The sequence below is a fragment of the Daphnia pulex genome, chromosome 12, assembly GCF_021134715.1.
Source record: "Daphnia pulex isolate KAP4 chromosome 12, ASM2113471v1".
Taxonomy (NCBI): Eukaryota; Metazoa; Arthropoda; class Branchiopoda; order Diplostraca; family Daphniidae; genus Daphnia; species Daphnia pulex.
In genome coordinates, this window is record NC_060028.1 from 8,144,527 (window position 1) to 8,353,453 (window position 208,927).

Below are 208,927 nucleotides of genomic sequence, written 5' to 3' on the forward strand. Positions count from 1 at the left end.
CCTAGCGTGACGCATAGCGAGGCGGGTTAATGGGCAAAGCAGTCCAGCTGCCTTGCCTGCCTCTCAGTGTACGCAGCCCTGCTCATTATACACCAACATTTGGTTTCTGTTTCCCTTTTTTTTATTTTTATTTTTTGGGGGGAAATTTGTGTAAGCCTCAGAAATTATTTCTATGCCAGACGCCCATTTTTATTTTCTGTTTTTGTTTTCACGTCATCACAGTCTCAGGCTAGACGACTCCTTTAGCTCTTGTTGACCGAAATAGCTGCTGTTGAACTCGTCGTAAAATACCGATCAGACTCTCACTTCTAGAGTCGTGCTTTACATCCAGCAGTCGGATTACCGACTCGTAATAATCACGTACTGGTTATACATAGCACTGCAGTGCGGTATTATTATATATATGCGTATGCAGGGAAGAAATGTCTAAGAAGGAATCTAATATTCCCGGCCTGTTTGCGGATGACTTGGAACATTTTTTATGACCACTTTGGAGCTCCATGTTTGTTTATTTACGAGCGTGCCGTGGCTTAGGGAGTCGTGTTTATTTTAATGATCTCTTTTTATTGGCTTCTCATGGTGATTTACGAGGGCTATTAAGTGGGACACTGATCCTCTAATCAGTGCGCCCGAGAGTTTCCAGCAGGATATCCCCGTCGAGGATGTGTAAAAGGGATGGATAAAAATATTTCTTTTTTCTTTAATTTTAAAGGAAAGATGAAAGCAGGTTAAAATGTTTTTTTTTTTTTTTTTTTGAAGGTAATTAATTGTGATTTTGAAAAGGACGATTCGATTTCACGTTCTATTTATTTGTTGAAATTGACAAATTAATTAAACCTTTTTTTAATAAATTATTTTTAATTACCAAAATTAATTAAATCTTATATCACTCATTAAAAAATCGAGTGTTTTAGAAATAAATTTGGCAATGCCAAAAGAGGCCTAATTCTGAAATGTTGAATTGTTGCAATTTATTCAAATGAGTTCTTTTCAATTTTCTTATTCTGCAAGTCTCCAGAGCGAGGTCGTGAACACATCAAGATAGTGACTTAAACTTTAACAGGATAGAAGTGCCCAAATGTGAGCAAACAACGCTGAAAAAGGTAAGGCACACAACAACTTTATTAGTGTGAATCAGACAGGACGATGTAATCTGTGGATGTAGCCATTTTTATTGCACTTGCAAATGTGGTAGACGTATCTGAAATAACTCTCCCGGGGAATGGGCTCATGAAATTCAGCTCTTTTTGATATTTTGCTACGTTTTTCCTCCATCAGACCACATGTGAGCATGTAAATTGACTAGGATTTCTATTCCTAGAAGTTTATACTCGTCGAGTTTATCTGTGAGAGAGCTAAGGAAGATGGTGGGCCCCACACACGTTTTGTTATTTCTGGGAATGGCCGTGCTGGTCGACACGTCGAGTCCATATCGTCTCGCAGCTCAAGTCGTTAAACGTTGTGTAGATAGTCGTCTTTTTGGGGAAAAAGCTAATGGACCACATGTTTGTTTCTTTTAAGAAAATCTTTCTCTCTAGTCTCTATCCCCCTAGCTAATAGCCTCAACCGATTTCGATTGCCAGCTGGAACGATCCCAAGCCCATGAGGTCATTACTGTATAGCGAATTCTATCGATCTGCAATGTCATGCATTTTCTGATTAAAATCTACGATGATTATCTTCTTTTTTTAGTAAAAAAGGCAAGACAGTCCTTTTGTGGTTTTGGTAAAATAAAATGTTGTGTGACCTTGACAGCGAAATTGCGTTCACTCCCATTTTTACAAGGGCCCACGGTCTTATCTGTTTCTCGTCAATTACAGACAGATGTTGCATAGAAAAAGACGCAACAGCCAACAGGATGACTTGTTGATTTGACTGAAGAGATAAGACTCTATATACTTTGGGAAACTATGGCGTCTTGTATAAAATTTTCTAAACTTTAAAACGAGATTGAAATCTGTAGAAAACAACTTTTATTGTCGACTGTGTGTGTGTATTTTGATGCCGCATTTCAAACTTTTTAGTGAGGAATTTTTAATTAATCAAGAGAGTTGGAGGTTGGGAATTGCGACAAACTCGGGTTTAATGACTCATGTAACTGTATAGACTGCAGGAAGAAAGATGAACGTCGAGAAGACATTACCCCAGACTTTGATGGATAGCCCTTGACTAGTTGATGGAATTATACAGCAGCTATTTTACTTTGGCAAATTCTTCTTCCTGTTGTGCTATAGCTCTTCAAGTGAATGAGATTTTTGAACATCATTTGCTTCTCTTATTTTCCTTTCTTTTTGTAAAGTTTTATAATATATCTCCATAAACAATTGGTCGCTCATCTTGGCGTCATCTTGTTGGTCATAGTCGTCGATGGAATGTTGTTGGTCTTTGGGTGGAGGAACTTCGGGTTCGTTAGTGGGGCTTGTTGGCTGAGTGTCAGGCGCCTTATTGATTGAACGATCGGCAGCAGACATCGATGCTCGACCCGTTATCTCTTCCAGTGGTTTCAATTGATTAATTTGCATCTCTTCAGTCAGGTTTTCCTGGTTCCTTTGCAGCAACGGCCTGGAGTCGATGCTATCGAGCTGCATCAACAAAACAATCGAAATGACACAGATGGTCTTGGGTGACAATGAGTAAGTGATTTTCATTTTTTTTTTTTTTTTTGGTTCTATCCAAGGTTTCATTCAGGTTATATTATATTCACCTGCTTGTTGAGAAAGCTAGTTTCATTCTTATATATAACGGAGAGAGCGTTACAAATGTGTCTGGCGGTTCGGGGAAAATGTTAATTTGACTACTTTCTTATTGTTTCTTCGACCCACTTCATTTGCACTTGCCATTTGACTCGTTAATACGCTTTTTCCACACAATGTACATTTACTTTCGAAACGAAATCAGTGAACTGGAATTTATTTCCAACTAAATTTGCTACCCCCTTTTTTAAAAAAAAATCAGCTGATTGACCAAGTTTGAAATTCATTGGAATTATTCCAATTGCTCAGGAAACATTTTTTGGAAAATGTCTTTAAATAAGTCGCTAGATTCTTTACCTTGTGGCGGTAGCAGCTCAACCCAGGAGCACCGGCGGTCAGTTCACAATGATACACCCATCAGACAGGTCTTTTTTGATACAATTTTTGTTTGCGGCGTCACCGTCTATCCGTTCCCAAAGTCGGGCTTGGAAGACTTGGCCGGGATTCGAACCCGGATCGACCGATTACCAGCTCGGCGCACTGACAACTGTGCTAAGTGACACATCTACCATCAAAACTTTTTGGGACGAATATATTGGATTTATTTACAACCCCCTACGGCAGCTAGCAACCATTTTTTCCAGCATCTCCAGGATCTTAACGGATTTGCACCAGCACGACCTCTGAAAATTCCAGAGTCATACCAAGGACTTCTCTACCTATTTCTACAACCACCCGCAGCAGTTAGCAACCAAGGAAAACGACCTTCAGCAATATCCTCCAGGATCTTCCACGGAACGAGCCACCTCTGCACCTTTAAGGAAAATGCATCATGGCCTTGACTTCTCCACCTCCCGAGACGTCTTCCCTAATTTTTTAAGATTGTTCTTGAATTCACCAGAAACCGCCCGCAGCAGTTAGCAACCAAGGAAAACGACCTTCAGCAATATCTTCCAGACACTTCGAGGCCACCAGGATTAATACGCCCCCCGACGACCTCGAGACGACCCGCCAACTACACAAAGAACGACACACTCTTCTAGACGCCACCGCTGCTCATCTCGGATATAAAAAGGAACATTTTATTATCCAAAATCAGTCAACGACTACGAGGGCAGACAGCCCGTTGCGCAATCGTTTGAGATGTAACTGTGTTGTGTCCCGTTCTGAAATACAGTTTGTTAGCACATTTTTCTTGTAAAAAGTCCTTTCATATCTTGTTGAAATTTCACATCGGTCGACCAGGGCCGTGGCTGGCCTCTCCCCTTAAGACAACCGTCTCACCGGCGCAGCCACCCAGCACAGGAGCAGCAGTAGGAAAGAGCATCGGCTTTTCCTACCTATTCTCAGGATCACCGGACATATCCACGACTCAGGATTCCGCTGTTTCCACCACCGAGACACTCTCTTCGCCAAGCAGGACCTTCGAGGGCCACGTCGTCTTCAAGCCACTCTGCACTAACAGCAAGGGACCCATCATCTTCATGACACCATTTACCTACGACGTAGATCATCGGCGCTGTTTCTACTCTGCCATCGAGGCCTTCGGGGCTATGCAGCTCCAAGTCACCATCGCAGCACGAGAGGACTTCGCATCATGATATTCCAGCTCCCCCTCCCACCATTGTCTACATCATCAATCTTTCTTCATCATCAAGCCTCATCCAGATTAGTATCCGGACTCAGCCAAAGCTGATTTTAATTTTTTCCTTCACCATCCTCCAAAGTCATCCATCTGGATCGGCGGAGCTGTTTTTATCTTCGACGGGATCCCCCCGGGAACACGCCCAGCCACTCGGGACGCATTCGTCTGGACCACAATATCCGCCCGCAGAAGGGCCCTGGCAGGCCCCGGATCTTCGCCCGACTCGTCTTCATGAGACATCGAGGTTTCCACCTCCACCTAACCCGGCCCCTTGTGGGCCTTGCTGAGTCACCATTTTTAACCTTCAACGTCGTCTAGTCTTCTGGATTTGCCATATTTTCTTTGAATTGTTCGTTACCTTCCTGGTCTACCTAACCTAACCTGCTGCCAACGTGTTCTACGCCTGGATTCGCCATTCTTTCCTGGAATTGTTCGTTACCTTTCTGGTATACCTAACCTAACCTGCTGCCCACGTCTGGTCACCACTTCTACATTTCTCTGGATATACATCGCCCGCGTCCGGAGTTGAACCCGACTCCGTCGGGGTGCTGCGTCACCGCCTTGCCGTATTGGCCATTTGGGATATTATTCACTGAACCAAGACACCTACTAACTGGAAGACCCACCAACATCGGAATGGACAAAAGAACTAGACTTAGGAGTGCAGATAACCGCAGAACACCACTACGGGTGGCCCCTTGAGCCTGATCTATACATGCTACCCCTTGCGGGACATGCTCGGACGGTCCGACGGAGGACTCTCCTACCTTTTAAGCCAGGTCTGGCCCCCTTCCCACCTGAAGCCGTCCAGGGTCTCCAACACTGTCTGCTACGCCAGTGTCGTCAACTTCCTCTAGGCTCCAGGATCGGTCTCTCAAGGCACACCACAGCGTCCCAACCGTCGGCGGTAGCAGCTCAACCCAGGAGCACCGGCGGTCAGTTCACAATGATACACCCATCAGACAGGTCTTTTTTGATACAATTTTTGTTTGCGGCGTCACCGTCTATCCGTTCCCAAAGTCGGGCTTGGAAGACTTGGCCGGGATTCGAACCCGGATCGACCGATTACCAGCTCGGCGCACTGACAACTGTGCTAAGTGACACATCTACCATCAAAACTTTTTGGGACGAATATATTGGATTTATTTACAACCCCCTACGGCAGCTAGCAACCATTTTTTCCAGCATCTCCAGGATCTTAACGGATTTGCACCAGCACGACCTCTGAAAATTCCAGAGTCATACCAAGGACTTCTCTACCTATTTCTACAACCACCCGCAGCAGTTAGCAACCAAGGAAAACGACCTTCAGCAATATCCTCCAGGATCTTCCACGGAACGAGCCACCTCTGCACCTTTAAGGAAAATGCATCATGGCCTTGACTTCTCCACCTCCCGAGACGTCTTCCCTAATTTTTTAAGATTGTTCTTGAATTCACCAGAAACCGCCCGCAGCAGTTAGCAACCAAGGAAAACGACCTTCAGCAATATCTTCCAGACACTTCGAGGCCACCAGGATTAATACGCCCCCCGACGACCTCGAGACGACCCGCCAACTACACAAAGAACGACACACTCTTCTAGACGCCACCGCTGCTCATCTCGGATATAAAAAGGAACATTTTATTATCCAAAATCAGTCAACGACTACGAGGGCAGACAGCCCGTTGCGCAATCGTTTGAGATGTAACTGTGTTGTGTCCCGTTCTGAAATACAGTTTGTTAGCACATTTTTCTTGTAAAAAGTCCTTTCATATCTTGTTGAAATTTCACATCGGTCGACCAGGGCCGTGGCTGGCCTCTCCCCTTAAGACAACCGTCTCACCGGCGCAGCCACCCAGCACAGGAGCAGCAGTAGGAAAGAGCATCGGCTTTTCCTACCTATTCTCAGGATCACCGGACATATCCACGACTCAGGATTCCGCTGTTTCCACCACCGAGACACTCTCTTCGCCAAGCAGGACCTTCGAGGGCCACGTCGTCTTCAAGCCACTCTGCACTAACAGCAAGGGACCCATCATCTTCATGACACCATTTACCTACGACGTAGATCATCGGCGCTGTTTCTACTCTGCCATCGAGGCCTTCGGGGCTATGCAGCTCCAAGTCACCATCGCAGCACGAGAGGACTTCGCATCATGATATTCCAGCTCCCCCTCCCACCATTGTCTACATCATCAATCTTTCTTCATCATCAAGCCTCATCCAGATTAGTATCCGGACTCAGCCAAAGCTGATTTTAATTTTTTCCTTCACCATCCTCCAAAGTCATCCATCTGGATCGGCGGAGCTGTTTTTATCTTCGACGGGATCCCCCCGGGAACACGCCCAGCCACTCGGGACGCATTCGTCTGGACCACAATATCCGCCCGCAGAAGGGCCCTGGCAGGCCCCGGATCTTCGCCCGACTCGTCTTCATGAGACATCGAGGTTTCCACCTCCACCTAACCCGGCCCCTTGTGGGCCTTGCTGAGTCACCATTTTTAACCTTCAACGTCGTCTAGTCTTCTGGATTTGCCATATTTTCTTTGAATTGTTCGTTACCTTCCTGGTCTACCTAACCTAACCTGCTGCCAACGTGTTCTACGCCTGGATTCGCCATTCTTTCCTGGAATTGTTCGTTACCTTTCTGGTATACCTAACCTAACCTGCTGCCCACGTCTGGTCACCACTTCTACATTTCTCTGGATATACATCGCCCGCGTCCGGAGTTGAACCCGACTCCGTCGGGGTGCTGCGTCACCGCCTTGCCGTATTGGCCATTTGGGATATTATTCACTGAACCAAGACACCTACTAACTGGAAGACCCACCAACATCGGAATGGACAAAAGAACTAGACTTAGGAGTGCAGATAACCGCAGAACACCACTACGGGTGGCCCCTTGAGCCTGATCTATACATGCTACCCCTTGCGGGACATGCTCGGACGGTCCGACGGAGGACTCTCCTACCTTTTAAGCCAGGTCTGGCCCCCTTCCCACCTGAAGCCGTCCAGGGTCTCCAACACTGTCTGCTACGCCAGTGTCGTCAACTTCCTCTAGGCTCCAGGATCGGTCTCTCAAGGCACACCACAGCGTCCCAACCGTCGGCGGTAGCAGCTCAACCCAGGAGCACCGGCGGTCAGTTCACAATGATACACCCATCAGACAGGTCTTTTTTGATACAATTTTTGTTTGCGGCGTCACCGTCTATCCGTTCCCAAAGTCGGGCTTGGAAGACTTGGCCGGGATTCGAACCCGGATCGACCGATTACCAGCTCGGCGCACTGACAACTGTGCTAAGTGACACATCTACCATCAAAACTTTTTGGGACGAATATATTGGATTTATTTACAACCCCCTACGGCAGCTAGCAACCATTTTTTCCAGCATCTCCAGGATCTTAACGGATTTGCACCAGCACGACCTCTGAAAATTCCAGAGTCATACCAAGGACTTCTCTACCTATTTCTACAACCACCCGCAGCAGTTAGCAACCAAGGAAAACGACCTTCAGCAATATCCTCCAGGATCTTCCACGGAACGAGCCACCTCTGCACCTTTAAGGAAAATGCATCATGGCCTTGACTTCTCCACCTCCCGAGACGTCTTCCCTAATTTTTTAAGATTGTTCTTGAATTCACCAGAAACCGCCCGCAGCAGTTAGCAACCAAGGAAAACGACCTTCAGCAATATCTTCCAGACACTTCGAGGCCACCAGGATTAATACGCCCCCCGACGACCTCGAGACGACCCGCCAACTACACAAAGAACGACACACTCTTCTAGACGCCACCGCTGCTCATCTCGGATATAAAAAGGAACATTTTATTATCCAAAATCAGTCAACGACTACGAGGGCAGACAGCCCGTTGCGCAATCGTTTGAGATGTAACTGTGTTGTGTCCCGTTCTGAAATACAGTTTGTTAGCACATTTTTCTTGTAAAAAGTCCTTTCATATCTTGTTGAAATTTCACATCGGTCGACCAGGGCCGTGGCTGGCCTCTCCCCTTAAGACAACCGTCTCACCGGCGCAGCCACCCAGCACAGGAGCAGCAGTAGGAAAGAGCATCGGCTTTTCCTACCTATTCTCAGGATCACCGGACATATCCACGACTCAGGATTCCGCTGTTTCCACCACCGAGACACTCTCTTCGCCAAGCAGGACCTTCGAGGGCCACGTCGTCTTCAAGCCACTCTGCACTAACAGCAAGGGACCCATCATCTTCATGACACCATTTACCTACGACGTAGATCATCGGCGCTGTTTCTACTCTGCCATCGAGGCCTTCGGGGCTATGCAGCTCCAAGTCACCATCGCAGCACGAGAGGACTTCGCATCATGATATTCCAGCTCCCCCTCCCACCATTGTCTACATCATCAATCTTTCTTCATCATCAAGCCTCATCCAGATTAGTATCCGGACTCAGCCAAAGCTGATTTTAATTTTTTCCTTCACCATCCTCCAAAGTCATCCATCTGGATCGGCGGAGCTGTTTTTATCTTCGACGGGATCCCCCCGGGAACACGCCCAGCCACTCGGGACGCATTCGTCTGGACCACAATATCCGCCCGCAGAAGGGCCCTGGCAGGCCCCGGATCTTCGCCCGACTCGTCTTCATGAGACATCGAGGTTTCCACCTCCACCTAACCCGGCCCCTTGTGGGCCTTGCTGAGTCACCATTTTTAACCTTCAACGTCGTCTAGTCTTCTGGATTTGCCATATTTTCTTTGAATTGTTCGTTACCTTCCTGGTCTACCTAACCTAACCTGCTGCCAACGTGTTCTACGCCTGGATTCGCCATTCTTTCCTGGAATTGTTCGTTACCTTTCTGGTATACCTAACCTAACCTGCTGCCCACGTCTGGTCACCACTTCTACATTTCTCTGGATATACATCGCCCGCGTCCGGAGTTGAACCCGACTCCGTCGGGGTGCTGCGTCACCGCCTTGCCGTATTGGCCATTTGGGATATTATTCACTGAACCAAGACACCTACTAACTGGAAGACCCACCAACATCGGAATGGACAAAAGAACTAGACTTAGGAGTGCAGATAACCGCAGAACACCACTACGGGTGGCCCCTTGAGCCTGATCTATACATGCTACCCCTTGCGGGACATGCTCGGACGGTCCGACGGAGGACTCTCCTACCTTTTAAGCCAGGTCTGGCCCCCTTCCCACCTGAAGCCGTCCAGGGTCTCCAACACTGTCTGCTACGCCAGTGTCGTCAACTTCCTCTAGGCTCCAGGATCGGTCTCTCAAGGCACACCACAGCGTCCCAACCGTCGGCGGTAGCAGCTCAACCCAGGAGCACCGGCGGTCAGTTCACAATGATACACCCATCAGACAGGTCTTTTTTGATACAATTTTTGTTTGCGGCGTCACCGTCTATCCGTTCCCAAAGTCGGGCTTGGAAGACTTGGCCGGGATTCGAACCCGGATCGACCGATTACCAGCTCGGCGCACTGACAACTGTGCTAAGTGACACATCTACCATCAAAACTTTTTGGGACGAATATATTGGATTTATTTACAACCCCCTACGGCAGCTAGCAACCATTTTTTCCAGCATCTCCAGGATCTTAACGGATTTGCACCAGCACGACCTCTGAAAATTCCAGAGTCATACCAAGGACTTCTCTACCTATTTCTACAACCACCCGCAGCAGTTAGCAACCAAGGAAAACGACCTTCAGCAATATCCTCCAGGATCTTCCACGGAACGAGCCACCTCTGCACCTTTAAGGAAAATGCATCATGGCCTTGACTTCTCCACCTCCCGAGACGTCTTCCCTAATTTTTTAAGATTGTTCTTGAATTCACCAGAAACCGCCCGCAGCAGTTAGCAACCAAGGAAAACGACCTTCAGCAATATCTTCCAGACACTTCGAGGCCACCAGGATTAATACGCCCCCCGACGACCTCGAGACGACCCGCCAACTACACAAAGAACGACACACTCTTCTAGACGCCACCGCTGCTCATCTCGGATATAAAAAGGAACATTTTATTATCCAAAATCAGTCAACGACTACGAGGGCAGACAGCCCGTTGCGCAATCGTTTGAGATGTAACTGTGTTGTGTCCCGTTCTGAAATACAGTTTGTTAGCACATTTTTCTTGTAAAAAGTCCTTTCATATCTTGTTGAAATTTCACATCGGTCGACCAGGGCCGTGGCTGGCCTCTCCCCTTAAGACAACCGTCTCACCGGCGCAGCCACCCAGCACAGGAGCAGCAGTAGGAAAGAGCATCGGCTTTTCCTACCTATTCTCAGGATCACCGGACATATCCACGACTCAGGATTCCGCTGTTTCCACCACCGAGACACTCTCTTCGCCAAGCAGGACCTTCGAGGGCCACGTCGTCTTCAAGCCACTCTGCACTAACAGCAAGGGACCCATCATCTTCATGACACCATTTACCTACGACGTAGATCATCGGCGCTGTTTCTACTCTGCCATCGAGGCCTTCGGGGCTATGCAGCTCCAAGTCACCATCGCAGCACGAGAGGACTTCGCATCATGATATTCCAGCTCCCCCTCCCACCATTGTCTACATCATCAATCTTTCTTCATCATCAAGCCTCATCCAGATTAGTATCCGGACTCAGCCAAAGCTGATTTTAATTTTTTCCTTCACCATCCTCCAAAGTCATCCATCTGGATCGGCGGAGCTGTTTTTATCTTCGACGGGATCCCCCCGGGAACACGCCCAGCCACTCGGGACGCATTCGTCTGGACCACAATATCCGCCCGCAGAAGGGCCCTGGCAGGCCCCGGATCTTCGCCCGACTCGTCTTCATGAGACATCGAGGTTTCCACCTCCACCTAACCCGGCCCCTTGTGGGCCTTGCTGAGTCACCATTTTTAACCTTCAACGTCGTCTAGTCTTCTGGATTTGCCATATTTTCTTTGAATTGTTCGTTACCTTCCTGGTCTACCTAACCTAACCTGCTGCCAACGTGTTCTACGCCTGGATTCGCCATTCTTTCCTGGAATTGTTCGTTACCTTTCTGGTATACCTAACCTAACCTGCTGCCCACGTCTGGTCACCACTTCTACATTTCTCTGGATATACATCGCCCGCGTCCGGAGTTGAACCCGACTCCGTCGGGGTGCTGCGTCACCGCCTTGCCGTATTGGCCATTTGGGATATTATTCACTGAACCAAGACACCTACTAACTGGAAGACCCACCAACATCGGAATGGACAAAAGAACTAGACTTAGGAGTGCAGATAACCGCAGAACACCACTACGGGTGGCCCCTTGAGCCTGATCTATACATGCTACCCCTTGCGGGACATGCTCGGACGGTCCGACGGAGGACTCTCCTACCTTTTAAGCCAGGTCTGGCCCCCTTCCCACCTGAAGCCGTCCAGGGTCTCCAACACTGTCTGCTACGCCAGTGTCGTCAACTTCCTCTAGGCTCCAGGATCGGTCTCTCAAGGCACACCACAGCGTCCCAACCGTCGGCGGTAGCAGCTCAACCCAGGAGCACCGGCGGTCAGTTCACAATGATACACCCATCAGACAGGTCTTTTTTGATACAATTTTTGTTTGCGGCGTCACCGTCTATCCGTTCCCAAAGTCGGGCTTGGAAGACTTGGCCGGGATTCGAACCCGGATCGACCGATTACCAGCTCGGCGCACTGACAACTGTGCTAAGTGACACATCTACCATCAAAACTTTTTGGGACGAATATATTGGATTTATTTACAACCCCCTACGGCAGCTAGCAACCATTTTTTCCAGCATCTCCAGGATCTTAACGGATTTGCACCAGCACGACCTCTGAAAATTCCAGAGTCATACCAAGGACTTCTCTACCTATTTCTACAACCACCCGCAGCAGTTAGCAACCAAGGAAAACGACCTTCAGCAATATCCTCCAGGATCTTCCACGGAACGAGCCACCTCTGCACCTTTAAGGAAAATGCATCATGGCCTTGACTTCTCCACCTCCCGAGACGTCTTCCCTAATTTTTTAAGATTGTTCTTGAATTCACCAGAAACCGCCCGCAGCAGTTAGCAACCAAGGAAAACGACCTTCAGCAATATCTTCCAGACACTTCGAGGCCACCAGGATTAATACGCCCCCCGACGACCTCGAGACGACCCGCCAACTACACAAAGAACGACACACTCTTCTAGACGCCACCGCTGCTCATCTCGGATATAAAAAGGAACATTTTATTATCCAAAATCAGTCAACGACTACGAGGGCAGACAGCCCGTTGCGCAATCGTTTGAGATGTAACTGTGTTGTGTCCCGTTCTGAAATACAGTTTGTTAGCACATTTTTCTTGTAAAAAGTCCTTTCATATCTTGTTGAAATTTCACATCGGTCGACCAGGGCCGTGGCTGGCCTCTCCCCTTAAGACAACCGTCTCACCGGCGCAGCCACCCAGCACAGGAGCAGCAGTAGGAAAGAGCATCGGCTTTTCCTACCTATTCTCAGGATCACCGGACATATCCACGACTCAGGATTCCGCTGTTTCCACCACCGAGACACTCTCTTCGCCAAGCAGGACCTTCGAGGGCCACGTCGTCTTCAAGCCACTCTGCACTAACAGCAAGGGACCCATCATCTTCATGACACCATTTACCTACGACGTAGATCATCGGCGCTGTTTCTACTCTGCCATCGAGGCCTTCGGGGCTATGCAGCTCCAAGTCACCATCGCAGCACGAGAGGACTTCGCATCATGATATTCCAGCTCCCCCTCCCACCATTGTCTACATCATCAATCTTTCTTCATCATCAAGCCTCATCCAGATTAGTATCCGGACTCAGCCAAAGCTGATTTTAATTTTTTCCTTCACCATCCTCCAAAGTCATCCATCTGGATCGGCGGAGCTGTTTTTATCTTCGACGGGATCCCCCCGGGAACACGCCCAGCCACTCGGGACGCATTCGTCTGGACCACAATATCCGCCCGCAGAAGGGCCCTGGCAGGCCCCGGATCTTCGCCCGACTCGTCTTCATGAGACATCGAGGTTTCCACCTCCACCTAACCCGGCCCCTTGTGGGCCTTGCTGAGTCACCATTTTTAACCTTCAACGTCGTCTAGTCTTCTGGATTTGCCATATTTTCTTTGAATTGTTCGTTACCTTCCTGGTCTACCTAACCTAACCTGCTGCCAACGTGTTCTACGCCTGGATTCGCCATTCTTTCCTGGAATTGTTCGTTACCTTTCTGGTATACCTAACCTAACCTGCTGCCCACGTCTGGTCACCACTTCTACATTTCTCTGGATATACATCGCCCGCGTCCGGAGTTGAACCCGACTCCGTCGGGGTGCTGCGTCACCGCCTTGCCGTATTGGCCATTTGGGATATTATTCACTGAACCAAGACACCTACTAACTGGAAGACCCACCAACATCGGAATGGACAAAAGAACTAGACTTAGGAGTGCAGATAACCGCAGAACACCACTACGGGTGGCCCCTTGAGCCTGATCTATACATGCTACCCCTTGCGGGACATGCTCGGACGGTCCGACGGAGGACTCTCCTACCTTTTAAGCCAGGTCTGGCCCCCTTCCCACCTGAAGCCGTCCAGGGTCTCCAACACTGTCTGCTACGCCAGTGTCGTCAACTTCCTCTAGGCTCCAGGATCGGTCTCTCAAGGCACACCACAGCGTCCCAACCGTCGGCGGTAGCAGCTCAACCCAGGAGCACCGGCGGTCAGTTCACAATGATACACCCATCAGACAGGTCTTTTTTGATACAATTTTTGTTTGCGGCGTCACCGTCTATCCGTTCCCAAAGTCGGGCTTGGAAGACTTGGCCGGGATTCGAACCCGGATCGACCGATTACCAGCTCGGCGCACTGACAACTGTGCTAAGTGACACATCTACCATCAAAACTTTTTGGGACGAATATATTGGATTTATTTACAACCCCCTACGGCAGCTAGCAACCATTTTTTCCAGCATCTCCAGGATCTTAACGGATTTGCACCAGCACGACCTCTGAAAATTCCAGAGTCATACCAAGGACTTCTCTACCTATTTCTACAACCACCCGCAGCAGTTAGCAACCAAGGAAAACGACCTTCAGCAATATCCTCCAGGATCTTCCACGGAACGAGCCACCTCTGCACCTTTAAGGAAAATGCATCATGGCCTTGACTTCTCCACCTCCCGAGACGTCTTCCCTAATTTTTTAAGATTGTTCTTGAATTCACCAGAAACCGCCCGCAGCAGTTAGCAACCAAGGAAAACGACCTTCAGCAATATCTTCCAGACACTTCGAGGCCACCAGGATTAATACGCCCCCCGACGACCTCGAGACGACCCGCCAACTACACAAAGAACGACACACTCTTCTAGACGCCACCGCTGCTCATCTCGGATATAAAAAGGAACATTTTATTATCCAAAATCAGTCAACGACTACGAGGGCAGACAGCCCGTTGCGCAATCGTTTGAGATGTAACTGTGTTGTGTCCCGTTCTGAAATACAGTTTGTTAGCACATTTTTCTTGTAAAAAGTCCTTTCATATCTTGTTGAAATTTCACATCGGTCGACCAGGGCCGTGGCTGGCCTCTCCCCTTAAGACAACCGTCTCACCGGCGCAGCCACCCAGCACAGGAGCAGCAGTAGGAAAGAGCATCGGCTTTTCCTACCTATTCTCAGGATCACCGGACATATCCACGACTCAGGATTCCGCTGTTTCCACCACCGAGACACTCTCTTCGCCAAGCAGGACCTTCGAGGGCCACGTCGTCTTCAAGCCACTCTGCACTAACAGCAAGGGACCCATCATCTTCATGACACCATTTACCTACGACGTAGATCATCGGCGCTGTTTCTACTCTGCCATCGAGGCCTTCGGGGCTATGCAGCTCCAAGTCACCATCGCAGCACGAGAGGACTTCGCATCATGATATTCCAGCTCCCCCTCCCACCATTGTCTACATCATCAATCTTTCTTCATCATCAAGCCTCATCCAGATTAGTATCCGGACTCAGCCAAAGCTGATTTTAATTTTTTCCTTCACCATCCTCCAAAGTCATCCATCTGGATCGGCGGAGCTGTTTTTATCTTCGACGGGATCCCCCCGGGAACACGCCCAGCCACTCGGGACGCATTCGTCTGGACCACAATATCCGCCCGCAGAAGGGCCCTGGCAGGCCCCGGATCTTCGCCCGACTCGTCTTCATGAGACATCGAGGTTTCCACCTCCACCTAACCCGGCCCCTTGTGGGCCTTGCTGAGTCACCATTTTTAACCTTCAACGTCGTCTAGTCTTCTGGATTTGCCATATTTTCTTTGAATTGTTCGTTACCTTCCTGGTCTACCTAACCTAACCTGCTGCCAACGTGTTCTACGCCTGGATTCGCCATTCTTTCCTGGAATTGTTCGTTACCTTTCTGGTATACCTAACCTAACCTGCTGCCCACGTCTGGTCACCACTTCTACATTTCTCTGGATATACATCGCCCGCGTCCGGAGTTGAACCCGACTCCGTCGGGGTGCTGCGTCACCGCCTTGCCGTATTGGCCATTTGGGATATTATTCACTGAACCAAGACACCTACTAACTGGAAGACCCACCAACATCGGAATGGACAAAAGAACTAGACTTAGGAGTGCAGATAACCGCAGAACACCACTACGGGTGGCCCCTTGAGCCTGATCTATACATGCTACCCCTTGCGGGACATGCTCGGACGGTCCGACGGAGGACTCTCCTACCTTTTAAGCCAGGTCTGGCCCCCTTCCCACCTGAAGCCGTCCAGGGTCTCCAACACTGTCTGCTACGCCAGTGTCGTCAACTTCCTCTAGGCTCCAGGATCGGTCTCTCAAGGCACACCACAGCGTCCCAACCGTCGGCGGTAGCAGCTCAACCCAGGAGCACCGGCGGTCAGTTCACAATGATACACCCATCAGACAGGTCTTTTTTGATACAATTTTTGTTTGCGGCGTCACCGTCTATCCGTTCCCAAAGTCGGGCTTGGAAGACTTGGCCGGGATTCGAACCCGGATCGACCGATTACCAGCTCGGCGCACTGACAACTGTGCTAAGTGACACATCTACCATCAAAACTTTTTGGGACGAATATATTGGATTTATTTACAACCCCCTACGGCAGCTAGCAACCATTTTTTCCAGCATCTCCAGGATCTTAACGGATTTGCACCAGCACGACCTCTGAAAATTCCAGAGTCATACCAAGGACTTCTCTACCTATTTCTACAACCACCCGCAGCAGTTAGCAACCAAGGAAAACGACCTTCAGCAATATCCTCCAGGATCTTCCACGGAACGAGCCACCTCTGCACCTTTAAGGAAAATGCATCATGGCCTTGACTTCTCCACCTCCCGAGACGTCTTCCCTAATTTTTTAAGATTGTTCTTGAATTCACCAGAAACCGCCCGCAGCAGTTAGCAACCAAGGAAAACGACCTTCAGCAATATCTTCCAGACACTTCGAGGCCACCAGGATTAATACGCCCCCCGACGACCTCGAGACGACCCGCCAACTACACAAAGAACGACACACTCTTCTAGACGCCACCGCTGCTCATCTCGGATATAAAAAGGAACATTTTATTATCCAAAATCAGTCAACGACTACGAGGGCAGACAGCCCGTTGCGCAATCGTTTGAGATGTAACTGTGTTGTGTCCCGTTCTGAAATACAGTTTGTTAGCACATTTTTCTTGTAAAAAGTCCTTTCATATCTTGTTGAAATTTCACATCGGTCGACCAGGGCCGTGGCTGGCCTCTCCCCTTAAGACAACCGTCTCACCGGCGCAGCCACCCAGCACAGGAGCAGCAGTAGGAAAGAGCATCGGCTTTTCCTACCTATTCTCAGGATCACCGGACATATCCACGACTCAGGATTCCGCTGTTTCCACCACCGAGACACTCTCTTCGCCAAGCAGGACCTTCGAGGGCCACGTCGTCTTCAAGCCACTCTGCACTAACAGCAAGGGACCCATCATCTTCATGACACCATTTACCTACGACGTAGATCATCGGCGCTGTTTCTACTCTGCCATCGAGGCCTTCGGGGCTATGCAGCTCCAAGTCACCATCGCAGCACGAGAGGACTTCGCATCATGATATTCCAGCTCCCCCTCCCACCATTGTCTACATCATCAATCTTTCTTCATCATCAAGCCTCATCCAGATTAGTATCCGGACTCAGCCAAAGCTGATTTTAATTTTTTCCTTCACCATCCTCCAAAGTCATCCATCTGGATCGGCGGAGCTGTTTTTATCTTCGACGGGATCCCCCCGGGAACACGCCCAGCCACTCGGGACGCATTCGTCTGGACCACAATATCCGCCCGCAGAAGGGCCCTGGCAGGCCCCGGATCTTCGCCCGACTCGTCTTCATGAGACATCGAGGTTTCCACCTCCACCTAACCCGGCCCCTTGTGGGCCTTGCTGAGTCACCATTTTTAACCTTCAACGTCGTCTAGTCTTCTGGATTTGCCATATTTTCTTTGAATTGTTCGTTACCTTCCTGGTCTACCTAACCTAACCTGCTGCCAACGTGTTCTACGCCTGGATTCGCCATTCTTTCCTGGAATTGTTCGTTACCTTTCTGGTATACCTAACCTAACCTGCTGCCCACGTCTGGTCACCACTTCTACATTTCTCTGGATATACATCGCCCGCGTCCGGAGTTGAACCCGACTCCGTCGGGGTGCTGCGTCACCGCCTTGCCGTATTGGCCATTTGGGATATTATTCACTGAACCAAGACACCTACTAACTGGAAGACCCACCAACATCGGAATGGACAAAAGAACTAGACTTAGGAGTGCAGATAACCGCAGAACACCACTACGGGTGGCCCCTTGAGCCTGATCTATACATGCTACCCCTTGCGGGACATGCTCGGACGGTCCGACGGAGGACTCTCCTACCTTTTAAGCCAGGTCTGGCCCCCTTCCCACCTGAAGCCGTCCAGGGTCTCCAACACTGTCTGCTACGCCAGTGTCGTCAACTTCCTCTAGGCTCCAGGATCGGTCTCTCAAGGCACACCACAGCGTCCCAACCGTCGGCGGTAGCAGCTCAACCCAGGAGCACCGGCGGTCAGTTCACAATGATACACCCATCAGACAGGTCTTTTTTGATACAATTTTTGTTTGCGGCGTCACCGTCTATCCGTTCCCAAAGTCGGGCTTGGAAGACTTGGCCGGGATTCGAACCCGGATCGACCGATTACCAGCTCGGCGCACTGACAACTGTGCTAAGTGACACATCTACCATCAAAACTTTTTGGGACGAATATATTGGATTTATTTACAACCCCCTACGGCAGCTAGCAACCATTTTTTCCAGCATCTCCAGGATCTTAACGGATTTGCACCAGCACGACCTCTGAAAATTCCAGAGTCATACCAAGGACTTCTCTACCTATTTCTACAACCACCCGCAGCAGTTAGCAACCAAGGAAAACGACCTTCAGCAATATCCTCCAGGATCTTCCACGGAACGAGCCACCTCTGCACCTTTAAGGAAAATGCATCATGGCCTTGACTTCTCCACCTCCCGAGACGTCTTCCCTAATTTTTTAAGATTGTTCTTGAATTCACCAGAAACCGCCCGCAGCAGTTAGCAACCAAGGAAAACGACCTTCAGCAATATCTTCCAGACACTTCGAGGCCACCAGGATTAATACGCCCCCCGACGACCTCGAGACGACCCGCCAACTACACAAAGAACGACACACTCTTCTAGACGCCACCGCTGCTCATCTCGGATATAAAAAGGAACATTTTATTATCCAAAATCAGTCAACGACTACGAGGGCAGACAGCCCGTTGCGCAATCGTTTGAGATGTAACTGTGTTGTGTCCCGTTCTGAAATACAGTTTGTTAGCACATTTTTCTTGTAAAAAGTCCTTTCATATCTTGTTGAAATTTCACATCGGTCGACCAGGGCCGTGGCTGGCCTCTCCCCTTAAGACAACCGTCTCACCGGCGCAGCCACCCAGCACAGGAGCAGCAGTAGGAAAGAGCATCGGCTTTTCCTACCTATTCTCAGGATCACCGGACATATCCACGACTCAGGATTCCGCTGTTTCCACCACCGAGACACTCTCTTCGCCAAGCAGGACCTTCGAGGGCCACGTCGTCTTCAAGCCACTCTGCACTAACAGCAAGGGACCCATCATCTTCATGACACCATTTACCTACGACGTAGATCATCGGCGCTGTTTCTACTCTGCCATCGAGGCCTTCGGGGCTATGCAGCTCCAAGTCACCATCGCAGCACGAGAGGACTTCGCATCATGATATTCCAGCTCCCCCTCCCACCATTGTCTACATCATCAATCTTTCTTCATCATCAAGCCTCATCCAGATTAGTATCCGGACTCAGCCAAAGCTGATTTTAATTTTTTCCTTCACCATCCTCCAAAGTCATCCATCTGGATCGGCGGAGCTGTTTTTATCTTCGACGGGATCCCCCCGGGAACACGCCCAGCCACTCGGGACGCATTCGTCTGGACCACAATATCCGCCCGCAGAAGGGCCCTGGCAGGCCCCGGATCTTCGCCCGACTCGTCTTCATGAGACATCGAGGTTTCCACCTCCACCTAACCCGGCCCCTTGTGGGCCTTGCTGAGTCACCATTTTTAACCTTCAACGTCGTCTAGTCTTCTGGATTTGCCATATTTTCTTTGAATTGTTCGTTACCTTCCTGGTCTACCTAACCTAACCTGCTGCCAACGTGTTCTACGCCTGGATTCGCCATTCTTTCCTGGAATTGTTCGTTACCTTTCTGGTATACCTAACCTAACCTGCTGCCCACGTCTGGTCACCACTTCTACATTTCTCTGGATATACATCGCCCGCGTCCGGAGTTGAACCCGACTCCGTCGGGGTGCTGCGTCACCGCCTTGCCGTATTGGCCATTTGGGATATTATTCACTGAACCAAGACACCTACTAACTGGAAGACCCACCAACATCGGAATGGACAAAAGAACTAGACTTAGGAGTGCAGATAACCGCAGAACACCACTACGGGTGGCCCCTTGAGCCTGATCTATACATGCTACCCCTTGCGGGACATGCTCGGACGGTCCGACGGAGGACTCTCCTACCTTTTAAGCCAGGTCTGGCCCCCTTCCCACCTGAAGCCGTCCAGGGTCTCCAACACTGTCTGCTACGCCAGTGTCGTCAACTTCCTCTAGGCTCCAGGATCGGTCTCTCAAGGCACACCACAGCGTCCCAACCGTCGGCGGTAGCAGCTCAACCCAGGAGCACCGGCGGTCAGTTCACAATGATACACCCATCAGACAGGTCTTTTTTGATACAATTTTTGTTTGCGGCGTCACCGTCTATCCGTTCCCAAAGTCGGGCTTGGAAGACTTGGCCGGGATTCGAACCCGGATCGACCGATTACCAGCTCGGCGCACTGACAACTGTGCTAAGTGACACATCTACCATCAAAACTTTTTGGGACGAATATATTGGATTTATTTACAACCCCCTACGGCAGCTAGCAACCATTTTTTCCAGCATCTCCAGGATCTTAACGGATTTGCACCAGCACGACCTCTGAAAATTCCAGAGTCATACCAAGGACTTCTCTACCTATTTCTACAACCACCCGCAGCAGTTAGCAACCAAGGAAAACGACCTTCAGCAATATCCTCCAGGATCTTCCACGGAACGAGCCACCTCTGCACCTTTAAGGAAAATGCATCATGGCCTTGACTTCTCCACCTCCCGAGACGTCTTCCCTAATTTTTTAAGATTGTTCTTGAATTCACCAGAAACCGCCCGCAGCAGTTAGCAACCAAGGAAAACGACCTTCAGCAATATCTTCCAGACACTTCGAGGCCACCAGGATTAATACGCCCCCCGACGACCTCGAGACGACCCGCCAACTACACAAAGAACGACACACTCTTCTAGACGCCACCGCTGCTCATCTCGGATATAAAAAGGAACATTTTATTATCCAAAATCAGTCAACGACTACGAGGGCAGACAGCCCGTTGCGCAATCGTTTGAGATGTAACTGTGTTGTGTCCCGTTCTGAAATACAGTTTGTTAGCACATTTTTCTTGTAAAAAGTCCTTTCATATCTTGTTGAAATTTCACATCGGTCGACCAGGGCCGTGGCTGGCCTCTCCCCTTAAGACAACCGTCTCACCGGCGCAGCCACCCAGCACAGGAGCAGCAGTAGGAAAGAGCATCGGCTTTTCCTACCTATTCTCAGGATCACCGGACATATCCACGACTCAGGATTCCGCTGTTTCCACCACCGAGACACTCTCTTCGCCAAGCAGGACCTTCGAGGGCCACGTCGTCTTCAAGCCACTCTGCACTAACAGCAAGGGACCCATCATCTTCATGACACCATTTACCTACGACGTAGATCATCGGCGCTGTTTCTACTCTGCCATCGAGGCCTTCGGGGCTATGCAGCTCCAAGTCACCATCGCAGCACGAGAGGACTTCGCATCATGATATTCCAGCTCCCCCTCCCACCATTGTCTACATCATCAATCTTTCTTCATCATCAAGCCTCATCCAGATTAGTATCCGGACTCAGCCAAAGCTGATTTTAATTTTTTCCTTCACCATCCTCCAAAGTCATCCATCTGGATCGGCGGAGCTGTTTTTATCTTCGACGGGATCCCCCCGGGAACACGCCCAGCCACTCGGGACGCATTCGTCTGGACCACAATATCCGCCCGCAGAAGGGCCCTGGCAGGCCCCGGATCTTCGCCCGACTCGTCTTCATGAGACATCGAGGTTTCCACCTCCACCTAACCCGGCCCCTTGTGGGCCTTGCTGAGTCACCATTTTTAACCTTCAACGTCGTCTAGTCTTCTGGATTTGCCATATTTTCTTTGAATTGTTCGTTACCTTCCTGGTCTACCTAACCTAACCTGCTGCCAACGTGTTCTACGCCTGGATTCGCCATTCTTTCCTGGAATTGTTCGTTACCTTTCTGGTATACCTAACCTAACCTGCTGCCCACGTCTGGTCACCACTTCTACATTTCTCTGGATATACATCGCCCGCGTCCGGAGTTGAACCCGACTCCGTCGGGGTGCTGCGTCACCGCCTTGCCGTATTGGCCATTTGGGATATTATTCACTGAACCAAGACACCTACTAACTGGAAGACCCACCAACATCGGAATGGACAAAAGAACTAGACTTAGGAGTGCAGATAACCGCAGAACACCACTACGGGTGGCCCCTTGAGCCTGATCTATACATGCTACCCCTTGCGGGACATGCTCGGACGGTCCGACGGAGGACTCTCCTACCTTTTAAGCCAGGTCTGGCCCCCTTCCCACCTGAAGCCGTCCAGGGTCTCCAACACTGTCTGCTACGCCAGTGTCGTCAACTTCCTCTAGGCTCCAGGATCGGTCTCTCAAGGCACACCACAGCGTCCCAACCGTCGGCGGTAGCAGCTCAACCCAGGAGCACCGGCGGTCAGTTCACAATGATACACCCATCAGACAGGTCTTTTTTGATACAATTTTTGTTTGCGGCGTCACCGTCTATCCGTTCCCAAAGTCGGGCTTGGAAGACTTGGCCGGGATTCGAACCCGGATCGACCGATTACCAGCTCGGCGCACTGACAACTGTGCTAAGTGACACATCTACCATCAAAACTTTTTGGGACGAATATATTGGATTTATTTACAACCCCCTACGGCAGCTAGCAACCATTTTTTCCAGCATCTCCAGGATCTTAACGGATTTGCACCAGCACGACCTCTGAAAATTCCAGAGTCATACCAAGGACTTCTCTACCTATTTCTACAACCACCCGCAGCAGTTAGCAACCAAGGAAAACGACCTTCAGCAATATCCTCCAGGATCTTCCACGGAACGAGCCACCTCTGCACCTTTAAGGAAAATGCATCATGGCCTTGACTTCTCCACCTCCCGAGACGTCTTCCCTAATTTTTTAAGATTGTTCTTGAATTCACCAGAAACCGCCCGCAGCAGTTAGCAACCAAGGAAAACGACCTTCAGCAATATCTTCCAGACACTTCGAGGCCACCAGGATTAATACGCCCCCCGACGACCTCGAGACGACCCGCCAACTACACAAAGAACGACACACTCTTCTAGACGCCACCGCTGCTCATCTCGGATATAAAAAGGAACATTTTATTATCCAAAATCAGTCAACGACTACGAGGGCAGACAGCCCGTTGCGCAATCGTTTGAGATGTAACTGTGTTGTGTCCCGTTCTGAAATACAGTTTGTTAGCACATTTTTCTTGTAAAAAGTCCTTTCATATCTTGTTGAAATTTCACATCGGTCGACCAGGGCCGTGGCTGGCCTCTCCCCTTAAGACAACCGTCTCACCGGCGCAGCCACCCAGCACAGGAGCAGCAGTAGGAAAGAGCATCGGCTTTTCCTACCTATTCTCAGGATCACCGGACATATCCACGACTCAGGATTCCGCTGTTTCCACCACCGAGACACTCTCTTCGCCAAGCAGGACCTTCGAGGGCCACGTCGTCTTCAAGCCACTCTGCACTAACAGCAAGGGACCCATCATCTTCATGACACCATTTACCTACGACGTAGATCATCGGCGCTGTTTCTACTCTGCCATCGAGGCCTTCGGGGCTATGCAGCTCCAAGTCACCATCGCAGCACGAGAGGACTTCGCATCATGATATTCCAGCTCCCCCTCCCACCATTGTCTACATCATCAATCTTTCTTCATCATCAAGCCTCATCCAGATTAGTATCCGGACTCAGCCAAAGCTGATTTTAATTTTTTCCTTCACCATCCTCCAAAGTCATCCATCTGGATCGGCGGAGCTGTTTTTATCTTCGACGGGATCCCCCCGGGAACACGCCCAGCCACTCGGGACGCATTCGTCTGGACCACAATATCCGCCCGCAGAAGGGCCCTGGCAGGCCCCGGATCTTCGCCCGACTCGTCTTCATGAGACATCGAGGTTTCCACCTCCACCTAACCCGGCCCCTTGTGGGCCTTGCTGAGTCACCATTTTTAACCTTCAACGTCGTCTAGTCTTCTGGATTTGCCATATTTTCTTTGAATTGTTCGTTACCTTCCTGGTCTACCTAACCTAACCTGCTGCCAACGTGTTCTACGCCTGGATTCGCCATTCTTTCCTGGAATTGTTCGTTACCTTTCTGGTATACCTAACCTAACCTGCTGCCCACGTCTGGTCACCACTTCTACATTTCTCTGGATATACATCGCCCGCGTCCGGAGTTGAACCCGACTCCGTCGGGGTGCTGCGTCACCGCCTTGCCGTATTGGCCATTTGGGATATTATTCACTGAACCAAGACACCTACTAACTGGAAGACCCACCAACATCGGAATGGACAAAAGAACTAGACTTAGGAGTGCAGATAACCGCAGAACACCACTACGGGTGGCCCCTTGAGCCTGATCTATACATGCTACCCCTTGCGGGACATGCTCGGACGGTCCGACGGAGGACTCTCCTACCTTTTAAGCCAGGTCTGGCCCCCTTCCCACCTGAAGCCGTCCAGGGTCTCCAACACTGTCTGCTACGCCAGTGTCGTCAACTTCCTCTAGGCTCCAGGATCGGTCTCTCAAGGCACACCACAGCGTCCCAACCGTCGGCGGTAGCAGCTCAACCCAGGAGCACCGGCGGTCAGTTCACAATGATACACCCATCAGACAGGTCTTTTTTGATACAATTTTTGTTTGCGGCGTCACCGTCTATCCGTTCCCAAAGTCGGGCTTGGAAGACTTGGCCGGGATTCGAACCCGGATCGACCGATTACCAGCTCGGCGCACTGACAACTGTGCTAAGTGACACATCTACCATCAAAACTTTTTGGGACGAATATATTGGATTTATTTACAACCCCCTACGGCAGCTAGCAACCATTTTTTCCAGCATCTCCAGGATCTTAACGGATTTGCACCAGCACGACCTCTGAAAATTCCAGAGTCATACCAAGGACTTCTCTACCTATTTCTACAACCACCCGCAGCAGTTAGCAACCAAGGAAAACGACCTTCAGCAATATCCTCCAGGATCTTCCACGGAACGAGCCACCTCTGCACCTTTAAGGAAAATGCATCATGGCCTTGACTTCTCCACCTCCCGAGACGTCTTCCCTAATTTTTTAAGATTGTTCTTGAATTCACCAGAAACCGCCCGCAGCAGTTAGCAACCAAGGAAAACGACCTTCAGCAATATCTTCCAGACACTTCGAGGCCACCAGGATTAATACGCCCCCCGACGACCTCGAGACGACCCGCCAACTACACAAAGAACGACACACTCTTCTAGACGCCACCGCTGCTCATCTCGGATATAAAAAGGAACATTTTATTATCCAAAATCAGTCAACGACTACGAGGGCAGACAGCCCGTTGCGCAATCGTTTGAGATGTAACTGTGTTGTGTCCCGTTCTGAAATACAGTTTGTTAGCACATTTTTCTTGTAAAAAGTCCTTTCATATCTTGTTGAAATTTCACATCGGTCGACCAGGGCCGTGGCTGGCCTCTCCCCTTAAGACAACCGTCTCACCGGCGCAGCCACCCAGCACAGGAGCAGCAGTAGGAAAGAGCATCGGCTTTTCCTACCTATTCTCAGGATCACCGGACATATCCACGACTCAGGATTCCGCTGTTTCCACCACCGAGACACTCTCTTCGCCAAGCAGGACCTTCGAGGGCCACGTCGTCTTCAAGCCACTCTGCACTAACAGCAAGGGACCCATCATCTTCATGACACCATTTACCTACGACGTAGATCATCGGCGCTGTTTCTACTCTGCCATCGAGGCCTTCGGGGCTATGCAGCTCCAAGTCACCATCGCAGCACGAGAGGACTTCGCATCATGATATTCCAGCTCCCCCTCCCACCATTGTCTACATCATCAATCTTTCTTCATCATCAAGCCTCATCCAGATTAGTATCCGGACTCAGCCAAAGCTGATTTTAATTTTTTCCTTCACCATCCTCCAAAGTCATCCATCTGGATCGGCGGAGCTGTTTTTATCTTCGACGGGATCCCCCCGGGAACACGCCCAGCCACTCGGGACGCATTCGTCTGGACCACAATATCCGCCCGCAGAAGGGCCCTGGCAGGCCCCGGATCTTCGCCCGACTCGTCTTCATGAGACATCGAGGTTTCCACCTCCACCTAACCCGGCCCCTTGTGGGCCTTGCTGAGTCACCATTTTTAACCTTCAACGTCGTCTAGTCTTCTGGATTTGCCATATTTTCTTTGAATTGTTCGTTACCTTCCTGGTCTACCTAACCTAACCTGCTGCCAACGTGTTCTACGCCTGGATTCGCCATTCTTTCCTGGAATTGTTCGTTACCTTTCTGGTATACCTAACCTAACCTGCTGCCCACGTCTGGTCACCACTTCTACATTTCTCTGGATATACATCGCCCGCGTCCGGAGTTGAACCCGACTCCGTCGGGGTGCTGCGTCACCGCCTTGCCGTATTGGCCATTTGGGATATTATTCACTGAACCAAGACACCTACTAACTGGAAGACCCACCAACATCGGAATGGACAAAAGAACTAGACTTAGGAGTGCAGATAACCGCAGAACACCACTACGGGTGGCCCCTTGAGCCTGATCTATACATGCTACCCCTTGCGGGACATGCTCGGACGGTCCGACGGAGGACTCTCCTACCTTTTAAGCCAGGTCTGGCCCCCTTCCCACCTGAAGCCGTCCAGGGTCTCCAACACTGTCTGCTACGCCAGTGTCGTCAACTTCCTCTAGGCTCCAGGATCGGTCTCTCAAGGCACACCACAGCGTCCCAACCGTCGGCGGTAGCAGCTCAACCCAGGAGCACCGGCGGTCAGTTCACAATGATACACCCATCAGACAGGTCTTTTTTGATACAATTTTTGTTTGCGGCGTCACCGTCTATCCGTTCCCAAAGTCGGGCTTGGAAGACTTGGCCGGGATTCGAACCCGGATCGACCGATTACCAGCTCGGCGCACTGACAACTGTGCTAAGTGACACATCTACCATCAAAACTTTTTGGGACGAATATATTGGATTTATTTACAACCCCCTACGGCAGCTAGCAACCATTTTTTCCAGCATCTCCAGGATCTTAACGGATTTGCACCAGCACGACCTCTGAAAATTCCAGAGTCATACCAAGGACTTCTCTACCTATTTCTACAACCACCCGCAGCAGTTAGCAACCAAGGAAAACGACCTTCAGCAATATCCTCCAGGATCTTCCACGGAACGAGCCACCTCTGCACCTTTAAGGAAAATGCATCATGGCCTTGACTTCTCCACCTCCCGAGACGTCTTCCCTAATTTTTTAAGATTGTTCTTGAATTCACCAGAAACCGCCCGCAGCAGTTAGCAACCAAGGAAAACGACCTTCAGCAATATCTTCCAGACACTTCGAGGCCACCAGGATTAATACGCCCCCCGACGACCTCGAGACGACCCGCCAACTACACAAAGAACGACACACTCTTCTAGACGCCACCGCTGCTCATCTCGGATATAAAAAGGAACATTTTATTATCCAAAATCAGTCAACGACTACGAGGGCAGACAGCCCGTTGCGCAATCGTTTGAGATGTAACTGTGTTGTGTCCCGTTCTGAAATACAGTTTGTTAGCACATTTTTCTTGTAAAAAGTCCTTTCATATCTTGTTGAAATTTCACATCGGTCGACCAGGGCCGTGGCTGGCCTCTCCCCTTAAGACAACCGTCTCACCGGCGCAGCCACCCAGCACAGGAGCAGCAGTAGGAAAGAGCATCGGCTTTTCCTACCTATTCTCAGGATCACCGGACATATCCACGACTCAGGATTCCGCTGTTTCCACCACCGAGACACTCTCTTCGCCAAGCAGGACCTTCGAGGGCCACGTCGTCTTCAAGCCACTCTGCACTAACAGCAAGGGACCCATCATCTTCATGACACCATTTACCTACGACGTAGATCATCGGCGCTGTTTCTACTCTGCCATCGAGGCCTTCGGGGCTATGCAGCTCCAAGTCACCATCGCAGCACGAGAGGACTTCGCATCATGATATTCCAGCTCCCCCTCCCACCATTGTCTACATCATCAATCTTTCTTCATCATCAAGCCTCATCCAGATTAGTATCCGGACTCAGCCAAAGCTGATTTTAATTTTTTCCTTCACCATCCTCCAAAGTCATCCATCTGGATCGGCGGAGCTGTTTTTATCTTCGACGGGATCCCCCCGGGAACACGCCCAGCCACTCGGGACGCATTCGTCTGGACCACAATATCCGCCCGCAGAAGGGCCCTGGCAGGCCCCGGATCTTCGCCCGACTCGTCTTCATGAGACATCGAGGTTTCCACCTCCACCTAACCCGGCCCCTTGTGGGCCTTGCTGAGTCACCATTTTTAACCTTCAACGTCGTCTAGTCTTCTGGATTTGCCATATTTTCTTTGAATTGTTCGTTACCTTCCTGGTCTACCTAACCTAACCTGCTGCCAACGTGTTCTACGCCTGGATTCGCCATTCTTTCCTGGAATTGTTCGTTACCTTTCTGGTATACCTAACCTAACCTGCTGCCCACGTCTGGTCACCACTTCTACATTTCTCTGGATATACATCGCCCGCGTCCGGAGTTGAACCCGACTCCGTCGGGGTGCTGCGTCACCGCCTTGCCGTATTGGCCATTTGGGATATTATTCACTGAACCAAGACACCTACTAACTGGAAGACCCACCAACATCGGAATGGACAAAAGAACTAGACTTAGGAGTGCAGATAACCGCAGAACACCACTACGGGTGGCCCCTTGAGCCTGATCTATACATGCTACCCCTTGCGGGACATGCTCGGACGGTCCGACGGAGGACTCTCCTACCTTTTAAGCCAGGTCTGGCCCCCTTCCCACCTGAAGCCGTCCAGGGTCTCCAACACTGTCTGCTACGCCAGTGTCGTCAACTTCCTCTAGGCTCCAGGATCGGTCTCTCAAGGCACACCACAGCGTCCCAACCGTCGGCGGTAGCAGCTCAACCCAGGAGCACCGGCGGTCAGTTCACAATGATACACCCATCAGACAGGTCTTTTTTGATACAATTTTTGTTTGCGGCGTCACCGTCTATCCGTTCCCAAAGTCGGGCTTGGAAGACTTGGCCGGGATTCGAACCCGGATCGACCGATTACCAGCTCGGCGCACTGACAACTGTGCTAAGTGACACATCTACCATCAAAACTTTTTGGGACGAATATATTGGATTTATTTACAACCCCCTACGGCAGCTAGCAACCATTTTTTCCAGCATCTCCAGGATCTTAACGGATTTGCACCAGCACGACCTCTGAAAATTCCAGAGTCATACCAAGGACTTCTCTACCTATTTCTACAACCACCCGCAGCAGTTAGCAACCAAGGAAAACGACCTTCAGCAATATCCTCCAGGATCTTCCACGGAACGAGCCACCTCTGCACCTTTAAGGAAAATGCATCATGGCCTTGACTTCTCCACCTCCCGAGACGTCTTCCCTAATTTTTTAAGATTGTTCTTGAATTCACCAGAAACCGCCCGCAGCAGTTAGCAACCAAGGAAAACGACCTTCAGCAATATCTTCCAGACACTTCGAGGCCACCAGGATTAATACGCCCCCCGACGACCTCGAGACGACCCGCCAACTACACAAAGAACGACACACTCTTCTAGACGCCACCGCTGCTCATCTCGGATATAAAAAGGAACATTTTATTATCCAAAATCAGTCAACGACTACGAGGGCAGACAGCCCGTTGCGCAATCGTTTGAGATGTAACTGTGTTGTGTCCCGTTCTGAAATACAGTTTGTTAGCACATTTTTCTTGTAAAAAGTCCTTTCATATCTTGTTGAAATTTCACATCGGTCGACCAGGGCCGTGGCTGGCCTCTCCCCTTAAGACAACCGTCTCACCGGCGCAGCCACCCAGCACAGGAGCAGCAGTAGGAAAGAGCATCGGCTTTTCCTACCTATTCTCAGGATCACCGGACATATCCACGACTCAGGATTCCGCTGTTTCCACCACCGAGACACTCTCTTCGCCAAGCAGGACCTTCGAGGGCCACGTCGTCTTCAAGCCACTCTGCACTAACAGCAAGGGACCCATCATCTTCATGACACCATTTACCTACGACGTAGATCATCGGCGCTGTTTCTACTCTGCCATCGAGGCCTTCGGGGCTATGCAGCTCCAAGTCACCATCGCAGCACGAGAGGACTTCGCATCATGATATTCCAGCTCCCCCTCCCACCATTGTCTACATCATCAATCTTTCTTCATCATCAAGCCTCATCCAGATTAGTATCCGGACTCAGCCAAAGCTGATTTTAATTTTTTCCTTCACCATCCTCCAAAGTCATCCATCTGGATCGGCGGAGCTGTTTTTATCTTCGACGGGATCCCCCCGGGAACACGCCCAGCCACTCGGGACGCATTCGTCTGGACCACAATATCCGCCCGCAGAAGGGCCCTGGCAGGCCCCGGATCTTCGCCCGACTCGTCTTCATGAGACATCGAGGTTTCCACCTCCACCTAACCCGGCCCCTTGTGGGCCTTGCTGAGTCACCATTTTTAACCTTCAACGTCGTCTAGTCTTCTGGATTTGCCATATTTTCTTTGAATTGTTCGTTACCTTCCTGGTCTACCTAACCTAACCTGCTGCCAACGTGTTCTACGCCTGGATTCGCCATTCTTTCCTGGAATTGTTCGTTACCTTTCTGGTATACCTAACCTAACCTGCTGCCCACGTCTGGTCACCACTTCTACATTTCTCTGGATATACATCGCCCGCGTCCGGAGTTGAACCCGACTCCGTCGGGGTGCTGCGTCACCGCCTTGCCGTATTGGCCATTTGGGATATTATTCACTGAACCAAGACACCTACTAACTGGAAGACCCACCAACATCGGAATGGACAAAAGAACTAGACTTAGGAGTGCAGATAACCGCAGAACACCACTACGGGTGGCCCCTTGAGCCTGATCTATACATGCTACCCCTTGCGGGACATGCTCGGACGGTCCGACGGAGGACTCTCCTACCTTTTAAGCCAGGTCTGGCCCCCTTCCCACCTGAAGCCGTCCAGGGTCTCCAACACTGTCTGCTACGCCAGTGTCGTCAACTTCCTCTAGGCTCCAGGATCGGTCTCTCAAGGCACACCACAGCGTCCCAACCGTCGGCGGTAGCAGCTCAACCCAGGAGCACCGGCGGTCAGTTCACAATGATACACCCATCAGACAGGTCTTTTTTGATACAATTTTTGTTTGCGGCGTCACCGTCTATCCGTTCCCAAAGTCGGGCTTGGAAGACTTGGCCGGGATTCGAACCCGGATCGACCGATTACCAGCTCGGCGCACTGACAACTGTGCTAAGTGACACATCTACCATCAAAACTTTTTGGGACGAATATATTGGATTTATTTACAACCCCCTACGGCAGCTAGCAACCATTTTTTCCAGCATCTCCAGGATCTTAACGGATTTGCACCAGCACGACCTCTGAAAATTCCAGAGTCATACCAAGGACTTCTCTACCTATTTCTACAACCACCCGCAGCAGTTAGCAACCAAGGAAAACGACCTTCAGCAATATCCTCCAGGATCTTCCACGGAACGAGCCACCTCTGCACCTTTAAGGAAAATGCATCATGGCCTTGACTTCTCCACCTCCCGAGACGTCTTCCCTAATTTTTTAAGATTGTTCTTGAATTCACCAGAAACCGCCCGCAGCAGTTAGCAACCAAGGAAAACGACCTTCAGCAATATCTTCCAGACACTTCGAGGCCACCAGGATTAATACGCCCCCCGACGACCTCGAGACGACCCGCCAACTACACAAAGAACGACACACTCTTCTAGACGCCACCGCTGCTCATCTCGGATATAAAAAGGAACATTTTATTATCCAAAATCAGTCAACGACTACGAGGGCAGACAGCCCGTTGCGCAATCGTTTGAGATGTAACTGTGTTGTGTCCCGTTCTGAAATACAGTTTGTTAGCACATTTTTCTTGTAAAAAGTCCTTTCATATCTTGTTGAAATTTCACATCGGTCGACCAGGGCCGTGGCTGGCCTCTCCCCTTAAGATGACCGCGGAACACCCTCTCGGGTGGAGCTCAGCGACTCCTGAGACGACATGCTACCCCTCGCAGGACATGTTCGGACGGTCCACCGTGGACTCTCCTACCCTTTGTGATATAGCCGGGTATGGCCGCCCTTTCCCGTTGGGTTGCTTCCAGGGTCTCCGACATGCTGCCTGCTACACCAGCGTCGTCAACTTCCCTTGGGCCCAACTCGGTCTCTCAGGATGCACCACAGCGTTCCAACCGTCGGCGGTAGCAGCTCAACCCAGGAGCACCGGCGGCCAGTTCACTGTAATACACCCATCAGACAGGTCTTATGTTTGCTCATTTTAGGAGCCGGCGTCACCGCCTTCCCTTTCCACAGTTCGGATTGGGAAGACTGCTCCGAGATTTGAACCCGGATCAACCGATTACCTGATCGGCGCACTAACCACTGTGCTAAGTGACACATCAACCATCAAAACAAATTGGGACGACCATGTTGGATTTATTTTCGACCCCCTGAGGCTATTGGTGACCACCTTTTCCAGTCTCTTCATGGATATACCGGAACGTCATATACACCAATGCCAGAAAAATCGGATATAATTTTTATGAACTTCTCCATGCATCAATACACCTTTTCCATAATTTTTCCGATTTTTTCGGATTAATTTGGAACCCTCTACGGCCATTTTTCATCCGGATTTTTTCCGGTGTTCTGGTAAACACCCCGAAAAATGCATCTTTAAGGAAAATTGAGAACGTCATTATATTCCCCACCTTTTGAAACACCTCCACCGATTTTTTCTGATTTTTTGAACTTTCCTGGAATCCGCAAACGGCCATTTACACACGGTAATCACCACACCGGAAATTGCATCTTTAGCGGAAATTGAAAATGCCGCTGGCCTCTTCACCTTCTGAGACATCTTCCCTGATATTTTCAGATTTTTTGAACTTATCAGACGCCCCCTACGGCCATTTGTAAATCCATTTTTTGTACTTACCTGAAACCGCCCGCAGCAGTTAGCAACCAAGGAAAACGACCTTCTGCAATATCTTCCAGACACTTCGAGGCCACCAGGACTAATACGCCCCCCGACGACCTCGAGACGACCCGCCAACTACACAAAGAACGACATACTCTTCTAGACGCCACCGCTGCTCATCTCGGATATAAAAAGGAACATTTTATTATCCAAAATCAGTCAACGACACGAGGGCAACGACAGCCCGTTGCGCAATCGTTTGAGATGTAACTGTGCTTGTCCCGTTCTGAAATACAGTTTGTTAGCACATTTTTTCTTGTAAAAAGTCCTTTCATATCATGTTGAAATTTCACAACGGTCGACCAGGGCCGTGGCTGGCCTCTCCCCTTAAGACAACCGTCTCACCGGCACAGCCACCCAGCACAGGAGCAGCAGTAGGGAAGGGCCTCGGCTCTCCCTACCTATTCTCAGGATCACCGGACATATCCACGACTCAGGATTCCGCTGTTTCCACCACCGAGACACTCTTCGCCAAGCAGGACCTTCGAGGACAACGTCGTCTTCAAGCCACTCTGCACTAGCGGCAAGGGAACCATCATCTTCATGACCCCATTTACCTACGACGTAGATCATCGGCGCTGTTTCTACTCTGCCATCGAGGCCTTCGGGGCTATGCAGCTCCAAGTCACCATCGCAGCACGAGAGGACTTCGCATCTTGATATTCCAGCTCCCCCTCCCACCATTGTCTACATCATCAATCTTTCTTCATCATCAAGCCACATCCGGATAGGTAGCCGGACTCAGCCACGCTGATTTTATCTTTTCCTTCACCATCCTCCAAAGTCCTCCATCTGGATCTGCGGAGCTGCTTTTATCTTCGACGGGATCCCCCCGGGAACACGCCCAGCCACCCGGGACGCATTCGTCTGGACCACAATATCCGCCCGCAGAAGGGCCCTGGCGGGCCCCGGATCTTCGCCCGACTCGTCTTCATGAGACATCGAGATTTCCACCTAACCCGGCCCCTAGCGGGCCCTGCTGAGTCACCTATTTTTAACATTCAACGTCGTCTAGTCTTCTGGATTTACCATATTTCTTGGAATTGTTCGTTACCTTTCTGGTCTACCTAACCTAACCTGCTGCCCACGTTTTTTCAACGCTTGGATTCGCCATCTTCTCCTGGAATTGCTAGTTACCTTTCTGGTCTACCTAACCTAACCTGCTGCCCACGTCTGGTCACCACTTCTACATTTCTCGGATCGAAACTGCCCGCGTCCGGAGTCGAACCCGACTCCGTCGGGATGGCGGCAACACCACCTAACCGGATCGACCACTTGGGATATTTTGAACAGCACCTTCTCGGCACAACATTGATTTCTTCCAACAGTCTCCCCACACTTTAAAAGGTTTCACCGCCTCGGATCGACCCACCCAACTCCAGGGGCTGCCACCACAACCACCCCCTTCGCCGATGGATTACCCCCGAGGGGAGCCCCTGAAGCCTCGACAACTCGGACAGTGGTGGTGGCCTGCGGCCCCACCCAAGTCATCTCGTCGACAGGATTCTCCGTAGGCTGCCGCCACCCGGACCTGGGTGTGAGTCCGATTTCTCGGGTATATTTCGGGAATTGAACCCGGATCCTTCGCCTTGCGACGCAGGGATGCAGCCATCTTAGCTGAACGGCATATCTACTTAACAACATTTTTTGCTACTGTATGTGGGACCTTCCACTGGACTTGGAAAAAACTTCACCGTCCCAGCTCGACCTGCCGCCCCAGCTCGACCGCATCAGCCTCCAAGACCTGCCACCACAACAGTTCTTGGACACCAACGGGTGCTCCGGAGGGATCCTCCAACCAGTTCAACAGCTCTGATGGTGGTGCGGGCAATCATGCCCCATCATCACTGCCGAACCAGCCGGTCTCACCTTAGGCATGGCCCACCCCCTTTCCGGGGTCTGGTTATCTCTCCTCATCTCGGTTCCTCGAACGGGTATAGAACCTGCGATCTTCACCGTCGGATTGCGGAGTGCTATCGTCTTAGCTACACGGGATATTTTCTACTCAACTTCTGGTGATATATCTTCTTATCGACACTCCCTCCAGCAGCAAGAACGGAACCACTGAACCTGCAGATGACCGCGGAACACCCTCTCGGGTGGAGCTCAGCGACTCCTGAGACGACATGCTACCCCTCGCAGGACATGTTCGGACGGTCCACCGTGGACTCTCCTACCCTTTGTGATATAGCCGGGTATGGCCGCCCTTTCCCGTTGGGTTGCTTCCAGGGTCTCCGACATGCTGCCTGCTACACCAGCGTCGTCAACTTCCCTTGGGCCCAACTCGGTCTCTCAGGATGCACCACAGCGTTCCAACCGTCGGCGGTAGCAGCTCAACCCAGGAGCACCGGCGGCCAGTTCACTGTAATACACCCATCAGACAGGTCTTATGTTTGCTCATTTTAGGAGCCGGCGTCACCGCCTTCCCTTTCCACAGTTCGGATTGGGAAGACTGCTCCGAGATTTGAACCCGGATCAACCGATTACCTGATCGGCGCACTAACCACTGTGCTAAGTGACACATCAACCATCAAAACAAATTGGGACGACCATGTTGGATTTATTTTCGACCCCCTGAGGCTATTGGTGACCACCTTTTCCAGTCTCTTCATGGATATACCGGAACGTCATATACACCAATGCCAGAAAAATCGGATATAATTTTTATGAACTTCTCCATGCATCAATACACCTTTTCCATAATTTTTCCGATTTTTTCGGATTAATTTGGAACCCTCTACGGCCATTTTTCATCCGGATTTTTTCCGGTGTTCTGGTAAACACCCCGAAAAATGCATCTTTAAGGAAAATTGAGAACGTCATTATATTCCCCACCTTTTGAAACACCTCCACCGATTTTTTCTGATTTTTTGAACTTTCCTGGAATCCGCAAACGGCCATTTACACACGGTAATCACCACACCGGAAATTGCATCTTTAGCGGAAATTGAAAATGCCGCTGGCCTCTTCACCTTCTGAGACATCTTCCCTGATATTTTCAGATTTTTTGAACTTATCAGACGCCCCCTACGGCCATTTGTAAATCCATTTTTTGTACTTACCTGAAACCGCCCGCAGCAGTTAGCAACCAAGGAAAACGACCTTCTGCAATATCTTCCAGACACTTCGAGGCCACCAGGACTAATACGCCCCCCGACGACCTCGAGACGACCCGCCAACTACACAAAGAACGACATACTCTTCTAGACGCCACCGCTGCTCATCTCGGATATAAAAAGGAACATTTTATTATCCAAAATCAGTCAACGACACGAGGGCAACGACAGCCCGTTGCGCAATCGTTTGAGATGTAACTGTGCTTGTCCCGTTCTGAAATACAGTTTGTTAGCACATTTTTTCTTGTAAAAAGTCCTTTCATATCATGTTGAAATTTCACAACGGTCGACCAGGGCCGTGGCTGGCCTCTCCCCTTAAGACAACCGTCTCACCGGCACAGCCACCCAGCACAGGAGCAGCAGTAGGGAAGGGCCTCGGCTCTCCCTACCTATTCTCAGGATCACCGGACATATCCACGACTCAGGATTCCGCTGTTTCCACCACCGAGACACTCTTCGCCAAGCAGGACCTTCGAGGACAACGTCGTCTTCAAGCCACTCTGCACTAGCGGCAAGGGAACCATCATCTTCATGACCCCATTTACCTACGACGTAGATCATCGGCGCTGTTTCTACTCTGCCATCGAGGCCTTCGGGGCTATGCAGCTCCAAGTCACCATCGCAGCACGAGAGGACTTCGCATCTTGATATTCCAGCTCCCCCTCCCACCATTGTCTACATCATCAATCTTTCTTCATCATCAAGCCACATCCGGATAGGTAGCCGGACTCAGCCACGCTGATTTTATCTTTTCCTTCACCATCCTCCAAAGTCCTCCATCTGGATCTGCGGAGCTGCTTTTATCTTCGACGGGATCCCCCCGGGAACACGCCCAGCCACCCGGGACGCATTCGTCTGGACCACAATATCCGCCCGCAGAAGGGCCCTGGCGGGCCCCGGATCTTCGCCCGACTCGTCTTCATGAGACATCGAGATTTCCACCTAACCCGGCCCCTAGCGGGCCCTGCTGAGTCACCTATTTTTAACATTCAACGTCGTCTAGTCTTCTGGATTTACCATATTTCTTGGAATTGTTCGTTACCTTTCTGGTCTACCTAACCTAACCTGCTGCCCACGTTTTTTCAACGCTTGGATTCGCCATCTTCTCCTGGAATTGCTAGTTACCTTTCTGGTCTACCTAACCTAACCTGCTGCCCACGTCTGGTCACCACTTCTACATTTCTCGGATCGAAACTGCCCGCGTCCGGAGTCGAACCCGACTCCGTCGGGATGGCGGCAACACCACCTAACCGGATCGACCACTTGGGATATTTTGAACAGCACCTTCTCGGCACAACATTGATTTCTTCCAACAGTCTCCCCACACTTTAAAAGGTTTCACCGCCTCGGATCGACCCACCCAACTCCAGGGGCTGCCACCACAACCACCCCCTTCGCCGATGGATTACCCCCGAGGGGAGCCCCTGAAGCCTCGACAACTCGGACAGTGGTGGTGGCCTGCGGCCCCACCCAAGTCATCTCGTCGACAGGATTCTCCGTAGGCTGCCGCCACCCGGACCTGGGTGTGAGTCCGATTTCTCGGGTATATTTCGGGAATTGAACCCGGATCCTTCGCCTTGCGACGCAGGGATGCAGCCATCTTAGCTGAACGGCATATCTACTTAACAACATTTTTTGCTACTGTATGTGGGACCTTCCACTGGACTTGGAAAAAACTTCACCGTCCCAGCTCGACCTGCCGCCCCAGCTCGACCGCATCAGCCTCCAAGACCTGCCACCACAACAGTTCTTGGACACCAACGGGTGCTCCGGAGGGATCCTCCAACCAGTTCAACAGCTCTGATGGTGGTGCGGGCAATCATGCCCCATCATCACTGCCGAACCAGCCGGTCTCACCTTAGGCATGGCCCACCCCCTTTCCGGGGTCTGGTTATCTCTCCTCATCTCGGTTCCTCGAACGGGTATAGAACCTGCGATCTTCACCGTCGGATTGCGGAGTGCTATCGTCTTAGCTACACGGGATATTTTCTACTCAACTTCTGGTGATATATCTTCTTATCGACACTCCCTCCAGCAGCAAGAACGGAACCACTGAACCTGCAGATGACCGCGGAACACCCTCTCGGGTGGAGCTCAGCGACTCCTGAGACGACATGCTACCCCTCGCAGGACATGTTCGGACGGTCCACCGTGGACTCTCCTACCCTTTGTGATATAGCCGGGTATGGCCGCCCTTTCCCGTTGGGTTGCTTCCAGGGTCTCCGACATGCTGCCTGCTACACCAGCGTCGTCAACTTCCCTTGGGCCCAACTCGGTCTCTCAGGATGCACCACAGCGTTCCAACCGTCGGCGGTAGCAGCTCAACCCAGGAGCACCGGCGGCCAGTTCACTGTAATACACCCATCAGACAGGTCTTATGTTTGCTCATTTTAGGAGCCGGCGTCACCGCCTTCCCTTTCCACAGTTCGGATTGGGAAGACTGCTCCGAGATTTGAACCCGGATCAACCGATTACCTGATCGGCGCACTAACCACTGTGCTAAGTGACACATCAACCATCAAAACAAATTGGGACGACCATGTTGGATTTATTTTCGACCCCCTGAGGCTATTGGTGACCACCTTTTCCAGTCTCTTCATGGATATACCGGAACGTCATATACACCAATGCCAGAAAAATCGGATATAATTTTTATGAACTTCTCCATGCATCAATACACCTTTTCCATAATTTTTCCGATTTTTTCGGATTAATTTGGAACCCTCTACGGCCATTTTTCATCCGGATTTTTTCCGGTGTTCTGGTAAACACCCCGAAAAATGCATCTTTAAGGAAAATTGAGAACGTCATTATATTCCCCACCTTTTGAAACACCTCCACCGATTTTTTCTGATTTTTTGAACTTTCCTGGAATCCGCAAACGGCCATTTACACACGGTAATCACCACACCGGAAATTGCATCTTTAGCGGAAATTGAAAATGCCGCTGGCCTCTTCACCTTCTGAGACATCTTCCCTGATATTTTCAGATTTTTTGAACTTATCAGACGCCCCCTACGGCCATTTGTAAATCCATTTTTTGTACTTACCTGAAACCGCCCGCAGCAGTTAGCAACCAAGGAAAACGACCTTCTGCAATATCTTCCAGACACTTCGAGGCCACCAGGACTAATACGCCCCCCGACGACCTCGAGACGACCCGCCAACTACACAAAGAACGACATACTCTTCTAGACGCCACCGCTGCTCATCTCGGATATAAAAAGGAACATTTTATTATCCAAAATCAGTCAACGACACGAGGGCAACGACAGCCCGTTGCGCAATCGTTTGAGATGTAACTGTGCTTGTCCCGTTCTGAAATACAGTTTGTTAGCACATTTTTTCTTGTAAAAAGTCCTTTCATATCATGTTGAAATTTCACAACGGTCGACCAGGGCCGTGGCTGGCCTCTCCCCTTAAGACAACCGTCTCACCGGCACAGCCACCCAGCACAGGAGCAGCAGTAGGGAAGGGCCTCGGCTCTCCCTACCTATTCTCAGGATCACCGGACATATCCACGACTCAGGATTCCGCTGTTTCCACCACCGAGACACTCTTCGCCAAGCAGGACCTTCGAGGACAACGTCGTCTTCAAGCCACTCTGCACTAGCGGCAAGGGAACCATCATCTTCATGACCCCATTTACCTACGACGTAGATCATCGGCGCTGTTTCTACTCTGCCATCGAGGCCTTCGGGGCTATGCAGCTCCAAGTCACCATCGCAGCACGAGAGGACTTCGCATCTTGATATTCCAGCTCCCCCTCCCACCATTGTCTACATCATCAATCTTTCTTCATCATCAAGCCACATCCGGATAGGTAGCCGGACTCAGCCACGCTGATTTTATCTTTTCCTTCACCATCCTCCAAAGTCCTCCATCTGGATCTGCGGAGCTGCTTTTATCTTCGACGGGATCCCCCCGGGAACACGCCCAGCCACCCGGGACGCATTCGTCTGGACCACAATATCCGCCCGCAGAAGGGCCCTGGCGGGCCCCGGATCTTCGCCCGACTCGTCTTCATGAGACATCGAGATTTCCACCTAACCCGGCCCCTAGCGGGCCCTGCTGAGTCACCTATTTTTAACATTCAACGTCGTCTAGTCTTCTGGATTTACCATATTTCTTGGAATTGTTCGTTACCTTTCTGGTCTACCTAACCTAACCTGCTGCCCACGTTTTTTCAACGCTTGGATTCGCCATCTTCTCCTGGAATTGCTAGTTACCTTTCTGGTCTACCTAACCTAACCTGCTGCCCACGTCTGGTCACCACTTCTACATTTCTCGGATCGAAACTGCCCGCGTCCGGAGTCGAACCCGACTCCGTCGGGATGGCGGCAACACCACCTAACCGGATCGACCACTTGGGATATTTTGAACAGCACCTTCTCGGCACAACATTGATTTCTTCCAACAGTCTCCCCACACTTTAAAAGGTTTCACCGCCTCGGATCGACCCACCCAACTCCAGGGGCTGCCACCACAACCACCCCCTTCGCCGATGGATTACCCCCGAGGGGAGCCCCTGAAGCCTCGACAACTCGGACAGTGGTGGTGGCCTGCGGCCCCACCCAAGTCATCTCGTCGACAGGATTCTCCGTAGGCTGCCGCCACCCGGACCTGGGTGTGAGTCCGATTTCTCGGGTATATTTCGGGAATTGAACCCGGATCCTTCGCCTTGCGACGCAGGGATGCAGCCATCTTAGCTGAACGGCATATCTACTTAACAACATTTTTTGCTACTGTATGTGGGACCTTCCACTGGACTTGGAAAAAACTTCACCGTCCCAGCTCGACCTGCCGCCCCAGCTCGACCGCATCAGCCTCCAAGACCTGCCACCACAACAGTTCTTGGACACCAACGGGTGCTCCGGAGGGATCCTCCAACCAGTTCAACAGCTCTGATGGTGGTGCGGGCAATCATGCCCCATCATCACTGCCGAACCAGCCGGTCTCACCTTAGGCATGGCCCACCCCCTTTCCGGGGTCTGGTTATCTCTCCTCATCTCGGTTCCTCGAACGGGTATAGAACCTGCGATCTTCACCGTCGGATTGCGGAGTGCTATCGTCTTAGCTACACGGGATATTTTCTACTCAACTTCTGGTGATATATCTTCTTATCGACACTCCCTCCAGCAGCAAGAACGGAACCACTGAACCTGCAGATGACCGCGGAACACCCTCTCGGGTGGAGCTCAGCGACTCCTGAGACGACATGCTACCCCTCGCAGGACATGTTCGGACGGTCCACCGTGGACTCTCCTACCCTTTGTGATATAGCCGGGTATGGCCGCCCTTTCCCGTTGGGTTGCTTCCAGGGTCTCCGACATGCTGCCTGCTACACCAGCGTCGTCAACTTCCCTTGGGCCCAACTCGGTCTCTCAGGATGCACCACAGCGTTCCAACCGTCGGCGGTAGCAGCTCAACCCAGGAGCACCGGCGGCCAGTTCACTGTAATACACCCATCAGACAGGTCTTATGTTTGCTCATTTTAGGAGCCGGCGTCACCGCCTTCCCTTTCCACAGTTCGGATTGGGAAGACTGCTCCGAGATTTGAACCCGGATCAACCGATTACCTGATCGGCGCACTAACCACTGTGCTAAGTGACACATCAACCATCAAAACAAATTGGGACGACCATGTTGGATTTATTTTCGACCCCCTGAGGCTATTGGTGACCACCTTTTCCAGTCTCTTCATGGATATACCGGAACGTCATATACACCAATGCCAGAAAAATCGGATATAATTTTTATGAACTTCTCCATGCATCAATACACCTTTTCCATAATTTTTCCGATTTTTTCGGATTAATTTGGAACCCTCTACGGCCATTTTTCATCCGGATTTTTTCCGGTGTTCTGGTAAACACCCCGAAAAATGCATCTTTAAGGAAAATTGAGAACGTCATTATATTCCCCACCTTTTGAAACACCTCCACCGATTTTTTCTGATTTTTTGAACTTTCCTGGAATCCGCAAACGGCCATTTACACACGGTAATCACCACACCGGAAATTGCATCTTTAGCGGAAATTGAAAATGCCGCTGGCCTCTTCACCTTCTGAGACATCTTCCCTGATATTTTCAGATTTTTTGAACTTATCAGACGCCCCCTACGGCCATTTGTAAATCCATTTTTTGTACTTACCTGAAACCGCCCGCAGCAGTTAGCAACCAAGGAAAACGACCTTCTGCAATATCTTCCAGACACTTCGAGGCCACCAGGACTAATACGCCCCCCGACGACCTCGAGACGACCCGCCAACTACACAAAGAACGACATACTCTTCTAGACGCCACCGCTGCTCATCTCGGATATAAAAAGGAACATTTTATTATCCAAAATCAGTCAACGACACGAGGGCAACGACAGCCCGTTGCGCAATCGTTTGAGATGTAACTGTGCTTGTCCCGTTCTGAAATACAGTTTGTTAGCACATTTTTTCTTGTAAAAAGTCCTTTCATATCATGTTGAAATTTCACAACGGTCGACCAGGGCCGTGGCTGGCCTCTCCCCTTAAGACAACCGTCTCACCGGCACAGCCACCCAGCACAGGAGCAGCAGTAGGGAAGGGCCTCGGCTCTCCCTACCTATTCTCAGGATCACCGGACATATCCACGACTCAGGATTCCGCTGTTTCCACCACCGAGACACTCTTCGCCAAGCAGGACCTTCGAGGACAACGTCGTCTTCAAGCCACTCTGCACTAGCGGCAAGGGAACCATCATCTTCATGACCCCATTTACCTACGACGTAGATCATCGGCGCTGTTTCTACTCTGCCATCGAGGCCTTCGGGGCTATGCAGCTCCAAGTCACCATCGCAGCACGAGAGGACTTCGCATCTTGATATTCCAGCTCCCCCTCCCACCATTGTCTACATCATCAATCTTTCTTCATCATCAAGCCACATCCGGATAGGTAGCCGGACTCAGCCACGCTGATTTTATCTTTTCCTTCACCATCCTCCAAAGTCCTCCATCTGGATCTGCGGAGCTGCTTTTATCTTCGACGGGATCCCCCCGGGAACACGCCCAGCCACCCGGGACGCATTCGTCTGGACCACAATATCCGCCCGCAGAAGGGCCCTGGCGGGCCCCGGATCTTCGCCCGACTCGTCTTCATGAGACATCGAGATTTCCACCTAACCCGGCCCCTAGCGGGCCCTGCTGAGTCACCTATTTTTAACATTCAACGTCGTCTAGTCTTCTGGATTTACCATATTTCTTGGAATTGTTCGTTACCTTTCTGGTCTACCTAACCTAACCTGCTGCCCACGTTTTTTCAACGCTTGGATTCGCCATCTTCTCCTGGAATTGCTAGTTACCTTTCTGGTCTACCTAACCTAACCTGCTGCCCACGTCTGGTCACCACTTCTACATTTCTCGGATCGAAACTGCCCGCGTCCGGAGTCGAACCCGACTCCGTCGGGATGGCGGCAACACCACCTAACCGGATCGACCACTTGGGATATTTTGAACAGCACCTTCTCGGCACAACATTGATTTCTTCCAACAGTCTCCCCACACTTTAAAAGGTTTCACCGCCTCGGATCGACCCACCCAACTCCAGGGGCTGCCACCACAACCACCCCCTTCGCCGATGGATTACCCCCGAGGGGAGCCCCTGAAGCCTCGACAACTCGGACAGTGGTGGTGGCCTGCGGCCCCACCCAAGTCATCTCGTCGACAGGATTCTCCGTAGGCTGCCGCCACCCGGACCTGGGTGTGAGTCCGATTTCTCGGGTATATTTCGGGAATTGAACCCGGATCCTTCGCCTTGCGACGCAGGGATGCAGCCATCTTAGCTGAACGGCATATCTACTTAACAACATTTTTTGCTACTGTATGTGGGACCTTCCACTGGACTTGGAAAAAACTTCACCGTCCCAGCTCGACCTGCCGCCCCAGCTCGACCGCATCAGCCTCCAAGACCTGCCACCACAACAGTTCTTGGACACCAACGGGTGCTCCGGAGGGATCCTCCAACCAGTTCAACAGCTCTGATGGTGGTGCGGGCAATCATGCCCCATCATCACTGCCGAACCAGCCGGTCTCACCTTAGGCATGGCCCACCCCCTTTCCGGGGTCTGGTTATCTCTCCTCATCTCGGTTCCTCGAACGGGTATAGAACCTGCGATCTTCACCGTCGGATTGCGGAGTGCTATCGTCTTAGCTACACGGGATATTTTCTACTCAACTTCTGGTGATATATCTTCTTATCGACACTCCCTCCAGCAGCAAGAACGGAACCACTGAACCTGCAGATGACCGCGGAACACCCTCTCGGGTGGAGCTCAGCGACTCCTGAGACGACATGCTACCCCTCGCAGGACATGTTCGGACGGTCCACCGTGGACTCTCCTACCCTTTGTGATATAGCCGGGTATGGCCGCCCTTTCCCGTTGGGTTGCTTCCAGGGTCTCCGACATGCTGCCTGCTACACCAGCGTCGTCAACTTCCCTTGGGCCCAACTCGGTCTCTCAGGATGCACCACAGCGTTCCAACCGTCGGCGGTAGCAGCTCAACCCAGGAGCACCGGCGGCCAGTTCACTGTAATACACCCATCAGACAGGTCTTATGTTTGCTCATTTTAGGAGCCGGCGTCACCGCCTTCCCTTTCCACAGTTCGGATTGGGAAGACTGCTCCGAGATTTGAACCCGGATCAACCGATTACCTGATCGGCGCACTAACCACTGTGCTAAGTGACACATCAACCATCAAAACAAATTGGGACGACCATGTTGGATTTATTTTCGACCCCCTGAGGCTATTGGTGACCACCTTTTCCAGTCTCTTCATGGATATACCGGAACGTCATATACACCAATGCCAGAAAAATCGGATATAATTTTTATGAACTTCTCCATGCATCAATACACCTTTTCCATAATTTTTCCGATTTTTTCGGATTAATTTGGAACCCTCTACGGCCATTTTTCATCCGGATTTTTTCCGGTGTTCTGGTAAACACCCCGAAAAATGCATCTTTAAGGAAAATTGAGAACGTCATTATATTCCCCACCTTTTGAAACACCTCCACCGATTTTTTCTGATTTTTTGAACTTTCCTGGAATCCGCAAACGGCCATTTACACACGGTAATCACCACACCGGAAATTGCATCTTTAGCGGAAATTGAAAATGCCGCTGGCCTCTTCACCTTCTGAGACATCTTCCCTGATATTTTCAGATTTTTTGAACTTATCAGACGCCCCCTACGGCCATTTGTAATAACTTTCTTATTTAGAGCCAAGAGAGGCAGCCTTCCCGGAGAAAAATTTAACTTTTTTTGTTTTGCACTTTTTTCAGATTCTGAGACGGCCATTCGACTGGAAATTTAATTTTAGGTCTATTTTGGTTAAGCTTTTTAATTGAATTAACGTGTTTTTCTCCATCTCTTTTAGGAAGCCCGGAAAAACGAGTTTTTTCCCGACGTTCCTGATCGAGCTTCGCTCTCAGCCGGCCTAGAAATCCGATGTTCTTTCCGGTCTGGTCAACGTGAATTATCGGCCCGATAATTTGGACGAACCAGTTCTTTATCTTTATATTTTTGTATTTGTATTTTTCTAATTTTCTTCTTTAGAGCAAAGAGAGGCAGCCTTCCCGGAGAAAAATTAAAACTTTTTTGTTTTTCACTTTTTTCAGGTTCCGAGACAGCCATTCGACTGGAAATTTAATTTTAGGTCCATTTTGGTTAAGCTTTTGGACTGAAATAACGTGTTTTTCTCTATCTTTTACAGGAAGCCAGGAAAACGAGTTTTTCCCGACGTGGCGGTCGTGCCTCTCTTTTTTAGCTCTACACTGAACGAGATTTCGAGCTCGTGGCTCTCTCGTTCAGTTGCCTGACCGAGCTTCGCTCGCAGTGCACCTAAAAATCCGATGTTCTTTCCGGTCTGGTCAACGTGAAATATCGGTCCGATATTTCGGACGAACCAGTTCTTTGTTTCTCTTATTTTCTTTAATGCATTTGTGTTTTTTCTTATCTTTTTATTATTATTTCATTTTTTTATTATTTTTCTGTCATTTCTCTTATGTTTTTTTTCAGCGCTCCAAAAAATCCGATACTCTCTTCTTTTTTCGGTCTGGTCAACGTGAATTACCGGCCCGATAATTCGTACGAACCAGTTTTTTCTATCTTTTCAATTTTTGGTACACACACGGGGGGAAAAACACGATCTGACTAGCGTTCAGGATGTCCGTAAGTCCCGGCGACGAGGTAGTGGCCTTGGACCCGGGATGGGATATCCGCTCGAGCTCCGCTCGTAGCCGCCTCCAAGTCCATCGTGCCGATCTGACTAGCGATTTGAATGTTCCAAAAGTTCCGGCGGCGAGGTAGTGACCTTGCGGCCGGGGCTGGACGTTCGTTCGGGCTCCGCCCGAAATCGCCTCCAAGTCCATCGTTCATAAAGGGATTTTTTGTACACACACACGGGGGGAGGGGGGAATAACACGATCTGACTAGCGTTCAGGATGTCCGTAAGTCCCGGCGACGAGGTAGTGGCCTTGAACCCGGGATGGGATATCCGCTCGAGCTCCGCTCGTAGCCGCCTCCAAGTCCATCGTGCCGATCTGACTAGCGATTTGAATATTCCAAAGTTCCGGTGGCGAGGTAGTGACCTTGCGGCCGGGGCTGGACGTTCGTTCGGGCTCCGCCCGAAATCGCCTCCAAGTCCATCGTTCATAAAGGGATATTTAATTTTCTAGCGGGAAGGGTACAGACAGTGCGTGGCTTTCACACAACATGCAAATTCGCAGGCCTACGGCCTGCTCTTTGCTGTTGTAACCTAACTAACCTAACCTAACGATATATTCTTGATCAGCGTTTCACGCTGAGCACGATGAGATCAAAATCGGGTTTAGTTCCAACACTTGCCACTTGGTGGCGCTGCTTTCCAGACTTACTAAAAATGATCAGAAACAGGCAATCGAGGATATATTCTTGATCAGCGTTTCACGCTGAGCACGATGAGATCAAAATAAAATTTAGTTCCAAAACTTGCCACCAGGTGGCGCTGATTTCAATACTAAGAAACAGGCACTTCTACTGCTCAGAACCATGTGAAACAAACATATTCTTGATCAGAATTTCACGCTGAGCACGATGCGATCAAAATAAAATTTAGTTCCAAAACTTGCCACCAGGTGGCGCTGTTTTCCAGACTTACTAAAAATGCTCAGAAACAGGCAATCGAGGATATATTCTTGATCAGAATTTCACGCTGAGCACGATGCGATCAAAATAAAATTTAGTTCCAAAACTTGCCACCAGGTGGCGCTGCTTTCCAGACTTACTAAAAATGCTCAGAAACAGGCAATCGAGGATATATTCTTGATCAGCGTTTCACGCTGAGCACGATGAGATCAAAATAAAATTTAGTTCCAAAACTTGCCACCAGGTGGCGCTGATTTCAATACTTAGAAACAGGCACTTCTTCTGCTCAGAACCATGTGAAACAAACATATTCTTGATCAGAATTTCACGCTGAGCACGATGCGATCAAAATAAAATTTAGTTCCAAAACTTGCCACCAGGTGGCGCTGTTTTCCAGACTTACTAAAAATGCTCAGAAACAGGCAATCGAGGATATATTCTTGATCAGAATTTCACGCTGAGCACGATGCGATCAAAATAAAATTTAGTTCCAAAACTTGCCACCAGGTGGCGCTGATTTCAATACTTAGAAACAGGCACTTCTACTGCTCAGAACCATGTGAAACAAACATATTCTTGATCAGAATTTCACGCTGAGCACGATGCGATCAAAATAAAATTTAGTTCCAAAACTTGCCACCAGGTGGCGCTGCTTTCCAGACTTACTAAAAATGATCAGAAACAGGCAATCGAGGATATATTCTTGATCAGAATTTCACGCTGAGCACGATGCGATCAAAATAAAATTTAGTTCCAAAACTTGCCACCAGGTGGCGCTGATTTCAATACTTAGAAACAGGCACTTCTACTGCTCAGAACCATGTGAAACAAACATATTCTTGATCAGAATTTCACGCTGAGCACGATGCGATCAAAATAAAATTTAGTTCCAAAACTTGCCACCAGGTGGCGCTGCTTTCCAGACTTACTAAAAATGCTCAGAAACAGGCAATCGAGGATATATTCTTGATCAGCGTTTCACGCTGAGCACGATGCGATCAAAATAAAATTTAGTTCCAAAACTTGCCACCAGGTGGCGCTGATTTCAATACTTAGAAACAGGCACTTCTACTGCTCAGAACCATGTGAAACAAACATATTCTTGATCAGAATTTCACGCTGAGCACGATGCGATCAAAATAAAATTTAGTTCCAAAACTTGCCACCAGGTGGCGCTGATTTCAATACTTAGAAACAGGCACTTCTACTGCTCAGAACCATGTGAAACAAACATATTCTTGATCAGAATTTCACGCTGAGCACGATGCAATCAAAATAAAATTTAGTTCCAAAACTTGCCACCAGGTGGCGCTGCTTTCCAGACTTACTAAAAATGCTCAGAAACAGGCAATCGAGGATATATTCTTGATCAGCGTTTCACGCTGAGCACGATGAGATCAAAATCGGGTTTAGTTCCAACACTTGCCACTTGGTGGCGCTGCTTTCCAGACTTACTAAAAATGATCAGAAACAGGCAATCGAGGATATATTCTTGATCAGCGTTTCACGCTGAGCACGATGAGATCAAAATCGGGTTTAGTTCCAACACTTGCCACTTGGTGGCGCTGCTTTCCAGACTTACTAAAAATGATCAGAAACAGGCAATCGAGGATATATTCTTGATCAGCGTTTCACGCTGAGCACGATGAGATCAAAATAAAATTTAGTTCCAAAACTTGCCACCAGGTGGCGCTGATTTCAATACTAAGAAACAGGCACTTCTACTGCTCAGAACCATGTGAAACAAACATATTCTTGATCAGAATTTCACGCTGAGCACGATGCGATCAAAATAAAATTTAGTTCCAAAACTTGCCACCAGGTGGCGCTGATTTCAATACTTAGAAACAGGCACTTCTACTGCTCAGAACCATGTGAAACAAACATATTCTTGATCAGAATTTCACGCTGAGCACGATGCGATCAAAATAAAATTTAGTTCCAAAACTTGCCACCAGGTGGCGCTGATTTCAATACTTAGAAACAGGCACTTCTACTGCTCAGAACCATGTGAAACAAACATATTCTTGATCAGAATTTCACGCTGAGCACGATGCGATCAAAATAAAATTTAGTTCCAAAACTTGCCACCAGGTGGCGCTTCTTTCCAGACTTACTAAAAATGATCAGAAACAGGCAATCGAGGATATATTCTTGATCAGCGTTTCACGCTGAGCACGATGCGATCAAAATAAAATTTAGTTCCAAAACTTGCCACCAGGTGGCGCTGATTTCAATACTTAGAAACAGGCACTTCTACTGCTCAGAACCATGTGAAACAAACATATTCTTGATCAGAATTTCACGCTGAGCACGATGCGATCAAAATAAAATTTAGTTCCAAAACTTGCCACCAGGTGGCGCTGATTTCAATACTTAGAAACAGGCACTTCTACTGCTCAGAACCATGTGAAACAAACATATTCTTGATCAGAATTTCACGCTGAGCACGATGCGATCAAAATAAAATTTAGTTCCAAAACTTGCCACCAGGTGGCGCTTCTTTCCAGACTTACTAAAAATGATCAGAAACAGGCAATCGAGGATATATTCTTGATCAGCGTTTCACGCTGAGCACGATGCGATCAAAATAAAATTTAGTTCCAAAACTTGCCACCAGGTGGCGCTGATTTCAATACTTAGAAACAGGCACTTCTACTGCTCAGAACCATGTGAAACAAACATATTCTTGATCAGAATTTCACGCTGAGCACGATGCGATCAAAATAAAATTTAGTTCCAAAACTTGCCACCAGGTGGCGCTGATTTCAATACTTAGAAACAGGCACTTCTACTGCTCAGAACCATGTGAAACAAACATATTCTTGATCAGAATTTCACGCTGAGCACGATGCGATCAAAATAAAATTTAGTTCCAAAACTTGCCACCAGGTGGCGCTGATTTCAATACTTAGAAACAGGCACTTCTACTGCTCAGAACCATGTGAAACAAACATATTCTTGATCAGAATTTCACGCTGAGCACGATGCGATCAAAATAAAATTTAGTTCCAAAACTTGCCACCAGGTGGCGCTGATTTCAATACTTAGAAACAGGCACTTCTACTGCTCAGAACCATGTGAAACAAACATATTCTTGATCAGAATTTCACGCTGAGCACGATGCGATCAAAATAAAATTTAGTTCCAAAACTTGCCACCAGGTGGCGCTGCTTTCCAGACTTACTAAAAATGCTCAGAAACAGGCAATCGAGGATATATTCTTGATCAGCGTTTCACGCTGAGCACGATGAGATCAAAATCGGGTTTAGTTCCAACACTTGCCACTTGGTGGCGCTGCTTTCCAGACTTACTAAAAATGATCAGAAACAGGCAATCGAGGATATATTCTTGATCAGCGTTTCACGCTGAGCACGATGAGATCAAAATCGGGTTTAGTTCCAACACTTGCCACTTGGTGGCGCTGCTTTCCAGACTTACTAAAAATGATCAGAAACAGGCAATCGAGGATATATTCTTGATCAGAATTTCACGCTGAGCACGATGCGATCAAAGTAAAATTTAGTTCCAAAACTTGCCACCAGGTGGCGCTGATTTCAATATTTAGAAACAGGCACTTCTACTGCTCAGAACCATGTGAAACAAACATATTCTTGATCAGAATTTCACGCTGAGCACGATGCGATCAAAATAAAATTTAGTTCCAAAACTTGCCACCAGGTGGCGCTGATTTCAATACTTAGAAACAGGCACTTCTACTGCTCAGAACCATGTGTAACAAACATATTCTTGATCAGAATTTCACGCTGAGCACGATGCGATCAAAATAAAATTTAGTTCCAAAACTTGCCACCAGGTGGCGCTGCTTTCCAGACTTACTAAAAATGCTCAGAAACAGGCAATCGAGGATATATTCTTGATCAGCGTTTCACGCTGAGCACGATGAGATCAAAATCGGGTTTAGTTCCAACACTTGCCACTTGGTGGCGCTGCTTTCCAGACTTACTAAAAATGATCAGAAACAGGCAATCGAGGATATATTCTTGATCAGCGTTTCACGCTGAGCACGATGAGATCAAAATCGGGTTTAGTTCCAACACTTGCCACTTGGTGGCGCTGCTTTCCAGACTTACTAAAAATGATCAGAAACAGGCAATCGAGGATATATTCTTGATCAGCGTTTCACGCTGAGCACGATGAGATCAAAATAAAATTTAGTTCCAAAACTTGCCACCAGGTGGCGCTGATTTCAATACTAAGAAACAGGCACTTCTACTGCTCAGAACCATGTGAAACAAACATATTCTTGATCAGAATTTCACGCTGAGCACGATGCGATCAAAATAAAATTTAGTTCCAAAACTTGCCACCAGGTGGCGCTGATTTCAATACTTAGAAACAGGCACTTCTACTGCTCAGAACCATGTGAAACAAACATATTCTTGATCAGAATTTCACGCTGAGCACGATGCGATCAAAATAAAATTTAGTTCCAAAACTTGCCACCAGGTGGCGCTGATTTCAATACTTAGAAACAGGCACTTCTACTGCTCAGAACCATGTGAAACAAACATATTCTTGATCAGAATTTCACGCTGAGCACGATGCGATCAAAATAAAATTTAGTTCCAAAACTTGCCACCAGGTGGCGCTGATTTCAATACTTAGAAACAGGCACTTCTACTGCTCAGAACCATGTGAAACAAACATATTCTTGATCAGAATTTCACGCTGAGCACGATGCGATCAAAATAAAATTTAGTTCCAAAACTTGCCACCAGGTGGCGCTTCTTTCCAGACTTACTAAAAATGATCAGAAACAGGCAATCGAGGATATATTCTTGATCAGCGTTTCACGCTGAGCACGATGCGATCAAAATAAAATTTAGTTCCAAAACTTGCCACCAGGTGGCGCTGATTTCAATACTTAGAAACAGGCACTTCTACTGCTCAGAACCATGTGAAACAAACATATTCTTGATCAGAATTTCACGCTGAGCACGATGCGATCAAAATAAAATTTAGTTCCAAAACTTGCCACCAGGTGGCGCTGATTTCAATACTTAGAAACAGGCACTTCTACTGCTCAGAACCATGTGAAACAAACATATTCTTGATCAGAATTTCACGCTGAGCACGATGCGATCAAAATAAAATTTAGTTCCAAAACTTGCCACCAGGTGGCGCTGATTTCAATACTTAGAAACAGGCACTTCTACTGCTCAGAACCATGTGAAACAAACATATTCTTGATCAGAATTTCACGCTGAGCACGATGCGATCAAAATAAAATTTAGTTCCAAAACTTGCCACCAGGTGGCGCTGATTTCAATACTTAGAAACAGGCACTTCTACTGCTCAGAACCATGTGAAACAAACATATTCTTGATCAGAATTTCACGCTGAGCACGATGCGATCAAAATAAAATTTAGTTCCAAAACTTGCCACCAGGTGGCGCTGCTTTCCAGACTTACTAAAAATGCTCAGAAACAGGCAATCGAGGATATATTCTTGATCAGCGTTTCACGCTGAGCACGATGAGATCAAAATAAAATTTAGTTCCAAAACTTGCCACCAGGTGGCGCTGCTTTCCAGACTTACTAAAAATGCTCAGAAACAGGCAATCGAGGATATATTCTTGATCAGCGTTTCACGCTGAGCACGATGAGATCAAAATAAAATTTAGTTCCAAAACTTGCCACCAGGTGGCGCTGATTTCAATACTTAGAAACAGGCACTTCTACTGCTCAGAACCATGTGAAACAAACATATTCTTGATCAGAATTTCACGCTGAGCACGATGCGATCAAAATAAAATTTAGTTCCAAAACTTGCCACCAGGTGGCGCTGCTTTCCAGACTTACTAAAAATGCTCAGAAACAGGCAATCGAGGATATATTCTTGATCAGCGTTTCACGCTGAGCACGATGAGATCAAAATAAAATTTAGTTCCAAAACTTGCCACCAGGTGGCGCTGATTTCAATACTTAGAAACAGGCACTTCTTCTGCTCAGAACCATGTGAAACAAACATATTCTTGATCAGAATTTCACGCTGAGCACGATGCGATCAAAATAAAATTTAGTTCCAAAACTTGCCACCAGGTGGCGCTGATTTCAATACTTAGAAACAGGCACTTCTACTGCTCAGAACCATGTGAAACAAACATATTCTTGATCAGAATTTCACGCTGAGCACGATGCGATCAAAATAAAATTTAGTTCCAAAACTTGCCACCAGGTGGCGCTGTTTTCCAGACTTACTAAAAATGCTCAGAAACAGGCAATCGAGGATATATTCTTGATCAGCGTTTCACGCTGAGCACGATGAGATCAAAATCGGGTTTAGTTCCAACACTTGCCACTTGGTGGCGCTGATTTCAATACTTAGAAACAGGCACTTCTACTGCTCAGAACCATGTGAAACAAACATATTCTTGATCAGAATTTCACGCTGAGCACGATGCGATCAAAATAAAATTTAGTTCCAAAACTTGCCACCAGGTGGCGCTGATTTCAATACTTAGAAACAGGCACTTCTACTGCTCAGAACCATGTGAAACAAACATATTCTTGATCAGAATTTCACGCTGAGCACGATGCGATCAAAATAAAATTTAGTTCCAAAACTTGCCACCAGGTGGCGCTGATTTCAATACTTAGAAACAGGCACTTCTACTGCTCAGAACCATGTGAAACAAACATATTCTTGATCAGAATTTCACGCTGAGCACGATGCGATCAAAATAAAATTTAGTTCCAAAACTTGCCACCAGGTGGCGCTGCTTTCCAGACTTACTAAAAATGCTCAGAAACAGGCAATCGAGGATATATTCTTGATCAGCGTTTCACGCTGAGCACGATGAGATCAAAATCGGGTTTAGTTCCAACACTTGCCACTTGGTGGCGCTGCTTTCCAGACTTACTAAAAATGATCAGAAACAGGCAATCGAGGATATATTCTTGATCAGCGTTTCACGCTGAGCACGATGAGATCAAAATAAAATTTAGTTCCAAAACTTGCCACCAGGTGGCGCTGATTTCAATACTAAGAAACAGGCACTTCTACTGCTCAGAACCATGTGAAACAAACATATTCTTGATCAGAATTTCACGCTGAGCACGATGCGATCAAAATAAAATTTAGTTCCAAAACTTGCCACCAGGTGGCGCTGATTTCAATACTTAGAAACAGGCACTTCTACTGCTCAGAACCATGTGAAACAAACATATTCTTGATCAGAATTTCACGCTGAGCACGATGCGATCAAAATAAAATTTAGTTCCAAAACTTGCCACCAGGTGGCGCTGATTTCAATACTTAGAAACAGGCACTTCTACTGCTCAGAACCATGTGAAACAAACATATTCTTGATCAGAATTTCACGCTGAGCACGATGCGATCAAAATAAAATTTAGTTCCAAAACTTGCCACCAGGTGGCGCTGATTTCAATACTTAGAAACAGGCACTTCTACTGCTCAGAACCATGTGAAACAAACATATTCTTGATCAGAATTTCACGCTGAGCACGATGCGATCAAAATAAAATTTAGTTCCAAAACTTGCCACCAGGTGGCGCTTCTTTCCAGACTTACTAAAAATGATCAGAAACAGGCAATCGAGGATATATTCTTGATCAGCGTTTCACGCTGAGCACGATGCGATCAAAATAAAATTTAGTTCCAAAACTTGCCACCAGGTGGCGCTGATTTCAATACTTAGAAACAGGCACTTCTACTGCTCAGAACCATGTGAAACAAACATATTCTTGATCAGAATTTCACGCTGAGCACGATGCGATCAAAATAAAATTTAGTTCCAAAACTTGCCACCAGGTGGCGCTGATTTCAATACTTAGAAACAGGCACTTCTACTGCTCAGAACCATGTGAAACAAACATATTCTTGATCAGAATTTCACGCTGAGCACGATGCGATCAAAATAAAATTTAGTTCCAAAACTTGCCACCAGGTGGCGCTGCTTTCCAGACTTACTAAAAATGCTCAGAAACAGGCAATCGAGGATATATTCTTGATCAGCGTTTCACGCTGAGCACGATGAGATCAAAATAAAATTTAGTTCCAAAACTTGCCACCAGGTGGCGCTGATTTCAATACTTAGAAACAGGCACTTCTACTGCTCAGAACCATGTGAAACAAACATATTCTTGATCAGAATTTCACGCTGAGCACGATGCGATCAAAATAAAATTTAGTTCCAAAACTTGCCACCAGGTGGCGCTGCTTTCCAGACTTACTAAAAATGCTCAGAAACAGGCAATCGAGGATATATTCTTGATCAGCGTTTCACGCTGAGCACGATGAGATCAAAATAAAATTTAGTTCCAAAACTTGCCACCAGGTGGCGCTGATTTCAATACTTAGAAACAGGCACTTCTTCTGCTCAGAACCATGTGAAACAAACATATTCTTGATCAGAATTTCACGCTGAGCACGATGCGATCAAAATAAAATTTAGTTCCAAAACTTGCCACCAGGTGGCGCTGATTTCAATACTTAGAAACAGGCACTTCTACTGCTCAGAACCATGTGAAACAAACATATTCTTGATCAGAATTTCACGCTGAGCACGATGCGATCAAAATAAAATTTAGTTCCAAAACTTGCCACCAGGTGGCGCTGTTTTCCAGACTTACTAAAAATGCTCAGAAACAGGCAATCGAGGATATATTCTTGATCAGCGTTTCACGCTGAGCACGATGAGATCAAAATCGGGTTTAGTTCCAACACTTGCCACTTGGTGGCGCTGATTTCAATACTTAGAAACAGGCACTTCTACTGCTCAGAACCATGTGAAACAAACATATTCTTGATCAGAATTTCACGCTGAGCACGATGCGATCAAAATAAAATTTAGTTCCAAAACTTGCCACCAGGTGGCGCTGATTTCAATACTTAGAAACAGGCACTTCTACTGCTCAGAACCATGTGAAACAAACATATTCTTGATCAGAATTTCACGCTGAGCACGATGCGATCAAAATAAAATTTAGTTCCAAAACTTGCCACCAGGTGGCGCTGATTTCAATACTTAGAAACAGGCACTTCTACTGCTCAGAACCATGTGAAACAAACATATTCTTGATCAGAATTTCACGCTGAGCACGATGCGATCAAAATAAAATTTAGTTCCAAAACTTGCCACCAGGTGGCGCTGCTTTCCAGACTTACTAAAAATGCTCAGAAACAGGCAATCGAGGATATATTCTTGATCAGCGTTTCACGCTGAGCACGATGAGATCAAAATCGGGTTTAGTTCCAACACTTGCCACTTGGTGGCGCTGCTTTCCAGACTTACTAAAAATGATCAGAAACAGGCAATCGAGGATATATTCTTGATCAGCGTTTCACGCTGAGCACGATGAGATCAAAATAAAATTTAGTTCCAAAACTTGCCACCAGGTGGCGCTGATTTCAATACTAAGAAACAGGCACTTCTACTGCTCAGAACCATGTGAAACAAACATATTCTTGATCAGAATTTCACGCTGAGCACGATGCGATCAAAATAAAATTTAGTTCCAAAACTTGCCACCAGGTGGCGCTGATTTCAATACTTAGAAACAGGCACTTCTACTGCTCAGAACCATGTGAAACAAACATATTCTTGATCAGAATTTCACGCTGAGCACGATGCGATCAAAATAAAATTTAGTTCCAAAACTTGCCACCAGGTGGCGCTGATTTCAATACTTAGAAACAGGCACTTCTACTGCTCAGAACCATGTGAAACAAACATATTCTTGATCAGAATTTCACGCTGAGCACGATGCGATCAAAATAAAATTTAGTTCCAAAACTTGCCACCAGGTGGCGCTGATTTCAATACTTAGAAACAGGCACTTCTACTGCTCAGAACCATGTGAAACAAACATATTCTTGATCAGAATTTCACGCTGAGCACGATGCGATCAAAATAAAATTTAGTTCCAAAACTTGCCACCAGGTGGCGCTTCTTTCCAGACTTACTAAAAATGATCAGAAACAGGCAATCGAGGATATATTCTTGATCAGCGTTTCACGCTGAGCACGATGCGATCAAAATAAAATTTAGTTCCAAAACTTGCCACCAGGTGGCGCTGATTTCAATACTTAGAAACAGGCACTTCTACTGCTCAGAACCATGTGAAACAAACATATTCTTGATCAGAATTTCACGCTGAGCACGATGCGATCAAAATAAAATTTAGTTCCAAAACTTGCCACCAGGTGGCGCTGATTTCAATACTTAGAAACAGGCACTTCTACTGCTCAGAACCATGTGAAACAAACATATTCTTGATCAGAATTTCACGCTGAGCACGATGCGATCAAAATAAAATTTAGTTCCAAAACTTGCCACCAGGTGGCGCTGATTTCAATACTTAGAAACAGGCACTTCTACTGCTCAGAACCATGTGAAACAAACATATTCTTGATCAGAATTTCACGCTGAGCACGATGCGATCAAAATAAAATTTAGTTCCAAAACTTGCCACCAGGTGGCGCTGCTTTCCAGACTTACTAAAAATGCTCAGAAACAGGCAATCGAGGATATATTCTTGATCAGCGTTTCACGCTGAGCACGATGAGATCAAAATAAAATTTAGTTCCAAAACTTGCCACCAGGTGGCGCTGATTTCAATACTTAGAAACAGGCACTTCTACTGCTCAGAACCATGTGAAACAAACATATTCTTGATCAGAATTTCACGCTGAGCACGATGCGATCAAAATAAAATTTAGTTCCAAAACTTGCCACCAGGTGGCGCTGATTTCAATACTTAGAAACAGGCACTTCTACTGCTCAGAACCATGTGAAACAAACATATTCTTGATCAGAATTTCACGCTGAGCACGATGCGATCAAAATAAAATTTAGTTCCAAAACTTGCCACCAGGTGGCGCTGATTTCAATACTTAGAAACAGGCACTTCTACTGCTCAGAACCATGTGAAACAAACATATTCTTGATCAGAATTTCACGCTGAGCACGATGCGATCAAAATAAAATTTAGTTCCAAAACTTGCCACCAGGTGGCGCTGCTTTCCAGACTTACTAAAAATGCTCAGAAACAGGCAATCGAGGATATATTCTTGATCAGCGTTTCACGCTGAGCACGATGAGATCAAAATCGGGTTTAGTTCCAACACTTGCCACTTGGTGGCGCTGCTTTCCAGACTTACTAAAAATGATCAGAAACAGGCAATCGAGGATATATTCTTGATCAGCGTTTCACGCTGAGCACGATGAGATCAAAATAAAATTTAGTTCCAAAACTTGCCACCAGGTGGCGCTGATTTCAATACTAAGAAACAGGCACTTCTACTGCTCAGAACCATGTGAAACAAACATATTCTTGATCAGAATTTCACGCTGAGCACGATGCGATCAAAATAAAATTTAGTTCCAAAACTTGCCACCAGGTGGCGCTGATTTCAATACTTAGAAACAGGCACTTCTACTGCTCAGAACCATGTGAAACAAACATATTCTTGATCAGAATTTCACGCTGAGCACGATGCGATCAAAATAAAATTTAGTTCCAAAACTTGCCACCAGGTGGCGCTGATTTCAATACTTAGAAACAGGCACTTCTACTGCTCAGAACCATGTGAAACAAACATATTCTTGATCAGAATTTCACGCTGAGCACGATGCGATCAAAATAAAATTTAGTTCCAAAACTTGCCACCAGGTGGCGCTGATTTCAATACTTAGAAACAGGCACTTCTACTGCTCAGAACCATGTGAAACAAACATATTCTTGATCAGAATTTCACGCTGAGCACGATGCGATCAAAATAAAATTTAGTTCCAAAACTTGCCACCAGGTGGCGCTTCTTTCCAGACTTACTAAAAATGATCAGAAACAGGCAATCGAGGATATATTCTTGATCAGCGTTTCACGCTGAGCACGATGCGATCAAAATAAAATTTAGTTCCAAAACTTGCCACCAGGTGGCGCTGATTTCAATACTTAGAAACAGGCACTTCTACTGCTCAGAACCATGTGAAACAAACATATTCTTGATCAGAATTTCACGCTGAGCACGATGCGATCAAAATAAAATTTAGTTCCAAAACTTGCCACCAGGTGGCGCTGATTTCAATACTTAGAAACAGGCACTTCTACTGCTCAGAACCATGTGAAACAAACATATTCTTGATCAGAATTTCACGCTGAGCACGATGCGATCAAAATAAAATTTAGTTCCAAAACTTGCCACCAGGTGGCGCTGATTTCAATACTTAGAAACAGGCACTTCTACTGCTCAGAACCATGTGAAACAAACATATTCTTGATCAGAATTTCACGCTGAGCACGATGCGATCAAAATAAAATTTAGTTCCAAAACTTGCCACCAGGTGGCGCTGATTTCAATACTTAGAAACAGGCACTTCTACTGCTCAGAACCATGTGAAACAAACATATTCTTGATCAGAATTTCACGCTGAGCACGATGCGATCAAAATAAAATTTAGTTCCAAAACTTGCCACCAGGTGGCGCTGCTTTCCAGACTTACTAAAAATGCTCAGAAACAGGCAATCGAGGATATATTCTTGATCAGCGTTTCACGCTGAGCACGATGAGATCAAAATCGGGTTTAGTTCCAACACTTGCCACTTGGTGGCGCTGCTTTCCAGACTTACTAAAAATGCTCAGAAACAGGCAATCGAGGATAGATTCTTGATCAGCGTTTCACGCTGAGCACGATTTCATCAAAATCGGGTTTAGTTCCAACACTTGCCACTTGGTGGCGCTGCTTTCCATACTTAGAAAAACGCACTTCTACTGCTCAGAACCATTTGAAACAAACATACTCTTGATCAGAATTTCACGCTGAACACGATGCGATCATAATAAAATTTAGTTCCAAAACTTGCCACCAGGTGGCGCTGATTTCAATACTTAGAAAAACCCCTTCTACTGCTCAGAAACATGCAATCTAGGGTATATTCTTGATCAGCATTTCACGCTGAACACGATGCGATCATAATACGGCATAGCTTCAAAAACTTTTCACTAGATGGCGCTGATGTCAAACTTTGAATTGAGTTTTGAAGCACTTCTACTTGTCGGATAATTTTTTTAAACCGATATTCGTGATCCCTGAGTCAATATCTGCACGATGAGCTAATTTCTGTGCCTTTTCAATGGTTGTCAATAGATGGCGCTAAACTTTGAATTGAATTTTAAAGATTTTCTACTGGTCGGATAATTATTTAAAACCGATATTCGTGATCCCTGAGTCAAGATCTACACGATGAGCTAAATTCTGTCCTTTTTCAATAGTTGTCAATAGTTGTCAATAGATGGCGCTGACGTCGAAATCATGCGTTGCCATTTTACGAAAGTCATATTTTAAATTCCTGTTTTCCGCAAAATTTTCATTTATTTTCGGCCATGGCCACCACGTTATAATTAACCATGACCATTTATGTGTAATTTTGCGGAAAAAAGGAATTAAAAAGGGTTAGGTTAGGTTAGTAGTAATGCCACCATTAGGACTGTGCAGACCGAAGTTCGTCTGCAGTGAAAAATAGAAAAATCACGATCAGCAACTCACGTGGGGCGTCTTCACCGTTGACACTTCGGCAGGGCTAGTGTCTGCCTTGGTCTGCCTACGCAAATCAGTGTTGGAAATGTTTCAGCCCTGCTGTTGCATGATCTTATTAACATTTGGAAAAGGAGTCCGTTAACATAAAGTTTTCTTTTTTATTTCGATTGCCAGTGTGTGCTTTCCACTGGTGTCCCGTCCTCTTACACGTGGTTGATATAAAGAAGAAAGTCAAGAGAATGTTTGGAACCGCCAAAAACTCCCTTATTGGTACCTGAAGTGAGGCAATGGCTGTATCACCTGCATTGGATGTGTAATCTCGCCATGCTGAAAAGGAGTGTGATACAAGATAATTGTGTCCTGTGTTTCTCTCTCGGGCCAAGTAAGTAATGCAGTAACCTCAAACATTCAGTGCCAGACTCCATTCCTATTTGAAATGTTGGAGTGAAATAACAACAATTTCAATCTCAAGTCTAGGTTGGGATCAGCAACCCCATTAGTGTCATACAATGTTTGCTTGCAGTTGGGGCCAAGATGAAATGTTTAAAGACCTTTTGTCAAGAGCTTTACACTATATAATATCAGTCAGAAGCTGGGTGGCTCCCATATCCAGTTGACAAAATAACAAAGGTATATACATGTTTTGTTTCAATTTCATAAAGTAGCTATTAGTGTCGTGTTTCAGGCAAGAACAAATCATTTCAACCTTGGCCATATCCTCTCGGTCATATGCTTGCATGCTATGCCATTGTTTTCTCTTCTGTCTGACAAGAGTCAATAGATCATATTTGACTTCAACGTCTGAAAACACTTGGCCATGTTCATGCTGATGGCTATGTTTATACAATCAGTTAATATTTTCATTTTTAATTGTGCTGTATTGAAGTGAATTCACATGTCACAGCGTAACAGCATTTCATTTGAATCTGGCCATTTCAGAGTTTGATAAACTTTTTAAAATGTGAAGTAAGCGATGCTGCCTATGACAGGGGAAACAGAATCCACGTCCGTCGTGTCCAACTCCAATAGATTACCAAAATCAGCCGATCGAATTGGAATAGTTTTTAGTTTTTTGGACCTTTTGTATTAAAGAAATAACATTTTTCGATGATATATTTGATTAACTTGTTTTGCTGTTCCTTTACATCCCTTCCATTCAGATGCCGAGAAACTGTGGATACCACCTGACCTAATGCTGTTTTGCTATTACTATCCTATAAACAAAAATAAGTAACAAAACTTAACCTCAATCTCTTCTTTTTATTGTTTGATTACTAGGTCCTTTGATCTTCTAATAATAGAAATAATTGGACGCCAACACGGAATCTTACACAATCAACAAATATTGCGAATCTTGCCTGGTATAGTCAGGAAATATTTATCAAAGAATTTGTATTTTTTGTTTGTTTGTTTTTTATGTCGTCGAAGTCGTGGCCTACAGGGTCATTTTCTGTTTCTATTTATTAATTATTATTGGCATAAGTAAACAAACCCCGCCATATCCAGAGGCCATATCATGGAAAGAAAAGCGATCCTGTTTGTCGTCACCTAACAATCAAATCTTACCTACACGTCAAGCTTTCTAATCTGTTAAAAAATCTTTCTTTCTATACGATTTTTTATTTTTAATAGCTTCTATTTCTGAAACTAGGTATGCCTCGTCTGTTGATTCTTTTCGTTTGCAGTTTAGTGCTTGCTTACTCATATTAATTAATCTATGCATCTTTCAGATTGGTGTCTACTGAAGAGGCATCATTCTCGAACCAGCAGATCTCTGTGACTGAAAAAACGTCTAGTAGATACAGAGTACAGGTGTTGTTCATCTCTTTTGCCAAGTCCAGAAAGTTTCGATCGTCCCTACGATTGCTTAAATTGTTTCTACTACTACCGGCAGTTCTCAGCCTAGTCGAGTGTGTAGGCCTATTATTCCCGATTATTCCAAGTTTATGACGATACTTTAACGCTAAAAGTTTATTGATAATTGTCTATGAATTCATAGAAATTTTTGTTCATACCCACAACACTCAAAAGAACATTGCTTCATTTACATATTACCCTACCTACAATATTTAAATTACCCTACGACGTGAAATGAGATTTCGTGTTGTGCTGGAGGAAGGGAGAGAAAAAAAAATTCAAACCCTCTCCCCTCGTTTCTCTTTCTTTGTTGCAAGGGGGCGTGTCGATTTTCATCAGTTAGTCACTGAGCTTCAACTCAATCGCAACGTTTTTTGTCGTACCTGTAAAATCTTAAGTTTTTGCGTTTGTTCCTATGGTGTTTGTCCCTTGGTAAACTTTGTGTGACCAGGACTTTCATCACGAGAGCAAGAAAAGTCGTTTATTGGAGGAGCACGCAGACGCAGGTAGAAATCGGAAAAAATCAATTGGAATTTCCAGCCATGCAGCACCAAAATGTAGTTAAGTGTAGTCCCGTTTCCATTATCCCTTATTTTAACGCCCACTACTTCTAACAGCATCTTTGCTGTAGTTGAAGATCTTTTAAGGATCGCCAAGTGTAGAGCAGTATTTCCGTCCTTGACTTGCGCTTCTATGTTGGTTGATTATATAAGAATTGACTGTAACAGTCGTGTGAGACGTATGTGAATCGCCATCTTCATATCGTAATTTTTTATATTAACGTCATCATTTTCTAGTAGCAAAAGTTGAAGGGTTGCACTAGTCGATGTGTTTCCTAATGCCCAGTTCAATGCATTTACATCGTCCGATTAGCTAATAATTTTTTTTGAACAATTGGATCGCCTCCTTCTTTAATTTCTTTACTGGGTTGAGCAAAGCAGCGTGCAAAAGAATTTTGATACAATTAGCGAGGTATTTATCTGCAGAGATACACAGGGCGGCGGCAAAGGCTTCCATTGTGGTTGAAATCAAGTGTCCCGTATAGATTAAGTTGGGAAGTTGGTGGAACAATTCCGGCTCGACGTCCTTGATTTGAATTTGATTGGTTGATTTTCTCTTTCGTTAGATGTTCGAACTGGTCGCCTCATCATTGAAATGACAATTCAGCCCATCAACAGTCAAGGTATCTTTTTCAAAAATTAAAGCTGTACAACAATATTTAAAATCGTAAGAAGGGAAGCCTTTCTTGTTGAGCTTGACGAGCACGGAAAATTTTTTGTGGTGACGCGTTGACGACGAAATATTTTATTAACAATAATAAAGAAAAGGAAAATATTAAATGTAAAATAAACACACAATGATATCATGTAAAATAATTAGAATAAAACGTAATGAATTAGAAAAATTAAAGAAGTCTGAAAAAATTCAAAAGTGGAAAATTAATGTTTTAAATTGTTTGTTAAACTGGCAACTGTGCTGCATTAGTCAGACGATTTAGTAAAAAAAAAAAACATTTTTGAACATGTGTTTATTAGCAGTCTAGTCAGTTTAGATTGGAATCTTGAACAGTTTTTATCTGATTTAATCGAGGAAAACAGAATGAAGGTAACGTACTCTTTTTCGAATGAACTACAATTTCATTGCTTTAAAATGTTGATTTATCAATCAGAGACTAGATGTTCTTCAAATCTTGGCAGAAAGGAATGAAAGAAGAAAACGTGAACTGGAGCTCAATGGTTTACCGTCAGAAAGCAATGATTCTTTGCCCACCCCAAATTTTTCAGGTCAGTTAACATATAATGGATTATTTTCTGTTTGGGCCCAAAAAAAAAACTTACACATTTTCATTCAAAGACTCCATCCTCGTTGAATCATTATCTCAGAGTGCTTCGTCACAAAGCAGTAGACAGGAAGAATTAAATCGTGCTGCAGTTCTGGATATTTTTGATAACACACAAGTTTATCGTTTTTATTCAGAAGGTAAATTCTCAAATTGATGGATTGTTTCATCTTATTATCATCTTCATTCATTTCCCTTAGACGAAGTAAACTATTCTTGGCTTGATAAAGATCTGGGTATTGAAGATGTTCCAAAGATGTCTTCTTCAGATTTGGTGAACTATTTGCGATCAGAAATAAAGGTATAATTTACAAAATTGAATGTTGTGGCTCTAACTGATTGTTTCTCATTTTGATTTAGGGCAATCAATTACAACGATCACTGAAAACCTGCAAATTATCATGTAGATATTTGTTCTTTCTAATGTCAGTGACAACAAGCAAAGATTTGGCAGAAGTGTGTCTCAAGATTCTTTCAGAAAAAATATCTGATAAAACTCAACAATTCTGTATTGAAGTGCCTGACTTACTTCTAGCCCTGATGAATTTTGGTACCGTTCAAAGCAAGCTTTGGCCTGCGGCTTCGGACATTTCTTTTCCTCGCCCATTCCGGAAATTTTCCATGAACAGTTTCAATTCGAAAAAACATCATGCTGTCCCTTTCCCTCGCTTGAATTTGGAGAAAATATTGTCTCTCTTGAGTTTCAATGTGAAAACATATCCCTATTTTTCCGAGAACGAGAAAATTGGAATGTGCAACCTTTTGCTAAACCTTTACATGGCCAATTTTATAGCTGGAGACACTTTTCTAACTCTCAAAATCAGAGACATTGTATCACGTATACTTGAAAGTTTTACAGTAGAGGAATGGAGTGAACTTAATTTCAGAATGGTATTTCTTTTAAATTATATTTTGTTTTAAGTTCTCCAACTTATCTTTTTGGTTTTAAGATTGAAGAACTTGTTTTGCAGTGTTGGATTGACAACCTGGAACCTACAGCGATGGTTCAACGGATTACGTACAGCATACCAACGACTACAAGCCGTGGAGTGATGTTTCAGCAGTCTGCCGCCTACTTTGCGATACAACATCTCATGGATTTGGAAGAAGTTGACCTCCCCGGCCGTGTTTCGGTAACTCAAATAAAACTTGGTATAATATTTGGCTTAAGAAGCATAATTTTAATAGGTGAAAGACGTATATCGATTGGTTGATTTGTTAAGTCGGCAAAAATTAAAAAATTATCGGACATTGTTCAGCATAGTTACTTTGCTCCGTTTAACCTTGGACGTTAATGATCCGTCGATAAAAAAAGTAATTATTATCCTAATTTATTTTCCACAATAGTTCAATATTAAATTTTTATTCTTTTTCTCTTTTAAATTCAGAAAGAAATGAAAAATCTTCACATAAAGTTGAGCGAAATCCGTCATGGAATTAATGATCTTTCGGATAAGTTGGATACAACTCCAATGCTTGTTAAAGATTTGATGTGTGAGATTTCGCTCTTCTGGAAAAACTCCATTCCTATTGATAATGTTGTGTGAGTAAAAAAACAGCTGCCAACCGGTAATTTCCCGCCAAGATATTCATTTTATTTAAAACTTGTTTTTAACGACACTTTGTTTGCTACAAGGGTACAAAGACGATGGGCTCTCAATTATTTTCCAACGACCACCAGTATCCTTTCCGGTTGTATAGAAGATGATGAAAATGTGATGTGCCTTCCCCTTTTCAGTGATAGATTTTGATTTAATCATTTTTCTATTGTTTATCGATGCCACTTGGAATACTAACAGAATCAGCGTGTTTTCAAACAGTTTTATCAACGAGTACAATTTGAAGTAGCACATCTTCAAGTATATCGTAGTGTGGTATATAATGTTGCACATCGACGTCTTCACAAGAAGAAAAGTTTAAAACGTCGTTTAACTTTGAACTGGACGGAACGTTCCGGTTTACACCATAGCGGACCACAATAGAAATTGACGGAATCCTCAGGCGGATGTAGTCGGTATCAGTATTGGGAACTGTTGGAAAAATGGTTTGAATACGCGGATCAGTTGCTTTGAAAGCGCTTGCCAGATGTACATTCCACTGAAGCAAGGGTATGTTTTCCTTTTTCTTTTATTTTGTTTTCCTTGCGGGTTTTGGGCTGACATTGTGATCCGGTTTGCAGCCCAGCATCATCACCACACAAACATTTTGCCAGGCTGAACTGAACTGATTTTTCTTTTGTATTCAAATGAGTTTTTAATTGACATTTGTAATTTTTCCTTCAAATTGTGGATAAAAACTTATAGGGTCGACAAATTCTAGAGCTACTTGATGGATAGGAAAAAGAAAGGGAAAAGTAACTTTTACGAATTAAAAAGAGTGACCTGTCCTTTTGTAGAGCAGTTATTTAGGCAAGCAATTTTGGCACAAGTACTATAAATTGATTTGTTGGTGCTCTGCTGGGTAATGATTTGTTTTTAATCAATGTGATTGTCCAATCCCTCTATGAGTAAGTTGAGAGCTGAATCCAATTGAGCTAGTTTAGTTGCCCATTCATCGATGTCGGATGGAGACGTCCTACTTTTCACCTTGTCATCAAATACCTTCTGGCCGTCAGTGCTATTGCTCGGAGACTCCAGCAGCAGCCTCCCATCGGTTCCAGTAGGAGGTAATCCATTGCTCGCATTTATCTTTTGGCTCGACAGTAACTCGGTGAAGTCTAAAATTTTCAAGTTATCGCTGGAACATTTGGGCGGTGATTCAGCTGCAATGGATTTAGCCGGTTTGTCTTCACTCATCACTGACCCGGTAATGTCGCTGTTTGATGGCACTTGTGTGTATTCCATGTGTTCAGTGTATGTCAGGATCTTTTTACTGTCGGTTGCGATCTTGAGATTGGTGAGAGCCGTTTCGATGTCTTCAATGGTCGCCGGATGCAGTTTGAACGAGCGCAGACCTTCAGCAGTTGGAAACGACTCGGTCGATTTGCCATCAGACATTTTTCTCTGTGGTGTAGTCGGTGGGGTCGACGGTTGAACTGTTTGGACTCGTCGAGTGGTCAAAGCCTTGGCTCTCTTTAACAGATAAGGTTTTTATTTTATTTACTTTTTTTCTCTTTTGGACAGGTTGTTAAAATTCTCTTTGTTTTACCTCTGAAACGGATGTCGGAGGATTGCTGTTGTCGGATTCTGTTGCTGCCAAACTATTTATGTTATCTGTCAACAGAGTTTCGGGTAATTGCGATCCAGCGATTGTGTTGGATGACAGTCTTGCATTTGCTGACGTGGGACTGGATGGCAGGTTAGCAGCTGTCGGTTCATCAGCGATGGACTCGAGTAAACGACGAGCAATGGTCGTTTGCCGGAGGGCTTCTTCCGCCAAGGCAAGGAATTGAGAACTACTAAGAACCTTGGTGCTAGAACTGACGGATTTGTTTGGTGATTGCCGTTCCGATGCAGGTATTGTAGGGAGCGATGTAATTTGATTCCTGCCTTTTGCTTGTTGAGGTGACGACACACTCTCCTGGAGCTCATCCAGCAACAAATCTGCAAGAAAAACCAAATAATTCACAGGTGAGAAAGAAGAAGGCACAAGTTGTATAGAGTTTTTAATGAGATTTAATAGTCCACACCTAGATTTTGGTCCCATTCAGAGATTGGATACTGTGTCTCGTACAGTTGTATTTCCTCCGCATCTCCATTAAGGTTCCATGACTGCTGATGACTGGTGGTACTCATCGACGTTGAATTCGGTATGTCTCCCATTTCTATCTGTAGCTTTTCCTTTATTTTCACCTCTGTGTTCAACATGGTAATATTATAACAATTTATCATCCGTTTTCCGTTTAATTTACAAGGGTAGTAAAAGGACACTGCAATAGGGCGGGGTTGATTACAACAGTCAATCGAGAGACAGGTCGATAAATTTACGGTCGTCGATATGCTGATAGTCAATAGACTCTTGCGTGCAGTTGTTTCTATGTGACATTTCCATTCGGTACGCGACTTGAATAGTCTAATCTCTCCCATCAGCCAATAATATATGGTCAGCGACGCATATGGACAATCACGTGTTGGGAACCAAGATCACCCATCAAGGTTTCCCTTGTCTTCCGCTTTACGGCGCAAACCCAAATCGCCATTTCCCCGTTTATTGTTGAAGTAATTCTCTTTTGATTGATGCCTCCTCCCAGTTATAAACCAGGAAACGAAATAACCATACAACCAGTTTATGACTGAGCCCTTCATCGAACATCGCATCTGCTATCCACATTCCAACGAGCTCTGCGACTTATTTTTTCTTTTACAGTTTCTAAACATGGCAGCGGAATTATACAAGAGAGCAAAGCAAGGCCATCAAGTTACATTTTGTTTTCGCTCTCTCTCTCTTTCCCTAGTTTTGCCATGTTGACTCTACACTAAGAGAGAAGCGGCAGAGTTACTACAAGGCTATGACCATGGACGAAGATGGTTCGCCCTCAGCTGGATACTACAAAATCGGTTTAGACTGTTGGCCGAGGTATTTAGTTTTGAATTGAAATAATTACAAGAAATAATGCAGAGGATTAAATGGATGTGTGTTACCTGCTACGGATTGACAATTGTGCAAAATCTTAATTTTATTCAGTTGCCAACGCAGACGATGATGTGGTGGCCAGGTGATCACTAAGAATTGTTGGACGCTGCTGAATTAATTGGCAACAGCAAAGAGACAGTTCCGTATTTTCCTGATGGATCAACAAACAAATCGGTAACAGCGGCAAGGTCAAGCGTGAGTGAATCGAAAGACGAAGGAGAATGAACGTTGCAGCACGATGACGGGGGTCCAACTGCCAACCCACTAACAGATTTCTTGTCCTTTTTCTAGACGTCGTCGATTCGTCGAGATTCCCGAATTGGACATGCGTGAGGTATGATTGGCTGATATTTGCAAATTGCAACGAATTTATTATCTTTAAGGAATTGTGAACAAGTTTTTCTTTTTCGCTTTGATAGCTACCACAGCATTCGCATAGAAGTATTTCTAAAGTGCGCTAAAAACACAAAAACTTGAAAAAAGAAGGTGTTACCGCGCTAGTTTGTTTGTAATTTTGAAAATTGGCAACGCTTTAACCTCAGGCGGCCTCGTATTTCTCCATTTGATATTTCATATTTGATTGACAGCAAAACAATAGTGCAAGTTTTCTTTTTTCCAGGTACAAAATGCTATCAAAGGATAGATAGCACCATCATGAAAACAAAAGCAAAAGAGGGGTCAGATACGTGGCGTATACAGACATTCAGAATTGTTGTGGTACTGAAATTTTACAGTTGGTATGTATTCCTTTACACTATATGTAGTTTATATTCTATTGTTTTTAGTAGATCAATGATTGTATTTATTAATTTATAATTCAGATGCTGGGATGGATTTTATCACTCTTTTGTTAAAGAGACATATGGACTTGATTGCACAAGACATTTTTTCTCATCTTGATCTCATCAGTTTAATGAACTGCGAGTTGGTGTGTCAAAATTGGAATTCAGCTATAAAGAAAGGCAAGCTGTGGAAAAGACTTTATTGTCAAGAGTGTCACAAGTCTTCACTTCTTCCTACACTTTTTCAGCGCAGAGAAGCAATCAATCAGTGGCAATGGGAAGCTGACCGTTTGGTGAAATCAGAAGAAACCTTAGTGAAGAATTTGTTCAAGACTCGGCAAATTCTCAAGGAGAATTGGGCTGTTGGAAACTTCCAGACCACCACAACTACCCTCACAGGACTGAATGTATCCCACCTTAAAATGGATGCAAACCGCATTGTTTTTGGTGTTACTAAAGAATTTAGTCGACCTTTCGTCAATATCTGGAATCGCTGGACATTGGAATGTGAAGCAGTCATTATTTCTCCTGATTCCTTTATTATGACAAGTATTTCCGATTTGTTACTCTGGAAAAATCTGGTATTTTGTTCATACGAGGATGGGAACATTATTGTCTGGGATGTGAAAGCTGGACGTGAATGCCAGTCTTTTAACGGCGAGGAAGTGCCTTCTAGAGAAAGAGTGGTTTCTCTTAAAATTCAAATGGCAAACGGAATTTTAATCAGCTGTTTCAGAACCGAGCCGGTCTATCCTGATCGTGAAATCGGCCACGATTGGGACAGCACAGTATTTAGCCTTCGACGCATTTCCGACGATGGTCAATTCTTCAGTAATTTCGTTGAAAGGATAGAACATATTCCGTATACTACTGTCTGCCAGATTGAATCGGATAGCAACTTTTTCGCAATTTTTATGAAGTCATTCGAGTTTTCAAAAATTCAACTGCGTTCAGCTGATCGCCATTTCCAGTTCCTTCATGAACTCGATTTCACCAACCAAAATTTAGTTCACTTTTCTTGCCACAGTGGCCGCTTGGCGACCGTATCAACTGAAGAAGATGTACAGAAAATCAAACTGTGGGATCCCAAGACTTTGAAATGCAAGAAAACCTGGCCAGCGTTGGTTGGTACCGTTCAAGTTTTACTCAGTTCCAATCATCTCGTCACGTGTTCTCACGACGATGAGAAAAACTCTCTGACTGTTTGGGAAATTCCCGCTGAAACAAGTGAAGAATTTCCTAGCGAATTGTTTCAATTACAAAGTGAGGGAGATTCTACCGCGTTTGCATTCGATGAGCTTCAAATTCTTGTAGTTTCAAACTGGAATGAATTGATGAGAATACCTATTCCCGTTATTAATGGGTTACCTGATTTACTCAACAGGCACCTCGAGTACAACCTGTTGACTGCCATTCTAAAAATTACACATTTCTTTGATCCCAAAAAAACAGAACCGCTATAACAAAGTATCGTTTTTCACTTTACACAGCAGACAGTAATTGAAATAAAACATTACTTCAATTAACTTTTGTCATTTTCATTCTAGTATTTAATAACGGAGATGGTAACGGCCGAATTGAATGTGATGGTGTTTAATTGATGTTAATTAAAGAAGTGGAATAAGGATTTGATTTCTTTCTCAAAAGAATAATGATTTCTCTCGCTAGATGGAGTGCGTGCAAATCTTGCAGACGATATTATTATACTCGGTGAGCGGCTTGACTAGCCGCGTACAGTAAAAAAAAATAAATAGATTGGTTTGGTTAAATTTTTTAAATTTTAGGTGTGTTGATTAATTGACATACGAGAGAATGACTTACAAACTAATGTCCTCAACTGTGAGGAATATATTTCATTCTCGCTCACTAGTTTCCTCTCGAATGACGTGTAGTGCCTTCGTCAATCGTCAACCTAGTTGCTTACCAACATTAGAACACTTTCAATTGATCGAAAACTCAGTGAAATCCATTCATTGCAGATCGTTGCATACTACGACAAGCAATCGGCTGGAAAACAGAAATCAGCAGTCAGCCACACAACTGCCTTGTCTGATGAATAATGCACCTCACATTGTTTGGTGAAATATTTCTTATTATGGTACTCTGTATTCCATATTTCTTTATAAAACATCTTTTACGTCATTACAGGCCAAGCATATTTAAGGGCATCAGCGGTATGTTGCAGATCGGTTGGATTGTCAAACCTTATTTTGATAATGAATTTACTGTGGATGACTTTCTTCGAGGAGCCAAACAGGCTATCTTTATCATTGCCAACGCCATCTCAGTGGGAGATCTTGAGAGTGTAAAAGAAATGTTGGAAGAAGAAGCTTATAATGAAATTAAGGAAAACATGAAAAGGTGTAGCAGTGAACAGTTGGCTCAATTTGCTTTATCAACTCTAGAAGACGTGTACATGACATTTCCGTATCAAGTTGGAATTATCATGAATGATAATAAAGAAGGTACTTAATAGACTTTGTTGCACATGAATTATTAATGTTTATTTGTTTCGTTTAGGTGTTCAAGAACGATTCGTAGAAATTACAGTTTGCTGTCACATTTTCAAAGGACTCAGTGAACTGCTTAAAAACTCGGACTTCCAACGTGGACCTCCAACGAGCACTTTTCAAAAGCACCGCGATAAAATCGTCATCTGTAATTACCGATTCATACGGGAGTTTACCAAAGGTGTTGAAGGCCAATGGATAGTCAATGTGGTTCATCACTTCAATATGGCAGATGACAGCTAGTCTATAGCTTGCGTATATTACATCATTTTTCAAATATTTTTCTTTATTTCTAATACATTGCAGATTGTAGTCCAAAACTTGTAGGTATTCAAGTCAACTAATTGTTATTTTTCTTCCTTTATAAACTCTACATGTTAGCTTTGCAATCATCATAGCTATACCATACATTGCTATCGCTCTTCTTAATTCAACCGCCCCTCAAAAACATTTGATTGCCGATTGCCTTGAAAGATGCAAGGCAAGATGGATGGCAGAAAAGCGGGTGCGCGGTGATTCTTCGCTCGATGGTTTAGTGGTTTCTCTTTATTTTCTTCAAGTTTAATTATTTATTCAAGATTTTTTTTTTGTCAGTAATGAAGCCTGAGTTACTGAAAAATCACTAGACATAATATTTCAATGGTGGTGTAGCGTAAAATAAGACAATCTTCAAAATCGTTAAAACTACCTGCTGCTGGTTACCTATATGCTTTACTTTCCCACCAATAGATGGCGCTTAAAAGCTCTGCAGACGATACATCTGCGAAAACAACAAGCCGTGTAACAAGTAAACGTAAGCACTGGTCGTCCGCCCGTCCGGTATACAACAATTATCAATGGTTCACCTTTTTTAATGATAATTCAACTATTGTTATTAAATCACAAAAAAACTTATTTTAAATTGATCGAAATTGATTTAAACCGCATGGAACGCATTCTCGTCCTACCGTGTTCTCTTGAATAAATTTCAAGGACATGCCACAGACTGTGGACATTATGCAAATGTTTGAAGGTTTTCAACCTGATTATGATTAATGGGAAAACTACCTTTCGAAGCTCATTGTCTGTCATTACTGATTCATTCGTGAGTACACTATGCATATGTAAATGACTAATGGAGCGTCAATATGGTTCACCACCTTCAATTACTAGTTTATTTTTTGAAAACAAGCAAGAATAGGAGATTCCCCAAAAGAGATGTAGGTCTATTGAATATAGATTTCCCGCCAATGACCTATCATCAGACTCCGATGATCGGTGAGCTGCTCCAGTGTAAGAAAACACATGAGGACCTAAAATTGGTAGGAATACATCAATACAATCGCTTGGGATACAAAGGAAAATTTTGTTGAAAGGGCGAGATCAAAATGTTCTTCTGAAGAATGAAATGCAGTATTCCACTTGTTTTACATATTTGGTTTTATTCGCTGAATTCTCAGGTGGCTTAGTTTGACCTCTAGATGGCCTCGTTTGTTTTTGTTTTTTTTTGTTGTAGCCGCACCATGGCCATGAGGCATGAGCCGCACTGCACCACCGCAGACGATTTTCGTAGTTCAATAGTTCTTAGTTCAGCAGCATGGTTTCAGACTTCCCAGCAGCAGATTTACTTGAGCCCTCCAAGTTTGAGTCTCGATACATAAATTCTAGTCTTTTCAAGTATGTTATAGATCATTTGGCTTATTAAAGAATAAATTACAGATTAATGTCGTCAACAGTGAGAAAAGGAAAAATCTTTCACATTCATTCGGTGGTATCCTTTGTCGCTCAATTCGCTTCAATTAACCACGTGCCTGCCTGCCTGGTTCTTAATCAGAGCATGAGAGCAATCCCCGATTATTCGAAAACTCTTTAATTCTACAACGTCGATTTGCACAGAAAGAAGAACAGTTGGCAGTTGTCTAGAAATTGACCCATTGAGTAACGAAAAATTCTTATTTTCTATTTCTCAACTGCACTCTCTGATGATCACTGGTACACAACAACTGGTAAATTTGCTAACATATTATATTCAAAGACCCAATTTAATGAAATCTTGGACAGGCCACTGCTCAGTGTGAAATCTGAGTTGATATATGGAAGTTTATTTGTCCTCTACATTTTTAGAAAGGCTTTGAACTGGGGGAGTTCTTCAGGAGAAAATAAAACAAGCCCTTTATAATTTTCAAGTCTTCAAAGAAAACATGAACAAATGTAACAGTGACGAGTTGACCCACTGATTTGATGACAACATTTCCATACCAAGTTGACAGCATCTTCCCTCGTGAAGCAGGTGTACTAAATCTTCATCAGCCAATTATATATTACTCTATTGAAATGGATTGAATATTTCTATTTTATACGCAGGTGTTCAAAAAAGGTTGTAAAATCTTAGTCTTAATAAGAAACAAGAGAAGTCTGAAGCCAAATGTTTAATTGTTTGGCGCTACCCGATTCATCCGAGAGATTACCAACTGAGGCGTAGAGGACCAGTTGAGTATGAATGCGATTTACTCATTTAAATTTATCTTCTCACAACCTTGCGAGTATGAAAATTAAGAGAGGAAGAACAAAGGATTCACCGAAAAGATGTATTGAATGGAATCGAGATTGGTTTCACCACTTTTTTTTTTCTCTTATCATTCCTTTTAGGGAGACCTAGAAAATACATGTGCCGAGGATACATAGGAAGAGTGACTTGTAAAAGGGGCGAAAAATGAAAATAGTAAAATTGAGAAATGAAGTGCAGCAGCATTTAACCCGTTTTGTATTTTGTTTCGATGGCTGCCCAGTCTCCGGGGTGATTGTCCTTCATGAATTTGATGATTCGGTTGGAGTTTTCAACCTGTTTGGGTGTGCACCCACTGCAACCCTCATTCAGTACTCGGGGAATCATAACTATTTAAAAAATTATGACAAGTTATTAAAAATGTGTTTCAGCGCAAGTATTTCATAGATTTCTTGTTTTTACCTTTCAAATCTCTGCCGTTTTGTTCGCAGCGACCACGTTCCAAGGTGCAATCGATGTAGCGTTTGACGAGCTTTTCGTTCTTCAGGACATTGTCGACATCGACGTTTTCGAGTGCCAACTGGGCGGAGACGGTAGCGGCTAGGGCAGCCAGCACTACTAGGACTACGACGGTGGACTTCATTCTCCTTCTGCGTTTAAAGATAGACTGGTATGAATTGTCAGGAGCGCTAGCGTGTTTTTATCCTCGCCAGCTGGGAGGAGACTTGGGGACGTGTTCATTAAGGTGCGAGACGAAGAGAAAGTGTGTTGTCATTGAAAATGACCCACAGAGTAAAGGGAAGACGGCAAAAGAGAAAGTGGGAGGGGTGCACATGCACTTTCACCATCTCTCTCTCTCTGGCCGTATAGGATCCGTGTCCAAATGTGCTCTTTTCAAGCGTCTTATTTAAATGGTTCTAGACAAGGGATGAATTTTATAATCCTCTTAATAAAAATAAAAGACCTCGGCCTGGCCTACCTGTTTGATGAAAGCGTGTCTTCTTGTTGACTGCAGGACAACAGACGATGAGAATGACTGGTGGTGTCGGTCCCTTTTTATACTTGGCCGAGATGTCAACTTGATATCCTGTCCATTTTCTTTCTTCCCGCTTATTTTTATTTTCACCATGGTTGGCTTGTCTCTTTGTTTTCTTTCTCAAGGAAATTGTGGAAGCGCCGCAGCGTGTGTTTTTCTTTTATCATTTCGCTCATGTTTTATGACACAATCCTCACGTGACTTGGAGCCATTTTACAATTATTGCGCTGAAATATGTAAAGCTGGGGCTTTCTACAGGAGCTGTCGCGATAAATACGACGATGGTAATTTATTTGAAAAGAATTTGTTTTATTTTCACTAACATTCTTTTTTATTTGGACTTTTTATTCTACTAGAAATGTTAACTGGAATTAACTAAATCAAACTTTAGGATCTTTGGTGTCAGATAACGCCAATAACGCGCTTGAGTAGGTCGACACGGATATTAACCCCAAACAGGGATGTTTTTTTCAAAAGTTTCTAAATCACAACACATAGTTAACCTGTTTTTCAGATATACCTGCTGCAGTATAGTTTCGACCCAGCTCATCATTTTCACTTCTCGAACTCTTGGTCCTTCATTTGACCTTGACATCAATTTAAGTTTTCATTTTCTTTCGTTTTCCGTTTATTTTCCAACTTTACCTGCCCCTTCTAGGTGCTGTTGCTTTTAAACGGTCGTGAAAAAACCCCCTTTCTCCACCATTAGTCTACTAGAAATCAACAAACAGCTAGAAATGGTATCCAATTTTTTGTTTTAATGTGGGAAACTAAATGTTTGCGTTTCTTTTTCTAAATTATATAGCGATAAATTCCCTTTGATAGGGTCTTGCCCACATTTCAAACATTTATGGAGTATGTAGTTTCAACAGGAGAGAGGTGCGCAAAAGAAAAAAGCATGTCAGCACTGTTGCTGTGCGTACACAGTCTAACTTGATCATGTAAATCGTAATGCACTCAAAAGTATCTAGTCCATTGGCTATTTCAATCCAATTAAGAAATGCCAGGCGCACTGCGTTTGTGTACGCGTTACATTCGTTTCTACCCCTCAAGGTGGTATTGCGGAATAGTTGCCGATCGACGCTTACATGATCTCACCAGAGATGAAAAATAAAATCCCTGTGAAAATGTATAGAATCGAATTTTGTTTTACCTTCAAGACAAAGGGAATCGTAAAAAAATCTCAATTTTTATTGCTATTTTTTGTCCTTGAGGTTATCTAAGGTGTTATTTGAAGCGAGCCATTTCTTCCCATCATCCGCAACTTTTTTTTATTCGTGGTACCATTGTTCCAACGTCTTGGAACCAAATCTTCTGTTGTTCATCAAGCGACACCTTCTTTGTAGTTTCCTTTTACGATATGATGAGTGTGCAGTTCTCACGATTCACGATTTCTCACCACTGTTACGTAACATGTGGAAAATCCCATTTTATACGACATCATGTCTATTTGATTTATGTCGACAGCAAAAGCGGTATGAAAGGTTTGATGTTCTTCTGGTGATGTGAGCACAGGTTAATCGGGGTTAATCACTTTGTGTGCACCTGTCGTATAAACTTTTATTCCTGTAGTCAGCCAACAAAGAATAAAGCTTAATCTTTCGTTTCATGGAGGTTTGCGGTCTTACGGGACGTCTATTTTTAATCCGCATTTCGCTAAGTAAATGCTATTTAAAACCAGTTTTACCTGTACATTCGGCCATGAACTACCCCAATTACCACATCTAAATTACCTTGAGACATTTCAAATGGAAAACCCCGTTCACTGGTTGTTAGGGAGTTTGCCAATCGTGTGCAGGCTTGGTTAGACGGTTTTATTTGGTTAGAAATGTATTCCGGTTTTTCCCCAAATAATTGACAGAATGACTCATTCGAATCGATGTCTTTCAAACGTCTACATGTTACAGAGCGCCTCTGGTGGACAATACTTTTAAATGCGCATGGCAACAAAATTGAATGCACTGTAGTGGGCCTGTCTGTCAATATAGGGCTTGGTTTTAATCCGAACAAAAGGAGAAATTACGTTTTCCTAATCAGTTTACTGCGTATTTTTGTTTCCAAGGGACAGTGTAAAAGCAATATTGAAAGTCAGCAATAGTCAAGTTTGTAGCTTGCGACGCCCATAGTGGAATTGAAGGTAACAGGGATTGTCATCTCTTTTCTCAGTTTAGTTTCCATTAAATCAAATTATTTGTGTCATGAGGGTTAAGATGTTGTTGAGTTATTTTGCATTACCTAGAATTCTAGAAATCAAGTGACGCCCCTCACTTTCTTTAGTTTGCAAAAATGTTATCGTCTTGAATCCTCCCCCCTGGTACACGCGTTTCTTGGTTGTAAAGAAAATATATAGTCAGTGTGTCTAAGACTCACACGAAGTCATTTGGAAGCTCTGAAAGTTCTGAATATGTTTATATTTGTAATAATTGATATATATGTTTTATTACATCACAAATTGATTTTAAAGTGAAATTTTCTTTTTCTTTCCAGAGTTTCACCATGAAGACAGTTTTGTCTATTATCTTTGCTGTTGTACTGGTTACAAGCCAGGCCAAGAAGTTGAAGTCAAACAAGTATTTTAATCCTTTGTCAGATGAGTTTATCAATCACATAAATTCCATGAAATCAACATGGAAGGTAATATGACCCTTGTTTACTTACACTGTGTTTTGATGAATTACTTATGTTTCATCCTCCTAGGCTGGACGTAATTTTGGTAAAAACTTCCCGATGGGAGCCCTGACTCAAATGATGGGTGTACACCCAGATTCAAACTTGTACATGCCTCCATTGAAGAATGTCAGCCAGATGTTTAGTAACCAGGCTATTCCAGAGGCTTTTGATGCTCGGGAACAATGGCCAGATTGCCCCACCATTCAAGAAATTAGAGATCAAGGCTCTTGTGGATCTTGCTGGGTAATTTTTTTTAATTTGCTGATTTTAATGTCTCTTAATTTTTCTATTTATATTGGTTTCAGGCCTTTGGAGCTGTAGAGGCCATGTCAGATCGTATTTGCATTCACTCAAAGGGAGAAGTAAATGCTCATCTCTCAGCCGAAAACTTGGTCAGCTGCTGCTACACATGTGGCTTTGGATGCAATGGTGGCTTCCCTGGTGCTGCTTGGAGCCACTGGGTTAAGAAGGGTATTGTCACTGGAGGCAATTACAACTCAAGTCAAGTAAGTCGATATACTTAATTTTTAGGTGTGAATAATTACTGTTTTTCTGGCCATATATAGGGATGCCAACCGTACATTATTCCCGCATGTGAGCATCATACAACAGGTGATCGTCCACCTTGCTCAGAGGGAGGCGGTACCCCGAAATGCCTCAAGACTTGTGAAGATGGTTATACAGTCGATTATACGCAAGATCTTCACTATGGTATGTCCGGTTTTATTCTCGTTCTCAATTCAAATTAACTAACAGAGCTTGTTTCCTAAAAATTAGGTGCTTCTTCTTACTCTGTTCACAAACGTATGGAAGACATTCAGTTAGAGATTATGAACAATGGTCCAGTTGAAGGAGCTTTAACCGTTTACGAAGATTTTCCTACTTACAAATCAGGTATGAAAGAATTAGGCCTTTTTTATAATCATTTTTTATCGCTATTCTGATCTCTCAATTAGGCGTTTACCAACACGTACATGGAAAAGCACTCGGCGGTCACGCCATCCGAATTCTTGGATGGGGCGTCGAGGAAGGTGTTCCATACTGGCTTATTGCCAACAGCTGGAATACCGACTGGGGTGATAATGGTTATATCAAACTTCTTCGTGGGAAAGATCATTGTGGCATTGAAAGTCAGATCACAGCTGGTCTACCGAAACTCTGATTTTCTCTCAATATTACCTAAACGTTTACAGTTTAAACATTCTTTCTGTTCACCTGTCTGCCTTATTTTTCCTTCCTTTTATTATTTCTTTTTTCCAATCGAAAATTAACTAGACTGTTTAGGTTTTTGAACAAAAATAAATCGGTTTAGTTAAAATGATATCCTCCTAATCTTTATTGTTGCATTCCAACAATTGAAACTTAATTGGAAGTCCTTTTGGAATGAAAAGTAGCGTACTCGAATTATGTTGCACTGCAGTTTTACCATGTCTCTTCCGTTCTTTGTTATTGTTTCACAACAAAAATTTTTTTCTAATTCAAATTTCAAATCTTTGGGAATTTGAATAAGATTGTCCTTTGTGACGCTAGATGGTGGTGGTACTATTATTGTTCTTAATAAAATGGCGAAAGGGGTGTGAAATTAAATTGTGAATGTCTTTTCTGCGCAAAATCAATCAATTATTAACATGTAAGCTCATTTTTATCATTCTAACTTCAAAGCAATATTTTTTATCTCTCACTGTGTACTTGATTAATTGTCTACTGTACTTGAAACTCTTTATAATTTATAATAAATTGGATCTGGGGAAGGCATCAATAATCAATATCTTGAAGATTTACCACAGGAAGTTAACCTGAAATATTATAATTAGCCTAAAAATTAAATGACAGAAGAAACTATTATGCTTTGAAAGACATAGCTTGCATTATTACCTTGATTTCTATTGTCACAAGCACCTAGGTGCTAGGTCACACAAAAACTTCAGCTGAAACATTAAGTCTGAAAGCAACAAGAACCATTAGCTATAGGTTGTGTTATCTATTAATTAAAAACGGTCCAATAACTTACCTAAAAAATCTTAATCTAAATTTGTTTAGATCCTGTGTTCTGTTTGGTGTAACTTAGGACCAGACGAAGCCAGACAAGCTATTGCATTCCAAAGCTGCTCTCCAATTATCAATGGCCATCGAACCTACAGAAAAAAAGAAATTGTTATTACAAGCTAAAATGTTCATACAGGTAAATATTAATTTAATTAGATGCCCAGTCCCTGGAGTGAGGATCAAATGAGCCAGGAACATGCTGCTGTTGTGAGACAGGGTAGTGTGGAACGGATTTGTCATCATCATCATTTGTGATTGACTTAATGCTTGTTGTTGCCTTGTAGTATACGTAGCCTAGTAGTGTCCACAATGAATAGAACACATTCTGAATAACTGGCAGGTTGTCCTTACCAGCTGAGGGTGTTTTCCCTTTCAGCAATCCACTGTCCAGCACTGTTGCCCAGGTGCTGAAACGTCTGGAATCACTTGCAGACAACGGATATCTGTCTCGAGTGCCTTCTCCTTTAGTGGCGTTCAATATCACCTTGGGGATTTCGTCTTTAGTGATGTGTGATGCTGCATGGTGGCTTTTTGATGAAATTTTGCATGGAGAATATTACGTGAGTACCAAAGTTATTTGTTACCTTTGTTTGCCAGTTCTTTCAATTGAATGTCAACGAGCTAGATCGGACATTGTTTTCATGTTACTGTTGAACGTTTCTTCTTTCTGACGCTAGACAGCATAGCAGCATAGCTTTTGATCATTTTCCACTCAGTTTAAATACCCTTGCGCAATGCTACTTCAAAAAAATTTTTGGTGATAACTGTCAGTTTCTGTTTCAGCAACAAAGCTCACTTGTTAGATTTTTAATTATGTGTATTTTTTTCTACTTCCGGTTTTCTCTTTTCAGTCAATAGTTCAGTAAATATTCATTCGACGTACAAAATAACCACATATTCGTGATCCTCGTCAAATTTGTGGTAAAGTTCATGTTTTGTTTTGTACGTTTTCGTACTTCCGGTTTTGAAAGTTTTCCTGAACTATATAGTTCAGGAAAATTCTCGATTTTGGCCAAAATCTGGATTTCGTTTAAATCACATCTAATCGACCCCAAATTTCATGGAGATCACGAATATCTGGTTTATTTTGTCGGCAGCCCGATGGTTGAGGCGCTATCGTCTACTTCCGGTATACTTCCGGAAAATTTGCATAAAACTAGCAAGTGAGCTTTATTCTCTGTGCAATTCTTAAGACTCCATGCCAAGTTAAGTAAACAGAAATGGTCTTTTTGATTACTTTTGTGACTTTTTTGACTATCTAAGACCGGTCCTTTAGATAGTGGGTTTTGGACGTGTCAAATAGATGGCGTGAAAGAAGAATCTTGTGTTGATATGTGCTTATGGCGGCTCGTTGTCAACAGTTCAGCTACAGCTATTTTCTTCAAAAATTACCAATGAATTCGTTGGTAAATTGTATATATTTCGTGTGCAGTTTGTTGGGCATGTGTTCTTCTCCGTACATGGGTTTAATAACCTTAATATTTCTCATTCATTTCCAGGAGAAAATGTGAAAGGGGCATGCAGCCTAGAGCCTACTGTCAACTATATTGTGTTGTAAATCCTGGGATCCTACTGAATGTGTCATCCAAATGTCAGAGGTAACACATCCAACACTAGCTTAATCAAGTATTGCTGAACTATATATTGTTCTCATTTTTTATTAGGATTCATCATAATTATCGACTGATTCTATTAGACTTGCTAGATCACCAACCCCAGCATGGACCAATCTCTAATTCCATCTTCTAGAGAACCTTGGATAACTGATTGGTAGTTTAGTGTGTAAGTTTACTTGTCATGTCACCAAACTTTCTTTGTTGCCGTCTAATATGTATTTAAAGTATTTTTCTGCACTAACATCTATCTAATAGCACATTGATGACACAAATTCTAAACAAGGTGACTTAATTTAATATTTTTTATTTCTTAGGTTTCAAATTTTGCATGACAGACTTTATGAGAAGTCTTTGAAGAAAAAGGACAATATTACAGTCAACAAGGTCCTTGGTTTGGTAACCCGTTGGCTACTACCCTTGAATATCCCTTTTTACTTCCTTAAACAGGCCCTCTTGATTTGAGGTATTGCTTTCTTTCACTGAAATCTAATTTAAAGTTATTGTCATCCTAATAAATGTTCATTCTGCCAACAGGGTAACTCCTTCGCTACTTATCATGGACTTCATCCATTGGTGAAAACTGATAAGAGAAAGCTGTAGCTACTTCAAGACTGATAGTTGTCAGATGTCTAAGCTGGAAGCCTACTATGGTTAATCGCTCTCGTAATAACTGTTCCTCTCCCTGTCTTTATTGACTGTATGTGTGAGTTTCAAAAGCAGTTTATCACCCCAATGAGACAAAAGGAGTTTGTTTTATTTGGGTATAAATTGCTTTGAAATTTGCACAGAACAACATTTGTCTTGTACCGGACGCTTTGTTTATTAAATTTCTTTCATTTTGACTGAAAACACGAGTTAATTCAATTAAGTTTAATTACTTTAACTTAATTGATTTAAATTAAATGTTATTTAATTAACTTACATGACTAAATTTACGTTATTTAATTAATTTGATTTTAAATATAGGAATATTTCTTTTTCTTCTATTTCATTAAATAAAATATTTGGTTTTATAAAATTGGATGTGTTTGTATTTATTATAACATTTCACATATAATTGTGAAAAATATCAAGTATAACCTTCCAACGCACATCGAAATATTGCAAGTTAACTTTGACACACCATTATTTAAGATATATACGGGTGAGGATGATATCAGGAAGCACAACTGCTGTTTTAACAAACATCGGATTGCAACATGCCACAATGGATAACGAAACAGCTTAAGGTTACTACAATCACATACTATATGGATATAATATTTTTTTATCAACCCGAATTGCACTGCCACAGTAACTTGATAAAACCAACAACAGCTATTTCAGGATAACACCAGCATCATAACTTCAGGTTCAGCTACTACAACGATCGCAGCAAAATTCAGGAAAGCAACAGCTTGAACAGGAGTCGGACTGCAAAACCGCTGCACATTTCCGTCGAAACCTATAAGAAAAAACAGGGATATTATACTAGATAGACAGAAACACCATAAATTTTCTTTTAACGTTTTCTTAGTAAAATAGACGAGGATCTGCTCGTAAAGCAAGGTACTATCACTAATTTCCTGAGTCAGTTTGAAGTTAATCTTTTGACAGAACACAACATTTCAATAAAAAACTAGACACTTCCCAAGTCGCAAATAATATCTCAGGCAAATTACCATTTCTTTTTCTGGCAGCTTTGCTACAAGTCTTACTTCTCCAATTCTTGATAACAAAAACGGCATGCAGAAGATTGATGATCACGTCGTCACCAAGACCTGTTGGTAAAAAGAAAAATCATTATTTTAAACCTAAACCAGCTGAAAAAACAACATGTAATAAAAAGAAGTCAAATTTAAATTATATCCGAGCAGCAACAAATGTTTAAAATATTAAGAAAAAGTTGCATCAGAAGTTTTGGAAAAGGGAATACAATGTTCTAGTTAGATGAAAATAATTACAATTCAGCGACAGCTAGTTGAGCAAGCAAGTATCTTTTCAGAAAAACTCTTAACCCACTAGGATATTTTAATTAGACTTGGTGATACTTCCCCTGTTACAACCCAATATAACAACCAAATTACCTTTTCAAGATGTCTTCATTGATGTTTCATTTCAGAATAACCACCCTTGTTGACTGCTTCAAGGACATGCAGCTCAACTCAACTTGGACTCACTTTCACCAGCTGGCTGCAACAAACCAACTACATGACAGCAATGAAGCTCAGACTGACAAATATTCTATCGCTGTTCTTCTCCATCTTCTACAGCATTTAAACAAAGGTGTATGTTAATCACTTGTACATTCAGTAATCCTTATGAACTAAAAACTAAATTACCTTTGAGAAGTAGAATGTTGAAGTCGACCGCATTGATCACGAACAATGTGACACTGTCCAGAGAAAATGAAGTCAGGTCAGTGGCATAAATTTCAATGTTGCCAACATCAGGCACTTGGTCCATGAAAAAAAAAGTAAAGCCAACATGACTACTACAAAAAAAAACAATTATTTCTTCAATTAAAAATAATTAATTTCCCATTGCATGCCAGTCGGCACAAGCACATTATTAACACATCTGTCCTGGAAAACCACTGCACACAAACAGCCACAACAAGACAGCTCAAACATCAAACTGACCATGGAAACCATAAGTAGAACAAAATATTAAAGTTTAACCTTCTTACAATCATAAAATAAATGGTTCGAACTTCAAATACTCAAAAATTGAGGCAATTTTACACTTAAGATAAAATGGTTTAACTTGAGGGAAATATAAAGATGGCCTAAGATCATCACATCATGACTACTTCATTTAAGCTTAAAGAATGAAGGGAATTTCAATTTCTGTTTGGTTAAAAAAAGTGACAAATCTGTACGGGCCTGGGCCGGTATGTCCCACATCCCATTATGGCATTATTACTATTTCAGATTTCCTACTTCCATCACAATGTTGTCTTGCAATGTAGTTGAGACCCTCTATAAGAAAACCTTCATTAAACGGCAGCGATCACTTAACGCAATGAAAAGCTAGGACTTCCCCAGGCTGTTAATAGAACTATGAAAACTCAATTAGAAATTACTATCAAAGAACCGTTATTAAAGAACTATTAGAAATTTAACCATGCAAGTACAAGTGAAAAGCCATAATACCCAAAAGTTTACCACACAAAATATTCAATTTTAATAACCTTAAGGAATAAAGGCAGTAATTATTACCATTTATAAGACACAATGTCAGAAAGTTGCCTGCAATGGCCTTCTCGAACAGCGTCTCCATAGAAAAAGATTATGATGTGAGAGAAGTCTCAGGCGTTCATCATCCATCTCAGGGCATCTCAACTGAATTACTGCAAAACCACTGCACACCAGGCAACACCATTAAGCTCAAACTGAACAAGAAACCCTACAAAACAAATAGAAATTAATAAACCAATGATTTTTTTTAAATATTAAAAGAAAAACAAAGGAATGTTCTACTTAATAAGAATTTTTTTCATCTCTTCACAAGCTGACTTTTTTCACAAGTTGTCTCATTTAGAAGCAGAGTATACAACAAACCTATATTAAAAGTTAAGTGTACTGGTTAGGTTAGCTACCAAAATTTAGTTACAAGACAAAAATTAAATTAAACTTTCCATCCAGCATTACCTCAACATGGGTACAGGTAGCAAGAGAACACACAAACAAGATGCCAGGCAACACCAACTATTTTGCACAACAGCTCAACTCTGCATGGACACCAACATGGTAAATTGAAGTCTGATGTTGAACTGACTCTGCAAGTCTACTTAAGATCCATTTCAGCACAACTCTATCAGAAAATGACTGCCACACCATTGCACACCAGACATCAACACCATTTTCAGCTCTAACACCAGACTGACTAAGGAATCTTACAAAACAAAAGAAAATTAATAAACCAAGAACATTTTAAAACAAATCGATAGAGATTTAGTGTTAAAAAAATTACTACTTTTCACAAGCTGATAAAAATAATTCCACAAAGGCTCTTATTTTAAGCAGTTGGTAGTTGTAGATCAAGAATTTTATGCCCAACTCAAGTAAATTCTAAGCGAAGAACAAATGCAGACTACAATTTAAGCGAAGAACAAATACAGACTACAATTTAAGCAAAATACTAACACTGAAGTAATCTCTTAAGAAAATTTTTACCATTTCAGATTTCCCAATTTCTTCACATTTTCATCTCACAAGACGATACATCACAGGCATCTTGTTGACTTGGCACTGCACATTGAGATAAATCTCCATCAACCTGTAACAAAATAAATTAGATTAGTAAAGAATAATAGACTTTTCAAATCATTAATAACTAAAATGCATGTCTTCACAAGCTCAGTTCAAATGCAGCTCATTGAAAAATTTACAAATCGAATAGCACAAAATAGGTCATGCAACTGACGTGCTGCTTTGAATTACCAATGTAAGAAATGAAAATCACAGAATTTTGATGTGGAAACAAAGTCTTAGTATTATTAACTTATTCAAAATTATTACTTGTACTGTTCTAAAGAACTTTACCATGTGAGGAAACGTGCAACATGCAGCAAGAGACGACATTTTGAACAAGTGGGCAACAGGCATGGCCACATGGAATTAGCTAGTATAAATTTAAGGCCATGTTACCCAAAAATGTATGCCAAAACCCAAAAATGCCCCCCCTAAAAAAACATTAACATTAAGAATAAAAGCAGGAATTACCTTTTTTATGAAGAACAATGTCAGGAAAGAAAGTACCCCGCAACGACTAACGTGACCACCCTCGAACAGCGTCTCGATAGAAAAGAACTTTAGAGGTTAGTCGCCCCAACACCTTTGATGACCCCTCCCCTAATACCAACACACTGTGGCTAAATAGTTCGATCCCTAAACACACTGAAATATTTAGCCACCTAGTGACAGCCCTTAGCGTCCACGGACGACTAGAGTCCCTCTGATGGTCAAATGCCAAACTTCTTCAACCTTTGGTTCTCGACCGCGATCGACAGATTGTCAACAAAACTTTCTTATCAGAAATTCAGAATGTATGTGTTTTAAAAAAAGAAAAATTCCTACAATTGACATTTATTTCTCAATTTCTGCGGTCTCATATTCCCATGGTTATTTTTACCTAAAAAAATTAATGGTTGTAGTACGCGGCATCACCTAGACCAGAATAAATTTCTCTAACCTCTTTGATGGCTTCCCTGACAGACGATTTTTTAAAAAGTAGTCCAACAACAATTAACATGAGCAAACAAGACAATATATTTTGAGAGTAGCTGCAGTGACGATTTTATTTTGTATTACAACTTGCAGGTCTCTAATAATTTCAACTTGTCCGCCAAAAGACTTTTCATTTCCGACACGGGAGATTGACTCAGTTTCTTTTGTATTTCAGCCGTGATGGCCTCTGCTCCTTGGGCGATTTCCGAATCCGTTAGCTTCATCTGGCTGAAGAAGACTTGGACATTCAATTCTTCAAAGAGCACTTCCATTTTGCCAATGCTCGACGTCATACAGCGTACCAGTGTGGAAAACTGCTCCACCTGAACCGATAACTTTGATATTACCGATTCGACATTTAAATGAATTTAGCGATACCCACCCCGCTATTTGCATCGTCATTCTTGGCTTCTCCCTTCTTCTTTTTCTTCTTGATCAAGGCGTTGCTGGTCTTGATTATCGCGTGCATCGTGGAGACGATCAACACACACAAACAAAGCGTCTGTCAATCCAAGAACACAAATCATTAGCAATCGACACGAGGACCACCCAGAAATGTACATATCTACCTCGACGGCGTTGTAAACTCGCTCGAGTCTGATGTAATTCCTCCAGAAACCTTCGCTAGGGACGCAGAGTTGAGCAGACTCGATAACTTGACTAAGAGCGCGTTCAAATCCCAGGATGTCATCGCTGCCAATGACATACTGACCTTTGGCAACGACATCCATCAGGATCAAAAGCGGTTCAAGAGCGCCGTTTTCCACGTACGTATAAAGCCTGGGAGGAGGAGGACTTTGTACTGAAAACTGCAAACGAGAAAGAAACAATTCAGCATCAAAACAAAAGTTTCCAACGATTATTCATTCTTTTACCTGATTATGGCTCATAAAAGTCTCTGATTTCAATTCAGTTAGCAAATGGCGAATTTCACTGAGAAGTCGCTGTAAAACAATTTGATTGGTCGGCTCCTCAACTGTCTGACCATTGACCGAGTTGTCCGTTCGATTTTTCGTTTCTGGCACTTGGCTCTAAGGAACGTGAAATTTGTCAGCACAAACCAAATCAAATCAAAAATTCTACAACTAGATCCAACCTGCCAGCTGGGCGAAAGCGAAACCGTGGCAATGAGTGAGTGGACGAGTCGATTTCGCAGTTGCGCAAATTTCACCTCATCTTTAAATGTTGTCTTGACCATATCTTCGCGAGAATTCCTAACACAACAGAGTAAGATAAATGTGATCCTTTTTTTAAAAATAGAATTGATTGGTTTTCGTTACTTGGCAGGTGGATCCCAAGATACAAAGACGCCGCAGTCACGATTATCGACACACGTTTTCCAATCTGGCTGATCTTTGTCGGGATCGGCAAACATACCTGCCGCAGATTGAACTAATTTCGTATGGGAGTTGCCGTCCAGAAGCAGATCCAGCAGCATGCGCTCGGTCGTGGACGAGGCAAAGTGAGCAGAGCTATCCAGCCGTTGGCAGAATTGAGTAAACTCGGGAATCTTCCCGAAAGAGCCAAATTTATAGGCCGAAATTAAACACTCGGATGTCTGTTGAAGAAATGATTAAAACCAAATCAGATGAGAAGATTCCTGAAACATTGCGAATGAATAGAGTACTTCTCTTGCGTGCGTGGTGTAAAAACGTAACGTGTTGGAGAGTAGTGGCGAAGCTGTGTACGGCAATCCCATCGAAATCAGTGGACGGCAGAGCAAATGGCCAAGCGAATCCAATTGAATGTATTTAACATCCAACGATTCGTAACGCTGGAAGGCTGCACGGCCGTGACCTATTGAAAAATGGGGGGCGAAATAACTATTAAATTGATCTGTACTGTTACTAATTTATTTGTTACCAGCTAGTGTATATACTCTGGTGACGAGCAACTTTAGGTGGTAATTAGCTGGACTGTTGGCTAGGGCCGTTTCCAGCAATAACAGGCACTTGTCGAGAACAACGGGATCGTTATTCCACGTATCTAACAAAAGGTGGGCAGCCAACAAGGCATAGCCATCGTTCGGTCTATCCCATTCAAAAAGAAAAGCATTGCTTGGTCATCTGTGAATAAATTAAAAAAGAACAGCATAGACTGGATACCTAAAATCCGTTGCCAACAGACCAGCATTCAGAGATTTCGTTTGCAAATAATGGCCCCACAATTTCTGAGAGAGCTCAATTTTTTCTTCTTTATTCAACAGATCATGTTGACCGAGGAACCTATTCAACTGGATGTGCAACAAGTGCCGGCATATTTGCTTCACCTTAAAAAGAAAAAAGAGAAACTTTTAGTTGGCTCCTAGGCCTTGGACCTAGATATAAAATATTACCGTAGTAGGAGATTGGGAACTTGATTGATCCAAGCCAACGGATTGGGTAACACAACCAAGAAATTCGTTCACCTGTTCGGCCGGCAAACTGCTGACGAACGGCCGAAGATCTTGGAAAGCGCAAGGTTTGTCTCCCATTACTTCCACGTATTCTTGGGCAAATTCCCTGAAATTGCCTAAACAACAACGGCAAAGTTACAATTGGACCAAGGAGGCAACTTGCGATGGCAAATTAAGATTACCGAAAACGGTGGAAGCGTCAAAGTTTCGTTGTTGGAGTTGCTGCCAGAAAAAGAGCATCGCCAAATAAGGGCCCCGCAACTTGTTTTCTGACTTGAGTCTTTCTTGCTCCATCAAAGAGAGGAGGAAGGTTTTCGCTCGGCCAATCACATCGGCGTTGGTAGTGCTGGTCAACTCAAACAAGGCTTCCATGTAAAGGCTGTAATAGCTCCACTGGTCCGGGTTTGAACGCAAAAGTTCCTCGGTGTAATCCAACATCTGATCCCAGCGTTTCATTTGCCTAAGATATTCGCCCTTTTTGTTTTCAATCATGCCATTCGCCAGCTTTTCCGATAGCGATCCTTGCAGCACTTGTAAGGCCTCCTGGTATTTTTTCTGTTGATAGATATTGGCCCTTGGTTATGGATGCAATAACAAAAAAACAATATTGTATACTCTCGATGAATATACCTGTTTCTCCAGAACCATCAAGTACAATTGCACTTCAGCTTCTGCTTCAATCTTCTTCTCTTCCACAAACTTTTTGATCATTCTTTCGGCCAACGGCAACGTTATCGTAAGGCATACGGTATCGTCGTTGACGTAGGCCTACGAAAGCGGGAAAAAAAATCAACATCAACATTCCAAGGCAAGTTTTTCTTAAAGGTGAACTTTACTTGCATAAGGATACTCATGACAGCCCAAAAATAGTATGGGTTTTTGGGCTTGACTTTGAAGAGGGCCATGGCTGTCAGCTGCTGCTTTCGGTAGTCACCAATGCGAACATAGCCCATGAAGAGATGGGACAGAAATTCCTCGTTCAAAGGGTCTTTCCTGACTGCCGCTTCATAAATCTGGCACGTCAGTTCAGCTGTGTAAAAGAAGATCACATTATTTAAAAAGAAGTTATCCAAGTGTAAGAACTTTGCTTTTACGTCTGTGAGTTTCCCGATAGCAAATGGCCATGGCTTGAAGTGTGGCATCTTCGCAAGGCTCCTCCAATTGCACCTCCTGCAAGATGGTCTGGGCCTCCTCTGATTTCCCTAGCCTCACCATGGCCAGGGCCTTGAGAACCTAAACAAACAAAATATCTCTCACATTTTGACACTTTCCTCACTTGAGAGCCAATGTTTACAACAAGCAGCGTACCCTGGCACATTGTAGGTTTGGCTGCTTCTTCAAGACCTTTTCCGCCTCCTGCAGAGCCTTCTTGTTGTTTCCATTATCCAGCCAATCTGTTATGATTATGGAAATCAAGACAGGTGAAGAGAACAAATTAACTCGGAGCAAATCGTGTGTGGTGGGGTGAACCCCCGAAACATAATGATATTTATTTTTTGGTCACGGGTGAGGTTTATATTTGGGGGATGAATTTTCCGTACAATCATTTACCGTAAATTGGCCGCAAACGTCTCTCGTTGACTGAATTATCAACCGGCTTCATTTTTGTAGCCATCTTCGAGACCATGTCTTTTGGGAAAAAATAAATTAAAGAAACTCTGTGGGGCCTTGTGCAGATGGCGCGGACTAGTGTTCCGCGCAACGTTTCAGGAAACGCGCCAAATTTGATCGGTAATATCCTAAATTGCATTGCATCTATATAGGAAATAGTTGTAGAGTCGGGCCAAAGAAGAAGATTCTCTTTTCATGCAATACCGTTGGAGAAATCGATAAAGTGTAGCCATTCGTCCTTGTATAAAGAAAAACACATGGTCCTTTTTATTTCTCAATGGCTGTGACGACAAGAGCAGTTTCCAACATCAAAGTTTGATTAGTCTGATTATTTATTTTTCTTTTTTGGGGAGAAAATGAATCAAAGTCTTTGACGTCAGACGTTTCTCTGCCACCTGAAATGTGTTACGTCAACAAAGCGCCGTGATGAAAATGGAGCTAGCTCTTATTTCTTCGTGAATATATTAAGTATCAAGGGAAAAGTTGAACAATAGAAGTAGCAATAACAAAGTGAACTAGTTTCTTATTAACTTTCAAGTGCTGCTGTAGACTCTCTATACACACACACATCTCCATATGTCTATGTGTATCTCATTTCGAATTGCCTAAACAAAAGAGAAGCCGATATCGATCGGTCATTCGGCTTCCTTTAGTATATATATGTAGATATTAGATATGACGACGGTATAGAAATAGCGATGTTGTACACAGACGTGGAGAAGGCCTTTTATAGCGAAACAAAAAAGAGCTAGAGAATTGATTTATTTTCTACTGCTACTGACGTCGTCGTTCTATTTGGTCGCCGCCCCTCTATCATTGGCCGGCGTCGTGAAAGATGTGGCGACATTTTGATGCGATTGGCGCAGGCGCTTTCAATATGACAGCGACGTCACACGCGATGAAAAACTAAATAAATAAATAAATAATAATAACATTCTATTGATATTTGGATATCGTATTATTTGTGTGTGTTTGGGGGAATCTGTGACGCGTGACGTGGCAATCTCTCTCGTGAATGAGGACGAGCGGGATCCGGAAGGAGGTAGGGATCAGACTATATAGGAGCTATATAGGAGCCTCTGCACTAGGAGCTCAAGGGCCATCAAGAGGATAGAGACTGTGTGTGTATAGTAGTGTGTGTATGGATTTTCTTCTCAGTTCCATGTGCATGGCGCACATCGATCGATTGGGGCCAAAGAGACTCTGGTCCCGACTCGTCTCATTCGTCGACCGACTATATAGCACGCCGTCGCCCACAGTCTATATCGCCTGTGTGTACAAGGGTCTGTCCGGGTTGGCTGTCAGCTGCAGGATTGACGATTGGGCCGCTGTATCATTTCGATTGTCACCGTCGTCACGAAAACAACGGCACGGATCGATTTCCAAACGGATAAGTCCAACACAATGCCACCACACACTAGTACATGTATCCCGCACAAGAACTGCACCACCATTTTCGTTGGTTGGTGGGCAGCAGCGATCATATATGAATATTGCACAACTGGCTGGACCCACCCATATTTCTATGGCTTGTTGTTTTGATTCGCAGGGGCTTTCCTTATGGTCTCCGAGGGAGGGTTTCATTTGATCTTTTTTACGTTGACAATTTGACATGAACGGACAGCGCGGGACAAATATTTGTCCTAATGGTATAAATGAAAGAATCAGCGTAGACAAGATGTAAAACAAAACGCTAATAATCAAAAGGGACATACTGTACAGGTGAAAGATGAGGCAGATATGACGAGAGTTGATGATGTCATAATACAAATTCAGACGTGATTATAATTCTTTTTTTTTTGTTATTATTATTATATTTTGTTTAATACCACACACACAGAGCAGGAGAATGGATCAAGTGGCGAAAAATCAAAAAACAACAATAAAAATGAAAAAATAATTCAAAAGAGGAGAACAATAATTAATTAGATAATAATAACTGGGGGGGAATCCACAATATGTGGCAGCAGTAGCAGAGAGTTATATAGGAAGTCAATTGATGTGGGATTTGAGTTTTCGAAAAAAGAAATAAACGACCTAAGTTTTTAAATAGGGACGACTTTTTTATTTGTTTTACAAAGTGAATGATTAACCGTTTAGAAGAGTTATAGTAATGCGCTAAGTAAAATCGTCTACTGATGATGGAAAAACAATCAAAAAGAAAATTTTTGGTTTAGCCCTAATAAAAAAATGTTTGGTGTTTATCATCAACTTGTAGCTTTCTTATTTTTTGGTTTTTGACTCGGCAAATCAAAAAATGTTTTGGTTTGAAACGTAACAAACCCCCAGACCTTCCAGTTGGCGGGGGAAATGCATAGATACATCGTCATCATATTTATAATAATAATAATAATAAGTACCGAGCTGATTCAATAACAACATCTGACTGGGTTCACATGCGTGTGTGTGTGTGTCAAACATTATAATACTTACAGAGAAAGGGAAGTTAAAGAGATAATAAAGAAAAAACAATGGAAAATCGAGGCTACTGCATATGACGAGGAAAATGTCCATTAAACATCAGTTTTTTTCTTTTTTAATAGCAGCTTCAGGGACATTCAACTATAATTCATTTCGTTACTTTTTTATTAATTTTTTTTTGTTGTCTTCTTTTGAATTTTTTCTCTTAAGTGTGTGTGTGTGTAAAAGTAAGAAAAGGGTTCGTGTGTTCAAACCGAATAAAAAGCAAAAACTGGCTTCTCTACAAATTATTTCGTCAGCCAACCGATAAAAATTCACACACAAATTTGAGGAATTCAAAATGAGAATTATATATCGAAATGAAAAACGAAACATATATTTTTTGGGGTTTTTTTTAAGTTGGGAGAGGCCCTTTTTTGGTTGTTTTTTTTCTGGCTACAAACAGATTGAATTTTTTGAAGGAAACAAAGAAGACATTTTTAGGTTCTTTACTTGGTTGCCTCGGCGTTGTTTGATTCAGGCTGGCGGACACACAAAAGCCTTTTGTGAAGCTTTTGATTGGGCAGTTGGTTGGTTAATTTTTTCTTTTTTAATAAAAACGAATTACAATCCAAAGTATCCTCCAATGGTAGAGGCCAAGATGACTCCCAATATGGCCAAACAAATCATGATCATAATCTTCTTCTGCAAATAGCCGCAACACAGGTAACAACCAAAACAACAAACGACACACCCCAAAAGTGTTGTTGTTGTGCCACAGAGAGGAAGGCAATCAAGGAGAGACAGAAAAGAGAGACAGAGAGAGAAGATTGGTTAGCTCTTTTTTTCCTTTCCTTCATCAACTAATTCAAATGCTGGAAGCCAAAAAGCTACACAAAAGTTCTTTTGTTGTTCAATTCCAGTCACAACAAAAAGGAAAGAAAAAAAAATTGTCCAACAGAAAAGGCAGCTGCAATCCCACGAGAGACTCAAAATAGGAGCGTCGTTTTATTCAAAAATTGAAAGAAAAATCAAATTAATAGAAAAGTCCATTCCACTACTGTGTTTGGTTGTCGTCAATTGGTTGTTGTTTTTATACTTGAATGTACAGCAAATTATGTACACGGGGCAACACAAGAAGGAAAAAATTAAACAACAGCCAAATGTGTAAAGAGTTTGAAAAAAAGGAAAAAAAGATGATTTTATCATTCCACCCACCCCATTCTCCTATTTTACACACACACACATACGACACATGCGCACTAATCAACTCGTTCCAGAGGGTGGCACCAATCAAATAATCTTCGAGGGGAAAAAATAAACCAAAAATGACAAAAAAAAACTAAACAATAAAATAGCACACACACAAAGGTTAATTGCAATTCAATTATAGCGAAGGAATCAAAGAAACAAAAGAAAAAAATTTAGAAGGGAAAATTTCTATTTCTCTTGGTAAGTCTTGTTCTCCCGGTATTTTGTTTTAGACGCGTGTGTTATTTTCAAATGCTTTTAAGTAAATTTTCTAAAGAAAAAGAGAGGCAGACAGCGGAGGCGGTTCTCATCGATTCCTGTAGGCCGTTGCGCATTCACACACAATCATCAAAATGTTGTCTCTCCTCTTTTCGTAAATGTTTAAATACAATTGATTTTGTTATCTCTTTGTATGTTTTTTTTCAATGGAAAACGTAACGTGTTCTTGTGTGTGTTGCGATTATTTTATGTACAACAAATTCGACTACTAAGGAACTGTAAATCCGATGATGAGGGCCAAGACGATGACCAGCGTGATGCTGACGCAGATGATAATAAATATCTTTTTCTACACGGGAAATAAAAAATAAACGAATAAACAAACCAAACAAATAATTTGACCAAATAATAATAAATGAATAAAAAATAATAAGCATTCAGCCAAATTTTGCAGCATAGCCCATCTACTGGCTGCTATAAAAAAATTTTTAAGATAAAATTCTATTTCAACTTGTCCGTGACTCGTATATATAAAAATAAATGTGAAAAAATGTAGAATAAAAAGTTTTTTTCATAGACATGCCAGCTATAGAAACGTCAACAATAAAAAAGAGCAAAGTAAAATAAAAAATGAATCCTCCCCCTTTTTTTATATCAACTACGATCGACGTCTACTATTCTATCGAGTGGAAATTCCAAAAAAGAAGAAAAGAGGATCAAAAACTGAAAACTTACCCGTCGAGCTTTGCTTTGATACTTCAGTGCCTTTTTCGTGTCTTGAGTGGCGGTCTGAACGTAGTCGACGGCGTGTTCCACATTGTACTCGATCCGATCGATCATTTCACCCTATTCAGCAGCAGCCAAAGACACATCAAAGATAATCGTTACGTTTTATATCAAATCGGCGTGTGTTGTTTAAATGCGTACCTGGTTCTCGACCAGCATGGCCATGTCCATAAACATGTCATGCAGTTCGCGGATCGAGTTCTCCAATTTCATAATGTCGGCGTGACGAGCCTCAATGTCCGCCAGCGTCTGCCTGGCCTGCTGCGTCTCCATAATGATCTGCAAAAACGAACAGAACAATGTAAGTTGTGGCCTAATTGAAAGAGCAAACAGCCAGCAAATGTCTTACGCCTTGAGTGAAAACGGCCGGATTGCCTTGTTCCAACATTTCCTCAAGCTCTTCGTTGGTAGTCGTGCGCCCGGCTGATGTTTGCACATGAAAGAAACAAAGTTGAAAGTCAATTTGAATAATTTCCAAATGGGCTGGCAAGAAAGAAATAAAGTCGTACTGATTTCGAGTTGGCGCTGGATGCGACCCTTGCATCGCTCACGGTAGTCGGTCTGCGTGCGGTTGTATTCGGTCATGACCTCGACGAATTTACGGGAAAGTGTCGAGTGCTGAGTTTTACGTATCCGCAAATCAGCCGACGATTTATTCGTTTGCTCCTCATGTTCGATATTTTGTTCGATGACTGCAAATCGAATCAGTGCAAATGTCATTATCGTTAATCGAACAACAAAAGGTCAATCCAACCGTTACCTTTCAGCTTCGATCGAACTTTATTGGCCGTTTTCTTGATGTCGGCCATCAGATCCTCGAGCTCCTGCTTCACCTCTGCAAATAAAAAGGGAAATCAAATTTAGATCCGCTGACGGTAATGGCACAAATGGTATAACTATATATTTACTTTCGTCCGTTTGCGGGGCCGACAGGATGGCGCTGTGTTTCTTCTTGACCTCTTCTACATTGGCCTGTATCTTGTCTATATTCTCCCGTATCTCGTTCACCTGTCATCCAATCAAAACAGCGAATATAAATGACCTGATTTGAGTTAAATCCAAAAGTTACAAAAAAATGGCCGCCCCTTCTTGTAGCCTGGCTCAATGTAATCCTCATCCATCCATCCCCTGCTGGCCTCTTTTTATATATTCCCTAATCCTGTGGTGGTAGAGACTATCGATTATCGATTACATCATCATCATCGTTCTTTTCCCCCAGATATTGTGGCCATTCGGCCGAGAAAACTCCGTCCATGGCCAGCCAAAAAGAAAAGAAAGTTGCCTTTTTTTAAAAGATGGAAGAAGATGGCAACTCCTCCTATATACTTGGTTTATTTCATTTTTGCGTCTATACTTTTCATCCCTTTGGAGAGCGAGAGGGTTACTCTTCCATTACCACCACCACGGCTGCTAGTTTTCTCTTTTCCCTTTGCCATCGATCGATGTATGTGACTTTGAGTCCCGAACGCACACACCCTGTCCGCCCGGGCGGCGCACGCATTACTCCACACACATTGAGAATCGGGAGGGAGGGGGTTTGGGTTTGAGACTATTGTATATGCACGGTACTAGTAATGATCGCCTCCTAATAATAAAAAAAAAAACGTGGGAGGGTCCAACGTTTCCCTGCCGACGAAAAAAAGTTTGAATGAACAATCGGCGGAGAGTTAAATGGCTCGAAAATAAATCAGTACAAAGGTATTGATTAGGCCTTTAAACTTCTTTCCCCCCTGGTGACGGGAGAGTGGCGCATTGTGGAAGGAGGGGGGCATTATTGAAATTCGGCCCGATTCCAAATTGTCCGCGGGAAGGTTACGAGTTGGCAGGGACGGTTCGTGCGTGTGGGCGTCACAATTCCGAGCAAACAAAAAGAAAAAAAAAACCACTCGAGAAGAAAAGGAGGATAGTCGCCTCCTTTTGGAAATAAAAAGGAGCTTTAAAATAAAAAAGAAGATTTGATACAGTGACGTTGCATAAGCTCGACGAGGTGGCAAGGATTTGGTCGGGGTGGGGATGCTGACGCATAAAAAGATTGGGTAAAGGCAGTTGCGGAACTGATCAATGAGGGTACGTAGTTTAATGTGATGGAGCGCCCACTCGAGTGCAAAGACTTTAACTCGGTGCTCCTGAAATGTGCAAAATTGGCATGATAAAATGAGAGCACACACATATGAAATCGAATCCATCTCTCACGCAAAAAAGATCGCTGACCTCCTCTGACATTTTTCTTTCATTTTCCACACAAATAGAAAAGCGATTCCAATCGTCCATCACATGTCCAGCAGCTTTTCACGCCCGGCCGCATCTTCCGTTCGATTACCGCACGCCTAGGCTACTCTACCATGTCTTCATGCCAGTCAACCAACAAACAAAGCCCTTCCTTCTCAATGGTGGTTGTGTCCCTGTGTGTGTGCCGTTCATCATTACAACTTAGCAAACTTTTTCCCCCCCTCGTTCACGAGATTCTTTAAGTGATGGACTATTTCTTAGCTCGAGAGGGGATTGCGCAGTCGTAGATGAAAGGAAGCCTCACTCTGATGGGGTGGATATAGTTTTACTTTGAAACAAACAACGAGAGAAAGAAAGAAACAAGATTTTAATGCTCAAGACTAGAAGCCTAGTGCTTCTCTCTCTCTTCTACAGCGTTCTGCTGATGCAATTCCCCCTGCAATTCATCAGGGGCTCCTGATGCTACCGCGCCTCTTGTCATTACGCTACTATTGGCCACGCTATCAAAAGCAGACTACCAACATGAATGAGAGCCAATCGCAAACACAATTATGGCTAATGAATTCCACCCTCTGCTATCTCTCTCTCTCTCATCGGAAAAGAACACCATCAGCCAAATTGCTCCACGTTCCAACCTGAACACTCTTGTGCTATCTATTCAGGTGCATGTCCCTCATCTCTTTCGAGTCTTGTCTATGCAAATGCTCGGACCATGATTACGCTATGGCCAACTGCTGAAAGATGTAATGGGATTAAATAAACAAGTCAACGGAAGGGTAGTTACCTCTGCAAAGAAGGCCTCCATGTATCCATCCTGGGCCTCAACAGTAACGGCCACATCATCTGGCCCTGTGTCGTCATCCTCGCTTTGTGCCTGAATCGGCAGGAATGCAAAAAGAGGAGTAAATGAGTGTTGCACTACGAGGCATTAATTTCAAGCGACAAGAGCTGTGCACAACAAAGAGAACATGGTTACGTATACTCACAGCTTTGAGGGCTGCTAATCTGTCCTTGGTCATTTTGAGGGTTGGCCTACAATCCCACCGACAGCTTCAAAGAGAGAATTGCACCCAAAAAAGCACCAAATAGTTAGTGGTAGACGGCGTCGGCTACACACACGCACTGGGCTCTCACACTCTCAGACACACATACACCGAAAATCAATACTCCCTTCGGATGGCAAAGACAGACAAACTGGGCACACACACACACACAATTTCAACGAGGAAAAAGGACACGAGAACAGCTCTTTCTTCCTTCTGCAAACCAAGACACGGACACAAAATTAGCACGACAGATAATTATTGCTGAATGAATTGTGTCTTTTTCGATTCCCGATAAAAAAAAATTTCGGGGGTCTTGTGCCGGGCGTCACAGGAGAAACCGACACGGCCGTCGACAGGGCAGTGGGCGACTCGGATAGTCAGCTTTCCCTTCTCTTCTGTCAAAACCACCAATATGGCCGCACTGTCGCAACGTTGCCAACTCGACAGAAATCCACCTACAAATCCCCCAACAAAACCGAATTGATTTTATCATTCATCCTTCTCTACATCGAATTCAATCCATTAAAAAAAGAAAACTTCTCAAATATTCATTCATAATGCAGAGGGGTTTTGCCCAAGTACAGATATATAGATTTATTATGAAAGAAAAACGTATGTGACATGGAAGAGCGATTCCATTTCTAATCGTACCGAACGAACTCCCCCAGGTTCCTATGAGCAATGATACGACATGACACGTACAAATATATATCAATGATGTACCACACAACAATTTGAATGGAATTCAAGTAACGGGTTTGGCTTGATTTGTTGGTTCTGGAACGTGGCAGCGGAAACAAAATGGTGACAAAGAAACGTTGGTGGAAACGTGATGCAACAAAAAAATCCAAGTCATATTTTTCCTGTCTGCATTTTGCATACGTAATCGTTACAAGACACACAGTAAAGGTCACACCAAAATTTAATTCTATCGCCGACCGCCGTTTTCCTCTTGATCGCTTCCAACCAACAACCATATCCATACATTTCCGCCTGCCAACATCCGACGTCTATTTCATGTATCATTTCTCCACCCAGCCGAATTCTTTGATCGAACGAAGTTGTTTTTTGTGAATGCCCTTCTTGTGTTTTGTTATCTCTTCATGGTTTGTAATAATAAGCAGCACGTCATCGAATATGACTCACGACCAGCGATAATCTAAACTCCCTAGACTCTGCAACTCTGAGTGTGTGCACAAGTGCTTATCGACAAAATGATGCATTCGGCACTCCCCCCAGCCAAAAATTCATGAAAAGGACATTTTTCAGTCAAAGATTTGCAAGAAAATTGCGTGGGCTGCTTGCAAATAATAAATACCATGCGGATCGTGACTGGTCTGTCGCAGCAGGCGGTCCTTTCTACAAGGTCTACACGGGATCTTGTATAGTTACCCTGTGCACACACGAAGATTTCAGCTCCTACAGAAAATGATACAGAGCATGTTCATAAAATATTGGACTAGTTTGCAACGTTCAGACCGTGCACGATGATGTGTGTGTGACTGTGTGGGGACGGGGACTGCCAACTGATAAAAAGCCGTTTAAAGAATCTGACTGCATTCAGCTTAGCAACTCATCTTTTTGAAAAAGGTCGTACATTAAAAGCGGATGCTTTCATCTGGATTAAAATAATAATTTCACGGTGGTCTGATGGAGTCAGGGCTAGACACTTTGACTAAATGATGGAAAATTAGATACCTCGTTTTCTGGAGGTTGGAAAACCCCGCCTACTTCTTGCAGAGCCATCTGTGTTTTAGGAAAAAAGAACGAGTCTAAATAATCCAATTTATAGTCTGCACTTTGTTTTCAACAGGAAAATAAGGCTCCACGTGGTATTTATTTAAAAAAGAATGAATACTTGATAAGTTGATATTTATTTAAAAAAAAAGAATGATTAAATAAATACAAGAACTGGCAACAACGTCGATCACGTGTGCAGATTTTTGGGCGCGAATTTTAGGGTTAGGGGAAGGGATTATCGAAAACGAAAACTCATTAGTCTTTCCTCGGCTCGATGTGGTGGGCCTACCAATTTTACTCCCGAGTGCACCAACACAATTAATCTAAAGAAAATGACCGACAAGAAGCAATCAACCTCGACTAGAGGCTTTAAACATACCTTAGAGTCCATAATGTCTAAATTCGGCCACAAGAAAAGAAAAGTTATGGAAATGTCGATTGACCAACATCTGGCTCCGGACTTGAAAGATTCCCTGTTCGGCAAACTCACAGAAGACCTCATGTTCTACATTTTTCGTTGTCTTACACGTAACTATATCCCTTTTTATTAGTGTGGCAATTGTATTGATTAACTCTGTAAATACGTTGGCTATTCAGTGGATGAATTGAGTCAAATGGCAATCTCCTCCAAGGCCATGGGAAAAGTCATTTACATCTACATCATGGGAGAGGATTTCGCACAAAGAGTCGCTCGCCTATTGACTACCTCGAATCATCACATTTTTCGTCACGTAATTATCACCTAAATGAAATAACATGAATCAATTTGTGCCTCACATTTAACGTTGTTCTGAATCGACAGAGTTTCCACGTTGGTCAACTATTGAAACGCACCAGTTTCCTCTTCACCGTTGATTCCAGACTCAAATTCTTCTACCACCACATTGAAACGGTTACACAAAAACTCTCTCACGTTGCTTTAGATTGCCTATTTCAAAAAGTTGACTCCACTTGCAGGTCCAACGTTTGGTGGAAAAGAAAGAATCTGCCAACTCAATCGATACACTCCCTTTCGTTGGCGCTGTGTTGCAATCATTCATCGCCGGATGGGACGAGGGAGAATGTTTCAAGGTGCAAATTTATACGTGTGTGTGTTACAAGGAGTGGTTTTATTTTTGATTTCCTTTTTTGGCACAGGTTTTTACATTCCTGAGCGATCGTCTGTTCCTGTATCGTTCGGTATTTTATAAAACTTTCTAGTTTACTCGTTTCAAATATCTTTATACGTCTAACGACTGAACGCAAATTAGATTTCACGGTTCGTCTGCGATCCACCGGGCACCGACCTCGACAATGAGCTGTTTCTACGCCGAAATTTACGTTTCCTTTTTCTGGATCGATCGGTGACTGATTACGATCGTGCCATCTGGATTGGTTTCATTTCCAATCAAATTGGCACCGCACAATTGGCGAACGTTCTCCTTCTCCTCTACGCTCCTATCGATGCACAAGGTATTAGACACACTTCGCAATCTGCCCGACCACTAACGACAAAACTTTTTCCAAGGCAAAATCGATTGGCATTTCGCTTTTCACGTCCGCGCTTTTGAGCAGCACACGTACGTTTTCGTCAAACTTGCGAAAACCATCGGGATCCTTCAATTGATTCCCAATTGGTCACCTTACTTTTCACTGGAAGTCCTCGTCTGGATCTCAAGTAAAGTCATCGTGCAGGAGACAATTGTCTGGCCTTTGTGTGTGTCCATTAATTGATGTCTTTGTCCCGGATGACAGACGTGCCAAACTGTTGGTTGCTGCGCTCCTTCTCATCCATTTTGTTGCCCCTCAGCTGTATCGACATGAACTTGGTCGTCGATTATTTTGCTGTCCTCTACAAAAGTGAGCGGGCCTCAACAGCATCACTCCTCATGGCCCTGACTCTTATGATTTCGCCTCATTTCGCTACCCACAACGCAGGAGCCAGAGTACGTATACAATATCCCTAATTAACAACACACACAGGTACTTCTAAGGAACAATTAAAAGCAATTTATCTCTTTTAAGAATGGAATGGTCATCGATAAAACCTGCGTCCATCAGCTGATTTCCAAAATCATCAACAACCCGAAATTGTCTACCGAACGTTACGTCGTCATTTCCGAACTTTGGAAAGCAGTTCTTACTCTGGCCGATGATTTCGCCAATGCCGTCGTTCAAGGTAATCCTTGCGTGAATATTCTTAGTGCCTTTGGTTGCCAAATCTCTATTTTTATTCAAGATGAAAACGCAGGAGCGGATCTCGAAGACGTCAACAACTCGGAAACCATGGAAGATTTCAACGATGTGATGGATGCCTGGAAAGATTTGACCGTTATTCTCATGTCCGACTGACATTCTTTATGTTCGTCCGTCCGCCTCACTAGGCTAAGATATTTTGTCCGCTTGGACGCGATTCTATAGATTGACATGTTCGTTAAAAAAAAAAAAATGTTTATCAACCCGTATAAGTTAACGTTTTTTAAGTTGTAAGAAAACCTCAATATATACGTTCTCTCCCAACTAATTGATATTATCAATGCAGACCAGATGGTGAAGCGGCGGCATTCTTGTCAAAACACTGAATTGAAAACTAGAAAAAGAGCCATGACCTAATCATTTTCTCTTACAATTTCTTCGAACTAGGAGGTTTACGTCAATTCGTTCGCCAGTTGTTGCTGAGCACATGGATGTATCGAATTCATATATCGCCTGCAGAGAAAAAGGACACCCAAAAACAAATGTTGATCTGCGACTACCAGCAGATCTTACATAAACCTCTCCTTAAACTTTGGTAATCATCTCCATTTCCGAAACAGATTTGACAGACTTGTGGCAACCTCCCAAACATCAACCGGACGTCTACTTTCCGGTTTGAAATTCAACTTAATTATTATAACCCTATAGCGATATACTTTAACCATTATTAACTTTTTGGTAGGTATTTGAATCCTGGCCAATGAACTTTAAACCGACCAATGGATTATTCGAAAACTCAAAATGGAATTTATTTACATTTCTGTTTGGAAATGTTCGGATTGAGTAAAGGGGTGATGAACAAGAGATAGTAAAATCCCTTGCTGAAAGAAAAAAAAAAAATGATCCAGCTGCGCTGCGACTGAGGTCAAAGGTAACTTGAAATACAAGAAGCCATCTTATCATAGTTTACAAATGAACGAAAAAACGCGGAGTATAGGATATGCCAGCCAGCAGTCAGTAACAAACATCACCAAACGCCAAGGCCGATTTAATATAAATTCTGAAACTGCCTTGCTTTCAACCTCCAGTAAGCCAACACACTCGTTGGTAATAAGCGACAGTGCTTTTCCAACCGTCGGACAACCATGCGTCTCTTCTGTTACTGTCTACTGCTGCTCGGTAAGTAACTGAAAAAGGAAGCTTCCCTCAATCAATTTGCTAATATTTAAATCTGATTAGGTTTGGCAACGAACCAAGTTTTGACAGACTCGACAAGTAAACCTCCATTTCGCGAAGGTATCGAGTATCGATACGAATGGGAGGCGTCGATGGAGAGCGACTCGGGGGTAAACAATCAGGTAGCCACATCGACTTGGCTCAGGGGACAACTTTACGTCATCACCAAAGTTGAAGACACCAAATGGCGATCACTTTTAAAAGTTAGTTTTTTTTTCTAAATCATTTAAAAAGCCATTTAACTTGATGTTTTTGTACAGATTAAGAATGTTTCTCTGGCGATGAAGCATGGGGAAAAATCTTCTCAGACTGGCAATTCATTTATCGAATTGACGGAACTTAACGAACAGTTGAGCAAACCGTTTCATCTTCTCTACTCGGGATCCAAAGTTTGTTTCCAAAAAATCAAAAAGTGGAAAGATCATTTGAATCATATTGATTCTCTTTTGCAACAAAAGGTCGAAGGAGCTGCTTTCCCGGATGACAAAGAGCCACTTTGGTCGACCAACTTTAAGCGTTCCATTGCATCGATACTGCAAGTCGATCTATCCGGCATCAACAATTACATTTATAGCGACAAAGAGGTAGTACTTTCTTTCCTTCCTATTATAGGACCAAGTTTTTATCTTTTTTCCTTTGGAAATGTTTTCAGTTATCGCTGTACGGAAAATGCGAAGTCAACTACTACTCCTCGCCTATGGGTGAGAACCAGCACAGTGTGACAAAGCATCGGGACTTGGATTCGTGCCCAGAGTTGCCACTGGGTCGATGGAGGACTTTTATCGATATGCCCTCGTGTCCCGGAGGAGGACAGCAGGTATAATGAATTAATTATCTCTCTCTTTTCCCCCCTCATTCTACTCATCTGCTGCTGATGGAAATATATAGAATGGCTTTTTTTCTGTGTGTTTTTGTTCTATTACACGGATAGACTGTCGCAGGGTTGACTAGCACGGCTACGTACGTCGTAGCAATCAATCGCGGTTACCCAGAGCTCTTGAAAATCGAATCTTCCGGTGTCGTATGGCTCGATCCCTTTGGCGTCGACAAGTCATCCATGAAGAGCAAAACAAAGTACGTAATTACATGGCATCCATCATTTATAGTCTAATCCCCAACAACTTTTTTGCCCTCTTTTTAATCGATATACAAAAACTTGGCTTGATCCTTTTTTTTTTGACAGTGTTACGCTGCATCTGGAAAAAACGCGACGTTCGACCGAGTCAATCACTCCGGCCAAGTTGGCATTCAAAGACCATTTAAAGTTTGTCTTTCAACGCGAGGAAAAGACATTGGACCTGAAAGCGGCACAGAATCTCATGCTGCACCCAGAGTCATTGATCTACGGCCAAGAAAATCTTCGTCGCAGGAGCCAACTCGATCTCATTAATGCCGTCGAGTTTCTATCGGCCGAATCGTACACTTCGGAACAACGGATTAGCATGGACGTCCTACCTCTTTCAGCCATCTCATATCAACTGGGATCCTTGGATTATGCTAATGCCAAGGCCCTTTACAAGGAATTAGCCATTGCTCCCAAAAATGAAAAACTCCACTCGGCCAGGTATACTCAATTGAATTTCATTATATTCCAACAAAGGAAATAATCGAAACTTTGCATTTTGTTTAAAACAGAAACATTTTTTTGGATCTGATTCTGCATTCTGGAAGCAACGTTGGTGTCATTCTCATCAGAGATTTGATCCTCGAAGGATCGCTGGATGTATGGAGTGCTGCTCGCCTCGTTGCTTACGCTGGAATTTACGTCAAAGAACCGTCAGAGAAGCTACTGCTGGAATTCCAGCAAATCACCGAAGCCAAAATTTCGGGCGAAGGCGATCAATTGAACGTTTTTAAAAATGCGGCTATTCTGGCCGTTGCCAGTTTGGTCGGAAGAACTTGCTCCGCACCCAGAGTCTGTCGAACCGTCAAAATCGACGAATGGCAAAAGAAATACTACGGCATTATTGCATGTAAGTGGTAATAAGGATTAAAGCAATTTCCCCCCCCATACTCATTTCCATTCATAAATATTCAGCAAGTTCAAATTCGTTTGCCGATCGAGCTCTTTACGTCCACGCCCTGCAAAATGTCGGTTATGGCCACACACTGGATTCCATGTTGGAAATGGCAATTAAGAGAGCTCCCCTCGATGACGAGAGTGCCAATGACCTGAGGGTCTATATTATCAAAGGTTTAGCTCCGTACAAGACACAAGCCAAAGTAAAAAAATGCACATAATTTCAAAATGATGAAATTGTAATCTACCAAACATTTTGGGTGGGGTTTCTAGGTTTGGAATATTTTAGTTCGACTACTCAGAGATGTCAAGGATAGTTTCCGAGTGAGGATCGCTTCTGCTCAAGTGATCCTCGATGAACACGTTACTACAGAAATGTTACAACTGATGCAGCAGTTGCTGTCTAGAGAAAATAACAGCCAAGTGCGTCATTACGTTATTTCGGCTATCAAAACCATCGCCAACAATCACAACCCCTGCAACACTCATGTGTAAGTGACACCGACGTAACTTAATACTATTAACGAGCATTAGTATAACGATATCAATCAACGAATAGGAGGGCAAGGGCTAAGCAAATTCTTAATGCGTTTGCTGACGAAAAAATGGCCGCTTCGAGTAGTTCGGCCGAATACGCTTTCGATTTCCTCGACAGCCGTTCCTCGTTTGGCAGCCAACTCAATTTGAAGACTACCAATTCAGAATTTGACGATCTTACCGGTTTTGTGGCCGGTAAAGTTCTCTACTTTGTCAAAGGAGTGACTGTTCAGCCCTTTTCGGTAAACATGAAACTTAAAAGTACAAAAGGGGAAATAATTAATGATTTTTATGAATCAATTAACAAGTTCACAGTTCGGATGTCTGGTATGAGAAAATACATCACCAGTGTATTCAGTTCGACCCTACAAAAGGAAGATTTGGTTATGTCCCGTATTGCCGCAACGATGGACGATTTCAATTTTGCACCCAGGAAAGAACTGGGAGTCAGCAGTTTGGACATTGCCTTTAAATTACACGGAGCGACAATCATGTTTTACAATTTCGACAAAAACTTTTTAGCATCGGCGTTAGCATGTAAGAAAAATTATTCGAACCAAAAAAGAAATAATAATTAACTTTAATTGAATTCAATTTTAGCTGCTACGAATCTGGAATTTCTTCACGATTTATCTTTTAATATTCAACGCTACGCTACAACGGGTGCTCTACTTTACACTCAGCCCAATGGATTAGGTATCCCGGTTTCGTTCATCTTCAGTGCTCCGATCCTCATCTCTTTGAAAGGATCGATAGCGAAAACCAAACAAGCCGGAACAGTTGGTCGCAACATCAACCTCAATTTATAGTATGGATTTCTTTTTTCCCCCATTCTTTCTACGAGATTTTTAATAACCTTTTGATGGTTGTACCACTCAATAGCGGAGAGATATACGGGGATCATGGAATCCTGACTCATTTTACACCGTTGAACGTTACCCAGGGAGTAGTCCGTAACCGCAAGGCCATTTTCAACGTGCCGCTCAGTTTCGAAGTGATTGTCGACCCTAAAAAAATGCAAACTGACGTCACCATTGTCAACCCTAAAGGTTCTTTTAATTCGAATACTCGTTGTTGGAATAACATTTTTAAATTGCTTTCCTTTCATTCACAGCCACCAATGCCATAGAAATCAGCTCGTTTGGTCGCACGATCCTTACGCTTAGACCGTCCGAGTCTTCCTACGAAAAAGTCAAACGAGCTTGTCCGCAGTGTCTACCGGTGTTTGTAATTTCAAGAAAAGACACAGTTTTAAAAACGGTGAGTTTAGTTGTTATTGAATTCCAAAGAAATCGCTGTTCAAATGCATTATTAAAAAATAGGAAACTATTGCCAATTTGAGTTCTACCCTTATGGGCACGGAAGCGCATGCTCAAGTGTTCAATTGCGATGGAGGTCGTTCGGTTGGCAAACAAATTCAAACGGTCCTCGAGGCCCTGAATCCACTCAGTATGAACTTCCGGTAAGTTTTCAATCAGGGTCTGCTTCTAAAAGGTTCTTTGTATTATTTAAACAGAAAATGTTTGATATAGTGGAAGCCTAGCTGGATGGGCATATTTGAGTTTTCTCCAACTGCAGCATCACATGTTTATCCAGCCGGAAGCCCGCCATTGCGGATTTAGGGGTAGGATTTTCAGATCAAGCCATCTTCCCGTCAAGGAGGTATTCAATGAATCATTCATTTGGAAATGAAATAGAACTCTAAAATAAAAGCCTTTGAATGAAAGATGAGCTTCCGCTTTAAAATGAAATCGAATGTAAGCGACGATGCGGAAGTGTCTTGGCAGTCGGGAAAAATGTCAGTCAAAATCGAAGTCAACTGGAAAGGAGAAACGGCAACTACGGATCGCAAAGGAGAACTTGACATGACCTACGAATATCGGGTAAGTTATTATTTACTTTTTTCGATCTCGATATTGATCGATATGGATCGATATTTTATCTAAAAGTAACGTTTGAATAAATTACAGAATGCAGGATCACGAAACAACGTCAACGTTCGCGCCTTTGTGGCTCGTTCGCCACAGCTCAACATCCCCAAGGATTTCTTGATATGTCTGAAGGCGGAATCAACATTTCAACCGACGCCTGTCGACGTCATTGACATTTCCAGTTACACCCAACCCCCCGTTGCGCAAGGATCGATTGAATACGTCATGGGAGACGTCTCTTCGTCTACCCAAGTTGGTGAAAAAGTTTTTATTTTCCCATTGGTTCTCTAATTGGTTGACTCATTACCTTAAATAGGGTTAAATTAAAGTTGCAATCAAATGTGCATCTTAACAGGTTTATTGGTCTAGTGAACTACATGTATTCGATGTTTTGCCGGGAAAAACATTACAGCTACAATTTAACGATTTTCCTTTTTTTAACTCTATTCAGTGCCCAACCGATCAATTTCGGTTTAAAATGGGAATCAAGGCCTCAGCTGGTAGCTGGGTGATGCAAAGGAGAAGTGCAGCCAACATTTGGCCGTACAAAGAATGCGAAAGAGAAAAGAAAAATCAAAACTGGGCCCCAGGAATCGTTCCTCAAACGGAAGCCTGCTACCGTGCCGCACTCGACTTTACTACGCTTTCAAACTACAATTTCGAGTTTAGATTCGCAGCTGTTCCATTCCAGCTGGAGAAAATGATGGGGAAAGTAGGAGACCTCATCAGTCTGTCCCTTTTGCCTTACTGGAAGGCCGAACCCAACGCCAATTCAGAACAAGTTGGACAGAGCAAGGAAGTCGGACGTATGCAAGTCAACGTAACTTTTCTACCGGATAAAGTAGAAGAGGGTCATCAGATGGTCAACTTGCACTGGGCTACTAACAACGTCATCGAACGATACGACCATATCAATATACCCGTTGGCCAATTCCTATTGCCATCGACAAGTATTTCGCAGACGGCTAGGATCGCTTACGAGGGCGACGTCATCCGTAAATGATTTCATCATTACAAATGTAATTTATAACGTCATTCAAATTTCTTCTCCTTTTATTTTAGCCTCGTGCCTTGTGACGTCACAGTATATCCGAACATTGGACAAATTCAAATTCAACAACACCTTTTCTCCTTGTTACACACTAGTCACGAGTGACTGCGGATCAAATCCCCTCTTTGGTGTTTTTGTTCGGCGTACGACCGGACTCTACCCACTGGTAAAAATATTCCTCTTTTTCCCTTTCTTTCAATGCGATTAACGTTTAAAAAAAAATTAGGCAACAAAAGTACAAGTAGGTGGACATACGATTGAAATTATGCCAGACGAAAGCGGTCGACGAAAGCAATTTACCGTCAGGGCAAACGACCTCGAAATAGATGTATCAAATAATTCATACACTCTACCAGAGGGAAGAGACAATTTCTACGTTTTAAAGTAAGTTGAAAATAAAAGAGAAAAACAGATTTCGACAGTCATTAACCTTTAAAAATCATAGGGTACGATATCAAGCGCCTATTTACATCATCTCTTCACCTGGAGCTGGACTTTTAGTGCACTACAGCGGGAGTCACGTTGCCGTGTTTCCCACTTGGTTTCACAAAAATCAACACTGTGGTTTGTGCGGCAACTTCGACGGGGAGACTGACAGGGAGTGGATCAGCCCACAGGGATGTCCAGTTAACAACGCTACTGTACTGATTGCCTCCTACACTTTGGGACAAACATGCTACCCAAATCAGGAAAAACTTACTTGTCCAGATAGTAACTTACAATAAATCAATTGCCTATCATTCAAGTCAGATATCTTTTAGACATTAATCCAAAGATTGTGAACATTTTATTGCAAAAAGTCCTCTGGAAACCCTACAAAAATGCCTATTCATATGTCAATGCTCCCAAATGAGGCAGTGGTTTAAAAGACATCCAATACATTATTCAAGTTAAGGCCATGTTATCTTTTCCCTTTTCTTAGTAGGACTTGCTCCATCTGTAGAAGTACACTCACTCATTTCAGATGCATTGCGCTTGAGTTTGACTTTATTTAGCTGGCTTGCAATGTTGCTGTGCGATATGCTGGATGTTGTGGAACCAGAACTTTGTTTCAACTGATATCCTCTTGAAAGTGAGTTTCTGTAGCCACACAAAGAGTAGTGCACTTCAGAAAATTGCCAATCTATCAAAATATTGAAGAAGAAAAATAAACTTACAGTTTGACTGGTGAAGATGGCAGGTCTACTTCCATTTTGCTTGTCTTGTCTTGAAAACAAGATCGCTGTGACTGGGGCATTGCTACTCTTTTAAACAGTTCCACTAGTTGAGCTTTATTTTGAGATGTTTCCTCATCTAGTTTTACATTTCTCTGTGGATATTTATGTGTAAAATTTAATGTAAATTCTGAAATTTCTTTGAAATTGTTTTTTGTTTGTTACCTCTCTAAGAATACAGAGAAGCTCCTCTTGTGACAACAATTCGGGGTGTAGCAATTTCCAAGTATTTTCATGGTCCGAAGCTGACATGACGAAATAATCATTCAGTATGATCAGATAAGGTAAATTTCAAGATTTTTTCTAGTTTGTGAGTAAAATTATTGTAAATTCTCGTTTTAAAAAATCGTGCACAGCAAACGCTTCACGTCTTTAAAATCTCACACACACTGATTTGAACATACCCGTCGTCTGCTACGGTTGTTTGTTATTGTTTTGTTTTCAGAATGCAGCAAGAATTTTTTTTTTATTGTTTCATTTTTTGAATCCTTCTCGACGGAGATGCTTTTCCGAAGAATTTTGAAATACTATAAGCAACAACAGCCGCCTCCTTTTTAAATTTTCTAGAAGAATCGAGTTTCGAAAACACGAAGTAGGGTAGGTTTACTATAATCTCCTAAATGTGAGGACAATAACCGAAAGCGCGCTTTTCGTCCGTCGTCTGCTTGATTTCCTCTCTGAGCTCTGACCTGACTGAGTCCCGAAGACCAAAAAGTCGCGCGCTTTGATAATCGCGAATCTTGTTTGAAGCAGTCAAGCAGTCCCAAGATAACGAATTAACGATGGCTGAAACTGGAGTTCTGGAACTGACTTCGCAAGAGCACTTTGAGACTTTTGTGTAAATATTAACTACAGTAACAGTCAAATTTTTATTCATAATGATTATTTCTATAGAAAAAGTCCTAAACTTGTGGTGATTCACTTCTTTGCTGAATGGGCCTCAGAATGCCAACCTATGAATGAAGTGCTCGATACCTTGTCAAAAGAAGATGAATTAAAGGTTGAATTTCACATTTTAATTTCTTAAAAGTTGTAACAGCTATAATTTTTCTTGTAGGGAGTGATGTTTGCTAAAATCCCAGCTGAAAATTTTCCCAAGATTTCTATGCAGTGTAAGATATCTGCAGTCCCCACCTTCCTTTTCTACTTGGCGGGGAAGCAAGTTGATCGTCTAGATGGTGCCAATGCAGCTAAGCTCACACAAATGGTCAAAAACAATGTAAGCCAAACTTCTTTATCAACAGGAATATTGTTTTATTTCGGAATTTGGTAATGTGTTTTCATAGAATGCCAAAGCACAAACTCTGGAAGCTGCTTCTGCCCCTGTTTTGTCTGGAGATGTGAAACCAGTTGAAGCTGTTATAAATACCAAGTCAACTGCTGGAAATTCAGATGAAATCCTGAAAAAGTTAATTAATCAAGCACCTGTTATGTTGTTTATGAAAGGGAATGCTGAAAATCCTCAATGTGGTAATATTAAATAATTATCATTTAGTATGTGTAGGATTCTTATTTAATATTTTCTTAATTTGATTATAAGGATTTAGCAGGCAAGCAGTAGCTATTTTGAAAGAACTAAAAGCAGAATTCGGCACCTTTGACATCTTCACCGATGAGAAAGTGAGGCAAGATTTGAAGATCTACTCAAAGTGGCCAACATATCCTCAGGTAAGATACTTTTCAACAAGATTTGATGAATGTTTCAACATTTTTGATGATCATTCACAGCTTTACATCAAAGGAGAACTAATTGGTGGGCTAGACATCATGAAAGAAATGGTTGCAAGTGGAGATCTGGCTGAAATGTTACCCAAGACTGGCACTTTGGAAGAACGGTAATCGAGCTAAAATGTTACGAGTTACAGCTCGATGAATCAATAACCATGTGAATGAATTGCAGATTGAAACAGCTGACAAACAAGGCTCCTCTGATGGCCTTCATTAAAGGCGACCGTCACGTCCCCAAATGTGGATTCACCCGCCAGTTAATTGAAATTCTGAACGATACCAAGTAGGTTCCTTAAAAATATCTCTTTTTGTCTCGATCTCGAATATACCAACCGTCTGTGGTGTATGGTGTAGGTTGCCGTATGAAACTTTTGACATCTTGACTGACGAAGAGGTGAGGCAGGGCTTAAAAACGTTTTCCAACTGGCCCACGTATCCTCAAGTCTACGTCAAGGGCAATCTCGCCGGTGGCTTGGATATTATCAAAGAATTGCGGGAGGGTGGCGAGCTACTGTCAACTTTAAAGGGCGAGTAGAATATTTCACTGCCACATTAAAAGGCACACTTTTTGATCGTTTGTTCGTTCTTTATCTCAATATAAGTTCTTTTGCGAACATCGAACATGCGAGTGTGAGTTGTTTTTCAGATAACATTTACGTTCATCTCGGATAGGCTTCTTGGCGACACGAACACCTTTGAGGTTGGTGAATCTTTTTTACACGCTATTTACACGCAACACTATCAGGTGGCTTTTGTTGATAGAAGTAAGCGAAACACAATTTGAAGTTTCTTTTTGTATTGGATACTAATCAATGCGGGATGACAACTATTCCATCTGGTTTCGGATCTTTCCTAATAGTTCAATTTCGCATTCCACGACGTCTCCTTCCTTTGAATTTTTTGTTGTCGAAAGAAAGTCTTAGGAATGTTTCTTAATGGGTAACAAAAATACGAAATGTACCTGTAAGAATTGAGGAGGTTTTGCAAATCCACCAGATCCTGGGGGTGTTCCAGTTAAAATTATATCACCAGGAAGCAGTGTGCAAAACCTGGTGGTTATTGTCAACGTATTAACATGAGATTGGTGACATCAAATTAATAATGTTACATACTTTGACAAAAAGGAAATGCAGTCAAAGACTCCGTGAATGAGCTGATTGGTGTTGCTTGTTTGTTTGATTTTGCCATTCACGCTACATGAAATTTTCAAGTTGTGTGGGTCGGGAACTTTGTCAGATGTCAGGATGTTTGGCCCTATGGGACAGAAGCCGTCCATTGTTTTCCCGAGTAGCCACTGACCACCGTTTTTCTTGTGCCAGTCGAGTGCAGTCAAGTCGTTCGCAACTGTGTAGCCGAAAACGTAATCTTTTGCTTCGCTAGCTTCAATATTCTTTCCTTTTTTCCCCAAAACAACGGCCAGTTCGGCTTCCCAAAATACTTCCTGTCAGGATAAACGAAACATTTAAATTATTAAAATTCTTGAAAGACTGAGTGCAGAGATGAAATTTGTGTACATTTTAACCTTTGAAATGTCAGGATTCTTTATTTTGTCAAAAGGTCCAGTAATTGAATTAGAAAACTTTGAGAAAACAAGAGGCTCATCTGGTGGTGCAAATCCCAGTTCTTTACAAGTGTCTCTGTAGTTTAATCCAATACAAAAAATTTTGTCTGGGGATGTTATGGGAGCTAGTAGTTGAACTTTGCTGCAACTTGTTTCTTTATTTGCCAAACTGTAAATTAATTTTCAAGATCTTGTTAACTCTTTGATTGGGATAAATTAATTATTCAGATGAAAAACATACTTCATTTGAGCTATTTTAATAAGACCATTTCCTCCTAGTTTCCCCAGGGCTTCAACTATTGAGTGACAATTCGGTAACACATCACTGAGGTCAACAATACCTCCACTCTTTTTTTGAAGTCCAATTCGTGTGGCTTTGATCGTGTCCTTGAGTAATCTGAACTGAACAAAACGCATTTTTACAAACCTTCAACGATTTTTCTTAATCGAATCTTTGAATGTTTGTTTTTACTGAGTCCTAGTTTAAACTGGGATCGTCTTTTTAAATTGCGAAAACTGAGGACAAACTACTTCTTCATACGTTGTGGTGGAAGTGGAGTAGTGACTATTTTGGCTGCAGACGACTCGTTTGTTTTTCTTTGTTTTTGAATTAGCGAGCAATAGATGGCGTTTATTTTGCGTAAATTTCAAAATGACAATTTTCTATTTCGCTCGATTTCATCTACAGCAAGTTTCTGTTTTAAGCTTTGTTGATTGTTGTCTAAATTTCGTAGCAATGCTTGGTAATTTATAGAAACTGAAACTACGAAATTTTTATTTAACATAGCGGATCTAAAGGCATTTATTTCATTTTTCGACTTCTTCACACTTGAATAGAAATCACATGATTTGGTTACGAATGATTCCGATTTTTTCCACTTCGCATTCCACGACGTCACCTTTCTGGAAAAAATATGGAAAATTTCGATTGACAAGCTGAATTTTTTTATTTTTGATGGATAGTAAGACCTTGAGAAACAGGGGAGGCTTGGCAAAAGCTCCAACTCCAGGAGGGGTCCCAGTAAGAATAATATCACCGGGCAGCAATGTGCAAAACCTTAGAAAAGATTTGAAATTGTCTAATAAAATATTCTTTTAAAAATAATTTTTGTGATGGATGTGAGAATACTTTGATAGCCAAGCAACGCAATCGTAAACTCCGTGAACAAGTTGAGATGTTGAGCTGTTCTGTTTGAGCTCTCCATTGACACGACATGAAATGGCGAGTTTGTGAGGATCCGGGATCTCGTCAGCTGTTACAATGCAAGGCCCCAAAGGACAGAAACCGTCCATGGCTTTTCCAAGAAGCCACTGCCCTCCATTTTTGTTGAACTGCCAATCTCGAGCTGTCACGTCGTGAGCCACTGTGAACCCAAATATGTGGGCCTTTGCCTCAGTTGGATCAATGTTTTTACCTTGCTTTCCAATGATGACAGCCAACTCAGCTTCCCAGTCCAATTCCTTTTTTTACCATGCCAAGTTCACAAATTTGAATGATGGATAACTGACTGACTGATGAAAAAAGAGTTTACCTTGGTCACTTCTGGGTAAGGGATGCCATCAAAAGGGCCCACAATACAGCTGGGGAATTTGCTGAAGAAAATGGGTTCTGCTGGTACAGGCTTCCCTGTTTCTTCGCAGTGATCTCTGTAATTCAATCCAACACAAGCCACTTTGCTGGGTGATGTGATGGGAGCCATTATCTCACATTGGTCGTAGTCTCTTTCATCACCATTCAAACTTGGAAGGCAAACTTTTGTTATTCTCTAAAACTGGCTGTTGTAAATTTCATTTTGAATAATTCATTACTTTTGTGTAGCTCTGTCCACCAAGCCCTTGGATCCCAATTTGGTCAAGGCATCGATCAGAGAGCGACTACTGGGCAAGGCTTTGCTAAGGTCCACTATTTTACCGTTCGTTTTTTGCAGTCCAACTCGGGTGACCTTTGTCAAATCGTTCAACAGTCTGAACTGTATGAACCGCATTCTGTTTTTCTTGGAAGGTGAAACTAAGAAAAGAAACTTTTTTGGCAGAGATTGTACTACTTTTTCTCTGCTGTAAATGAGAGAGGTTGTCGCAGCAGACGACGAATGGAAACGAATGTTTTGATTGTAGCTTTGGTTTGAACCCAGGAGATGGAAGCACTGCTCTTTTGATTATTACTGGCGATTTTTCTTGTTTGTTTTTATATGTTCGCGGAAAGTGTGTCTGGATCGTTCGACAGCCATCAATCGACAGCCGAGAATCGTTAACACTTATTTATTTGATTTCCGTCCTTAATGAAAAACCGAAATGCGTTTGCAGTAGTAAACAAGTTTCTTTATTACTCTTTATATCTATCAAGAATGTTGCGCACGTTCTCTCTTCATATCACTGCGTTTCGGATGATTCCAATGCTCTCCACTTCGCACTCGACCACGTCGCCTTTCTATAATAAAAGAGTAAAGTTTTATGACGACGGATTTATTGGCAAATAAATAAAAGAAACGGACGAAATATGTGCATACTTTTAAGAATTGAGGGCTTGGCTTGGCAAACACTCCGACTCCGGGAGGTGTTCCAGTTAGAATAATATCACCGGGCAGTAACGTGCAAAACCTTTTAGGAGAGAACAAAAGATTTGCATCAAATTGTCTCGTTTCCGCGATCGAGAGAGGCTGAGAATTTTACTTTGAAAGCCAAGCGACGCAATCGTAAACTCCGTGAACAAGTTGAGATGTTGAGCTGTTTTGTTTGAGCTCTCCATTGACACGACATGAAATGGCGAGTTTGTGTGGATCGCGGATTTCGTCAGCTGTTACAATGCAAGGTCCGATCGGACAGAAGCCATCCATGGCTTTTCCCAGGAGCCACTGGCCTCCGTTTTTCTTGAGTTGCCAATCTCTCGCCGTCACGTCGTGGGCCACTGTGAATCCGAAAATATAGTCCTTGGCCATGGAGGCTTGAATGTTTTTCCCCTTTTTGCCTATGACGACAGCCAGTTCTGCTTCCCAATCCAGCTCCTATTTGAACGTAATAACAGTAAATATGTCGTCAGCACTCTCGGCTGGATATCGATCTTGGCATCTTCACACATAGTATAATAGATATACCGTAGACATGTCGGTTGGGTAGGGAATGTCGTCAAAAGGGCCGATAATGCAGCTGGGGAATTTGCAGAAAACGAGTGGCTCCAGAGGAATGGGCGCTCCTTGTTCCTCGCAGTGATCCTTGTAATTCATTCCAATACAGGCGACCTTATCTGGAGACGTGATGGGAGCCATAAGTTGATATTTCGACTGCTCCAACTCCAGCACTTTTCGATTTTCCAAACTGGGCAATGGCATTCGTTATTTGTGTTTTTATTATGATGATTATTGTTGTCGAAATGATTATTTCAAAAGGGAGTAGAGAGAAACTTTTTGTCTGAGAAATGTTGATGATACCTGGCTGCTGCTGTGGCTGCTGCATCAATGACACCCTGACTGCCCAATTTGGCCAGAGCATTCGCCAAGTTGATGGGTTGGTCCAATGCCTCGGTCAGGTCCAGCACGGTGCCATTGTCGACATTCTGAATGCCAACTCGAATTGTTTCTTGTGAGTCATCCAACGAACGAAATTGAACGAACCGCATTCTTTCTTTCTTCTTTTCGAGCTGCTAGTCAAATCACTCGTCAAACGATGATGATGATGATGATGGCCAGTTGCGAAGGGGAAAAAGTGTCTCGAGAGACGAAAGGAAGAAGCACCTCACTGACTGTGCAAATGTACTGATGACTTTCAACTCGATTTAGGTCACACTGGATACTCTTTCGTGTCTAATGGTAATATCCAGAACACAACCAAAATACTTTTTCGGTTGTGTGTTGTTGTTGACTGCTAGAGTCAAAGTTTGTTACGTGACGTGAATGGTAGGCTTGTTTATTTATCCCGATTCGTTTTCATCGCCGTCGACTAGATGGCACTTTGAATTGAATTTTGGACTGATGGGCTTTTTTTTTTTCACGACCGAGCAGGGCAAAACTGTTTGTACTTTTTGAGAGATCGAATGAATAGCTTTTTGCTACGCTGTACCGATCACACAAGTCGAAAAACAGTTTTCGACCGGTCATTGAAGTCAAAGTTATGAGCTGCTGGGCTCATCCAACGCGCGGTAGCTGTTGATGGTTGGTTCCGTTTAACTGCCCCTTGCACGCTCAGCATTTGTAAACGACAAGTTTGACTCATCCAGTTCAGTCTAGTCGTTTGCATTCACCGTTAGACAGTTAACAGCCAACTCTTGTATCTTTCCACCTTTTTATTTTATTTATTTTATTTCCCCTTTTTACAGAAATAGCTTAGACATCGCCCATGTCGTAACTGTAAGGATACAGACCCAGCTCTTTTTTCTTTTTTTTGTGTGCATACAGATTATGTATAAATAGGAGGAGGGATCAACAGCAGGACAAATTAACGATAATTACTGCAGTGGTCGTCATTTTGCGGACTTGTAGTAGTACTTTTTCTTCCTCTTTTTCCGATTGGAATGGTTGGTGCCATTATTCCTCCTGTTACTGGCGACCATGTCTGACATGTCGCGAAGGCGCCGTCGCCACGGCCACCAGAGCAGCTTCTTGGCCAGCGAGTCACGTATGTCGCGCCAGGCTCTGCGCAACATGAGATTTCCGTCGACGTAGCCCATTTCACTGTAAAGGCTCTGCTGGTCTTGCTGGACTTTGTCAATTAAACGCTCCAGTGGACCGTTGGTTTTTGAATAGGATTTGCCCTGGCCAAAGCCGGTTTTGCCCACCGTCAACGGGATCAGGAAGATAAAGGCCAGGTAAATGGTTCCGCCCGGCGTCAACGGGTTGAATGTGCTCAATCCTCGTCCGACTGAACCCTGGCGATGTTGGTGGCGGCGGCTCTGCTTCTCCGACTGCGATCTCCCGATCAATTCGTTGCTCTCGTCGTCATCGTCGTCATCAATCCTGGAGATGATTGGTTTTTATGATTAGACACTCAGACAGCACGCAAATCGTATTAGGACGAGTACAAAAAACTCCCGCCAACAACGGTCTGAAACATTTGATTGAACGCCGACGTCCAAGTGGACCGTTAAATGAAGATGGAGCAGACAAGGAAGTGTCACAAGTGTGTAGGGTCGTTAACATTGGTATGCTATAGTGGTCGTAGGGAGCAGACGAATATACTAGGAAAAAGAAGTGTTGCTGCATGCATATACATCAGCGGATTCAATCAAACGACCCATCAGAGTGGAAACGGATTTTCGTAATGAATACGTCATACATTACAGAACAAGTGCTGTTGTATATGTAGTTGTTGTTCCGCTCGCATCCTAACTTTTCGTTCACGCTTCGACTCATCTACTTTACTTGAAATCTAAAGCCAATTGCACTAATTCCTTTGTACAATTGATTTACGCACATTTGAAATTAGAACTCGCGTGTTCAAACTGGGAATGGAACTCGATTTCTTTGAATTTCTTGGAAATTGCAACATCCATCGACAGACTGCATAGGCTGTCGCAATTAAGAACTGACTGGGTTTTTTTTTGTGTGTGTGATGGTGATTGGTGAGCCATCATCACGCGGCGAGGTTAATCCGAGTGTCAAATACCGCATCAGTGGGAGGATATCATTGGCGGCGCATAGCACTGGTATTAGGAGCTATTCTATAGCCAAACCGGAATGTCGGTCAAGGATGTTGTGGTTCTCTCTTTGATGGCGCGTGTTTGCATGCGGTTTTTTTATTCCGAGTAGCGAAAAAGACGGAAAGAAAAACCGATTCGTCATATTCGCGCTTCTTCTTTTTATTTTTTAATATTTTTCAAATGAATTGAACTACTGAACGGAATTTAATGGAAACCCCCAAATGGCGACATGAAACTGTTCTTTATTTACTTTTCTTTGGCGTGTTCGTATTCACCAACGAGAATGTTTTTATCATAACAAATTCTTTTGATATTAGACGACCCATGTAGACATTTTTCCCCCCTCTTGGTCACTAACTACTTGATGGCGTTTTGATGTTTTGGCCAACTTAAAAAAAGGAACATTTCTGACTTACCCTCCACCGCTGTCGTCGTTCATGTTGTACGGACGAAATACTGGATGTGTCTCTTTCACTTTATTCCGAGCGGAATGATCGGCAAACGTTTGATATTCTCCGATGTAAAACTCTGCCGTGACCCCTGGGAGGATGTAGGACTTTGAGACGATGAATGTCAAGAGCACAAAGGCCGTCACCATCACTGCTGGGTGGGAATATCGGATGGTCGTCATGATGTTCCATCCATCAGGCCGAAGCTGTTGCAACTTGCTGCAGCGAATTTCAATGAGCGAAGACTGCACGATGAAATATGGAAAAAAAAAGGTCTCGACGATCCTTTGTCTGAACATGGACTGCAACTGGTTACACATTTCCATTGGGTTTCTATTGGATCATCCGAGCGATGAGTGCGGTGGGTGGTGGTGTAACTACTCCCCCACCTGCTCTTCTTCCGTCCTCTTGTTTCGTTCTTCCTCTTGTCTTTTTTCTTTGCTTTGGATCCAGCTTCGTTTCCATCCGATTGCCGTTGGGCCAACAGAATTTTGATCTCGTGAACTTTATTCGTCCCCGGAAATGTTCAGCGATTCGGGTTGCTGCTTATTGCTTTTACACGATTGAATTATGTAGATTTCTGCTTGTTGTTATCGATTTCTCTGTTCCTCCTCTTTCGTCTCGTCTTTGCTGCTTATGGCCGTTTCCAAGACGACAAGAAAAAGAATAAAAGAACCCACCCGTTCTTTACCCCCCGCTGATGCAGTGGTGGTGGTGGTTGGGTGGGTGGGTAGGAAGAAGGTTGAGCTCGAGTGATCAGCGCCAAGCCCATCGTCATGTCGTCTAGTGTTGTAGAATTATCCATGTCGGTTAAATCGGGCAAGAGATAGGGAACAGCAGAAGAAAGAAAAAGAAGGTTCGGTGTGGCTGACGTTCGTTCACGGCCACTGATCGGCCTAATAGTGAGTCATACACACACAGTGCGCGGTTAGACGAATCTAACGGGAAACTGTTCACGGGCAGAAGAGAACCAGGCAGCAGAATAAGTCACTAAATAATAACCGAAAAAGAAAAAGAGGAAAATAATAAAAGATGATGATGAGCCAGCTAGACATGACAGTCGAAGTCTGTAGCCAGTACTTATACAAAGAATAAGAGAGAGAGATGACGACGAGTGAGATTGAGACGAGGTAAAAAAAGGAAATAATAATAATAACTGTGATAGTACACCGACTGACGCCATACTGTGAGATGCGACTATTGTTGCAGTGTGTTTGCTATCAGTCGCGCAACCGACGACACTGGGCACCACCATCTTTCCACTTGTTCGTTTCCCTTTTCTTCTTTTCAAGTTTTCCTCCAGCCCAATTGTTGCAACAAGAATTTCCGCTTCATCTTCTTGTTCTCTTGTCTTGGATGCTCGACCAATCACTTAGGATCGGCTAAATTTCATCGACGACAACGACCCTATCTGTCCATGGGCGCGTACAGAAAGAAACCGAGAAAAACGGGGTAGAAATGCGCAGCGAGAGGGAGGCAACGGGACGTACAGTACAGCAGTACACAATGGTTTCATTATGCTAAAAGTAGCTATCCGTTTCCGGCCTTGGCCCTCCTCAAAACTTAAATTCTATGGACCAAACGATCTAGTGGCCGGGAATAAGAGACTTTTATTGTTATGATTATTATTATTCTCTATTATAGTATTATGTATTTCGTTCGCCGGAGATGGCCAATCTCCGTCGAACGTTATTGGAGGTTTTTCTCGTTGAATTGTTTAAACATTTTGAAACTTTTTTCGGAGAATAACAAATTGTCGTGGCCAGTAGATTTCAATTGGATTTTGTTTCCATTCAAAGCGCCCCGTGATGAAAAATTCAATGAAAATCGACTCGATGGTTCATTGGGTTTGAGCCATTTGTTTCAGTTGACGGTGCCAAGTGTGTTTGCGTTATTATTTTTCGACGTCTAAATAAATATATGGAAGTGGAGGGGTGGGTGGCGTCATTCCCTCCATTTGCCAGCGGGCAAACGGCTGCTGCCGGATGATAAGCTTCTTTTTTGTTGTTATTTTGGAGGGGGGAATTTTTCTTTTTGTCTTTGATGGTTGATGAAATGTAACCAATAACTCGGGCGGCTATCGTCGCCGAGGCGTTGCTCTTTTGTTTCTGCTTGTTGGCTGGCAAAGAGGCTCAGCCCATCGGAAGGATCGAATGACACGGCAATTCATCAATTGCAATCCAACAGCGAATCCTCTTCCAAGAGAGTGTTGCTGCCGTCTTCCTTTTCTCTGCCGGCTGATAATGGCGAATTGTGCCATTTCCGAATCGATTTCAATGGAAACTACCCAGCACAGTTTTATTATCCTTCGAGCGATGATTGTTTTTTCCCCTTTTTCGCCAGTCGAAAACACAAAAGAGAGCTCCTTCTTCTATTCGTGCCACCCAATGCGTCTCTCATATAGCCACTGTCATCCATCACGCTGGCCCGTTCGCCAAAAGCTTTGAGCTCCCACCAAGTTGGGAGATAACGGCGCGTGCGGGAGAAGGGGCAGGGTGCTCTGCGCTTTGCTTTTGGCACACACAAGTTTTCTGTTTTTTTTATGATTTGCTTCATATCATTGAGGGTCGATCCGATTATGTGGTGTCGGCCAGACTCTCCCCTCGCCGATATCAACCCAAAAAGCGCCACACACATTTTGTGCAAACGTTAATGGAAGACAAACAATTGACGTAATAGACAGAGAGAGGAGAGAGAGACCAATTATCTGGCCGTTTTATCCTTTTGTGTGTCTGTGTATTTGTGTCTATTACACAACGCCAGATGGAGCTGTTCCTTTTTTGTTGTCTTTTCTCTGAGCCAGAGAAGTAAAAGAGACGACAAGTGCAATCGATGGCATGTGAAGAGAGCTGCATGGGAAAATCCGATTCTATAAATACCTCGGCCTATCACCGTAATAATGGTTGGTACAAAGTGAGTGTCTTGCTGGATGTTTAGGCAATAGACGACAGGAGTAGGGAAGCCCCAGCTTTTATTTTTATTTTTCTTCTTCTTTTAAAGAAAAACGAACTGCACTTTGTGAACAAGAAAATCTGTTGAAGGCGCCATCTTTCCAACCGTGGTGGCAGTGGCGTAGATTTGTGTTTGTTTTGACAGGTGCCGTCGTTTCTTTTTCCCCCTTTTTTTATGTGTTAACACATTGCTGCCCCGCTGGTGAAAGACTTGGGCCGGCCGATTGTTGTAGCTCGGCGTGTGGACTAAAAGGAAGGAAGGAAGTCTCCACATTGTTGATTCAGTTGCCGCCAGTTCTCTTCTTCTTTCCAACTTACTTATTCAATTTGTGTTTGTCTTGAAATTCTCATTCTTCTCCTATCCTTTTTGTTCTGAAATGATCCCCTCCCATCGACAAGCCCAACATGAAAGAAAAAGTAAAGACGTTTTTCCTCTTCGGCTGGGTTCTTTTTTGTGTCGCGCCCTTACTGCCAATCGATCACATGGCGCAATGGAGATGATGACGACGACGTGACAAATGGATTTCTATTTGCTTTCTCTCTCTCTCTAAATTCCTTCCTTCCTTACTCCCTTCTTCTTCTTTCTTATTTCTTTTGTATTTCTTTACCCCGTTGGTTCATCCATCAAAATAGAATAGGGGCAAGTCGTCGTCTTAATAAAGAGAGGCCTATGCAACACAGCAGTCTCAGGATGGCGTATATGTAATGGGCTGTATACTAGACACGCATAGGGGTGGTTTGTTTCTCGTCGGACCATCAGCCTCCGCTCAACGGCACACCGGATGTGCTCCGCTATTTGTTAGCCCACGCCCTTCTAACATCTCAGCCCAGCCGAGGCGGACAAGGGAGATGGGACTGAACTTTATGTGAAATACTACCAGCGCTGCTGCTGCTGCTGCTGCTGCTGCTGGGGGTGGATAGATAGTAGTAGCAAGGAAAGAGTCTTAAGATTGATATTCATAAGAAGAAGAAGCAAGGGAAAGTTGTGGTGGTGGTGGTTGTCTAAGCGCTATATTTATATATTAGATATGAACTTTAATAACTGGCTGCATGCTGGGCTGCGGGTGGGACGTGTATAAAAGGGCGATGAATCACGGGGCGGGAAATTTGAATCCGCTGAGCTTATTTGATGTATGCAAACACACGCAGAGTTAAGTGGCGCTCGTCGGATGGGAGACGAAGGAGCCAGCCGCCAGCGGCGAGGCTATTACACTCGCCAAAGTGCCTCACTCTGCTGTCCTATATTGTAGCACGTCAAGATTTGCCTGGCCTTTTTGTCGCATCACACGCCAGACATGAAAGAGTTGCCCTGGAGTTGCCGGGAGTTGTTGCGGCGGCGGCAGCAGGGCTCCCTCGGTGGCCGTTGCCTCCCGCCGACAATCAAACACGAGAAGAGATAGAGAAAAAGAAAAGACGGGACTTGTGTGGCAGCTGGGTCAACAATTGCCAACTCTTTTCAACCCTCCACACACGGACACTCGGACACTGTAGTGTGTGTGTGCGTATCTCATATTTCTGCTGAATGCATTTCATCTCCTCCCTTTTCCGTGATGTGACCCATATTTGATAATAGAGGCAGACCAACCTCACGGAAGCCGGAGCAGATGCCACGATTGCCACGGCGTAAATGTACACACGCCGTGGCAATTGTCGGACTGCTCTCGTTTTGTTATGCAGTTATCGTTTTATTTGACCGTGGTGGGGTGGACACTTTGATTAAGAAAAGATTTCAGTTTTTGAGTTTTTTTAATTTGGAAAAATTGCGCAGTAAAGAAGAAGAATGCGCCGGATCGAAGTGAGTTGGGCATATTGGGAAATGAGTCAAATACGCAACGAGACAAGAGTCCAAAAGTCCGACGACGACGACGTCGACTGGCGCCTCTTTTTATTCTTTCTTGAAATGAGAAATGGCCTTTTGCTGGAACATGAACTTGGTGGTTTCGACAATGGCTCTCGCTCGGTCGCCACCAGATAAGCAACAATGCACAGAAATCTGTTTCTTCTTCTTCTTTTTATTTTCCTATACAACCCGACGCCAAAATAGTGGCGAGTCTTTTAGGAATAGCCGAATTGGAGAAGTCCCGAAAAAAGCCCAGGGAAAAAGCAAAACAAGTGGAGCGGATTTCTATTTTTTTTGGCGGGGGGGCTACTACTACTATCTCAGTGGCGGAAAAAAAGGATCGATTGCACAATGCGATTCACTTTAATGGGTTTGAGAGGATCTCAGCTACTTAGCGATTCGCTCACGCTACTCTCGGTTTTCCAAAGTACCTCTTCTCACTAGAACATCCGTTTCGGGGATGAATAATAATAACTCTCTCTTTTTCTCCTTTTCACTAGATGCTTTAGGTTGCGTCATTTCATCCAATATCGCATTGGCAGTTTGCACTACTGCGTCGCTTCTCTCAGCTCTGCTGATGGCTGCCATTATCAGACACACATCCGCTCCAAATCTCGGAGCCCCTTCGCCATTGGCCCCACCACGTCGCAACAAGCAGCAGCAGCACCGAAACAGCGCACAGGTAATTCACAACTCTTTTCGACGCTGCAATATCCGATTGCCCAACCGAGAAAGAAAAAAAGGGGAAGACGCTCTTGTTGCCCCCCTTTTGCCCAGGCTCCCACCCAAAAAGTATTTTTATCAATTTCCGAGGCAACCAAAATGAGAAGGGCGACTGATAATCGGAACCCCCAAGGATAGAAACGGATATCGAATATCACAAAAAGGTGTCCAGTGTGGAACACCGAAAACAGTTTAGTGGCGACTTTTGGAAAAAAGATTCCCAATTTGTTTTGGCGTGTGACCTTTTTTTCTTTTCTTTTTTCACGGGTATGTGTATTTTGGTTTGGCTGATGCACACAGCACAGCCAAAATGAAAAGAAAAGACTTTCTCTTGGGCATTGGTGCTGCTCATTTGTTATTTGGTTTGGTTTGGCTTAGACTTTTGTGATTCTTTGGGTGGAGGTGGACTGGACTGGCGGGCGGCTGTGTGGAGTAACCGGAGACGTTTTCATTTCTCTTTTTTTGCTGGCCATTTTTCACAATCATCAGCACAAGGCTAGTGTACATAGAAGAGGCGACATTGAAATGTCCGTCCCCCCTCCGTCCGATTGTGAAAATCTGTTTTCCATCCATCGACGAAAGAATAATCGGCTGGCCAGTCGAAACAACAACAACAAATCGAAAAGATCTTGATGTTGTCCCTTATTTGTTTGTTTGTCGACTGCACTCGGATGTTGCCAATCGATTAGAGAGTGGCTTATGCCGAGTGCCTTTCCAGCTACCGGATTTTGCTGCTGACGACACAATAGCACCGAGGACGAATTTTTTCGTTTTTTATTCTGATCTCTTGTTGGGTCGGGCGAGCCAACATTATTACGTAAGCGAGTGGGGGAAAACAGGCCAAGTTGTTTTGGTGAAGGCGGCAACAGCGTCGGAGAGCTTTGCGAATGCGGATGCGGAGGAGAGAATCCAGGGCAAACTTCTTTTTTCCCATTTTAAAATTCCCGGTTTTTTGTTTTTTTGTTTCACCTTTTTTGTTTCGCTCTCGGATTGTTGCCGGTCTGTCTGTATTGTTTCCACAGCAACGATCCTGCGGTCCGGATGACATGAGGTAAATGAGGAATATGTCAAATCCAGCAGCTGGGCCACGCACAGAGACAGGCAGGCAATGCTGCGCTTTAGATCTGTTTGCTGCTGTTCATAGCCCGATATAGTTTATGGGCGAGATGTGCTGCGGAATTTTTCTCCCCCCTTAAGCCGAAATGAGGAAATAAATTGCTGTCGCCAAATTGTGGCTTGCTGGCATTTGCGCGTTGCTCATCCAGCGAGCGCCCACAAGTCGCCATTGTTTTCTCTCTTCTCTCTTTGAAGAGGCCAGCAGGAGCAGGAGGTGACTGACTAAGTGTTTTGGCTTCATCGAGAGACAAGGGCCCATTCGTCTCTGTTAACTGCTCCCCACCACCAATTTCGTCGTCTTCTTTTCTTTGGCTGCCCCTTTTTTTTCTATTATTTTAGTTATTATTATTATTTTGAAAAGGCCATGGGCACGAAATTGGACAACAGATTGTTTTTTTCATTTGGCTAGGGCGAAGCGGGGGTGGTCAATAAACGTCCAACATGAGCGATGACACTAATGAATCAAATGGAAATGATAATGGGTTGAAATGTGCATATATACGTACGGCCAATCAAAATGTGATTTATCGCCTTGGGTTAAACAGAATGTTGTGGGCGCACCGAGGAGAGACAATGGCCGGCTATTGTTGGCTTTTAGGGGTCCCATTCCGACCGATAGGATCGCGGGCGATTGGCAGGCGCTGGCGGCCATCATCGTCCACTCACGAGACAATAAAGAGCAACAACAACAATGCGCTCTCTTGTTGTTTGTTTGTTTGTTGTATTATAATACAGGCAGCAGCAAAGTCTTGATTGGCGTCTGATTGAAAGAGAATAAGAAGGAATGAAATTGATGATGAGAAATGGGCGGCCGTTGTCAAGTTGGCATATCTTTTTGACGTCGTTTGTTTTGCGTCGCTCGGGGATTTTTATTTACTAATTCGTTAGCCTCTCCCCTCCTCGTCGTCGTTTCAAACTTGGCGTGTCTTGTCAAATTGGAAGTGACGGACCCGAAACGAAAAGGAAAACGTCTCTGCCGCTAGCCATAAAATGATGATGAAACGATGTCAAACGGCACGGACAATGGCCAAGTCGAAAGCTTTGGGCTGTGCAGTGCAGTGCTCCTCTCTTGTCAGTTGGGCGGTCGGCGACGCCAAATTCTTTGGCAACGAAAAACCTAACGGGCCAGCGACTTGTTATTGGCCCGCCATTGCTCCAGCTCCCATCTCTCTTCGCTTCCATTTCCAATTGGAAATTTGTTTGGAAATTCAATCAAATTCAAATTTTGGCGACATGGGGGGGCCATTCGTGGAATGGCTTTGACGACGGACAAACGGACGGTCGAACATGCATATAATGGGGGGAGAGAGATGGCTCAACTATTTCGGTGTTGGGCTCATACAAACGGACCACCACCACCACCGTCCTACTCTGTTTTGCCAATTTCGAAATGGCGTCGTTGGGTCGGCCCGTTGCAACATTTTCTCATCTCCAATTCTCCTTTTTTTTCGCCTCCTCCTCCCGCCCCTCTTGTCCCGGACACGACAAGTTCAGATACGCAACGACGGCACAAACATTTTCGGCTGATGGTTATGGCGTAACCTGTTTTATTTTCAGAACCGCGTGACTTTTTTGCAGGGCCGCAATAAACCAAACGAGGAGTCGAGGAGACTTGGTTATTGTCGGCGGGAAAAAATAAATCGGCACGGCCCGAACCCTCCGCTGTGTCCGTCGCGGATCGTTTCGCTTTGAGCCGCGTGAATCAAAGATGACGGCGACGCTATTACCGTCGCAAAGTTTATCCTTTTTTATTTCTCCCTTCCCGCGTGTTGCCCTCATGTATTTATGCAAAGGGGCGGACGGGTGGCGGCGGGACGGCCCGGCGTCGACGTCGGTTCGTTTTTTCTTTTTTATTTGGACGAAATTTGTTTGTTCAGAATTTTCTCACCGAAAATGGGCACGTCATTAATCCTTTTTTTCTGCTTTTCTGCTTTCGGTGAGTCGTTAGTCGAACGTGGCAAACTGGTCGCTCGGTTGGCCGTCGAGCCGACGCCATGGACGCTGAATGGTCGGCACTGGTGCGGCTGGGGCCGATGAGATAGGCGCGCGTGAAAACTGAAAGGGCCCGCCAATTTTCAAAACAACAAACAAACGGCCGAGACTAAAGCATCTGGCTTAAATTCTATACTCCTGTCCTGTCAAGTGCTTAACGTTTGGGAATTTTGGGGGACTTTGGAAAGTTCACCGGGTTCTTCCTTTTTGTCGAAAGTTATTTTTTGATCGGACCGGCGAAGGATCGCCAGGCGAAAAAGCTCTAGTAGTGGAGCTATGTTTAGACGATCATCTATTAAGTTTACGCAAGCCAAAGTGATAAAAGTAAATAAAGAAAAAGAAAAAGAGGAAAAAATGAAAATGCAAAGCGGATGGAAATCTTGTCAAGTTTGTGATGGTGGCGCCATTGTCTCTTTCGCTTGGTGGGACTCTGTGTGGCTGTGCTCAACTGCTGTGCCGTCATTTGAGAGCCATGCGGATTATTTATATCTTGTACACAGCACGGTCGTCTTCGTCTTCTTTCTTTCTTTCTTCTCCTCTTGTTGTGTACATTCGCCGCTTAAAAATACAACGGCGCACGCGTGCGGCCGTCCAGCAGTTCGTCGTCGTCGCATTGGCTTCTTCTTCTTCTTTGACTTATTTGGGGGTCTTGTTCTTCAACATCTTTTTAAAACTTGTCGGACGGACTGGGGGGGTTCGAGGTTATTTGTTTTCCTTTTAGGGGTTGCTTTGTCCTTGTTTTGCTTTTCCCCTTTTTTTCTTTCTGTTTTTTCTTTCCCATTTTATGATTATTATTATTTCTCGGCTGCTGTCATATGCCCAGCACTGTACTGCTGCTGCTGCTCAATCTCAAACGACCTAGTCCGTTCGTCTTGTCTCTTTTTTTCCTCGGCTGCTTCTCCTCTTTTTTTGCGATGACGGGCTCCTGTCAAACGTCCAACACGACGCACAAAAAAGCTCCTCCTGCTGCTCCTGCTGCTGCTGGACAATTTCGCAATTCCGCAGGTGAATCGCATTTTTCTCCCCTTTTGACTGATGGCCGCCTGTCCATCTGGGCACATCCACAACACACGCCAATTGAATAAAAGGAGAAGGAAAAACATTCCCCGTCAAGAGTCTCTGCGACGTTTTACATTTAATCACCGCGACCAGTAAAGTTTCTTTCTTTCTTTCATTGGATTCCTAAGATGACGCCGAGTCAAATAAATTTGTTTGCCACGCCATTCCACATCAACAACACCAGCAACAACTTCAACAACTACAACGACAACTCTCGTGTCGTTGCAGCAGCAGCAGCGTACGTAGTTTCAGTAGTGGTGGCAGTCGTAAAAGAAGAAGAAAAGTCAAACGAGACAAAAGGGCAAAATTGCAAACTCAACCGGAATCAAATCACGTCGGCGACAAAACGGGGACACACAAGATTCGAAACGTTTGATTCAATTTTTCCCCAAAAAAGCCAAAAGCGAAAGAGTTTTTAGTCTTTTTTATTTGTGCCTCTCGCCGATGCCTGTAGAGGGCGCTCAACATCCACTCTATGGGCTTTTTTCTTCCTCTCGTGAGCGTGCGTGAGTGAGGCCGGCGTCTATACAGTGCACGATGGCATGGGCCGGGCATGCCACCACCAGTGCTGCTGCTATGGTTATAGGTGTTGTACACAGAGAGAGGAAAGCTCAGTCAGCTCCGGCCAGTCTCCGACGTCTGACCTGCTCTCTGCTCTGCTCTGCTCTCCTTTGGCTATTTTTCTGGCTCGATCCTTTCGGTTGTTTTCTTGGCCGATCCATCCACGCCTTGCGGACGTGGGCGACCGAATGTAACGGCCACATTCAAATTGATTCAATCCCAACATTCATCTCAAAAGAGAAACAGAAAGCCGCTGATGCGTCGTCGTGTGCCCGCTGTTTGTGTGTGAAAACCCTTTCCAACAGAAGATAATCATCATCATTATTATTATTATTGTCATAATCATTATCACTGGCTCAAGTCTGTTTGTGCCGGCAGCAACGAAGAGACTCCTTTGGTGGGCGGCAATGGATCAGACACAGTGAAAGTTGATGATTGACCGAGCGGTGGTGATTGGGGCACCGCAACGCATTTGACAGACTTGATTTTTCTCTCTCTTTTCTCTCTCTCACGAGAAGGCCGTTTCTGTTTTTCTTTTCTTTTTTTCCAGCTGGAAAATTGAAAAGTCTGGCCGCCGTGTGCGTGGGAAATCGAGCGAAACTAGTCGATAGATTGATGGAGAAGAGATCGAAAGATTGATCTACAACTCGGCGATCCAACTCGTGTGCGCTGTGTGGCAGTGCTTAGAGTGAGCGAGAACTGTAGATGCAACCTTATATAGACCTTTTATACTATCGAGTCTCATTGGTTCTACCAACAGCGTGTGGGCATCAAAGGCCAAAACAAACCAAACACACACAACTCATTCCCATCGTTCAAGTGTTTTTTAATCGGTTTCTAATGATTGCCACATTGTCATTGTCGTCGTCCGCTTTTGGCGAGTCCTAAACGACCGGCTTTTTACAATCGTTTGAATTTGGCGCTCACCAATCAAATCGTCGAATTTCTTCATCAACCGTTTGATTCTTCGTCTTCTGCACAATAAAAGGAGAACCGCCGGTTTTTCTTTTGACACAAGAGGCCACAGCCAAGTCTACCGCCCAACTTGACTTTTGGGTCCCTTCATTCCGTCTGGGTACGTATACGTGCGCGCCAATTCTTTTTTTCAAAAATAATGGGACGACGAGAAAAACCAATTTTTCTTTTTTTTTTTTTTGCTATTGTTGTTGTTGTTGTTGCTGTAAAATGCGACCACCTCTGTTTGGCATTGGAATGTTCCTTTTTGAGAGTATCACGCCATCGGTCCATCTATCGTTCAATCCCGTTTTGATCGACTCTCTTTGTATTTTTATCTCAACTTCCAACTGGATCCGATGACGACGACGGTGGTGGTCATTACGACGGCCACCCCTCCTGGCCCCACCCCTTTTTTGCTCTTTATTTTGCTCTTTCCCAGGGACCGTGATGACGTCAAAGGTGAGCCACCACAATTCCGACTGTGTGACATGAAAGAAGACGATGAACGTGACACGAAAATGAAAAAGTTGTGAATGAAATTCTGATGGATCTGAAATCGTGCGTCTATTTTGATATTCACGCCGCCCGGCAGTGGCAACCTTATTTTTCCCATGGCAATCGAATGATGGAAAACGGCTGGCCATCGCCATGGTTACGTCAATCGCCATTGGATGGCCAGTCATGGATGATGGGTCGTTGGCGGATTAAATCTGAACAACTTGATTCCTCTTCTCGGCCAGTTATGCACGCGTGTGCATTCAAGGGGTCGCTATTGACCCCAATAATCCCAGTCGTGGGTCCAAAACGAGAAATAATAGCAATCAGATTCAAAGTTAATTTGACCGTAAGAGACGACTACGATATAATTGCCATCGTGACATTGTCTGCGTCCTTTGATTTGTTTTTCGGGACATTTCTCGACTCCCGTTTTTTCCTTTTTCTTTTCCCTTTTTTCTCATTTCATCGTCAAAGATGATGAAAGACGCGACCAGAGATCCCAGTGCCTTGTCGTGTCTTACACGCAATAATCTTGCGCTGCTGATATGAAAAGAAATTTCTTTCCATCCCCTCCTTTTTTTCCCCATCGCAGTGATGAACGATTCCCTTCCCCCCTCTCCACATTTTTCATTAAAAAATTGAGCCCTAGTGAATCGCAAATCTTTTTTGACTCGATTGAATGTTGCTTTTGATTCCTTTTTGAATTTCCCCCAAAAAATATGGCCGAGATAGAGAAACGGCCAATTGATGGAATGCTCTAGGCAGCAGCTGATAATGAAGAGCGAAGTGTCAGGGAATGAGTCGACCTCTTAGCGGTGGGTGCCAATCCATCGATGCTGGATGCATCCGTCACAAGTGTAAATATTTCCTTTCTGAAGAGAGTTGCTGGATGGAGGTCTGATGATGGAGACGGGAATGCTGGGACGCCATCAGTCATCCAATCTGTGGTCCGTTGGGACGGGCACGTTATTGGCTTCATCGAGGCGAATCTTGACACTATTGGGAGATTTTCAAATGTGTCAATAATAGTGACGTCAGTTGCGTTTATTTCCTTTTGCGAGAAAAGATTTGATTTATCCTCTCATCGTCTTGACTCACTTGAGATATGTGTGTCGTCCATCCATTTTTCTTGGCTGTTTGTTTTTCTTCTATTTGATGGGGACTCTCCGGGAGCTTGTGCGGGAACGTGTACCGTATAGCGAGGGTTTACATAGGGTCCCGTTTCCGTCTGTGTTTGCACACCGTCCCGGTTTGTTCTACACAAACGGGCGCCTGTGGACTCACCTACCATACAGTTTACTAGTTTAGGGATATGGGAGAGTCTCACGTCATATGTTTGGCCAACAAGGAGCCAATGCTAATAGACAAGGAGCGGGGCCAAAGCAAGACTCTGGGGTCTCTCTACATCCACGTCTGTCCTACCGCTGCTGCTGCTGCTGGTAGACTGTCTGGCGCTCGGGCGATACTCTTTTTGGGTAGGGACTAGAAGAGAAAATGGGGACCTGGTTCGATTTTTGTTGTTTTCTGTCTGGGCACATTTTTCCTGCTTTTATGATGTTGTCTTTGCCTGTCTCTGTATGGGTGGCAACTCGATAGGCTCGCCTTTTCTCGTGCCGGCGAAATCTGGCGCAAAAGACGACCAGGGAGAAATTGGGTAATGTTTGTGATTTCGTCTGGGGGCTGTAGATTCTGAGAGGTAACATCTGGAGCGGCTAGACGGAGTAGTAGTAGGACACGTTACGCGGCGGAGGCCATCCGGTTCTCGTCTCACGTCAAACATCCGTCGAATATATAAGAGCGTCGACTTGTGCCGCTGCTCCTGCTGCTGCATACAGAGTCAGGAGGGAGGGAATCGTCGAACTTATTGACATAACCCCGTGACCGAGATTGGCCGCCGTCCTTTTCATTTTCTTTAAGCCGGTCGGAGGGGAAAGACGACGACAAAACCACCGACGCACGCGCCACTACACATTTTTGACGCTCCCCCCTCAAAAGAAATGAAGATGAAATATTCGCCGCCAAATGATTGACTGATGATTTCACTTTTCATTTGCTTTTTGGGCCGTAACCGCGGCGTCTCGTGATGTGTCGGCGGATATTTTCTCGTATGCAAATGGCGACGGGCGGGCGTCATATTATCGCCCTGGTCCGGCGGTAGCCCAGGAGAAGGAACCGTCCAGTTTGACAGAAAGAAAATTCTCATTTTTGCCTGGCTGTCTGATCGCGTCAATGACATCGTCAGGTGAAGGAGACGGAAGGGCGGGCTGCTGGAAGCCCCAAAAAGAGCCAATCGACGGAGAAGGGCTATCACAGACGACGATGGACGGGTGATGGATGGACGGGTGTCGGTTGCCATTGGCCTCGTGATTGGCCGGCCAATATTCTTGGCCAGTCATCCGAATGAAGAAATGGACCATTAACCGGCCATTATCTCGAATTATGAGTCGAGTCGAGTGCTATAGTCCGGTCGCCCGCGCTAGTCGACGGCCAACAGCTGCAGCAGACGACAGTCTCCTCCTCGCGCTGTACGGTCGCATCATCATCACATTTTTCTGCAGTTTTTTTGAATTGACAATCGCATCAACGTCACGGCGACTGACACAAGTGAAAAGCCAATTTCGCCATTCTCTCTCCAGTGTGTCTCCTTTTATGGGTCGAATCAGAATCAAACCGAGGACAGTGATAATAATTCCCTTGACGCTTAACATGTATAGATGAAAATGCCGTCGAGTTGAGCAGCCGAGTTTCTCACGCAGCCATCGGTTGTCTGCTCATCTCTCTCCACTGTGAGTCTATCGAATGCAAATGAAATCGGATGATCTTGCCTTTCCATCTCTTTCTTTTTTCTCTTCTGTTTCTCGACGATGGAATCAAAGCGTTTCTGGTCGATTGCCAAATAGTCCCCGGCTGAATTCGAGACAAGTCAAGTCCCAGACGTTTTGCTGGGAAGAGAAAAAGACGCCGAAGCCGCTGAGAAAACGCTGGATGTCACATGCAACTTTCGGCGATAGAGGATCAAACGAACAGTCTGTGTGCCGAATAGCAAAGAGTCTGTGGATGGGGGGGACCCCCAAAAAAAAGAGAAAACGATGAACCAAAAGGTGCTAGTTTGAATCTATATGGTAATCGGATTGAATGGATGGATGGCAACTAGGGAGAGAGAGAGACATCCGGCCCCTCTTCGTTCACTGTAGAAAAGAGAAAAGACGGTGACTGGGACAATTATCGACTCTTGTCTATTTGTTCACGTTTGAAACTCTTTGCGGGTTAAGGTCAGGTGGCGAGTCATTTTGGCGGGGGGGATATCGTTGGTTGCTGATTCATCGATCCTTGTACACATCCGCCGCATTCGACGTCATCCAGCAGCAGCAGCAGCAGCAGTGCCTTAATAGGTTTTCCTTCTTTTCTTTTTGCCCAGTTGATTTTATTTTGACTTTTTCCTCCCTAGTAGCGTAGTTGTTGTCTCGACAACTGATGTTTTCTTTTTCTTCTCTTTCCTGTTGTTTGTTTTGCTACATAAATAATTCAGTCAAAAAACAAGGCGGGCACAACCAAACAAAAAGGAGAACATGGTGGCGTATACCGATATGGATCCTCTGCTGGCTACTGTTTCCTTGTGTGTGTGACTCGTAAAAAAAGAAGAAGAGAAAAGAGACAAGGCTAGTAGTGGATCTGGCAAGATGGGCCTACTAATAATACCCGAAAGAATAAATATAAAAAGTGCAACCCCAAACCTTTGCGGGCGATAGTAAAACGAGCGCCTCTTTCATCAGAGCCCAGTAGCGTCGGAGGGACTCGGTGACGTCTCTCCTTTTTGTTTTGTATTTTCAGACTGTCGCCGCTGTTTTATATCGGCCTCTCTATTTCCCCTCCGAGACTATGGCAACCCAACGAGATTGAAACCCAAAAGACCCCCCTCTCTCTTCTTTTCTCTGTTGTAGTTTTCAAATGAAATATTCAACCGGGCACATCTTTTGCCTACATCTCCTTGATGTGTAAAAAAAGATGGCCACAATTTCCTTTCTCTTTCAAATATTTTTTTTTAGTTTTTACTGTGGATATTTGTTTTAATTTGGGTTGCAGTCGGTTCATCATCATCTCCGTTGAGTTGACTTGACGTGATCTCATTTTTTGGAGGTTTTTTTTTTTCCTTTTTGGCGTTGTGTTTTGGGCCTGCTGTCATTCACAGGAGTTGTTGCCGCTGCCAACTTTTCAGCCCGTGGGGAGGAGGAAATGCGCAAGACAGAAGAGCCCAGCTCGAAAAGAATATCACAGGTCCCGTCGTGGCTATAAGCAAAGAATCGGCTCTGCCTGTCCGTCCGATTGTTGTTGGTCGGACTCTACCAGCATCGACAATCTCTTGGCTATCCATCGTCTCTCTCTACCCCCATGTTTCCTGTTTGGCTCTTTTTTTATTATTCGACAAGATGCGATTGCATTAACTCTCCAAGCTCTGCTCCCGGATATGCTCTGGCGTGTTTTTGCAACATTAAACCGACCGATGTCACGACACACGACCACGGGTAAAAACATGACGAATGCGGTCGGCCCCTTTTTTTCTTTTTAATATATTGCGTCGTCGGGGGTATATCGACACCCACTCCATTCACTACCCACCTTACACCATCGTTAATTCCTTCTTTGTCCTTGGACGGAATGCCCGTGAATGAATCATTTCCCATCGCCATCCCGCGACCGCACGCATCATTAAGTCACCCTGACTCTGCAATATCGAATAGTCGAATAGTATAGAGACTAGCTCAGTCGTTGGAACTTGGGATGTTGGTGATTATTGAGGTCAGTCGGCGGCCCATCGTTATTCAGTTTCTCACTCAGCACTCGCTGGGCCGGTTTTTTCTTCTTGTTTTGTTTTTTATCTGTTTATTTATATCGAGAGCTGGCTGTTTCGAGTCTGTTCTCTGAACGATTTGTATGCAGAAGCAAAAGTCGGGGAAACAACAAACAAACAACAGTTGAACGATCATAGTGAAACAACCAGCCGTTTGCGTCCGGCAGCTGAGGAATTTTTTTTTTTTTTCGCCTGTCGGAGATTTGAGTTGGAAATTTGCATTTGAATTTGTCGTCGATTTATTTATTTTGTTTGTTTGTTTCTTCTGCGGTTGTATACACCGCACACGCGCGTCTAGACTCTCGTTAGATTATGACGGGCCTCTGAGCTGATGTAAAGACCCCACCATCTCCTTATGAAGCCTCGGGACCTCTTGGCCGTTAAAAAAGAATAAGGAGGTGCTGCTGCTGCTGCCTGGACTTGGACGTGTTTGTGCTCACGCCTCGACCCGGTAACGTTAACAACCAAATCGGCTTTGATTTGAGATGTGCGAGTCTAGTTCCCAACACCATTTTTCGTATGGCTGTGTACACTCTCCCTCCAACCACCACCCCTTGGCCGGTTAGGGCCAAGTTCGCCTTTAGACGTACTGCAAAAAGCCAGTGAACGTGTACAGCTACTCCTGATTTATGATGATGGATTCCCCTTGTGTTGTTTCTCTCTGGGCGCCGTAAAAAAATCCGAGAAGAAGAAGAGGCTTAGTCCTTTCTGTGTTGTAGATATGCAAGAAGATGAAGAAGAAAAAGGTTTTTTGGCTTGCATTGGCAACGCGCGCCGACAGTCCATTTTGGCTGGCGTGTTTCTATGAACCCTATAGCGCCGTTTGACCGTTATCTCTTTTGACTGACTCTCTCTTATTCTCTTTCTGATATTTCTTTTTGTGTTTTTCTTCTTCTTTTTTTTTTACCCCGCTTTTGATACTTTTTGAATTATTTTCCAGCACTGACCGATCGCTCGCACACTCGCACTCGCATACCAATGACTTTTTTGGCCTATCCTTTTTTTTATTTTTCCACTGGCAAAAATGTTAAATAGCCACTCGAAGGAAAGGACGTGAAATGTTTTCTCTCTCAAAGTCTCGGAATTCAAATTCGTCACAGTAGCCACGGTATTATACTCCTTCTTCTTTTTATTTTATTTTATTTTTCTGCAAACAAAAAACTGAAGAAGAACTGAGATGGCTACTGATTCTTCTTCTTTTTCCTTGTTTCGACTCCTTGACACTATTTTGGCCATTTGAAAAAGTGGCGCGGACGGAGAAGATGATCGTGTTGCAAAAGTCGAAAACGGCAGCAGCATTCGCCAATGAATATTTATGATTGATATTGGTCTCTCAAACGTCGAGAGTGTGAACTCTATAAGGCTGGCTGACTGGAATCAAGCAGAGCAGAATAAGACTGGCCCATTTTGGGCTGCCGGTCCATGAAATGGTCGTCGCCCATATACATGCGCCAGGCTACTGCTGGGCCGGCTGACTGACTGGCTGGCCAGTCTTGTCAAGGCTTTCGCCTCTCGTCTCTCTACAACAGTTTGGGCTTCTCTTTTTTGACTCTCGTAACTCGATGGCCTGCTGATGCTGTTACGTATGGCCGTAGTTGTCGTTGCTGTTGTTGTTGTTGTTGCCGTCTTGCCCAGCATTTGACCTTATTCAGAGAAGAGAAGAAAAGAAACGGGTCTCTCTCTTATTTTCTCTCTCTCCGTATATAGGCTACCCTACCCTAACTCACTCGAGTCACTACCCAATCAGCTGATTGGAAAGAATGGCGAGCTTTAAGCAACAGCATTAGCATTAAACATCGCAGCTCTAGTCTACTTTATTAGACTCTTGGGCTCTACACGCTGCAACTAATATAGGTATGGCGCGCTGTACACAACACCAAGGGGACCCAGACTTGAATGAAACTAAAGACCAACCCAAAATAACCAAATAGAATTAACACTCGGAAAGAGAAAAAGAAAGAAAAATTCAGCTTTTGGCGAATAGGAAAAGAAAAAATAGTTAAACAGCTGGTCCTGCGGCCACGTCAAAGATGGATGAGTTTGCGTCCGACTCTTTTGGCCTTTCGTTGATCCGTCTTCGTTTGTCTTTCAACTGAATTGTGTGGCACTCGCATTAAATATTTAGACTGTTTAGACAGAAAAAGGAAGAAAACATTGTATAGAAACATTTGCAACTACAAGACGAAAAAGTCAACAAAAAGCGAAGGTTTGATAATAAGGTTGTTACTTAATATCCCGGCTAATAGCCTCAGAGTCCCCCGACAGCTCCGTTCATATTTATCTCCACACCAAAACGCTAAACACTGGCAACAGTATTTAATATTTAAGTGTTTTCTCTTCGTCTTTGCTTTCATGTATTTCGCTCATGTTATATTATCGCCTTTGACCATCTTTTTCTCTCTCCCTTGGCCCAAGCCTCTGAGCTATTTGGTTATTATTACGATTATTATCCGGCCGTCTAGTGAATCCAAGATGGGATGAGACTGTAATCGTTCACAGTGATTATTATGCAAGTTTAAGCAGCTCTGCTTTCATTTGTTGGTTTATTTCTTCTTCCCGGCACAGTCGAGATGATGTCCAATGCATCAGCAATGTGTTGGATGGCTGGCCCGATCTTAGCCGGGCAGCAGCAGAGCTGCAGACGTGTTTTTCAGGTTCCAGTCATTGCCTTATTCCATTTTTCCGTCCATTTTTGGCGGGCGGAAGGTTTCCCCCCCTTTTATCTCGTCGTCGTTGGACGGCCAGTGCGAGAAGAGACGAAGGCAACGAGGCGCGAATGGTTAAGAAAATTTCATCAGACAAGATTGAAGAATAGGATAATAAGGAAAGAAGAAAACAACCGAAATCCGTCGCGTTCATCACCGGTACCTTTTAAAAAAGAACACGACCGATGGCAATCACCACAAGGAAATCAGCCGACGCTCATCAACTCGCGATTTGATTTTTCATCCAAGTTGGCCAAATTTCAAGCGGAATTTTCTCGATGGCGTTTTTCTGACTTTGTTGTTGTTGTTGTTGTCGCTGGCTGTTTCGCCGGCCGGGCCGAAAGGGAATAATAAGGAAAAAAAGCGAGAGGGAGACGACGAAAACCAAAAGGGAAAAACAATGGGCCATTTCGTCTGTTTGTTGATTGCGCCGAGTGGTTGGCAAGAAGAAACAAAAAAAGAGAGATCCAATCAAGCCCACAACAACAACAACAACAACAAGACTCATTTTTTTTCTTTTTATTTTTTGGGGTACTCGGATGATATTATTCATACGGTCCCTCGTTTCCCTTTTGGTTAATTCGAAAAACTGCTCAAGTTGTTTGTGGGTTGCCATTGTCAAAAGGAAAAACAAAAGAAATTTATTTCATTTATTTTTCTTTTTGGCAAGCTGGCCCCAGAGCTAGTAGGTACTTGATTCGCCGCACGAACAATCACGACCGGGCGCCATCCTCTCCTTCTACACAAAAAATTTTACGCTGGAAAAAAAACCATTGGCTATGTTGGATTTCACATTTGGTCGCAATTGATTCTCCCCAATTTGTCAACACTGTTCCAGCCACTCTTCTCACCCCCTTTGCGCCATTGGCCGGACGGTGGTAGTTGAGAAAATGTGTGACTCCAGTTTCTGTCCAAATCGTCTTTTTTAAAAAAGACTCGAGTTGTTGTTGTTGTTGCCCAACACCAAAACGGCGGCTTGAATCTTTGACTGCGGTGTCGACTGTCGTCAAGCAGCGCAGATTCCTGTTTTTAAATGTTACACGAGTACTACGAGTATGGATTTGCCTCTTCTTTTTTGGGGTGGGTGAGTGGTGGACTGGCACATCCTTGTGGCCATGGCCGCCGATGATGAATGGGCCAGCTGGGGAGCCAGTGCGTCTCGTGAGCCCAGCCAAAATACCTTGGACGCCTTGTTTGATTGATCCATTTTCTCCCAATATCGTTTGCCTCCCCTCGCCATTTGGCAGTCGAGAAATCGATGAATAATCGAGGAAAAAAGAATTTGACTTTGGTTTTGTTTTAATTTTTAATTCTCCATTTTCGTTTGTGCATTTTGCAACAGGAGGTCATGCGTGGTGAGTGGTGGTGATGGCCGCCGAATGGAAACTTTGGATGATGACGACGACCGTCTTACCCCTGCCACTCGTCTCTTCCTCCTCGTCAGCGTCGCATCCGCCGACGCCGCCACTCCTGTTGCCTTCCACTTATCCACCTGATGATTACCTCCTCTCGGCCAGCTACAACAACAGCAACAACCACACGACTTGGTCCTATTACGGCGGTGGCGTCAATTCGTCGTCGTCGTGGCTGGCGACGGCCACGACCTTGTTGATGTCGACGACGACGACAAGTGGCGTCGATTCGATGGAGTCGTCGTCCTCGGAGGAGGAAGATGAGCGGTTCCCGGCCTACGTGAGTTTGCTGATGATGTTGTCGTGCGGTTTGATCCTGGTGGTGGGCCTGGTGGGCAACTGCCTCGTGCCCGTCGTCATCTGGAACAACCGCGACCTGCGCAACTCGACCAACCTCTTCCTGCTCAACCTGAGCCTGGCCGACATCCTCGTCCTCTGCGTCAGCATGCCCACCGTCCTCGTCGAGATCTACGAGCGACGCGACACCTGGATCTTTGGCAAAGTCATGTGTGAGTTTTCCAACCCAATTTTTACTATTTCCCATTATTCTGGCGGGGTTTTTTCTTACTCATTTGAATTGGTGGCGCCCACCACCCGCTGCCAAAAGATAATTATTATGGCCGGGGACCAGGTTGTTGCTGTTGTTGAGGTCGGGTTCTCTTGATGCGTTAATTGCGGCGTGAAATTATCAATGAAAGAAGAAGAAATTTTGACGTGACATTTCGACGGATTCCGCCAGCCGAAAATGCCGACACGACAAATTGAATTTCTTCCTCTCCAAATAATGAACTAATAGGGAGGGGGAAGGAGGTTAATGACGTGATGACGGCCCATTTTTTCCCCCTTTTTTTTCATTTTTAAGTGTCGTCGTTCTGCGGATATTTTTTTCTACGGTCGAATAATCGTCACAATTGCGCTGCTCCCGCCTATTATTTCGTCCAGTTTTTCTCTGACCTTTTTTACTTTTTTCTTTCTTTGTCGTGATGTGATGATATGCCGAGAAGACGGCCCTGTTGTTGTTGTTGTTGTTGTTTTTATTGGCTCGTAAATAAAGGCGGCCGCACGACGGAATGAGCGTCCAAAGAAACTCTAATGAAATTGTCTGATGGCCCCCCGTTCCGTCTCCGACAACAACATCAACAACATCAACTTCTTTTTGGTTGGTCTCGGCAGCTGTCTTAGTATGTATACATACCTGTTTCTTCGCCTTTTCCTTGTGGGTGAGAGAGGCGACAGAGAAGAAAAAGTGCGGAATGTGTTGGTGGCTCCTTGCTCGAGATCCAATCGACCAAGGAACACCCAAAAGGAGCCAACAGAAAAAATGCGCACACCTTTGAGCTTTTTATTTCATTTCATTTTGATTTTTCGCTCCTTTTTCAATGGCAGCAGAGGAACACGGGCGGGCGGTTGTCAATGAGCCGGGACAGAACCGGTTTGCACACAGTTGTGCACTAGTCCTGCCTGCCATTGTCGTCGTGCATAAATCAAATCGTAGGGGGGGGGGGAAGATTGCAGCCCTGATCATTCGGGGGCTTCAATGTCGACCACACACAACGTCGACAGATAGGCAACTGGCAACTGCTGTCGTCACCGTTGATTTCTCTTCTTCTTTTTTGCGCCGCAATCGTCAAAAAGTCAAAACAATCTCGAGTCTCCAAAGTCAAATGGACGACGACAACAAGTCGATGCCGTGTGAAGAGGCGATCGCACGAGATGCCAAGTCGCTCACGCACGTGTCCCTCAACACCTTGGCATAGACGCACATTGGATGTTGTCCGCTTGATTTCTTCCGCACTCTGACGTGCCCGCCTTTCCATATCGACGTCAAAAAAGTTTCCTTTTTCAATCGCTCCGTTGGTTTGTTGTTGTTTGTTGTTGGCGGTTGGCGGCTGTTGGTTCCATGTTTCCGCTAATCTACAAGATGACGTTGTGTTTATTAGACAGAAACTCGTTGTCTTGGATAGTAGTAGTAGCTGGCTGCTGGCCGATCGCCCGCCGGGACTATCTGGCCAGCAGTTGCGTAGCTCCTGGATATGTCCAGCATTTCATCAACAGAGTCTGAAGAGAAAGAAAGAAATAGAGTCTATAGACCTGTGGATTGGCCGCCCCCCGTCTGGCGTGCTAGTGTGCTGGTTGTTGTTGCCCCAACTGCAGAGACTCATCATCACGTCAATAACATTAGACAAGAGCCAACTTCTTATTAAACATCGATTAGGGCTGCAGCAACAGCAGCAGGGTCGGCTCCTATTGCGAGCCGCTCGGTAAATAGTCGTGGCCGCCAGATGAGAGCCGGAACCCTCATAACCGACGTCATTTCCTGTGTGTGCACTGCAATCTCTCCTCCTTCTCTCTCTCTCTCTGTTCAAGTTTGTTGATTTATTTACAGTCGAGAGTTGGGATGGACTAGGTAGTCGGCGGTGGTACAACAACATCAACAACAACAACTCGAAAGAAAAAAGAGTGACGAGATAGAAAGATGGGGGGTGGAGTGAATCATGCTTATCCGGCGGCGTTTTTTCTTTTTTAGAAAAATCAAAATTCTATTTCATCTCACAGTAATTCTCATCTCCAAAAAGGAAATCTCTTTTTCTTTTTCTCTGGTTATTTTGTCGACGTCACGATTGGCCATTGGTCGTTTGTGTGTGTTCGTGAACACAAAATTTGTGACGTTCAAAAGACGCATTCACGCATTTTTTTTTGGGCCCGGCAGCCAGCAAAAAGCCGCGCGGCAGACTTGTGTGTGTCGTTTGGATATTTTGAATCGTTTTGGCATGTGAAATAAGGTCCCGTCCGTTTGACGACGGAAGAATAGAGGCGAATCGACTTTTTTCTTTGGTGGGCGGCGGGCTGAGATCATTGGGTCGATGCCGTCGTCCCCTTTTGTCGAGTCTCGGGACGACTATCGGCAATTGCACGTGGAACGATGACGGCGCAGACATTGGTGAAATGGCCATCGACCGGCAAACGGCAAACGAAAAAATCGGGGACGGATCGAACAATAATCGAATGACGAATGCCAATGAGTTGACGCCGGGTCACGGCATGATGCCGCTCGTCATCCTGAGCTCCTTGTCAAGTCGCTGGCCGGCCCAGGAGGTTATTCCTTGCCACAGCGAAAACAACCCAAACCCAGTCTCAGTGGATTTATGGTAGTGCTGACCCTTGAATTCCACCATTTGTCGTCTTCTTTTTCTTGGCCACTTTTGACTGTGTATGGAGACCGCACCGCTCGACGTTGGCCAAAGTCATTTGTTTTTCTTGTTGTCTTGTCGTTGTAAACGCACCACCAACATCTATGACACGCAGGGCCAGCAACAAACAAACAAACAAACGCTGACGCCTCTGCCCAAAACTCGCCCGCCGCTGTGGACGGACAAGACAAAAAAAAAGAAACGGGGCGCGGACGCCCAGGTGTGGCCGTGTGTCGGCGTCTATTGCAGTAGCCAAAGAGAAAAATAAAAATAAAAAGAGTTGTGAATGTGCACTGGGAAAATCTTTTGACTCGCCTGGCCCGTCATATAAAGTGGAGGGGGGGAAACAGCGAAACCAGAAAAGACAATAAGACAAATCGCTTTTGAATGTGTGTGACATTACGAATAAGAGAGAGAGAAATAGAGAAAAACTGGCTGGCTGCATCAGTCGCTTTTTGATATCAGCTCAGAGATGAAAACAAACTGATTGCACAGGTTTCCACAGTTGCAGTAGACGATGCCTGGACCTGATTATTTTATGATTGCGAGACAACTGTCAGACCGCCCGGCTATGGCCATTTTTTGTGTTTGTGTGTGTCCCACGTCAGAGAGACCCAGTAACTTTTTCGTTCTCTTTTCTTTAAAGCGAAACACATTTTTTGCTGGGCCAAATGACTCATCCATCATTCGCCGGCGCCGTGAATTTTGGCTAGGCAACTCGGACACCAAATGTTGTTGTTGTTGTTGTTGTTCTTTGCTGGTTGTTCATCCTCCGCTTCGATCAATTGATGGAACGATTTTTGAATGTCGAATCAAGTCAAAACTTTGTTTTTTTTTTTCTTTGGAGATTTTCGGGAGGTTGTTGAACTTTGTGCCTCGGCTGATGTGGTTGTACAACTACCACACGACGTACAGTATGTGTACGGGTCGAAAGACACCAATTCTTTTTTTCCTCTTTCTACCTCTTGCCTGTTGCTTTCTCCTCTTCAGAGTTAAATCTTTGGATGGGTAGTCTCTTCTTGTTTATTTGAATGCTGAAATTTGAATGATAACTCGTATCCATCATCCGACGCTGATGGCGAAACGGATAGAACCCAGTTGGTAGTTGTAGGCCATCGCCAGCTATAAGACACCACGACGATTTGATCTCATGCATGAAATTGGTGTTTGGTGGTAGTCGAAGAAAGAAATCCAAAATCACCAAGGTGTCGGAGAGAATAAAGAGGCCAAGAATTCAAACAAAAAAAGAAAAGAAAAGAAAAGAAGACTACGGTAATTCATTTCTCAGTAGCAGCTCCTCTTTTGGCTTTTCTTTTTCGATGAATATCTCAGCATCAAGTCAATTCCGGCCATCCACCACCACTCATGGGTGTGCTGTTGTTGTTACTGTTGTTCGCTTCAGGATAACGACGTGTATACTTTTGATCGTTTGGCCTCCTCCCGTCACACGCAACCGACGGCTGCTGTTGCCGCCTGCCTCTAATGCGCAGAAATGCCAATCGCCTTTTAGAATAGAAAAACTCGTCTTGACACAACCCGTCCGGCACGAGCGCCGGGCACCCACGTCGGATCGGGTTGTCTTCGTCGTAGTTTTCGTCGTCGGTTTGGGATATCTGTTGATCGAGTGCGAGAGACGGGAATTGGCCGCGGGGATGATTATGATGACGTTGTTTTTCAGATGGGCATTTCTCTGCTGCTGCTGGGCGATGTGATCAAAGTGGGCCGGAAAACTCTGCTGCGCCCAAGCCCCTTATTCATTTGGCGGCACCTCCCTAGTTCGTAGTCCGTAGTGTAGTAATGATCACATAGTCTTGTATACTCTGTATATACTCTGTATAGTGCAGTTGGGTAAAAAGGTGGAATCGCATTAAGCTGCCAGACCCCCCGGGGTAATGGGCTGTACTATACAATACACCGAAATAAAAGAAATGAGGGGGGTAAAACAACAAAACAAAACCACAAAAGTATTAAGTAAAGTAAATTAGAGTATCGCAAAAATAAAAAGAGCTGCACGTTGGAAATCGAATTAGACCGTACTACACGTATTCACTTATTTCTAGTTACACCTCTCGGCCGTTGAGGAGATGATTGCGTTACCTCAGCAGGAGGAGGTCGCCATTTGGAGAATAGGCCAAACCAACACGGAAAGGGAAATTTGTTTATTCTCTTATATTCGCCACATAAAAACAATAATAAATCATCATCATCGTAATGCAGTTTGCGGTGAGTGCAGCAGCTGGGCAGGGCGAATTCCACCCACTCTGGCCATTTGTCTCTGCAGAGTTTTGACATTTTCTTTCTGGGTATTTCATTAGTAGTCGTCATCGGTTGAGCAGCGATGACAGACGAGAATTCCAATCATCTTTCGATTTCATTTAGTCGAATCATTTTCCCCTCCGCAGTAATGCCGTGAATGTCGCTCTGCTCAGGCCGCCGTGGAATCCCTGGCCCAATCAATTTTCCCTCGACTGTTCCAATTCGATGGCCATGACCAAAAAGGCCGCGATCGACTCCGACGAGCCTCTCTCTCTATTCTTCTCCTCCGACTAATAACACGACTAATCACTGCCCTCGAGTCTATTTCACCGATTTATGATGAAAAAAAAATGAAAAATGGAAAAACTGGGCGAACGAAAGGAAATGAATTTCACTGGCCTGGCGTTGTGGCGTGTGTGCCAGTTTGACGGGAGAAGGGATGGATGGAATTTTGGTTAAAAAGAAATTCCATTGGCGCTCAGCACTCTCCATCCGGGTCTTTCTCCTTTAGAATTTTGTTCTTTACCTTTTTTACCTTTTTTCTTCTGCTCACGCACACGCACACTGAGCACTGCACACGCACGCCGACTTTATTTGTGAAGGCGAAACCCCCCTCCGTCGAATCCCCTGGCCTTTTCTTCACGGGATGGAATTAGGAATTAGCATTTTCGTGTCAGCCTCGGTACCTTTTTCTTCTTCTTTTTGGCTCATTTTTTCGTTGGGGGGAGAATAAAAGAAGAGACGACCGCAAAGAAAAGAATGAAAAAGAGCCTTACTCTAGTCGTTATTTCAGTCGTAGTAGGTACCACTCAATTTCCTCGACGGTGAGAAAAGTGCAGTGAGACACGAGCAGGACAACCGACGACCATTTCGATCGGTTCATAATAATATTCGGGTTGGGTTCTGTTACGCGTTTGCCCATTTCCAAATCAATCACACACAATTTTCATCCTCATCGAAATTTTCAACATTTTTCTTCATTCCATTTTTAGAAAGTTCTTTTTTTAGAAGTGGGTTTGCCGTGTTGGGTCAGAGCTGGGCAATGGGCTGGCTGGCTGGCCGGCGGTGCATTATGCCGATGCGATAATAATAGTGTGAACTCACACACAAAGGGGGTCTTTTTCTTCTTCTTCTTTCTTGTTGTGTTTTTATGGCCGTGTTTTACAACGCGACGACACAGTGAGAAGGACGAGTCGACTTGGTGGTGCGAGTCATAAAAATCTTGGCGATAGTTTGAAAATGGCAACGGCTTTTTAATCAGGGAATAAATTCCATCCGATGGAAAATGAGCCAGCACCGCTCAGTTGAGACTTGACTGCAATCATAACACAAGTCTTTTAAAAATCGATTTCATTTCATCGCCCAGTCGCCCAGCCATAAAAGAAAACACACACACACAGCCAAAAGTCTATTTGCATATCGTTTCATCGCCGCATTTTTGCTCCTTTTTATTTTTCTTTTTACATTTCCAATATTTGATCAACACTCTTTTAATATTGATTTGATGGCATTTTCTTGTTTTTTCTTCTTCTCTCCAAAGGTAAATTGGTGCCGTTCGTGGAATTGACGGTGGCCCACGCCTCGGTGTTGACTATCTTGGCCATCTCCTTCGAGCGCTACTACGTCATCACCCGTCCGCTGAGGGCCGGCTACACTTGCACCCGCATGAGAGCCCTTTTCATCATCCTGGCCATTTGGGTCCTCGGATGCATCACCTCCAGGTAAAAACAACAAACAAAATTCGGTAGAATTCGGCTTTCCCTATGCTCCGACTTTGTTTGTCTTCACGTCCATTAAACAACTGCGAACGTCGTTCACACCCACCGGTCGAGAAAGGGGGGAGCACTGGGTATATAACCATTTATTAACTTTATTTTGTGTGTGTGCCTGGCCATCGCGGGACTCTTTGTTTCCTCCTTTTTGTTGAATTGTGTAAACAAAATCAAAATGAATGGAGAGAGATGACGCATGGCGCCATCAGCTGTTGAATTTTTCCCAATCAAAAGTCATAATGGTGGGTGGGAGGGGCTTCACGACCGATACATCACCGGACGAAACTTTTCTTTTTATTTTTTGAATTTTTTTTGTTGGCGCCGTGAGTCGCTGGGCAATTTTCAGCGTCCGTGTTTTCCCGTTTTGATTAGAAAAATTTAATTTGAAAAGAATGAGGAAAGTTTGTGAGTTGTTATCCCGGTACAAAGGAAAAAAGGTCGTGAGGAGAACGGGCGCAACCCCTCACCACCATTTCTCTCTCTCCTTTTGAAATGGCGTAGGAGTTGACGACCGTCGTACATTCATCACGTTGCATCCCATTCGGATGTTTTCCCCTTTTCGTCGTCTTTGACTTTTCGTTGGCGCCGGGCACCGGCCAAAAGAGCGGGACCACTCGAATCATCTTCCCAGTGGGTTTTTTCTGTTGTGTTGCCCGGACGATTAGATGGACGGCATGTGGACGGACGGTCGAAACAGACCATCATCATTACGTTGATGATGATGATCATTAACTCTGCAATCTTACCTGTCCTCTAGGAGGGGGCAGGGGAGTCGTCATTAGAGGAGCCGGCCCGGAGAGACGGGCAACCCGTCAACTTTTTGACTCTCGTTCGCCTTCATCTTCTTCTCCTCTTTGGTTTTTTTGACGTTCCGAAAAAGTCAGTCGGCGGTTGGCCATTTTTTATCCCGCGGTCGCCGTCATCTTCTTGGCGCCCTGGACGCACAAATTCCTTTCCCTTTTTTCTTTTTCATTTTTCTTCTGTTTTCTTGTGCGTCTCGTCAAAGGCTTTTGATTGATGGCATTTGGCTGTGACTTTGGGTTGGCGACCACGCCCTAAAAGGTGGGAAATGATTGACGTTCCGTCGATATCGTGCCGCTACTCGTTTGTGTGTCCAGGGTCCAGTCATCAACCCAAACTCAAAGGGGGAGTGAAGGGGTGGCAAACGAAAAACTTTTTTGGCTGCGGTTGGCGAAAGAACTGCCTAACGAACGGACGGACGAGATGACGTCAAACGAGATTGAAGCGTCTCTCTTTTCGGCTTGATCTTCTTCTTATCAGTTACAGGACAACTTTTGAAGGAGGCGACGTGAACGCAGGGGGAGAGAGACCTTGATTCGTAAATCACTTTACGGTCTCATCCAGCATTGGCCCAGCACCCTGAGGGCTGCTGCCCAGATGCCGCCGTGTGCGTCTCGTGAGTCGGCCAACGTTTGACAGTCGCCAATTTGAATTGTTGACGTGCCAAAAATTTCAAAAACTGCCCACCCGTTTTGGCTTCTTTTTTCAATTTGTTAAATGCGCAGTGAGTGAGACCCCAGGTCCAGTCGAGAGCCACAGGAGCAATTTGAGTGGCTGCTGGTGATTTCCTTCTTTTGCTCGGCGGTGGTCATCGCGTCGGCGCCAGATGGAACCCGCCAGAGACTCACCCCAATGTCATTGCGTTTTCTCGACAATTCACCGGCAATTTATTTCTTCTTTCCATTTCTATTTTTTTGATCGGATGAAAAACAAGACGCCAAAATGTCTTGGCCCCATGAACTGGCGAGTCATGTTTCACACACTATACGCCGGCCCATTATGATTCCTCACGTGATTTATTCCTGTTCAAATTGAACTGCCAAGCCGACGGCGTTGAAAACAGTGGCCGACAGCAGCTACTGCCACTGCATCCGGCATCCATTGAGAGAGAGAGAGGGGGGGGGGTATGGCCAAAGAGAGTGTTGTATAGTCGCCCGACTAGTATAGTGAGAGTGTTGGTGGTTGTTATTGGGGTGGCGGATATGTGGATATTCCCCCCACCGGCTCTTTTTTTTATTCCGTGCGTGTGTGTCGATATCCATCGACGACTAGGACGATGTTTATACTCGACTCGGACTGGATTCGCTTTCGGCTGTTTTGGCTCTTTTTGGCTCATGGCGTCGTGTGTGGGCTGGGCTCAGATGGCGGCCGCCCAGCGCTCTATCCGTACAGCAGCAGCAGGGGGGGTCATTCCGAGCGGAACGTGATGAAACTACTCCACGAGCTACTCCACTACTACCGACTACTTAACCGATCCCGTGTTGAGGATTTCGTCGGGCTGGGCTGGGTTGGGTTGGGGTGAAACCTTTTTCATTTCTTTTTGTTTGTTGTTTTTCCTATTTCTTTCTTCATATTCTCTTACCTCATTGCAGTCCCATGTTGTTCCTGGCCAACTATTTGGAAGCCGACGAGAACACGGCAGGATCGTCTGCCGGCTGCGTGACGCAGGCCAACACGTTCTGGTCGGTTTTCTACTACATCGCCGCCATTTGCCTCTTCTTCTTGTTGCCCTTGATCGTCCTCGTCCTCATCTACTCCGTCATCGCCCGTCACTTGGTCGCCGATCCCTGCACCGCCTCCAATCATCGCATCCAGGTGAAATTCTCTTTCTCCCATTTTTCGTTTTTTTCTTGACTGGCAACGGATGGCAACTGGCGCAGCCCACACGCGGCGCAAACGTCGTTGACATTCATCGGCGGCCAAAACGGCCGTGCCGCCAAACGGGCCTAAAAAAGAGAAAAGGAAACTGACCTGCTGTTTACAACCTGGATGGAATTTTTTATTGTGGTCGAGTCGTGGGTCGGATATCAAACGCATCCGACTCGAACTCGTATGGTGACGTCCAAGAATTTCCCTCCACTCGTACACGCCGACGTGTAGAAATCGAATCATTGACGCCATCATGTCCGAATGTTGTTTACAAGTTTGTTTTTGTCTGGATGTGAACAGGTGCAAACGTCGGCGTCGGTGGCGGCCGGAACGGATCACGTCAACCCCAACTTGCGGGCCCGTCGCCAGGTATAATCGTCACCTGAATGAAATTAATGAATGAATCATAAATCATTATTAATTCGACGCACAGGTGGTGTCGATGCTGGGCACGGTGGTCGTCTTCTTCTTCATCTGCCTCTTGCCCTTCAAGATCTTCACGTTGTGGTTCATCCTGACGTCGGACGAGGACATCCAGATGATGGGACCCGAGACGTACTACCACGTGCTCAACTTTTGTCGAGTCATGTTCTACCTCAATTCCGCCATCAATCCCATCCTCTACAACGTCATGTCATCCAAATTCCGGACGGCCTTCCTCAAAGCCCTTGGCTTCACGTGGGCCGGCCGGCGCAAGCGGCTCCTGCGCCACCTCAGCCGCCAGAGCACCTTCAACACCACCACCACGTCCGGCACGGCCTCACACTCGGCCACCACCAGCAACAGTGAGCACCAGCTCATCAAGCGGATGACCAAGGAGGATCTCCTGGCGGCCGCCAACAGTCCCCGACCCGTCCTGCAAAAGTACGGACGCCAGGGCAGTTGCACCGCCGCCAACCGGGCGTCCAGCAAACCTCTGCTGACGGCCACTCTCTCGACCACGTCCCACACCAGCGTCGTCAATCCGACCGAATCCTCGTCGTCTGCACACCACACAGACAGTCACGTCTGAAACGCCAACCCAACCCCCAAACCCGTGAATCAATCCGAGGAAACGAACAAAAAACAAACCCAACTGATGGATCTCATCTTTTTTTTGAAAAAAAGGCAATTTCGCGCCACCAACCAAGTAAAAAGCAAATCACTGACACAAATCTCCGTGCACAATTTTTCCGACATTCTGATTCTTCATTTCGAAATTTTCACCTTTCTTCTTCTTCTTTTCGGCTGCAAATTGAATTCGAAATGCCGGGGCGTCGTCGTCCGTATGTCCTTGTGTACCTCATCCATTAATCCTTCTACCCTCATCAGGACATTGCGACTCTCGTGACTTGACTATCATCATATCTCCTTGTCTCTTTGTATGTTTATCTAATCCGATATGATGCCGTTTATTTTTCCAAACTCTTTTCTTCATTTTCTTCATATTTTTTGGACTGGATTAATTGGTTGGATTCAACGGTCAAGTCAATCAATCCAGGCTGGTGTTTGTTATTTTTGGTTTTCAGTTTCGTCGTCGCAAACAAAACAAACTATTACGGTATGCATTCTTCAACGTCATATAACATTACCTTATCCTCTTATCTGCATCCCATTCATTGACAAACATTTATATACAAACGATCATCGTAATGGCCAGTAACTTGTCTGAATTTCAAAAGAGACAAATGACTGAACAGTGCGTTGAAACTGTGATGACGCCTGAGAACAAAACAAAAATTGGACGCGTTAAATGATACACCGTAATACGATGCTATAGAAATCTCTATTTAACACTTTTATTTATCCCCCTTTCACGATTACGTGTCTTATTACGTCATTTCCCGAATTTGTTAATCAATTGTTTCAACCTCTTCTCCTCCGCTCGTTCGTTCAATGTTTCAACACCTTATACAATCAAATATATATGAATTCCGATCGCGCTCATAGTCGACTTGTGGCTTTGACTCTCGTCGTGACTTCCAGCCGGCGGCAGGTGAGAGAGGTGGCGGATGTCGTCGCTTTATTTTTTGGTAATGCGACAACGACCGTCATTATTTTTCTTTTCTTTTTTTGGTTGAATTTGTAGTTTTCTGATTTATTTCATCCCGGCTTGTTTTGTTTTTGACAAAAATTGTTTTTTAATTATCACAGTCACGAAAGCTGTAGGAGAGAGGGAGAGAGGGAAATGTAGAGAGACGGGGATTCTTCTTCTTGGAGAAGAGACAAAACCGCAAAAATCCAAACAGGTAAATAAACAAAAGTGGGGTGGGGTATTATGGTCATCATCAACACTTCGGAAATGTATATGTATATAATAATTAAATCGGTTGGGAAATGTTTGATAGGTCGTTGTGCTTTTTTCTTCGTTGGGCAGGACATCAAGTTATTGAAGAAAAACAACAAAAATTAAAATTAAAATTAAAAGGGAAAAGTTGCAGCCAATGTGATGATATGTCGTTGTGGTCTAGCCGAGTAGATATTCCTTGTATCCGCGAATGCTCTTGATTTGCTTCTTGAGTAATTTGACGAATTCGGTCGGCTGGATGAGGATGGAAACGGCCTTGCCGACCGCGTTGAGCCGGTCTCTCGCCTCGCCTTCCTTGGAGCAAAGATTCAGTGGGCGGCCGTTGATCTCGGTCAACGTCCAAGAGCAGGGCATCGGGGACGAGGACGACGAGGCAGATGAAATGAGCGTTAACGGACTCAGGGCCATCGGTGGCACGCCTTGCTGGGCAGCTAATCCACCGGCCACCACTTCGCGGATCTCTGCACCGCCGCCCGCCTCGGTGAGGACGATGCCCAAACTTTGGCCCTCGGCCTCACGTCGCAGGTGGAACACCCGACCGAAAGGGATCCGGCGAACGATAAATTCAATCTGCAAACACAAATTGAAGACGAGAGAGTCAGTCAGTTATTGAGAGATAAACCGGAAGTCAAGAGATTGTCCTTTTATTACCTGGCCGGACGATTCATTTTTGATGAGTCGATTCACATCGACCGATGAGGAAACGTTGCAATGGCTGACGCGGATGATTTGATCGCCGATATGGAAAACGTTGTAAAGTAGCGGCTTCTCTTTCTGCCGCCATCCGGCCACCCTGCGAGAAATGACCCCAAACAGCCAAACACCCAAAATAGAAAATCAAAAAACAGTTGAGACCAAAAATGAAAGGCCAAAAAAGGGGGGAAATACCAAACAGTGCCGAGGGCGTCGATCAAAGCTATCGTGTTGTGGCAGTCCCTCTTCTTAAGGATGATGCGGACGCCGGCTGGATGCTGCATCTCCATCCGCAGACGGGCCACTTGCCTCTCTTTCAGCGAATAGCCTGACTCCGGGCCACCTGGGCCGTGGTTGGCGTTGACGGGCTGGAGAGCCGCACCGTTGCCCGACGATTGGTGATTGGACGGAGTCGGCCGGAACAGGGGACTGCTGTGTCTCGTGCCCAGCGGGTGATGCGAACTAGTCGAAGGCTGCGGAGGAGATGAGACAAACATCGGCGGAGGCCTTGGCATGAGGACGAGTCCTCCATCTCTGCCCCCACGGCCAGGGGGTCCCGGTTGCAAAAGCAACGGAGGCGGAGGGATGGATCGCGGCATCTGAGGATGGAGATGCTGATGCTCTTGCCCGACGCTCATGGTCCGTCTCAGACCCTCGCGAGTTCGTTGGGCTTGTCCGTGGGCTCCAATGTTGTGATGTGTCAAAGGATGGTGGTGATGTGACGGCGTCCGCACGACCACCCCGTGATCGGCTGGATGAGCTGCTGCTGCTGCTGCTGGTGGGCCTGGAGGAAGCTCCGGTAGCTGCCGGCTACTCCGGTGATGGGTCGTTGTGGGAGTCGCAGGGGTAGCGAGAAGAGGGAGAGCAGAAGAAGAAGAAGAGCTAAATATGGCCTCGTAACTGTTTTCGACTTGGATGGCTTCGCGCAAGGAACTCGGCGCACTGGCGATTCGTACACGCGTCGAAAACATACTGGGCGTGGATGCTGGAACGGCACTGGGTTCGATGGCATGGAAGGTTGAATCATCCGAAATGTCTTCGTTGACAGAGATGACGGTGACGTGAGACTCGACTGCATCGCCGGTCACAGACTGCGACACTGTCGTCACCTGCGACTCGATTGTGTCGGCGTAAAGCACGTCTGGTTGCTGCTGCTGCTGATCAGAACGGATTGCATTCCGGCTGGCTGGCGGAAGTGGCAGAGGCGAATTGGGGTCTCTGGTGGACGAGAGGTTCGTCATGGGCGGAGGTTTGGCAGATTCTGGAAGGGGAGAGTAGAAATTCTCTTTTGGCTCGAGGACACCAATATCGCGAAGACGGTTCCTCAGAACGTCCACCCATTCGTTCATCTGTTCGCGAGTCGAAGCGCCCAGACGTAGGGCTGTGCACTCACGACAGGTGACCACAAACTCAAAGGTGTCACCCTGCAAAGCGATGGAATGGGAGACATGCATGCACTGAGCCAGCGATGTGGCCCAAATAGGTTGGTGCATTGGAGTGGCTTTGGGTTCGATGTAAAACTCCAGGAATGGCTGGACATCATCGTGGATGCAGAAGAGGGCCCACAGACGTTCATACTTTTTGCCAAAGATGACTCCTCTCCTCTCGCCTGGGAATGATACACCCTTGAGCCAGCCCGCTTTGTAGACTTCTCTCACCGAGAAGGGTGGAATGTTCTGTTGAGCTAGAGGACTCGATTCCCCATTGCTGTTTGCCATTATCCTAAGGGATACACAAAAACATTGGTAAGGTTACACTGCTCCTTAAGCAAGTTGGTTCTTGTTGCTGCTTAAAAGACAACCGATAACCTGATTACGATAAAATGAGGGTAGTCACGTCGTCGTATGCGTCACTCACATCCAAACAACAAATAACAACAATAACAAAGCTGAAAAGCCAAACCGGGTATACCTACTGAATCTGTCCAAGACCCACAAGTGAAGATGCCTCACAGAACAATGTCAAACAACGGCATGATTGTAAAACAATACGATTCCCATAAGTCGTTACTCGACATCCGGAATTTCTCTTCTTTTTGTTTGGAAACCAAACAACACGATTTTTCGTTGATCTACTTTCCTTTTTGCAGACAATTTTCGCCATCTAACAGTTTTATTTCGAACTAGTTCAGTAGCAGACGACTAATCCCGCGTCAAACAATTTTTCCCAATCTGCCACATGTGCAGCGATTGAACCGCTGAATAACACGAATCTTGTCTCAGTGGTATCATTTCTAAAGGTAATTTGCCAATTTTTTTCACCAGAATACCTTTTATGTATTGATTATTGGGATAAAGTTAAGTTTGCAATGAGTAGCGAGGAAAGTCTAGATCTGCCACTGCTCAGTTTGGAAAGTGGCTATAAAGTAGAACACTACCTTTTGAAGTTAACTTGTCATTTGGAACAAAAGACTTTTTCTGGGGAAGTTTATGTTTTTGTTAAAAGTACTTGTCCAGAGTCGGTATTGATTTTAGATCTCAAGGATTTATTTATCGACAAAGTGGAAGAAGTTGATTGCAGCGATGGGGAAATTTTGAACTTTTTAAGCAGTTTTGAGAAAAGAAAGAGTTACAAGCAATTTGGTTATTGGACGTCAAAGAAAGCCAGGAGAGTACTGAACCCTAACTTTGAAAGTTGGTGTGTTAAAATCACAACTCTTGAAAAAAGAGAAACATTGGTTTGTCTTCACTACCATACCAAACCAGAAGGAAGCTCAGTTTCCTGGATTCTTGATGATGATGGAGCAAATTCTTGCTGCCTAACTACTGGGAGTCTAATCAACAATCGATCTCTGATGCCCAGTCAAGATGCACCAGCTCTCATGGCTACTTGGCAGTTATTGCTGCAAGTCCCAAACGATTTCAGTGCAACCACCACCGGTGACGAAACCGGGCTTCTTACTGATGCGGGTACTTATTTTTTCACGTCGATGCTGCTACCGATATCTACTTTTGCTCTTGGAATCGGGAAATGGAAATGTACTGACATTCCTATGAGTGTAGAATGTGTTGTACCTGATGATCGATTGATAGAATGTCGCCATCCGCATTATCCGTGTCCGTTCGCCCAGATTGATGTTGTCGGTCCTCGGATCTCTTGTCGAGTCTTCCATTCAGATTCCTTTGACCCATCGATTCTCAAGGATTACATCTCTTCTTCGATTGAAACCATTTATCGCATTCTGGGAAGGCATGTTGTTCCGAAATTGGATTTTATCATCGTTCCACAATCTGTGGCCTGTCTCGGATTTGTGTCTCCGGGTCTGATATTGATCTCGCCCACCATTCTTTTCGGCCAAACACCGATGCTGGCTAGACTTGGCCACGAAATCAGTCACTCTTGGTTCGGCATAAACATTGGCCCGAAAAACTGGAACGAAGAGTGGATAAGTGAAGGTTTCGCGACTTTTATGGAGGTATTTTTCTAAATGCAAATTCCAATAGACATTTTATTCATGATTTTTCTTTTTCTCTCTCTCTGTAGGATGTCGTCGATTTAAAGATGTCAAAGTTTGCTCATCGAAATGAACTTTTGGCGTTGAAGGCAATCAATCGCTATGAGATCCTCAAGTCCGATTGCCAAAATGTCGATCCTTCTCTGCAGCGGATGAGCGCATTCGATCCGGAACTTAACGTTGTTATCAATGGCTTGAATCGTGACAAAACAGTCTCGCAAATTCCTTATTTGAAGGGTTATTTCTTTCTGATTCAGCTGGTCAACATTGTTGGCTTAGATCCTCTCTTGATGGCATTGAAATGCTTCGTCGAACATTTTCACGGCTGTTTGGTGACTACAGCCGAATGCGTCGAATTCTTTTGCCTACGATTCCAGCAAAAAGAGGAGATACGGTACCATGCGCAAATGTGGCTCTACAGCTCCTCATTGCCCAACAACGACCTCTTCGTTACCAATCGCCTGGACTCCGAAGTGGCTCAGCACTTTGAGTATTGGAAGCGGCGGCGCACACACAATCCTCCCTCGTTCACGTTTCCCCAATCCACACCTGACCAAGTCCTTGCTTTATTGGATCGGTTACTGGTATTGGAAAGCAAATTACTCTCGAAAAATGTTTGCCGTTTCATGGATCATTACAAGCCTCATTTGATGAATGCGGATGTCTACCACCGTGCTTGCGAATTGATTGTTGCTCAGCGGTGTACTCCGCTTTTACATTTGGTTCAGCAGTTTCTACTTCAACATCCGGCCATGGGCGCTTATCTTTATGGAGAGCTCGTCCACTCGGATCGTTCAGAGTTCCATGCCGTTGCCATGGAAACCTATCGTCAATTAGAAAACAAACTGGATGTTAATTTAAAATCCATTATAAGTGATCTCATCTTTTAATGAGCTCAATAAAAATGTATTTGAATATCGTAATTTTACGTTAATTGATTTATTTTTATTTTATTTTTTCAAGATGGTTAGCGCTTGGTACATGGACGACTCGGACGAGGATCAGCGTTTGGATCACCATAAAAATCCACCCCAGCCTGTAGACATGAAAGATGTCGTCAATCTTACTGGAGTCCTCCACTGGAAGGTTAATACAAAATCTTTTACATTAGTTTGTCGCATTGCTTCCTTAATATAAAATTTATTGATTTGATTTAGTTGAACGTTGACACGTACGAGGAAGACGGTATGCTTGATAAAATCAAGAAAGATAGAGGCTACAACTACGAGGATGTGATCGAGATATCACCCGAAAAGTTACCCAATTACGAAGAAAAGGTTTAAATATTTATATTGGCAATCTAATTGCTTAATCAATTACTTATTATTTCTTTGCAATAATTATAGTTGAAGATTTTCTTCTCCGAGCATTTACACACTGACGAAGAAATCCGATTCGTAGTGGCTGGCTCCGGTTTTTTCGATGTGAGAGACGCAAAGAATGACAGCTGGATCCGCATTAAAGTGGAAGCTGGCGACTTGCTGATTTTGCCCGCCGGCATTTACCATCGTTTTACGTTGGATTCCTCGGTCTGTTGTTGAGTCATTTGTGTCTTCTCGTAGTTTTCGTTCACCAGACCGCTTTCATTTTTCATTTTGTGCTAATATGTTTTGACTATTTCTAGAACTACATCAAGGCCAAGCGTTTCTTCGTTGGTGAACCTGTTTGGACTCCTTATAACCGACCAGCCGATGAAATGCCTGCCCGCCATGAATATTTGGCTTCCGTCCAATCCAACTGACCAAGTGATATCCAATTTTAACTTTTAAAAATATTATAGGTAGATTTGGATTAGTCGTTAAAGGACCATATGATATTTTTCACTGTTCAATTGTTAACGGGTTGGAATTCTAACCGTTTTTTCTTCGATTACATTTTGGCTAAAAAAAAATGATTAATGCAGATAAACCTTTTAGTAGGTAGCAGACAGCGTTGTTCATCAATGTCAACGCAATTCTTGGGAATTGACGGAGGTCACCACCAAAGATTTATTCATTTATTTTTATTTTTTATTTCTGAAAGTTGCAATCAATTATTTGCCAGTACGATTCGCCTTATTAAGCCGTTCCTTTTTCTAGTTTAGGCTACTGGTTTTCGAAAGAGTCGCCGAACAAGAAATACCTTGGAGCAGTCCATCAAAAATCGAGTGCGTTTCACAAACGGTTATTCGATCATTTCTTTTTATCGTAACTTTGTTAAAAGAAAACAAAAACAAAGAGTCTGTTTCTTTTTCTGAAATGGCTTACTTGTCGAGACGAGGTCGTGAGAATACTTTAAAGGAAATTTTTCTGAAAGTTTCTACACGGAATGAAAAAAGACAGCCTCCCACGAGCAAAACAAAACAGAAAAAGCAGCTCGTGCTGCGCTTCAAAGAATTTCTTTCAATAGTTATTGTGGTTTGCTAAAAAAAAGATGTAAATCATATTCTAATCTCTTCGGAATGAATAGCTTTTGAAGGTCTGAAAACTTGTTTATATTTCCTATCTCGAAAGTTTTTTCTTTATTTTATGGCGGAAGTTATCGCAGGTTTAACCTATTTTCATCTATATCTACAAAAGACAAGACCCTGGAAACAAAAGTGGCGATTCTTTTCCGCTTTCTCTTGAATTTAGTCCCACACATTTGACTACTAATGTTCATAACATTTTTCCCTAGTTGGCCAAACATCGCGCGTCTGATAATTGACTGCAAGGAGGAGCCCATTAATGGCGATGCAGGTAGGAGACGTCGTACAAGAAACAATGGCGATAATTACTGGAAAACAAAAAAACAGAAGAAGCTTTGCAAGCCTTAATTTGGATGCAGGATGTAGAACCTGTGTCGAAATGATGCGGGGTTGTTGAGCTGATGTACAAAAAGTCGCCAGACGAACGTCCAGGTTGTATTCATCTGTTTCCAAGGGCGGTAGTATCATCATCATCCCCTTTTTGAAGGAGACAACTTTTGTCGTTTTTATTATTTTTCTTTTGTGCACTATTTATTCTTAAGGGAATAATGACCTCAACCATTTCGCCACGTCCTTAACAAAATAATTCAGGTTCCACTGCATGACGTTTCTATTCGACAGTCAGGTTTTTAATCAGTTGATAAATTCTCAAGGTATTATATCTACTACATTTTGTTGTTGTTGTCTTCCTTGTATTGCGGGAAGATGGATGGAAAGAAATGGTAACACTTTTTTATTATTATTTATCTTTTATTATCATCGACAGCTCCACAATTTTGTTTCTTTTTGAAAACAGCCAATCGCCTGTCCTTTTTATTGCCAGCTCACCTGGCCTTGTAAGTCGTTGCGCAAACCCCGAACAACACACAGGTAAAAGAGTATTTGTAAGCTTCTTATAGACAGCTGGTGGTTTTAGCAGATTCCGGTTCCTCATGGTATAAAATTTCCTTTCTCAAGGACACAGTGAATGACCATTTTAAAAGCAGCGGGCACCTTGGGCCCCAAGAACCTTTCTTTATCTTTTATTTTAAAAAAAAATTTGGTCGTCTTGGCTTAGTTAAGCGAAAGTGATGGTGTATTGCAATGGCCTCGACGACGCTTGTTTTCATTAGCATATAGCTACGCCCCAAACTGTTATTTGTCTAACTTTCCAGTGGATTTAGGGAAAAGGAGAGGCTGCGATAATACCCGGTCATCTTTTATCCATCCATCATGAAAAAAGTATTATTGTTCAGCGCGCGTAGGCGAGATTTTCGCATCGATCATGGGCGTTGCAGTACCGCAAAAAAGGATACGAAAACGCATGCAAATGACGTGAAATTTTTTTTCCAAGTAGAAGACGCTGACACATGGAGAGCGAAGGTGCGATAACTGCTCGTTTTTATGTTCAAATAACAAGATTCTTGATTTGGGAAATTATCGTTCAAAGGGCGTCGTTCCGCCTCATTTTGCGGAGGTAATGCTGGGAAAGAAAGATTTCTCTTTCTATATTTTTTCTTTTCGGTGTTTTCGTCATCAAACCCCCCTGCTGGGATTGATGTTTTCATCCTCATTTCCTTCCTTCCTACACACTTTTATTTCGGTGCGCGTTTGTTTTCATTTCGAGACTCTTCTGGAAGGAAGGTAAAGTAGAAAAGAAGTGGTACAGGTACATGCTGCTGCTGGCCTGCGGAGGTGAGGGGGGGAGGGATTGAAAGTGGGTCATTGGCCTAACGGGGGTTCTTTTCCACTCGACTGACTCTCCTATACACCTATCCATTCGGTAAGAAATGCACAAGTTGAGCTCCAACTCTCGTCCAGACTCCACGTGTTTTCTTCTCTTATTGTGATCCTTTCCTACTTTCCTGTGTGCGGCTAAACAATTCTTGTTTCGCTTCCATCCACCAGTTCATCCGCAAAGTGACATATTCCGAGACACGACGTGTTCTAAATTGGACTAAATCCTGCAACTGTGATAATAACTAGAGCCCTGGTTTATTTCTTTTCTTCGCTTAACTGTTTGGCCTCATTCCATTCACGCGTGCCGTTTGTTTTCTTGGGCTTGTTTGGTCAAGAAAATCTCACGTTACGTTTAAACGCTCTATTGCAGGTGATCTTCTAAATTTTTAGCGTGAGTCACTATTTGCATTGCGTGCCATTATTCACGTGGGATAATTGCAGTCATTTCGGCTGATCGAGAGAAATCGGCCAGTGACACAGTCGAGTGAAAGTCATGCGAATGCAAAGGGAACGGCCAATGGAAAGTGAAAGAGTCAAATTTTTCTTTTTAATTTAATTCTTGCACATAGACACACACACACGTCGGGCGTATTCCGAATAAGGTGGCGAGAGAATTTTTCTTTTAATATACTGTGTAGTAAGAAGCGAACTTTGTTGGCTGCTGGCCTTGACTCTGCCCAGCCCACCACCTTTCTTTTCTATTGAACCAACTCTCGTGGCTCTCACACAATCAACAAGTGACAAGACTCTGTGGAAGTCTCACCCCCTTGCAAGAATGTCTGGTGGTCGGGTCTTGTTCCTCTTTTCTTCCCTTGTCTTTCTACTTCAGCTGCAAGTCTCCGTTTCCATCTACATTCCACCCGGACCCAAATATCCGTGTCCGGAAGAACCCAGGCTCATCTATCCCTGTGTCTGTATTCGTGGTGCAGATACTGGATTGGTATGAACATTTTTAAAAAACAATTTCAATCCCAATAACTAATTGAATTTATCGCCAGGTGATACATTGTAATAAGACGAATTTGGCTACGTTGTCTGTTGGACTAAACAATGCTCGGGCGCCTATTGACGAGTTGCTCATATCCAACTCTCGCATTTCTCGGTAAGTCACTAGTCATTGTCTGATGTCATTCTCTACGATGTGAAATGTTTTGCTTCCCCCCTCTTCAAGGTTGTACGGTCCATTGTTCCACAACATCGAGATCCGCCGGCTCGTCATCATCGACACTCCCCTGCAGTACATTGAAGATGACGCCTTCCTCGGCGTATCCAACAACACGCTCATGATGATCAACCTGACCCGGACGGAACTTGTGGAAATCCCGGAAGGTCTCAAGAAATTATCGTCTTTGACCGTTTTGCGAGTGGATCAAAGTAGATTGAGCAACGTTTCCAGTCGAGCTTTTGCCGGCCTTCACTTGGAGGAACTGCGATTAGTGAATGCCAACATATCGCAGCTGATGCCCGAGGCTTTTGCCGGCCTCGACAAGTTGAAAACGCTCGATTTGCACGGCAATCAGTTGAAAGAAATTCCAAAGGGCATCTTTCAACCGCTGCGTAATTTGGAAGTACTTGACATCGGTCACAACATCCTATCGAAATTGCTGCCGACCTACTTCTCCGATCTGGCCAAATTGATTAATGTCAACGTGTCCCACAACGGATTGACGGAATATCCTCGCGGAGTCTTTGCACGCAACACGGTAAACTTTTAGTTGACATGATAATAACACTCCCATCATTTTCAATTGACGTTTGGTTGGTCTTTGCAGGTGTTGCGAGTGGTGAATTTGAGCGGCAACAAGATTCAAAAATTGGATTCCAATTCCTTCCGCGGAATGCGCTTCCTTCGTCGGCTGTACCTCAGCGACAACAACATCACCGATATCGGAAGAGGGACGTTTGGCGCCGTGTCTCGTATCGGCACCATCGACCTGGCCCGCAATTTCCTAACGAAAATCGACTTTCAAATGTTTCACGAATTGAATCTTTGCGAAAACATCGACGTGTCAGACAACCAAATCACCAAGATCGAGAAAGCCGCTTTCAAAGACATTTATTTGGCCAAAGTCAACATTAGTTACAACCAGCTGGACGTGGTGGAGGCTGGAGCTTTCGTCAACTGCGCCAATATGACGCTGCTGGATTTCTCGCACAACAAATTGACGGGATTCTCCCGCACTGCGTTTGATGCGACCACTTACCCTTTCGAACTGCGACTCGAGTTCAATCAAATCACCAATTTGTCGCACGTCCCGTTCGAGCACATGACGGGCATCGCCATCTTGAACGTCAGCTACAATCAGTTGCAGGTGGTGCCGAAAAAGACCTTCCCCAAGTTGTACGAGCTCCACACTGTCGACATGTCGCACAACGAGCTGTCGGAAATCGATGGGGCGTCCATGTCCAACTTGTTTACTCTGCGCCATCTGAATCTCAGTTACAACAACATGACGACCCTGAGCGGCTCTGCCGTCGGCAATATGGTGACGTTAATTGAACTCGATTTCAGTCACAACCAATTGAAAGAAGTGGCCAGGAGCGCCTTCACTCGCCTCTCTTCCATCCGCTGGCTTTCACTGGAACACAATTTCATTTCCAACATTTTCACGCTGCCCATTTCCCTATTGGAACTCAACCTGGCCAGTAACCGCGTGTCCAAGATCCCGGCTAACCGCATCTGGCCCGTCATGAACTCTCTTCTCGGGCTGGATCTGAGCAACAACGAAATCGGCGACAACTTGGAGGCGGGCAGTTTCGCCAATCTCATCAGCTTGCAGCGACTGGATTTGAGAAACAATTCGGTTTCTGTCGTGCCGTACCAGTCTTTGTCCGATTTGAACACGATTCAGTACATTTTCCTGGACTTTAACAACATCACCTCGTTGAATCGCGGTGCGTTTGGCCGTTTGCCCATCGTCTTCCAATTGGGACTGAGTCACAACAACATTAGTCAAGTCAGTGAGAAAGCATTCGAAGGACTGCTCCAACTACTTCACCTCAACATGAGCTTCAACGCCATCTCTTCCATCCCGACCGGAGCTTTTCACGGACTGGTGTCGATGAGGACGCTAGATCTCTCCCACAACAATCTAGAACGACTTGACAATAAAACCCACTCGATCCTGGAAGATTGCCTATCTCTGGAAAGGGTACAACATTTCGACTAGTGGTCTCTGAATAACTCGAATGATGATTGAATGTTTTATTTCTTATTTTTCTATAGATAAATCTGACTCACAACCAGATATCGTTCATTTCACCCAAAACTTTCCCGGAGAGCCCTTGGATTCCTTACAGATTGTCCGAGATTGATTTATCCTACAATCGGATGCCCGTTTTGTCCAAGGAGATTCTCATCGGCACGAAAAAAGTCCGCACGCTCAACCTGAGGGGAAATTCCCTCAACGAAATCCGGAAAGGTATTCGCTCGCATTAGATTGCCGCATCTGAATTCATTAACGATTCTTGACGTTTCTTTACAGGCGTGCTTACCAACATGACCAGTTTGGAGTCGCTGGATTTGGCTCACAACGGTCTGACGCATCTAGCCAAAGGGTTGTTGGGTCCTTTGCCTAATTTGACTCGATTGGATTTGAGTCACAACTTGATGATGGAAATCCCCGTCGACGAAATTGTTGCCTCTCCTCGGCTCAAGGCGGTCGACTTGCGCTTCAATCGGCTGACGCGCTTTTACGACGAGTTCATGTTTTTGATGGAGAACAATTCGACGGAGCTCTTGATGGAAGGCAACCCCATCGCCTGCGACTGCCGACTGAGGCCACTGCAGTTTTGGCTGAGTGGTATCGATCAGGCAGGAGACGATCATAATCCGTGGAGTCAAACTCTATGCCAAGAACCGCATTTGCTGGCCGGAAAAACTTTGGCGTCCGTCGACGACGAATCGCTGACGTGCGGACGCAGCGTGAACGACAAGGCCAAGTACGCCATCGTCAAAGACGTCGTTTTTCGTGAGGTGACGAGTTTGGGCTCGTCCATCACGTACAGTTGGTACGTGCAAACGCGGCAAGACGTGGGCGATTTTTCTGTCGAGGTCCGCCCTATGCTGAAAGAACAACCGCAACAACAGCAACAACTTCCTGGACAACCCGATCTTGTCAGCGCTCCAATCATCGCCAAAGATGTTGGCTACGGTTTGCGTTCGGATCAAATTGACGGCCTTGATCGACCAACCCAGTACGTGGTCTGCATTCGAGCTCGGGATAGTTTGGGCTATTTACGACCTTGGAAACCTAATCAGTGCCAACCAGTAATTAGTAACCGCGCTGCTGCTAGTGCGACTACTACTATGCGTCAATTTCTATCATTCTTCTTGCTTCTTGCGATCCCTATTCACATCCTCCTGGGCTTTTGACATTTCCCATCACCTTGAGAATTGAATCAAACTTCCAGGGGGGAATGAGTAGGAGGAGGAGCCTGGCTGGATGAGACCAAGGTCTTGGTTTTGTGATAATTATATCCCTCCCAGTCTCGTGTTATTGTTTCTCCTTTATGCTTTCGTTTTCACACACGAGAAACCATATCTTTCATCATAGCATATAGTATATACAGTATAAAAATATGAATTATTTCCGTCGTCATACGTCACGTTATTATATACCCTGGACTATGTATACTGTGGCATTGTGACTGGATGAATTCCATTTTTGAGATATTTCCCTGTTTTATTGACGTCATTCGCTGCAAATAATAAAAAAGAAAGTCATTCCTCGAAACATGTTTTGTGCGTTATGAAATATTCTATTCCCAAAACAAACAGTCCCCCCCATAAATTGCCCGTCAGCTCCTATCCCCTCGCTCGCTCGTTATATACACCGGCGGAAATACATGCGCGGCTCACTCTCTCTCCGCTGATGGTGCATGACATTTTAAAGAACTATTACTGCATGTCGTCATTTTCTTCTTTTCCTTTTGGGTTTTCTTTCTCCTCCTGGGGGGGTTCTTTTTGTGTAACGATCCAACTATATAGGCACGAGGAACCAGCACCGATCGATTACTTCACACACACCAAACCACATCCGTGTCTATATGCTGCTGGCGTTTGCTCATTCATTATAAAAGATAGTTCTGTATATAGTGGGTCACGTTAACGGGGGAGCAACGCCATAAAAGTAGGTCGAATAGAGAGAGGCTCATCCAATCTTCTGTGATCGATTATTGTAATTGAATTATATGCGCCGTCGAGCGTAATGTGCTATACCTGCCCCAGTCACATAAAATTAGTCAGCTAGACGGACAGGCTTTCTCAGCAGGAGAAACAAAAGAAAGAGAAATCGTGTTTTACGGTGACCAGACGAGAGAGATAAAAGAAAATGTTTAATTCATCGCCAGCGCACAGTGCGTGAAAGGAAACGAAAACATGGGGCCCATTGAACGTTTATTTATGACAACAAACCCCCACAAGGTTTCGTGTCGATAGTCATCTCGCCACATAGCCATCGTCAATGTAATATGTTTAAGGACTGATGGAGATAGACCTCCTACAGTCGGGAATAGGACGATATACAACAACCCCCGAAAATAAAAAAGTAGTCCGGACTTTGAGTTTGGCTTGCGTCAATCGTCGTCATGGCAACAGCGTATAGTTCCGAAATTCTTTTCCCTCAGGTTCTCTTCAGTTCAGTTTAGTTCAGTTCTCTGAAAGGTGGGGACAAGTCGTGAAAATGCTGCGGCTCAGCCTTTAGATTTTTTTGTACTTACTTTTTTTTTTCTTCTTTGTATACGTGTATGTCGAGCTTGAGTATTTTCAAGTCATTCTTGTTTTCAGCATCACCTGCTATAGTCAAACAATTTAAATCGGTAATATGGCTGCTGCTCCCACCAATAATAATAACCAGGTGGAAGATTCAGAGTGAGTCATGTGTTTCATGCTAATTGATTGAAACTCTTATCTAATAAAAACTTTTCTTCTCAAGGGATGACTTGAGAAAGCTGGATAGTTGGTTGATTCAGATTGAATCGGGAAGAAAACCTCCTGTTGCAAAGTTTAGAGCAAGTGTGTTGTCAGGTACACCACCATTCCAGGTATTACTATATTCATTTTGGTAAGCCAATCAAATTTTTAAAACGTGTTTTCAAAACAATTTAAATGCCAGGTTGGTAAAGCCTTGAACCTTACTTTCCGTACCTCTCAAAGTGACGGTTGGTTGGTCAATGCTTTATTGTCCTCACACGGTCTGACAGAGGTATCAGCTACCAATAATGACTTCAACCTACTTTGGACTGGTTCCCACCCTAGGCCACACACATTCTCTTCACTACGATCTTACCAGAGAGTAAACCACTTTCCTAGGTCATATGAGTTGACTAGAAAGGACAGATTATATAAAAATGTTGCAAGGCTTCAGCACTGCCATGGGTCCAAGCACTTTGATTTCCTTCCACCCAGCTTTATCATGCCAAATGAATACAGGTAGCACTGCAGCACAACACGCAACTCATTATAAAATGCTGACATTCTTCATTTTCATTTGCAGGGATTTCTGGTCAGCTCACCATAGATTACATGGCCCATGGATAGTCAAACCAGTAGCTTCGTCAAGGGGACGTGGAATCTATTTAGTTAGCAAAGTAGGTTTACCATTAAACTTGTGGTTTGCCAATAATAATTTTTTCACCGCCGGTATTTAGCCTGAAGAAGTCCCAATGGAGGAGCCTGTGCTCGTATCCAAGTATATTGCCAATCCTTTATTAGTCGATGGCCATAAGGTAATATTCTTTAATGTTATTTTTCGTTTCAGTAAATTAATTTTATCAATTTATTTGTATAGTGCGATTTGCGTCTCTACGTTGCTGTTACGTCTTACGATCCACTTGTTATTTACCTCTATCGTCATGGTATTGTTCGTTTCGCCGCAGTAAAGTACACGGCTGATCAAAGCAGTTTGGATAATCCCTGCATCCACCTGTGTAACTACAGTATCAACAAATATCATGCTGATTTCGTAGTGTAAGTTTCAACTTCAGAGAAAGTTTAAGCGTATAGTCGTAAACATCTGATGTCTCTTCCACAGTTCCGAAGATCCAAGTGTGGAAGATGTTGGTCACAAAAGGTCCTTGACGGGATTCCTCAAATATCTTAGATCCCAGGTCATATTTTCTCTATGATTTAACGATTATAATTCTAATTTATTTTTGATGTACAGGGCAAGGATGTGAATCGTCTAATGCGTCGTATTGAAGACGTATGCATCAAAGCCATCATGGCAGCTACTCCTCCAGTTGTTGCGGCTTGCAAGATGTTCGTGCCAAATCGAAACAACTGTTTCGGTAACACAAATAATGTTGTGATAAAATGTTGTCAAATCTAATGGTTGTCGTTTTCAAAGAGTTGTACGGATTTGATATTCTTGTCGATTCGGATCTGAAGCCGTGGCTTTTGGAAGTGAATTTGTCACCTTCGTTGGGTTGTGATTCGCCATTGGATCTTCGCGTGAAATCGGCCATGCTGTCGGACTTGCTGACGCTTGTGGGAATTCCTGCTGTGGACCCTGCAACAACGCAGACGACGCCTGGTTCATCAGTAGCCGCTCAAAGGCAAGGACGGGCTAAAACTGCGCCTACATCTACCGAGCGTAATCAATATCGAAGGGCTCAATCGGCGGATACCGGCCCACGGTCACGCCTGCAGCAGACTCGCACCGTCAAGTTGACGAGTAGCGCCTCGACGATCACTGCCGAGGAGTCACGCATTCTAACTCAGTTGCGTGATGATTATGAGCGGCGCGGGGACTTCAACCGCATTTTTCCAACCGAGGACTCGTGGCCGATTTATGGAGATTTCATTGAAACACTTTGCTCATCACCAGCTCTTGCCTCACCTGGAGTTAGTTTTAATCGCATGGTTCACGATCGACTGTTTCCATTGATAAGCAACAACCGCACCAACTCGACGACAGTGGCTTCGGTCGCAGCGGCAGCAGTTGCTGCGGCTTCCACGAATGGATCTTGCGATTCTACCGCAAATTTGGCTACCTTGACTTCGGCTGCCAAGCTTCCTCCGAGAATACCGAAAAAATTACTTCGACCGGCCAACAGATCCTTAAACCAACCCACCGGGACTTCTGTTCGCTTCAACTCCTTGAATTGGGCACACCCCAATTGGCGTTCGCTGAATGAAGAGTCCGAAGGCGAGAGTAGCACTTCGTTTTATGAAGATGCTGTTCTCCAACCTCTTACAATAGATAACCGTCGACCAGGTACACTATTTTAAAAGAAAAATAATATACAAAACGCTAATTATTTACAAAATTCATTAGGAATGATTAAAGGTATTAAAAAAGCTCCAACGGTCGAAGATTCACCTACGAGGATCAAAAAAGAAATTCACGAGCAACTGGCAAACCAATATATTCTGAGGTATTTTTTTTCATGTGATTATCTTAACGGTTTTTTAAATTAATTTTAAATCTTTAAATGTAGCCAAGAACAAAGTCGAAGAGGTTTTTCACGATATTTACGCTTTGTTCAGCAACGGTTACCTGGTCTTGAAAATTCTACCGATTGCGTTAACCAGCTGGATCTGATTGAACGCTTTTTGCAACGGCTTGGCTCAGCCGGGCGTCTCCGTTCTGCATCTCCGTCCCCTAAGGTATAATCGAACGAGCATTATATGCCTATTATACTACCCGTTTAACTTAATGTGATTGATTCTTTAACAGAGTCAAATGAAAAAATTGACCGGTAGTGATCGAGTTGCCAGCCTGGCCAGTAAATTGGGTGAATTTCTTGATCGCTACGAGCAGTCAAGTAGCCATCACCACGGCGATTGTGAAGGCGACCTCAAGGAGCTCAAAGTGATGCCTTCACCCATTTTCGACGATTTTCTGGAATTTGCCAGGTACGTTCATACTTAAACCGCAAACGACGTGGTTTTTTTTTAAAGATAAATTCTGAATTACAGTGAAAAAGAGATTGAGGAAGTATTGTGTCAGCATTCCAAAAATGCACCCTGCTCGCACTTTCTGTCGGGACGTTGTTATCCTCGCTCCAATCGCTCAACTAGCGACGCTGTTCGCAATGCTAATTTAGGATTGCTTCGTGAAGCGTGTTGTTTGACTTCGTCGTCATCGTCTGGCAATTCCACGACATTGGGCAGTCGAGTGAACAGCAGTCGAGTCAACAGTCAAAAAACGAAAGAGGAGAAAGTGGATTTGTCCGGTCGAAATGTCGTTGTTAGCTTTGATTTACGCTGCGCAAATAACCGTCGACAACAACTCACTCCTGCCAATAACGTTCTCAGGCCTCACTCTCGAGCAAGCATACTCAAAAGAGAAAAATCTATGTAACAATCTGATCCCCCCGTTTTATAAGGCTCCATTTCAATTGCTGCTTGAGTCCAAATTTTAGTAGCGTCAGTTTTAGTCTTGCGTGTGTTTTCCGTTTCAGAGTATTGCGTTATAGGTCGTAAAATCATCACTTTTTTCTGTTCCAAAGAGGCAACTACCGGTGTCGCCACATATTTTGAAATAAGAAATTAGTCCTGAAAAGTTACTTAATTCATGTTATCAGAGCTTAATGGAAATTTCTCAACAACGATATTTATTAGAATGTGAAATTACTCAACTTATCGCTTATTCGGTGTCACCTTTTTCGTTTTCAAAAACAATTCTTTTTTTAAAATGAACTGTGAAGTGTGAACATGCAAAAAAATTTAGAGCGCGTAGTCATTTGCTAATTGCTCGTACATTATCCTGTCCAGTTGCTTAATTCTAGTATTAGCCAAGTGAGTGCAATACGTGGGCGCTCACGCCAATAATGTGTTCAATTCATTAACCGTATTTCGTGCCTGCTTAATCATGTGTATGTGTCAACAGTCCTACTATAAAATGCTGTTGTGCATTTCCTCTTGTTAGGCCCGAGTTTGTCTCGTTTTATGTAATCGGCGTTTACCCCTCCCCCCACCTTTATATTGTGTACTATTATTTTTGTTTATTACCCAAAATGTATTCCCCTCCTTTTTATATACAGCCTTTTAGTGAGTGCAATAATACAACGAACATGATGGGCAGTAAATTTCTTTACAGGTTGACTTGACGAACATTAAGGTTCAAGCGCATTTTTGACATGATTGATGACCATCGACCTGATTGCAGAAGAAAAGGTAATTGATTGAAGATGACACTATTCAAAATAATTCGAATTACCCTTGATGACAAATTCAGGATCGGTAACTATTTTAGGCACTGCATGATAACACAGTCTTGTTGCTGACGACATGATGACAATATCTCCGTTTTGAATGAAAAGTGGCGTTGGTACCACGGATTTGTCAGCCCCGCCCAGTAAAAATATTGCAGTCTGTCCGAAGCTTTAAAACAACAAATAAAAGGGAAGTTTTAAATCAAATTGATTTTAAACATTTTCCTAAATTTACCTTATAGAAATCAACGGAGCTTCGTGATTTCTTTCCGAATGATCGGTATGCCCACCAATTGAAGAATCAAGCGCGTAATAATTGACAATTGCAGCTTCAGCTTTGAAAGATAGGAACCCAATACTTTGAGCAATAATGCTGGAAAGGAGGTTTAAATCCAAAGGAAATTCACCTTTGGAACTTTCATCATATTCCTGTTAAAGAAAGAACTAAACAATTACCACCACAAGTTTATGTGCAACAAACAAACCTTTGTATCCCAATTATGGTGATATCCAAGGGTGGCCCATCTAAGTTTTTGAAGAATTGTATAATCTTGGCAATTGTTTAAGTCAACATTTTCCTTAATGTTAGTTGGATTAGGTGGAAGGCAATAATTCTCAAAGGATCGCTCAATCCAGTGCTGTACTCCACTCTCAGTAAAAGGGTTAGAAATGAAATACAACCCTTTAAATAAATGAAGGAAAGATTATGTCAATGCAAAAGTGGTAATTGCAGTCCAAAACATTACCTGAGTGTTTGTGAATAGTAAACACTTTCCAATTGTTTATAGGCTGAAGTCCTAGATCATGAAAAGCATAGTTTAAATCAGTTGAAGCAACGCAGGCAGAATCTTGTCTGATTCCCTACACAAAATACATTTTACTTTAGTGTGAAATAGAGTGGCAAACCACCAAAAGTGCAAGTCAGAAGAACTAACATGTTTTTCGAAACTCGATTCATCACGAAAATTGATTACGCCTGACAAATCAGGAGGTGGTTGCTTTTGCTTATAATATTTGAAAATTCGTCGGAAGGCGTCGTTTTTTAATTCCTCTTGCTGCATTTTTTTTACTTAAACACAACCATAACAAACAACTGACGTCCAATTTACACCTTTGGGGATTTCGTCTGTGTGGTGGCTTCTTGGTGAAGACGAGATACAAATTTGGAAGGGAGAATATTACGTGAGTATTAAAGTTATTTACTTGTTACCTGTTTGTTAGTTTTTTTTTCAAATGAGTGTCAACGAGTTAGAGCGGACATTGTTTGTTTTCAACTTTTCATGTTACTTTGAAACGTTTCTTCTTTGTGACGCTAGACGGCTTTGCCTTTGATCATTTTCCACCTGTCAGAAGCATTAGTTTAGCTTTACTTTGCACATCTCTGCAGAAATTTCTCGCTGCTACTATTAGGTAATTTTGGGCACTGTCAGTTTCTGTTTCAGCAACAAAGCTCACTTGTTATATTTTTAATAATGTGTTTTTTTTTACTACTTCCGGTTTTCTCATTTCAGTCAGTAGTTTAGTAAATATTCATTCGACGCACAAAATAATCACATATTCGTGATCCTCGTAAAATTTGTGGTAAAGTTCATGTTTTTATTTGTACGTTCGCGTACTTCCGGTTTTGAGAATTATCCTGAACTATAGTTCAGGAAAAATCTCGATTTTGACCAAATTTTGGATTTCGTTTAAATTACACCAAATCGACCCCAAATTTGACGGAGATCATGAATATTTGGTTTATTTTGTCGGCAGCTCAATGGTTAAGGCGCTATCGCTTACTTCCGGTATACTTCCGGAAAATTTGCATAAAACTAGCAAGTGAGCATTGTTCTCTGTAATTATCACAAGATTTCCAGTTAGGTTTAAGCAAATAAAAGTGCACCGTTCAAGTTATATAAGCAGCTAAAGAACTGAATTGCTTTTACATTGCAGATACAGCGATGAAAACATTTTCGTTACCCCATGTATGTAATATTTTTTATGCAAAGCACAAAGCAGTAATGTTTTTTTAGATATACAATATCACTAGAATTCAAAAATTTCATGTTTTGTGTCTCACAAAACTCAATTGCGTTTTTGGGACTTGAAGTGTCAGAGGTGTCCAATAGATGACACAGGTGTTCTTGTTTATCATGTGATGGGGAATTGTTGAGTGGTTGTCAAAAGTTTTCCTATTTATCCATGAAAATTACCGATGAATTCATAAGTAAATTCAAGTTTATTTCTGTTCAACTTGTTTGTGATGTTATTTATTCGGTATCTGTGTTGGATCACCTTTCATATTTCTTATTAATTATAACGTGTAGGAAGGAACGCGAAAGGCAACTATAGCCTACAAGTAGCCTGCCATAAATTCTTTCATTAAAAATCGTCGTTCTACTGAATGCTTTATCCTGTTAATACAGGTAAAAACCGATATTAGCTTAGTCACAAATTTTGTGAATACCTCTTTACATTCTTAGTTAATATTCATTGTAATTATCTGGAGTTTCTGTTGATGTTGGTAGGTCACCAACCCCAGCGTGGACACTTGTTGCTTTTTCCTAACATGTTTTCTACAAATAATTCATCGACAGACAAGTATTTTTCTTCCTTCAAAAATTTGAAACTCTTATCTGATGCCATAAAACTTTTATTTTCTGTCATAGAGAAAGCTATGGGAGCATAATGAAGGCCATGGGTAATCTTCATCAGGTTTATTGCAGCAACTAGAGAGAATTCATATGAAAAGATGCAGGTCACATACCATTATGAGTCGATTTTTCTGAATGTTTTACTCAAGAAATAGGTATCAATTAACTTTAGTTTATTGCATTAATGATTTAATATTTATTTATATATATTTAGATGCGACATGACTGTTTGATGCCAAAGTTAGCTGGAATCCTAACTCAAACGGAGATAACACGTTGCTGCTGCCTTACAGCCACAGGCAGGAAAATTATTCTTTTCTTCAGAAAATTGTATGTTTTATTTTTTATCTTAAATACCCCATTCTTTCTGTTATTATTATAGATTTTTTATGTTGATAAAGTTAAGGAAAATGATTGGAAATAGCCAAGTAAATAATTTGTGTTGTCTCATAGGGAAAGCTGCTGGAGTGCTGGAGTAATCTAGTGTTCATCGGTTCATCCTCACTTGATTCATTTCGTGCCAGCTAGTGAAAGGCGTGAAGAATTCAAGTTTGGCTGCTGCGTGCTGTCAGCAAGCAAGCAATCCAATTGGCTGTCGCTAGTGGCACAATGGTCACCAGGTGGTGCGAGTGTCTTCAAGGACCAATTTCGGCCATTTTGTTCCTTGACGCAGCAGAAATGGGATGCTGGTCGTGACGTTTCCCAAAATGAAAAGGTATTTCTTGTCAATTAATTAGGTTAATGGAATGTAAAGTCTCGATGTATCAATTGACAGGTGATTGATCATACCACTTTGCCATTGGAATTGAAAATGCCTGTACATTAGCCGAAATGCCTCGTGTGTCTCGCTGCCTGTACCCAGTCGTACGTTTCGTCCCATGCAACAGCAAAAGTAATTATTTTGTTCAGATTTCCTACAACTATTTAGTTAATTTGACTATAGATCAATTTGCTTTGCTACTGTGGAAATTTGAATACCTTGTCAACAGTAAATCTTCCTTAGTTAAATTCAGATATCAAAGTTATTCTGTTTAGTCTTACTCCTGGTATTCTTTTGTTGTAATGAGTCCTGTGTAATTGTGTACACACTTGTGTTGACTGATGGTAATTTTTTTATGTTCTTCCATAGGTCTATCAACCGTGCTTCTTGTCGCAGCCAGATGGTGAAAGGTGTGATGAAGACAAATTCAACCGTTGTATGCAGGATGTGGTGCCAGTGTTATCCAGAAGTTGATGTACTGGTGTTATCCTGAAGAAGCTGTGCCAGTGATATCCGGGTTGTTGACTTGTATATTTTTGTCTGTTTTTGTCATTGGTGTCATATGAAATTACTCAGCCGTTTTTGTTTGTTGTTTTGCTCTGCCAGTGAGTTGCTTACTTGAATTGGTTTCATGTGTCGTCTTTTTGTTTCACTTGGGCAGTATACGATTGTGGCAAACTGATTCTATGTCAGTTTTGATACAGTCGACAACTGCTAGATTAAATTCCGGCTTTCTGCACCAACAAAATAATAACGGCACATGTTATTATCGCGGTTGGGAAAGTCACAGGCCCCCCCCCTCCCTGGGGGCCATAAAATATATATGTGGTTGTGTAAAAATAAATGAAAAAATAAAAATAATATAAAAATTGTTTTAATTTCTTAATAAAATAAAACATGGGAACTAAGCACATCGCCAATTTTTTGCGAAAAAGACTTAGTAAAAAATAAATGGTGGCTATTTTTAGCAAAATTTAGAATTTAATTAAAATTTGGGCAGGAAATTATGTGAATATTTAAAAAAGGCAGTTTAATAATTGAACACGGATTAGTAAATGTACGGCAGATAACAGTTTAGATTTCAATAATTTATTTGTTTTAACGAAATCGTATTATAAATTTAGAGCGATATGTTTAAGAATGATTATGGAAGCGGTAGAGTTAATTGGTTCATTTTTATGGTTTAACAAATCTTTCTTATAGAAAATGTCAGATCTCATTTCAACTCCCCATTCCATCTTAACGCTCCTGGTTCTCACACAACCAGCCAAATGAGGACATTTTGTTTACTTAGGGAAATGGGACAATAGATATGCATTTTTAATTGGACTAAATCAAAATAATTTTTAGTCTTCAATCTCAGCAACTGCTTCTCAGCTTCACCCATGGATCAAGTCTCTGGATCGGCGGCGAACGATTGCACTGAATGACTGAAACGAGAAAAGAAATTTAGTTTCAAGTTAACTATTAAATAAAACTTTTCATCAAGATTTACCTCAACGTGAGAACAGGCAGCAAGAGACGACACATCGACAAAATGCAGCTGATGCACAAATTTCCGACAGCCAGACAGGCAACTAAGACGTAGAAGTATGATGTCCAACTGCAAGTCTGCACAATTTCCATTTCAGGGCATCTCTCAGATGGAAGATGACTGCAAGATCCACACCAGACAACACCATTAACAACTCAAACATCAAACTGACCAAGAAATCCTACAAAGCAAAAGAACATTAATTGACTAAATATTTTTTAAATATGAAAAAGGAATTTTCATTTGTCTAATAAAAAAATTCGAGCTGATTTAGATTTCTTCACGTAAGCTTTCTAAGCAGGAAGTTGTTGTCAAATTTCACTTAGATCGAGAATTTAATGTCTTACTCAAGTTAATTTTCTACAAAGAACAAGCATGTGTAGCACACATGCTTAAGACACACAATTAAAGGAAAATGCTAACCCACTCAAGTTATCTTAAAAGTTGTTACCATTTCAGATTTCCTCCGATACAGCATAACTCATCAAATAGGCATCCTGTTGACACAGCTACATCTTGAAGGGAAAATCTCCACCATGCTGTCAAAAAAGTAAAGTAGATAAGTAAAATGGACTTTTCAAATGATTAACTTAAATGCATGTCTTCACATGCTCTATTAATGTGCATCTATTTATTAGATTTTTATTGCATCTATTTTTTATTAGAAAATTTAAGCAAATGATGTTTAGCTCAAGTTTCTGACTGAATCATAAATTCCCAAGTTTTCTAGTTAACGCAATAGTTTTTAAATTTACTGTCACTTGTCTACGACATTGAGAACAAAATGCTACTTGATTTAGCTTACAAGTACTTCAATACCTTAATAGAAATGTTGACTAGACATACATTTAATATCCTTAGAGTATGACGGCAGGAATTACCTTTGTGATGACGAAAAGTTTCAGGAGAAAGGACCCAGCAATGACTAGAGTAACCCTTCTCGGACAGCGTCTCGGAAGAAAAGAAAGGATGAATGGTTTCTCGTCTCAACACTTTGATGCACCCACCCATCCCCCTCTACATTACCAACACACTAGAGCTGAATAGCTCAATCCCTAAACACACTGAAATATTTGGCCATCTAGTGACAGCTCTTAGCATCCACGGACCACTAGAGTCATCACTGGACGGAAAGGGAAAACGCATAGCCTACGTAAGTTACGGCCAGCGATCGTACGTATGCCCCTGCAAAAGTTGGGGAAGCTAGAAAACATAGCCAGAAGGCATCCTGTCCTTCTGACTTTAGCATGGGTGCTTGCATAAAAATATCAACGAAAACTCGGAACCACTTTTCAATATTATTCTGAGAACTTTGCAAGCTAAAGTCAGAAGGACAGGATGCCTTCTGGCTATGTTTTCGAGGACCATGGTAACAAAAGCTGAAGATTTAGACAAACTTTCAGGAATAATCCTAGAAAGCAGATCTATGTTAGTCAACATTCAATGGCAATAATAGTAAAATGAATAAACATTTTTTTCACCAAAGATGGTTGGCAGGAAGGAGATACTGGTGGAATATATTCTTCTGTACTTGCACTTATTGGAGGTCTTGACAATTTTAATTTTTATGAGGGTTTAGAAGTTGCTGAAAAAATCAACAGGTTATCCATAACTGAGCTTTCTGAAACACAAGTGACACTGAATAGGACAACAGAAAATACAGATATATTTGAATTTCAAGAAATATGCAATTATTCAATTTACTATTACCACATGGAGGATTTTCAGCATTCCCTTTCATGAATAGCAGGTGCTTGATTACTTAATTTCTTCAGGATTTCATCTGAATTTCCAGCTGTCGACTTAGTATTTACAATAGCTTCAACTGGTTTCACATCTCCAGACAAAACAGGGGCAGACGAAGCACTTCAAGAGTTTGTGCTTTATTGGCATTCTATAAAAACACATAACCAAAATCTGAGTGAAATAAAACAATATTTTTTCTGTTTGAGAATTTTGGCTTACATTGTTTTTTAACCATCATTTGTGTGAGCTTAGCTGCATTGGCACCATCTAAACGATTGACTTGCTTCCCCGCCAAGTAGAAAAGGAAGGTGGGGACTACAGATATCTTACACTGCATAGAAATCTTGGGAAAATTTTCAGCTGGGATTTTAGCAAACATCACTCCCCACAAGAAAAATTTCAGCTGTTACTTTTCTTTAATTCAAACTTTAATTCTTCTTCTTTTGACAAGATTTTGAGCACTTCATTCATATAGGTTGGCATGCCAGGACCATTTGGCAAAGAAGTGAATCAGCAGAAGTTCAGGACTTTTTTTTTTAGAAATACAGTAATAATTCTCAAAAAAAATTTGACTGTTACCTGTACTAACTGATTTACCCCAAAGTCGCAAATAAGTGCTCTTGCGAAGTTAGTCCAGAACTCCAGTTTCAGCCATCTAATTCGCTCTCTTGGGATTACGATAGATTCGCAGATTCGATTATCAAAGCGCGCGAGTTTTATGTCTCCGTCTTCGTGTGATCGTGTCTTCGTGAGATGAAGTCAAGCAGAAAACAGTTGAATTGCGCGGTTGCGGCTTACCGGTTATTGTCCTCACATTTTGGAGATTATATAGTACACCTATTAACACAATATGTTCACGTGATTAAACAAAAAACAAAACAAAAAGTACGAAAAAAAACTGATCTCTAAAACGCTACTATTAAAACTTTTCAAATCGTGAATCAAGCATTAACTAGCATGGACCAACAGTAGAAGTATCCGTAGTTTGATGGCTAAACAAACAATGAAATAGATTATTTTTAATGTAATTGCGAAAATTAAGTTAAAATGTTGAACCCTTTTGATGGATGGGTATGACTTTACCTGATATTTTCGGTAGTTTCAACTACGAGCAGAGACCATTGAGGAAACTGTCAACTAATGTTCAAAACTTTAACTTACCATTGTTATTTTAAGCAACTTTGTTGAATAAAGACCAAATCCATCACATGAATCCTATTTTTGGTTTTGTTCTATTTGTAATATTTTATTGCTATGAATGAGATGTGGTATTACACAAATTTGGTAGCTATTGACAAAAGTTTGGTGAAATCAATCTTTTTAGCTACACTCCTATCTTTAAGAATTTTTCGTAGGATGGATGGCATTGGCACATGAATTCTTGTTCCAATTGGTGAGCCTTAATAAGCCAAAATTTGTTATGCAATTTAAAGTTGTGAATGCAGTTAAGTAAGGAATTACCATTGTCTTCTATCAAAACAATATTGTTGCTATCAAACTTTGGAATTAATGGTTTTTGCTTTTGTTTACAACCGATAATAACAGCCTTTTTCTTTTGACCCTTGATAGCCACTAAAACTTTGTCTCCTAAAAACATTAAAAAAAAATATTTAAAGTACATTGAATCAAGTATTTTAAATATTTATTTACCAATAGTTCCGACGCCGGTCTTGTTGTAAACGTGAATACACTTCGGAGGTCGACCCTCAAGCATGGCCTCCTTGCCAATCGGGCTATTATCCACAACACGAAGTCTTGTGAGCAATTGAATTTGATTCAATGGTTGACATTGATGAAACGACCTACAAAATGGAACTGATAATGGTATAATACGTGCAAAATTTTGCACTTGGAGAGCCATGATTCCCCAAAAATAGAATCCTTGAGCGAATGTTTTGAGTTCTCCAAGTTCTTTCTGCTAGAAAGACGTTGCCCGACGTTGCCTGAATCTGTCACATTCGAAATTAATTAAATTATGTGTATAAAGTTATCATAAATAAAAAAATAAAGCAATTTTTTCACATGTATTGAGTTTTTTTAAATTTTTTTTCTACATTTTTCTTAAATAATTAACTTCAAGTTTTCCTATCTTGCCTCTCAAGTTCTATATCTTGCCTCCAGCCTCAGCGGCAGCGGCTCTTCTTAGAGTCTCAACTTTTGTTTACTGAAATCAAACGTTCGATTCACGCTCACGAGGAAAGATGTATCAATATACCTTGTTACTTGTAGCTATCGTAACTTTTGTTATTTTCAAGTTCTTCCAATACGGCGGATACAAAAAGTTGTGCTCATCTGGGAAAAGTGTTGTGGTAACTGGCTGCGATTCGGGAATAGGATTATCTCTAGCCATCACCGCGCATAAGTTAGGTTTTCATGTCTTTGCCACTTGTCTGGACAACAACGGATATGGAGCTAACTACATGCGAGAAAATTTTCCGGATATTGTCGTCGTTCCCATGGATGTTACCAACCCTGCAGATATTCAAAATACCCTGAAAGTAGTCAAAGATCATCTGGAAAAAACTAAAACAATTCTCTGGGCCTTGATCAATAATGCAGGTGTCTTAGTCTATGGACACTTTGACTGGCAATTAGATTATCAAGCAGAATCACAAGTGCAAGTTAATTTCTTGGGTGTTTTGAGAGTAACAAAGGCATTTCTGCCTCTTATACGACAAGCTAAAGGCAAGCAACATTTGGTGTTGGTGAGGGTTTCCTTTTTAAACCATACTAATAAATTAATAATACAATTTTCTTTATTAACCCTTATATAAAGGACTAAACTTAACATTACTTTTGTCTAGAAAGCTAATAAAAAATCAACTACCCTCTAGCACCAAAAATTCTATAATTATTATACAATTCTATAATTGAATTTACCCTTCAGGTAGGGTCATCAACATAACAAGTGCCAATGGCAACTGGTGTTTGCCCGGACTATCTGTCTATTGCGGCACGAAACACGCCTTAGATGGGTTTTCCAACTCACTTCGAATGGAGATGAGACCTTGGAACGTCAAAGTCGTACTTATTAATCCAGGTACGTGAACCCACCGGCATGTTTCTAGTTGTTGAATACAAATAATTGATGGATTCTTAGGAAACCTTCCTGGAAGTACTAGGATTTTGGCTGCCCAAAGCAAACACGCAAAGGCCATGCAAGAGAATTTTAGCGAAGAAGATAATCAAGACTACGGGGAATATTTCGATCTTTTTCAAAAACACTTGCAAACTAACTTTTGTGCTACAAATCTTAATCAGGTAACTTCCTAGGGATGAAAACATAAGCAGGAGTTATACATTACCTTTTTTTGGTAACTTTTGATATAGGATCAGCCGCTGAACGACCCGAAACTGAACAAAATGCTCGAATCTTCACTTTTGATGGAAAGCCCCCGTCCATTCTACTCGAACATAAATTTTGGTTTTCGAATGTTTATGCTCGTAACCAAACTCGTACCGACATATTATGGTGACCGGATGATTTTGCAGATGTGGGGTGACCATGTCGGGTACAACCTGGATAGAGACTTGTCTATATAAATTTAAATTGATTAGATTTCTAGATTAGCTTAGTCACGATAAAAATATAAAATCTATTTTTGTCAAATGAGGTTTATTATAGTCGTGTGAAATACGAGCCAAACAGTGATTAGAAAGGGAAAAACCAAAACTCTTTCACGATAGCCATTGGCGTAACAAAATCGAAGAGAACCTAAGTAGGGAAGAAATTTGTTCAAAAACTCGAACGCACTTCAAGTCACTCTTGCTAGGCTGAAACCAATCAACTTAAAACTAATAGTTTAATGAATGAGCTATTACTTGTGACCAATCATGAAGAAATGAGTGAACGAATCATCCTGAAATGAAAAGAAGAATTTAGTAATTAGCTTCAAAACAAAATCAACTAATCTACTGTACCCATAGAGGTAGAAAAAAAAGGATAGGAGATAGAAGGCCAACTTGATCCATCCTTCCCGTTGACATTTATTTAAGACATCTTGATTCATGATGTTTGTAGGATCATAGAGTCCAGCTCCACTCATCACAGGTCTGTTCAAGTATCTGAAAAAATAACATACAAGCACATTTTGCTTGATCATTCATTATACACTATGTAAAATAATTTACCTGTGGATGTGATAAGCAATTAGTGGAATATTGAACATGAGTGTAAACCATTCTCCCGCAAAGAGAAACATCAAGTTGAATAATATGTGAATAGCATATTCAGGTAGAACTAGCTGAATTGCAGCAGAAAAATAAGATCGAAAACATAATTAGGTGATTGTTTCCAAGGTATACTGACGATCAGACTCAAAATTATTCTCACCGGATTCAAGCTGCTGCACTGATCAATTGGATTTTTATAATCTGTCTTGAGCTCGTCAAAAGCAATTATCTGTAAAGAAGGAAAAGTTAAATACAATAACCAGTTATTAACAAATGGTAATGGAGAAAGGAAAAGGCGAAAAACCGGCGAATAGAGTGGTCTCTGATGCGATATGGCTATAAAACGGAAGTAGATTTCTCACGTGGAATATAGAGAAGAAGATGAGGAAAGCGTCTAGGACGAGAGCACAGATGTAAGAAAAAGCCGCAAAAGTGAACGCCATGATGAGTTATACTACAAGATTTCTTTGGATTTATTAGAAATCTTCAACATCAATGCACAATCCTGGTGGTTTTTAAGGGAGGAGCAGACGTTTCGGTTTCTGACAACAATCAGTTGACGATGCGACGTTGCCGTTTCAGATAAATCGACTCGTGTCATTTTCCGAGAAGCAAATGAATCACAAAACACAATTACCAATTACATTCGCCTCTGAGAAATACTATTGAACAATGATTGTTTTGAAACAAGTGAAGCCAATGATAACTTGAGGTGAAATTGGTCAACTTTTACTTCTCAAGTCGGAGCAAAAGAATCGACACGATACAACGCTGATTGTTATTAGAAACGCACCCCTTCGGGTTCTTCATTTCGGTTCTTTTCAAGTCCATAATATAGTAGGACACATATGAGTTGCTGACAATAGAGCAATTAAAAAGTAGACTAGTACTGCTGTGTGATAGGACGCTCTCACCTATATAATTCTCGCCGAGTTGCGCCATATTCTGAAGCGGAGATTCCATTTTTTTCAATATTTATAGTAGCGCCAATAGATAAAACGTTTGTATAATGGTTACGACCCGTAAATTAGTCGGGTAATTGATTGGGATCAGAATAATAATACGTACAGTCGAGAAAAACATTTCAAAAGAAGGAAAAAAAGAAATCTAATGATAATTGTCGAGCCTGGTATCAATTACAGCCAGTCTCGTTAACGGCAAAGAAAAAGACGAAACGCGAGATAGTCGGGAGCCATTATTATATTCAACTTAACTATTACGGTCACTAATAATCAGCTGCGGCACATATAGCAGCAGTGCCGAAATTTCTTTTGAATGGCCTTTCTCTCAGTGAACGCGTTGCCAGCCGAATTTTTGTCGCCGCAATTATCCCGAAATTGTAAAAGGTCATCCAGTTAACCTCTTCTCTTTTAACCTGCGCTCAAAAACTGCTCAAGAGTCTTGTTGAATAAAGTATCTGCTGGCTGGCTGAATGTGGTTTTGTTATCGATTTAAAAAAGGCCCAGCATCATCGCACAAATCCAGCGGATGTGAAAGTGGCCAAAGGACAGATTTATACAATTAGTAGACAATATACGACACGATCGGGGCTGAACAACATTAACTCATCCTACCTCTTTTCCTCATCTCGCATGTAATTACAGTCTTTTGTGTAATGCTGTGCAACCTCCTCCAATTGCCACGCACCGCTAAATCATCAGTTCCTATTTTCAAGTCTATAACGGATATGGCGACTCATCGATAAATTATTGAAGCGAAAGAAAGTAAAGGCCCTGAACTATAACAATTAGAGCAATTCTTAATATTACTACGAGTCGAGTCAATCAGCTTTTCTCATCTCCAAAAATGGTCAAATTTTTCTCTGCGTTTCGACGAGTTATTCAACGGGAGCCTCGCCTGTTGGATGATAATCATCCGACACGCGTCGCATTATATTTGTGAAAATATAATAACGTCGAAGGTGGAAAGGAAGACGGACTGCATAGAATTGGTGTCCTCCAACACATACATATGCTCGTCGACTGTATATATTCTCAGCTCACGAACGAGAAAGTCACGATAAACTCGGGAAAATCACGAACCGCACGCTCTCGCCAAGCTCTGTAAAGCTTCAGCTAAATTATAAGCCACCAGCAATACCATCCAGCGGCGCTGCTGCCACAATGTAGAGCATAAACGATCGCATGCCATACCGTACGTAGTACCAAAAGGACCTTTTGAATTTTTCTCCATCGGTTCGTCTATTGTTCAGACACCAGCAGCGTCTCAAAACGAAAGTTTTCTCTTCTTTTTCTTCTTATTGTGACGGGAAAAAGAAACAATCGTCCAAAAAAGTTGCGTGTCGAAAAAAAGGCAGAACAACAACATCACTAAGAAATGGCCATCCAGGAATGGGCTGGGGTTCGTGCTGACGATTGTTATAGCGGCGCTGCGCCAAACCTTATCAACAATATATAACGACCGATATAAACCGACGTAATAGTCGATCTGCACAACACACATCTAAATATAGCGTAATGGTGTTTGCTGCTGCAGTGTATCGGGTCATTATCCACGTTGTGTGTGTATACTTGGTACCAGAGTGAATCAAACGAGCGAATGGGCTTATAACATATCGCCAGCGATATAAAAGTTGGGTAGCCAAAAAGAGGCGGGCCGCAAATAACGAAAAATTAATACACGGAATGATGATGATTGTAAAACACACACACACCAACAAAGTTACATCAACAACAAGTTTCTCTATCGCTTCGTGTGATGATGCAGTAATAACGAGATATGGAAAAAAAAGGCTCTGGAGCGGAAATACAAACGGATGCAGCAATTCGATTCGAAAGTTGTTGATGAAATATCATCAAACCAATCAAGAATTCAGTTGACAAGCTAGGCAAAAAAATGAAGGTGAAATTCATACATGTGTACGGTCTAAATTCAATGCCAACCCACATGCGCTCTCGTTTTTTAAATCAAATAGTCTCATCCACTTTTACTACAACGTCGTCTAGTACATAATAGGATGAGGTCATCTTTGCTCACGCTCGGATAATTATCATTCCAAGACAAACAATGTCTAAAGTAAGCCTACGTAAGAGTATTAGGCGCTTGCTGATTAAAAGAAATAATGAAGATAATCACACCCTGGATGAAAGTGAATCAGGTCCGTCCTCTGGTATAATTTACCCCACATTTTTTGGCACTGGGATGAAGGCCAGCATCATCGCATCGTTGTACAGGTAAAATTGTGAACGAACGAATTTCTCTTCTAAAAAAGCACAACATTTTTGCTAGCTCCTACGACACATCGTGCTGCTGTTGTACACACATCATTCCCCTCTCTCCCGCATCATGTCTATAACCTCACGCGCTGGTGCTGGGCCCAGCCAAGACTCTTTTTTCACGTAACATGAGAGATGCTGATAGGTGGCCCATCAGATGAGATATCCGATGGAGAGAGAGAGAGAGGAGAGAGAAATATAAGTTTGCTGCTGCTATTATATCTTTGGATGCGCGTTCATTATCGTGACCTTACTTTCCCTTTGCACTCATTTCAAACTGAGCGCCTCTCACACTTTGTGTGTGCCACTACACTAAGTTGGATTTCGCAGCAGCAGCTCTTTTTTTCTTTTCTGGTTGGATGTTGTTGGAGCGGGAATATAGAAAAGAAGTGAGAGGCGGGAGCGAGAGACGCCCACCCACTGCTCATTCCAGGTGATACACAACGCCGGAGAGATGAGCTATACTCTCTCCGCGCTGGTATATAAACTCGAAAATGTAACGAAATTCTACACAGAACCACATTCAGTCACTCACCTGCATTCACGTAGTCTCTTTTTACTCCAGAAAAAAAATTTACTTTTGAATTAAACATTTTTTAAGTGAATTTGACTTGATGCTGAAAATGAAGGTGAATTTCATTTTCTAATAAAATTATTATTGTACAACTAATTTGACGAAAATTAAATTCTTTTTTCTTTTTGAATAACGAAAAGGTATCCGGACTCGTTTTGGCCATTTGTTTGGCGGTGGTCGTCAAGTCTCAATTAATCGATTACGACGAATTGGCTGGCGATTACGGACTGCGTAAATTATCCAAGAAATTTCAACGTTCCACTCAGACTGGAGGCTACCAACAACAGCAAACGGCCGGCAATTCAGGCTACAACAACCAACAACAACAACCGGGAAATTACGGACAGCAGCAACAGAGCAGCGGAGCAGATTATCCGCAACAACAACAAGCAACAACACCAGCAACACCGCCAGCAAATTATCAACAACCCCAACAATCCTCTACAGGAGGTTATCAACAACAGACTCTTGCTGGAGGTTATCAACCAGCGGCCAATTCCGGATACCAACAAGAGAATCAAAAAGCATCCGCCGGATCCTACCAGAACGAGAAACCTACCGCAGCTTACGGTAAGGACAACAACAACGGAGCCAGCAGCAACTCTTACGACACCAAGGTAAGCCCCAATCATTTGAATTGTAATAATAATAACTGAATGAATTTATAAGTAAATGATGTGAATTGTGGCGGAAGGAAAAGGGAATGCCGTACGATTTCTCCTGGGCCGTCAAAGACGAGCCGAGCAACAACGACTACGCCCATCAAGAGAAAAGTGACGGCCAAGTCGTCACCGGATCTTATCGAGTTTTGCTTCCGGATGGACGCACTCAGATCGTCACGTATCGAGTCGAAGGAGACAGCGGATACGTGGCTCAAGTCAAATACGAAGGCGAAGCCAAACCCTATGTTCCTCCGGCCAAAACCAACAACAACAACAATTATGATTCCGCCGCTTCCGGAACTACTGGCTACCAACAGCAACAAGGACCTGCTTCCAGTGCATCGGCTTATGCTGGGGCTGGCACTTCTTCTTCTCCTTCAGGTACTGGTTACCAACAGCAACAAGGATCTACTTCCGGCGGATCATCTTATGGCAGCTCTTCTTCCGGCAGTCAACAAGGAATAGCTTCAGCTTCATACGGACAAGTACCAACGCAGTCAGCAGCCGGATCTTCTTCCCAGGGATCATACGACACTGTTCAGAAACCCGCAACAAGCGTCTACGTGCCTCCAGCTGCCCAGTCACAATCCAGCAACAATTACGGAGCGGCTGGTGTTGCTGCTGGCAGTGGTGGGTATGGATCTGCCAGCCAATTGGCCGGATACCAACAACAGCAACAACCAGCATCCAGCAGCTATGGAACTGCTGCTCCTACAAATGGCCAGAATAGTTACGGGTCCCAGCAAGGAGGATCGTCTTATGGAAACGGTGGCAATGCCCAGCAGAAACCTTCCGACAGTTACTTGCCTCCACCACCTCCTCCTGCAGCCGCTGCTTATTCGGCTGGATCATCGGCCAGCTACGGAGCTCAACAGTCTTCTTCTTCTTCATCCAATTACGGCGATACTGCAGCACCTGCCCAGCAAGGATCATCTTACGAACAGAATAAACCCAGCGACAGTTACCTGCCACCCCCACCAGCCCCGGCTGCTAACGCTTATCCTTCAGCCAGTGCTGGACAAGGATCTTCCGGCAACTACGGAGCTGCTCCCCAACAACAATCTTCATCGTACGGATCGACGCAATCATCAGCTGCTGCTTCTTACGAGAAACCCAGCGACAGCTACTTACCCCCACCTGCTGCTGCCACTTCAGCAGCAGCCGGACAAGGATCTGCCGATTACGGAGCTCAATCTTCGGCTTCATACGAAGAGCCCAGCAGCAGTTATTTACCTCCTCCTCCTCCTTCTCCTGTCTACCAGCAGCAAGCGACGCCGGCCTATCAAAGCAACAGCGCCCAGACACCGGCAGACACTTACCTGCCACCCACTGCCACCTATCAATCAGCTGCTGGCCCAACAGCCTCTAATTACGGGGCCGCTCAACAACCCGGGTACAACCAACCATCCGCAATCAGCAGCAAACCATCCGATAGTTACCTGCCACCGACGGCCGTTTTCCAGCAATCGGCCGCTTCCGCAGGATCGTACGCCATGAGCCAAGGAAACGGTTACAGCAGCCGACAAGGATTGGCCGGCAGTACGGAAGAAACGACGACGTACAGCAGCAGCATTGCCGACGGCCAATTGTTTCACGGCGACTACCACCAGAAAGTAGCGTCGACAACAACAACAGCGTCGTATGGCGAAGCGGCGTCCACTTTCTACAATCAGCAAGGATTCGCTTCATCGGGAATCAACGGTGCCACTTCTTCTTCCACCGCCAATTATCCAGCAGGTAACGCCCTTGGCGGTTCAACGGCCAATAGTTACAACCGAGCTCGGTCAGTCGTCTATTCTCCTGTAGGATGGCGTTTATTTTAACTTAAAGTGCCTTTATCCAAAAAGATATAAAAATTAGAAAGCCAATCGCCATTCGGGAATAACATCCCATTTATTAGTACTTTTTAGCTTAATCAATAACAAATGGCTTAGTAATATTTACATTTAATAATAGTAATAATTAATCATCGTCTCTATATTTCCCGATGCTGCTGTTTCATCCCCACTCAATTTATGTATACGTACTATCAAATTACTATGGAAAATAATAATACACTTGTGCTCAGCATTTTTACAAATAATACCAATCGGCAGTCTGTCTATTCATTTCACTCTTTTAGACTATCGTATGGTCAGACAAAATGGTTAAAAGTAAAAGTACTCACCCACATATTACAAGAAACTATACCAAAGAATACGAGCAGTGAAATTCAGTATACCTTTACTCTGACAGCCCAAAACACAAGAAGAGCTGTGAGAACAATCAGCTGTCGAAACAGCTGATCGCGATCATTGCTAAACAGCATTAGCCAAAGGGCATGATTCGATAACTTCCAACACAAATACATTATACAAGGTTAAATGCTGGGCAAGTCTCTGGCTTCTTCCGGCCCATAATAATGATTCGGCTGGTAATAACAAGGATCGGGGCCAAAGGATCGCGCTCGCCATGAAGAAGGTCTCAAATAAAAAGGAATGATGGATTGGTGACGCTCAAAAGTGAATGGCGATTCAGTGGTTAAAGTGTCCGGCTGCTGGGTGGTGGTAATGTCATCCGGAATAGTTGTGGATTCCACTTTTATTAATTCATCAACTTGTTCCAGTGGCATTGAATAATCTTCAGCTGGTGTAGTCGATTGGTGAGTCAATTCTTCGTCGTCAAATAGATCGGTCGAGACTTGTACTACCGTGGCATCAGTACTAGTATCATCACTTTCAATTGTTACTGCTGATGCCTCTTCTTTTAGGTTCCGCCAGCTCAGCTGATAGGATCAATGGTGAAATGACTTTAGAATAGCGATCCTGAATAATTGGTTGTGGAGGACCATGGAATTGATACTCGTAAACTACACCAGGGCGAACGTACAGCGAGGGACGGTACCAGTACGGAGTAGGACCGCTCACTGCTAATGATGAAGTAGTGGCATAATAGGGTTTGCTGGTTGTTTGATGAGAATAAGCGAATTGCTGGGAAAAGAATGTCATCGGATAGTGATGATACGTCGGTTTCCTTATTGGCTGATTATTGTAGTCTGCTTCGTTATTCCTGTTGTCTGCATGGTTATAGTTGTAGTGAGATCTGGCCGATGATATTATCAACGACACAACCAGCAACAACGTCTATGAAATAGTCCAACGAATTAATAATAAACAGTTAAAGTTAACAATTGGTAAATTTACCTTCATGGTGTGGATCTTGGTTCAATATTCTTACAGTTTGTAAAAGAATTCCAGAATGGACAGTTGGAGAACAATCACTGGTACAATTTGCTATAACCGAGTAGCGTCTTATATACATTAATGTAGCAAAGGTCATCGATTCCGCTTTACGTCCGGCCTTCCGTCACGGCCAAATGATCCGCGTCGTCCTTCCCCTCTACATAATTATTTTTTATTTACCTTATCACCTCGAGTTAATAGCAGCCGAATTATTAAAATGAAATGATCATCTACTTGTACATTTAGATCGCAAAGCGGAACTGTGTTGGCAAGGCCGTGCGTATAAATTCCGGTTGTTTCTTCCGACGGATATTGCAATAGATAAATAGGCAGCAGCAGCTGCTGCAGCTGCGGTCGCTGTTGTTGTGACATGATTTCGATATCGACTTTGCAACAGAGAAAACGTTAAGGAGATTGACGTAGAGAGAAAGTCGTATGGGTCCAGCACGTTTTCTCTTGTCCAAATTGACTGTACACGCGTCGGCCGTATAGACTTGTGAAGAAAATGAATTGAATGGCAAGGAAGATGCTCTAGAAAACGGCCTTCACAATCGACTAGTTGGAGAAGAAGAGAGAGTGAAGCACATCTTTTCTCCCATGTCTTTGAAGAGTAGACAATGGAAGCCCATCAGTGGATTTTCTTTGCGACAAGCGGCATTAAATTAAAAGCCCATCGCCATTTGTTGGTAAACAAAAAATGGCGTGTGTAATCCGCAAGAATGATGTAATTACTAAAAAGACCATGAAGAGGACCCATTCATTTTTTTTTTTAGTTTCGGTTCTTTTCCTAATTTTGTCGACGTAATTTACGATTGATATAATATCTGTCGCCGATATTTTTATGGCGTGGGTAGCCAAGCGCAGATCCTCCGACGCTAGCTACTACCGACGCAAAACCGGAGGCTATATAGTGAAAGTGATGTAATAAGCTTTGAGATCTAGGTCAAACGTCGTCTTCATTTTTCAACAAAAACAGCCGGAACCATAATCGCTCGTTTATTTTCCATAAAATGTTTCTTTCCATCCACAAATCCATCACAACGAGTCGAAGTAAGGCGAAATTTAAATATTGAAAAGGTGATGAATCATTTTCTTTTTTTTTCAAGTTTTAATGAAAAAAGAAAACACGACGAGCAAGGTTACAACAGATGATGTCATCGCCGCGACTGACTTGTCCATCACAAACAACGGGTATTGATAGAGATGTGCATCGTCATTATTTCGTGCTGACGATTTTCAATGAATCGTCGCTTTTACAACCGACCGTGAAATTTTCCCTCCTTTTTTTCGAGCATTTATTGAAGCTTTGAAAGTAGAACAACCTTCAGATTGTGAATAGAGTCGACAAATCAAATAGATGCGGCCCATGTTACGGTTGAATTATACCATTCGATGAGATGGAATTAAGTCGTTAACTGGCCGCCAAACCGTTTACAATTTAAAAGATGACACGACAAAAAAAAACCGATTCAAGTAACAATTTGCTCCCATTCTAATCCCTGATTCATATTCCAAAAATGTTCTGACGAAATTTGAATGAGAAAAAGTATTTCGCTCTAAAGAAGAATTTACAACCCAAAGTTTGAGAAACACGAAATTCAATTACAAAAGAAGAACAGCAGTTTTAGACGTGCCGATACACATGTCTGAACAAGCGAACCCAACGACACAGTTTCAAACGTGCTGTTGCTCTTTCATTCCTAATGAAGTTGCAACTCTAGAAAAAGTCCAAACACGACGTCGTCTATTATTTAAAAAATGGGATAGTATAGAAACACATGTCTGGTCTGTCATCACGCATTTCATGTTCGCTCGAGCGTTAACGACAAGGTCGTGTGGAAAACGTATTGACATTTCTTCAGCGAATAAAGAATACATGATGATGAGGTTACAATAGCATATTATTAGTATACAAATCTGTTACAACATTTTACTTTATTGACAATGTCTTACCTTGGCGAGACCTTTAACCTTTTCTAAACTTTGACGTGGGAATATCAAGTCGCTGGGTTCTCACCAATCAATTTGAATAACAGCCGAAAGTCCATGACGAAAGAGGATGTCACGAGCAGCCGATAATAAATTCGCCACATCTTTATTTTTTTCCCGTTTTTAACTAGTCTCAACATATTGATGAAAAGTTATAAACTTGGCAGTAGAACAGAAAACCGCATAGAGACCTCATTCAACTCTCTAGAGACACACACGTAAGTTCGGGTCGGGACATGCTCACGTTTCTTCTTCTGGTGATTTGAGCGTAATTGGTCCTTTCCAAATCGTGCAAATAAACATTCTAACTCTACCCTTATTACTAGAATAATCAAAACCCGCTTTATAAGTGCATCCTAATTGGAATTTCACTTATTTGCGACTCATTTGTTATTACATTTGCATGTCGAATGAAAAAAAAACGACTCGAAAAAGTTGGCAAATTTTAAGACCACATTTTTCTTTTTTTTTTTTTAAATTAAATGCATCCATCCAGTGCCAGTCTACAATTCATTTTTCTCCATGTGATTGGCACAGAATAAAATTTAAAAAACACATTATCGACACATTTCAATGCAGTGAAAAAATAAGCTGATTGAAATTGTCCTAGCACCCAAAAAAAGATTCATGCATCGAGAAAATAGCAAAGGGAAATTTTTACTTTTGGATTCACTGGTGCCCTTCGCCCGTCACAATCTCGTCAGAGTGAACCTCCTGACGATGCGCCGCTTCCACCAATTCTTCCATCGTGTAGTGCGTGTAACTCGTGTCGCCCCTAGAGTGTTGACGTCTCATCATTTTCAAGGCGTCGTCGAAATCGTCGCCGAGGTGGACGTCAGAGTCGTGCTGGATAAAGTCGCTCATATTGTCCAGCTGGCGCTGGGCAAACATGGCATTGAGAAGATCCCAGAGGCAACTCTCACGAGGGAAATCATTGTCTACTAAATTGACGAGGTAGTACGTCTCAGAGATTCGAGTTAAAAGATCGCGGGATGACGATCCTTCCGGGTACAGTTTACCCCACTGTTCACGCCAAAGGGCAAAGGCTTCATCTTTCCAAACTTTAAAGGAAACGGGATCGACAACTGTCGGTTGTAAGACTTCCCGTCCAGGGAAAACGCCCCAAGTAACAGCCACCGGCCTGTGTCGGTGACAATTGGTGTAATCCGCCTTACCCTGTTTGTATTAAAAATTACAAATATAATTAAAAATGATTATGTATTTGATTAAAAATGGACTTACGTTGCTGTTGATGATGTGGAAATTGACGCGAGAGAAACTGGGCAGTACTTTTAAAAGGGCCTGAACATTCGCTTGGCACGTGAAGAATTCGAGATAAGCTTTTTGATAAACGTAGCCGCCTCTTGGTCCCCAACCGACAACAGGATCGTCGCTAGGAGCTCCATTGACATTGGGCTTAATTGATAAAAGAAAATCAACCATCAAGGTCACCATTTCAGGAAAAATATGCAAATGTACCTGAGAATTAATAGTCAAAACTCCTTTTTTGTTGAATTCCGATAGTTTTTCTTGAAGGAGCGACGTTTCTGAGCTGAGTTCTTCGTCGTTCCATGCAATTTTGGTAATTTTACAACCGGATTTGTTGAGCTGCCCTGACAGATAGCAGTGGAAAACGTCCCATACATCTTGCTCCGAACACAGTTCCTCGCCCCACATTCGCAGCAGGTCGTCCTTGGAGCTCTTACTCTGTTTATATTCAAAATATGGGGAAAAACAGGTTATCAAAAGAGAAACAACAACTCCAATAGTAATCGATTTTACCTTCAAGTAAAAAAGATAATAATCCTTGAGCTCTCCGAATGCGGGTGAATCAGATTTTCCCCAACGACCATTTGGAAACTCGTCCCAATGACGAGTCCGGTAAATGTAAGCTTTAGGTCTTGACGACCAGAAAATGGGACGGACAGTCTCGGTGGATCGTTTGGCGTTGGCCGCCCTTCGCCACGGTAGAGGACGTCTAGGATCTGTGACCCAAAGACCCAATTGCTTCAAAATGGCTGTCGTTGCCACTTCTCGGTTCAAAGTGTAAAAGTGAATGCCAGGAGCCACTCCGGCATTGAACAGCTCGCGGATCAGAGTGACAGCTTGCTGGACGCCGTAATTGCGAATGGCTTCGTCGTTGTCTTTCATAGGAGCCAAAATGTCGGTGATCTCCTGTGGCACTTCTAATTTTGAAAGTTTGGCGATTTGACGCAGTGAATCGTACGACTGAATAGGCATGACTCCGGGAATGATGGGTACGTCAATGCCCAAGGCTCTGCAGTCGCGGACAAACTTGATGAACGTTTCCGCGCGGAAAAAGAGTTGCGTGATGATGAAATCTGCCCCGGCGTCAACCTGTCAGTTGGGAAATTTATGAAAATGAACAATTTCGATAATTAAAAGAAATTATTTTTATACCTTTTCTTTGAGGTGCAGTAAATCGTCTTCATAAGAAGTAGCGTCGGGATGGCCAGTCGGGTAACCGGCCACGCAGATGCTAAAATCGTCGCCAAAGAGGTCACGAATGAGACGTACTAAATCGACGGCATATCGAAGTCCATTTTCAGGTGGCTGCCAATCTTGACCGATCGGTGGATCTGTATCAAAGGGGTAAAATTAATTTCATTTAAGGGCTTTCACGCCATCTAGCGTTGCCTTATACAAGACCGTAACGAACAAAGAACAACAACAAATGACAATAACAAACTCACCTCCCCTGAGGGCGAGAATACTCCTCACTCCCATTTCCCTCGCTCTGTTGAGGTGCTTGGTAACATCTTCTCGACTCAGATTGCAGCATGTTAAATGCAGCATCGTTTCAAGGCCACAATAGTTGAGAGCAGCACTGGCAATTGTCATTGATGATGTTTCCGTATCCCCACCTGGGTTGCCCGCTGGATGCCATGTGACATCACAAAACAAAGGGCAAGCTAATCTCAATCTTTCAAATCTATTTGAGGATAAAAAGAAAAGGTTAGGACAATTACACGAGCACACCAACTAAAAAACACACCTCACCTAGCTAAGAGATTGACAGCACCTTCTTTTGTTCGTGGAGGGAAAAATTCAAGAGAGAAAAACTTGTCGCCACTTTCAATTCGTAAACGAATCTTCTCCGCCAAAGATTTGTTGCCGGAAGTGTAATCGAAATCCGTGGGGCTTTGACATCGCTCCCCATCACGATTGGGGGTGTCTTCGCCGGAAGCACTCGCAGAGCTACTGCACATACCACCGTCCGAATTGTAATCGATTTTCGGTTTCATTTTGCTCAACCTGTTGTCACCCAAGACCTGTTGACTAAATCGATGACAATGTATAGAGAACGTGCAGCAACATAACACCCAGTGTTATCAACACAACTGACCTTCACGCTGTAGAAGCCGGCAAACGAGTAGAAAGAATTGCCATGCGACGTGAGGTTTTATATATTGTCTGAGTCACAAGTGGACGTCGACTTTGTCCAAAACAAGGAACTCAACACCCTCTACCGGTCATTATTTCAAACTGCTTCGGGAATATTCTATTCATTTTAATAAAAAAATTCATAAGAATGCATGTTTTAAATTTGGAATGAATTTTTTTAAATTAATTATTAATTTTAAACAATTTTTTTGACATTTATTTCTGATTTTAGTTTTTTGTTGTTGTAAACAAATATGTTGCCATGGGCGACGATGTCAGACGACGTTCATGTTTTCATTACGTAAATGTTGTTAAAATCGTTGATAAGAACAATCTGAGATTACATACGTCAACTGTGGACCTCGTCGTGAAGACGTGATAACTAGGTAAGATTGCACATGAACGTGAACAATTTCCATATTCCATTGTCTTTGAAAAGACTTGGAATAGTCGGAGCAGCTGTTTTATTCTTTTCCCTTTTTTACGAAATGCCGAAAGAGAAGAATCAAATCATGGATGTGGGGAAAATAGCTGTCAACTTGGTCACCAAATGGCCATCAAAACAGGTATGAAAATAATTTGTATATTATCTGCTGGCCTTGGTAGATTTAGACCAAGTTCCTGAATATATAACTTTGAGTGACAATTGACATGCATTCACTTATGTAAAAGCACAGATACCTACAGCGTTATGCAAATTCTTGTCAAAACAACCAAGACAGTTTCAGTTTTGTCTAAATCTCTCCTTTCTTAAATTATTAAAATGAATTCATTTGTTTTTACTGTTTGTTGCAGCAAGTGAATCTGGGATCTTTCTGGCAAGAGCAAACTAGTGTCATTTTCTTCATGAGGCGATTTGGGTGAATGTTCTGTCGGCTGGCAGCGCAGGTAGGAGTTGAGGAGTTGAGTTTACTTTGAGTTTACTTAATTACTTTGAGTTTACCAGGAGTTGAGTTTACTCAGTCCTCGCCTCAGCCAAGAGAACGTTCGACTCGTCGGGATCGGACTGGAAGAGTTGGGAGTGGAGGAATTTGTAGAGAAAAAGTTTTGGGCTGGAGGTAAGACATTTGTCTCAATTACTACATGAATAAATGAAATCTAATTGTTTGAATTGCCTACAGAGTTGTACATAGATGAAAAGAAGAAGTCATTTAATGACCTCGGATACAAACGTTTTTCCATTTGGAGTTTGCCTGGCCTTTTGTTGAGTCGCATCGCACGTTCCCAGGCAGCATTGGTAACATCTCATACAGTTTATATTGCCAAATGAATGGTATGGTCGTGATATCAATTGTTGATTCTTCTTGCAGGGCAAAGAAAGAGGAGTAGGAGGTGATTTACGCGGTGATGGATTTCAGAATGGAGGATTAATAGTTGTTGGCAAGGGAGGCAAGTTGCTGTATTCGTTCGTCCAAGAGAACCCAGCTGATCACGCCGCTAATGAAGATATCCTCAAGGTTCGTTGGGAATGTTTGATTTTTGTCAATTTTGGCGCAGAGTGAAAGGAGTTTGAACTAGATGGCGCCCAATGTGCTGAGTGGGATTCTTTTTCAAAGGAAAAGTATCTAGACTTGAAAAATGGGCAGGGAAATCACGATTTACGGGGGGGGGGGAATGAAGCGACGTGCTCGTGACTGTGTATCTGATATGGAGATTCCCATTTCAACCGCATTACAACTTTGTATCGACCCGCTTGCTTATTATTGATGATTGGGGATCGTAATCGACAAGTGCCGCAAGTTGAAAGACGAAACCCAATATCATTTGAATATTTCGACCGAGTGCCTTTTTGTTTAACGGTAAAATGCATTTCGTGCTCCCAGCAGCGCTGTGGAAGGAATTGGATGTTCAGTTTGAACCTCGTGCAACTGAATACCGAGAAATCCGAGTCCGGCAATTAGGGAAAGGAATTTTAAAAATCATCTCCCAATTCAACATCAAGGAAAGGAAAGACAATTGGATTCTTAAGAAAATGTAATCGATCATCATTTATGGGGTTAGGTGTGTCGATGCCCAGCTGGAATATCTCATGTAGATTCTCAATTGACTGGACTCTATTCTTTCTTTTTTGTCTTTTTGATTTCTTTGTTTTTAATCATGTAAATCCTGTGGAGCGCCGACCGACCGACCCGTCTAGTCTCGTCAAATTGCGTGTGTCTGTACCGTAGTAGAAGAAGACACGCCGGCATCTGTCGTGAACCGATTGACGGAGCCGTTTTATTGGAACGAATCGTAGCTTTGCCGGATCGAATGTCATCCGAAATGCCCAGCACAGATTCTGCGCTTTTGATTGCCTCGTTGATGGCGGTGGGAAACGATAACTCTGATGGGCAAAACGTCCTCTAGAATCTTCTCCTTTCCCATTGCTCTCTCTCAGGAGGATACCGTTTCACCATCTGATCTTAATTTTGTTTAGAAAAGAGAATCGGGAAAATAGACGGGGGGGCCTATTGAAAAACTTGTGGGCTCAATGTAACTCGTTTCTTGGAAGCCACGGCTAAACAAACGACTTTGGTTTTCAATTTCCATCGCGTGTAATTGTTTTTCTGTGTTTATTTATAACTTCTTCTCGTACAGGCCTTGAATTTGAGTGGGCTGATGGTGGACAAGTCAACCGACGAGCAACGACCGGCGGCCGCTTCTCCGGCTGCGTGCGATCAAGATGTTTGCAGCTTGAAACCGAAATCGCCACCACCAGCCTCCGACTAATTCAACATTTCTACATATTTTCTACTGATCGCTCATATCCTTGACCCTTTTCTTTCCTCTGAGGCTAATGCCTTCCCATCTTCTTTGATTTCGATGCTGCACATGTTCACTTATTATTGTGTTTGTTTGTGTGCGACTACTATGTCGAGAATTTTGTTTTGACTGGCCAAGCGCCAGATGATTTTCCTCTTTTATCTTTTTGTGGTTTCAATTTTTCGAGAGAGCAGCTAGCGCATTATTGGGAGGGGGGCTCCTCCACGGTCTGCCATGAAATCTTTCGTCTCAAAATTTGCTTTTGCATTGGACGGGAGATTGAATTAGAGGATCAAAATATGTTTTTTTGATTTCTGACCGCGACGGTTTTCCTTTCACGATATATTGCGCTGTAGCATTTTTCTCAATAAACGAATGGAATTAAAATATTGTTTGTTTATTTTCCTATCTGAAATGGAATGAAATTATGGAATTGCAAATGACATCATTGGTGTGTGTGTTAGTCATGGTGGTTGATTTGGAATAGCCAAAAACATACCAGCAAGGTCTTGTGTGTGTCTATTTCACCCGGCGCCAGCACACCCTTTGATAAGTCTTTCACGTGTTGGAAGAATTCGATTGTTGGCGTGTGTGCACTAGTACTTGAAGCTCTTTGACCAAACTGTATATTTAAATTTTTTCCACGAATAAATACTGTTGTAAAATCGAGGTGAATGCTGCTGTGCTGCTGTTTTTGGTGGAGGGAAAAGAAAATGTGTTGCGTGCTCCTTTTTTCTGACTGGCCGTTATCTGTGCGATGGCATCTCTGCTGCTGTTGGCGAGTGCCACGACAATTGTGTGGTGGTGGTGTCGTTGCGATTATTATTAGAACAACCCCCCAAAAATGGAGTTTGGTGTGAAATTGTGAATTCATTGCCAAAAGGCAACACAAGAGAAGAATCACGGACGACCTTGTCGAAGTGATTTCTCTGCCAGATTTTCTTCTTGGTGAGGAGATGATGCGGAGTTGGTTGCAGCGCGGAGAATATGCCAGCAGAGAGTTACATGACCGACCTTGCCGATGGACGGAATTCCAATCGATTCTCATCAACAACAACAACGAGACTTGTTTTTGGCGTGGGGTTAACTGACGTGTGTCCATCCATTTTGGCATCGTTGAATCGAATATATAAATATTGTTATTACGTCGATGCAATTTCCCCTTGACTTGGATATTTCGACATTGTTGGCCGTGCCTCTCCGTGCCGATTTCTTCATCCCCCCAGCCTGCTGCTGTTGTTATTGATGCTGGGTTTTTTGTCCAGCGAGTCACCTCCACAGGCAACCGGCCAAATGGCCAACACTGAAATGTTACATTTCGCTCTATTGTCCGTGAGCTTTTTTGGGCCGGCCCAACTATACACTCTGTGAACTCGACAGAGTCTGAGTTGAGAGTTTTGACCATATCAGCGCCGAAAGCGCGTCATTGCGCCAAACGGAAATGGCGATGCGGCCCGCAGAGTTGCACATCCTATTGGCCGTCGACCAGAGTTATCATTTTCTCTTCCCCTGACATGTAGTTATTCTAGCCCGGTGACCAATTTGATGACAACAACAAAAGTTGATAATGAATTGGAGATATGAATAAGAGGCGGACTAGTCTCATTTCTTTGTCATTTCTTTATTATTTCTTTTTGTTTTTCCATCATTTCAAGTTGTTTTTTTGACAGAGTAAATAAATGCACTGACAGGACAACAACAATCAAAGCGACTCGGAATTTCATCATTTCCCCATTATTATCATCTGCGCGCGCGCAAAATTAAAAAAAAGGTGTTTTACTATTTTTCATCGTCGTCATCGTCATTTGGTTTGCTCGTCGTTGGCAATCAAATAGTTGGCAATTCAATGGCATTGGCACACACAATTAAAAACACTAACGGATAAGATAAGAGTCTGCCGGCAAAAAAATATGTGTAGTAAATGAATGAAAACGGGCTGAAAAGAAGAAGAGGCAAACGAATGTGGGGGCGGACTGTACATTATGTCATTGCGAACAAACAGATTATATCGGGTTGGGGGAAAAAGAAAGATGAAGGTGCTGGTGGCTCTACAATACGCACTTGAATGAATATCTATTTATAAACGCTCTAGAATAGAGTGTAGTACGTGTGTTATACGTCAATATAATTCCAAAAAAGAATAGCACGAAAAATGGGCGAATAATCAAAATCAACTGGGTATCACAATGCAGTCAAACAAGGATGTGCGCGTCTCTTTCCCTCATCGTGTCAAACATTCTTCTCTTTCTTCTTCTTCTTTTGTTTGCATATTATTATTAGCTGACGATGATGATGTAACGATGATGAACAAAACGGTGATCGATGACGTCGCTCGATCAAAAGACGCGCAGGTGGTGCACAACTGCATACACAAACTTGGTTCTTTTCTCTCATCATCTCTTCTCCACATCACTTTCTCTTCGACTACATCACACACACACACACACACACACAAGAGATGAACATATGTCACAGTCTTGTTATCACATCCGCATTATGTCAACCCGGAAACACAACAACAACAACAACAACAACAACACCACAAAAGACGAAAAAACGAATTTGAAAGCGCAAAAATTGGCGGTTTTTTCTCATTCACCCCCAGTCCCCAATCAATTTCGAGTTGGGGGTGAGCAGGAAATAATTTGGCAGCGCAAAAATAAAAGTGAAGCAACGGACACGCACGTGTGGACAATCAATAAAGTCACAATAAGCCAAGACGAAATTGATCGATAATTGTTTCCAAGAAGAAATAAAAGAAAAGTAAAAAGGAAAGATTGGACATGATGATGATGGTCGGCGGCGATCTGATGGCAATATAACGACGTGCTGGTGAAATTATTTCTACAAGAAGAATAATAAGTGTATAGACAAATACGAGCAGCAGTAGCAGCAACAGTGTTGTTGGTAGATATTATTTATAGCGATAGATGGGTAGATAGATGGATGGATAGAGGAGCTGGAATTATACAAAAGGAAAATTTATGCAGACGTCCTTGCCTGAAGCTGCGCTGGGCGAAATTCGAATTTCAAATTGTCAGTTGCTGGACAAGAAGAAGAAGGCGAGGTTATTCCTCCCCCGGACTTGTTCTTCTTCTTTAACTGTGGACTGGAGAGATGCCCATCGTCAATTCATTATCATTTCCTTATTCGTCGCTCCTGCTGCTGCTGACGGGCTCCCATTCTCGTGTGTCGAAAACAACCAAAACGTATACCGTTCTTCTTCTTTTTGGGTTCCAAAATATCCAACTGGTTTTCTCTTCTGGTTTGTTGTCGTGATTTTTTTGGTCTCAAATTGTGTGTGGCTTTGATTGACGAGTTGATATTCTGATTTTTATTCTTATTAATATATTTCGACCAGCGCAGAACCAGTTCCTCTTCTTTTCTTTTCTTTTCTCTCGGCTGCTGGGGGGAGAGATGATAGAGAAAAACTTAAAATAGAAATGAGAGGGGGGAAATCATTTCCAATTGGGGAAGGTGTCGCGGGCGAGAGGTGTCGACGACTTGCGTGTGTTGTTCGGGACGACGACAAAATCAGGAAAAAGAATCAAAATAGAAAATGCTGCTGCACTGACAACTCACAACATTTTCGGGTGTTGCATTTTTTGAAAAAAGAAAGTTTAACGGGTCACGTCATTGCCGGCGAAACAGAGGGATAAAACAGGTTCGGTTGCTATGTACACAAAATCTGGATTGAATTTGAGGGGGGAATTGAAAAATAAAGAAGAAGAAGAAGAAGAGTGTGTCGTGGAAATAGATATTAGATATAATAAACTCAACTGCGCTCCTATAAATTCATCCTTGATGGCTGGAAGGACGTAACAGTCAATCATTTCGTTCAAATGAAACAAGTCCTTCCTTCTACCTTTTTATTTATTTTCCGGCTGGCTGGACGGACGGCCGGAAGCTGGAGCTATTTCTCTTTTTTAAGAGCAGCCGCATCGATCGACGACCATGCCGGGCAAATTGCCGTGAATGATGTTAAACTCGTTGTCAAAGTAGAGCATGGAGATGGGCGACATTTTGCGTGGGGCGCAGCACGGGCCGGCCGTGCCCGCCGGATTGGCTTGTTGCACGATGTGCGTGTGCGGATACTTTTGCAAAAAGACGTAGGGACACTCGCCCGAGCAATAATTGGCCTCGTACTTTTTGGGGGCGATGATCCAGTCCCAGCCGAACTCGACAAAGTCAACCGTCAACGGGTAGCGGCAGCAGCGCGTCTCCGACGACGTCTCGTCGCAGTTCAATCCGATCGTCCGTTTGGTCCGCTGCTTACGCCCGTCTGTCGTCACCACCTCCACAAACGGCATCTAATATCAAATCAAATTATAAAAATATTAGACTTATTAATTATCAATTTTAGACTGATTAATTACCAGGGCTCCGTCAGCGTGGAGGTGATCGTTGACGATAAACGGGACGGGCTTGCCAGCGCTGGAAGGCGACGGTTGCGGCGGCGGAGTGGACGGGCCACCGACGGTAAAGGACGGCGGAGGTCCGTGGTCGCCATGGACGGCGTGGACGACCAAGCCCAGATTGTCTTCCGGCCACCGGAACCAATCGGCTACGACTTTGCGGACCTCGAACGAGACCCATCCGCCGCTCTGCTGTTGTTGGTTGTTGTTGTTGTTGTGTTTGCCGGAGGCGGGTACCTTGTCGACGAGTTCCAGGAGCGGCGGTAAAGCGACGCGGGTCATGCGGACGGGATTGAGGACGGGCGACTCACCGTCGGGAACGCGGACAACTTTGTAAATGTAAATCCAGACGGTGCTGGCGTTATTGGCTGCGCTGGCCGTTTTGCTGATGACCTGGGCCTGTTGGTGGTGATGGCTGTTGCTGCTGCCGGGTGACTGGACGATGGGCTGCGACGATGGCGACGTGCCGGGCAACTGATTCTGAATGTAGAGCCACAGGTGGGCTTTGTCGACTTTGCTGCTGCGCGTCACCTTGTCGGAGAATTTAAAGTAAATCGACTCCATGCCTTTGGTAGTTGTCGACTCGGTCCGCTTCAGGGCCTGTCTCACGTGCGGCACTGCAACCCAACCGGCCGGTCAAATAGAAACAAAACGACAACAACAAATTGATTAGATCAGTAGTGGCACGTGACTGGATGGACGGATGGATGGATGGAGCCACCCAAATGACGTCACACCGGGGGATTAGGTTTACTATTTTTAAATCATAAATAATAAATAGCGGCGACAGGAATTGCATTGGCCAAGGTCTATGGCGATGGCCGATAGAATTGCGTTCGACCGATGATGGAAGGACGAGACGAAAATCTAAAAATAAACTCCCAAATCCTATTCGATATAACGTCGATTGATGTTGTCGATTGGCCATTTCCTCGTTACGTGACTGTGCGGCTATAGGCGGAAATCTACCCATCGGCCTCTCTATAACATTTGACCGATGAGATCCCATCCGTCATTTTGATTGCACAACATTTTCCCATTTCGATTGTGGCCAACCCCGTGACTTATCCCCACCACTTTCGCATTGAACATGGCAACAGCCTGACCGAATAGAAATGAAAATGGATGAATGAAATTTCAATAAAACTTACGGTGCTGGGAGAAGGCGATGACCTTTTCGGTGCGGGCGTGAAAATCGTCTTCCTCCTCGTCGTAAACGGGTCCCGTTTGAAAGGCCTGGTCGCTCTGCTGGTGGTGGTGGTGGCCGCCGTTGTGGTGGCCGCCGCTGCCACGGCCGTGACCACCCGCCGGCGGGGCATCGCCCTGCATCCCGTAGAGATCCAGGAGGTGATCCAGCGGCGGGATGCGCGGCGGAAGACGGCCCGTCATGTTGGGCGCCCGCTGCATGCCCAGTTTGCTCAGGATCTGATCCTTGATGACTTCCAAGTTGCGGCGGCGCAACTCCTCGCGCTGGATGCACGACGTGCAATTGGACGGGATGTAGGAGCCCGGCTCGGGCAGGAGGCCCATCAAAGGGCCGGACGATGACGATGATCCGCCAGTGCCGGAAGACAAGGAGCCATCAGCATGGCTGCTGGCGTCGTTGACGAAATTATTGTGGCGTCGGAATTGTCTTCATTCTCGTAATCCATCCCGTCGCCGGCCGCTTCCGGATAGTCTGTGGTTGTCGTGCTGGACGGCGTCGGCTGCTGTCGATCGGTGAGGTGGTGCTGGTGTCGATGCGGATGTTGTTGGTTGTACTTTTGGTCGTTGTAATTCAAATTCTTGTTGAGGTTGTAGCTGGACGGATAAGATCCGGCCGATGTTTGGTGGTGGTGCAGTTGGGCGGCTGCCACTTGCTCCGGCCAGCAAACACCCATCAACACCACGACGACAATGGTGGCCAACATGTTGTTGTTGTTGGTGTTGTTGGCAGTGATGCTGGACCGACGATCTCGGCTGCTGCCCGTCGACACTTTGCAAAGCATTTCGGCCGCGGCGGAATTCTATTGGACAAGAAGGGGAAGACGATCAAGTTGATGTAGGTCAAATCAACGACGGCCAACGGCGACACTTTGGATAGAAACGCGGAATCAAACGGGTCAATTAGCGACGGACAGGATATGAAACGTTTAGTCGTTGGAAATGACTGGGCGGTGGATGCAAGTCGACACCGGCGGGTGCGATTTGACCAAAGGGAATCAAAAGAATCAGAAATGAATGATTCAAAACGTGTGAGTGTCTGATGGGTGGGGAGAGAATTTGATGGGTGCAGCACTTTAGGGACCGTTGTGACTCTTAATTTCGCCCAGTTATCGATCGGTGACGGCCAAAAAAGGGTCGAAAGAGAATTTCTTTTTGTCTAATTAAAGTCAATTTAAAGTCAAAATTCAAATGATGGAAAGGGGGGAAAAAGGAGAGGAGAGACTGGCGTCTGCAACTCGACCGATTCAAGAGTGGACTGGTCGACTGTCCGTCTCTCGCCGTCACTTATATACAGCAGCAGCAGCAGGAGCACGCCCGTAGCCCAGCCAGCAGCACCCAGCACACGACGACTACTACTACTACAACTACCGCCAGCGCTGCCCACCACCACCACCGGCAACAGCAGCAGCAGACATGGCAACACTAAAGGATGACTATTGGCCGCGGCCCTGCCGCTCGGCGCTAGACATGATTCACTTTTCAAAGAGCACAGCTATATGCTCACAATGTAAAACGAATGAACTTGGAATTATTATTACACAGGAGCAAGAGCAGCAGGAGCAGTAGGAGCGAGAGTAGTAAAGAGACTATGAGAGTAGAGAAAAAAGACTAAATTAGAGAAAATGGGCAGCAGCAGCAGACAAGTCTGGTGCTCAATACACCAGGGGGGGAAGGAGGCTAATATTTTAGTAGGTACCAGCAAATTCCCGTCTGTGCCCTGCCCACGCCCAGCCGACGCCCACACAATCCCCCCAGCCACTTTTTATTTTTTTCCTCTTTGACAGGAGGCCCCGAAAAACCTTTTAAACTATTTTCTTATTCCTTTTATTTTTATTTCTTCATCTTCTTCTTAGCTGCCTTTTGGGTTATTGGCTCTTGAGTTTTTCTCTTCTCTTTTCCAGTGTCCGACTTTGATGTCCAGACAAGATCCACGTCCAGTCACTTTTTTTTCCGTGGAAAAAGGCAACGGCCAGCACCAGCACATTGGCGGATGAGAATGGACGGAAATGTCGTCGTCTTATCAGGCGACGACGCCCACGCCTCTTGATTCCAGTCACGCAAAAATATTCCACCGAGTCTTTCATTCATTCCGTGAATAACTCGGCAATAATCAAATGTTTGGATCTATTTTTAATTTGGTTTGTTTTTTTATTATTATTATTGGACGGGTGAGGGGGCTAAAGGTCAAACAACTCGATTGATGCGTGTGCGATCAATCGACGGCCCACGTGAATGACAGATTTTCCAGGGAAATGGCAATCAAGTCGTTGGCTGGCCGATTCGGCGAACATCACGTGCTGTTAGGCCTAATCATCTGAACTAGATCTACGAATTCGGCTAATCAATTGTCGTCGTCAACTATTTGTTGTCGTCCCGATTCGATTATTCCGCCCAGCGTTAATATTTCCCCCCCCTAGCGATTGAATTTATTGAATTGCTGGAATTCCTGGCCGATGTGTTGTTGACGTACCACCACGTTCCATAGATTAGATATTTAACGACGACACGATTCTTTTCTTCTTCTTCTCTTTCACTCATCCAATGGGCATTGAGCACGTGGGCAGACATGGACTTGAAGAGTAGGAAAAGTTGAGCTGGGCCTCATTGGCCTTTTCTCTCTTATCGCGCAAGTGTCTTTGGCCTCCCAGTTGATCTCCTGTACACAGACACTCGATCGCCGGCCCTCTTCTCCAGGCTTCTTCTATATTCTATATGGTACATGTGTACATGGGTTATATAGTACACTCAGCTCAGCCCTGCTCACTGTTGGATGGCGATGTGTGTCAGCAACAGCAGCAATGTGTCAAAAGAAGAAGAAGAAAACATGTGGAGATAAGATTAGATGATGATTATTATTGGGGGATTTGGGATGCTGCTGCTGTTGCTCTACTACCGCCACTGCACGTGGCCGGCCGGCCGGCCGACTCGGACCAGTGCTGCTCATCTTCTCGCTCGATTCGGGAATGGTCACGTATCGGGTCGATTAGTTAGGCTTTGGGTCCTGATGATGCTCGATTAATAATCTCATCATCGTTCGGTCATTGGAAACTCCTGCAGATTGGCAGACTGGTGAGTTTTCCATTTCATTTTCCTCGGCCATTATGGCCATCGTCATTCGTCATATTGGCACAGTGGAATGAACTTTATTACCAACAGCAAATCATGTCGACCCCAATGTTGTTTGTTGTTGCCGTTGTTGATGCTTGACGGGCATGTGCAGTCGTAGGCCGCGGCCTGGTCGAACCCTGCCAGACAACGATGGCACTATGGCACTGGCCAGGGACTATACAGACGCAAATGACGCGATAACCGCGACACTCTAAAACGGCGACTCTCTCATTGGTTATTACCCTGGCACAATTTACAGCCTAATGTATGACATGTTGTTGTTCTAATCAGTTGTTGTGTTGTAGCATTACAACAACATATTGGCCCACCCGCCCCCCGTTCCGAAGAAAAAAGAAACGGACGACATTTGAAACCGACGACAACGACGACCACCACCTGTTATTAACTGGGCGATGCGAAATCGGAGCGTTTCCTCCTCTATCGGCTACTGGCTCGATATGGATGGATGGATGGATGGGAGTATAGAATAGAGTCGAGTATGGCCAATGTGTAGTAGTCGTATCAATGGCCAGTATATGGCTGTTTGGCATCACATCTCAAAAAGCAAAGTGTAGACGGACAGCCAATATTCGTCGAGTCAGCACGACATTCTAGACGGAATTTTAAGCTCTAGCAGACAGGCACAGCGAGACAAAAATGAGACATAACCACTACCAGGAGCAGCAGCAGCTTGGGCGATCAAATTCCCCTATAGATGTATTATACCAGGCAGACAGACAGACAGCCTGCATGAAATGATCGTCATCGCCTCTATTGTCTAAGATAAGGGCGACGAGGGGGCGACGAATTAGCATCTGATAATAAACGCGTGTGTCATCATCACGGCCGACATCAATTGCCGTGGGAGGACGAGGAGGGGGGAGTCACGTCTCCCCCCATCCCAGTCCCAGTCGGGCGTGGCCCGTCCGAATAAGAAATGGAAAACAAAGAATCAACGGAATCAACAAAAAAGACACGACCTACCCTGATGCTGCAGCTGCTGCAATGGCTCCTCCTGATGTTTCGATCCTCCTCGATCCTGATGGGTTTATTCTTCGCTGCTGGCCTTTATTTCCTGTTTGGTATTGGGACCACGTCGTCACAACGGCGGCGGGACAGGCCGCAAACAGGACGGAAACAAGTACGGACGACCATATGGATATA

At 44.0% G+C, this 208,927-nt stretch overlaps 30 protein-coding genes and 5 long non-coding RNA genes across 74 annotated transcripts; 16 read left to right on the top strand and 19 right to left on the bottom strand.

Annotated features, from left to right (window-relative positions):
* Positions 1–61,140: 61,140 nt before the first annotated feature.
* Positions 61,141–62,529, top strand: LOC124209670. The gene is made up of 5 exons (XR_006881036.1): positions 61,141–61,594; positions 61,685–61,842; positions 61,898–62,295; positions 62,373–62,442; positions 62,514–62,529. It is a non-coding gene; the product is annotated as an uncharacterized LOC124209670 (long non-coding RNA).
* An 870-nt stretch (positions 62,530–63,399) lies between these two features.
* LOC124209661 lies at positions 63,400–66,726 on the top strand. 4 transcript variants are annotated; one of them, XM_046607756.1, is made up of 11 exons: positions 63,400–63,575; positions 64,196–64,252; positions 64,605–64,674; positions 64,739–64,853; positions 64,924–65,049; positions 65,110–65,210; positions 65,270–65,800; positions 65,860–66,042; positions 66,098–66,223; positions 66,298–66,478; positions 66,546–66,726. In XM_046607756.1, the coding sequence occupies exons 3-10, from the start codon at positions 64,669–64,671 to the stop codon at positions 66,454–66,456; spliced, it is 1,347 nt and encodes a 448-aa protein (XP_046463712.1). In that variant the 5' UTR covers positions 63,400–63,575; positions 64,196–64,252; positions 64,605–64,668; the 3' UTR covers positions 66,457–66,478; positions 66,546–66,726. The 4 variants fall into 4 exon arrangements, with proteins under 4 accessions (XP_046463712.1, XP_046463715.1, XP_046463713.1 ...); XM_046607759.1 differs by having other exon boundaries at positions 65,881–66,042; XM_046607757.1 differs by having other exon boundaries at positions 64,608–64,674.
* Positions 66,488–69,624, bottom strand: LOC124209663. Its single transcript, XM_046607760.1, has 4 exons — positions 69,490–69,624; positions 68,538–68,702; positions 68,057–68,451; positions 66,488–67,980 (listed from the first exon to the last, which is right to left on the bottom strand). The coding sequence occupies exons 2-4, from the start codon at positions 68,668–68,670 to the stop codon at positions 67,384–67,386; spliced, it is 1,125 nt and encodes a 374-aa protein (XP_046463716.1). The 5' UTR covers positions 68,671–68,702; positions 69,490–69,624; the 3' UTR covers positions 66,488–67,383.
* Positions 69,559–71,789, top strand: LOC124209659 (F-box and WD repeat domain-containing 11-B-like). Of its 5 annotated transcripts, none has more exons than XM_046607752.1 (5): positions 69,559–69,655; positions 69,773–69,815; positions 69,910–70,031; positions 70,101–70,218; positions 70,303–71,789. In XM_046607752.1, exon 5 carries the CDS (start codon positions 70,311–70,313, stop codon positions 71,724–71,726), a length of 1,416 nt encoding a protein of 471 aa, XP_046463708.1. In that variant the 5' UTR covers positions 69,559–69,655; positions 69,773–69,815; positions 69,910–70,031; positions 70,101–70,218; positions 70,303–70,310; the 3' UTR covers positions 71,727–71,789. The 5 variants fall into 5 exon arrangements, with proteins under 5 accessions (XP_046463708.1, XP_046463709.1, XP_046463710.1 ...); XM_046607753.1 differs by lacking the exon at positions 69,910–70,031 and having other exon boundaries at positions 69,566–69,655; positions 70,303–71,526; positions 71,648–71,789; XM_046607754.1 differs by lacking the exon at positions 69,910–70,031 and having other exon boundaries at positions 69,566–69,655; positions 70,303–70,443; positions 70,512–71,789.
* Positions 71,790–71,956: 167 nt separating this feature from the next.
* On the top strand, positions 71,957–77,426 carry LOC124209665 (m-AAA protease-interacting protein 1, mitochondrial-like). 5 transcript variants are annotated; one of them, XM_046607763.1, is made up of 10 exons: positions 71,963–72,341; positions 72,412–72,728; positions 72,784–73,028; positions 73,080–73,096; positions 73,172–73,303; positions 73,368–74,758; positions 74,814–75,042; positions 75,117–76,578; positions 76,651–77,034; positions 77,100–77,426. In XM_046607763.1, exons 1-3 carry the CDS (start codon positions 72,076–72,078, stop codon positions 73,014–73,016), a joined length of 816 nt encoding a protein of 271 aa, XP_046463719.1. In that variant the 5' UTR covers positions 71,963–72,075; the 3' UTR covers positions 73,017–73,028; positions 73,080–73,096; positions 73,172–73,303; positions 73,368–74,758; positions 74,814–75,042; positions 75,117–76,578; positions 76,651–77,034; positions 77,100–77,426. The 5 variants fall into 5 exon arrangements, with proteins under 5 accessions (XP_046463723.1, XP_046463719.1, XP_046463721.1 ...); XM_046607765.1 differs by having other exon boundaries at positions 73,080–73,100; positions 73,172–74,758; XM_046607764.1 differs by having other exon boundaries at positions 73,080–74,758.
* On the bottom strand, positions 75,327–75,901 carry LOC124209666 (ejaculatory bulb-specific protein 3-like). The gene is made up of 2 exons (XM_046607768.1): positions 75,721–75,901; positions 75,327–75,647 (listed from the first exon to the last, which is right to left on the bottom strand). The coding sequence occupies exons 1-2, from the start codon at positions 75,899–75,901 to the stop codon at positions 75,505–75,507; spliced, it is 324 nt and encodes a 107-aa protein (XP_046463724.1). The 3' UTR covers positions 75,327–75,504.
* An 811-nt stretch (positions 77,427–78,237) lies between the features above and the next one.
* Positions 78,238–80,285, top strand: LOC124209664 (cathepsin B-like). 2 transcript variants are annotated; one of them, XM_046607761.1, is made up of 8 exons: positions 78,238–78,431; positions 78,572–78,710; positions 78,782–78,928; positions 78,992–79,207; positions 79,270–79,470; positions 79,531–79,675; positions 79,742–79,858; positions 79,921–80,285. In XM_046607761.1, the coding sequence occupies exons 2-8, from the start codon at positions 78,699–78,701 to the stop codon at positions 80,124–80,126; spliced, it is 1,044 nt and encodes a 347-aa protein (XP_046463717.1). In that variant the 5' UTR covers positions 78,238–78,431; positions 78,572–78,698; the 3' UTR covers positions 80,127–80,285. The 2 variants fall into 2 exon arrangements, with proteins under 2 accessions (XP_046463717.1, XP_046463718.1); XM_046607762.1 differs by lacking the exon at positions 78,572–78,710 and having other exon boundaries at positions 78,272–78,431.
* Positions 80,286–80,619: 334 nt separating this feature from the next.
* LOC124209669 lies at positions 80,620–81,642 on the bottom strand. Of its 4 annotated transcripts, none has more exons than XR_006881034.1 (5): positions 81,595–81,642; positions 81,362–81,537; positions 80,976–81,304; positions 80,840–80,906; positions 80,620–80,779 (listed from the first exon to the last, which is right to left on the bottom strand). It is a non-coding gene; the product is annotated as an uncharacterized LOC124209669 (long non-coding RNA). The 4 variants fall into 4 exon arrangements; XR_006881035.1 differs by having other exon boundaries at positions 81,362–81,526; positions 81,595–81,635; XR_006881033.1 differs by lacking the exon at positions 81,595–81,642 and having other exon boundaries at positions 80,620–80,760; positions 81,362–81,588.
* A 467-nt stretch (positions 81,643–82,109) lies between these two features.
* LOC124209671 lies at positions 82,110–82,734 on the top strand. Its single transcript, XR_006881037.1, has 3 exons — positions 82,110–82,416; positions 82,510–82,608; positions 82,675–82,734. It is a non-coding gene; the product is annotated as an uncharacterized LOC124209671 (long non-coding RNA).
* A 900-nt stretch (positions 82,735–83,634) lies between these two features.
* LOC124209668 lies at positions 83,635–87,432 on the bottom strand. Of its 5 annotated transcripts, XR_006881030.1 has the most exons (10): positions 87,333–87,432; positions 87,153–87,231; positions 86,784–86,886; positions 86,259–86,502; positions 86,088–86,168; positions 85,827–86,013; positions 84,948–85,099; positions 84,693–84,872; positions 84,288–84,386; positions 83,635–84,070 (listed from the first exon to the last, which is right to left on the bottom strand). It is a non-coding gene; the product is annotated as an uncharacterized LOC124209668 (long non-coding RNA). The 5 variants fall into 5 exon arrangements; XR_006881028.1 differs by lacking the exon at positions 87,153–87,231 and having other exon boundaries at positions 84,948–85,000; XR_006881027.1 differs by lacking the exon at positions 87,153–87,231 and having other exon boundaries at positions 84,948–85,061.
* A 422-nt stretch (positions 87,433–87,854) lies between these two features.
* Positions 87,855–91,923, bottom strand: LOC124208582 (N-alpha-acetyltransferase 25, NatB auxiliary subunit-like). Its single transcript, XM_046606407.1, has 16 exons — positions 91,783–91,923; positions 91,540–91,625; positions 91,326–91,464; positions 91,068–91,261; positions 90,862–90,999; positions 90,414–90,786; positions 90,172–90,347; positions 89,942–90,105; positions 89,700–89,866; positions 89,464–89,633; positions 89,117–89,394; positions 88,933–89,050; positions 88,712–88,867; positions 88,406–88,645; positions 88,219–88,338; positions 87,855–88,159 (listed from the first exon to the last, which is right to left on the bottom strand). The coding sequence occupies exons 1-16, from the start codon at positions 91,856–91,858 to the stop codon at positions 87,917–87,919; spliced, it is 2,838 nt and encodes a 945-aa protein (XP_046462363.1). The 5' UTR covers positions 91,859–91,923; the 3' UTR covers positions 87,855–87,916.
* Positions 91,924–94,100: 2,177 nt separating this feature from the next.
* LOC124209682 (syntaxin-1A-like) lies at positions 94,101–101,450 on the bottom strand. 2 transcript variants are annotated; one of them, XM_046607780.1, is made up of 11 exons: positions 101,253–101,450; positions 101,092–101,192; positions 99,714–100,228; positions 99,512–99,601; positions 97,407–97,506; positions 97,259–97,333; positions 97,008–97,190; positions 96,848–96,921; positions 96,640–96,777; positions 96,448–96,558; positions 94,101–96,061 (listed from the first exon to the last, which is right to left on the bottom strand). In XM_046607780.1, the coding sequence occupies exons 3-11, from the start codon at positions 99,744–99,746 to the stop codon at positions 95,981–95,983; spliced, it is 885 nt and encodes a 294-aa protein (XP_046463736.1). In that variant the 5' UTR covers positions 99,747–100,228; positions 101,092–101,192; positions 101,253–101,450; the 3' UTR covers positions 94,101–95,980. The 2 variants fall into 2 exon arrangements, with proteins under 2 accessions (XP_046463736.1, XP_046463737.1); XM_046607781.1 differs by having other exon boundaries at positions 94,101–94,947; positions 101,253–101,448.
* A 130-nt stretch (positions 101,451–101,580) lies between these two features.
* On the top strand, positions 101,581–104,012 carry LOC124209681 (F-box only protein 47-like). Its single transcript, XM_046607779.1, has 10 exons — positions 101,581–102,041; positions 102,111–102,244; positions 102,316–102,405; positions 102,471–102,584; positions 102,651–102,692; positions 102,764–102,965; positions 103,021–103,170; positions 103,248–103,438; positions 103,518–103,671; positions 103,732–104,012. Exons 1-10 carry the CDS (start codon positions 101,846–101,848, stop codon positions 103,842–103,844), a joined length of 1,386 nt encoding a protein of 461 aa, XP_046463735.1. The 5' UTR covers positions 101,581–101,845; the 3' UTR covers positions 103,845–104,012.
* A 676-nt stretch (positions 104,013–104,688) lies between these two features.
* LOC124209680 lies at positions 104,689–111,357 on the top strand. The gene is made up of 23 exons (XM_046607778.1): positions 104,689–104,867; positions 104,928–105,127; positions 105,185–105,313; positions 105,383–105,508; positions 105,577–105,741; positions 105,856–105,998; positions 106,108–106,488; positions 106,560–106,897; positions 106,963–107,147; positions 107,218–107,435; positions 107,504–107,723; positions 107,790–108,018; positions 108,082–108,289; positions 108,364–108,530; positions 108,596–108,741; positions 108,804–108,943; positions 109,014–109,143; positions 109,209–109,364; positions 109,452–109,664; positions 109,864–110,407; positions 110,475–110,629; positions 110,690–110,847; positions 110,909–111,357. The coding sequence occupies exons 1-23, from the start codon at positions 104,834–104,836 to the stop codon at positions 111,186–111,188; spliced, it is 4,665 nt and encodes a 1,554-aa protein (XP_046463734.1). The 5' UTR covers positions 104,689–104,833; the 3' UTR covers positions 111,189–111,357.
* Positions 111,234–112,099, bottom strand: LOC124209683. The gene is made up of 3 exons (XM_046607782.1): positions 111,843–112,099; positions 111,621–111,772; positions 111,234–111,543 (listed from the first exon to the last, which is right to left on the bottom strand). Exons 1-3 carry the CDS (start codon positions 111,927–111,929, stop codon positions 111,354–111,356), a joined length of 429 nt encoding a protein of 142 aa, XP_046463738.1. The 5' UTR covers positions 111,930–112,099; the 3' UTR covers positions 111,234–111,353.
* A 250-nt stretch (positions 112,100–112,349) lies between these two features.
* On the top strand, positions 112,350–153,518 carry LOC124208867 (glutaredoxin-3-like). Of its 6 annotated transcripts, XM_046606730.1 has the most exons (9): positions 112,356–112,515; positions 112,572–112,677; positions 112,735–112,896; positions 112,964–113,147; positions 113,218–113,345; positions 113,406–113,512; positions 113,578–113,688; positions 126,336–126,517; positions 141,638–141,801. In XM_046606730.1, the coding sequence occupies exons 1-9, from the start codon at positions 112,460–112,462 to the stop codon at positions 141,652–141,654; spliced, it is 1,053 nt and encodes a 350-aa protein (XP_046462686.1). In that variant the 5' UTR covers positions 112,356–112,459; the 3' UTR covers positions 141,655–141,801. The 6 variants fall into 6 exon arrangements, with proteins under 6 accessions (XP_046462687.1, XP_046462686.1, XP_046462683.1 ...); XM_046606731.1 differs by lacking the exons at positions 126,336–126,517; positions 141,638–141,801 and adding an exon at positions 113,760–114,026 and having other exon boundaries at positions 112,350–112,515; XM_046606727.1 differs by lacking the exons at positions 112,356–112,515; positions 112,572–112,677; positions 112,735–112,896; ... (2 more) ...; positions 113,406–113,512; positions 113,578–113,688 and adding exons at positions 113,983–114,105; positions 148,695–148,875; positions 151,320–151,542; positions 151,897–151,965; positions 152,030–153,518 and having other exon boundaries at positions 141,638–142,216.
* LOC124208870 (fumarylacetoacetate hydrolase domain-containing protein 2-like) lies at positions 114,185–115,546 on the bottom strand. The gene is made up of 5 exons (XM_046606735.1): positions 115,208–115,546; positions 114,928–115,135; positions 114,518–114,846; positions 114,367–114,454; positions 114,185–114,294 (listed from the first exon to the last, which is right to left on the bottom strand). Exons 1-5 carry the CDS (start codon positions 115,381–115,383, stop codon positions 114,232–114,234), a joined length of 864 nt encoding a protein of 287 aa, XP_046462691.1. The 5' UTR covers positions 115,384–115,546; the 3' UTR covers positions 114,185–114,231.
* LOC124208869 (fumarylacetoacetate hydrolase domain-containing protein 2-like) lies at positions 115,725–117,061 on the bottom strand. The gene is made up of 5 exons (XM_046606734.1): positions 116,776–117,061; positions 116,499–116,706; positions 116,096–116,427; positions 115,936–116,023; positions 115,725–115,869 (listed from the first exon to the last, which is right to left on the bottom strand). Exons 1-5 carry the CDS (start codon positions 116,949–116,951, stop codon positions 115,807–115,809), a joined length of 867 nt encoding a protein of 288 aa, XP_046462690.1. The 5' UTR covers positions 116,952–117,061; the 3' UTR covers positions 115,725–115,806.
* On the bottom strand, positions 117,264–118,868 carry LOC124208868 (fumarylacetoacetate hydrolase domain-containing protein 2A-like). 2 transcript variants are annotated; one of them, XM_046606732.1, is made up of 5 exons: positions 118,392–118,868; positions 118,059–118,278; positions 117,637–117,968; positions 117,474–117,564; positions 117,264–117,394 (listed from the first exon to the last, which is right to left on the bottom strand). In XM_046606732.1, the coding sequence occupies exons 1-5, from the start codon at positions 118,577–118,579 to the stop codon at positions 117,332–117,334; spliced, it is 894 nt and encodes a 297-aa protein (XP_046462688.1). In that variant the 5' UTR covers positions 118,580–118,868; the 3' UTR covers positions 117,264–117,331. The 2 variants fall into 2 exon arrangements, with proteins under 2 accessions (XP_046462688.1, XP_046462689.1); XM_046606733.1 differs by having other exon boundaries at positions 118,059–118,282; positions 118,392–118,526.
* Positions 119,230–122,063, bottom strand: LOC124208872. Its single transcript, XM_046606739.1, has 2 exons — positions 121,012–122,063; positions 119,230–119,912 (listed from the first exon to the last, which is right to left on the bottom strand). The coding sequence occupies exons 1-2, from the start codon at positions 121,368–121,370 to the stop codon at positions 119,420–119,422; spliced, it is 852 nt and encodes a 283-aa protein (XP_046462695.1). The 5' UTR covers positions 121,371–122,063; the 3' UTR covers positions 119,230–119,419.
* LOC124208865 lies at positions 152,841–156,694 on the bottom strand. Of its 2 annotated transcripts, none has more exons than XM_046606722.1 (4): positions 156,492–156,694; positions 154,772–156,298; positions 154,535–154,676; positions 152,841–154,453 (listed from the first exon to the last, which is right to left on the bottom strand). In XM_046606722.1, the coding sequence occupies exons 1-4, from the start codon at positions 156,677–156,679 to the stop codon at positions 154,043–154,045; spliced, it is 2,268 nt and encodes a 755-aa protein (XP_046462678.1). In that variant the 5' UTR covers positions 156,680–156,694; the 3' UTR covers positions 152,841–154,042. The 2 variants fall into 2 exon arrangements, with proteins under 2 accessions (XP_046462678.1, XP_046462679.1); XM_046606723.1 differs by having other exon boundaries at positions 156,488–156,624.
* On the top strand, positions 156,676–160,790 carry LOC124208866 (1,2-dihydroxy-3-keto-5-methylthiopentene dioxygenase-like). 3 transcript variants are annotated; one of them, XM_046606725.1, is made up of 5 exons: positions 156,676–156,811; positions 158,991–159,116; positions 159,188–159,307; positions 159,377–159,559; positions 159,655–160,790. In XM_046606725.1, exons 2-5 carry the CDS (start codon positions 158,994–158,996, stop codon positions 159,769–159,771), a joined length of 543 nt encoding a protein of 180 aa, XP_046462681.1. In that variant the 5' UTR covers positions 156,676–156,811; positions 158,991–158,993; the 3' UTR covers positions 159,772–160,790. The 3 variants fall into 3 exon arrangements, 2 of the variants coding, with proteins under 2 accessions (XP_046462681.1, XP_046462680.1); XM_046606724.1 differs by having other exon boundaries at positions 156,703–156,815; positions 158,994–159,116; XR_006880668.1 differs by lacking the exons at positions 156,676–156,811; positions 159,377–159,559; positions 159,655–160,790 and adding exons at positions 156,825–157,991; positions 158,060–158,903 and having other exon boundaries at positions 158,994–159,116; positions 159,188–159,294.
* A 521-nt stretch (positions 160,791–161,311) lies between these two features.
* Positions 161,312–166,931, top strand: LOC124208863 (protein artichoke-like). Its single transcript, XM_046606720.1, has 6 exons — positions 161,312–163,135; positions 163,194–163,297; positions 163,367–163,898; positions 163,968–165,347; positions 165,422–165,617; positions 165,681–166,931. Exons 1-6 carry the CDS (start codon positions 162,971–162,973, stop codon positions 166,568–166,570), a joined length of 3,267 nt encoding a protein of 1,088 aa, XP_046462676.1. The 5' UTR covers positions 161,312–162,970; the 3' UTR covers positions 166,571–166,931.
* An 869-nt stretch (positions 166,932–167,800) lies between these two features.
* LOC124208864 (tubulin polyglutamylase TTLL5-like) lies at positions 167,801–172,230 on the top strand. The gene is made up of 13 exons (XM_046606721.1): positions 167,801–168,067; positions 168,132–168,240; positions 168,312–168,628; positions 168,693–168,786; positions 168,847–168,924; positions 168,987–169,165; positions 169,230–169,305; positions 169,362–169,485; positions 169,545–170,414; positions 170,475–170,574; positions 170,638–170,806; positions 170,877–171,055; positions 171,119–172,230. The coding sequence occupies exons 1-13, from the start codon at positions 168,021–168,023 to the stop codon at positions 171,501–171,503; spliced, it is 2,727 nt and encodes a 908-aa protein (XP_046462677.1). The 5' UTR covers positions 167,801–168,020; the 3' UTR covers positions 171,504–172,230.
* Positions 172,141–173,651, bottom strand: LOC124208871 (nucleic acid dioxygenase ALKBH1-like). 3 transcript variants are annotated; one of them, XM_046606738.1, is made up of 7 exons: positions 173,567–173,636; positions 173,292–173,493; positions 173,103–173,217; positions 172,842–173,038; positions 172,592–172,785; positions 172,362–172,525; positions 172,141–172,300 (listed from the first exon to the last, which is right to left on the bottom strand). In XM_046606738.1, exons 2-7 carry the CDS (start codon positions 173,415–173,417, stop codon positions 172,236–172,238), a joined length of 861 nt encoding a protein of 286 aa, XP_046462694.1. In that variant the 5' UTR covers positions 173,418–173,493; positions 173,567–173,636; the 3' UTR covers positions 172,141–172,235. The 3 variants fall into 3 exon arrangements, with proteins under 3 accessions (XP_046462694.1, XP_046462693.1, XP_046462692.1); XM_046606737.1 differs by having other exon boundaries at positions 173,292–173,496; positions 173,567–173,631; XM_046606736.1 differs by having other exon boundaries at positions 173,292–173,651.
* Positions 173,652–173,692: 41 nt separating this feature from the next.
* Positions 173,693–176,519, top strand: LOC124208873. 3 transcript variants are annotated; one of them, XR_006880673.1, is made up of 8 exons: positions 173,693–173,766; positions 174,666–174,764; positions 174,867–174,939; positions 175,008–175,147; positions 175,207–175,322; positions 175,446–175,707; positions 175,768–175,884; positions 176,122–176,519. It is a non-coding gene; the product is annotated as an uncharacterized LOC124208873 (long non-coding RNA). The 3 variants fall into 3 exon arrangements; XR_006880676.1 differs by lacking the exon at positions 173,693–173,766 and adding an exon at positions 174,150–174,323; XR_006880674.1 differs by lacking the exon at positions 173,693–173,766 and adding an exon at positions 174,297–174,565.
* Positions 176,520–176,831: 312 nt separating this feature from the next.
* On the bottom strand, positions 176,832–179,415 carry LOC124209749. 2 transcript variants are annotated; one of them, XR_006881051.1, is made up of 7 exons: positions 179,252–179,415; positions 178,997–179,180; positions 178,768–178,924; positions 178,168–178,697; positions 177,738–177,825; positions 177,248–177,467; positions 176,832–177,182 (listed from the first exon to the last, which is right to left on the bottom strand). XR_006881051.1 is itself a non-coding variant. In XM_046607903.1 (4 exons), the coding sequence occupies exons 1-4, from the start codon at positions 178,295–178,297 to the stop codon at positions 177,143–177,145; spliced, it is 417 nt and encodes a 138-aa protein (XP_046463859.1). In that variant the 5' UTR covers positions 178,298–178,450; the 3' UTR covers positions 176,832–177,142. The 2 variants fall into 2 exon arrangements, 1 of the variants encoding a protein (XP_046463859.1); XM_046607903.1 differs by lacking the exons at positions 178,768–178,924; positions 178,997–179,180; positions 179,252–179,415 and having other exon boundaries at positions 177,248–177,406; positions 178,168–178,450.
* An 840-nt stretch (positions 179,416–180,255) lies between these two features.
* LOC124209746 (39S ribosomal protein L14, mitochondrial-like) lies at positions 180,256–180,957 on the bottom strand. Its single transcript, XM_046607900.1, has 3 exons — positions 180,683–180,957; positions 180,494–180,619; positions 180,256–180,431 (listed from the first exon to the last, which is right to left on the bottom strand). Exons 1-3 carry the CDS (start codon positions 180,891–180,893, stop codon positions 180,304–180,306), a joined length of 465 nt encoding a protein of 154 aa, XP_046463856.1. The 5' UTR covers positions 180,894–180,957; the 3' UTR covers positions 180,256–180,303.
* A 194-nt stretch (positions 180,958–181,151) lies between these two features.
* Positions 181,152–182,642, top strand: LOC124209745 (D-beta-hydroxybutyrate dehydrogenase, mitochondrial-like). Its single transcript, XM_046607899.1, has 4 exons — positions 181,152–181,717; positions 181,920–182,072; positions 182,133–182,293; positions 182,363–182,642. Exons 1-4 carry the CDS (start codon positions 181,234–181,236, stop codon positions 182,573–182,575), a joined length of 1,011 nt encoding a protein of 336 aa, XP_046463855.1. The 5' UTR covers positions 181,152–181,233; the 3' UTR covers positions 182,576–182,642.
* LOC124209748 (protein cornichon-like) lies at positions 182,630–183,772 on the bottom strand. 2 transcript variants are annotated; one of them, XM_046607902.1, is made up of 6 exons: positions 183,568–183,772; positions 183,366–183,434; positions 183,164–183,276; positions 182,954–183,097; positions 182,855–182,892; positions 182,630–182,747 (listed from the first exon to the last, which is right to left on the bottom strand). In XM_046607902.1, exons 1-5 carry the CDS (start codon positions 183,646–183,648, stop codon positions 182,865–182,867), a joined length of 435 nt encoding a protein of 144 aa, XP_046463858.1. In that variant the 5' UTR covers positions 183,649–183,772; the 3' UTR covers positions 182,630–182,747; positions 182,855–182,864. The 2 variants fall into 2 exon arrangements, with proteins under 2 accessions (XP_046463858.1, XP_046463857.1); XM_046607901.1 differs by having other exon boundaries at positions 182,630–182,892; positions 183,568–183,771.
* Positions 183,773–186,936: 3,164 nt separating this feature from the next.
* On the top strand, positions 186,937–189,760 carry LOC124209750 (pro-resilin-like). Its single transcript, XM_046607904.1, has 3 exons — positions 186,937–187,070; positions 187,156–187,632; positions 187,710–189,760. Exons 1-3 carry the CDS (start codon positions 187,056–187,058, stop codon positions 189,498–189,500), a joined length of 2,283 nt encoding a protein of 760 aa, XP_046463860.1. The 5' UTR covers positions 186,937–187,055; the 3' UTR covers positions 189,501–189,760.
* Positions 189,761–189,832: 72 nt separating this feature from the next.
* Positions 189,833–191,563, bottom strand: LOC124209753. Its single transcript, XM_046607908.1, has 2 exons — positions 190,860–191,563; positions 189,833–190,799 (listed from the first exon to the last, which is right to left on the bottom strand). The coding sequence occupies exons 1-2, from the start codon at positions 190,863–190,865 to the stop codon at positions 190,395–190,397; spliced, it is 411 nt and encodes a 136-aa protein (XP_046463864.1). The 5' UTR covers positions 190,866–191,563; the 3' UTR covers positions 189,833–190,394.
* Positions 191,564–192,781: 1,218 nt separating this feature from the next.
* On the bottom strand, positions 192,782–196,410 carry LOC124209751 (methylenetetrahydrofolate reductase-like). Of its 3 annotated transcripts, none has more exons than XM_046607907.1 (8): positions 196,255–196,410; positions 195,909–196,187; positions 195,602–195,840; positions 195,309–195,487; positions 194,670–195,245; positions 194,367–194,594; positions 194,130–194,303; positions 192,782–194,063 (listed from the first exon to the last, which is right to left on the bottom strand). In XM_046607907.1, exons 2-8 carry the CDS (start codon positions 196,151–196,153, stop codon positions 193,557–193,559), a joined length of 2,148 nt encoding a protein of 715 aa, XP_046463863.1. In that variant the 5' UTR covers positions 196,154–196,187; positions 196,255–196,410; the 3' UTR covers positions 192,782–193,556. The 3 variants fall into 3 exon arrangements, with proteins under 3 accessions (XP_046463863.1, XP_046463862.1, XP_046463861.1); XM_046607906.1 differs by having other exon boundaries at positions 195,909–196,180; positions 196,255–196,351; XM_046607905.1 differs by having other exon boundaries at positions 195,909–196,326.
* Positions 196,411–196,549: 139 nt separating this feature from the next.
* On the top strand, positions 196,550–199,421 carry LOC124209754 (prostamide/prostaglandin F synthase-like). 3 transcript variants are annotated; one of them, XM_046607910.1, is made up of 7 exons: positions 196,550–196,678; positions 196,791–196,858; positions 197,088–197,180; positions 197,239–197,350; positions 197,414–197,529; positions 197,603–197,749; positions 198,870–199,421. In XM_046607910.1, the coding sequence occupies exons 3-7, from the start codon at positions 197,157–197,159 to the stop codon at positions 198,999–199,001; spliced, it is 531 nt and encodes a 176-aa protein (XP_046463866.1). In that variant the 5' UTR covers positions 196,550–196,678; positions 196,791–196,858; positions 197,088–197,156; the 3' UTR covers positions 199,002–199,421. The 3 variants fall into 3 exon arrangements, with proteins under 3 accessions (XP_046463866.1, XP_046463867.1, XP_046463865.1); XM_046607911.1 differs by having other exon boundaries at positions 196,572–196,678; positions 196,796–196,858; XM_046607909.1 differs by having other exon boundaries at positions 196,597–196,858.
* Positions 199,422–200,643: 1,222 nt separating this feature from the next.
* Positions 200,644–204,986, bottom strand: LOC124208599 (growth/differentiation factor 8-like). The gene is made up of 3 exons (XM_046606428.1): positions 204,601–204,986; positions 203,411–204,066; positions 200,644–203,344 (listed from the first exon to the last, which is right to left on the bottom strand). The coding sequence occupies exons 1-3, from the start codon at positions 204,977–204,979 to the stop codon at positions 202,961–202,963; spliced, it is 1,419 nt and encodes a 472-aa protein (XP_046462384.1). The 5' UTR covers positions 204,980–204,986; the 3' UTR covers positions 200,644–202,960.
* Between the last annotated feature and the right edge of the window lie 3,941 nt (positions 204,987–208,927).

What these genes read in the sequence shown, in the direction of transcription:
- LOC124209682 (XM_046607780.1), bottom strand. Translation starts at nt 99,746, where the DNA reads ATGACCAAGGACAGATTAGCAGCCCTCAAAGCT. An exon ending in TGGAGGCCTTCTTTGCAGAG is followed by an intron (nt 97,507 to 99,511) that starts GTAACTACCCTT and finishes ATTGGATGACAG; the next exon opens with GTGAACGAGATACGGGAGAA. An exon ending in CCATGCTGGTCGAGAACCAG is followed by an intron (nt 96,559 to 96,639) that starts GTACGCATTTAA and finishes GCTGCTGAATAG; the next exon opens with GGTGAAATGATCGATCGGAT.
- LOC124208867 (XM_046606727.1), top strand. Translation starts at nt 141,664, where the DNA reads ATGGCCGCCGAATGGAAACTTTGGATGATGACGACGACCGTCTTACCC. An exon ending in GATCTTTGGCAAAGTCATGT is followed by an intron (nt 142,217 to 148,694) that starts GTGAGTTTTCCA and finishes TTCTCTCCAAAG; the next exon opens with GTAAATTGGTGCCGTTCGTG. An exon ending in CTCGGATGCATCACCTCCAG is followed by an intron (nt 148,876 to 151,319) that starts GTAAAAACAACA and finishes ACCTCATTGCAG; the next exon opens with TCCCATGTTGTTCCTGGCCA.
- LOC124209680 (XM_046607778.1), top strand. Translation starts at nt 104,834, where the DNA reads ATGCGTCTCTTCTGTTACTGTCTACTGCTGCTCG. An exon ending in GTCCCGGAGGAGGACAGCAG is followed by an intron (nt 105,742 to 105,855) that starts GTATAATGAATT and finishes TTACACGGATAG; the next exon opens with ACTGTCGCAGGGTTGACTAG. An exon ending in TTTAGCATCGGCGTTAGCAT is followed by an intron (nt 108,019 to 108,081) that starts GTAAGAAAAATT and finishes ATTCAATTTTAG; the next exon opens with CTGCTACGAATCTGGAATTT.
- LOC124208599 (XM_046606428.1), bottom strand. Translation starts at nt 204,979, where the DNA reads ATGGGCCTCCTGCCCGAGCCGGGCTCCTACATCCCGTCCAATTGCACG. An exon ending in CATCGCCTTCTCCCAGCACC is followed by an intron (nt 204,067 to 204,600) that starts GTAAGTTTTATT and finishes GTTGGGTTGCAG; the next exon opens with TGCCGCACGTGAGACAGGCC. An exon ending in TCCACGCTGACGGAGCCCTG is followed by an intron (nt 203,345 to 203,410) that starts GTAATTAATCAG and finishes ATTTGATATTAG; the next exon opens with ATGCCGTTTGTGGAGGTGGT.
- LOC124209746 (XM_046607900.1), bottom strand. Translation starts at nt 180,893, where the DNA reads ATGGCTCTCCAAGTGCAAAATTTTGCACGTATTATACCATTATCAGTT. An exon ending in GACCGGCGTCGGAACTATTG is followed by an intron (nt 180,620 to 180,682) that starts GTAAATAAATAT and finishes TAATGTTTTTAG; the next exon opens with GAGACAAAGTTTTAGTGGCT. An exon ending in TGTTTTGATAGAAGACAATG is followed by an intron (nt 180,432 to 180,493) that starts GTAATTCCTTAC and finishes TGGCTTATTAAG; the next exon opens with GCTCACCAATTGGAACAAGA.
- LOC124208864 (XM_046606721.1), top strand. Translation starts at nt 168,021, where the DNA reads ATGGCTGCTGCTCCCACCAATAATAATAACCAGGTGGAAGATTCAGA. An exon ending in AACCAGGTGGAAGATTCAGA is followed by an intron (nt 168,068 to 168,131) that starts GTGAGTCATGTG and finishes TTTCTTCTCAAG; the next exon opens with GGATGACTTGAGAAAGCTGG. An exon ending in AATAGATAACCGTCGACCAG is followed by an intron (nt 170,415 to 170,474) that starts GTACACTATTTT and finishes AAAATTCATTAG; the next exon opens with GAATGATTAAAGGTATTAAA.
- LOC124209666 (XM_046607768.1), bottom strand. Translation starts at nt 75,901, where the DNA reads ATGAAGTCCACCGTCGTAGTCCTAGTAGTGCTGGCTGCCCTAGCCGCT. An exon ending in AAACGGCAGAGATTTGAAAG is followed by an intron (nt 75,648 to 75,720) that starts GTAAAAACAAGA and finishes TTTTTTAAATAG; the next exon opens with TTATGATTCCCCGAGTACTG.
- LOC124209754 (XM_046607910.1), top strand. Translation starts at nt 197,157, where the DNA reads ATGTTCTGTCGGCTGGCAGCGCAG. An exon ending in TCTGTCGGCTGGCAGCGCAG is followed by an intron (nt 197,181 to 197,238) that starts GTAGGAGTTGAG and finishes TGAGTTTACCAG; the next exon opens with GAGTTGAGTTTACTCAGTCC. An exon ending in GAAAAAGTTTTGGGCTGGAG is followed by an intron (nt 197,351 to 197,413) that starts GTAAGACATTTG and finishes AATTGCCTACAG; the next exon opens with AGTTGTACATAGATGAAAAG.
- LOC124208868 (XM_046606732.1), bottom strand. Translation starts at nt 118,579, where the DNA reads ATGCGGTTCGTTCAATTTCGTTCGTTGGATGACTCACAAGAAACAATT. An exon ending in ACCCAACCGACATGTCTACG is followed by an intron (nt 117,969 to 118,058) that starts GTATATCTATTA and finishes ACGTTCAAATAG; the next exon opens with GAGCTGGATTGGGAAGCAGA. An exon ending in TGCGTCGCTTGGCTTTCAAA is followed by an intron (nt 117,565 to 117,636) that starts GTAAAATTCTCA and finishes CTCTCCTAAAAG; the next exon opens with GTTTTGCACGTTACTGCCCG.
- LOC124209665 (XM_046607767.1), top strand. Translation starts at nt 72,076, where the DNA reads ATGACTTACAAACTAATGTCCTCAACTGTGAGGAATATATTTCATTCT. An exon ending in AATGCACCTCACATTGTTTG is followed by an intron (nt 72,342 to 72,411) that starts GTGAAATATTTC and finishes ACGTCATTACAG; the next exon opens with GCCAAGCATATTTAAGGGCA. An exon ending in CATGAATGATAATAAAGAAG is followed by an intron (nt 72,729 to 72,783) that starts GTACTTAATAGA and finishes TGTTTCGTTTAG; the next exon opens with GTGTTCAAGAACGATTCGTA.
- LOC124209664 (XM_046607761.1), top strand. An exon ending in CCATGAAATCAACATGGAAG is followed by an intron (nt 78,929 to 78,991) that starts GTAATATGACCC and finishes TCATCCTCCTAG; the next exon opens with GCTGGACGTAATTTTGGTAA. An exon ending in GCAATTACAACTCAAGTCAA is followed by an intron (nt 79,471 to 79,530) that starts GTAAGTCGATAT and finishes GGCCATATATAG; the next exon opens with GGATGCCAACCGTACATTAT.
- LOC124208870 (XM_046606735.1), bottom strand. Translation starts at nt 115,383, where the DNA reads ATGCGTTTTGTTCAGTTCAGATTACTCAAGGACACGATCAAAGCCACA. An exon ending in ATTAAAATAGCTCAAATGAA is followed by an intron (nt 115,136 to 115,207) that starts GTATGTTTTTCA and finishes ATTAATTTACAG; the next exon opens with TTTGGCAAATAAAGAAACAA. An exon ending in TGCATTTCCTTTTTGTCAAA is followed by an intron (nt 114,455 to 114,517) that starts GTATGTAACATT and finishes AATAACCACCAG; the next exon opens with GTTTTGCACACTGCTTCCTG.
- LOC124209749 (XM_046607903.1), bottom strand. Translation starts at nt 178,297, where the DNA reads ATGGGTGGGTGCATCAAAGTGTTGAGACGAGAAACCATTCATCCTTTC. An exon ending in AACTTTTCGTCATCACAAAG is followed by an intron (nt 177,826 to 178,167) that starts GTAATTCCTGCC and finishes CTTTTTTGACAG; the next exon opens with CATGGTGGAGATTTTCCCTT. An exon ending in ATCGGAGGAAATCTGAAATG is followed by an intron (nt 177,407 to 177,737) that starts GTAACAACTTTT and finishes TGGATCTTGCAG; the next exon opens with TCATCTTCCATCTGAGAGAT.
- LOC124209681 (XM_046607779.1), top strand. Translation starts at nt 101,846, where the DNA reads ATGACCGACAAGAAGCAATCAACCTCGACTAGAGGCTTTAAACATACC. An exon ending in TCTACCACCACATTGAAACG is followed by an intron (nt 102,406 to 102,470) that starts GTTACACAAAAA and finishes CTCCACTTGCAG; the next exon opens with GTCCAACGTTTGGTGGAAAA. An exon ending in AGTCCTCGTCTGGATCTCAA is followed by an intron (nt 103,171 to 103,247) that starts GTAAAGTCATCG and finishes CCCGGATGACAG; the next exon opens with ACGTGCCAAACTGTTGGTTG.
- LOC124208865 (XM_046606722.1), bottom strand. Translation starts at nt 156,679, where the DNA reads ATGGCGAAAATTGTCTGCAAAAAGGAAAGTAGATCAACGAAAAATCGT. An exon ending in GTGGGTCTTGGACAGATTCA is followed by an intron (nt 156,299 to 156,491) that starts GTAGGTATACCC and finishes TGTATCCCTTAG; the next exon opens with GATAATGGCAAACAGCAATG. An exon ending in GACGCCCTCGGCACTGTTTG is followed by an intron (nt 154,677 to 154,771) that starts GTATTTCCCCCC and finishes CATTTCTCGCAG; the next exon opens with GGTGGCCGGATGGCGGCAGA.
- LOC124208872 (XM_046606739.1), bottom strand. Translation starts at nt 121,370, where the DNA reads ATGGAAATGTGTAACCAGTTGCAGTCCATGTTCAGACAAAGGATCGTC. An exon ending in AACGACGACAGCGGTGGAGG is followed by an intron (nt 119,913 to 121,011) that starts GTAAGTCAGAAA and finishes AATCATCTCCAG; the next exon opens with GATTGATGACGACGATGACG.
- LOC124209663 (XM_046607760.1), bottom strand. Translation starts at nt 68,670, where the DNA reads ATGGGAGACATACCGAATTCAACGTCGATGAGTACCACCAGTCATCAG. An exon ending in TGAATGGGACCAAAATCTAG is followed by an intron (nt 68,452 to 68,537) that starts GTGTGGACTATT and finishes TTTTTCTTGCAG; the next exon opens with ATTTGTTGCTGGATGAGCTC. An exon ending in CTCCGACATCCGTTTCAGAG is followed by an intron (nt 67,981 to 68,056) that starts GTAAAACAAAGA and finishes TATCTGTTAAAG; the next exon opens with AGAGCCAAGGCTTTGACCAC.
- LOC124209750 (XM_046607904.1), top strand. An exon ending in GCAACTCTTACGACACCAAG is followed by an intron (nt 187,633 to 187,709) that starts GTAAGCCCCAAT and finishes TTGTGGCGGAAG; the next exon opens with GAAAAGGGAATGCCGTACGA.
- LOC124209659 (XM_046607752.1), top strand. Translation starts at nt 70,311, where the DNA reads ATGGATTTTATCACTCTTTTGTTAAAGAGACATATGGACTTGATTGCA.
- LOC124209683 (XM_046607782.1), bottom strand. Translation starts at nt 111,929, where the DNA reads ATGTCAGCTTCGGACCATGAAAATACTTGGAAATTGCTACACCCCGAA. An exon ending in TTCTCTGTATTCTTAGAGAG is followed by an intron (nt 111,773 to 111,842) that starts GTAACAAACAAA and finishes AAATATCCACAG; the next exon opens with AGAAATGTAAAACTAGATGA. An exon ending in CCATCTTCACCAGTCAAACT is followed by an intron (nt 111,544 to 111,620) that starts GTAAGTTTATTT and finishes GTGTGGCTACAG; the next exon opens with AAACTCACTTTCAAGAGGAT.
- LOC124208582 (XM_046606407.1), bottom strand. Translation starts at nt 91,858, where the DNA reads ATGGTCTCGAAGATGGCTACAAAAATGAAGCCGGTTGATAATTCAGTC. An exon ending in TGACGCTTCCACCGTTTTCG is followed by an intron (nt 90,348 to 90,413) that starts GTAATCTTAATT and finishes GTTGTTGTTTAG; the next exon opens with GCAATTTCAGGGAATTTGCC. An exon ending in CTTTTATGAGCCATAATCAG is followed by an intron (nt 88,646 to 88,711) that starts GTAAAAGAATGA and finishes TCTCGTTTGCAG; the next exon opens with TTTTCAGTACAAAGTCCTCC.
- LOC124209751 (XM_046607907.1), bottom strand. Translation starts at nt 196,153, where the DNA reads ATGAAACCGAAAATCGATTACAATTCGGACGGTGGTATGTGCAGTAGC. An exon ending in TATTCTCGCCCTCAGGGGAG is followed by an intron (nt 195,488 to 195,601) that starts GTGAGTTTGTTA and finishes CCTTTGATACAG; the next exon opens with ATCCACCGATCGGTCAAGAT. An exon ending in TACTGCACCTCAAAGAAAAG is followed by an intron (nt 195,246 to 195,308) that starts GTATAAAAATAA and finishes CCCAACTGACAG; the next exon opens with GTTGACGCCGGGGCAGATTT.
- LOC124209745 (XM_046607899.1), top strand. Translation starts at nt 181,234, where the DNA reads ATGTATCAATATACCTTGTTACTTGTAGCTATCGTAACTTTTGTTATT. An exon ending in AGTCGTACTTATTAATCCAG is followed by an intron (nt 182,073 to 182,132) that starts GTACGTGAACCC and finishes ATGGATTCTTAG; the next exon opens with GAAACCTTCCTGGAAGTACT. An exon ending in GTGCTACAAATCTTAATCAG is followed by an intron (nt 182,294 to 182,362) that starts GTAACTTCCTAG and finishes CTTTTGATATAG; the next exon opens with GATCAGCCGCTGAACGACCC.
- LOC124208863 (XM_046606720.1), top strand. Translation starts at nt 162,971, where the DNA reads ATGTCTGGTGGTCGGGTCTTGTTCCTCTTTTCTTCCCTTGTCTTTCTA. An exon ending in GTGGTGCAGATACTGGATTG is followed by an intron (nt 163,136 to 163,193) that starts GTATGAACATTT and finishes ATTTATCGCCAG; the next exon opens with GTGATACATTGTAATAAGAC. An exon ending in GAGTCTTTGCACGCAACACG is followed by an intron (nt 163,899 to 163,967) that starts GTAAACTTTTAG and finishes TGGTCTTTGCAG; the next exon opens with GTGTTGCGAGTGGTGAATTT.
- LOC124208866 (XM_046606725.1), top strand. Translation starts at nt 158,994, where the DNA reads ATGGTTAGCGCTTGGTACATGGACGACTCGGACGAGGATCAGCGTTTG. An exon ending in CTGGAGTCCTCCACTGGAAG is followed by an intron (nt 159,117 to 159,187) that starts GTTAATACAAAA and finishes GATTTGATTTAG; the next exon opens with TTGAACGTTGACACGTACGA. An exon ending in GTTTTACGTTGGATTCCTCG is followed by an intron (nt 159,560 to 159,654) that starts GTCTGTTGTTGA and finishes GACTATTTCTAG; the next exon opens with AACTACATCAAGGCCAAGCG.
- LOC124208871 (XM_046606736.1), bottom strand. Translation starts at nt 173,417, where the DNA reads ATGCAGCAAGAGGAATTAAAAAACGACGCCTTCCGACGAATTTTCAAA. An exon ending in TACTATTCACAAACACTCAG is followed by an intron (nt 173,039 to 173,102) that starts GTAATGTTTTGG and finishes ATTTATTTAAAG; the next exon opens with GGTTGTATTTCATTTCTAAC. An exon ending in TCCTGAATTTGTCATCAAGG is followed by an intron (nt 172,301 to 172,361) that starts GTAATTCGAATT and finishes TTCTGCAATCAG; the next exon opens with GTCGATGGTCATCAATCATG.
- LOC124209661 (XM_046607756.1), top strand. An exon ending in TTATCGTTTTTATTCAGAAG is followed by an intron (nt 65,050 to 65,109) that starts GTAAATTCTCAA and finishes CATTTCCCTTAG; the next exon opens with ACGAAGTAAACTATTCTTGG. An exon ending in ACCTCCCCGGCCGTGTTTCG is followed by an intron (nt 66,043 to 66,097) that starts GTAACTCAAATA and finishes TAATTTTAATAG; the next exon opens with GTGAAAGACGTATATCGATT.
- LOC124208869 (XM_046606734.1), bottom strand. Translation starts at nt 116,951, where the DNA reads ATGCGGTTCATACAGTTCAGACTGTTGAACGATTTGACAAAGGTCACC. An exon ending in GTGGACAGAGCTACACAAAA is followed by an intron (nt 116,707 to 116,775) that starts GTAATGAATTAT and finishes TTGCCTTCCAAG; the next exon opens with TTTGAATGGTGATGAAAGAG. An exon ending in CTTACCCAGAAGTGACCAAG is followed by an intron (nt 116,428 to 116,498) that starts GTAAACTCTTTT and finishes TGGTAAAAAAAG; the next exon opens with GAATTGGACTGGGAAGCTGA.
- LOC124209748 (XM_046607902.1), bottom strand. Translation starts at nt 183,648, where the DNA reads ATGGCGTTCACTTTTGCGGCTTTTTCTTACATCTGTGCTCTCGTCCTA. An exon ending in TCTTCTTCTCTATATTCCAC is followed by an intron (nt 183,435 to 183,567) that starts GTGAGAAATCTA and finishes CCTTCTTTACAG; the next exon opens with ATAATTGCTTTTGACGAGCT. An exon ending in TTTTTTTTCTACCTCTATGG is followed by an intron (nt 182,893 to 182,953) that starts GTACAGTAGATT and finishes TTTTCATTTCAG; the next exon opens with GATGATTCGTTCACTCATTT.